General features: G+C 44.4%; 1 protein-coding gene across 1 annotated transcript; it reads right to left on the bottom strand.

Annotated features, from left to right (window-relative positions):
- Positions 1-100,604: 100,604 nt before the first annotated feature.
- On the bottom strand, positions 100,605-232,487 carry pcsk1 (proprotein convertase subtilisin/kexin type 1). The gene is made up of 14 exons (XM_078565524.1): positions 232,143-232,487; positions 206,693-206,797; positions 205,825-205,947; positions 197,400-197,546; positions 180,270-180,346; positions 176,235-176,323; positions 158,969-159,141; positions 157,957-158,169; positions 149,815-149,915; positions 134,573-134,806; positions 112,107-112,264; positions 108,708-108,841; positions 106,759-106,920; positions 100,605-101,889 (listed from the first exon to the last, which is right to left on the bottom strand). The coding sequence occupies exons 1-14, from the start codon at positions 232,323-232,325 to the stop codon at positions 101,518-101,520; spliced, it is 2,271 nt and encodes a 756-aa protein (XP_078421650.1). The 5' UTR covers positions 232,326-232,487; the 3' UTR covers positions 100,605-101,517.
- Between the last annotated feature and the right edge of the window lie 55,871 nt (positions 232,488-288,358).

A 288,358-nucleotide genomic window follows, 5' to 3' on the forward strand; every position in this document is an offset into this window, starting at 1 on the left:
TTAAAAGATGAGCGTAACAAGTAGGTAAGAACTACCCTACCTGGCCATTATCATTCTATGTTTTCGGCAGTAAATGTACTTCTTTCTAAACAAGGGAAGGTGAAGGTATCATATGACAGGCAAGCAGGATCAGAATTGGATCGATTGTGAGTATGACAGGAGGTCAGAGTTCTCAATCATTCATTGGGATCTTGGCATCTTGCAGGGGGTGTGACTAGCCCAGGTTGTACAAGGTCAGGACACCACATGGTGTAATTCTCAGACAGAACCAAAGTCAACTTGGAGAGGTATACGATGTTACTGCACCTGACACTCCTGTCACCCACGGGTAAGATTTGACGACAAGACATGGGACGGAATTGTCCCAGGTTTGTACCAAGTGCAGTAGCGGGCAGGGAAAAGAACATTTTACCCACCAGCTACAATGGCAATTTTTCATGCCATATTGTCTCAATTGTGCCTTATTAGCCATGTATTCCTGGGAAACACGCCTTTTCGATGGCAGGCGGGCTGTCATTTGCCTGCCACGCCATCACCTCTCCATTTCTTCACGCTGGGTGTCTTATTAAAGTGCAGCCATGTGCACATCTCTCAGCCCGGGACTGCTGAACAGGAGACAGAGCCCTGAAAGGCAAAGAGACTGCAGCCCCCTGATTCCGTGACCCATCCCTGGAACACCTTTTGGACGCCGTGGAGGCCCTCCGTGATGTCCTCTATCCCCGCTCTAGCTGCAGGAGGTCCAGCAATCTCACCAGTCTGGCTTGGTAGGCGATGGCAGTGGTGATCAGTGCCAATGTTACATGGAAGAGGTTGGCCATCCAATTCAGAAAGAGGATGAATGATCTAATCCTTGCCACCAGGGTAAGGCAACGATCTCAGCACTCTAAACTCACACACTCAAGCACATCACACATTCACTGGCATCTCACTCACTGCCTGTTCAAGGGGCATCACCATTCACTCTCTCACATGCACCCTCACATCTCCATCTGGCCTCATCTCCTCTGGAGACTGCCTCCTCAGCTCTCACCACCTTGAAGCCACTCGCACAGATCAACTTGTGACTCCACACACTCCCTGGGATACCCCCCTTACCCAGTACAGTCCTTGTCCTGCAGCCTCTTCCCTTGCCTGAGGCCATTCCTCCCCCTTCCTCAAGCAAGCCCTAACCCTGCAGTTGTTGAACAGCCACCTCCATCTTATGACTGGACTGGTAGGTAGAGACCTGGTGGTGAACCATCCTAAAAGTGATGTGGTGCTGTCTGCAAAGCCTGGCACTGGTGACCACAAGTGTTGCCTGAAGCAAGGTTGGCAAACAAACCTCGAAGTCCCGAGCAAAGTACAGCTCGTCAGGTGCATGTCGCTTATGTACAGTTGTGATGCTCAGATGATCCAGCCTGGGGGATGGTACTGGCGAGCTGGACTTATGATGGTATGCAGAAGTATTACAATGAAGTTCCCAATGTCTGTCAGCGGGAAACGCAGCCCACAATTGACAGGCCGAGTGGACGATTGCAAACTGGCTTCACAATGTTGTGAAACCAATTTTTGGCCTTCTTGCCATATTGTCCACTCACGCCGCCCAACACGCCCGCCGCCAGCAGGCACGGAAAATTCCGTCCATGGACGTACAGGTGAAGATCAGGTTGCCTAAAGTTGTGAAGTGTCAGTGAGTCAGGCGAGTGGTGAAGATAATCATAGTTCTGAGCAGAGGTTTATGATAAAAGACCTGGTCAAAGAAGTAGACCTCCACATTTCGAAATTCTTAGTTTTGTGTAATTGTAAACTACATTTTATCTTATTCCTGTATAATTAGTCTTAGCCACAACCTCTTTGTATATTGTACATATGTTTTCTGATTAATGGAATGTGTTTTATCTTTGGAAAACAAAGGGGGTGTTGTGGGATCGCTTTAAGAGACTGTTAGTGAAGAGCTACTGAAGGAAATGATGTCACATCTCACATGAACCAAAAGTTGTAGATCTAGACTGACAGAGTAAGAAGTGTATAAGCATACTCCTGTACTTGTGGTGAGTATGTATGTTCTAGTTCCAATTACAATAAATAACCTATGTATTCACCATATATTGTTTGTATTCCCGCGACTCCTATAAAAGTCACACAGAAAAGGAACAAATAATATAACAGAATCCACCGTAACATTTTTGGAGGGGATGGTTTGGGTTATACCAAACCAAGCCACTGTTGTAGTGGGAGTGAGGTTGTGCCTAAATTGGGAGTGCTTTCTCTATGGCAATGCCTCAACCAATCAGATCAACTTGCCAACCAATCAGCACCTTTTTCTCCTGTAGTGTAAATTGTTGCTATCATTCGAAATTTGGCATTCTCATGTTCGTCCTGATGGGCAAAAGATGAAAAACTTTGATAACATGACTCTCTTTTCAGCAATATTCAAATTGGAAGTTACTATCTTGGCTTCACAGAGGTCTACTTAAAGGAGAACCTTTCTGATGATTCTCACACAATTATTGAGGAAGGCAGATGTTGACAGGTCAGTACCTTATTGGCTGGGGGCTGTTCAGTTTGAGGTGGGCGGTGGCTGCCAATAAAATGCGCTTATTTTTCCCACCGTCCAAGGCAATCTATGGCACCCTGCTGTAAAGTGCTATGATTGCCTCCAAGCATATTTATTAGGCAACAGTGTGAGACACGTTTCCAAGAATAAGAACAGCATTTGGTATACAGCTTTGATTAATTACATAATACATACAGCTGGTGTAACAGTGAAAGTGCTTTGTTGGCTGGTGTTTTTACTTATGCTAGTAAATTTATGACAATTATCCAACTCTTGGGACCTAATTCTTAGATCAGTAAGAAGAAAAATTATGGAAAACATGGCTCAAAGGTGATATATCTGAGCCTTTATAAATGATGTATGAATTAAGGCCTACCTGAAACTACTTAACTGCGTTTCCAGGGTAACAACTTACCACTTGTTTCACAATAAATATTTTGCTGGCCTTTTAATACATTATATTCTATTCTAGCTAATTGGTTTGGATTTACTCAGATTGCTACAGTTTTTGCAAAAGCCAAAGGAAAAATGATGTTGTATTAAGGGAACCATTGTATTTAAAGCCTGTTTTACAAACATACGAATTAGGAGCAGGAGTAGTCCACTTGGCCCCTCGAGCCTGCTCCACCTTTCAATACGATCATGGCTGATCTGAATGTAACCTCAACCCCACATTCCTGCCTACCCCTGATAACCTTTCACCCCCTTGTTAAACAGGAATCTATCTAGCTCTGCCTTAAGACTCTGCCTTTTAAGGAAGAGCGTTCCAAAGGTTCACAATCCTCTGAGAGAAGAAATTTCTCCTTACCTTGGTCTTAAATGAGCGACTCCTTATTTTTAAATAGTGACCCCTAGTTCTAGATTCTTCCACAAGAGGAAACATCCTCTCCACATCCACTCTGTCAAGACCTCTCAGGATTTTAAAGGTTTGAATTAAGTCCTCCGCTACTCTTCTAAATTCCAGTGGAATTTTATAAAAAGAAAAATACCAGCGCTACAGACCTGTATTGTGAATTAATAAGTTATGTTATTTACAAGTAGCCAGGCACTTTATAAAATAAAACATTTGAACAAGTTGAATGCGCAGCTATCAGGTGTGGTGCTTCTTTGTTCCCTGATATTGATCAGTAAAAGATCTTACTGACCTTTTCTCTGTTTCAGAAATTGAGGTATTTGCTTAAATTGCTTGAGCTTTAGCCTAAGGGAGTTTGGGGAGCTTGTGTCGAAATTAAACTGCAGAACCTCAGAGATAATAATCTTTGGATTATTACCTGCACCACATGCAAATTGGCATAAGGATGAGAAAGTTAAAGGGGGTGCTGTAAAACGGTGTGGGATTTGGAAGTTTCAACTCATGGAGCACTAGCATCAGTACTGGGGAAACCTTTGGGTTGAGCTCCATTTAAACTGGACTGGTGGCAGTGTCCTTGTGAATTGAATAACTACAGCAACAGATGGTGATTTAAACTAATGAAGGGAGGCTTGGGAGGAATCAAGAAAGGTTATATTCAAAAGCTGTAAGAGAACTGTCAAGGCCGTAGGGCAGATTAACAATTTGGGTTAAAACACTCCAAGTGAGTTAGGAAGGGATAAAAAGCTTGACAAAGGTAATAGGGCACTAGTGACATTTAAGCAAAAATAGAAAAGAGTTAAAGTTAAAGGCACAATATCTGAATATACGAATCATTTGCATCAAAATAGATGAAATGGTAGCATAGATAGAAATATATGTGTTTGATCTAAAAGCCATTATGGAAACTTAGTTTCAGATTGACCAAGGTTGTGAATTAAATATTCCAGAACACTTGACTTTTAAAAAGGGAGACAAATTGAAAAGGGTAGGTGCGTAGCCATGATAGTAAAGGATGGAATAAAAACAGTGGGGATAAAGGCAGGAGAGCGGACTTGAAGTAGAAGACCAGCCATGATCTTATTTAATGGTGGAACAGGCTCAAAGGGCCGAATGGCTTACTCCTGCTTTTATTTCTTATGTTCTCCTCCCCCTCCCCCCTACAACTGACCAGCCCTCTCCATATCCCAGTGATATCTCCATATCAATGTAGCTTCTCCTTTATCTCTTCCTCCCACCGCTCCCACTCTAATTTAGATTATCAACTCCATAAAACCCATCTTTTGCACTCTTGACCTTTTCTGAACATGCACGTACTGCACAATTACTTCTTAGTGATCCCACGGATGTTTAAATTATCAATAGTTTAGTTTCTACAAGTTCTGTTCTCTTACCCATCAATGATCTCATCCTTAATTCTCTTCTAGTAAAAACCATCCTTAGCTCCTGCAACATTTCAACTAACACTATATGTTTAACCTCCCTTGGTCGGAACATATTAATGTTAAATTAATATTGAAATACTCTGTGATATCAAGTCCAATGTTCAGAAGCATGGTTGCATTTTGTTTGAGTTTTATCATTCAACGTTCTAGAGTATTTTACTTAGAAAGGAGTGATAAAGCAAAATGGAGTTTGTTTGCAAGGTAAATAATTAAAGAAAGGGCAAGGCATTGTCTTGGTGTTAGAGAAAACTCTATTTGTGTCATGAGGGATTTGTTGGTTGGAGAAGGTGATATTTTTAAGATGTCAAATCTCTCTCCAGCCAGATTGCAGCCACGTTGTCTGTTTCTTTTGTTGCTGCTGGCTCTCTGTCCTCGTCTGAGATCTTCACTGGAAGGTTCTTAATCAAGGGAAAGTTTTGCAGGACAGAGAATGTCACAACTAACCTAGAGACTCTGAACAGTTTGTGCTGTAATGCTTCCCCCAATCTCTATGGAGTCATACAAACATGCAAATTAGGAGCAGCCATTTGGCCCCTCAAGCCTGCTCCACCATTTGATAAGATCATGACTGTTATGATTGTGGCCTCTGCTTCCCTGTCTACCCCTTATACTCTTTGACTCCTTTGTCAGTCATGAATCTATCTAAAGTCCTGCCCTTTAAATCTTTGCAAAAAAAGTCTGGAGAGTTACAAAAATCATTGCTTGCTATTTCACTCTATTGACAAATGCCTGAGGGTTTCTATTACTGGATTACTGCTGCATGACTGATTTCAAACCCATCCAATCTCACAGTAGGGTGCCTGCCATTTCACAGTTTGATTGACAGCTACAAGTGGTTTTGAATCTTTGGGAAGAATTTTCTGGTTGGCGACTGGGGGCGGGGCCCACTCGCTGACGTGTAAAATGGCGCGTGGTGACGTTGGGCATGCGTCCTGGCATCACCGTGCGTCATTTAGATTTCCAGTTGGGCGGGGGCGCACCCGAGTCGGCTGCGCGCCCACCGAACTGACAAAGTCCCATTAAGGCCTGTTAAAAACTAATTAAAACAGTTAAAAGAGCCCAGGCGGCCTTCACATTTTTCATGAAACCTCAACCACGAGTGGGATGAGGTTTCATGAGGTGTTTTAAAATTTAATAAAAATTATTTTAAAAATTCATTGACATGTCCCAGCTCATGTGACACTGCCACGTGAGGGGATATGTTTTAAAAGATTTTTTTTCCTTTTATTTAAATTTTCAAATATCAAACTGACCTCCCTGAGGCACCCCTGTGCCTCCAGGAGATTTCTGTGCTCATTCATGCGCATGCGTGAAAGAGCGCAGGTCCTGACTCAGGGAATCCCCTCCGCCCGCACAGGGAGCACTCAACGCCTTAATTGACCCGCCCATGTAAAATGGCGGCGCAGACCCAATTGGGGGCGCCAATCGGGTTCGTGCTAACTCCCGCCCACCCCTGCACAACCCCCCCAGACAAGGGGAAAATTCAGTCCTTTGACTTCCAAATCTTGGTGTTATAAGGGATTGTGCACTTGAATATATGTTTGTTGTTATAAAGCATTACATAGTTGAAGGAATATAAATGTAGGAAATGGGTTTTTATGAATATGAGGGTTTTGTTGTAACATAGTGAACTCTGAAACAGACACTTAGGCTGGGATTTTCCACCCATGTTCACAGCGGGCGTGTTCGGTGGTGAGATCAGAAAACCTCACAAGAAGGCTCCAGTGGTGTTTCCTGAAAACCTAAATCCAGGATGCCATTGTCCACTCCCCCCATCAATGGTGGGTGGCCTTTTCCACCGTCGACCATTGGGAACTTAATTTTAATAAATTTGTATCTCATTATTGTGGCCACACACCGGAATCATCCCCCAACTTTAAATTTAATTCCCATGTCGGAGTGGTTTCACGATGGCGTGATTTACAACTGCCTTTAAAAGGCGTGAACCTGGCGACCTCAACTTTGAGGGGAACTTGGAGGTGAGAGACACAACTTTACGCAACACTCGCAATGATCCCAGTGGCTTCACTGAATCGGTTGGGTTGGGGGGCACAAGCAAGTCTCCACAGCAGATTCTTCATGGCAAGTTTGTGGTGCCAGGGCAAGGGCGATAGTGCCGGGCAGAATTTGGAGAAGGCAACCTCAGGGCAAGGGCGACAGCGCAAAGAGGTAAAGGTGGGGGAGAAGGCAAATTCGGGGGAAGGGGGAGAAGGCAACCTCAGGCAAGGTTAACAGTGCCGGGTGGGGGGGTCATGGCAGCGCCGACTGAAGTTTGAGCACAAACGCATGCGGGGCGTGGGGGGGGAAGAAAATGGAAGGGCTAATGGCAAAACATGTCAAAGATGAGCACTCCACTGCAGCTGAGAGTGTTTAGTTTGAGCTCAATTGACATGCTTGGAGTCAGCCTAGTCAAGCAATTATGCCCACTCAAGCAGCACTAATTCTTCACAGTGACAAGAGCTCCTCTACTGTTAACCCCTTGTGTGCACACTTCAGACTTGAATGAGTGCTATGGTGCTGCAGAACCATTACGTGACTGGCCACGCCTGAGGATCCTGTAGGGAAGGGTGGCCATCAAACACTGATGGAGGGGTGTGCTCCTAGTCCCTTGCATTATGTTTCAGTTGACATTGAAAAGTCACCTTCGTGTTACAAACAAACCCCAAAGCCTTGGAGTCCAGGTTAGGAAAATGTTTGCGCCTGAGGAGGGTTCAGGGTGCAGTTGAGTGTCTGAAGTTGCTGCCACTCAGTCTTGTGGTGTGGGGCTGGTGCTGGGTGTGGCTATGGTAAGCCATAATGTGCACTAAACACTGGCCATCCATGTGGTGGCCTGGACTCTCTGGCATGCATTAAGAGGCCTTGAGGGGTAGCCGCAGGCAATGACTTGACCAAGAGTGGTCCTTAGGAGACAATTGCTGACCTTTCATTTCTCTCTTTGATACTGCTGTGAGGAGACCTTCAGGAACATGCAAGCTGGTGATCTCTGTCTTCCTGATTGCTTATAGGCAGGAGAGAAGGAGAAGAATGCAACAGAGGCACCTGGCTTGCCAAAGGGAGGAGCAGAATCCTGAAGACCAAGGGGCAGCACGGCCTCCTCCACACGCAGAGGATGAACCCCACAGAACCGTCATTCATTAATGCATCACTAGAATCAACGTCTACAGTTGGCACATAAGCTACCTGGAGATGAGCGACAACCAGTGTCGCCAATGCCTGCCCATGTTAAGGGAAACGGTCATGCACATATGCCACCTTCTGCAGGATTTGGCACCACAGGGACTCGGAGGGCATCCACTGCCATTGGCAGTTAAAGTTACCGCCGTGCTCAATTTCTACAACAGTGGCTCGTTCAAGGGCTCCGCTGGGGACCTTTGCAGAATCTCACAAGCCCCCACCCACAAATGTATCTGGGAGGTCACGGACACCCTTTTTACCAGGACACACACCTTTCTCAATTTCGACAGGGATTAGGCAAGCCAGGAAGCATGATCGCTGGGATTTGCTCAGATTCCCAGATTCCCACAAATGTGGGGTGCCATTGACTGCACCCACATGATTCTTAAAATCTCCCTGGCAACAAGCAGTCCAGTGTGTGAACCACAAAGTCTTCCACTCTCTCAATGTTCAGCTGGTCCGTGACCATAACAAACGGATCATGCAGGTGTGTGCATGATACCCCAGAAGCGTCCATGACTCCTACATCCTCAGCAGGTATCAGATCCCTAACATCAGGGACCACACAGAATGCAGGATTGGCTCCTCAAGGACAAGGAATGTGGCTGATGGCATCCCTGCGGCGGTCTCAGGCTCCTGCTGACAGAAGGTACACTGATCCCGCAACCTGGAGTTTGGTTGAGTACACCATTGGCATCCTGAAAATGATGTTCCAGTGCCTGGACAGGTCTGGTGGAGCGCTGCAGTACACTCCCAAGGGGGTGTCCTGCATCATCGTGGCTTGCTGCGCACTACACTACCTGGCGATGCAATGGGGGAGGGCCTGGATGATGAGGAGATGCAAGAACTGCATGTCTTCTCCAATGAGGAAGAAGTTGAATGGGATTAGGGTGATAAGGTCCTGGAAGGCGAGGGTGCAAGCGATGAGGCCTTTGCATTGGCCAGACGAGGCAGGCGTAGTCATGAGACCCTCATTGCCACAAGATTCCAGGAGGATGATGACGAGATGCAGTGACGACACTCCTGAGATCTTCACATTGCATCTGGGAACGTCTGACACCTGTCTGGCTGAGGGCAGCGTATATACGCTCTGTGTAGAGGCTCATATCATCGAGACGCTGCTGAGAAACAGCGGCCACATGGACTTCAAGACAACTTGCTCCTTTGGCAGGCTTCAGCACGTGTTCCCTTCAGCACCACACCTTTACCTGTCAGGAATGGTGACGAGCTGAGGAAGCAGCCCCAGTTCAAAGGTGCTGAAAGCACAGAGGGAACATCACGGAACCCAGTGACGCTTGGGTACGAGATTTTTGTGGCAAACGCAGGCCACATGGAGGTGCAGGCATCACTAACCTGGACAGTGACTTTGAAGCTGGACAATCACTGTGCTCAAAAGGTTACACTCTGCACAGGGAGAGGCCCTGGACTGCGTTAATAGCCTACATTTTGTGCTGAAGGCAGGTTTCACACCTGATTGACACGAAAACAAGGACAAGAAGACATTCTTGGGAGTGTATTTATAACAGTCGCCATTAAGGACAAGTGATGAACACGCATGCCCACGTTGTGCAACTAAATCTTCATGACCTTCCTAACCCTGCCGCTACATCTCAATGCTCCCCCGACATCTACAGCAGAGCTGGAGGTGGTCTCCTGACTGTTACATTCTGTTGTCTGTAATGAACTTGGCCGATGTCTTCTGGAGGGCTGGGACCTGGAGGTCCCCGGCCTGCTTTCGGGGTCCTACTCTGTGGCAGTGGCACCCTAGCCCTTGCCTGTGGAGCTGGAACTGCTGGGGTCACAGGAAGAGGGGATTCAGATAGGCTGGACACTCCTGGGGTCACCTGGGTGGATGGCCCCGGAGTGTGCACCTGCTGACCCTCCTCCCTGTGGGTTCCTGAGGGTCCCTGGCTGACTCCTTGAGGAGAAAGTGCAGCTGGAGTCAGCTTGAGATGCCCCACCCCCCTCTTGCGTTGGCACTGATGGGTGCCTGCAAGGGCCTCAGTGATGGGGTGCAGCTCCTGCAGCAGTGCAGGACCAACGTCCTGGACCAAGGTCTCCAAGGTTTTAGTGCATTGGCACTGAACTTTTGTTTAAAAACCTGTCTCTCTGTGAGTAAATGCCATCTGCAGTGGTCCAATTGCAAGTATCCATGGATAATCTAGCTAGGATTAATTTTATGACAGCATATCTCATTCAGTCCAAAATGCTTGAAATTTGTACAATATTGAGTATTTTAAAAACTAGGCGAGAGCTGCAATCCTCAGCAATGACATGACTGACAGGAGGAACACAAGTGCATTGTGGGAATGGGGGGCCGGGTCAAAGGAAGCATGTCCTGCAGAAGCTGCACAGATTCATGGGAATATGAGTTCTCTTATGCCTGCAAACCCAGCTGTTGCTACTATTACTGTGCCTGTTGAATTAATTGAATTGAAAGGTGGAAGTGGATCAAGCTGTACTGGAAAAAGAATAAGGGGCACTTTGCCAGAGGGGTGCTGCTGACACTAATGACAGGAGATGGAGTATTCGGGGAACGACCCAGATCCCTAGGGGCCCTGGGGATTTATCGACAGGGGTTTTCTGTGCCCGCTGGCATCAGATGTGTTCAGTGGTGTGAGCGGACAATATGGTGTGATTGGTTACATGACAGCATGAAACCAATTTGTGATTGTCCGCTCAGCCCGCCAATGGCAGGCTGCATTCCCCACCATCGGACGTCAGGAATCTCACTGTGATACAGCAGTATTTCATTATTATACCTGCCCGCCGGACTCATCCCCAACGCCCCCCCCCCCACCACCACCGCTGGATCGTCCGTCTGTGTCGGTAGGAAAACACGTTAATGTGTTTCACAACAGCACATAAACAATGTGCCCTTGGCGGGCTGCACTTCACTTGGGACTCCAAGGTTTGCTTGCTTACTTTGCTTTGGGCAGTGCTCGCAGTCATTAGCACCAGGCTTCACAGACAGCACCACGTCATTTTTAAGGTGGCTCACGGTCAGGTCTCTGCCTACCAGATCAGCCATATGTGGGTGTCTTTTCAATGGTTGCAGGGCTAGGGCTTACTTGGGGAAGGGGGAGAAGTGGCCTCAGGCAAGGGAAGAGGCTGCAGGGTGAGGGCTGTACTGGGGAAGGAGGCTAACCCAGGATGTGTATGGGGGCACATATTGATCTGTGTAAGCGTCCTCAAGATGGTGAGGGCAGAGCAGGCAATCTCCAGAGGAGATGAGACCAGTTGGACATGCCAGGGTATGTGTGTGAGAATGGGTGGTGATGTCCCTTGAGCTGACAGTGAGTGAGATGCCAATGAATATGTGATGGGCTTGAGTATGTGAGTTTAGAGTGATGAGATGGTTGCCTTACTCTGGCTGCACGGATGAGATCATTCATCCTCTATCTGCATTAGATGGCCAAACTCTTCTGTGCAGCATTGGCAGTGATCACCACTGCCATCACCTACCAAGCCATAGTGGTAATGTTGCTCCTCCTTCTGCGACCAGAGCAGGGGCAGAGGACATCACAGTGGGCTTCCATGTGCCCAAAGGGTGCTCAAGGGCTGCAGCCTCCTTGCCTTTCGGGGTCATATCTTCTTTGCTGCAATCCTGGGCTGGAAGCCCTGAGCGCAGTTTTAGTTTAAATGTGGTGCTTGGTGTGATGAAGCGGCGAGGTGGCTGCATGGCAGGCAAATCGGAGCCTGCCCACCGTGGAAACAGCGTGTTTCCCAGGAATGCATAAATAATGTGGCTGGTTTGGGACGATACGGTGTGAAAACCCGCCATCGCGGCCGGCAGGAGAAACGTCGTGTTACCCTCCTGCTACCACACTTAGTGTAAATCTGGGATGATTTCGTCCATTGGCTTTCAGTCCCATTAATTTCTCCAGCACTATTTTTTTTACTAACACTAATTTCCTTCAATTCCTCCAGCTCACCTTGGTTCCTAGCATTTCTGAGAAGTTATTTGTTTTTTCCTCTGTGATGACCAAACTAAAGTAGTTGTTTTATTGATCTGCCATTTTCTTGTTGTCTATTATAAATTCTCCAGTTTTGGACTGTGTGGGACCTATGTTTGTCTTCACTAATCTTTTTCTTTTTACATACTTCTCAAAGCTTTTACAGTTATCTTTTATGTTCCTTGCAAGTTTACTCCCATACTCTATTTTTCCTCTCTTAATCAATCTCTTGGTCCTCCTTTGCTGAATTCTAAACTGCTCCAAATCCTCAGGCTTGCTACCTTTTTTTTAGCAGCTTTATATGATTCCTCTTTGAATCTAATACTATCCTTAATTTCTTTTGTTAGCCATGGTTGGACTGCTTTTCCTGTTGTGTTTTTGCACAAGAAAGGAACATATAACTTGCATTACAGGCATACATTCCTTAAATAATAGTCATTGCCTATCTACTGTCATGCCTTTTAATGAAGCTCCACAATCTATCCTAGCCAACTCACCCCTCATACCTCCTTGCTTCCCTTTGTTAGATTTAGGACCCTAGTTTTGGATTGGACTACTTCACTTCCTAATGAAGAATTCTATCACGTATGGCTACTGTTCTCTAAAGGACCTCGCACAACAAGATTATCAATTAACCCCTCCTCATTGCACAATACCATATCTAGGATAGCCTGTTCCCTAGTTGGTCCCTCAATGTACTGGTCTAAAAAACCTTCCCGTACACACTCCAGGAATTCATCCGCCACAGTATTATTGCTAATTTGGTTTGCTCAGCATTTATGCAGATTAAAGTCACCCATGATTACTGTAGTACCCTTGTTACATGCATCTCTAATTTCCTGTTTAATGCCATCCCCTCCTTGCCACTACTGTTTGGAGGCCTATAGAAAACTCTCCCTAATGTTTTTCGCCCCTTGTTGCTTCTTAGTTCCACACAAACTGATTCTACATCTAGATTTTCTGAGTCAGTATCCTTTCTCACTCTTGCACTAATTTCATCCTAAACTAACTAACAATGTCACCCCACCTCCTTTTCCTTTTTGCTTGCCCTTCCTAAATATCGCAATCGAGTTGTACCCATTTATATCTATTTGCACTGTTAATTTGTCTACCTTATTGCGAATGCTCCATGCATTCAGGTACAATTCCTTTAGACTTGTCTTTTTAACATTTTTACACATCATTTTTTGAACTATGGCCCTATTTGCTGCTAGCCTTTGTGTCCTCTGCCTTCCACTTTTGCTTTCTAAAGTGTCTTTTCTGCCTTTTATTTCTATCTTTGTTTCCGACTCTTGTGTCTCCCCGCTCAGGTTCCCATCCCCCACCACTCTAGTTTAAACCCTCCCCAACAGTGCCAGCAAATACTCCTGCAAGGATATTGGTCCCGGTCCAGCTGGGATACAAACCTTCCAGCTTGTACAGGTCCCATCTTCCCCAGAATCAGTCCCAATGCATCAGGTATCTAAATCGCTCCCTCCTGCACCATCTCTCCAGCCATGCATTCATTTGATCTATTCTCCTAGTCTTGATCTCGCTCGCACTTGGCACTGGAAGTAACCCTGAAATTACTACCTTTGAGGTATTTTAATTGCATTTTAATTTATTTCCTAGCTCTCTATATTCTGTTTTCAGGACCTCATCCCTCTTTTCACCTATGTCGTTGGTACCAATATGGACCATGACCTCTGGCTGTTCACCTCGCCTTTCAGAATATCTTGCAACTTCTCAGTGACATCCTTGGCCATAGCATCCGGGAGGCAACATGCCATGCTGGTGTCACGCCTGCAGCTGCAGAAACGTCGATCTGTTCCCCTTACAATACAACCACCTATCATTATTGCTCTCCCACTCTTTTGGCCTCTCCTGTGCAGCTGAGCCACTTGTGGTGCCATAGACTTAGCTCTTGCTGTATTCCCCTGAGAAATCATCTCCCCCAGCAGTATCCAAAACAGAAAATCTGTTCAAGAAGGAGATGGACCCAGGGGACTCCTGCACTATCTGCCTAGTGCTTTTACTTTGTCTGGCGGTCACCCATTCCTTTTCTGCCTGTGCAGTCTTCACCTGTGGTGTGACCACCTCACTATATGTGCAATACATGAAGATCTCAGCCTTGAGGATGCTCCACAGTGACTCCAGCCATAGCTCCAGCTCAGAAATGTGGATTTCGAGTAGCTGCAGCTAAAGACACTTCCTGCACACGTGGTCACCCTGGACACTGGAAGTGTCCCTGACTTCCCACATTGCACAGGAGGAGCACTCCACATGGCTATGCTGCCCTGACATGACTTACCCTTGAATTTAAGTTTAAGCTGCCCCAAAGCCTCGCTGTTTAGACTGTTTGAATTCCCAAAGACCTTCTCCCTGTTCCCCTCCCCGTATCCCACCCCTTGGGTCAATTTCTCTGAAATGGCGCTCTGGCTCAGGCCACTTGACCTGCAGTTTTGCGCCATTTCACTCCTTTGCTTCTTTTCTTCTGTGCATGTGCACAGGGCCAGTTCCCTGAAGACATGAAAATAAATGAACGGTGCATGTGCTGCCACTTCCTGGCTGGCACATGTATAGGAGACCTGAGAACCCAAATTAAAATGGTAAAAGACAACAACTTCGCATGTGCAGCCACTTCCCAGCTGACGCACGTGCAGAAGGCCCGAGGCCCAGTGGAAACTGGAGTTTCCACCTTCCGACTGCTGATCTAAAGCTGAGGTAAATCTTTGGGCTTCCTATCAAGTAGTCTACTGCCTTGGAGACATGATTGGTCAAGGCATCTTGGTGAGTTTGGAGGGGACTGTTTGGCATGAATGAGATAAGACAAAACTTTCATCATTGGAAAAGAAAGGAGTTCCTTAAAGTCACAGGTGAAGGGGAAAAGGGGAATATGTTTGCACATCCACTAATGATTTGTGCCCTGTAAAATAATCTACACAATGCGTGCATAATTGCATCAGCTGGGACCTCAATATTGATGGTGTGATGTCACCTGTTGTTTGAAACTTAGTCAAATTTTGTTGTGCTCACTAGAACTTAAGACTTTTCCTCATGAACAAGCTCTGATCATTTTTGATGTCAATTGAATGCTTCTGTGCATTTAGAAGGTAATTAAATGATGCTGTATGCTTACAAATGATGTTGCTTGAGCACTGTTGATGTCAATTCATGACTGCTTAATCTCTACTTGGGACATCGAATGATGGCTAAATGATCGTTTTTGAGCACAGATGATGTCACCTGGTGGCTGGCAGTTTGCTTTTGAGTTCAGATGATTGCAAATGATGGATAAATGATCACTTTTAAATGCAGATGATCATAAATGATCTCAAATGATACCTGTTGAATGCTGTTGAAATCAAACGGTGTCAACATTTTCTGATAGTAACCTTTGATGTGGCACCCTTGTAAAATGCCCTTTGGAAATCCAAATATATCACGTCTACAGATTACCCTTTATCCATGTTGCTTGTTACTTCCTCTGTTATCGTCCTTGGCCAGACCCCATGTCGTTGGTGAGATCCACTTAGGGACCAAAAATGTTTTGTTTAAAGTAGACAAAGTTTGAGATTCAAGACATTTACTAAGTGAAGAAAGCCACAAGATTCCTTGAGTTTTGAACAAAAATAAACTTTACTATACAAGGTCAAAAAGATAAAACAATTTACAATATTTATCTCATATTCTAACATTCAGGGTAAGTATGAGGCACATATGAATTAACGAGCCAACTGTGGTCAAACATACTACATTACACAATAAATGACAGATGCAACCAAAATGGATTCCATGGATTTCTCAACAGCCTAACCAGATGTTAGTTACACTGTAAGTCAACCAATCTCACTGAATCTCTATCTTTCTCATGACAGTTTTCAATCTACACCTTTGAAGATGTTGCCTTGGAATTCTTTCCAAAAGTCGCTCCAACTCGGACGGCTTCAACAATGGCCAACCTTGAAGGGTTTCAATCTCGCCTTCCGAGATTCCATTTCCCTGGATTCCTGAGTACACTTAAGTATCAACTTATAAGCACAATTTCAGATCTACAGCCACATCAAGCAGAACACCACTGCTCCCAAGGGATACCTTTGCCCCAACTGCCCTGTTTACTTAAAGTCTGCTCCACACAGCCCTTTTTCTAACTTGAAGCCTGTTTCTCTGCTCCTTTCTGTTTTCTTAACTGGAACCTGTTCCTGTCCCCTGTCTTTTCCCTTTACCTGAGATTCATTTTGGAAATCTCCCTATCCCACTCCCTTGTTTCGCTCTCAAAGATATTCCTCTTCTGATTAAAACTGACTCACTGACTGACTCAAACTGACTGTTCACTGACCCTTGAACTGATCTGGTGACCTATCAAAACAGTCAAAGAGGGTCCCACCCTTGAAACTAGGGAGGAACAAATGTAACAAACAGTGGAACATCCTGTACCTTAAATGTTATAATCTTCATAGTCTGCTAACTTAGCACATGGAGAAAAAAAATTGGATTGCATAACCTCAAAGAACTCTAGTCGAACATGAGATGCTGGACGTGTGCTGTCAAAATATCGATAATATACTTAGCAATGACATGATTGCTGTGATGGGCCTCATTTTGGCATTTCTCCTTATCAGTGAGGGGCATTTAGCCAGGGAAACAGAAGATTTTTTTCCAAAAAGATAGACAGACCATTCACTCTTTTCTTGGAGTAGAGCAGAGGTGCAGGATGAAAGCATTGATGTGCGCTCAATCAAGAAGAATGAAAATAAAGATATTTAGCTACTGGAAACCATAGAAAGGCTGTTTATAGTATATTTTCTAGGTACAAAACTCTCCAGTTAAAGTTGAGGTATGAGACCAAATTTGTGAGCCTTTGAGATCAGCCACTTCCTGGTTTGAGTTGCACAGCTGATTTGTGCTTCTTTTCAACAGTCTTAAGTCAGGGGCAATAATGGCTGAAATGATATAATTTCTGAGGATTCATGTTACACCCTTCTTTGTTGGAATTTTTTAGGTCTTCTTTGTTGTCGTAACTTCAGCAGGTACCTCAACTCATGTAAATGAATTGTTGTTGAATTCCACCCAATTTCCACCGAAGTTATCACAGCAGAATGGGAAAAGCAATGTGGAAACTTACATGTCCATCCACACCTCCATGCCATTGCGGTTTTGGAGATGGGCTCTTCTTTTGCACGATCCTACTTCTGTCGGAGTCTATGGAATGTTTTAGAAGGTGCAGAACTCTGGTATTTCTGAACCCTGCTGCACAACATTGAAATTCTGACACATTTGTAAGAGAAATATTGCAGAATATTCATGCAAAATTCATTGTCATCATACTTCTCATAAAGGCATTGCATTGGGATCAATTTTAGATTCACAAATTTCTTTGCGACACCCAAAACAATGAGGGTGAATTTCCTTGGTGCTTCACCCACTCCACCACCAGAATTTGGTAAACTAATTCGCACTTAGCCACCCTTTGGCTAAAATTCCTAGCTTCTTTGGCGGAGGCATGTAAATTGTAGGACCTCCTCTGATTCTGTTAATTTTGGTGAGTTCAAGAGTGGAGGTCAGAAACTGACACAACGAGCTTTGCAAAGCTGTTTTCAAAGATGTTATCAAAGCTCTTCATAATTTTGTCTGTTAATTTTCCCTGTATAAGTAAAGTCAACCTCAGTTTCTCTTGCCTCTTTCCATGGCTAAAGCCTCTTTTTTCCCTGGCCTCATCTTAGTGAATCTCTTACATATTCTCTCTATGGCCTTGACATCTTTCCTAAAAAAGTGTGGTCAAAACTGGACAGTATATTCCATTTACAACCCAATCTATAATTTCTGTTATCAGTAATTTATGTGAGATTTCCCAACAATCTTCTGCTCCAACTTTGGCAGAAGGCTGATAGAAAAATGATCTAAACAGCTGCTAATATCGTATCGTTGGGGTTTCTGCTGATCTTCCACAGAGTTATGATGGGAGATCAGGGAATACCCATAGAAATTTACCCTCTTAAGGTTTACATCAGTTCTTTGATTTTTTTTTAATATGGTATGCCTCAATTTATAAAATTTAGGATCCAGTAACTTATTTTTCCATACTGGCATGACGACGGGAAATTGTAACTGAGTGAGATTTACCTATAACTTCACAAGCTAACCAAAAGGCATGTTGAACTGTTTAAAGAAGACCTTTTATAAAAAAAACAAGAAAAGATATTGACCAAAGATGGCTGTCACCAGTCACCTGATGTCTGATATTGTAAGTTGATCACTTTTCTGGAAAGCTCCTATATAGATTGCACTGCAGACCAGCCCTGACCTGTTGCATGGAAATTCACACCTTGAGGCTGTTAAGGTCTACTTCAAAAATAGACTCTTGAACTTTAGGCATTAAAAATGTAAAGCGCTGGGCTTTAATCAACTATAATTCTGTCAAGACAATGGGAACTGCTAACCAGCCAGATATCCAACAGACATTCAGAGACACTCTGAAGAAGAGTCATATGGACTCAAAATGTTAACTCTGTTTTCTTTCCCCTCCCACAGATGCTGTTAGGCCTGCTGAGTTTTTCCAGCATTTTCTGTTTTTGTTTGACATACAAGGCCCACTGTGGAAGATGAAATAATCCCATCTCTTGTTGGTTTCTTGAAAGGTTTCAAAAGTTTCTGTGATTAAAGATCAAAAATGTGATTACCTGTTTGACAACAATGACTGCAAGATGTGTTAATTAAATTTCTTCTTGGAATATACAGACAGGAGGTTTAAGAGTTGGTTTTGCCAAGCCTGAAAGAGAGAGAAAAATCAAAGTAACCTGGAAACACTGCCAAAGGAAGCAGCAAGGAATGTCTGTCTTTCTCCCTCTCTCTCTGAAACCAAGGTCTCCAGCAAAGTCAGTTACCTGAACTTCAATTCAACTCGAGGATTTTAAAGGAAACCAGCTAACTTCAACCTGCCACAACATTCAGCAATCTACACCTGAAGGACAAAAAAATGACTTACTTGAATACTCTTTTAACTTGTGTGTGTGTGTGTGTTATCGAGCCTTTTATTATTTTTGTATTTGGTGTAGTAACTAATAAACTTACTCTTTCTATGACTCAAGAAAACCATGTTTGATTGTCTCCTTATTGAAAAGTACGTACACTTGGATTGGAAAAGGCATTTACAGGGAAAAGAAATTAAAAATAAACCTTTGATGTGACAACGGCTGAATAAATGGGGAGTCAGTTCACTCCTCCTTACTGTTACAGAAGTATAATTATTTTCATAATATTTCTCTGGCTTATTGTGAAGTAGGTTTATGGGTGTAAGTATAGTTGATTCTGTCTGCATGATTTAATTACATTTGGAGTCAAGTAGACTGCAAGCTTGAAATTAACAAAAGCAGCTGGGTGTAGAAATGTGCTTGAAATGCTAATGAGTAAACATGGATGCTGGCTCAGCATATAAGGTATGAAGGGAATTTGCATTTTTTTTGGATAAATGAACGGATTGTTTGGATTTCAAAGGGATGTTAGTCTGTTTACAACTAACCAGATAAGCTAGGCTAAGGAGTATGTTTACTTTTCCCATATTATGAGGAAGATATAGTTTCAAAGACAATAGAATTTACATATTAAAGAGAGAGAAACATATATAAAGGAGAGTGAAAGATTATGTGAGGAGAGGGCCAAGTAAGATCTAACAGGAGTGTGTGAGTAGCCTTCAAGAAGCCTCCAGCCATTTGTGCATAAGTCTGCCATGTAAAGTAACTGAAGTTGGGGAAGCCATTTGGAATTCCACTGCCAAGTGGGTGTTGTGTTCACTTGCTGGTTTTGTTTTAAATCTAAAATCTATTTTGGACTGTTGCCTTAAAGGGGGTATATAACTGGAAGTTAGATTAATTAGGAATTTTAGGAGTTCTTTAGTAGCAAGTAATTTGCAATCTTATGTATGTGTTTGAAACCTTTTATTTTGTTAATAAATATTCTAATTTAATTTTTAAAATCTCTAAAGGTCTTGGTGGACTCATTACTTCTGAATTCTGAATTCATCCTCTTGTAATAAATATAAATTGCCAACCCATTGGGATAGCACGACCATGTTTCCCTTGTGGATTTGGTCTGCCTGGCACACATCATATGCCATGTCATAACATTACCCAGTTGTAACAATACCTTTATCAATTCCTCCTCATACTTTTGAGGATTTGTGTATCTTAACCTTTTAGTGTTTCCTCTTCTCTTCCTCCTAAAAAGCATCACCTCATATTTCTCTGTATTAAATCTTGTGACTTTTTTTTGCCCAACATCTTTACCTGTTCAAGTTGTTTATAGTCCCTTTCAGAGTTGGACCAGTGTTCCTATATTAACCTGGCTGAAACAAGAATAAATTATATCCTTAATCTCTGTCAAACCCTCCTTCAATGATAACTATAGCCCCTCTCTGATTTCTGCAACCTTAGTCTCAGAACTTGTTTCAATTAGAGCTGTATGTAATACTGTCACACATCATTAAATCAACAAGTTGCTGAAAATTCCACTATTACTTTCATGTGGGATGCTAATCTTAAGTTTGTTGTCAAATGCAATAATCCAGCTGTCCAAATAAAAGAGCATTTCAGAGTTGGAACTTTAACATTGTAAAACTCAACATTTTGCATTATACACATCCTGCAATTATCCAATTTAACGATACCCACAAAGACTTGTGAGCTGAACTTTTACAATTGTGACCACCTAACACAGATCTCACCAATGTGTTTCTTGCATTGGCAGTATGACATCTTATATTCCAGGTGAATTGTCAGGTGGCAGTATGTAACGTAGAGGATTCTGGCGTGAGTGTCACAGTCTCTATATTACTGTTGTAGTGTATGTGTTTTATACAGATGATCTAGTTTGTCCCTGGACTCCAGATGGACCAAATCATCTGTGGAGAGAAGGAAATATACATTAGCTGCATCAGAGAAGATTTTCTATCTACACCAACATAAACCAGTGGGCCGTAACTTCCAAGCTCCCAGCAGCACATTGGAGGGTACCCTAAAGATGCGCTGGGGAATCCCCTGTGGAAGTTTCCAGGTAAGGTTTGTACGGTAATTGCCCAGAAGTGCAAACTTCCCCAGGCAATTGTCCTACACTGGGAACCATCCAAAAATGCCATTTAAATTACAAATTTCAGATGGTTCTGACTGGGTTACACCAATAGATACCCAGAGAAAGTTTGAAGGATTAAAACATAAGAACATAAGAAATAGGAGCAGGGATAGGCCATTCAGCCCCACAAGCCTGCCCTGCCATTCAGTAAGATCATGGTTGATCTGCCCCACACCTCAACTCCTCTTTTGTGCCAGCTCCTCATAGCCCTCAACTCCCCAATATTTCAAAAATCTATCTACCTCCTCTTTAAATACTTGCAGTGATCTAGCCTCCACAAATCTCTGGATTAGAGAATTACAGACATTCACTACCCTCTGAGAGGAGAAATTCCTTCGCATCTCAGTTTTAAATGAATGTCCCCTTATTCTGTAACTATGTCCCCTAGTTCAAGATTCTCCCGCTAGTGGAAACATCTTCTCAACATCTACCCTGTCAAGCCCCCTCAGGGTCTTATACGTTTCAATAAGATCACCCCTTATTCTTCTAAACTCTAATGAATAAAAGCAGAACCTGTTTAGCCGTTCTTGATAAGTCAAACCCTTCATCCCAGAAATCAGCCTAGTGAATCTCTTTTGAACTGCCTCCAAAGCCAGTATATCCTTTCTTAAATACAGGGACCAAAACTGTACACAGTACTCCAGGTGCGGCCTCACCAACACCCTGTACAGTTGTAACAAAACTTCCCTATTTTTAAACTCCAGTCCCCTAGCAATACAGGCCAAAATTCCATTTGCCTCCTTAATTACTTGCTGCACCTGCATGCTAAATTTTTGTGTTTCATGCACAAGAACATCCAGATCCCTCTGTGCTGCACTTTTTTGGAGTCTCTCTCCATTTAAATAATAGTCTGCCTTTTGATACTCCCTACCAAACTGCATGACCTCACGCATTCCTACATTAAACTCCATCTGCCAAGTTTTTGCCCACTAACTTGACCTACCTATATCCTCTTGCAGATTCCTTATGACCTTCTCACAGCATACCCTCCCATCTATTTGTATTGTCAGCAAATTTGGTTACTTTATACTTTGCCCACTCCTCCAAGTCATTAATATAGATCGTAAATAATTGAGGCCCTAGGACTGATCCTTATGGCACTCCACTAGTTACATCTTTCCAACCTGAAAAAGACCCATTAACCCTGACTCCCTGTCTCCTGTGTGTTAACCAATCCTCAATCCATGCTAATACATTACCCCCAGTACAGTGAGATCCTATCTTGTGCAATAACCTTTTATATGGCACCTTATTGAATGCCCTCTGGAAATCCAAATACACTACATCTACCAGTTCCCCTTATCAACTCTTGTTATATCCTCAAATAACTCTAGCAAATTTATCAAACATGATTTCCCTTTCACAAAACCATGTTGACTTTGTTTGATTGCATTAAGCTTTCCTAAATGTCCTGCTATTTCTCCCATAACAATGGACTCTAGCATTTTCCTAATGACAGATGTTAGGCTGGCCTATAGTTTCCTGCTTTTTGCCTCCTTCCCTTCTTCAACAGGGGCATCACATCAATGGTTTTCCAATCTGCTGGGACCCTCCCAGAATCCAGTGAGTTCTGGAATATTTCAACCAATGCCTCCACTATCTCTGCAGCCACTTACTTTAAAACCCTTGGATGCAGGCCATCAAGCTATAGTGACTTGTCTGTCTTTAGTCCTATTAGTTTGTCAAATACTTTGTCCCTCGTGATAGAGACTGTTGCAAGATCTTTCCTCCCATTAGCTCCTTGATTATCTGATATCTTTGGGATGTTTATAGTGTCCTCTACTGTGAAAACCGATGCAAAATATTGGTTTAAATTATATGCCATTTCCCTGTTCCCCATTATCAATTCTCCAGTCGCATCCTCCAAGTGTCCCACGCTCATTTTAGCCATTCTCTTTCTCTTTATATACCCGTAGAAACTCTTGCTGTTTATTTTTAAATTTCTTGCCAATTTACTTTCATAATCAATTTTCTCCCTCTTTATTAGCTTTTTAGCCACCGCTGCTAGTTCCTAAAAAATTTCCAATCCTCTGGCCTACCACTAGTTTTTCCACTTTGTATGCCTTAGTTTTTGATTGGATACTCTCCTTGACCACCTTTGTTAACCACAGGTGGTTCATCCTTCTCATCGAGTCCTTCTTTTTGACTGGGATAAATTTTTGCTGAGCATTATGAAATATCTGCTTAAATGTCTGCCACTACCCATCCACTGACCTTCCTCCTTAATCTATTTTCCCACCCGCTTTAGACAACTCTTTCTTCATAACTCTGTAATTGCCCTTATTTAGGTTGAGCACACTGGTTTGAGACCCGAGTTGCTCACCCTCAAACTAAATTTGAAATTCTATCATGTTGTGACCGCTACCCCTAAAGGATCCTTCACTACGATATCTCTTATTAATCCAACCTCATTACACATTACTAGATCTAAAGTCGCCTGTTCCTGTGTAGGTTCTGCAATGTATTGCTCTAAGAAACAATCCCTGATGCACTCTACAAATTTGTCTTCCATGTTACCCCTGCCAATCTGATTCGTCCAGTCAATATGCAGATTAAAATCACCCATGACAATTGTAGTGCCCTTCTTACACACCTCCATTATTTCCCGATTTATACTTTGTCCTATTGTGAGGCAACTCTTCGGGGGCCTACAGAAGACTCCCACCTGTGACTTCTTCCCCTTGCTACTCCTTATTTCCACCCAAACTGATTCCACATCACGATCTATTGCACCTATATCACTACTTACCACTGCACTGATACCTTCCTTTATTAACAAAGCTACCCCACCTCCTTTCCCTTTTTGCCTATTTTTATACTGAGTTCCCAGCCTTGGTCACCCTGCAACCACGTTTCTGTAATAGCTATCGTCATATTCACTTATTTCTATTTGTGCCATCAACTCATCTATCTTGTTACAAATGCTCATGCATTCAGGTAAAGAGCCTTAAGCTTTGACTTTTTACCATTATTACTCATTCTGGTTCTAATTTCTGCTGCACTCTTCTGCTTATATCTTCTGCCCCTTCCTGTCACACTTAGACTAATAATCGCCTCTTCACTACCCTGTGCCATCACTCTCTTGTTTCTTTTTGATTTTTTTTTACTTCCCTTCAATTGAACCCTCCCCCCCTCACTAATTATTTTAAAGCCCTATCTACAACCCTAGTTGTACGATTCGCCAGGACACTGGTCCCAGCATGGTTCAAAAGAAACCCATCCCAATGGAACAGCTCTCTCCCTCCCCAGTACTGGTGCCAGTGCCCCATGAATCGAAACCTATTTCTCCCACACCAATCTTTGAGCCACGCATTTGCTAGTTATTTCTAATCTTATTTACCCTATGCCAATTTGCACGTGGCTCAGGTAGTAATTCGGAGATTATTACCTTTGTGGTTCTGCTTTTTAATTCAGCCCCAAGCTGCTCGTAGTCCCTCAGTAGAACTTCTTTCCTAGTCCTAACTATGTTGTTGGTACCTATGTGGGTCAGGGCAACTGGATCCTTCTCCTCCCACTCCAGGTTCCTCTACAGCTCAGAAGAGATGTCCTTAACCTTGGCACCAGGTAGGCAACACAGCCTTTGGGACTCTCTATCATTGCTGCAGAGAACTGTATCTATTCCCCTAACTATGCAATACCCTTTTACTACTACATTTCCCTTTTTTCCCCCCACTTGAATGGCGCTCTGTACCATGGTGCTGTGGTCAGTTTGCTGATCCTCCCTGCATTCTGTGCCCTTGTCCACACTGTGAGCAAGAACCTCTTCCTATTGGACAAGGGCACTGGCTGAGGCTCCTCCAAAGCTAAATTCTGGATCCCCATACCTGCCTCACTCACAGTCACAGTCTCCTGTCCCTGACCATGGTCAAATTTGATGTAATTAATCTAAGGGGTGTGACTGTCCCCCTGAAACACAGTGTCCAGGTAACTCTTTCCCTCCCTGATGAGTCACAGTGTCCGCAGCTTGTTACAAATGCATTCATTCAGATAAAGAGCCTTAAGCTTTGACTTTTTACCATTGTTACTCATTCTGGTTCTAATTTCTGCTGCACTCTTCTGCTTATATTTTCTGTCCTTTCCTGTCACACTTGGATTAACATTCACCTCTTCACTACCCTGTACCTCTGCTCTCTTGTTTCTTTTTGATTTCTTTTACTTCCCTTCAATTGAACCTCCCCTCCAACCCCAACTAATTAGGTTAAATTCCAATCTATAACCCTAATTATACGATTCACCAGGAATCAACTCTGAGCCAAAATTCGTTGAGCAGCCAACACTTGCTACAGCTGTGCTCACCATGGATCACACCGACGTCCGCCAGCACCCACATACTACAGCTGCAACACATTGCCTGCAAAGCCGTCTCTATTCTATTAATTAATTTGGATGTTAAATATTTTAAAAGTGAATTTCTTGACTGTACTCTTCAGCTGTAACCTCTTCTAACTTCTGGGTAACCATCATAGAGACCTAGACAGCACCACCCCCCCATTGGACACCCCTCCCCCATGGGACACCCCCCCGCACCCCCGACCCCCCCAGAGGTCTCCCCACTACCCCAGGACTATCCCCCTACCTGTACGGGACTCCTCCAATCCCAGCCAGGCCCGATGCATATATATGTATCTTTTTATAAATGTACTAGCTGACTTTGTGACATTGCCTGATGTACCATTATGAAATTTAGCATTGTTCTGTTTCCAGCTGTTGGGCAGATCACAGTGGGATATGGAGGAAATAAGGAATAAAATTTTATAATTAAAATCATGTGACCTTTAAGGAAAGGTTTGTTTTGGTTTCTTTCAGGTGGTTATTAACTTGTAAAGCAAACTTGGATAACTTCCCAGAGCAATGAAGATACTTCATAATTTATTTGATGCAGTTATAAACCTGTTTTCATATCATCTTCACTCCAGTTACTTTCTCTAGAATGTCCAACCATCCCCTCCCAGAGAGAACTGTGTTAAATTGCCAGTTCTTGCAAATCCAGGTTACTACAAGCTTTGCCTGTTTAATAGCACCAACAATGCAGTGAAATGTGATGACAGCTGTTCTGAGAAAATGCTTTATCCTTGATCTAATTTCCATGAGCTGGGCTTATTTCATCTACAAGATACTCCAAGAATCAATTCAATAGGTGATGAATAAACCATCAGACCTAAACCCAATGGGCCCAGGAGAAGAAGAAGAGGCAGGATTGTGAGCAGGAGTAAAATTATGTAATCTTTGAGCAAGTACAAGTGCAAATAGAAGGTCTGATTTGTGTATTCATGAAGAAGAATGAAAGGCACAGCAAAGGTCACAGTCCCAGCACTTCATTTCCTCTCATTACCAGATGCTGCACTAGGAAGAGCTTAACTATTTTAAGCATGTGGTGGAATGCCAGCCACACGAGTTCCCTATAACTTGTGGTCTGTTTCTTGGGAGAAAGAATTCTGTGCATGCTCTCTTTATAATATTCTGTCAGGTCATTGGAATTGGTCAAATAGACAAATAGTCTTTTCTAGTCCAAGTCTGTCCTATGTAACCAATACATAGGGATTTGAAACATAAAGAGCAAACTGATCAGATGAAGAATATGAGGTGTAAACTGGCTGAGCGGAGATGGTGATTGTTGTACCAAGAACCTGGGATGATGAAAAGATCAACAATATCTGTTATGATGCTTGCGCAAGAGAGGAAGAACGCTACTGGATCCAAATTCATGGGTGAGTGCATGACTTCTTACCTGAATTTTAGAATTTTTTTTTGGTTGTTACCATATCCCAAAGTCCAATTGTCATATTAGAGGAGTGTATATATATAGACGATAAAAATGCCATGAGGGTCTTAATGACTTCCCAGGACCCTGACCGCCTTAATGAGTCTGAATCGGATTGGATGCCTTGGCCATCCTAAATAAATGGCCCAATTAATATGGTGGTGGACAGGAATCAAGCGGGAAAGGGTGGTAAGTCTTTGCACAGCCATTTCAAGTGCATTCTCATTCTGTTCCCACTGGACAGGCTGGATTAAAATTCCCCTAATGTCTGCAGGAAAGCAAAGGAAGGAAGAAATATCAACAAAATAAGAGTGAGGGAACGTTTTGGTAAATGAGATATTGCAGCTAAATTGGGACTTAACTTCTTATTTTCCTATATTTGTTGGGTTAAGGCAAGGAACTGTTGCACCCTTCAATGAGAAAAAATGCTCTTAAATGAGTCAGTCACTAAACTGAAGAAATAAAGAAAGCACGGATATTTATCAAAATATATATTCCTTTAATATGATAATTGGACTTTGGGATGAATGAGTTTGAGATTTGTTTGCCATGCTAGAGATATTTCTTTATTTGGTTACTCCTTCCACAGATTTATAAAAATGTTCTGTTTTGATGGGTTCAAACATCCAAATTAAAACTTCAAAGAAATAAAAACTTACATGTATAGTTAGGTCAAAGCTTTAGGTCAAATAGATATCTGGCACTCACTGAAAACCATCACCAAGTGAAGCGATAGGAAAACCTCTATCCATCTGTAGTCGTCCCGTTTGTTCAACGTGGAGTGTACACTCTCTCCCCACAGTGACATATTCTACTTACCCAAGACCAGAAAGTAAAGACATCGGTTGGTAAAGCCAAGGCTTAGGGACCATCACATGTGTAATATGTATTGTTGGAATTTAACCATTTAAAACTACAGTTAAGTGAACCAGCACATAGCACAGGTAAGCTTCCCACTGCTATTCCAGCTAGGACTGCCCTACCCTGTGGTGTTTGGCCTGCAGGATTATTTGGAGTTGAGTGGGAAAGATCCCATCCTCAAGGCAATGGGATGTACGATATCTGCCACCAAAACTGGCGACACCCCTGCTGACCCAATCTCCGGGAGCCCCGAAGGAATTAAGTCCCTATTTGGCAGAGGGAATGCTGCTGCTGGGGTTCCCGGCTCCACTGGGGACATTTAATTGCTGCACTTCCCCCAGTAGGGTGGAAAACCCTCCCCAAGAGCTGCTGGCCAATCAAAAGCTGGCAGCTCTGCATTAAAGGCGGCACTACTACAAACAGTGCCTACTACCAGTAATACGCTTGGATCTTCATCAGAGATCATCGTTAGATCCCTTGAGAAAGGTAAGTGAGAGCAGGATGGGGTTGCAGGGAGAAGGTTACCAGTGAGGCAGGGTGGAGGATGGTCAGAGGAAAGGGTAGGGTGGAGGCTCTATGCAGGCCTGCCCCTTTCCAGTGCTAGGTCCCTTGATCAGGCAGAGAGTGCCTGAGAACATGGGGCGTGCCCCATAAGGCTGCAGGTAACCCCGACAAGGTTAGCTTGTTGGTCACACATGGAAAGTCCCCTGCCCATCCTTGGTATTGGCTGAGGCACTTAAGGCTATTAATTCCAATTTAAGGACTTCAGTTAGAATCCAGGTGGGAAAGCCACACACAAGCTTTCCCACCCTGGACCTAATCGGGAGAGGCAGCGGGATCACTACCACTCATCCTCCTGCCCAATCATATGCCCCCTCTACCCTGCCTCAGAACTCGCCTTCAGGGGAGGCCTTAAATTCTGCCCTGTGTTACTGGGCTGTAACTTCCCACTAGCATTGGAAAGTGCTGGCCCACAGGAATTAGAAGAAATAAACACCTACTTGCCTGGTCTTCAAAATTATGTTAACAGTTCCATTCGCTGGAGCTGCTTGGGGCCTGCATCGAAAGCCTCCTCATAAGCCCCAGTGAAGCCTAGCTCCAGCAGATTCGAGGAGGCCACACCTTAGTAGCTGCCATAAAGCAGGTAAGTTGAAAGGGCCAGGGAAATTGACAGGCAAGGGAGAAGGTAAGTGCCTGAGGTAAGTAGATAGGATTTTGGGAGTGGGGGTGTCTGAGGGTGGTCCGGGGAAGGTGGGTGGGAGGTCTGGGGGATGTGGGTCGGAGGTCCAGTGGGGTCAGTTGGAGGTCCCAGGGGTGGATGAGGGTGCCAGTCAGAGGTCCGGTGGTGGTGGGGGTGGGGGGGGCGGGGGGTGGTGTTGTAGGTGCAACAGGGTGGGGGCAGTGGGGAGGGATTTGGAAGTCCGTTGTTGGGGGGTCTGAGGTGATCGTGTGGCCCGAGGTACAGTGGGAGGGGCAGGGTACAGGGCAGGTGGTTCGATGTACGGTGGTGTGTCCAAGGTATGGTGGGGGGAGGTGTCTGAGGTACTGTAGGGTGTCCAGGGCACGGGTGGGGTGGGGGGGTGTCTGAGGTACGGGGAGGTGGAGGGGGAAGGGTTGAGGAGGGAGTAAGTGGGGGAGGGGGTTGTCCAGGTGAAAGTACAAGGGAGGGGTCTGTGCAGTCAATTATTGCCTCCTGGGGAGCCAACTGAGGGTGGGCATGGTAGGAGGGAATGGTGAGTGTGAGAGGGGGCAGAGTGAGCTGGGAGGATGAGAGGGTGAATATGCAATGGTAGGGGTAGAAGGAACGACGAGGATGGTTGGTGGGGACTGGGAGGCAGACACAGACACTGGGGGTGGGAAGGTGGAAGTCGAGGATGTCAATGTGGATGGGGGTGGGATTCTCAGGAAGGTAGGGAACGTGCACGTTTAGCTGGACATCCTGGAAAGAAAAGGGTTCGGGTTGGTAGGTGACAGTGGGGAGGTGGAAGGTGATGCCAGGGGGGGTCAACAGTGATAGGGCAAAGGACATGAGTGACAAAGGGAGGGGAAAGAATGCTGGAGCTGAAAACAGACCTTACAACAACCACGCTTCAGAAATCGAAAGTAAGAGCCTCGTGTTGGACAGGCACAGGTGCTGCATGGGGGAGTGTGATCAGTGGGTGGGTGGAGATGCAGGTCGGCTCAGATAGACAACTGAAAGAGAATCCCAGCAGGCAGCATTGAAAATGCTCGAGACATTGAGATGAGTGTGATGAAGGAAGGCTCCGTGTGTGTGGGAGATGCTTGCACGAGGCTCCGTAGGGCCTTGCCACACACACACTTCTCCCTCCAGAATCACTCATGGTCTGGCTGCGAGCAGCTGAACTGCTAGTGGGGGGAAGGGGGAAGCAGAGCCTGTAAGTGAAGCTGAAAGACACCATTACATATTATTCAGTGAAAGTGAATATCTTTTCAGATTGTAAAGTGACAAAAGGTGTTCACCCGTTGTTATGACACAGCAGTTGGTAAAGGCTGAGTTATTTAAAATCCCAGAGGGAAACTTTGTACAGCTGTCATAACCTCTATTTTCAATTAGTATGTTTGAGATGCAGCTTTGAATTCAGAAATGAAACGACCAAGCCTCCAGAGGCAAAGCAGACTCAGAGGGAGAGGCCAACCTCTGAGATCCCTGAGTGGAAGGCCCAAGCGTGTCCAGCTGCCGCACCTCCTCCCTTCAGGTGCCCGAGGGGCCCGGCTGAACTCCTGAGGGGAAGGAGCACCTGGAGGGATGTTGAGGAGCCCCATTTCCCTCTTGCTTTGCCACTGCAGGAACTCACCCATGGCTACTTCAATGGAGTGCAGGTCTGTACACATCTCCGCGTTCTGCTGGACCAGGGTCTTCATGGTGTCCTCCATCCTTCCCATGGAGGTCTCCATATGTGCGCATGTAGGCACCACTTTATCAGAGGGCATACAGACGCACTCTGCTGACTCACATGCCACTCTGTTGAGGGCTTCCAACAGCTCAGTGTGATTTTCCCTGCCTTCTGCTGACTCTCCAGGATGAGTTGGAAGGCCGAATCCAGAGGACCGTCATCTGACTTGGACCTCACAGGTGCCTCTTCCTCAGCAGTCCTCTGAATGCCGGGGAGCTCGACTGAACCTGCCTCCTCCTGTTGCAGACATGTGTCTGTGTGGTGACCACCAGATTGTGAAGCCGAGCCCACTCTAGATCTAAGTCCCACCGAAGTGTGTGTCCCTGCGCTGGTGGAGGGTGTGGGTAAGCGCTGTGATGGGACTTCCAGGCTGCTTATTTCCAGCTCTTCAATGGAGGAGGTGTCCCCTTGGCTGGAGGTGAGGACGTTGATGGAGCTGAGGGACTGGCTGGCTGTGTGTGTCGGTTGCTTGTCAGAACTCCCTGTGAACCGAAGTTGAGATTATTAGTGCATGGCAGCAGAGTCAAAAGGAGGAGAGAGAGAGCACTCACAGTTGCATTGAGTGTGGGATGATGTGGTGCAGATCCTCACATTGGTGTTTGCCGCCGATCTCACCATCGCAGCAGGCACGGTCCACATCCTCACCAGTCAGCACGATGGCACACTTGCCAAAGTGAGTGAGGAGTTGAGTGCAGGCCACTCCACCACTGCTCTGGGACCTTCCCCTGCTGATGTGAGCAGGCTTCTCCTGCATGGAAACAGATGGAGAGAGTGTGAGCAGGACACATGGCACTGCCTGGAATGTTTGTGTGGTGAGCGGAGCCATGGACGGGATGAGGACACAAGCTCCAGAGGATGTGAGCCTGATGGAGATGTGAGGGTGTGTGTGAGTTTGTGGTGTTGGCCCTTGAGGTGTGGGATCCCTGTGGATGTGTGATGGGTTTGTGATGGGTTTGTGAGTGTGTGAGTGGAGAGTGATGAGAAGAGTGACTTATCCTATGGAATGGATGAGAGCATTCATCCTGTTCCTGCACTGGATGGCTGTCGTCTTTTGCAGGGCATTGCCGCTGACCACCGCTGTCACCACCTCCCATGTTGGATTGGTGACCTTGCTTGCTGGTCTTCGCCCAGAGCAGGGGTAGAGGATTTGGCAGTGGGCCTCCACTCTGTCCAGTAGGCACTCAAGGGAGGTGTCACTAAATTTGGGAGCAGTTTGTTTCCTCCCATTGGTAGCCAACAGTTCCCAGCAGCTTCCTATCCCTTGAAGAGTACTAGCTCTGTGCAGGGGCGGCCTTTAAATATTGCGCCTGGATTACTGAAGGCCTGAATCAGAGGCCGCCCCGCCAGCAACCCAGTGTGTTTCCTGGGAATGCATTATTAATGAAGTGGGACAGGTCTGGAATGGGACGATATGTGTGAATAGCCGCCATTGCGGCCGGCGGATAAAACGTTCTTTTTCCCGCCTGCTACCGCACTTGGTGCAAACCTGAGCCAATTTTGCCCAATGTCTTTTGATATCTCCTTTTGAGCAGTGCAAGGACAAAATACAGGATTTGGGATGACCCACCACCTAATCCACTGGTAAACCCATTGTTCGGGATGGTGTCCAGAATACATTAGATACCAGGTGAGTCTGCTAAAATGGGTGCATTCATTTTTTTTGTTGAAATATCTGGAACAGATACCCAGATCTATCGCTTACATTGCTATACAATACACAGCGATTGCATTGTTTTAGTGCCTTATGACAGTTCTCAGAAACAATAATTCACATATGATGAACTTCTTTAAGGCTGCATTTGCTGCCAACATGTTGCAAAACCAGTTTACACCGTGACGTCATTGCGAGTGACGGGGATCAGAACTCTGCTCATTCCCCCAACGTCAGTGCAATAATTATCCATTTAGGTTCTCATTTTTTTAAACAAAATTCAATCTCGCAACAATCCTAATGAGAACTGAAACCGAAGTGCAAAATTAAATGAACAATCCTAGAGAGTGGTTTTAGAACCAGAAAGGGTTATTTTATTCAGAACAAAATACAATACCCATTTTCACCAAGGTAATCTCCTTTAACTTTATCTTTTTCTAAGGCATATTTTCAGTTCTATTATATACAAACTTTGGCAGCTCACTCATCAATACCTGAAACATTTTGCTATTCTCTGCACTGTCTCTGTATTTTTTGATATAAAGTCAAATACAGTGCACTGTTTTCTCTTACACAATCTGTAACATATATAGCTTTGTTAACAATAACCATGGAAATGTGTGGTTTTTACTTTCCAAAGTTTTTAACTGGGACGCATTTGCTGCTGACCTGTCCAACCTTTGATGTCATTGTTTTTCTGTGCATGGGCGGACACGTGCACATGTGCAGATGGGTATTGACGGCCATCTTGCGTTGGCAGGAGACACAGTGTTTCTTTAAAGTATTCCTCTGTAGGCAAATTCAGTAACCATTTTACACACAGCAATGCTCACCCAAACAGCAATGAGATGAATGAGCAATTATCTAATTTTTGGTCGTGTTCATTAGAGGAGGAGTTATAACAATTAAAACTTCCTTGAAGATGAAGTTGAGGGAATGGACTCCTTTATCCTTTGACATAATCCAGTGACATTTCAAACTTAAGTTTATTAGAACCAGATTAAGAACAGATCATTGCCAGCAGGATCTGCTTTCATTATTGTGTCTTATATAATGATACTTCACAATTTCAATACCTATCTGCTTCCACCATTGACAGATGACAAGACAAGAATTTTCCTGTCGGCAAGCGAGGGCGGGGCCCGCTCGCTGACATGTAAATTGATGCGGAATGACGTTGGGCGGAACACCCGACGTCATCCCACGTCATTTGCATTTTCAGTACAGGCGGTGGAGCAGCTGAGTCAGCTGTGCGCCTGCCGACCTGTCAACGGCCTATTGAAGCCATTCAAAAAACAATTAAAGCAATTAGAGGACCTGCCCGTCCAACCTTAAGGCTGGCGGGCAGGTCGGGGGTGCTGGCGGCCACCTGAAAAAGCATGAAACCTCATCCATGGGCGGAACGAGAATTCATGACTGAATTAAAAAATTAAGATGAACTTTTACTTAAAGTTATGTCTATGTCCCAACTCATGTTGCATTGTCACATGATGGGGCATGGATGGGTAATGAAATTTCCGAAACAGTAACTTTTTCGCTTTGGGAACTGATCTCCCTGAAGCGGCACTTAGTCTCAGGGAGATCGGAGCACTCCTTGGCGCGCATGCGCGGCGGAGCGCACTTCTGCATTTGCCATTCCCCCCCCCCACCCGCACAGGGAGCGCACAGCGCTTCCATGCGGACATCACACAAATGGCATCGCACCCCCAACTGGAGGCGCCGATCAGAGGGCCGCCTGCCCACCCCCGCTCCAGCACTTCCCCACCGATGGGGGATAATTTTGCCCTTGGATTATATCGTTGTGTTTGCTGTAAATTTAAAATTATTGTTGTACTAAATACCTATTGCATTACATTAAAACATGAAAACACTACTCTAGAACATGAAAAATCTCCTTTGCTCAACCACATGGTCTAAAACTACCCTTTCCTTCCCCACAGGTTCCAAAAAAATATAAGCCTATTATCTGATTTCTCAAAACACCCAGAATTGTCCTTCATAACATTTGCCATAAGACCCCAAAAAATGAAGTAGGAATAAATGTCTTCTGAACCAAGAAGCAGGAAAATAGAACGTTTGTTTGGGTAAGTGTTTTCTGCCACCTTGTGGTGATGAATTACTGTAGTTTATTCCAATACTGAGTGATTTTATTTATATATCTTTAAAAGAGTTCCACCTTCTAGCAAACCTATTTATCACTGACATGCATTCCTGTTTTAAGCAGGCCTCTGGAATGCCTGGCAGAGTTTGTGCTAAAAGGACAATGGGTTTCCTGTTAAGCCACAAATCAGGTGGAAAACATTCCTATTGTATTCACATGAGGGCGAGGTGTTAAAACACCTGGCTCTGAGTCAGAAATATGTGGGTTCAACTCCATGAGACTTCAACACATAATCCAGGTTGGCATTCCAGTGCATTACTGAGGGAGTGCTACACTGTCAGAGATGCTGTCTTTTGGATGCTCTGTTAAACTGAGCCTTGATCTGCCCTCTCGGATGGACATGGGTTATCCCATGACACTATTTTGAAAAAGAGTGGGGAGTTGTCCCTGGTGTCCTGGCCAACATTTAACCCTCAACCAACATCACAAAAACACATTACCAGTTATTATCTCATTGCTGCTCATGCGGCCTTGGGCCAGGCTTTTACTGCCAACCCCCCCGGGGCGGGCTGTCAGGCGAGGATGGTGCCATAAATTTGGGCGCCACACCAGCAGCAGTGTTCCTGGCACCTACCTGTCCCCGCCTCCCCACCCTCCACTCTTGCTGCAAATTTAATGGCCGCTTAAGGACCTTCTCCTGTCAGCAGCGGCGGGTGAGGCTGGTACCAAGTGTGCAGCCTGTCTGGTAGCCGGGCAAGGTGGGGGGGGTGGAGCAATACCTCCTTTTCGGACCCCCTGTGCCCATCAGAGGCACCCACCAGGTATTCCCCCCACTCCCGCAATTCCAACCCCCCACCCCACGCTGTCCAGCCCAGCAAGCCCTAGCAAGACCCTGGACCTACTTTCATTCGGGCTGCATCGCACGACTTGAGGATTGCGTGTAATCCAAGCAGTGGCCACTGCTCCTGGTAGCGCTATTGGGACAAGACAGCTGCTTGTACTTTGATTGGCCAGCAGCCCTCGGAGATGGGGCTTCCTCCATGATAGGACCGCAACCCCAGCGTAAAATTCAACCATGGTGTATGTTTATTGGCCGCTGCATTTCCTACGCTACAATAATTAATACAGTTCAAAAGTAAGTCATTGACTGTGGCTTTTGGGACAGCCTGAGGTTATGAAAGGCACTATATAAATGCAAATCTTACTTTTGGATATTTGGTTTTGTATCGGGCTTCAGATTCACCGCCATTACACACCATGAGTGTTCTGAGATGGTGCGTCACAACAAAAAAAACTTGAAGTAAACAGGAGTTTGTGTGTCCATTGTGTGTTTATTTGAAAATTGATATATTTATCCACAAGGGGGCAGAAAGCTTGCACAAAGAAGCCTGAGATAGTGGTCCTGAAAATCCATGGGTCATTCCTCCAGGATCTCATGTCCTGACGATGTTCAACATTGCCTGCCAAGTATGTAGAGTCAGGATAATGTTGGGGGATATCCATTGCCACCAAGGGCGCACCATGGGTACTCAGTTTTTAAATCATGGTGGAAGTTGTTGGCTTGGCTGCTGAAGTCCCCCTCACATTTTGAAAGAAATTACATATGGGCTTATTGTCCCCTTGAATAGAAGGGCTGAAAAATCTGCTAACATATGGAGGAACTTCAGGGTTCAAGGCCACAATCTAGGGCTGGAACCACTTAGTGGGCACCAATTCTGCCAGATGGAAAGTAAGAGCATCTGCTTTCACTAATTGAATACGCCTGTTGCTTTAGGCCAGGAACTAGGGAACTACTGGCTTTGAAGTGCTCTCCCCCACCATATATGTTCTTAGGTTACTGCCTTTGCCTGTGGTGGGGAGAGCTTCAGGTCGAGACAGAGTCCTCTGAAAGCTGGCAAGGAAGGCTGGGATGTGGCATCTGTGGGTCCTGACCCAATTTTCATCTCTTCTGTTGCATTCCCACTGGAGTAATTGTGAGAGTTTGCCAGGAGAGCTGCAGAATTTAAATCTCAGTATCCATAAATTATCAAAATTAACTAGATAGTCGTGTGAGATGACTGAAATTCCCTGCATGACACATTCCTAGCATTAGCAATGAATTAGCTAATTTACACCTAAGAAACATTGATCATGTCCTCAAGGGGAGGACAAGCCAAAGAACTTGGCTGCTCCTGCAAAGCTCATAGCAACTGATCTTCAGAGTGAAATTGGCCAATAACTGGAAGCTTAGTAACATTCTCAGCTAGAGATTTGAAAAGGGAGAAAAATATACACAAAATAAATAGATTGAAAAATAAACTCATAAAAAAACTGACTGGGGGGGATTATACTTCCTTTTTATGCAATAAATAGTTTAGCTTCTGGTAAACAATTTATAGAAAGGTTGCTAATAGTCAATAGTGATACCTTTAAATGGGAAGGGAAAACAAATTTTAGTGTGAGTCATCATTCCTGCATACTGTGTGTCAACCCTTGCAGAGCAGCAGTGTGAGAGCTTAGAGCGGGTTTTCTCTTATCCTCTTGGGCGGGATTGAAGAAGTAACTGAGAATACATGGCAAAAATAACAGTTTTTTTATTAATTCAGAAAACAGCTGGTTGGTAACCATGTTAACTGTTCCTTCAGTGGCTTATACAAGATGCAAGCCACTCAGGTTATTTTTTATAACAGTATAAGCTAGACAGCGCCCTGCGATTGTGCACAATTTTACAAAGTGCTGCCTCGGAGGAGATGGAAGCAGGTTGCTCACTTCTTGGTCTAAACAGCAATGGGGAGCATAGTGGTCGGCCTCGTCATGCAGTTACTCACTCGGGACCTCCTTCAGACTGTGGTCTTTGTATCTCTGAATAGGCAGCCGTGGTCACTGACACTGGAGCAGACAAGGCCTCTGGTGGAGGGGTTGGAGAGGCGGAAGAAGATGAGAGTGCTGAGAAGCTCCTAGTACCTTCAACCGCCTCAGTTAGTTCCACAGCCCTGGGTTGGCCTTCAGATAGGGTTGATGGGGCTGGCTGCTGGTGCACAGCGGTCGTCCAGAAACCACTGTGCCAACAGTGCAATCCTCCTGTTAAGGGTATGTAGCTCCTTATGTATTCCATGGATGACTGCGCTCATACTCTGAGTGGACAGATCCAGGCTACTGAGGGAGGCTTGCACCCTTTCCTGACTGAGACGCTGCTCTTGCAGCCACTCCGAGTACTGCTGCTTGTGTCTCTCCATGAGATTGGCCACTCGCTTATGGTTGGCATTCACTGCAGCCGCTATTTGAATCCAGGCCTTCTTGGTTGCTGCAGGGGCATTACGGTGGCCAGCAGTATATAGGATCTGTCTCCTCTTTTGGACCTCTTCCACCAAAAGATGAAGGTCCTGGTCAGAAAATTGGGGACAACTGAACCCGTTCCTTCCCCCATATCTCCTCTGTGTGACATTCTATCAATAAAAATGTGAGGGGAAAAGGGTTGTGAGCCATTCAGATTACAATGCTCTCATTCACTTTTGGTTCTCACCATATCATCAATGATTACTGGTAAGGTGTGGTGGAGAAAATGGCTCTGCACAAATGCTTGGTGCCATTTATGCTGCAGCAGTCATTACAAGGTAGCATGCTATGCTCTGCAACCACTCACAGCCCTACAATGTGGGCGCTGATCGATGAGTGACAAGAGGGTAAGTGGATGAGCATGGCACAGTTCATCATTCATCCACTCAGACTTGGCGGCTAACTACATGACTACAGTATATCTGTACCAGGCAGCGGTGCAAGATGATGTCATCTCCATGGTTATGTCTTGTGAATCCATGCCATGCTTTCAGTGTTTCAGTACGCACACTGTGAATAGGCAGCAACAATGACAATTGTTTTGCGAAGGTAAGGCATTGATGGGCCATCCATTTCAAGATCGGCTAACAGTTGGACAGCATTTACAGAGTTCCCACTCATCTGACAAGTCAATGATGTCTCCTTTGAGGCACAGGGACTTCACCATAGACAACCAAACCTTTCAAATGGAACTTTCTGATGGCCTGCTTTATATATGTGCCCTAGTCACCCAACCTGCACCATGCCCACCTTTGACCTCTCACAAATTCTGGGGTCACCTGCCCCGACTCCTAATATAGCTTGCCCTTCCTCGCACTGCAGCCCCCCTCCTCCTCCCCAACACACCCCACCCCTGCCTGGACCGAAAACCTGACGTTTAGTCAGAAATTTATAGCAGTCCAATAAGTGGAGCTGGGAATTCTCTTGACTCTGTGCATGCCTATATGGCTTATTCCTGTTCCTAGGTTCCTGAGCAGTGGCAGGTACAATTGACTCATTGATCAAACCAAGCGATGAATCAGATGGGAGGCAGAGTGATTTTTAGCTCTTAGAAGCAGCCTAAAGTTTCTCTGCAAGAAAGAGGTGGGAGGCAATGGTGTAGTGGTATTGTCGCGGGACTAGTAATCCAGAGACCCAAGGTAATGCTCCAGGTTTGAATCCTGCCACGGCAGATGGTAGAATTCAATTAAAATATGGAATTAGTAGTCTAATGATGAAACCATTGTCGACAGTTGTAAAAACCCATCTGGTTCACAAATGTGAAGTAATTCTGCTGTCCTTATCTGATCTGTCCTACAGGTGAATCCAGTTCCACAACAATATGGTTGACTCATAACTGCCCTCTGAAATGGCCTAGCAAGATCTCAAGGGCACAAAGTCTCCAACTCAGCCCTGTCGACCCTGCAAAGTCCCACTTACTAACGTCTGGTGACCTGGAGGGTTGTCAAGCAATAGCCTGATATAGTCATCCTCATGGAATCATATCTTACAGATAATGTCCCAGACGCCACTATCACCATCCCTGTGTATGTCCTGTCCCACTGTCAGGACAGACCCAGCAGAGGTGGTGGCACAGTGGTATACATTCGGGAGGGAGCTGTCCTGGGAGTCCTCAACATTGACGCCAAACCCCATGAAGTCTCATGGAATCAGATCAAACATGGGCAAGGAAACCTCCTGCTGATTACCACACACTGCTGTCTCTCAGCTGATGAACCAGTGCCCCTCCATGTTGAACACCACTTGGAGGAAGCACTGAGGGTGGCAAGGGTGCAGAATGTACTCTGGGTGGGGGAGTTCAATGTCCATCACCAAGAGTGGCTTGTCAGCACCACTAATGGCCAAGTCCTAAATGACATAGCTGCTAAACTGGGTTTGCGGCAGGTAGTGAGGGAAAAACATACTTGACCTCATCCTCACCAACCTGCCTGCCACAGATGTATCTGTCCATGACAGTATGGGTAGGAGTGACCACCGCACAGTCGTTGTGGAGACAAAGTCCTGCCTTCACATTGAGGATACCCTCTAACGTGTTGTGAGGCACTACTACCGTGCTAAATGATATAGATTTCGAACAGACCTAGCAACTCAAGATTGGTCATCCATAAAGCGCTGTGGGCCATCAGCAGCAGCAGAATTGTACTCGAACGCTATTTGTAACCTCCGGGTCTAGCATTTCCCCAACTATACCATTACCATCAAGCCAGGGGATCAACCCTGGTTCAATGAAGAGAGCAGGAGGGCATACCAGGAGCAGCACTGGGCATACCTAAAAATGAGGTGTCAACAGAACTACTCCCGTGCCAAACAGCATAAACAGCAAGTGATAGACAGAGCTAAGCAATCTCACAACCAAGGATCAGATCTAAGCTCTGCAGTCCTGCCACATCCAGTCGCGAATGCTACTTGCCACTTGGCAACCGAATGGTGGTGGACAATTTAGCAACTCACTGGAGGAGGAGGCTCCACAAATATCCCCATCCTCAATGATGGGAGACCCTAGCACATCAGTGGTTGGAGTCATACCTAGCATAAAGGAAGATGGTTGTGGTTGTTGGAGGTTAGTCACCTCAGCCCCAGGAATCACTGCAGGAGCTCCTCAGAGTAGTGTCCTTGGCCCAAACATCTTCAGCTGCTTCACCATGACCTTCCTTCCAAAACAAGGTCAAAGTAGGGATGTTCACTGATGATTGCACAATGTTCAGCACCATTCGTGACGCCTCAGACACTGAAACAGTCCATATCCAAATGCACCAAGACCTGGACAATATCCAGGCTTGGGCTAACAAGTGGCAAGTAACATTCACGCCACACAATTGCTAGACAATGACTATCTCCAACAAGAGGGAATCTAACCATTGACCCTTGATGTTCAACGGCATTATCATCACTGAATCTCCCACTATCAACATCCTGGGGGTTACCATTGACCAGAAACTGAGCTGGACTAGGCATATAAGTACTGGGGCTACAAGAGCAGGTCAGAGGCTAGGAACCCTGTGATGAGTAACTCACCTCCTGACTCTCCAAAGCCTGTCCACCATCTACAAGGCACAAGTCAGGAGTGTGATGGATACTCCCCACTTGCCCGGGTGAGTGCAGCTCCCAGAACACTCAAGAAGCTTGACACCGTCCAGGACAAAGCAGCCCGCTTGATTGGCACCACATCCACAGACATTCAATCCCTCCACCACCGATGCATAGTAGCAGCACTGTGTACCATCTACAAGATGCATTGCAGGAATTCACCAAGGCTCCTTTGACAGCACCTTCCAAACCCACGACCACTACCATCTAGAAGGACAAGGGCAGTAGATAGATGGGAACACCACCAGCTGGAAGTTCCCCTCCAAGTCACTCAACATCCTGACTTCAAAATACATCGCCACTCCATCCCTCCCTAACAGCACTGTGGTTTACCTACATCACATGGACTGCAGCAGTTCAAGAAGGCAGCTCACCACCACCTTCTCAAGAGCAACTAGGGATGGGAAATAAATGATGACCCAGCCAGTGAAGCCCACATCCCGTGAATGAATAAAACAAAACTATCCTGCGGGTTAAATCAAGATAAATTTGCATCTTTACTTCCAGATTTTTCATTTTGTTTGAAGTATTAATTGCTTTTCTGTGCATGTATACTTGGTAGTAAATTGGTCTTGAAAGTGACGTCTTTGTTCAGCAGGGAAGAACCTTCCACACTATTGAAAAACAGTTTATTGTGATTTAAGGAGCCTTAATTAGACATTTACTCTCCCACCAGTGTATTGCTGCTTTATCAGTATGTGCTGTGCTCTAACAAGGAGATGTAGCACTTGCATCTCCACTTTGTGGCAAAGGGCCATTAGATCTGATTTGAAGTTCTGCTGAAGTTGACACCTAAATGGAACATTAAATGTATGAATTCCAAAATGCTAGCTGAGGCGTGCTTCCATCCTCCATTAATGAATTCCATGCACAACAAGATTTTAGTTATCCAGCATGCCCTGGAAATGGATGGTGCCGGTTAAATAAAAATGCCAGTTAACAGAGAGTTACATTTACCAACGGAATACAGTGCATGTTATGACACAGCAGTTAGTATAGGCTGTTATTTAAAATCCCAGAGGACAATTTTAAACAGCTGTCATAACCTATATTTTAAATTGGTATGTTTTGAGTTGCAGCTCTAAATTCAGGAATAAGACCACCAGTTCTCGAAAGGGGTTTATATCAAACTAAATGAAACATTTATTAATTTACAACAATTTAAACACATACACATGGCTACTATCATAAATTAACAAATTCCCAAATTAATCATTAAGGCAACAATAACCAATAGACTTAAACAGACACCAGGCAAAGCATTTTTCACCTTACAAATTCAAAATGAGGTTCCTTTCAATTTGTTCCTTTGCAGACACAGTTGTAGGCTTACAGGTTTATATCTTACATGCCTCTGACCTGCACAGAGAAACTCCTTTCTGTTATACCCAGCCTTTCCCTTTGAATGCAAATTCTCATTGTATCACCAGGCCCTTTGAATTCCATCTCTTCTAACAATAAAACCCTTTTCATAATACCAATTTTATTCATAATATAAACATATTGCTTGGTCTTTCCTAGCTAGGTGCAAGATTTCACTCCCTGTCTTTGAATGGTTTATTCAACAAAATGCAAATGCACCCTTTACCTTACTGTTTGCATCTCAAAACTACTATACATCAAAGTACCCAGACTAGCTGGCTTTAATCCAATTAACACATACACACTCACAGACACAGACACAGGCTAAACCTCTTATTAAAAAACATAATTTCCAATATTACATAATAATATCTCTTCATGATGCTCCCCTCCCTATTGAAAAATGAACTGTCATAATTCTAAAAGACAGCTTCATTTATTTTAACACATCTCACACTATCTCCTATACTTATTACCCTATTACATTACCAGATGCATGCATTAACATAACATATATACACACAAGTCCTTGGTATCAACAGAAATCACTCCAGTTTAGTGTTCAGGTTTTTTTTAAAAATGTCCAATTTTCCTTTAAGCTTCAAACTCTTGATAACACATCTTCAAACAGATTCTTTACCAGCAACAGGTATAATCCGTAGATCAAATGGTTGTAATTCTAGACTCCATCTGAAAAGTCTTGCACGTTTGTCTTGAAATTTGTCCAGAAACGTTAAAGGATTGTGGTCTGTATAAACAACTGTTTCTGATGAATTGTTGGCAACGTAAATTTCAAATGCTGCAATGCTAACGCCAAACCCAAGATCTCTTTTTCGATCGTTGAATATCTTCTCTGTTGTACATTCAGTTTGCGTGAAAAATACCCTATCGGTTTTTCAATTCCAGTGTCATCTTCTTGTAACAGTACAGTTACTGTTGCTTATAACAATGCCTATATAGCTTGCATCAATGACCAACTTAAATTGCTTGGCATAATTGGGTACTGCCAACTGGTGTCATATTTGATACAGTTTTCAAACTATCAAATGACTTCTGACACTCCAGAGTCCATTGAAACTTCTTGTTCATTTTTAATAGTTCAGTCAGTGGAGCAACCACAGGGCTAAAATTTTGTTCAAATTTCCGGTAAAACCCACTCATGCCCAGAAATCTCAACTTCTCGTTTTATTGTAGGCACTGGGAAATCCACTATAGCCTTGACTTTTGCATCTCTCGGAGCCACCTTACCATGTCCAATGGTATTGCCTAGATACGTAACCTACGCTTTTGCAAATTCACTTTTAGCCAAGTTCATCACCAAATTAGCTTCTTGTAGTCGAGAAAATAATCCTTCCAGATGCTCTTCCCTCATCTGACTGAAAACTATTAGATCATCAATATAAACAGCACAATTGCTTAACCTGCAATTACTTTGTTTGTTAGTCTTTGAGATGTCGTAGGTGCATTATTCATACCAAATGGCATGACTTTAAACTGATATAGTCCACTTGGCATTACAAAAGTTGGTTGATATCTCCTTTTCTCTCTCCGACAATGATGCCTGCCAATATCCTTTTAGCAAGTCAATCTTTGTAATAAATTTTGATTGTCCCGCTTTCTCAATGCAATCTTCCAACCATGGTATCGGATATGAATCCGCTTTTGTCACCGCATTCACCTTTCGATAGTCCATACACAATCTTTGTGTTCCATCTGGTTTCGGTACCAGTACAATAGGCGAACTCCAGTTACTGCAACTAGGCTCAATGATATCATTTTGAAGCTTGAAATCAATTTCTTTTTGTACTTGTGATAACTTTGCCAAATTTAATCTGTAAGGATGTTGCCTTATTGAAGATAAAACTTGTACAGAGACATCATGTGTAGCTAAATGTGTCTTTCCCAATTTATTTCCACAAATAGATTTGTGTGACTGCAACAGCTTTTCCAAATCACTTTGACACTAGTTTGGAAGGTAAGTCAATATTTCATTTAAATTTTCAAGCGCCCCCTCATTATCCAATTTGATTAGAGGAAAATCAATTTCAAAGTCCTGCACTTCTACCTCTTTCTCATCATCCACCATCACTAATACCTCTTTTTGCTCTTCTTCCCTGTCAAAGTACTTTTTAAGCATATTTACGTGACCTCTGCTTCTTTCTTCTATGTGGAGTGTTTATTAAACAATTTACTTCACTCAATTTCTTTTCAATCTTGTAAGGACCCCTAAATCTTATGTTCAATAACAATGTTATTGAACACAGTCATATAAAAGCAAAATACTGCGGATGCTGGAAATCTGAAACAAAAACACAAAATGCTGGAAAAACTCGGCAGGCCTAACAGCATCTGTGGAGAGAAAGACAGAGTTAATGTTTCGAGTCCATATGACTTTTCTTCAGAGCTAAAGAGAAGTAAAAATGTGATGAAAGTTATACTGTTTAAGGGGAGTGGAGCAGGTGAAGCTGGATAGAAGGCCAGTGATAGGTGGAGGCAAAGGAGAGATTGACAGAGATGTCATGAACAAAAGAGCAAAGGGGTGTTAATGGTCATGGTACTGGCTAAAGGAGGTGCTGTTGGTGGCATTAAGAAAGCAGAATGTGGTAATAGCAGGACAGGGGTAAGCACTCTGGAAAGAACAACATCAACAAGTGACAGGTGGCACAAGTGGGGGTAGGGTGGGATGGGGGGGACAGTGGTGGGAAAAAAGACAATGCTAGCTAATTGGATTTTGACACCTTCTTCTTGCTTTGAACTGCCTGCACTTCTTGTTTTTCTTGTTCTTCCCCATGAGCCTTTGATCTCATTATCACATAATCAGGAAACAATCCAGGATGTTCCTTCTGCAATACCTCTGTTGAAAACACTTCTACAGGCTGCTCAACTACCATAGACACCACCCACATTTGCGATCCAGCTCTATCATTACACGGAATAAAATGAACCCCTGCAATGGGCAATTTTTCCACCACTCCAACAATAACTTCACCTGGCTTTCATTTGCTCTTTAAATTTACCTTCAACAATGGAATAGATTTAGCATCTCCATGAACCCCACTTATTATCTGCTCCTGCAATACTCCCTTTGAACAGCAAATATCACTATCCCACAACATGAAGGATTGACTAGCCCCTGTGCCTCTTAAAATTTTAACACCTTTACCTATTCCACCCTGTACACATGGAAAGACTTTCCCTTCACACACAAAATCTTTAAACATTTCTGCAACGTGCTCCTCAGAATTGTCTTGAGTAAACTGCGAACACATTCCCACTTCTTCAACTATCACTGATTCTCCCTGTTTCACCTGTACACAAATCACTGGTTTCTCCTGTGCCTGAACCTTAGAACCCACAGTACTTTTACTTCCAGAGCTTTTCTGTACCCCAATAATTCCAACAGATTTTCCCTGCAATTTCCAACACACTGACTTCGTGTTCCCCACTTTATTACAATGAAAATACCCCAATTTTTGAATGTTGCTTCTACCTTCAGCGTCTTCCTTTTTATTCTGAGAAAAAAACTTCCTTGGAGCTTCCTGCTACTCCTCTTCCATGACTACCTACCTTTCTTTCACCTTCCCACTTTTTATCCTTTTCCAATTTGAAAGGGTGAGGAAGAAAGGTTTAGCTTTATGAACTAACTCATAATCGTCAGCTATTTCTGCCTCTTGTCTTACAGGATCAACCCTCTGTTCCTCCACGTGAGTTCTCACTACCGAAGGGATTGATTCTTTAAATTCTTCCAAAAGAATTACTTCCCTAAAAGCTGTATATATTGTCTCTATTTTTAATCCCCGTATCCACCGGTCAAAATTATTTTATTTTACTCTTTCAAACTCGATATAAGTTTGCCCAGGCTGTTTTCTCATATTCCTAAATTTCTGCCTGTATGTTTTAGGAACCAACTCATATGCACTCAAAATAGCCTTTTTCACCACATCATAATTCACCAGCATTTCTTCTGATTGTGAAACATATACCTCATGTGCTCTATCCACCAACTTAGACTAATAATAATGTTCAGTTTTCCAGTGGCCATTTCATCTGTTTAGCTAGTTTCTCAAATGAAATAAAGAATGCTTCAATATCTTTTTCCTCAAACTTTGGAAGGGCTTGTACAAATTTAAACATCTCCCCACTGGGTTCTACTCTGGAGATAAGTCTTCTCTCACCTACTGGCGTATCTTTTTTAACTGCCAACATTTTCAGTTGGAATTCTCTCTCTCTTTTTTTCTCTTTCCCCCTTCTCTATCTTCACAATTTCTAATTCCCTTTCCTGTTTTCTTTCTCTCTCCTGCCTTTCCACCAGTTCCCTTTGGAATGCCCGTTCTCTTTCCTTTGCTTCTAATTCAAGTTTTTTCAGTTCCTTTGCTTGTTCAAATTCAAGTGTCTTCATTTGTAACTGAAGCCTCACTATCTCCAGTTGTGACTCACTACTGTCAGGTATCACTTCCAACTGTAGATGATGTGCTATACTTTTAATTATATCTGATTTCCTGGCCCCTACAGGTAACCCCCAATTTTAACTTATCTGCCAACTCTGTTAACTTACTCTTGGTTATATTCCAACCCAATCAGAGTTATATCTTCTACACCCAGACAAGTCTTAACAATTGCCAAAGCCATCTTGCAGTCTCACCGCTTATAAAAAATCCTCACCAACTCCTGAATTCAAAGTGCTTCCCATACTCATAACCTTAAGATTCACTAATTCCAAACCAATCAAGGAATTATAAATATTATCCCACCAAAAGCCCCCCAATTGTTATGACACAGCAGTTGGTAAAAGCTGAGTTATTTAAAATCCCAGAGGAAAATTTTGAACAGCTATCATAACCTATATTTTCAATTGGTATGTTTTGAGTTGCAGCTCTAAATTCAGGAATAAGACCACCAGTTCTCGAGAGGTTTTTTATATCAAACTAAATGAAACATTTATTAATTTACAACAAATTAAACACATATACCTGGCTCCAAATTACTACTATCAAACATTTTTAACAAATTAATCTCCACTAAGGCAACAATAATGAATAGACTTAAACAGACGCCAGGCAAAGCATTTTTCACTTTACAAATACAAAACTAGGTTCCTTTCAATTTGTTCCTTTGCAGACACCGTTGTAGACTTACAGGCTTAGATCTTACATGCTTCTGACCTGCACACACAGACTCCTTTCTGTTATACCCAGCCTTTCCCTTTGAATGCAAATTCTCATTGTATCACCAGGCCCTTTGAACTCCATCTCTTCTAACAATAAAACCCCTTTCATAGTACCAATTTTATTGGTAATATAAACATTTTACTCGGACTTTCCAAGCTAGGTGCAAGATTTCGCCCCCTGTCTTTGAATGGTTTATTCAACAAAATGCAAATGCACCCTTTACCTTACTGTTTGCATCTCAAAACTAATATACATCAAAGCACCCGGACTAGCTGGCTTTAATCCAATTATCACACACTCACAGACACAGACTAAACCTTGATTTAAAAAAATAATTTCCAATAGTATCATATACATTACTATTTCTTCATGACAGTGCAATAAGCCATGTTCATCTGCATTATAAAGTTGCTCAGCAATTAATTTGTTAAAACATTCATAGGCCAGGATTTTCCTGTTGGCGATTTGGGGGCGGAGCCCATTCGCTGATGGGAAAATGACGTGGGATGACGTTGGGAGGAACCCCCGACATCATCCCGGTCCCTTTAAATTTTGAGGAAGGCGGGAGGACAGCGAAATCAGCTGCCTGTCCGCCGACCTGTTAATGGCCAATTGAGGCCGTTGACAGGGTAATTAAAAGTAATTAAAGGCCCTGCCCATCCAACCTTAAGGCTGGCGGGCAAGCCAGGAGACCCAGTGGGCTTCTGATAATACATGAAACCTCATCCACTGGCGGGATGAGGTTTCATGTTCCTTTTTAAAAACTTTAATAAATGTAATGTTATATTTATAAACATGTTCCATCTCCTGTGACATTGTCACATGAGGGGGATATGTTAATAATATTTTTATTTTTGTATTTTTAAAGTTTTTCAGACTGTCACTAATCTCCCTGAAACAGCACTTTGTCTCAGGGAGCAGTGCGCACTTTGACAGCTGGAGATTCCCTCCCCCACCCCGCACAGGAAGCGCATAGCGCTTCCTGTCGGGCAGGCCGCTGGGCAGGCCTTAATTGGCCCACCGACTCAAAATGGCGGCGGTCCCCGTTACAGTGGCGGGGGTTGGCTGTACGCCCACCGCTGAGCCGGTGGGGCCCGCACGCCCACCAAGGGAAAAATTCTGCCCATAGTATTTTTCTGTAGCTTCATGGTGAGCCGAATTTTGTTCATCATATCTATCTAACCTTCTAATGCTGCGACAAAATTTAAAGCACAAAAGCTGCATAGTTCAGTCAATTTTATTTCCTCATAAAAATGTTTGCTTTTTCAAAGAGCATTGGGTCAGAGAAAGGGGCACCTTCCAAACGATTCAGTGAAAACTATTCAGATAAAACACTATCTAGCTGCTCTAATTTAGGTACATCCTTCAATAGCTTTATTTGATTTGGAACTGGCGAAAAACTTCAGCGATTGTTCTTTTTGAACCTTGACATTATATATCGTGAATGAGCCAACATTGTATTCTTTCATATGAACATAAGAAATAGGAGCAGGAGTAGACCATTCAGCCCCTCAAGCCTGCCCCACCATTTGATAAGATCATGGCTGATCTGCCCCAGGCCTCAACTCCTCTTTCATGCCAGCTCCTCATAGTCCTCAACTCCCCGATATTTCAAAAATCTATCTACCTCCTCTTTAAATACTTTCAGTGATCTAGCCTCCACAACTCTCTGGGGTAGAGAATTCCAGACATTCACTGGCCTCTCAGAGAAGAAATTCCTTCGCATCTCAGTTTTAAATGAGTGTCCCCGTATTCTGTAACTATGTCCCGTAGTTCAAGATTCTCCCACTAGTGGAAACATCTTCTCAACATCTACCCTGTCAAGCCCCCTCAGAGTGTTATACGTTTCAATAAGGTCACCCCTCATTCTTCTGAACTCTAATGAATAAAGGCCTAACCTGTTTAACCGTTCTTGATAAGTCAACACCTTCATCCCAGGAATCAGCCTAGTGAATCTCTTTTGAACTGCTACCAATGCCAGTATATCCTTTCTTAAATACAGGGACTAAAACTGTACACAGTACCCCAGGTGCATCCTCACCAACACCCTGTACATCCTTTCATCTAAACCTTTTGACTCTCATCCTTTTCAATACATCTACAAAGGTCCATTTTCTGTTATAATGTCCACAAAAGTCTTTTGTGCTTCTCACCTCGGCTTTTCTCTGGTTTAAAGGATGCCACGTTGTCAGGATGGGTTAATAATTCATGATAACGCACAACGCACAAAGTAAAAGGTGGGTTACCAACAAGAAGGACTACCATCGCCTCTACCGGAAGCTTGGCTAGCCGTATCAAGGTGGCCTGACAGCATTCAGAAATCTTCAGGTTTCAGATAACTTCAGAATGGCTTCTGGCTGGTAAAGTGACGATTTGCATTGGGGGATATCAGAAATTCCGGTTAATAGAGCATTCCGGTTGGTACATTGATGGATAACACAAAGTTTAGTGAACCTGCTAAAAAAACTGCCACCTCCTTTGGCTGTTATAGGTTGAGATCACTGGGTACAGTGTAATGGGTGAACTCATTGCTGGAGTTACAGGGCTGGTTTTCCAAAGCCCAAGGGGAGTGAGATGAGAGGCGAGTGGGGAGAAAAATCGCTGTGGGCGAACAGCTTACCAGTTTGCCGACATCTTCCTACTTTCAGGCCATTGTCAAACCTAAAAAACTGATAGCCAATTACAGCAATCCTTCTCCTGCACTGACTGGAATTTTGTAGTCAACAGGCAGATCTCTCCCCGCAATCCTCGCAAGGATTGCAAGTGAAAGAAGAGGCCTCCTGGTGGTAGACCCAGGGCCCAGCACTCCAAATGATGTTTTTAACACCAGGCACAACACCTTGCCTCACCCTCACCCTCAGCCTCACCCCCACCCTACCCCTACCCCACCACCCAACCATCCCAGCACACTCAACTTACCAATGGCCACCATTATGGCCACAGATCACCCTTTGGAGGGGTTCCCCCTCCACAATGGTGGCCCAGCAGCTGTGGCCTTTTTTATTTTCAACAATTCTTAGAATGCTGAGAGGGCACCTCCATCTTGAAGTGTCCTCTCTCTCCTTATATGGCTGGCTGCAGTGCTCTTCGTGCTGGAGGCCCTCTGATTGGCCCTCCACCATTGGGAACCAGCCCACATCCCTAACTGGATGCTCTCTGGTCATTAATTAACCGATTTTACAAAAATAATGTTGGGTGAGAAAATCCAGCCAATAATGTCTGCTTTTCTGAAGGCAAAATTTCATGGAAATCCATAATGAGTTTAAATAAATGTCTCCACATTCTTAACCACAAATAAAACTGATATCAGCCATTTGACGTTCAGTTTAGATTCTAGAACTTCCTGGATATCTTATTTAGAAATTGGAATATTTGGTTCAAAATTAGGTTTTAATCCAATTCACTCCAAATCAGCTTGCATTCTCGTGCGTTGGTTTTCCCATTCCCTTTGCCTGACATATATGAAAGAAATATAGATATAAAAGAACCGCCAGTTTAAACATTTCTGAAAAGAGCAGCGTATTTGAAAGCGCTGTGAGCCTATAGTAAATAGAAACATCTGAGAAGACAGTGGCCAGTTTTGTTTTACAATTTCCAACATCCAAAAGAGTTTTCTAGAAAAGAACAAAGAAAAAGTACTGGTACTACAGGAACATTATTAATTAGCCTTAGTGATTGATAAGCACCTTACACCCGTTACTCCGAGAAGTGTGCTGGGTGCTGGAATAAGCAGTCAGTGATTGTCTGTCACAAGCCTTCCCCTTAAGTTGCGAACACAGGGAGGTGAAAGTAAATTGAGTTAGGTTTTGAAAGAGAAAGTTGCAAGGGTAAACTTTTGTAACTGAGGATTAGAATGCAGGAGGATAGTTAGATATTATTTTGCTTAAGTTGAGGAAGACCATCCCAGATGCAGAGTGTCTTTATTCATTATTTTATATTATTACATGAATGCAAGTTGTTATTCTAAAATTATATCTGTTTTATCATAACATTTGCTCTGAAAGTTGACTTGCTATGATATAGTTCAGCTTGAACAATTCATATCCAGCCTCACTTTATCAAGTGTCTCTTTGTTCCAACAAGGAGAGGCATGTGGGGGTGCATGCAAAGGACACGAATATCCGGTTTAAATTATACAGAGGTACAGTCCTGGATTATGCTCTTGCATTGTTAAATACAGATACTCAGACAGTTTACGGAAATAACCAGCACTGCAGTACCTAACAGTATACTTGAAACATGACTCTAATCCTGTTAGAGCTTAATAGCATCAAATTTTGTCTGCCATTTTTCTGCCTTTCACGCTCGTGCTGGCTCTGCAGCAATGTTGCTTCATTTTAAAGAGCTGATAATGCATCACACCTCCTACATGTGAGTCTTAGAATATGGTGAGCTCTTAACTGAACTATGTACTACTGTGACAATAATGAACTTAACTAATTTACTGTATGTCTTCAACACAGCAGCATCCATAAGCTGTCAGCTACAAATTGCAATTTGTTAGCATGTGATAAATAAATGGAGAACTGGCTACTGAATTGCTCTGCCAACATTACTGTTCTGTACCTCACAAATGGTGCAGGCATTCTTTAGAAAGCCAACAATAATTTTCAGACATAAATGTTTAATGTTAGTCTAAATGGGCAATCTACCAATCTGTCAGGAGCAGAGACATTGGATGTGATTACAAACTGTGATACATCTGATGCCTATTGGCACAGTAATAAGGGCCTTGCATCCTGGTTATACTCAACATCCAAAAACAGATTGGTTCTCATATCTGTTGCAGTTTAACCATTTACATTTTTTGAGTGTCAAACTAGAGCAAGTGTAAACTAGATCTACTGCAGGGGCAGAATTTTCCCGTTGGCGTGAGGGGGTGGGACCCACACGCCAATGCGTAAAATGACGCGTGGTGACATTGGGCAAGCTTCCTGACATCACCGGGCACCATCGCGGTATTTCAGTGGGCAGGCGCACGATGATCTCCGATGCGCGCCCTCCATTAATTAACAGGCCAATTAAGGCCCTTGAGGCACCAATTGACAGCGAATTTTTGGCGCCCATGCAATCTTCGGTTCGTCACACAGGCGTAACGGGCAGGCGGGTAGGAGATATTTCTATAAACCTCATCGACGGGCGGGATAAGAGGGCTCAGTCAGGTCGCGAGTGTGCTCTGTCAAATATTTAATTTGGAAAGTAGCTGATACTTGCCTGTGTGAGCTGCAATACTTCAAAATGCATACCAGCTGCTTGGACTGGACTCACAACTTTCAGGTCAGCACTCTGTAGTGAGGAGTCATTTTGGGGCCTGCAGGTTTCCCTTAGCCTGGGAATGGGAGTTGAACTCTCCACTGGAGGCACCTCCTCTGAGGAGGAAGAGAGGGCTAGAAGGGGGAGGAGGCCAGGAGTGCACATTTAGCCTCCAGGGGAGCCACCTTTGGGAGGAGAGGCGCAGGCACAAGGGGTGCAGGGTCAAGAGGTAGTCCAAGGTGGAAGGGGCCACAGAAGATGCCACTATCCTGCTGCCAGGGTATACAGGCAGCGGAGCAGATACCTCAATATGTCTGAGGTGCAGTGCCGAAGGAGATGCTATCTCTCAAGGGAGACAGTCAACTATATCTGTCAGATCAAAAACAGAATTACCTGGAAAAATTCAGCAGGTCTGGCAGCATCGGCGGAGAAGAAAAGAGTTGACGTTTCGAGTCCTCATGACCCTTTTGTTTTGGATTTCCAGCATCCGCACTTTTTTGTTTTTATATCTGTCAGATGATTGGGCCTGAGATCTCCCCTAACTGTGTGGGTGGACACCCCATGCCAGTGGCTCTAAAGGTCACAGCTGCCCTCAACTTCTATGCCTTTGGCTCCTTCCAGGGGTCGGTGGGTGATCTTTGCAGTGTCTCCCAATCAGCTGTCCACACTTGTGTCAAGCAGGTTACAGACTCTTTGTTCAGCTGTGCATTGACCTTCATCTGCTACCGTTGGGACCAGGCAAGCCAGACACATTGAGCCAGAGGCTTCGTGGCCATTGCTGGCTTCCCCTGCGTCCAGGGTGCAATAGACTGCACACATGTGACCATCAAGGCGCCAGCGGGTGAGCCCAGTGCCTTCGTCAACAGGAAGGGCTTCCACTCCATGAATGTGCAGATAGTGTGTGATCACAGGATGCTGATTCTACAAATCTGTGCAAGGTACTCAGGCAGCTCCCACGACGCCTACATCCTCAGACACTCCCAGGTGCCGGGGCTCTTCAGTGCTCCAGCCCTGCTTGATGGATGGCTGCTGGGTGACAAGGGCTATCCCCTCAGAAGGTGGCTCATGACGCCTCTCCGCCATTCAAGAACAGAAGCTGAGCAGCGGTATGATAGGAGCTGCGGCACCACAAGAGCTGTGGTGGAGAGAACCATCGGTCTTCTCAAAATGTGCTTCCGATGCCTGGACAGTTCAGGGGGCGCACTCCAGTACCCCCCAGATTGTGTGTCACTGATAGTGGTTGCATGCTGCACTCTCCATAATCGTGCGCTGGAAAGGGGCGATGCTGTGGATGAAGAAGATGTAGACGCAGTGGCTGCAGCTGCACACGATGAGTCCAGCAGTGAGTCCGAGGATGAGCATGCACAGGGAAATGCTGAGGGGGTAGATGCTGACCCTAGCATATTCCAGGGAGGCAGGGACACCCGGGAGACTTTAATCCAATGAACCTTCAGCTAGCACACCACATATGGACCTCCAGGACAAGCCTGAGCTGCAGGCTCCATACTCGATTCCTGAGTGCAAAATCTGCCTGGATAGGAACATTAGCTAAGGGCCTTGTCAATAAAGCTGAATGTCACACAAAACACTCATAACATTATTGGTAACCATCCACCTGCAGAAGAAAAGAGGCACCCTCAGCCACGGTGACATGTCTGAATTTAATATTATAACAAAAGGAATTTAAGAAAACAAACTGACAAAGGTGTTGAACCACACCAACTCATAAAGATCTCATTGCGGGCCAACACAAAAGCACCAGTGATAAACCTGTGGTGTGCCTAAGGTGCCTTATGTTTATGTTTCCGGGTGCTACGTCTTGGTGCTGACCCCTCGCTGGGAGTGGAATCTGAGACAGCCTGCTCACTCTGCTGTCCTATTGGCCTCAATGACCTTGGTGGTCGTCCTCTGGCCCATGGAGCCTGTGCTGGCCCTGCCTGGGAGGGAGCTGCCAGTTCCACAGCTGGCATCTCCCCAGTCGTCGCAGTCTCATCAGATGCAACAGTCACTGGCAGAGGTGGGGAGGAGCTGCTGCCCTCATCCGGATCACCCTGAGAGGAGCCTGCAGGAACGACAGGCAGCTGCTGCACTGACAGGATGTCGGTTCAGACCTCCTTGCTCACCATGGATGGATGGATACTGAGCTGGGAAACTTGGTGCCCAAACCATCTCCCACACTGGCACTAACCAGCTGAAGTCAATGCCAATGTGAGGGCTTGCTGGTCAGAGCGCATCCCCAGGAGGCCCTGATTGGTCTCTGAGAGGAGCCTCTCCACGAGAGTCGCCACTCTCTTCATGGAGGACGCATGGTGCTCAGTCATGAGGCTCATTGCATTGGCGAGGGTCCACGTAGACTCCTCCACCATGGACACCTAGCCAAGCATAGCCTCATGTATCTCCCCCAGATGCTCCCGCACACCTGGCCAAATTTCCTGCATTTACTGCGTCGCGGACAACTCCAGAGGCACATCATCAGGCACCGACTGAGCATGTGCCTGGTCCCCTGCAGTCCTGCCACTGCTGGCGCTATGGGCACACTCTGTCTCTGCCAGCTCCTCCAGCAACTGTGAAGTGCCCTCACCGCTATGCCCCGGGACACTAGCTGATGATCTAATTCCCACTGAGGTGCTAGTATCTGCACTGGTGCTTGCCTGGCAGAGATGGTGTGACGCTGGTGAGTCCGAAACTTCAGGGCCCTCAGGTGTGAGATGGGGCCTCTGCTGCTCCTCCTCCCGGCCCTGCTCCGCTGATGCTGAAAGGAAGAACAAGGACATTGGATCAGTTAAAGTGGAGACAATGTCAATGTGTATCCCTGTCCCCCAGATCATTATGTGCTCATCCTTCCATAAGCAATGGTCAAGCTATGTTGCAAACTTCAATCATTGAACATTCAGCACTGCCATGGCTGTTGGGAGAACAATGGTGACCTCAATGCTGGGCAAACATACCTGCCCGTGGCACCCCAGCCTCACCGACACCAGTGGACCTGGGCGCATGGCGCCTCTCCAAATCCAGAGCCTCCTGCTCGAACCAGGTAAGCATCACCACCTGGGCCAGCCCTCCGCCAGTTCTCACCCGCTCGGTGGCATTATGTACATTCTTCTCCTGAAATGGAGAGAACAGCATTGATTAGTGCTACTTGTATCTGGACTCTCTTCGCGGCCGGCCCACCCCAACCAGAGTGGGACATTGCAGGGCTCCAGTGTCATCTTACCCCGTTGCTGCTGAACACTCACACAAAGATGCCAGGCCTATCCCCACCCCCACCCCTCCCTTCCCCCCCTTGGCCAAATGCTGCCTACATCACATGTGGCACCATGCGGTCTAACCTTCCATAGCAAGGAGGCACAAGCACGTGGAGTGCAGAGAACAGCAGGTCGATCGGTGCCACGCCACATTGAGGCTCCCCCCCGCCCCCCGAGCATGTCATCACCCTGACTTTGAAATGTCCTGGAGTTCCAGCACTGCGCCTAGGTGCAGACCCTCCAGGTTGCTCCCAAAACAGTCTTGTGGGTCTCAGTGTAACACATGCTGCGGGTGCAGAACCCATCTCAGACTTGGGGCGGGGGGGGGGTGTGTATGGGGTGGGGGGGGCTGATGGGGTGGTACCGATGTGGGGTGCCGGCCAGGGGGGAAAGCCTACCTGCTGGGTTAAGTGACCAATGCCAACATGGTACTCACCCTTCCTGAGCGCAAGAGGTCGTTAAAGTGCTTGCGGCACTGGATCCAGGTGCACTGCACCATGTCGCAGGAGCTCATGATCTCCACCACCTCCTCCCCTTTTGGTCATGTGGAGGGGCCTGTTCCTCCCCTCCTGGGATCCCAGGACCTTCTCTTGTGCTGCCATCTCCTTGAGGAGGGCAGCAAGGCAATCGTCAGAAAAATGAGGGGCACAATGTTCCCTGCCATACCCTCCTGCCTGGCCTGCTCACCAGCAGCACTCTGGGAAGCCCTTCCAGTAGCCATGATTGACAGCCTGGGAAAGGCTGCAGCAGTTTTTTAAAACAGGCCGCCAGGTCGCCAGGTCGCCATTGTACCCGGCAGTCTTTGCAGACCCGCCGCTGCCCGCACACTCCCACTGTCCTCGGGAGCTGCGATTCACGCTGGCCCGCTCGCGTAAAATGGCGGCACAGACCGGACTGTGGGCGGCGATCGGGTCTGTGCTCGCTCTCGCTCCGCCCGCCGGACAGGTAGAAAATTCTGCCCCAGGAGTTGGTTTCACTTCAGCACGAATTCAAATACAGATTGACTGCATCCAGTATAACAGGGACAGCTCCACCTGCACAACTCCACATATTGAACTGAATTGTAATGTTACATTTTTGTGTAACAAGTGTTGGTGCAACCACATCACAGACAGGTAAATGAGCTTGTGGCGCAGATTGAAATTGGCAGGTATGATGTGGTGGGCATCGCGGAGACATGGCTGCAGCGGGATCAGGACTGGGAGCTAAATATCCAAGGATATACATCCTATCGAAAAGATAGGCAGGTTGGCGGAGGGGGTGGGGTTGCTTTGTTAGTAAGAAATGAAATTAAATCGATGGCAAGAAACGACGTAGGGTCAGATGATGTAGAATCTGTGTGGGTAGAGTTGAGGAATCGCAAAAACCGTAAAAAAAACATAATGGGAGTTATGTACAGGCCTCCGAACAGTAGTCAGGTTGTGGGGCACAAGATACACCAGGAGATAGAAAAGGCGTGTAAGAAAGGCAAGGTTACAGTGATCATGGGGGATTTCAATATGCAGGTAGACTGGGAAAATCAGGTTGATAGTGGATCCCAAGAAAAGGAATTTGTGGAATGTCTACGAGATGGCTTTTTGGAGCAGCTTGTGATGGAGCCCACTAGGGAACAGGCAATTCTAGATTTAGTGATGTGTAATGAGGCAGATTTGATAAGGGAGCTTAAGGTGAAGGAACCCTTAGGAGGAAGTGACCATAATATGATAGAATTTACCCTGCAATTTGAAAGGAAAAAGCTGGAATCAGGTGTAACGGTATTTCAGTTGAATAAAGGCAACTACAGAGGTATGAGGGAGGAGCTGGCCAGAATTGACTGGGAGATGAGCCTAGCAGGAAAGACAGTGCAACAGCAATGGCAGGAGTTTCTGGGAGTAATTTGGGAGACACAGCAAAAATTCATCCCAAGGAAGAAGAAGCATACTAAAGGGAGGACGAGGCAACCATGGCTGACAAGGGAAGTCAGGGACAGCATAAAAGCTAAAGAGAAAGCATACAATGCGGCGAAGAGCAGTGGGAAACCAGGGGATTGGGAAGCCTACAAAGACCAACAGAGGACAACTAAAAAAGAAATAAGGAGGGAGATGATTAAATATGAGGGTAAACTAGCCAGTAATATAAAAGAAGATTGCAAGAGTTTTTTTTAGATATATAAAGGGTAAGAGAGAGGCAAAAGTGGACATTGGGCCGTTGGAAAATGACGCTGGAGAAGTATTAGTGGGGAACAAAGAAATGGTGGAGGAACTGAATAGGTACTTTGCATCAGTCTTTACGGTGGAAGACACGAGTAACATCCCCAAAGTTCAAGAAAGTCGGAGGGCAGAGGTGAGTATGGTGGCCATTACCAAGGAGAAGGTGCTAGGAAAACTGAAAAGTCTGAAGGTGGATAAATCACCTGGACGAGATGGATTACACCCCAGAGTTCTGAAGGAGATAGCTGAAGAGTTAGTGGAGGCGTTAGTGGTGATCTTTCATGAATCACTCAAGTCAGGGAGGGTCCCAGAGGACTGGAAAATCACTAATGTAACCCCCCTGGTTAAGAAGGGAGTGAGGCAAAAGACGGGAAATTACAGGCCGATTAGCCTGACCTCGGTCATTGGTAAGATTTTAGAGTCCATTATTAAGGATGAGATTTCAGAATACTTGGAAGTGCATGGTAAAATAAGGCAAAGTCAGCATGGTTTCATCAAGGGGAGGTCATGCATGACAAATCTGTTAGAATTCTTTGAGGAGGTAACAAGTAGGTTAGACAAAGGAGAGCCAATGGAGAGTCTACTTGGACTTCCAGAAGGCCTTTGACAAGGTGCCGCACAGGGGGCTGCTCAGTAAGATAAGAGACCATGGTGTTAAAGGCAAGGTACTAGCTTGGATGGAAGATTGGCTGTCTGGCAGGAGGCAGAGAGTGGGGATAAGGGGGTCCTTCTCAGGATGGCGGCCGGTGACTAGTGGAGTTCCGCAGGGGTCAATGTTGGGACCACAACTTTTCACTTTATACATTAATGCTTTAGATGGAGGAACTGAGGGCATCCTGGCTAAGTTTGCAGATGATACAAAGATAGGTGGGGGGACAGGTAGTATTGAGGAGGCAGGGAGATTGCAGAAGGATTTGGACAGGCTAGGAGAATGGGCAAAGAAGTGGCAGATGGAATACAACGTGGGGAAGTGTGAGGTCATGCACTTTGGTAGGAAGAATAGAGGCATAGAATATTTTCTAAATGGGTAGAGAATTCAGAAATTTAGGAAGGCAAATGCAATGTTGGCATTTATTTTGAGAGGACTAGAATATAAAAGCAGGGATGTGCTGCTGAGGCTTTATAAGGCTCTGGTCAGACCACATTTAGAATATTGTGAGCAATTTTGGGCCCCGTATCTCAGGAAGGATGTGCTGGCCCTGGAGAGAGTCCAGAGGAGGTTCACGAGAATGATCCCAGGAACGAAAGGCTTAACATATGAGGAATGTTTGAAGACTCTGGGTCTATACTCGATGGAGTTTAGAAGGATGAGGGGGGATCTGATTGAAACTTACAGAAACTGAAAGGCCTGGATAGAGTGGATGTGGGGAAGATGTTTCCATTAGTAGGAGAGACTAGGACCCGAGGGCACAGCCTCAGAGTAAAGGGAAGACCTTTTAGAACAGAGATGAGGAGAAACTTCTTTAGCCAGCGAGTGGTGAATCTATGGAATTGATTGTCACAGAAGGCTGTGGAGGCCAGGTCATTGAGTGTACTTAAGATGGAGATAGATAGGTTCTTGATTGGTAAGGTGATCAAAGGTTACGGGGAGAAGGCGGGAGAATGGGGTTGAGAAACTTATCAGCCATGATTGAATGGCAGAGCAGACTCGATGGGCCGAATGGCCTAATTTCTGCTCCTATGTCTTATGGTTTAACTTTATTTAACCCCGAATTTGCATGTATTATCCATATAAATTCCTTTAGTCACAGAGAATTTATCCTATTCAAAGGCCTAACTCCCTCCTTCCATTCCTTCTCCACAACATAAGTAAAATTGGATAAAAATTCTGCATCTTTTTTTACAAGTCAAAGACCATAGGAAATGACTGATTCATACAATTTTGCTAGGGTACGATCGAATAGTGGCTATGTTACTGGACTAGTAAGAGGTTAGGACAAATAATCTATACATGTGAGCTCAAATCCCAGCATGACCCCAGCTGAGAATTTAAATTCAGTTTAAAAAAGGATCTGGGGAAGAATTTTCTCCCTGTCGGGCGGGGTGGCCGGGAGCGGGAGCGAGTGCGGCGCCGATCGGCTGCATGCCGCCATTTTACTTGGGTGGGCCAATTAAGACCAGTAATTAATTTACTCAATTAAGGCCCCGCCCAGTGTGACACGCGCCCGGTAGTGCTCACCACTACCTGTGTGGGCGGGGGGAGGAGGGAGATTCGAGGCCAGCGCTCTTTCGCACATGCGCGAGAAAGAGCATAACAATCTCCCCAAGGTACGGAGCTGCCTCAGGGAGATTAAGTTCAGCTATAAAGATGGAAAAAATTAAAAAATAACATTCTTCAGGCGTGTCCCCTCATGTGGCAATGAGCTGGGACATGTTGATGAATTTTCATTAAAAATTTTGTTTCATTAATAAACTCTCCATGAAACCTCATCCTGCCCGTGGATGAGGTTCCATGAAAAATACAAAGGCCGCCTTAAAGTTGGACGGGCAGCCCTGGCAATTAGTTTAATTAGTTTATTAATGGCCTTAACAGGGCTTTGACAGTTTGGCGAGCACGGAGCCGACTCCAGTGTGTGCCCGCCGAACGGAAGGTCAGAATGACGCGTGGTGACATCGGGACGCACGCCCGACAGAAGATTCTGCCCCTGGAATGAAAAGGCTGGCATCAATTAACGTGATTTAAACGAGTCTATCCGAAGGTCATGAGTCCCCAGTTAGTTAATGTCCAATGTGGTTGCCTCAACTACTCTCTGAAATGGCCCAGCAAGCCACTCAGATGTATTAAACCACTGCCTGCTCATGATATTCCAATGAGGACCAGGAGTTAAAATGGCTCAGACCTCACACTCAACTCTTTATAGGTGTTTTCTACTTTCCCAGCCTGAGTTAAAATTCGGAATTGTATTTAATTACTCATTTGAAACCTTTAACCAACATATAGTAAAAATCTGCTTCCAAATAAAAAGAAAAAATGAACATTAAGAGGCAGACTAGTGAATATAAAATTTACCTCTATACAGTTATCCTCCTTATAATATAGTCGAGCTGAAAGGCTGAGAGATGTATCATGGTGAAAATGATACTGTGTTTGTCCCATTATTGCACAGTAGAAAGACCAATATAATTATCTGCCTGAAGCTGTCTAAATGCTTGGCTGCTGCTGCAATGGCAAACATAATAATCATGAAAGCAAATATTCACACTATCATTTGGGGTTTAGCAGCATCCACAAAGTCTCCACAAAACACAACAGATGCCAACAGCAGTGTGCAAGTGACTGAATCAGTAAATTATTAGTTGTACTAATGAGGTTATGATTGTAATTAGAAAGACATTCATTTTTAGAATGAACGATATAGGAAATGAGTCATTTCTCTATTCCTATACTGCAGGGAAAATGATGGCCTTTCTGAAAGCATCATGACTTCCAGCGAAGGAGTATGAGTCAGAACTTCCCAGCTATCTGGAAAGGATTGAATAGTTCACTATTTCAAGATTTTCTAAAAAAATTCCCACCCTCTTTCATGGTTCTTCACGGGTATGAGTTCCAAGTTCACTTCCATAATAAAAGCAGTTCCCAAGCTGAGAGAAAGACAACCTGGATATCTGCTCCAAAGCTTTCTCTGTAAATGATGTTTTGTAGCCACCCAGAAAAGACTGGTGAAGGGTTCCCTCTGATTTCTCCTCCCTCCCATCTGCATCTGCTTATCATTTCTATCAATAGTGAAACTGAGATTAGAAACAGCCTACATGAAAGTTGTAGGCATGGACCCTGTTCTACTATCCTTTGGGTAAGTGCATTGTAATACCATTGTATTGTATTTCGCTGCACTTTCTCTAAGTCTCCACATCATTGCACCAGCCAAGTACCAACATAAATACCAACGTTCCTAAGACCAAAAATTAGAAAACACGCTCATCTAGCAGAAGCTTTTACTCTGAGATAAAATGGTGCTGAAATAGGTCAAAAGGTACACATTTGTGCTTCATACTAATTTAACAATATCATAAAATATTACCAGGGGAAAATACCATTCGAATATCCCCTAAAAAGACAGGCATGGCTAGGACCCATACACATACCTATAGCAACACCTTTTATTTCAAAGAAGTGAGAGGTATTAAAGAGAAATTGTTCAACGAGAGAACAAGTTCAGGCAGGCAGAAGAGGGTGCTGGTCAATGGAAACTGGTGGGCCTCTGTTCAAGGAAGAAGTGAAGAGCCCTCAAACGACCCTGGTGGTTGATGGAGGTGTAGAGAGATTGGACATCCATGGTGAAGAGGAGGCAGTTAGGGCCAGGAAATTGGAAACTTTTAAAGCATCAGAAGAATCATGGCTGTAGTTGACGAGAGACTGGACAGGGAGGGATCAAATGAAGTCAAGAGAGGAAGGAATCAGTTCAGCAGGGAAGGAACAGGCTGAAACGATAGGTCCACATGGGTACTTCTGTTTATGGATCTTGGGATGGAGGTAGAAGCAAGTTGAACAGGGTTGGGGAACTATGAGGTGGGAATCCCTGGAGGGAAGAACTTGAAGAGATGAAGTCAGTGACTGTTCTGGAAATAAAATGGCTTGATGTTCTGTGTTGGGGTCATGATCCAGGAGGAAGTAGGGGGAAGTTTTGGAAAATTGGGCCAGAATATTGCCGTCGGCGTGTGGGGGTGGGCCCGACACACTGACGCGCAAAATGACGCGAAATGACATTGGGCATGCGTCCCGACGTCATCACGCGTCATTTAGATCTTTTGTTCAGCAGGTGCGCACCCGCCGAACTGTCAAAGGCCTATTAAGGCCATTAGGAAGCTAATTAACAGTGCTACCTGTCCAACCTTAAGGTTGGCGGGCAGGCGAAGAGCCTAAGCAGGGCTCTTCTAGGGCGGGATGAGGTTTCCTGAAAGTTTTATTAAATAAATAAAAACATTTCAAAGAACAAAGAAAAGTGCAGCACAGGAACAGGCCCTTCAGCCCTCCAAGCCTGCGCCAATCATATTGCCCATCAACTAAAACATTTTGCACTTCCAGGGTCCGTATCCCTCTATTCCCATCCCATTCATGTGTTTGTCAAGCTGCCTCTTAAACACCACTATCGTACCTGCTTCCACCACCTCCTCTGGCAGCGAATTCCAGACACTCACTACCCTCTGTGTAAAAAACTTGCCCTGCACATCTCCTCTATAGTTTTCTCCTCTCACCTTAAATCTATGTCCCCTAGTAATTGACTCTTCCACCCTGGGAAAAAGCTTCTGACTATCTACCCTGTCCACGTCACTCAATCTTGTAAACTTCGATCAAGTCGCCCCTCAATCTCCGTCGCTCTAGTGAGAACAATCCGAGTTTCTCCAACCTCTCCTCATAGCTAATAACCTCCAGACCAGGCAGCATCCTGGTAAACCTCCTCTGCACCCTCTCCAATGCCTCCATATCCTTCTGGTAATGTGGCGACCAGAATTGCATGCAATATTCCAAGTGTGGCCTAACCAAGGTTCTATACAGCTGCAACATGACTTCCCAGCTTTTATACTCAATACCCCTGCCAATGAAGGCAAGCATGCCATGTGCCTTCCTGACTACCTTATCCACCTGCGTTGCCACTTTCAGTGACCTGTGGACCTGTACACCCAGATCCCTCTGCCCGTCAATGCATTTAAGGGTTCTGCCATTTACTGTATAATTCCTGCCTGTATTAGACCTTCCAAAATGTATTACCTCGCATTTGTCCGGATTAAACTCCATCTGCCATTTCTCCGCACAAGTCTCCAACCGATCTATATCCCTTTGTATCCTTTGATAATCCTCTTCACTATCTGCAACTCCTCCAACCTTAGTGTCGTCTGCAAACTTACTAATTAGCCTAGTTACATTTTCCTCCAAATCATTTATGTATACTACAAACAGCAAAGGTCCCAGCACTGATCCCTGCGGAACACCACTACTCACAGCTCTCCATTCAGAAAAGCACTGCTACCCTCTGTCTTCTATGACCAAGCCAATTCTGTATCCATCTTGCCAGCTCACCTCTGATCCCGTGCGACTTTACCTTCAGTACCAGTCTGCCATGAGGGACCTTGTCAAAGGCCTTACTGAAATCCATGTATATAACATCCACTGCCCTTCCATCGTCAATCATCTTTGTCACTTCCTCGAAAAACTCGATCAAGTTAGTGAGACACGACCTCCCCTTCATAAAACCATGCTGCCTCTCACTAATACACCCATTTGCTTCCAAATGGTAGTAAATCCTGTCACGAAGAATCTTCTCCAATAATTTCCCTACCACTGACATAAGGCTCACCGGCCTGTAATTTCCTGGATTATCCCTGCTACCCTTCTTAAACAATGGAACAACATTGGCCATTCTCCAGTCCTCTGGGACCTCACCTGTAGCCAGTGAGGATGCAAAGATTTCTGTCAGATATTTCCTGAAATATAAAAAGATGTCCCAATTCATGCGATACTGTCACATGAGGGGACATGTTTAGTTAACTTTTTAAATGCTTTATTTAATTATTTTAATATCAACTTAATCTCCCTGAAGCAGCTGCGCACATACGCGAGACAGCACAGGCCCCAACCCTTCCTCCTCCACCCGCCCACACAGGTAGTGCTGAGCGCTACCGGCCATACGTCATGCTGGGCAGGCCAATTAAGGCCCACCCACATAAAATGGCGGCACGCAGCCGATCGCAGGTGGCGATCGGCTCTGCACCCGCCCCGCCCACTCCCGCCCAGCCGGCCCGACATAGGTAAGTATCTGGCCTTGTCGTTCAAACTCTGCAAGGTAAAGGTCAGGTCGCCAGACAACAACAGCACCTCCTCTTGTTGGCAGGTTTGATAATAATGTCAGGGGTAGACCTGAGAGAATGAATGCAGCAAATACAGAGTGAGATAGATTAGAGTGAGTGAAGGGAGCAGAGAAATTGAAACAGCTCTGTAAGACTAACTCTAATGCTTTTCAGTCTCTCTTGTCCTCTACCCATTCACAGACGTTCCTTTTGTCCTGGTCTCATCCACCCTTTGCTCAAAATCTATTACACCTCTAACTTTTCCCAATTCTAATTTAAAAAAAATTCATTCAGGGGATGTGGGCTTCGCTGGCTAGGCCAGCATTTATTGCCCATCCCTAGTTGCCCTTGAGAAGGCAGTGGTGAGCTGCCTTCTTGAACCGCTCCAGTCCATTTGGTGTAGGTATACCCACAGTGCTGTTAGGGAGGGAGTTCCAGGGTTTTGACCCAGAGACAGTGAAGGAACGGCGATATATTTCCGAGTCAGGATGGTGAGTGGCTTGGAGGGGAACTTCCAGGTGGTGTTGTTCCCAACATGCTGCTGCCCTTTTCCTTCTAGGTGGCAGTGGTCGTGGGTTTGGAAGGTGCTGTCTAAGGAGCCTTGGTGAATTCCTGCAGTTCCTTCCTTGTAGATGGTACGCACTGCTTCTACTGTGCGTCGGCATTGGAGGGCCTGAATGTTTGTGGATGTGGTGCCAATCAAGTGGGCTGCTTTGCCTTGGACTGTGTCAAGCTTCTTGAGTATTATGGCAGCTGTACTCACCCAGGCAAGCGGCGGAGTGGGGGGGTATTCCATCACACTACTCACTACTGTCCAGGTCTTGGTGCATTTGGACATGTGCTGCTTCAGTATCTGAGGAGTCATGAATGGTGCTGAACATTGTGCAACCATCAGCGAACATCCCAACGTTTGACCTTATGTTGGAAGGAAGGTCATTGATGAAGTAGCTGATGATGGTTGGGCTGAGGACACTACCCTGAGGAACTCCTGCAGTGATATTCTGAAGCTGAGATGATTGACCTCCAACAACCACAATCATCTTCCTTTATGCTAGGTATGACTGCAACCAGTGGAGAGTTTTCCCCCTCATTCCCATTGACTCCAGTTTTGCTATGGCTCCTTGATGCCACACTCGATCAAATGTGGCCTTGATGTCAAGGGCAGTCACTCTCAGATCACCTCTGGAGTTCAGCTCTTTTGTCCACTTTTGCAACAAGGCTGTAATGAATTCAGGAGCTGAGTGGCCCTGGCGGAACTCAAACTGGGCAAGAGTGAGTAGGTTATTGCTAAGCAAGCGATGCTTGATAGCACTGTTGGTGACACCTTCCATTACTTTACTGATGATCGAGAGTAGACTGATGGGGTGATAATTGGTTGGGTTCGGATTTGTCCTACTTTTTGTGTACAGGAAATACCTGGGCAATTTTCCACATAGCCGGGTAGATGCCAGTGTTGTAGCTGTACTGGAACAGCTTGGCTAGGGGTGCGGCAAGTTCTGGAGCACAAGTTTTCAGTACTTTGGTCTGTTTTCACTGGGAAAGATATAGGAAATGTCTAAGATTTAAAGATCCAAGGGATTAGGGAGAATGAGGAGTTGAAGGAAATTAATACAAGTAAGAAGGTTGTATTGGAGAAATTAATGGGACTGAAAGTTGATAAGTCCCCGGGACCTGATGCTCTGTATCCCAGAGTGTTAAAAGAGGTTGCTATAGAGATAATGGATGCACTGGTAATCATTTTCCAAAATTCTATAGATTCTGGAATGGTTCCTGGAAGGTAGCAAAGGTCACCCCACTACTTAAGAAAGGAACGAGAGAGAAAACAGGGAATTACAGACCTGTTAGCCTTACATCAGTAGTAGGAAAAATGCTAGAATCTATTATAAAGGACGTGATAAATGGATGGTTGGATAATCATGATCTGATTGAGCATAATCAGCACGGATTTGTGAATGGGAAATCATGTTTGACGAACTTGTTGGAGTTTTCTGAGGATGTTACTAACAAAATTGAAAAAGGAGAGTCGATGGATATAGTATACTTGGATTTTCAGAAGGCTTTTGATAAAGACCCCCACAGGAGGTTGATTAGCAAAATAAAACCACATGGGATAGGAAGCAATATACTGGCAAGGATTAAGGATAAGCTAACAGGCAGAAAACAGAGTAGGAATAAACGGGTCATTCTTGCACTGGAAAGCTGTGACTAGTGGGGTACCGCAAGGATCAGTACTTGGGCCCCACCTGTTCACAATATATATCAATGATTTGGATTTGGGGACCAAATGTAATATTTCCAAGTCCGTGGATGATACAAAGCTAGGCGGGAATGTGTGTTGTGAGGAAGATGTAAAGTGCTACAGGAGGATTTGGACAGACTTAGTATATAAGCAAGAACATGGCAGATGGAATATAATGTGGAAAAATGTGAGGTAGAAGGTAGAGGTTTGGTAGAAGAAACAGCTGTGCAAGGTATTTCCTAAATGGTAAGAGATTAGAAAGTGTAGATGTACAAGGGGACCTGGTAGTCCTTGTCCATAAGGCACTGAAAGCTAACATGCATGTTCAGCAGGCAATTAGAAAGGCTAATGGAATGTTAGCCTTTATCACAAGAGGATTTGAGTACAGGAGTAGTGAAGTCTTGCTTCAATTGTATAGATGCTTGGTTAGACTGCATCTGGAGTACAGCATGCAGTTTTGGTCCCCTTGCCTCAGAAAGGATATTATATCAGAAAGGACGGAGTGTAACAAAGGTTCACCAGACTTGTTCCGGGGATTGTGGGACTGTCTTATGAATAGAGACTGGGGAAACTGGGCCTGTGTTCTTTAGTTTCGAAGAAGGTGATCTCATTGAAACCTACAAAATACTTAAAAGAATAGACAGGGTTGATGCAGATAAGATGTTTCACCTGCGTGGGGAGCCTAGAATCAGGGGACACAATTTCATAATAGAGGGAAGCCAATTAGGGCTGAGATGAGGAGAAATCTCTTTACTCAGAGGGTTGTGAATCTTTGGAATTCTCTAGCCCAGAGGGTCGTGGAAGCTCAGTCGTTGAGTATGTTTAAGGTAGAGGTTGATAGAAAACTGATTAACAATAACATAAAGGGTTATGGGCATAGTGTGGGTAACAGGCATTGAAGTATAAAATCAGCCATGATCATATTGAATGGCAGAGCAGGCTTGATGGCTGAATGGCCTTCTCCTGTTCCTACCTTCCTATGTTCCTATGTACTATTGCCGGAATATCGTCAAGGCCCATAGCCTATGCATTATCTAGTGCCTTCAGCCATTTCTTGATATCACGTGGAGTGAATTGAATTGGCTGAAGACTGGCATCTGTGATGCTGGGGACCTCCAGAGGAGGCAGAGATGGATCATCCACTCGGCACTTCTGGCTGAAGGTTGTAGCAAATGCTTCAGCCTTACCTTTTGCACTGATGTGCTGGGCTCCCCCATCATTGAGGATGGGGGTATTTGTGGAGCCTCCTCCTCCAGTGAGTTGTTTAATTGTCCACCACCATTCAAGACTGGATGTGGCAGGACTGCAGAGCTTAGACCTAATCCGTTGATTGTGGGATCACTTAGCCCTGCCAATCACTTGCTGTTCATGATGTTTGACATGCAATAATCCTGTGTTATAGCTTCACCAGGTTGACACCTCATTTTTAGGTATGCCTGATGCTGCTCCTGGCAAGCCCTCCTGTATTCTTCATTGAACTAGGGTTGATCCCTTGACTTGATAATGGTAGAGTGGTAGATATGCCAGGCCAAGAGGTTACAGATAGTGTTTGAGTACAATTCTGCTGCTGCTAGCCCACAGCACCTCATGGATGCCCACTCTTGAGTTGCTAGATCAGTTCGAAATCTATCCCATTTAGCACAGTGGTAGTGCCACACAACACTATGGAGGGTACCCTCAATGTGAAGGCAGGACTTCGGCTCCACAATGACTGTGTGCTGGTCACTCCTACTGATACTGTCATAGATGCATCTGCCGCAGGCAGGTTGGTGAGGGTGAGGTCAGGTATGTTTTTCCCTCTTGTTGGTTCCCTCACCACTGCTGCAGACCCAGTCTAGCAGCTATGTACTTTGGGACTCGGCCAACTCAGTCATTAGTGGTGCTACCTAGCCAGTCTTGGTGATAGACATTGAAGTCCCCCACCCAGAGTACATTCTACGCCCTTGCCAACCTCAGTGCTTCCTCCAAGTGGTGTTCAACATGGAGGCGCACTAATTCATCAACTGAGGGAGGGCGGTAGGTGGTAATCAGCAGGAAGTTTCCTTGCCCATGTTTGATCTGATGCCATGAGACTTCATTGGATCTGGGGTCAATGTTGAGGACTCCCAGAGCAACTCCCTCCCGACTGAATACCACTGTGCCGCCACGTCTGCCGGGTCTGTCGTGCTGGTTGGACCTGAAACTTTAACTCTGTTTCTCTCTCTACAGATACTGCCTGACCTGCTGAGAATTTCCAGCACTTTCTTTTTTTTATTTCAAAAATGTAATTACTGTTTCACTATTGCAAATCTATGTTGGCTCAGCACTAGTTCTAAACTAAGTGAAACTTTCTGCTCATGTAAAACTGTTAGCAATGATTCAAGTAATACAGCTCCTCACACCCCGCTTCCTGTAAGGACTCCATCCCATTCTCTCAGTTCCTTCGCCTCCGTCGCATCTGTCCTGATGACGCTACCTTCAAAAACAGCTCCTCTGACATGTCCTCCTTCTTCCTTAACCGAGGTTTTCCACCCACGGTCGTTGACAGGGCCCTCAACCGTGTCCGGCCCATATCCCGCGCATCCTCCCTCACGCCTTCTCCTCCTTCCCAGAAACATGATAGGGTCCCCCTTGTCCTCACTTATCACCCCACCAGCCTCCGCATTCAAAGGATCATCCTCCGCCATTTCCGCCAACTCCAGCATGATGCCACCACCAAACACACCTTCCCTTCACCCCCCCTGACGGCATTCCTTAGGGATCGTTCCCTCCGGGACACCCTGGTCCACTCCTCCATCACCCCCTACTCCTCAACCCCCACCTATGGCACCTCCCCATGCCCACGCAGAAGATGCAACACCTGCCCCTTCTCTCCTCACCGTCCAAGGGCCCAAACACTCCTTTCAAGTGAAGCAGCATTTCACTTGCATTTCCCCTAACTTAGTCTACTGCATTCGTTGCTCCCAATGCGGTCTCCTCTACATTGGAGAGACCAAATGCAAACTGGGCGACCGCTTTGCAGAACACCTGCGGTCTGTCCGCAAGAATGACCCAAACCTCCCTGTCGCTTGCCATTTTAACACTCCACCCTGTTCTCTTGCCCACATGTCTGTCCTTGGCTTGCTGCATTGTTCCAGTGAAGCCCAACGCAAACTGGAGGAACAGCACCTCATCTTCCGACTAGGCACTTTACAGCCCTCCGGGCTGAATATTGAATTCAACAACCTTAGATCTTAAACTCCCTCCCCCATCCCTACCCCCTTTCCGTTTCTTCCCCCTCCCTTTTGTTTTTTCCAATAATTTATATAGATTTTTCTTTTCCCACCTATTTCCATTATTTTTAAATCTATACCTGTAATGCCCTGTCAGTCTTTCCACCCCACCCCCACTAGAGCTGTACCTTGAGTGTCCTGTCTTCCATTCTTAATTAGCACCTTTCTTAGACAATATCACCACCTTCAACACCTCTTTGATCCTTTTGTCTGTAACATCTTTTGATTATCTGCTCCTATCACTGCTTGCTTATCTCCACAATCACCACACCCTCAACTTCTCTCTCTCCCCCCGCCCCCCCACCTTAAACCAGCTTATATTTCATCTTTCTCCTAACTATGCTTCAGTTCTGCCGAAGGGTCATGAAGACTCGAAACGTTGACTGATTTCTTCTCCACCGATGCTGCCAGACCTGCTGAGTTTTTCCAGGTAATTCTGTTTTTGTTTTGGATTTCCAGCATCCGCAGTAGCTTTTAGCTTTTTGTTTTTATCTTTTTGTTCTTGTAATGCTGTGTGTACTATGTAGGCTATTATTAGGTTTTAGATTGCCTTATTACATATTATAGCCATCAGAGATTTCTGCCCTGTATGAGCTAATAATATCAGCTCATTTATTTAAAGCTATAGAGTATTGACTAGGTTAAAAGAGAAACACATTTTGTGTTACTAACAGGCATGTTAGACTTGTGTTACTTTTTACAGAAAGAGCATCCATTTTTTACAGCAAAGGTTTTATGCTCAGTGCTGGCACCGAGGTACTCATTATTAGCTTGGCAGTGGACACTAATGAATCCCTTAGAACTTGTAAATGACAAATTGCCTGAACAAAATTGGTACCATTATTATAACAGCAGATAAACTTTGCAAGGGCCCACATTTTGGGTGCAACCTTAAAGGCAGCTATCACATAATAGGGACACTGCTGTTATTTTCTAAGATGTGCTGGCCGTGTGCAAGGTAATGCTCACAACACACAGTCTTGTAAACTTTACCTTGTAGAATTTCTACAAGCTAAGAGTATTCTGATGAGGAATTGTGATTATTGGCCCAGATCTCCTGGCCTCCGGATCATTGGAGACCAGACTTAAGAACCGAGGTGCATTTTGGGATCCTGTGAAAGTTCCAATGCACTGACCTCCATGGGAATTGCTCAGGAAGGTTGAACTTCCAACCGGCAATTCCTCGGGACCCTCCATGAATGCCTGAGTTAGAGTAGGAGGCTTCAGACAGTTCCATGGACTTACCTGAGTAGTTACCCAAGAAATGTTAGACAGAAAAGCCCTGTTCTAACTCATGGGTAACTACAGAACTGACCCCCCACCCAAGCACTCAGACAGACTGCCCTACCTTACTCCACACCCCCACCAAAACTGGCCCTCGGCCAAGCCTCAATACGACCTGACTACCCCTTCCGACCACACTAACCACAGCCATCCGTCTACGCCTCCTGACTCTCTGATTACCACCCCGGCCCTCTGCATAACAACCCAACCCGACTACCTCCTCCTGACCACGTTAAACTCCAACCACCTGACTAACTCCTGACCTTTTCTAACTCCTGGGTAACTACAGAAATGACCCCCCCAATCACTCAGACAGAGTGCCCTACCTTAATCCACACCCCCACCAAAACTGGCCCTTGACTAGAGCTGATTACCCCCCACCAACTACCCCTCCTGACCTGACCCACCTAACCCTTTGATCCACCTACCCATTCACCCACCTACCTACTCACCCACTTACCCACCTCACCCACCTGCCACATCACCCACCTGCCACATCACCCACCTGCCACATCACCCACCTGCCACATCACCCACCTGCCACCCTAAGCCTTATGTGCGGTACCTTATCGAATGCCTTTTGGAAATTCAAATTTATTACATCTACTGGCTCCCCTTTATCTATCCTGCTTGTTACCTCCGCAAAGAATTCTATTAAATTTATTCGGCATGATTTCCCCTTCATGACACCATACTGACTCTGCTTGATTAGATTATGTATTTCCAAATGCTCTGCTATTACATCCTTTATAAGAGACACCAACATTTTCCCAATGACAGATGTTAAGCTAACTGGCCTATAGTTACCTGTTCTTGTCTCTTTCCCTTTATGAATAAGGGTGTTACATAGGCTGTTCTCCAATCCTCTGGGACTTGTCCAGAATCTAAGGATTCTTGGAAGATTACTACCAGTGCATCCACTATCTCTGTAGCTACTTCCTTTCATATCCTAGGATTCAACCCATCAGGCGCAGGGGACATATAGGCCTTTAGACCCATTAGTTTCCCTAGTACTTTTTCTCTAGTGATTGTTATTGTATTTATTTCCTCCCGCCCTTTTGCCCCTTGGTTATTTAGTATTTTTGGAAAGCTATTAGTATCTTCTATAGTGAAGACGGAAGCAAAGCATTTATGAAGCTCCTCTGCCATTTCCTGGTTCCCAATATTATTTTTTCCCCAGCTTCATTCTCTAAGGGGCCTATGTTCACTTTGGCCTCTCTCTCTCTTTTTATATATATTTAAAGAAGCTCTTGCTGCCCGTTTTTATATTACTTGCTAGTTCACCCTCAAAGTTTATTTTCTCCCTCTTTACTCCCTCCACGTCACAAAAAGCTAGCATACAGGTTCAGCAGGTAATAGAGAAGGCAAATAGAATGTTGGCCTACATTTCAAAGGGAATGATGTATAAAAATAGGGAAGTCTTGCTGAAGCTATACAAGGCACTAGTTAGACCACACCTAGAATACTGTGAACAATTTTGGTCCCCTTATCTAAGCAAAGGTATACTGGCATTGGAGGCAGACCAGAGAAGGTTCACTAGGTTGATCCCAGGTATGGGGGGATTTTCTTATGAGGAGAGGTTGAGTAGGCTGGGCCTGTACTCACTGGAGTTTAGAAGAATGAGAGGCAACCTTATTGAAACATATAAGATTCTTAGGGGGCTTGACAGTGTAGATATGGAGAGTTGTTTCCCCTTGTGGGAGAATCTAGGACCAGAGGGCATAATCTCGGAGTAAGGAGTCACACATTTAAAACAGAGATTAGGAGGAATTTTTTCTCCCTGAGGGCAGTGAATCTGTGGAATTGTTTACCACAGAGGGCTGTAGATTCCAATACAAAGATGGGGTTAATGACAGGAGGTCTGAAAATGGTCATAACCCTAGCCAATTTGAGAGTTGGGACAGAAAGCATGTCTGGGACATTGACCGTAGGCGTTTAAACCCAAAAAATGCATGGGGAATGGTTAATCTGTGTTTTTGGTGATTCCCAGTATCATTATGCGATGAACCGTGTGTTTGAGATGGATTCATCTAAAAATGCTGACGATGACTGCCATGATGGAATTGTATTGATCACTGAGAGTTTGAATCCAGTGATGAGTATCTTGATGGTAGATTCCTTCAACTGTGTAGTTCTGGCCAATTGTTGCACTTCTATGGTGTGTGGCATGGACTGGCTTGACTGCTATCTGGAGTCTCTTGATGAAGCAGATCGGCGGAAGGTCGAGGAGTATGAAAGCTCTACCTGCTTCAGGTTCGGAGATGACAATACATTAACATCCTCCAAATGGGTGGCCATCCCTTGTAAGATAGCAGGGATCAACCTGTTTATCAGTACTAATGTAGTTTCTAGTGAGATACTGCTATTGTTAAGTCAGTCTGCGATGAAGAAGGCTCAGATGATGCTAGGTATGAAGAGTAATAGAGCAGTTGTGTTTGGAAAAAATATGGACCTACATTTTACTCAGTCAGGCCATTACATCTTGCCACTAAGGAAGCCAGAGATTTCTTATCAAAAAGTTCATGAAGTTTTGTTAACTGCTGAGAATAAGAATTTGGTGGATAAAAAGAAGATAATTTGGAAATTACAGAGACCGTTTGTACATCCAGCACCACAAAAACTGAAGACTCTACTTTGAGATGCGGGACTGGTCGATAAAGGATATGATTATCTTATTGAACAAATCACTGCTCAGTGTGAAATTTGCCTTAAATATCGCAAGACACCACCGCGACCTGTTTGTGAGCTTGCCACTTGCCAGGGAGTTTAACGATGCAGTGGCAATGGACTTGAAAGTTTGGGACAAGGATAGGGGTATTATTTTACTACACTTCATAGATATGACAGCCAGATTTAATCTATCTACTGTGATACATAGTAAAGACAAAAGGACCATTGTTGATAAGGTCATAGAGAAATGGGTAGGAACAGGATTAGGAACATCAACAAAGTTCCTCACAGATAATGGTGAGAAATTTTGAGATATGTGCAAAAATTTAAACATCATAGTTATGCTCACTGCAGCTAAGAGCCTGTTTAGTAATGGTCTTTGCGAAAGAAACCATGCGGTAATAGATAACATGTTACATAAAATATTGGCTGATCAACCAGATTGTAAATTGCAAACAGTGCTAGCATGGGCAGAGCACTCAAATAACTCTTTACAAATGGCTGGGGGTACAGTCCATCCCAGTTGGTGTACAGAGAAATCTGAAGTTGCCTTCAGTGTTATCAGATGCTCCCCCTGCTGTAGATGGGACCAGCATTAGCTCCACTCTTTTTCTGCGCATTTTAATGTTTTGCATGTGGTTAATTGGTGCTGACTATACCTTTACAGGTTCTGAACAGGACATAGAACATGAGGAGGCACCATGCACTATACACACACACACAGTAGTTATGAGCTGCAGATGACGGCAGATACAGGGTTGACTGACTATGAACAAAATTACAGAGTTACAGGATAATGCTATTCGTCCAAAAGGACAACTACCCAAAGTAGGAACAAAGGTGACATACATGCCAGAAGGGACCAGTGTGTGGAGGGATGCCACCATCATAGGAAGAGCAGGAAAGGTCACTGATAAATACAGACATTGGCTAAATGTGCGGGATGAAGGAAAGGAGACAAGACCTATCGATTGGCAAACCGAGGTAAAGATGTGGAAAGCCAGAAAGTGCAGTATGAATTCTGACAGTGGACCAGAAAGCGGTCGTGTCCCCAGAAAAATATCATGGACTTGCAAACAGGGTTCTGCTCACACGGGAGAAAGACCACATAATAGTAGTCCAGAAAGGGAGAGCAATGTGAGTAGAAGCCATTAACAAGAACGAGGACTAGAGAGCAAGCTATGAATCTCAATAGAAGGAGAAGTCCTTATGACCGAGAGATTTTAGTAGCTGCTAATAAATTGGAAAATTGATAAAGGAAGCCAAATGGAAAGAGTTAGAAAGTTGGAAGGAATTTGGGGTATATTCTGAAATACCTGACAGAGGACAGCCAGCTTTATCTCATTGATGGATCTGTACAGAAAATGTACTCCCAGATGGCACATATAAGGCCAAAGCGAGATTAGTAGCCCGAGGCTTTGAAGAGACTAAGGGATCAGGATGTCAGAATGGGCTCGCCTACTGTGGGGAAAGTGAGTTTGAAGATTTTTTAGCTAGTTTGGCATCCTATTCCCGGGAGTGCAAATCGATTGATACAAAGGCTGGGTTTTTACAGGGGGAGAAGTTTCAAAGGGAAGTTTTTTGAAACCGCCCAAAGAAGCCGGGGATGTCGAAGAAAAGTTATGGAAATTGAATAAGTGTGATTATGGATTGAATGCTGCGTCAAGAGTATGGTATTTTTCCATCCTATTGAAAACAGGTTGCATTCGGTTAAAGGCAGACCCCGCGATGTTCTATTGGTACCATAAGGAGAAACTAGCTCGAATCTTTATCGTGCAGGTTGATGATTTCCTGTGGGGAGGATCTGTAGAATTTGAACAATGGGTAATCGAGAAGATAAAGAAGGAATTCCAGGTCGGAATTCAGGCTTCAGGCTTCAGGGGCCTTTACGTATATAGGCTCAGATATTAAGCAGAGCAAGTTAGGAGTGACGCTGAATCAACAACCTTGTCTAGAAAATGTTAATCATATCCCAATAACTCTGGTTAGATCCTCACAAAGAGGATCCTGCTACCAATGAAGAAACAAAACAGTTGAGAAGTTTGATTGGGCAGTTGAATTGGTCGTGCACTCAGACTAGGCCTGATGCTAGTAATGATGTGTTGGAGCTGAGTACCATGATGAAACATGCTACAGTTGAGCAAGTTCTGAGAGCAAATAAAACACTAAAAAAAATAAATTCTAAAAGATGTGTGCTCAAGTTTCCAGCCTTGGGTGAACCAGAAGATATGAGATTGGTCATTTTTAGCGATGCTTCACTTGCCAATCTTCCAGATGGGTACTCTAGCACAGTATGGTTCATCATATTATTGGTGGGAAAGAATGATAAATATTACCCGCTGGCTTGGGAGGCCAAGAAAATTAAAAAGGGTAGTGAAAAGCACCTTAGCTGCTGAAACTCTGGCATTAGCAGAAATTATAGATGTGGGGGTTTACTTATCCAATATACTGACAGAAATATTATATAAGGGGCAACGTGAGAAAAATTTGCCCATAGAATATTATGTTGATAACATCTCTTTGGGATAATGTTCATTTGATGAAAAGTGGCACTGGAAAAAGGCTAAGAATAGACCGCATAAAAGAAATGTTAGAGAGAAGAGGGATCTCTGAGATAAATGGGTTGACACAAGTCACCAACGATCAGACTGTTTTACGAAAAGAAGTGCCTGCTCTAAGAAATTATTAAATGTGTTGGAAGATGGGTGTCTTATGTTATAATGCTGAAATGGAAAAAAAAAACTTTTTTGTTTTATAATTGTTGATATATATCTGGAAAAGGAAACACTGGATCTATAGATGTGGAAATATGAGACATTATTTCCTTCTGTTTGTCTCAAAAAGAATGTTCTTTAATTTTTTTTCAAAGCTTTAAAAAAGAAAAGATGGGAATCTGTCAATGTATAAATAATCACACTGCATTGCAATCACCTTGTTAAAGACAATCGCTAGTTAAACAGGCGATGGGCATTGATTATCCCAACTAAACAGAATAGAAAAACACAGCTGGAACACGTTGTGTGGAAGTGACTTGGAAGTCAGTAGCACTGAGGAGCTGTCTTGAAAAATAAACCAGCTTGCACCAACTTTCTTCACCCAGAGAGTGGTGAGCCTGTGGAATTCGCTACCACAGAAAGTAGTTGAGGCCAAAACATTGTATGTTTTCAAGAAGGAGTTAGATATAGCTCTTGGGGCAAAAGGGATCAAAGGATATGGGGAGAAAGCGGGAGCAGGCTATTGAGTTGAATGATTAGCCATGATCATAATGAATGGCGAAGCAAGCTTGAAGGGCCGAATGGCCTACTTCTGCTCCTAGTTTCTATATTTCTATGTTTATGTACAAGACCAGCCTGGATTAATTCTTCTACTACAACTACTTATTGTGAATAACAAGAGAGGGGTCAGCAGCAAGGGCAGGGGCTTGGTTCTCAGCAGCACTGCCCCCCCCACCCCCACTGTCTACCAGATGCCGTGTCCCTCGATGAGACACAGAGTGCCTTTGAATGAGGGAACACCTTGCACCCCACCCCCCCGCCCCCCCTCGCCCCCCCTCCTGGTGCCCGCAAGCAACCCACATGCATTACAAGAACACTATCCGCCAGTAGTCTAATACCAGCAGTGGAAGGATGAGGCCCTTGACTGGCCATTAATTGCCCACTTAAGGATCTCAACTGGCAGCAGTGTGGGTGGGCTGTCCACTGGCCTTCCCACCACAGCCTTAATTGGGGTGGAGGTAAGAAGATGGCCGGGTCCCAATGTAGCATCCACCCATCTGATTAAATGCCCCCCTGCCACCAAACACACAACAGAAGAGGGTACATAATTCCACCCCACATTGTCACGCTCAGGTATTGTGCAATCATTGTGAAAGGTACCCCAGTAAAGGCAATAATATGAGGTGGGCAGAGGTGAAAGAAAAACATTTATCGTGAATGCAGAATAAATTGAACTGTCGTGCAGTTTTCCAAAACTGCGGGTTATTTTAATAACGCAAGCAAAATAAGGACAAAAAAATAGAATTGGGATATATTTGACCTTCAATACAAAAGCACACCACTTGCGTTCAGAATTATGAGTCACTGCTTGTCTCCTGTTTGTTTATTGACTGACATTTAAAAACTTCTTGTGGGAGGTTGGATATTTGTAGTAGCTCTTCAGCAGTTGTAAAGGGTGTTTTTTTGTGCCTTTTTACTTCATCAATGGCCTTCATCTCTTGGTAGGGTCAAGTGCAGTATTTTACACGCAAATGTATAACATCACCTTTGTGTTTATTTCTCTTGACGAATACAATTATATCTAAAATTAATTACGTTCTTGGCCAGTTCATTGTTCAGATTAATGAAAGAGATTTACCTCCTTACCTTGTTTTCAAAGGTTTCAGTTTTAAATCATCAATATCATCGTTTGTGTTACTCGCGTGAGTCTTCCCAGGATATTCAATTCTTTCTGTGAAATCGATTTAAACCATGAGAAAATAAAATCAACAAGAACTTGCATTTCAAAAGAAAATCACCACCTGAAAGTTCCAAACTGAATCTCAAACCATCCTGACTGGATTGGCATTGGTATCCCCTCATCATTGTTGGGTCAACATCCTGGAATTCCCTATCTTACACCATTCTGAAAGTGCCATCATCACAGCACACAGACTGCAGTGTGTACCATCAACAAGATGCACTGCAGCAATAAACAGAAGGCTCGTTCAACAACAACTTCCAAATCCACAACCTCTACCACTTAGAAGAACAAGGGCAGCAGACAATTGGGAGCACCACCACCTGCAAGTTACCCTCCAAGCCATACACCATCCTGACTTGGAAATATATCACTGTTCCTTAGCTATGGCTGAGTCAATAACCTAGAACTCCATTCCAAACAGCACTGTGGGCGTACCTACAACACATGGACTGCAGTTCAAGAAGGTGGCTCATCACCACCTTCTCAAGAACAATTCAGTTTGGGCAACATATATGCTGGATTTGCCAGTGATGCTCACATCCCCGGGATGAGCAATAAAGGTGATCTTGGTGATATCACCTACATTCTGAGGATTAATATTTTAAAAAAATATCAGTGCTATTTGCCAGCTTGGCATACTATTGAAATTACTGAACATTTTGTGGCTTGCTGCAAGGTCCTTGTAATGGTGCTAATAGCATTCATTTGAACGGTTAACACTGCCAAACATTTTCATCATCTCTCTGTAGGACACAGCAACCATCCCTAGGGATGGTAATGGGCGGAATAGTCCCAGATTTGCACTAAGTGCAGTAGTGGGTGAGTAAAACAATGTTTTACCTGCCAGCCGCGATGGTGGGTTTTCCCGCTGTTTTGTCCCAAAACCGTTACATTATTTATGCACTCCCGGGAAACCCACCATTTCCATGGCGGGCGGGCTCCAATTTGCCTGCCATGCCGTCACCTCACCGCTTCATCACGCCAGGCACCACATTTAAAGTACAACCATGCTTAGTGCTTCCAGCCCAAGACTGCAGCAAAGAAAACATGGCCCCGAGAGGGAAGAAGACTGCAGCCCTCGAGTGCCTTTTGGATGCTGTGGAGGCCCACTGTGATGTCCTCTACCCCCACTCTAGCCACAGGAGGGGCAGCAACATAACCAGTATGGCTTGGTAGGCGATGACACTGATCACAACTATCAATGTTGCACAGAAGAGGTTAGCCATCCTGCCCCTAATGAACTGATGGGTGAGGTACTTGATGTGTGTGATCTCTTGCCTGCAACTTGCCCACAATATGTGGGCACCAGACAGCCCAAGCTACTTAGGGTGCATCTTGCCAAAGCCAGCTGGAAGTTTAAGGTCGGGTTACTAAGTTTGGAGGGCCCAGGTTCTTTCCGTTCCCCTCAGAAGCTATGCTAAAAAAATTCCAAATGTTCCACCTTTCAGTTCCAGAACTGATCAGTGACCTGGATTTCTAGGTGGATACCACATTGAGAATTGACTAGCCTGGTCTCTCTTAAAGTACCAGCTGGCCACTATTCCACCACATCAAGGCAACAGAAATTCTTGGCCTGAGGCATTCTTCCTCCAATCAAGCCCTTTATGTATCACTGATTTTATTGAAATTGGGTGGACTCCAATTCCAAGTGGGCTCCAAGTGCAGCTTTTGGAAGCTGCTGTGAACAACCAGAGCTCACATCACTGAATCACAGAATTGCTACAGCACAGAAGGAGGCCATTTGGCCAGCCATGTCTGTGTTGGCTTTCTATAGTAGCAATTTATTTAATGCCACACCCCTGCCTTCTCCCCATCCCAACCTAAATAGTGGCTCTTCCACTGTACTTCTCATCATTATGATGGGAATTCTCGGAGAGCTGTAGCGTCCTTTGCCTTGTTGTAACAGTGTCATCTCTTATAGCGAAGTTGCTTCCTCTGGTAAACATTTCCATATCCTGATGGCTTAGATGTTCATTTAAACACTGTTCTAGCAACAACATGTCTAATTGACAATATTATTTCTTTATTGAGATCACTGGCCATGCCTTTGATCTTATTATGAGTTTCAAAATATAAAAGTGTGATTAAGTTTTAGCAGCATTGATCCCATTCCCAGAGGTTAAAATAACAAAGAATTGCAGATTTCTCTTAATGAACAAACTGCCAATTTACTCAAACAATAAATGTTAATATTCCTTACTGTTTGATAAAAGCCTATCATGTTTTGGTTACATAGCTGTACAAATGAACATTAAAGTTGTAGAAGCAATAAGTCATTTTAACTGTTATTAGTATAAAGATGACAAAATATTGAGAATATTCCTCATATTTACTATGAATTTTCCACTTGAGTTCTTGCATTTCTTAAAGTTTTATGTGAAAAGATTAAATAGTTATTTCCTCTGTTGTTGCATTATTCAGCTTCTTACTAACCTTGTTCATTCTAATTCACCAACACATTGCTGGAAACAAATGTGTTGACTGCTCACTCTCTGCATGTAAAGAAGGCTAAAGACAGCAGGTAAGTAAACTATTTTTATATTCGTTCTCAGGATGTAGGCTTCACAGGCAAGGGCAGCATTTATTACCAATCCCTAGTTGGCCTGATTATAGCAATTAGATACAACTGAGTGGTTTGCTAGGTCACTTAACAGGGCTGTTGAGAGTTAACCACATTGGTGTGGGACTGGAGTCATACATAGTCAGGCCATGCAGGGAAGGATGACAGATTTCCTTCCATAATGGACACTAGTGAACCATTTAGGTTTTTTCAACAACTGGTTTAACTTTTACTAATACCTGCTTTTATTTATTTCCAGGTTTTTTGACTAAATTCAAATTGGGATTATTAGTTCAGACCTATGGGTTATGAACCTAGAAACATAACTACTAAATATTATACCCAATTGGTTTCCCCTGCTTTCACTTAAACTGCATGTAGAGCCAAGAGGAGTGGAGGTTTTCATCCCAGCTCCACAACAACATTGCAGGTCACTGAGGGCCTACACTTACCCATCTCCGGTTGCCCCTTCCCCAACCACCCTCTCAGGAGATACCTGAGGGCCATGGCTGGTGTCTGAGCTGACCGATCTTGTCCTGGGCCTGACCAGTGAATTGCACCTACAACGCACCGGTTTCGTGTTATTGTGGCTCAAGGACCAATTTTAGGAGATCCTTGGATCAGGAGAAACAAATAGCTTCTGCTGTTGCCTCAACCATTTCACAGCTGTAATCTGACACAAACAAATTGTATCCCCATCTTCCCCAACCCTCTACTCAACATTATCGTGTGTTCCACCCTACATAAACTCCAACATAATTAGAACACTGCCGCTCACAAATTGCCCTGAACTAAGTGCCACTTATCAGTTGTGTCCATTCTTATCAACATCCACTGGTTCTCTTATGAACATATGAAATAGGAGCAGAAGTAGGTCATTTGGCCCCTCAAGCCTATTCCACCATTCAATAAGATCATGGCTGACCTGTTTGTTATTTGAGTTCTACATTCCCATTTACCCTGAATAACTTTTGACTCCCTTGCTTAACAAGAATCTATCTACCTCTGCCTTAAAACTATTCAGTTACCCCACTTCCACCACATTGTGAGGCAAAGAGTTCCAAAGTCGCACAACCCTCTGAGAAAAAAATTCTCCTCCTCTGCCCTATAAGGGTGACCCCTAATTTTAAAACAGTGCCCTCTACTTCTGGACTCACTCACAAGAGGAGACATCCTTTCCATGTCCATCTTGTCAAGACCATTCAAATCTTATGTGCTTCAATCAAGGCCCCACCCCCACTCTTCCAAACTCCATTGGAAACAAGCCCAGTCTGTCCAACCTTTCCTCCTAAGACAACCCACTCAATCCAGGTATCAATCTAGTAAACTTCCTCTGAACCGCCTCTAACACATTTACATCCTTCCTTAAATAAGGAGGCCAAAACTGCACTCAGTATTCGAGATGTGGTCTTACCAATACCCTGTTAAACTAAAGCAGAACATCCTAACTTTTATGTTCAATTCCTCTCGTTATGAAGGATAGCATTCCATTAGCCTTCTTATTACCTGTTGTACCTGCATATTAACATTTTGTAACTCATGCACTAGAATACCCAAATCCTCTGCACCTGTTCTCGGTTTATATAATACTCTGCTTCTTTATTCTTTCTGCCAAAGTGAACAACTTCATATTTTCCTGCATTATACTCCATCTGCCAGATTTTTACCCACTCACTCAACCTATCTATATTTATCTGCAACCTCCTTATGTCCTCTTCACAACATACTTTCCTAACTAAATTAAAAGTAAAATACTGCAGATGCTGGAAATCTGAAACAAACAGAAAATTCTGGAAAAACTGGGCAGGTCTAGCAACATCCATGGAGAGAAAAATAGAGTTAACGTTTCTAGTCCATATGACCCTTCTTCAGAGCTGAAGAGAAGTGGAAATGTGATTAAATTTATACTGTTTAAGCGGGGTGGAGCAGGTGAAGTTGGATAGGAGGCCAGTGATAGGAGAGATTGACAAGGATATCATGAACGAAAGGAGAAAGGGACTGTTAATGGTGGTGGTAAGGGCTAAAAAAAGGTGCTGATAGTGGCAAAGATATGAAAGCAGGGTGTGTGAAGAGCAGAACAAGGGCCAGCACTCTGAAAAAAATATGAACAAATGACAGATGGCCCTTTTGGGGGTGAGGTGGGGGGAGGGGCGGTGGTGGGGAAAAAAGGATAAAAAATGGGATAGAAGGGGGGATAAAACCATGGATAAATAAATAAAAATAAGTGGACAAAAAATAAAAATGGACGTAGAAAAAGGGGATTAAAAAAGGGTGAGGATAGAGAAAAGACTCCATGTGAAGTCCGGAAGGCTGTAAAGTGCCTAGTCGGAAGATGAGGTGCTGTTCCCTCAGTTTGCGTTGGGCTTCACTGGAACATTGCAGCAGGCCAAGGACAGACATGTGGGCATGACAGCAGGACGGTGTGTTGAAATGGCAAGCAACAAGGAGGTCTGGGTCACGCTTGTGGACAGACTGGAGGTGTTCCGCAAAGCGGTCACCCAGTCTGCGTTTGGTCCCTCCAATGTAGAGGAGACCGCATTAGGAGCAGCGAATGCAGTAGACTAAATTGAGTGAAGAGCAAGTGAAGTGCTGCTTTACCTGAAAGGAGTGTTTGGAGCCTTGGATGGTGAGGAGGGAAGAGGTAAAGGGGCAAGTGTTGCACCTTATGTGATTTTCATAGGAAGGGGAACAGAACGGTCCCTGCTTCCTGTAAGGGCTCTACCCTATTCTCTCAGTTCCTTCGCCTCTGTCGCATCTGTTCCGATGATGTCACTTTCTAAAATGGTGCTTCTGACATGTCTTCCTTCTTCCTTAACTGAGGTTTCCCCCCCACAACCCCACTGTGGTTGACAGGGCCCACAATCGTGTCTGACCTATCTCCTGTGCCTCTGCCCTCGCACCTTCCTCTCCCTCCCAGAACCATGATAGAGTCCCCCTTGTCCTCACCTTTCACCCCACCAGCCTCCGCATTCAAAGGATCATCGTCCGCCATTTCTGCCAACTCCAGCGATGAATGCCACCACCAAACACATCTTTCCCTCGACCCCCCCCCCCACCCCCCCCCCACCCCCCACCCCATGTCAGCATTCCACAGGGGCCGTTCCCTTCAGGACACCCTGGTCCACTCCTCCATCACCCCCAACTCCTCATCCCCTTCTCACAGCACCTTCCCATGCAATCGCAGAAGATGCAACATCTGCCCCTTTACCTCTTCCCTCCTCACTGTCCAAGGCCCCAAACACTCCTAAGTGAAGCAGCGCTTCATTTGCACCTCCTTCAATTTGGTCTACTCATTCGCTGCTCCCAATACGGTCTCCTCTGCATTGGAGAGACCAAACGCAGACTGGGTGACTGCTTTGCGGAACAGCTTCGGTCTGTCCGCAAGCATGACCCAGACCTCCCTGTCACTTGCCATTTCAACACACCATCCTGCTCTCATGCCCACATGTCCATCCTTGGCCTGTTGCAATGTTCCAGTGAAGCTCAATGCAAACTGGAAGAACTGCACCTCATCTTCTGATTAGGCACTTTACAGCCTTCTGGGCTTAACCTTAAGTTCAACAACTTCAGACCATGAACTCTCTCCTCTATCCTCACCCCTTTTTTAATCCCCTTTTTTCTACATTCATTTTTATTTTTTGTCTACTTATTTTTATTTTTATTTATTTACCCATGGTGTTATCCCTTTTTATACCCCCTTTTATCCCATTTTCTATCCTTTCTTTCCTCACCACCACTTCCTCCCCCAACCCCATCCCCAAAAGGGCCATCTGTTATTTGTCCATGTTTTTTTCAGAGTGCTGGCCCTTGTTCTGCTATTCACACATTCTGCTTTCTTACCTTTGCCACTATCAGCACTTTTTTTTAGCCCTTACCGCTAACATTAACACTCTCTTTGTCCTTTAGTTCATGACATCTTTGTCAATCTCTCCTTTGTCCCCACCTATCGCAGGCCTTATATCCAGCTCCACCTGCCCCACCCCTCTTAAACAGTATAAATTTCATCACATTTCCACTTCTCTTCAGCTCTGAAGAAGGGTCATATGGACTAGAAACGTTAACTCTGTTATTCTCTCCACAGATGCTGCTAGACCTGCTGAGTTTTTCCAGCATTTTCTGTTTTTGTTACTTTCCTACCTATCTTTGTGTCACCTGCAAATTTAGCTATCATGTTTTCAGTCCCCTCATCTAAGTCCATTGATATAAATTGTAAAAAGTTGAGGCCCCAGCACAGATCCCCGCCGGACTCCACTCGTCACATGCTGCCAATCAGAAAAAGTGCCACTAATGCATAATACTTGTTTTCTGCCAGCCATCCCATCTTCCATCCAGATTAATATGTTATCCCCTACACCATGAGCTTTTATTTTCCACAATAACCTTTGATGTGGCACCGTATCAAATGCCTTCTGGAAATCTAAGTACAGCACATCTACAGGCTCCCCTTTATCCACAGCGCATATTACTCCTTCAAAGAACTCCAATAAATTGATTAAACATGGTTTCCCTGTCACAAAACCATACTGATTCTTCCTGATTACTGTAAATGCAAGCACCTGACAGCAGACTACATAGCAGACCGTCCCTCAAACGTCATTTTAAATTTTATTTAACCCCGGACATTTCATCCTACCCTGGATGTAGTGAAAATGTGAAGGCCGCCTGGCCGTTTGGCCCGTCTGCCAACTGTAAAAGTGGACGAGCCGCATAAAATCCCTGACAAGTGGCTCCTTAATGGGCTTAATTGCCTAGTTAATTGTCAGTGGGTGTGCTTCAGACTCCCGCGCGTGACCACCGACTGTAATGTTGTACGCGAACGCAATGATGTTGGGATGCGCGCCTGACATCTTCTCACACGATTCCGGGTCAGGCGTGTGCCTGCATGGACAGCATAAAATTCTGGCCATAGAATTATACAGCATAGAAGAATACCATTCAGTCAATCATGCTTGTGCTGGCTGTCCCTTTAGAAGAGCTATACAATTTACCCCACCCCCTGCACTTTCCCCATAGCCCTGTAAATTTTCTCTTTCAGGTATTTTTAACAACCTTCAAAAGGAAATTGTATTGAACCTTGTTAGCAAAACTTCATTGCTTTTGTACACTATACCTTTGTTAATAAGTTAAGGATTCTGCAAGGTTTTTTTTGACCCTCTTGTGTTTGTCCTGCCACCTTCAAACACCTGTGCAAATACATCCACAGCTCTCTCTTCCTTTAAAATTGTACCTCCTCACCCTTCCTACAAAATGTATCATTTCACATTTCTCTGCATTAAATTTCATCTGCCATGTGTCTGCCCATTTCACCAATCTGTCTATGCCCTCCTGAAGTCTATTACTATTCTTCTCATTGTTTACTAATTTCCAAGTTTTGTGAACTCTGCAGGTTATGAAATTATGCCCGCTATATCCAAGTCCAGCTCATTAATATATATCAAAAATAACAGTAGTCCTATAATCGACACCTGTTTCACAACTATATAAAAGGCGGGGGTTGGAGTCAGTGGGTCATGCACTTCCAGGGCAGCCTCCCACAAACCACCCAAAACAACTACACTCTGCTTTCTGACCCTTAGCCAATTTTCTATCCATGCTTCCACAATTCCTTTAATACCATGGGCTTCATTTCTTCTGATACACCTATGATGTGGTACTTTGTCAGACACCTTTTGAAAGTCCATATACTCAACTCCCCTCATTAACCCTCTTCATTAATTCATCAAATAACTCAGTTAAGTTAGTCAAACACTATTTGACTTTAACAAATCCACACTGGCCTTCAACTATTAGCCTATACTTTTCCAAGTGCTAATTAACATTGTCCCGGATTATTGACTCCAAAAGTTTCCCCATCACCAATGTTGGGTTGACTGGCCAGCCTGGTTTTATCCCTCTTCACTTTTTTTCCAAAGCCCCAAAGTGGGATACTTTATTAGCTAAGAAATTGAAATCCAGAGCAATTAGAGGATTGTTAAAATTAATAGTTCCCTTCAGCCACTCTTGCAATATTTTCCTCACCCGGATTTTTAAAATATAAAAAAAATCAACAAACTCAACTAACCATCTGTTTTATACCACCAGCATCACATTAACAGAATATTAATGATTCTGATGCATAACGATTGCAGTTATTTCCTCAGTCATTGTATATTGTGAAATAGTTGCATAGCAGACCTCAGGACCTGATAGCATGAGTCATCTGAGTCCAATGTGCGTCAGTGTTAATAGCACTAAGCACTGTATCATCAGCCCCTATACATGAGCAAATTCTGTCCTGCCTTCAAGGCTGTTATATTTCTAAAGTAGGTAAGACCCTACATCAGGTGCAAGTAGAACAGATTTGTTTTTTAAAAATAAGATCAGACCAAAACAGTAGACAGTGTGTGAGTGATAGCCTCTAGACAATAAACAGCAAACAGACAATAACATTTCCTAATAATTGAAATTAGTAGCCAGGCATGTGTTTAGCATTGTGGATCAGTGGGCTATTATAAACTTCAATCCCTGTTTATAATTGATGTGTGTGGATTTTACACCAAGGGGTGAATTTTATGTTTTTGGGTGGTTTGTGGGAGGCTGCACTGGAAGTGTGTGGCCCACTGACTCCAACCCCCGCTCTTTATACACTCTGAATAAAGCATGTTGTGGCCAGTTAGTGGCTGCCTGGTGGGCAGCTGGCTAACTAGGTGAGTGAAGGGTGCGTAGTGCACCCATTAGGGCGTCTAGAGAGGGATATCCGGCAGGAGAGGGGTCAGACCATGAACCAAAAGTCAGTCATGGCTACCAATTTAAAGGCACCCTGGCATGGCCCAGCAGGTGCAGGAGAAGTCCCATTGTGGAAGAAGAACTTCATGGACAGAATATTGTTCGGAAGCCTGAATACAATGAAACTTAGAGAAGTGAGAGGTAAGAACATGTTTTTCCATTTTGGTGACTATTGTGCCAGCAGTGTTTCATTCAGGGCCCTTGCCAGGGAGGAAAGAACATCTTAGCACACGTGCCCCATTTCTCTTCTGAATACCTAATCTGATTATCTCTCCACAGAGGAGGAAGCCCAGCTAGCACCTTCCCCAGCTTTACATCTACAACAAATAATGGAGGAAGGGCAGATGACAGGACCCAGACCAAGGGCTATGATTTGATGATGACTCTGCGAGCCCTTCTCCAGGCTGTGTGTGTTTGGCAGGGGGTCCACCTGCCAGTTGATGTGAAGGAGAGACCTCCCAGCCAGACCATAAAAGCCTGGATAGAGGATGTAGAGGAGGTCATCAGACATGGGGTCATCCGAAGGTCCTGGTTGCAGTGCCTTATGATCGGCAAGGGCGTGTGCAACTATTTCTCAGATGGACCTATATGGAAGTGTGTAAGGATGTGATGGTGTCAAGTGTGGGATTGCCTAGTGTCTTGGCCAAGTGCACCAAGCAGCATGAAGCAGACATGACACTGGGGCACTCTGGAGTGGGGGCGGGGGTCTTCTGAAATGTAAGACCTGTTAGTTAGCAAGGTCATTGAGAAGTGTTGGGTGCCAACAAGGGACATGTTGAGCACATAAATGAAAGCATGAGGTGGGATTTTCCACACCCACCCGCCGCCTGGATCTTCTGGTTCAACTGCAAGTCAATGGACTTCTGGCTGGGGCACCCCCTCGCCCGTGGCTGGTCCCACCCGCGCCAGAGCTGGAAAATCCCAGCCATGATGTTTCCACAGAAGATTCATTACAGTGCCCCATTTTCTCTGCAGGAGAAGGCACATGATGCCTGTGAGAGGTCAAGGACTGGAGAAGTGCCTAATCTTGAAATTTTAACCTTGCAAAAGAGGAGGTGCTGGAGTTGGCATCAAACCAATGCACATGGTGAGATTGCAGGATAGTTCTAGGTGTGGTGGGATTCAAAGGGCACAAATATTTCTCCTGTAAACATAGTACTGAAGTGGGGGGAGGGCGGCGGGATGGGGGATGGGGAAACTGGGGAATGTGACAGGTAGGAGCATTGATGGTTATGACTTTGGAGGCTTGCTGCATTTGGGGAGGAATGTGTGTCTCAATTTTGTGTGTGCCCGTGTGTGTGTCCACAGGTTATACAGCTCCAACCACTAGCCCTGAGGGCAGACCAGTGTTAACCTAGGAGGAGGGAATCTCCGAGAATGCATCATCACATCCTTGCTCAGCACCTAGCACCAGTGCAGATACCAGCACCTTGTGGGAATGTGCAACTCAGCTGTAAGGGATCCACACACTGGTGTGAGCATATCACAATTGCAAGACCAGCTGTCAGACACTGAGATAGTGCAGGCCTCTAACCCTTGGAGGTGTGCTGGAAATGACCTAGATGTTGAGCCCCAGTGGGATGATGAACCTCTGGGGTCGTCCATCAGGTGGCAGATGCTGGGTGCGAGGTTTGTGAAGGTGTGGCAGAAATACCAGAAGGACTGCGCATGCACTGACACTGATAGTGGAGGAGTCTACCCTGTCCTTGAGCACTGCAATCACTTTCTCTTCAGAACACGCGGCATCCCCCATTAACAGGCTGGTGATTGTCATGGAGGGCCAGAGCCAGCAGCTCACTGATAGGATACTGGGTATGCGTTTTGACCTGCATTCAAACACTTTGTATCTGATCTCTGGTGCGCAGATCCAATGTGAGAGGGGGACAATGAGTTGGAGTCCCATCCAGGTCCTGATCCCTCTCAGGAAAGCAGAGATGGCCAAATGAGCAGTGGTGGATGAGCAGCTGCTGTTAGTATTGGGGGACACCTCTCAGGGCACTTCTGATGGGGACAGCCTTGCCTCCACCCCTCTTCCATTGCTCCAGAGTGCCACAGTGACAGATGAGACTCCTGCCACTGCACAGGAGGGCCCATTACACCAGGGCCCTGATGGCCTCAGGTGACCTGAGGATGCCTGCCAAAGTCATCCCAGGCAAAGGAGCATCAGCAGCCTGTCTCCAGCACAGCTGGCAGTGATGGAGGAACACCATGCTGTAGCATCCAGAGAAGATTTAAGAAAACACCACATTAGTCACACATGGGTTCACAAAGGTGAATGTGTAGTTCTGTTTGTTATGAAAAATGTTGTGTTAATTTTGTATTAAATTGTTGTTTTTGTATTTGTTTCTCCGGCTTTAGTAGTGTTGCATGTGTGGTAGTCTGGATTTGGATTGACTAAATTCTCTCAGTGGAGTTTGTGCTAATGTGGGCCCCTCTGATCAGCCTCATTTGGTTTCTCACCATTGGACCATGCACAGGCAGGCCTGGTATTGATGCTTGAGTGACACGAGGAAGAGGTGAGTATGGCAAAGATGATCTTGTAGGGCAAATAGCACATTACTAGGTAATCCTTCGCACTATTAGAGTTTCACGTGTCTCTCTGGCATCCAAAGACTCCTATGCACCGACTTCTACTGCTGGCTGGCATGGTTGTAAGAATAAAAATGCAGAATATTTTTAATATCTCAGGGCCCAGCCGGCTTCTGTATTATTGGAGACCGGCATGATGATAATAAAAACAGAAAATGCTGGAAAAACTCAGCAGGTCTGACAGCATCCATGGAGAGAGAAACAGAGCCAATGCTCCGAGCCAACATGGCACTTCAGAGTTGTGCTAGCTCGGAGCATTGGCTCTGTTTCTCTCTCCATGGATGCTGTCAGACCTGCTGAGTTTTTCCAACATTTTCTGTTTTTAATTTCATATTTCCGGCATCCACAGCATTTTGCTTTTAACTGGCATGATGATGTCCTGTTCGTGTGCAGGTACAGCAAGTGATTGGGAAGGCAAATGCAATGTTGGCATTTAATGCAATGGAATATAAATGTAAGGATGTTTTGCTACAGTTGTACAGTGTGTTGGTAAGACCATACCTGGAGTACTATGTACAGTTTTGATCTTCTTATTTAAGAAAGGATATAAATACATTAGAAGCATTTCAGAGAAGGTTCACTAGGCTGATACCTGGGATGGGGGAGTTATCTTATGAGGGAAGGTTGGACAGGCTGGGCCTGGATCCATTGGAGTTTAGAAGATTGAGAGGTGATCTTATTGAAACATATAAGATCCTGAGGGGACCTGAAAGGGTATTCACCCTTTGAAAGAATTTTTTCATTTTGTGAGAGAGACTAGAACTAAGGGACACAGTTTAAAAATAAGCAGTCTCCCATTTAAGATAGATGAGGAGTTTTTTTTTTCTCTAAGAAGGTTGTGAGTCTGCGGAACTCTGTTCCCCAGAAAATGGTGGAGACAGGGTCATTGAATATTTTTAAGGCAGAGGTAGGTAGATTCTTGACAAACAATGGGGTCAAAGGATATCTGGGGTAGGTGGGAAAGTGGAGTTGAGGCCACAGTCAGATTAGCCATGATCTTATTGAATGGCGGAGCAGGCTTGAGGAGCAGAATGGCCTACTTCTGCTCCTAACTTATATGTTCGTATGACCCAACATCAACACACGTGATTTTACATAAAAGCAGGGGAGCAGCACACCCAATTTCCAAATGTAAAATTCACCCCCATGTCTTGCTAATGCTACAAATTGACTTAAAACGGAAAGTGCTGGAGAAGAGAAATATTCCACCCTTGGGTTAACCATGTTCCTCTCTCCATTGAATCTGCCAGACCTGCTGAGTATTTCCAGCACTTTCTGTTTCTATTTCAGATTTTCAGCATCTGCAGCATTTTGCTTTTATTTTAGCTATGAATTGACTTTTCTGTTTTCGTTTCTGGGGTTAGGCTATCAACCAATATTCATTGTAAGCCCACTGACTCTCACAGCTACGTTAACCACACTTCCTCACATGATACTTCCTTTAAGGACTGTATTCCGTTCTCTCAGTTCCTCCTTTTCCATTGCAACTGATCAGAAAATTGTTGCGCTCTCAACCATTTTTTTAAAAAAAGAAATCCGAGATCCTGTTAATTCCTGAAAGAATGAAGCCATAAGTTTCTACTGTTTAAAATAAAATAATTTTCACTATACAAGAGTCAAACAAAGCAAACACCAAATATTATCTTGCATAACCACCTAAATTCTCAAACTCAGATTCAACATAAGTTGAAACATGAATTAACAAGCAAATTACACTCAATTATAAACTATAAATAACACATTAAGGCAGATTCAACTAAGACAGATCTTACAAATTGGTTCGACAGTCCACTCAGCATATATATCATCAATCTCAGTGTTGGATCTGGGGGAGCACTGGAGTCTCTCATGTATTGTGGTGGTATGTTGTGCTTTGTACAACCTGGCGCACCAGAGGAGTGTTGCATTGGAAATGGATGATCACATCAAGCGTTGTTCTTCCTCCTCTGAGCAGAATGAAATGGAGGCGCTTTGAGACCACGTGGCCAATGGAAATGGCTGAGTGGTCTGAAGTGCTGTATTCAGGACACAATGTGCTCCAGAGGAGTGGTTTGAATTCCACTTCTGAATTTGAGTCCTTTATATATGTGATTGAACACCTGTCTATGCGCCTAGTCACCTTGGGCCATTTTGTCTATCCATTGCTTAATACAGCTCATGGATGAGGCCATAGAATGGAGGTAAACATCTACCTCCTGCACCCACTATGCGGAATGCCACATGTGGCTCACTATGACGGTCGCTATTCTCTTAATGGAGGAAGCCATGCACTCAAGGCAGAGACATGGTGCCACTCATGTCATGGATTCCTCCATCGTATGAACATGGGTGTGAAGAGCCTCTGGGAACTTAGGCAAGTGTCCACATGTTTCACGCTGCTAATCCAGCTTCTGTGTGAATTTGAGCATCACTGGGCCTTTCCTCAGTCCTTCGATGGGCAGTGGCCTTAGCTGTCACTGCCTCTGTTACCTGCCTGTATACGTCTATGTAATTGTCACCATCTGGTGCCACCATTTCTAAACAGGCTTCAATACCCACCAGTGTGGGAGAATCTGCACTGGTGGAGGGTGGACTAGATTGATGTTTCCCCAGATAGCATAAACATCCTTGATGTCTCTTATGGTCATGGAGCCATCATTGGTCCCTCATCCACAACTGGACCAGCAGGAGAGACGTGAATGATACCAACAACAAAAACAATTTATATTTATATAGCACCCTTACTGTAATAAAACATCCCAAGGTGCTTCATATATGTTACCGAACTATGTAAGGGGATATTTGTCATATGACCTAAAGCTTGGTCAAAGAAGTAGGTTTTAAGGAGTGTCCTAAAGAAGGAAAGTGAGGTAGAGAGGAGGTGAGGTATAGGAAGAGAATTCCAGAACTTGGACCTGGTCACCTGAAAGCACAGTCACCAAAAATGGAGTGGTGAGAATGCACAAGAGGCCAAAATAAGTGAAGCATAGATATCTCAAAGGGTTGTGGGCTGGAGAAGATTACAGAGATAGGGAAGGGAAAGGCCATGGAGGGATTGAAAATAGGGATAAGAATTTTAAAATAAAGACGTTGATTGACCGGGAGCCAAATGTGGTTTAGCGAGCACAGGGTTGATAAGGTAACAGGACTTTGTGTGAATTAAGACTCGGCAGCTGAGTTTTGGATGCCCTCAGGTTTAAGGAGGGTAGAATGTGGGAGATTAGCCAGGAGTCTGTTGGAATACTTGAGTCTAGAGGTATTTAAGGCATGAATGAGGGTTCTAGCAGCAGATGAGCTGAGGCAGGGCTGAAGTCCGGCAAGTTTACAGAGGTGGAAATAGATGCACGTAATGGTGCCAAGAGTGTATGGTCAGAAGCTCAACTTGGGACACCAAGGTTGCAAACAGACTGGCTTATTCTCAGACTGTTGCCAGGGAGAGGGATGGAGTCAATAGCTAGGGAAATGAGTTTGGAGGGGGAGCAAAAACAATGACTTCAGTCTTCCCAATATTTAATTGGAGGAAATTTCTGCTCATGCAGTATTGGATGTTGGTTAAGCAGTCTTATGACTTAGGCCAGGATTTTTCAGTCAGCATGTGGGGGCGGGCCCGACACACCAGCGCGTAAAATGACGCGCCATGACATCGGGCATGTGTCCCAACTTCATTGCGCTGTCTCCCGATGCTTTGTTCAGCGGGCGCACGACGGAGTTGGCTGTGCGCTCGCTGGTAACTGATAGGCCAATTAAGGCTATTAACAAATTAATTAATTTAATTGTTAATGCTGCCCGTCCAACCTTAAGGTTGGCGGGCAGGCGAAAAGGCCAAGCGGCCTTCACGTTTTTTTGGAACCCTCGTCCACGAATGGGGTGAGGTTTCCTAAAGCTTTTACTACTTAAATAAGAATGTTATAAGAAAAATAAAAACATGTCCCATCTCATCTGACACAGACACATGAGGGGTCATATCTCATTAAATTTTTAATTTCTATAAAAATGTTTTTACAAACTGCTTCAATCTCTCTGAGGCACGGAGCTGCCTCAGGGTGATTGAAGCGCTCTTTCATGCGCATGAGATGGGCTTGGAGGTAAAGTTTACATTTGTCACAGTCACATAGGATGTCATTTGTGACTTTGATAAAAGCTGTTTCAGTACTGTGGCAGGGGCGAAAACCCAATTGGCGGGATGCAAAAATGGATTTCTGGGAAAGATCAAAATGGATTTGGGAGCCAACAACATGTTCAAGGAATGATGGTAACAAGTTTCGCTTTCAACCAATCCTTGCTTCCTGTCTTTGATCTGGAGCTTCCTGTATTCATCAAGGCTTGTCAGAAGGTTTCATGCCCGCATCCATTGCTTTACTCAATATCCATGGACTCCATACCCTCCTCACATTCAGTGACAGGCTTCCCTGCAGCAACCCACCCTATCACCATCACGTCCTCCTCCATCAGTGTCACAACAGCAATGAAGGGCACACCACCTCTCGTTGACCTCTGCTCTCTAAGCATTGAGTGTGCTTCTCCTGTAATGACAGACAGGCACAGTGTCACTCTAATCTCACATCCAAACTGGGTTTGTTAATCTGCGTCACATTCCATGTCCAACATCACACCACTCAGATGGTTGCTGCAAGTGGCCATTCAGCCTTGTCAATGCCGAAATCATCTCTGACCTTGGGACTCCGGTGTGAGGCAACTCTGCCTCTCACTGTGGATGCTGGTCTCTGATCATGTCGGCTGCACAGGTTAATACATGCAGGACTGCAATCTTGCAATCATGAATGCCATTCACTTTGTCAGATCTCACAAAGTTATTGAATTTAGTCTAATACTGTACCCATGCTCGTGCAACCAAATGGCTGATCACTCCCTCAGCCACTTCCAGCTATGTCTTCATTGTGAGACTTGCTGGCCTCCTCCTCCCGTCCATTGGGGATAGCATCTTTCACTGTTCTCTCACCTTTTGCAGGAGCACTTCCAGAGAGGTATCACTGAATTATAGAGCCACCCTTTCTCAGACTCCAGCCATTCCTCCACCGTCTCCCTTGTTTTGCACCCCTTCCATAGCCCAAGTAGTGTGCAGCTTATATAAAGGCTGCAGACTGGTTTTTAAAAATAGTACCTTCCATCAATCTGCCAGCATACTCCTGTCAGCCATCTATTATTGGCCTGACCCCTGCCTGCTGGAGGTTAATTGGCTACAGATAGGCCGGTCACTGAGCAAGTCCCGCTACCTGCCCATGCAGTTGCACAACACACATATGGCCCCAGTGATGGGACTTCCACTCATTTGGTAAAACCCAGGCCATTAACTCTGTTTCTCTCTCCACTGGTGCTCCCAGAACAGCTGAGTATTCCCAGCAATAAGGTAGTATCATATTCATCTTAGTAACGTATGATTCACGTAACTACTGTATCATACACACTAATATTAATGATGTCCAGCCAAGATTTCAAGAAACATCATATTTTAAAATACTTGCTTCTAGTTTATTAACTATTAATGAAATATATCTTATATGGGTATATTGGTGGGCAATATTTACACTGAATTAGTATGTACATGGGTTTGTGAATAATTCTCCAGAAACATTTTCCAAAATTTATATCTACCCAGAATAAAAGAAAACACAACCATAGTAACCAATGAAAAAGCAGGCAGCAAAAGGTCAAGTACAGTAATACAGTGGAGCTGCTTATTACCATCTCTTTGCCACTTTTCTCCAATTTTACCTATTCGCTTTAACTTTTGATCTGCTACATGCAATTTTATTTTAAATTTTCAGCTGATATCACTTTTTACACACAAGTTTAATGCACAGACAATTTTTTATTAATTTTTGGCACTTCAGGTCTTCCATTAGCAATGTGAAAATGGTTTGAACTGAGTTATTTAAAGATAATCACATTCAGCCATCGCTTGAAGACCCCACAAAACTCATGTAAAAACCAAACAACTACAGGAAAGGAAAAATCATTGCATGTAGACCAAACAATTGAAACAGCAAGACTACCTCAAAAGTACAGTTCAGTTCATAGTGTTTAGGCATCCTAATCCAAGCCTGTTACACTATTCAATTCTCCCACATGTCAACATCAGATGTGAGCACTGTCTACATTCTTTAAATGGGTAACACAAACAAAACCGCAAAACTCTAGAATGCCATTTTATTTTAGTGCTTATATTATATAGTGGTTTAGTTGATTCTATTTTGAAAAAATATGTCAAATTCATGTAAAACCTTGTCATGTCGAATATACTGATGAATATATTTTTTAATGTATTCTGGCTAAAGCAAAAGTGGCAGTAAAAGATCTCCACTGTACCACTGAGGACAGCAGTCCTTCAGAGTGCAATGTGACAAAGCGCACAAATTTAAATTGAGGTGTTTTTTTTTCATTTCACTGCTATCTGCAGAAGTTTTTTAAAAAATTGTTCTTGGAATCTGAGCAACACTGGCAAGGCCAGCACTTATTGCCTATCCCTAATTGTAGGTCACAACCACCTTCTCAAGGCCAATTAGGGAAGGTGTAATAAATGCCGACCTTGCCAAAAATGCTCATATCCCAAAAATGAATTTTAAAAATCCCTATCACATCTAAGTTAAAGAAAACTACCCTCTGGAAAACACTGCAAATCCCAGCTAGTAAAAATACATTTGTATTATCGACATATGGTCTGTACAATTGTAAAGGTTCCAGTTCTCCAATGCATTTGTAAATCTAATGCCAGAAATGGGCCAACAAACAAAAAGGGGAACTGTTTTACTTGAACAAAGCAGTAACCATTGATTGCACCTGAATGATAACTGTGCCGCTTTGAATATAGCTTGAATATTCTATAAAGAACGTCAGAAGGCAGTAACAAGATGCACCATGTTAGGTTGATTGACCTTGTTTACATAAGACAGCTGTTCAGAAGTACTGATTCTTTGTTATAGTCTCCCTATTTTTTAAATTGCTATAAGCAATTCAATTGGATAAACAGAGAGCAAATAGGGAACAATGGGATGCACAGTTTATTCAACTAGTAAGGAAGATATAGCCTACAAGAAACCTTCACATAGCACTCCTTCACTGCCTCCATCACACTCTCTTGGGGCTGATGCCAGGAGGTACTTCTTCACATGAAAAGTCATGGAAATCTGGAACTCTCCCCAAAGATCTGTTGAGGCTAGGTCAATTGAAAATTTCAAAACTGAGATTGAGTTATTTTTGTTAGATAGGGGCATTAGGGGTTATGGAGTCAAAGCAGGTAAATTGAGTTAAGATAATTATCAAATTGGAAGGCAGAAGAGGCTTGATGGGTTGTTCTTGCGTTCTGTTCCTACCCTGCATACAAGTTTAGACTGAATTAGTTTTAAAATTAAATTGAAAAAGCTAATTCCAAATTTGCTGAAACTGTCATACATTGATCTATCCTTATCTATGGTATGTTGAGTAAGATATCAGAGTAATTATGAAGACATTGTTTCCTAACAAATGATCATTTATTCAAATTCAAATTCAACTACATATCTTTATGTGGTATTGACTATAAACTCCCAAAAGATGGAAACCGCCTATGTTTCCATGTGGAAGTCAACAAAAATTTTTTATTGCTGAAAATATAAATATTTTTTGTCAAAACCTTTTGTTTTGCACTCATCAGGACAATTTGCAAGAAAATACCAATGGTAGAGGAAACAACATATTTATACAAGTTTAATTGACATTGGTTAGCAAGTGGTTAAACAAAATAAGTGACAGCCATTCATTGGGTCAATCAGAGTCAAGCTGCCTGGTTGAAATTTCAAACAATATTTGGTAGTTAACTGTCAATAACCATCAACTGTTGCATTCTCCATGGCATGCCTCTGCCAATCAGACTCCACTTGCCAACCAATCAACACTTTCTTCTCATAAAGTATAAATATGTTGTTTCCTCTGACAGTGGTATTTTCTTGTGAATTGTCCTGATGAATGCAAGACCAAAAGCTTTGACAAAAAATGTCTTTATTTTTCAGCAATACTCATGTTCTGTATCACCAAATTATTTTTCATTTAATTTCTCAAGGTTCTTCAAGGTTTCTGTATAGCTTCATTAAGCGCAGCTAAACAGAATCATATTTTGTGATATTTGTATTGTAAATAATTTATGTTTTATAACACCATTATTCTTATTTTTTTAAAAAAAAGGACTTCCAGTGTTCTATCTGTGTATCACACGTTGATCTTGATTTTAACTCCCAAGCATCAACATAATGAAACCAACCGCCTGCCTGTCTGGTCAATAGCACTCAGGTTCTGCTGATGTTCATGACTGGGCTTCATAAAAATGCTGCTCAATGACTTTCCGGCTCTAACAGATGGGAAATCAGCTAGAAGCACTGCCCGGCCTTTAAGTTCAGCCAGCAGGAGGCCAGCTCTGTGGGCCCATGTGAATTGTCCCAGGGACAAATAAGGTAGTGTTCCAGAAGGGAAATCCCAGTCAGGGGAAGAGGAAATTCAAAGTTTCATGTGTGACCCCAGAGGAGCACTTCTTTTAATTAGCAGGCAAGGGGAATTACACTCAATTCATTGCTCTCTGTAACTCCCTAACTTTCAATCTTGTTCTTTCTCCCTCTTTTGACAACAAATAGGTAGACTTCCCTTTTTACATGAATCTATCTGATCTTGTGATCCATTTATAGTTGTATGCTTGTGAACATTGTTACAAGAAATTTATTTTGGCAAATATTTTCACATATCCACAAATATTGCTTTCACTGACCATAACCAGTCATGCTGTAGAATATACTAGCAACCAAGCCAGAATGGGAGCTCCTATTTCTATTTTTAAATTACATTTGCCTTCTGTAGGAAGGAAGTGCCCTGGGACATGGACTAAATAACCTTACTTGTCCATGTTGCTAAGTAAAATAGCCCAACAGCATCTGTTCTGCTCACCTGCTGCCCTTTTAATTAAATTAACTGTTGCACTTGGAATTTTCATTCAACATTTTATGTCATAACTATTTCAAATAACTGTAAGCACCAGCCAGAACATTCCGCCACTTTCTTTCTCAGCTTGCTAAAGTATTAAGCATGTTGCATGTCTTATGCAATATGCTGCTTTAATTTCATAATGGAAAAAGGGACTTTGATCACTGAGAGGAAAACTCCTGAATCTAATAATAAACTCCTAGAAATCCAGCAAAGATTAAAAACAGGGAGATTCCTGGACTGATAAAGACTGATAGGTGCAATAATATTCGAGTGGTTTGGTTGGGTTTTCTTTTCTTTATTTCTTATTGAAGTTAACCTTGTTAAAAATCTTCTTCTAGAAAACGAATGAAATCACTCCTCAATCAGTGGTTTGATTATTTCATCTCCTATCTCATAAACTGGCCAAATGTGGCATTCAAGATACTTAATAAAACAATATAAACAGAATTATGTGCTCATTAACGTAATGGTCCTTGGTGCTGAAATTTGAAACACTTTTCCACTTTTGGTGTCCAGGGTCAGTATCAAACATTCGCAGACCAAGTAGTGTAGCAGTGGAAATAGAGTCTAGCTCTTTGTGCTTTGGTCCAGAATGACTGAACCTCAACTCCAAACATCCCTCGCCACCTACTGCTGTAGTAAAGCATTTCAATTGCCATTGCATCTTTTGACTGCTTTAGGTTAGATTGCTTGGATAATTTCAGTTACCGTGACATGATATGGAAATTGATGCTAGTTGCTCAAACTCAATAAGTGGGGTTGACCAATTCATTTTGTGTAGGACCTTTGAAGGGAAAAGAGGAGAAAGAAAACTCTTATCCCATCGATTTGGGTTGAATTTGACCCCAAGTTCAAAAAGTGTAAGGATAATGTGCCAATTTATTAAGCTACCCATTCCCTAATAAATTTTAGCTTTAATAATCAGAACACTTGTTATATAAATAGAAATCCACACATTGACAGGTAAAAATGATTTTTATCTAATGTGCAAATGACTTGAAACTCAAATAATAACTCCATTACTTCTGAGTTACAGAATTATTTATGAATATTAAAAAAGTCACTTCTTAATTATCGACGCGCTGTAATATTGCACACACACCATTTTTATTTTTAAAAGTGAATAAGACTGCTGGCTCCATTTTGTTTCTTTGGTGAATTATTCCTTAGTTTCCACACACTCCCAAATGTAGTTTGTGGCCTAAATCAGATGGAATGATAAGGGTCAGTCGAGCTGTGAATTTTTCTTCAATTTAGCCTCTGGGTTCAGTGAATGGGAGGATTTTGCCTACATTGAGATTGATTACTTCATGATCATCACTTTTTGTTGAGTGAATAGCTGAATATAAATGCAATCCAATAGCAATAGTAGATGAGAACAACAAATTACTCTGGGACTTTGACTTGCCAACCAAATAGCCATAGATCCATGTTGTAAACAACAAAAATCATGGCTGTGGCAAATTAAACTTGCTTTTGTGATAAAATATTTTGTGTAAGATTGTGTTCGATTGTCAAGCTTTCCACATCATCAAACAACTAATCATTGCAATTTTGTGAAACTAGTGCTAAATTATCTGTCCATTCATTAGCAAAATAAATCCTTCATTAACAAAAAATCTATGATACTGTAAAATATTAATGATTTGTTTATAAACAATTAACTGATGATATCTCAATGATAGGTTGGATTCTGCTAGATTATATTTTACTGGTATCATACTTCAAATCTCTGTATGCGGTCTTTGTATTTGTGTTCAGGTCCACAGCCTGCAGGTTAGAATTATGAAGCAAAGTCTACTATACATAATCACATGGTACTTGATGGATATTGTGAAAATTATAGACCAACTATAAATAAATAATGAAAATATAGTTAAAATGCTTTGTCAAGGTTGTTTCTTGTCAAATTCATTTACTTCTTTACACAGAATCACAGAGATACCAAGACAAAACAACTAAATACTCCAGTTAACACAAAACTTGCCCACATCCTAACAATTATTGGCTCTCTGCCAACATCTCTAATAAAGCTTGAAGCAATCGATCATCTCTATGCTTATAAGGTTTGGTGTCATAAAGCTGGTCACTGTATTCCCTGTATTCGCTGTCCTCCAAGTCTTCCAACTTGGACTGTTTGTTTAATTTTCCTGTGGCTTGATAGAAATTCTGAATAGGTACTTTCATATCCTCATGGGGTCTACTGTTATGGAATAAGTGCAGAGCACTATTATCTTGAGGTTTTTGGTCAAATATTTTTTGAGCAGGATGCAAAGCTACTTTTTCTTCCATGTCTTCCATGTTCACATCTTCTTTGCTAGTGTTTGCCTTTGTGTATGGATTTGTAGGCTCAACATTCCTGAAAATGTCATCCTGCAACAGCAAAATGGTCAATGTAAAATAATTCATCAAGTTTCCTTTAATTAATTTGTGTAACAGTAGACAGAAACATTTGTTTAATACACCAAAATAAACTTGCATGAATATATTCTTCAAATAGTTTTATGGGATCTTTAACATCTCCTGAACTGGTGAGTAGACCCTCCATTTAGCACCCCTTCATATTGCACAAGAGTGCCAACCTAAGTAATATCTTGTAGTCCTGGTCTGGAACTTAAGCACATTCAATTCAGAGGTAGAACTTCTAATTGAGCTAAACTAGCTACTATTCATGCAAGAAATAATTTTATATATCATGGGCTTTACATATGAAATTTATTGATATGAACTCCAGGTGGAGTTGTATCACAAACTAAAGAAAATTCATAAAATAATCCTGAAGGATTATAATAAAAATCTATTGTAAATCTATTGTATTCAATCACAATATTGTAGTTATAAATTACTATATGATTATGCATTGTACAAGATCCTGACTGGATGGGCAACAATCGTTAATTCTTAGTGAAGGCATCAGGGTCAAATGATTAATCATAAGGTGCACTTACACCACGTGCATTGCCATAGCTTTGAGACTTTGGGTGGAATCTTGTTGATGCATCGGGGATCTTGCCTGCTGGCTGGAGAGCTGGCAAGAGACCTCTACTGCTTCTTTTCAGGAAGGCCCGCCAAACCACAAGCCAATCAGCAAGTGGCAAGGCCAGTGACAAGCCTTCGCCTGAAATCAAGACCCCGGGGCAGAATTCTCATCTATCAAGATCTGCCAGCCAATCAGAGGCTGGCAGCTCCTGTCCTCAACAGCAATACTGAGGAGGCTGTGGCTGCGGCTGGAAGGTCAGACACCAGAATCATGGAGCGACCCAGGTCACAGGTAAGTGATGGGGTGGAGGGTGATGGGTGGGGAGCCCCCTGGCACTGAGTGCCTTTGATCAAAAGACTTCACCCCCACCCGGAGGTGACAAGCTGGCCTCACCATTTTAGTTGCTGTGCATGCCGCCTGTCGATAGGCCCACCCACCACTGGGTTAATACCAGCAGTGGTGGGATGAGGCCCTTAAGTGGTCATGAATTGGCCACTTAAGGGCCTCACTGGATGGCTCATTGGGAATGTTGACCATGGGCCTTCCCGACCATAATTTAATTCTGGCAGAGGCAGGCAGTGAGGTTCCGGTACGCCACCATTGCTCCTAATTACATGCTCTTCCTGCTTCCAAGCTCACCAGCAGTGAGAGCAGAAGATTCCATCCTATGGCTCTAGAGAATACACAAATGTTCAGGCACATGGCATGCGGAAAGTTTTAATACTGGTGCCTATTTGTCTGTGCTTTATTAGTTTACAATTTCAGTAATTTGTGTGGCATAGGTTCTTCTGGCCAGCATGTTTTAAATTCTTAGATAGCTAGGACTTCATTGTATCATTATGATCTTAACACTGATTGTTAAAAATGGTTAGATTTAATGTAATATTAGAATCTCAATGGTAACTCCCATTCCACTCTGCACACTCCTGCTGAACCTGGGCCTGGTTACTGGTTCAACTGGTTTTTTAGCTTCAGCTTATTCCAGGCCACAGGTGACATATGCATATGATCATTCATAGACCATATTAATGGCTTGCAGTAGAACCTGGCCTCCATTCATCTGAGGACCACCTTGTCTTTGAACTAAGTCTCTGCTCGCTGAGAGCGTGTTGGTAGCGCATGTGGATTTTTCAGGACTGTCCCATAATTATGCTTCTATCCCATACCAGGCCATAACTGGATGCGTGTTGACCCAGTTATCTTCCCTCTCTCCAGGCTTTGTACCTGTGCAGTCCGATGATTCCTACTCCAACTCGCCCCATTCTTCTCCCTTCCCTCCTTGCTCCCCAACCTCCACACTCACACTGTCCCCACATCCCTGCTCCCACGATCTCACCTACTCCACATCCCTGCTTCCACAGTCTTGCCTGCCTCACACCCCCCCTCTCACGTTCTCACCTACCCCACATCCCTGCTCCCACAATCTCAGCTACCCCACTTCCCCGCTCCCACAATCTCACCTACCCCGCATCCCTGCTCCCACAATCTCAACTACCCCACATCCCCGCTCCCACAATCTCACCTACCCCGCATCCCCGCTCCCACGATCTCACCTACCCCGCATCCCCGTTCCAACAATCTCACCTACCCCACATCCCCGCTCCCATGGTCTTGCCTGCCCCACACCTCCTCTCTCACGGTCTCACCTGCCCCACCACCCTCTCCCATGGTCTCACCAGCAGCCCCCCCCACAACGGCACTCCCAAGGCGAAATGTCCCTTTTATTTTCATCCAGAGTTAGTTACCATTTCGGAGACCAAAATGGAGAAGGCTCATTTAGGAAGGCACCAAACGCATTAAGAGACTTAATTGGGAACATGCACGCTACTACATTAAAAAGTATCACAAACAGACCACTTCCACTCGGCAAAATGAAGTTTAGGACCGGGAATGTCAGGACCGTCATGGCCAACTCCAACAGTGACAGACTTGAACGCTGTACTGCCATCATAGTTCAGGAGCTCAGTTGCCTCAACAGTGCCTTTTTTTAATTCATTTACCGGATGTGGGCATCACTGGCTAGGCCAGCATTTGTTGCCCAACTCTAATTGCCCTTGAGAAGGCGGTGGTGAGCTGCCTTCTTGAACTGCTGCAGTCCATGTGGTGTAGCTACACCCACAGTGCTGTTAGGAAGGGGGGTTCCAGGATCTTGACCCAGCAACAGTGAAGGAACGGTGATATATTTCCAAGTCAGGGTGGTGAGAACTACCAGGTGGTGGGGTTCCCATTTATCCGCTGCCCTTGTCCTCCTGGATGGTAGTATTTGAGAGTTTGGAAGGTGCTGTCGAAGGAGCCTTGGTGAATTTCTGCAGTGTATCTTGTAGATGGTACACACTGCTGCTATTGTGTGTCGGTGCTGGAGGGGGTGAATGTTTGTGGATGTGGTGCCAATCAAGTGGGCTGCTTTGTCCTGGATATTGTCAAGCTTCTTGAGTGTTGTGGGAGCTGCACTCATCCAGGCAAGTAGGGAATATTCCATCACACTCCTGACTTGGGCCTTGTAGATGGTGGACAGGCTTTGGGGAGTCAGGAGGTGAGTTACTTGTTGCAAAATTCCTAGCCTCTGACCTGCTTTTGTAGCCATAGTATTTATTTATATGGCTAGTCCAGTTCAGTTTCTGATCAATGGTAACCCCCAGAATGTTGACAGTGGGAGATTCTGAGATGGTAATGCCATTGAATGTCAAGGAGCGATGGTTGGATTCTCTCTTGTTGGAGGTGGTCATTGCTGGGCACTTGTGTGGCATGAATGTTATTTGTCACCTGTCAGCCCAAGCCTGGACATTGTCCAGGTCTTGCTGCATATGGACATAGACTGCTTCAGTACCTGAGGAGTCGTGAATGGTGCTGAACATTGTGCAATCCTCAGCTAACATCCCCGCTTCTCACCTTATAATGGAGGGAAGGACATTGATGAAGCAGCTGAAGATAGTTGGGCTGAGGACACTACCCTGAGGAACTCCTGCTGTGATGTCCTAGAATGATTGACCTCCAACAACCACAACCACCTTCCTTTGTGCTAGGTATGACTCCAACCAGCGGAGAGTTTTCCCCCTGATTCCCATTGACTCCAGTTTTGCTAGGGCTCCTTGATGCCATACTCTGTCAAATGCGGCCTTGATATCAAGGCCAGTCACTCTCACCTCATCTTGGGAGTTCAGCTCTTTTGTCCATGTTTGAACCCAGGCTGTAATGAGGTCAGGAGCTAAGTGGCCCTGGCAGAACCTAAAATGAGTGTCAGTGAGCAGGTTATTGCTAAGAAAGTGCCACTTGATAGCACTGTTGATGAACTCTTTCATCACTTTACTGATGATTGAGAGTAGACTGGTGGGGCAGTAATTGGGTGGGTTGGATTTGTCCTGCTTTTTGTGTACAGGACATAACTGGGGAATTTTCCACATAATAGCCAGTTAGATGCCAGTATTTCAGCTATACTGGAACAGCTTGGGTAGCGGCGTGGCACCTTGCCACCCTTAGTGAGCATTTGTATGCTGACATCAGACTCCTGGAGAAATTTCTCTACTCAGAACTCAGTTGCAGCAGGACACTCCCAGGTGGAAATGCTTTATAGATTTCCTCAAAGCATCCCTGAAGTGGTTAAACTGACCCACTGACTCATCGGAGACCAAAATGGAGAAGGCTCATTTAGGAAGGCACCAAACGCATTAAGAGACTTAATTGGGAACATGCAGCAGCAACATTGAGGGGCTGGAGGGAGCGCACAAACCTCCAAACAACTGTCTACCCAACCCTTCAAGCACCACATGCCTCACATGTGGCAGAGCCTGCAGATTGCACATTGGTCTTATCAGCCATTTCAGAACCCATCAAATTGGAGTGGAAGCAAGTCACCCTTGATCCCAAGGGACCACCTAAGAGAAGAGAGGGATATTGCTATGTATAGTTAGAAAAGCAAACAAACTGCCCCTCAGAAATGCTGGTAGTTTGAGTGCTCAGTGATCTACAGCGATACTAAAATATTTCATAGAAACATGGAATTTTACAGCACAGAGGGAGGCCATTCAGTACATCATGCTTGTCCTGGCTGTTTGAAAGAGCTATCTCAGTTGTCTCAGCTCCCACCCACACATTCTTTATTCATAACATTTCAGCATAGTTGCAGCTGTCATGATTTTGATATATCACATTTACGTGTCAGAAGTTATCTTACACAAAACGTGCCCTGCAATTGTGTTTATTTCAATATGGTTAAAAAGCACGTCATTAAAATGCTGCTCTCATTCTCAGTAAAAGCTATTTACCTCAATAAATTCTTCCATTGTTTCCACACCTCTTCTGTCATTCTGAACAGCATTGTAAGGAGTGTACACCCTAGGCTTCTGCATGTGCTCGGGTTTGATGGAGGTACCGTGTAAAATCAGTTTCCAGTCGATGATTTCTCCTTTGTTTTCTATTCTTCCAGACTTGGGAGATAAATATGGAGATTTTGTTTAAAGAAAAATTTCATTTTAAATGTGCTAATAAAAAAACTCTCACATCCATCAATTCATGAAATGTAAAATTCTATATCTCAATATCAGGATATCATTGATAGCCCTGTAGTTTGAAGGATAAAGGTCCTGTTCAATCAAACAAGTTTGTTTCCTGTCGTAGTTCAGATCAGTATCATATTTAAATAAGCGATGTGAAATTTCGCTTGAAATTGATTGCTGTTTCCTAGTCATACCCCCACCCTCCTCCCTCCCCACCCTTGCAGAAATTTACAAGACATACTTAACCATAAAACATACACACAATGCAACAAAGCTCATTTTTTATCCTTGGGATTAGTGTCCTTCTGATTACCCTTCTGTAAACCATGACACATTTTACTATGTTAAAGACACAATATAAGTACAAGCTGTTACTGTTCCTTCTCAGCAAGATGTTTGAAAACCTTGGAACACTTGTCCTAGTCACAAGAACATCTTCAACCATTGCAAAGTAGCACTCAGCAAATTGACGGTAGAGTTTACGACAATGGGCCTGACTGAACTGTTTCACTCAGTCTCAGCCAGGCATTTGTTGGAAATATCCTGCACAGGACTGGCACCTCCCCACAGAGAGGAGGGAAAATTATCTGAGCTATTACCAGGTTGCTCCCATGTCTTCTGTTTAAACTAATTGAAATCAACTGAAGGGCAGGGCAACAGAGCCACAGACAAAGGGTCGAAGGCATGTTGCTGACAATTTGTTTATGGAACATTGCACTCGTAAAATGTTAAATAAACAAGAATGACAAAGAAAATGGGGTTTCGATAATATGTTATTTTATGAATAACTGATTCAGCTCCCATTTGACATTGTAAATAAAGTATAGTGCACTCATTTTATTGGGGATGATTTCCATGGGTGTTCTTTCACTCATTTGCTGTAACTTCAAACAAAGAGCTGCGAGAACCCCAAGAGAATTGATCAAGGTCTATTAGGGGTGGACAATAAATGTTGGCCTCGCCAGTGTTGCTCACAAAAACTATTCAATAAATAAATAAATAGGGCAAGTTTGGTGCAAGGGAACATATTTGAGATAATGTCACAACTTTTGTTAATGAAACAAGACAATTTTATAGACATTACATTATCACTTATGGTAGGGTTACACGTTTGCCCTTTAAAGTGTAATTTTCTGATTTTGCTGCCCTAGTTGGGAACCTCACATGCTGGAAGTACATGCTGAAAATTCAGGTGCCACTGATTCTCTGACCATTCAAAAAATCATGTGTAGGGTGTTCCAAATTGTTTCCAATATGCACTCCCGGAGCAAGGTTCCTTTTTCAGATTGTGAAATGGTGAAATTTTGGATTGCCCCATTGATATCGGTTATTTAGTGTGATATATTTAATTTTAGGTTTTCATGCCATTCCATAGAGTATTTACAGGAGGATACTATACCCCTCTGGAACACCATTCCTATAGGGTTATCAAAAATAATTTGCTGTTGATTACTGGGAAATTTCCAATGCATTTATCATTTAAAGTATCAATACATAAAAGATCTAAAATGATCTTATATTGCCTATCCCTTATTGATTACACAAGCAAAACAATAGTGACCTAATGATGTATCTTCAATGATGGGTCAAGTGCTTGTGCTTTTTTGAATACTTCCTCACCTCTATTCCCTCTGACTTCACAAGGCTATTATCAAAATATATGGAGCTGTTCAGTGTTCTAAAAGAAACTAATCACAGCAGCAAATGACCCTACTTACCACATCAGTAATGCTCAGAAGCCACGTGCCCACTGGATCCTCTCCCCAGGTATGCACTGACATAAAGGCCCAGTTCTTAAAACCATTGGGTGAGGAATCTCTTTCACGCTCTGCCAAGAGCACAGTGTTGGTTCCTGTATTCAATAAAACAAACAAAGTGGTTTTACAGACTCACTAGGCTCAGTTTTCAGGCCTTGCCGAGTGGGAACGGAGGTGGGCAGGTTGCGAAAATTACTAGAGTGGCCAGTGTGCTGGTTTCCCGACCCAATCCCCCAGCAAAGCCATTTTGATCAATGTGGATTCAGGGCTCAGCAAGGCCACCTGCCCACAAGGTCCGTCCCTCCACCACTCCCAGGTGGGCAGGCTATTAGGCTCATTAGGAACCTTGTTATTTGTATCTTTTTTTTATATGTAAAAGGGAATGTTTGGGTTTTGGAAATGCAATGCTGTACTGACTAACTGGCTTGTCATAGTCATGTGACTCTGCCATGAGACATTCTGCCTTTGGGGGCAGAAATCTTAGGTCAGTTGAATAAAGGCTCTCACTGAGTACACACTGAAGAAGCACAGCTGTCCTCATATATGAAATATGGTGTGCAGAAGTGAAGAAAAAAATAGATTTTTGAACACTGAAAAAGGTGCAGAGAAGACACTGGGAACCCAAGAACACAGAAAGGTTCGAATCTGCAAAAAAAACTGCTGGAAAGAACAAAGGAAAATAGACACAGGCTGCAAGTGAGACAGCTCAGAAAGGTACACAGAAAAGTACAAATCTGCAGAAAAGCTAATGAAAAGGACAAAAGAAAAGTACACACAGGCTGCAAGTAACATTCAGCCAAAAAGACAATGGTGCAAGAGGACTGGACGACAGTGAATGTAATTCCTATCTTCAAGAAAGAAGATTAAAATACTCAAGAGATTATAGACCAGTTAGATTCATGCCAGTGGTAGAAAGTATACTAGAATCTTTGCAGAAAGATTAGATGACAGCCAATCTAAAGGTGAAGAATGTAATAAAAAAGTCATCTTGGCTTTCTAAAAGCAAGGTCATTTTTAACCAATCCGATTGAATTTTTTAAGAAGTAGCAGAAAGAGTAGAGAAGGGCAATGCAATAAATGTGGTCTACATGGACTTTCTGAAGGCCTTTGATTCTGTCTCACAGAAGAGACCGATGACAAAAGCCAAGGTGTGTGAGTCATGGGGCCAGGTGTTATCCTGGATACAAAAAGAGCCACAAAACAGTAACAGATGAGGAAACCTTTGTTAATCAGTGAGTTGTAATGACCTGGAATGCACTGCCTGAAAGGCTGGTGAATGTCCATTCTACAATAACTGTCAACAGGGAATTGGAAACAGAACAATTAACAGCCAGCCAGCGTGAAGCTCGTGCTGAAATGCTCAGCATTGCTGGGGTGGGGGCGGCAGGAGGGCGGGTGCTGACGTAAGCGCAGGTGTGGGCGAGCCCTGAATGAAAGCTCCCTGAAAGCAGAGAGCTGCCTCAGGGAGCTGAAGACTTTAAAATCGATAAACAAAGTTTTTGAAATCAGGAAAAAAATGTCCAAACATCACAGTCAGTCACCTAAACATATACATGATAAAAAAGTTGTCCACAGATTTTAATTTTAAAAATTTCATAACAGAAACCTCATCCCGCCCTGGGATGAAGTTTCATGAAAAATGCAAAGTCTGCCTGGCTGATTCACCCGTCCGCCATGATGGGCCATGAAAAATCGGAGACAATTACAACTTTAATGACCTTAATGGGCCTCTTAATTGTCGGCGGGCGCATTTCTGACTTTTGCACGCGCCTGCTGGCTGAAATATCGTGCGAGCGCAGGATGATGTCGGGACGCTCACCCGACGTCATCCCACGCAATTTCACGTCCTATCGGGTCGGGCACATGCCTGCATGCTGACCTAAAAATTCTGCCCGATGTTTCAGTTTCTACCTTGCTTTTATGTATATGCCCCAATCTTGATTTCACTTTCTGTAAAATGATTAAAAAGTGAATTATAATCCATTATTTTTACTTCCTGGTCTGCTGACTATGAGAATTCTTCAATTTGACTGGTTCATCAGCCTACTTGAAGATGTACTGCTGCTGGACACCACCAATCTACTATCCATGGTGCCATATTCATAGTCACATTGCAATAGGGAAAATCAATGCTCAAGGGCCCAATAAACCTTTATGGGCAACTTTTCTTGAGGTCAGCAGTGAGTGCCATCCTTTCGCTGCTGAATGCAAAATCAGGTCGTTATCTTCATTTCCTGCAAAACCATGTGAGGTAATGGTGTGTATTTAATGAATTGCTTCATTTATAACCAATTGGGCTTAGGGAAAATAGGATTTTCAGACAAAAGAACTGTGTCAGTTGGTTATTTTGGCTTGCCAAATTGGAAACTTTTCCAGGAATATTAGAAGAAGGGAGAAGGTGAATTCAGAAAGTGAGTGATGTAGTGGACTTAATTATGTATGCACTAATGAATTCTTGTAATAAACACAATTTAAGCAGAAAGTACTTAAACATGAGCATTGTTAACATATGACATTGCCTGCCACCCAGTGCAATGAACTTGCACTTAGTTGAAGCATTCAAAGTAGAATTGGATCCGACAGCAATTACCAAGACAAGAGGGAAATGAAAATGGTCTGTCAGAACCCCAAAAAGGGACTTAAATGACAAGGTGAACCAGGTTGGCTAAATAACTTCAACTTGTTCCTCCTTTCCCTTGTTATTTTAGTTTTTAAATGCCGTTCACCCATAACATTTTCCAGTTGTGAAGAAGGGTCTAATTTTCAAAATGACCGGCTGACTATCTTCAATGTTTTCAACTAAAATTATATCTTGGTTCGCAACAAGGGACGGATTTTCACTTTTGGAATGGGCAGTAAGCGATCAGCGGCTTGTTTTGCTTCCTGCCTGGTTACCAAATTCACTGAAGTCAGTGGAAAGGAAAGCGGGCTTATCAACTGAACCAATTTACTAGTGAAAATTAGCCCCTATCAACCTGGCAAAAATCAAGCTGTGTGTGAGCAATAAACAATATTACTGTACAATGTAAAGTATGTTCATAATGCTAACACTCAAATTCCAGCAAATGAAAACACACTGGAATTGAACACTGCATCAACATGTTAATAAAATGTGGAATAACAAATGGTGAGAGATACAATACTCAACTGTCGGTGAGCACTGATTCTCCAGAAGAGATCCCACACTTACATCAAATCCATTCCCACTAATCAACATTTTGAAATAAATGTAAATGAGAGATGTCAGTTGAGAACACTCAGTTCACAACCAGATACAGAGAAAAATATTGAACCGCTACACTAGTTCTTAATATAAGTTTCAGTAGTGCATATCCTGTGCAGAGTGCAGAGCTGACTTACCTGCAGGAGATGTGAGAGTGATGTGAAGGTCTCCTCTCCGAGTATATTCAATGGTTGCCTCCAGTTGAACATGCTCCAGAGCTTTAATATTATTGTCCTGCCCTTCACAAGCTTTGGTAGGGATTTCAATTGTAATCTCTCCACCAGCTTTCAAAGCCCTGCAAAAATGTATTAAATGATTTACATAAGACAATTATCAACAGATGTGATCCATGATTCACATTGTATGCCCATTGTTTATTTGTTCTGAAGCATTTTCTAAAACTGAACTCAGAAGAGAGTTGCCGAGACAACTTAATACCTGATGTAAGTTAAGGAATAAATAAACATGGGGCAGGATTTTACATCCCGCGGGTGGGCGCACGCTTGATCCGATTGGGCGGACCGTTTAGCGGCCGCTCCCGGGCCCACCCGCCACGGTCACACGACGACTGGAAAATCCTGCCCATGGTTTCATCATCATGCCATTTCCCCTTGCTCAGGCCATATTTCATCCTTTCAGCAGCTGAATCAAGACAACTATTATTTAACCTTTTGAAGTCCTGGCAAGAAGTTAAAGGATAATGAGATCTATTTGTTAGATATTTGTGGCACAAAGAGTCGCACATTTTTATTTCCAAAAGATTTCAAGCAATTTGTATAATTAAAACAGTGAATTTACTGCACAGAAATCTATTTCATAGTTCTAAGCAGTGAAAATACTCAAGACTCCTGCATTTTAATAGGCTTATTGGGCCACTATTATTAGTTCACATGCTAACCTGGAGTTCCATTTAGTTGCACTGTTTTTGTCCTGAAATTGGCCAAAGGAGCACAAAAGATTGAAAGGTTTTAAGTGCAAATTATGTCCAGTCCAAATCAAAATTCTGAAACCTTTGATGCTAATTTAAAAACCATTAGGAGAGAAACTGGCCATGCTAACAAAACAAAACAGGTCAAAACAGGTATTGAATGACTCAGCATTGCGAGTTTCTGTTAATTATGTTCATTTGTGAGCTTTCGAGGAGTCTCTTAAAAGCAAGCTTCTTTTTTAGGTGCAAGAACAGCATTAAGCGCATTTTAAAAGCTTTTAACAATTTTTTAAAAGAAGATACTAAGAAATTGCCCACTGTACACCAATTATCTAGTAAATGGTTCTGTATTGTTCTTTAAAGTCATTTTCAGTTGGTTAATATCAGATTGCTCACAAGACGGTGTACAAGACAATCTGATTAAAACACCTGTTGAGCAGAAACTTGATTAAAAGTAGCATAATTCTTTTGCAATTTTCACTGAATCACTGATTGTGCTTAAAGCAGAACCATTTGGTCGCTGTCTAAATTATTACTTCCTAAAACCTAAAAGAGACCCAGGTTTTTATGGCAGATTTATTAAACCAAATAGAGGAGCATTTTTTTTTCTCCTTGTGAAGATTGGGAAAAATTTCCTGTAATTGATCATGAAACATTTTGGATCACCTGGACAAGACGATTTGAGAAAAGTATGTGGTGAGGTTTGCATGCCCATAAAGGAGAATTTTCTGCCCAATGATTTAAGTGTACAACAATGCCAACATCTTATATTTATGTAGGGCCTTTAATGTAATGAAATGTCCTAAAGGCCTTCACAGGAGCATTATAAAACAAAGTATGACACCATGTCACATAAAGAGATATCAATTTAGAAGACCAAAAGCTCAGTCAAAGAGCGAGGTTTTAAGAGTGTCTTAAAGGGGGTGGAGAGCTGTAGGGAGGGAATTACAGAATTTGGGCCTGGGCAACTGAAGGCACGGTCACAAATGGTGGAGTGATTATAATTGGGAATGTATAAGAGGCCAGAATTAGAGGAGTGCAGATATCTTGCAGGGTTATGAAACATAGGGGCTAATGGAAATCACAGAGGCAGGGGATGGCAAGGCCATGGAGTGCTTTGAAAACAAGAAGGAGAGTTTTAAAGTCGAGATGTTGCCGTACCAGATGTTAATGTAGGTCAGCAAGGACAGGGGTGATTGGGAAAAGGACTTGTTACGAGTTAAGACACTGACAGCAGAGTTTTGGAATACCTCAAGATTATGGAGGGTAGAATTTGGGAGATCAACTAGGAGTGCATTGGAATAGTCAACTCTAGAGGTAACTGAAGCACGAATGAGGGTTTCAGCAGCAGATGAGCTGAGACGAAGGTTTGGAGTGTTTGGAAAATTAGCTAGCTTCTATTATTGACACTCAGTTCCATCCATGCACTACCTTCAAGAAATCCAGTACACCCAGGTGTAATAACAGGATGCTCCCTATTTCCCTTAACTTATAACAGATTATATTTAGTGACTTTTTTCCTGTCCTAGGAGCGGTCAATGCAACCAGTTATATTGGTACAAAAACAAAAAGTGCTGGAAAAACTCAGCAGGTCTGACAGCATCTGTGGAGAGAAAGATAGAGTTAACGTTTGCAATCCACATGACTCTTCTTCAGAACTAAAGAGAAGGGAAAATGTGATGAAATTTATACTGTTTAAGGATGGAGCAGGTGAAGCTGGATAGAAGGCCAGCGATAGGTGGAGGCAAAGGAGGGATTGATAAAGATGTCATGAACAAAAGAACAAAGGGGTGTTAATGGTAGTGGTACTGGCTAAAGGAGGTGCTGATGGTGGCATTAAGGTCAGAAAGCAGAATGTGGTAATAGCAGGACAGGGGTAAGCACTCTGCAAAGATCAACATGAATAAGATAAACAATCTCTCCTTTGCCTCCACCTATCACTGGCCTTCTAGCCAGCTTCATCTGTCCCACCCACCTTAAACAGCATATATTTCACCGTATTTTTACTTCTCTCTAGTACTGAAGAAGAGTCATACGGACTCGAACCGTTAACTCTGTCTTTCTCTCCACAGATGCTGTCAGATGCTGAGTTTTTCCCGCACTTTTTGTTTTTATTTCAGATGTCCAGCATCCGCAGTATTTTGCAGTTATTTTGGTAAGTGATCTGTGGTCAATTCCATCAATTTCTAGTCATGGTTATAAAAATAACCATTGGGTTATGCATTCACTAAAATGTCAGGCAGAGGAACTTATACCAAGACATTGACACGTTTGTTATTGATAATGCACAGCCTTGGCTTTTGACAGCTTGAATTTCTATGTTTCATCTGAAGCCAAGTATAAAGTCAAAAGCCAAAAATTCTAAATGCTCAACTTGCATAAAATACATTCCAGAAATAAAGTGACATATGGATGTGGAATCTATGCTCCCAGTAATGGTGAAATGAAAATCGTTCCCTTAAATGAAGTGAATTCTTTTAAATTATAGCAGCCAGCCAGTTATATTCTTCCGACTAGGCACTTTACAGCCTTCCGGGCTAAATATTGAATTCAACAACTTTAGATCTTAAACTCCCTCCCCCATCCCCACTCCCTTTCCGTTTCTTCCCCCTCCCTTTTGTTTTTTCCAATAATTTATATAGATTTTTCTTTTCCCACCTATTTCCATTATTTTTAAATCTATAACTGTAATACCCTGTCAGACTTTCCACCTCACCCCCACTAGAGCTGTACCTTGAGTGTCCTGCCATCCATTCTTAATTAGCACATTTTCTTAGATAATATCACCACCTTCAACACCTCTTTGTTCCTTTTGTCTGTGACATCTTTTGATTATCTGCTCCTATCACTGCTTGCTTGTCCCTACAACCACCCCCCCCAACTTCCCTCCCCCCACCACCCCCCACCCCCACCACCTTAAACCAGCTTATATTTCACCCCTCTCCTAACTTTACTCAGTTCTGCTGAAGGGTCATGAGGACTCGAAACGTCAACTCTTTTCTTCTCCGCCGATGCTGCCAGACCTGCTGAGTTTTTCCAGGTAATTCTGTTTTTGTTTTATATTATTTCCCCGTTCCCTAACTATTTATCTTATTCAATCAGAACATAACTAATTACTGAGAAAAAGGGCTGAATTCTTTTTCAGGGCTTGAGAATTGGATATGAAGGCTAGTATCAGGTCCCAACCCCACACAGCATTCTTTAGATACGTCCACTGGGATTTTAAAAGCCTCAGCCAATTAAAGACAAGGGAGCAGGGCTTGCTGTCCAATAAGGAGGGCCTCCCATTAGCCCTCCAGCGCTCAGAGATCAGCAGCCCCGTCAGCCAAAGTGAAAGTTGCCGCTCTAAGGATGCAGACAATGAGAGACAAGGGCTGGTAAGTTAATTTTACTTTTTAAATAGACACAGCTGCCATGCAATAGAAACATAGAAACATAGAAATATAGGAATTTAGAAGCAAGAGTAGGTCGTTCGGCCCTTCGAGCCTGCTCTGCCATTCAATAAGATCATGGCTGATGCTCTATCTCAACATCGCTCCCCACACCCCTTGATGCCTTTAAGAGTCTAGACATCTATCTTTTCCTTCTTAAATATGTTCAGAGACTTGCCTCCACAGCCTTCTGTGGTAGAGAATTCCACAGGTTCACCACTCTCTGAGTGAAGAGGTTTCTCCTCATCTCAGTCCTAAATGGTCTGCCCCATATCCTGAGGTTGTGACCCCTTATTTTAGACCCCCCAGCCAGAGGAAATATCATTCCTGCATCCAGTCTGTCCAACCCTGTCAGAAATGTATACATTTCAATGAGTTCCCTCTCATTCTTCTAAACTCCAGTGAATACAGGCCTAGTCAGCCCGATGTCTCCTCAGACGTCAATCCTGCCATCCCAGGAATCAGTGGGTGAATCTTCGCTGCACTCCCTCTATGGCAAGTACATCTTTTCTTAGGTAAGGAGACTAAAACTGCACACAATACTCCAGGTGTGGTTTCACCAAGGCCCTGTACAACTGCAGTAAGACATCCTTGCTCAAGTACTCAAGTCCTCTTGCAATGAAGGCCAACATACCATTTGCCTTCTTAACTGCTTGCTGCACTTGTATGCTTGCTTTAAGTGATTGGTGTACTAGGACACCCAGGTCCCTTTGTACATTAACATTTCCCAATCTATCACTATTTGAATAATACTCTGCTGTTCTGTTTTTCCTACTGTAGTGTATATATATATACACATTATATGGCATCAGCCATGTATTTGTCCACTCACTCAACTTGTCTAAATCGCCTTGAAGCCTCTTAACATCCTCCTCACCACTCACATTCACACCTAGTTTTGTGTTGTCAGCAAGCTTGGAAATATTACATTTGGTTCCCTCATCCAAATCATTGATATGCATTGTGAATAGCCCAAGTACTGATTCCAGCAGTACCCCATTAGTCATTGCCTGCCATTCCGAAAAATACCCATTTATTCCTACTCTGTTTGCTGTCTGCTAACCAGTTCTCAATCAATGCAAATAAATGATGCCCAATCCCACGTCCTTTAATTTTGCACACTAACCTCTTTCGTGGGACTTAATCAAAATCTTTCTGAAAATCCAAATACACTACATTCACTGGTTCTCCCTTATCTATTCTGCTAGTTACATCCTCACAAAACTCCATTAGGTTTGTCAAACATGATTTCCCTTTCATAAATCCATGTTGACCTTGTCTAATCCCATTTATATTTTCTAAGTGTCCTGTTATCACATCCTTTATAATAGACTCTAGCATTTGCCCTACCACTGATCTTAGGCTAACTGGTCTGTAATTCTCTGTTTCTTCCCTCCCTCCTTTTTTAAATAGTGGGGTTACATTTGCCACCCTCCAATCTGCTGGGGCTGTTCCAGAATCTATAAAATTTTGGAAGATGACAACCAATGCATCCACTATTTCCATGGTCACTTCCTTTGGTACCCTGGGATGTAGATTATCAGGCTCTGGGGATTTATCGGCTTTCGGTCCCATTAATTTCTCCAGCACTGTTTATTTTAGTAATATTAATTTCCTTCAATTTGTCCTTCTCACTAGACCCTCAATTCTCTAGCATTTCTAGGAAGTTATTTATGTCTTCCTCCATGAAGACAGAACTAAAGTAGTTGTTTAATTGCCATTTCCTTGTTCTCTATTATAAACTCTCCTGTTTCGGAATGTAAGGAACCTACATTTGTCTTCACCAATCTTTTTCTTCCTACATACTTACAGAAACTTTTACAATCCTCTTTTATGTTCCTTGCAAGTTTACTTTCATACTTTATTTTTCCCCTCTTAATCAATCTCTCGTTCCTCCTTTGCTGAATTCTAAACTGCTCCTAATCCTCAGGCTTGCTACTTTTTCTAGCAACTTTATATGACTCCTCTTTGGATCTAATACTATCCTTAATTTCTTTTGTTAGCCATGGTTGCACCACTTTTCCTGCTGTGTTTTTGCACCAGAAAGGAATATATAACTGTTGCAATGCATACATTGGTTCTTTAAATATTAGCCATTGCATGTTCACCATCATGCCCTTTAATGTTGTTACCCAATCTAACCTGGAAGGGCAAATCCTCCAGACAATGGCCATCAGCTGTAGCTGTGACCAGACTGTCATTATAGGTACGGGCATAGTCCTTCATGGGTATAAGTGTGATCCTGCCTTTCCACTCTGAGCCCAACATGCTGACCTAGACCAACTGTCCACTTTAGTAATGGTTGGCTGAGCTCCAAAAATGGATGATAGACTCAATTCAACAGGAAATGTTGACATAACTTAAAGGGGAGGACTTGCTTGATTCGCTGATTTATGAGATTATAATAAGTTATTATTTCTTTGAAATTATTTTTTAATGCTTGTGTGTTTATTTAGAAATTTTTTTAAAGTGTTAAGCGGATTAAATTTATGTCTTTGATACTATAAATGGCTGTGTTTCAATGCCATCCTTATGAGGTTGTAAGATGAGCAGTTTTCAAAGCATGTTTGCTGATTTTGTCAGTTTCAAGAGCATTTCAAAGACTTGCCAGACTTGCCAATGGCTTATTGGTTCTGTACAAGTGGATACTGGAAGATAACATCTGGAAGATACATGGGGACATGGAAGGGGCATGCGGGGTGCATGGAAGGGGCACAGGAGTAGGAGGGGGCATGAGGAATTAGAAGGGACATTGGCAAGACCTTTTAAACTTACCTGCCAAAAGCTTCTCAAATTCTCAACAGGCTTCTCCCAAAGTTGACAAACTGACTCACCTGGCGGGGTTCCCACAGCATTCCAAATCCCTCCCATTACAAAAACATAGCATGGTGGTTGAAGTTCAAATTTTCCTTAGGCCTTCATAGTTCCAACCCCAACATCACAGGATGTGCATGAGGGGTCACAACCCGACTGACTAAAGAGGTAGTAGATGCATTGGTGTTAATTTTCTAAAATTCCCTAAATTCTGGAAAGGTTCCATCGGATTGGAAAGTAGCAAATATAACCCCTCTATTCAAGAAGGGAGGGAGACAGAAAACAGGAAAATATATGCTATACAGAATCGATCACTAAGGAGGTTATGACTGGGCACTTAGAGAAACTCAAGGTAATCGGGAAGCATCAGCATGGTCTTGTGAAAGGGAACTCATGTTTAACCAATTTACTGGAGCTCTTTGAAGGGGTAACATGTACTGTGGATAAAGGGGAGCCTGTAGATGTGCTATACTTGGATTTTCAGAAGGCACTTGATAAGGTGCCACATCAAAGGTTATTGCAGAACATAAAAGCTCATGGTGTAAGAGTAATGTATTAGCATGGATAAAAAATTGGCTGGCTGGCAGAAAACAGAGACTATGCATAAATGAGTCTTTTTCTGATCTGCAGGATATGATGAGAGGAGTTCTGCAGGGGTCTGTACTGGGGCTTCAACTTTTTACAATTTATATCAATGACTTAGATGAGGGGAGTGAAGGTATGATAGCTAAATTTGCAGATGACACAAAAATAGGTAGGAAAGTATGCTGTGAAGAGGACATAAGGAGGTTGCAGGTGGATATAGATAGTTTGAGTTAGTGGGCAAAAATATAGCAGATGGAGTATAATGTGGGGAAATGTGAAGCTCTGGCAGGAAGAATAAAAAAGCAGAGTATTGCTTAAACAGAGAACAGCTGCAGAATTCCAAGGTGCAGAGCGATGTAGGTCTTCCAGTGCATGAGCCACAAAAAGTTAGCATGCAGGTACAGCAAGTAATTAAGAAGGCAAATGGAATGCTATCCTTTCTTACAAGAGGAATTGAACATAAGAGTAAGGATGTTATGCTTCAGTTATACAGGGCATTGGTGAGACCACATCTTGAATATTGTGTGCAGTTTTGGTCTCCTTATTTATGGAAGGATGTTAATGCATTGGAGGCAGTTCAGAGCAGGTTCACTAGATTGATACCTGGAAAGTTTAGACAGACTGGGCTTGTTTCTACCGGAGTTTAGAAGAGTGAAGGGTGACTTAAGCGAAGTGTATAAGATCCTGAACAGCATTGACAAGGTGGACGTGGAAAGGATGGTTCTAATTGTAGGTGAGTTCAGAACTAGAGGGCATTGTTTTAAAATTAGTGATTGCCCTTTTAGGACAGAGATGAGGAAATTTTTTTCTCTCAGAGAGTTGTGTGACCTTGGAACTCTCTGCCTCAGAAAGTGGTGAAGATGAAGTAATTGAATATTTTTAAGCTGGAGGGAGATAGATTCTTGGTTTTCGGGAGTAGATAGGGATGTGGAACTTGAAACACAAACAGATCAGCCACGATCTTATTGAATGGTGGAGAAGGCTTGAGGGGCTGAATGGCCTACTTCTGCTCCTATTTCGTATGTCTATGTGTTGGAGATAATGGTGTGGATCAGGAATGGAGAGGTAAATTTGCAATTGCAGCCCCGCAGTCCTCATTTTACCCATCCCCGACTCAATTCCTGGCTGGAGCAGGAGGGGAAAATCCGATCTATGTTGTCAAATGTTATTTGATAGTGCTCCTGTGAAACACCTAGGGCTGATTTACTAAAGTAAGGATGCTATATAAATGAAATTCTTGTTATTGATAGAAGTTTCCTGTTCATCCTCATTTTGCAGGTAAGGGGCATGGCAGTGTTACAAATTGGGCCTTCCTGCCAATAGATTCACAGGAAATTAGAAAACACTATCAGGTCTTCCAATCGGAAGATGTGCTGTGAGGTAGTTTATTTGCGTTTATTGTTGGGGCTTTGAAGGAGTTTTTGTTTCTCATTATCTCTGGTGAGTTTTATGACTGTGCCAGTTGAAAGTTAGTCTGCTGCATTCAAGTCCCTTCAATGTCAAGAATCTGGATTCAATTCTACAAAAGACTGAAAGAGGGGGGTGTGGTGGGTGGGGTAGGGACAGTTCTCCTACATCCATTGCCTGGGAGGAACTTCAAATAAAAAGAGGAGAGAAAGGCTTGGCAAGGGGTGACCAAGGTCTTCAACATGGGATTAAGGGTGTCTTGCTGCAATTGTATAGAACCTTGTTGAGACCGCACCTGGAGTATTGTGTACAGTTCTGGTCTTGTTATCTAAGAAAGGATATATTTGCCATAGAGGGAGTGCAACAGTGGTTCACCAGACTAATCCCTGGGATGAGGGATTGTTTTATGAGGAGAGATTGAGGAAACTGGGCCTGTATTCTCTAGAGTTTCAAAGAATGAGAGGTGATCTCATTGAAACTTACAAAATTCTTACAGGACGTGGCAGGGTAGATGTTGATAGGATGTTTCCCCTGTTGAGCCTAGAACCAAGGGGCATTGGGAGGAATCGTCCGCTCCCATTGTCAGTGGGCATCATGGCGGGTGGGGGTACAATATAGTGGGAAGGCCGAAAATCAGTTTCACATCATTGTGAAACCAGTTCACCATTGTCCGCTCTGCCCATCAATGGCAGGCCACCCTTCCTGCTGTCTGTCAGGAATGTAATTTCGATGCATTTGCATATCATCTTGCCTGCCCACTGGAATCACCCCCCCATGTTGAATTTACCTCCCACATCAGCGTGACTTCAGAACAACGTGATTCACAACAGCATTTAAAAGGCATGCACCTGTCGAGCTAAATTTCAAGGGGAACTCGGAAGTTGTGCAGCGCTCATGAGGGTCACTCTTTCAACTTCAAGGAAAAGGCACCGTGCATTCAGGCGAGGGCACAGGCAAGTCGCTTTTTCCCGCTGGCTGTGACAGTGCGGTGCCAGCGCAAGGGCTGCCCTGTGGTTGGGGTGAAGGGGGGCTTGCAAGGCAGCAGGGTCTGATGGTGGTGCACAAGCACATGCCGGGGTGGTGGGGGGGAGGGAAGCGGCCACGCAACCTTATATAAAGTGACCATTCCTCTGCAGCTGAGACAGATCAGACATGGCCACATTGACATGTGTGGAGTCATGTCTCTAGCTTATCTGTCCACTCAAGCAACATGGAGGCACCAATTGCTCCTGAACCTTTCATCCCTCGGGTGCAGGCTGCACATAAATGAGCATTTTAGGGGGCTGCAGAACAACTTGACGACTGGGCAAGTTTTACAATCTACTTGTGAAAGCTGCCCATGGAGCCCTGGTGGAGGCACTCACAGCCCCTTGTAATGTCTTCATTAAGTTTTGGACCAGTCTGCCCTATGGTTCAAGCTAACAGCGCAGTGCGGGTGAGGAGAATACCTGCACCTGAGCTGAGAGCACACATGTCATCCGGTGGGAGAAGCTGTTGCCAATTGATCAGGTGGAGTGGGGCAGAGGTGGTTGGGGTTTTGAGCAGCCATGCAGCACACTAAACTCTGGCCATCCAAGTGGTTGCCAGCTCTCCGGGGTGTGTGATGGGGCCTTGAGACGGAGCCAGAGCCGCACATGTAACCATGAGAGGTCCCTAGGAGACCAATGCAAACCCACGCATTGCTCTCTTTCATCCTGCAGGAGGATTACATCAGGAGCTTGGAGCCTGGTGATCTAGCTGTATGCCTCATGGCTTACAGGGAGCGAAGGAGAAGAGAGTGATGGAGGCATCTGGCTGGGCAGAGGGAGGAGCAGCATCCTCCAGAAGAATGGGCGGCTGGGGCTCCTGCGCATGCTGCTGAAGAGCCACTGCGAGCTGTTGTGGGTCAGCATCTAGCTAGATCCAGGGTCTACAGATGGCGTCTTTCATTCCTGCAGATGACCGAGAACCAGTGTAGCCGAAGGTGGCCGGTGGCTAGTGAACTGGTTGGTCACATCTGCCACTTGCTGCAGGATTTAAGGCCCTGGACTGATACACCTGCCTTTATCCTGTGCAGGAACCAAGCTTTCACTTCAGACTGACACCAACACTGCTCAACATAACCAAGTAATCATAGACAGGGTGACATTATTAATATTATTAACATTTATTAACAATAGTCAACATTATGTACATGTGATTAATGTCCATGCCCACGCGGTGAAACTACAGCGGGATTTTCCGTGCCTGCCGGAGTCGGCCATGTTTGATGGCGTGGCTGGATAATATGGCGCGATCGGTTTCACGATGGCATGAAACCAGTTTGCAATCGTCCGCTCAGCCTGCCAATGACGGGCCGTGTTTCCCACCACCGGACATCGGGTACCTCACTGTAATACATCAGCACACCAATATAAAGCTAACCAGCTGCACTCATCCCCCCACCCCCACCCTCCCACCCTGCTGGATCGTCCGCCCACATCAGCAGCAAAACACACCGATGTGTTTCACAACAGCACATACACCTGGCAGGCTGCACTTCACTCGGGACTTCAAGGTTTGTTTACCTACCTTGCTTCAGTCAGCACTCACAGTCATCAGCGCCAGGTTTCACAGACAGCACCACATCACTTTTAGGACGGCTCATGGCAGGTCTCTACCTACCAGATCAGCCACATGTGGGTGGCTTTTCAATGGCTGCAGGGCAAGGGCTTACTTGGGGAAGGAGGGTATCCCAGGGTGTGTGAGTGGGCACATGTTGATCTGTGCAAGTGGCCTTAAGATGGTGAGGGCTGAGGAGGCAGTCTCCAGAGGAGATGAGGCCAGATGGAGATGTGAAGGTGTGTGAGGGAGTGAGTGGTGATGGCCCTTGAGCTGGCAGTGAGTGAGTGAATGTGCGATGGGCTTGGTGTGTGAGTTTAGAGTGATGAGATGGTTGCCTTACCCTGGCTGCACAGATGAGATTCTTCATCCTCTATCTACATTGGATGGCCAACCTCTTCTGTGCAGCATTGTCACTGACCACCATTGCCACTGCCTGCCATGCTGGATTGGTGATGCCGCTGCCCGTCCTGTGGCCAGAACGGGGGTAGAGGACATCATGGCGGGCCTCCATGGCGTCTAAATGGCATTCCAGTGACACATCATTAAACCTGGGGGCTGCAGTCTTTTTGCCTTTCATGGACATCTTCCCTGCAGTAGTCATGGGCTGGAAACACTGAGATGTGTGAACACAGCTGGACGTTAAATTAAGGTGCCCGGCGTGATGAAACAGTGAGGTGATGACATGACAGGCGAATGAGAGCCCGCCCACCATGGGAACGATGCGTTTCCCAGGAATGTAAAAGTAATGCTGTGGGTTTGAGACAATACAGCGTGATAATCCGCCATCGCGGCCAGTGGGTACAATGTTGTTTTACCGGCCCGCTACTGCACTTAGTGCAAACCTGGGATGATTCCGCCCTACATTTTCTTAACCTTCCTAACACTGCCGCTACATTTCAGTGCTTCCCTCGACATCCACAGCCAAGGTGGAAGCAGCCTGCTGACTGCTACGCCCTGGCTGTGATGACCTTGGCAGGCAACCTCTGGAGGGCTGATGTGTGGGGGGCCCTGCTTGCTTTGGGTCTCCTGCTGTGCGGCAGGTGCATCCTCCTAGGCTTGTGGAGCTGGAGCTGACGGGGTCGCAGAAAGAGGGGAGTTGGATGGGCAGGACATTCCCGGAGTCACCTCGGTGGATAGCCCCAGGGCATCAAGTTGCTGGTCCTCCTCCTCATGAGCTGCCAAAGGTCCCTGGCTGAGTCATTGAGGAGAAATAGAAGCTGGAGTGAGATCCAACTGCCCCACATGTCTCTCATACTGAAACCTTTGGAGGTCAACTATGGCATCAGCGATGGAGTTGATCCCACGAACAGCGCAGGATAGATGTCCATGGCATCTGCCACTCTGCCAATGTTGACCTCAGTGTGTTGACATGACAACACAATTGCCTCAGAGTGAAGGCGGACAGACTTCTCCATCATGCCTTGCAATCTGAGGAGTGCAGCAGACATCCTTCCTGATGTTCCTCTGATTGTCTTTGCAGCTCCAACAACTGTTTGAGGACCGAGTCCAGAGGCTCATCATCCAGCTCGGACTCAGCAGATCCCTTGCCTCCATCAGTCCTCTGAGTGCCTGCAACCTTGGGTGTCCCTGCTTCCTCCTGCTGCGGAACAGATTGTGTGCTGTGCTCACCAGGAAGTAAACCCAAGCATGCTGTATATGTAGGTCCCACCAAGGTGTGTGTCGCTGCACTGGTGGAGGGTGTGGGTGAGCGCTGTGATGGGTCTTCGAGGGTGCTGTCCTCAGGGTCCTCATCTAAGGTGCTGTCGGCGCTGGAGTCAGGGCCAAAGTTGACAGAGGGCAATGTGGCAGATATGCTTTGGAGAGGAAGTGGAGATTATTAATGCACAGAACAGTGGACTCACAGTTGAGTTGCCAGAGGGATGATCTGGTGCATGATCCTCACTTGGCTGCTTGGCGCTGACTTCGCCATCACCGCAGTAACGGTCCAAGCCCTCTCCAGCCAGCTCTAACATGTGGTTTTCGAAGGGAATGAGGACCTTGATGTCCGGCAGTACACCCCTGGGTCTGAGACCTCTCCCTTTTATTGTGCACAATCTTGTCCTGCATAAAGACCAATGGAGAGAGTGTGAGCAAGGCACATGCCAGGCCAAATGAGAAGCAATATGTGTATGTGTATGTGTACGTGTGTGCTCAGTGGAGGCATGGATGGGATGAGGAGGTGATCTGCAGAGGAGATGAGGCCAGCTGGAGATGTGAGAGTGTGTGTGTGAGAGAGTGAGTGGTGATGTCCCTTGAGCTGGCAGTGAGTGAGATGCCAGTGAATGTATGATGGGCTTGTGAGTGGGTGAGTTGGGATTGATGAGATGGTTGACTTACCCTGGCAGCACGGATGAGATCGTTCATTCTCTTTCTGCACTGGATGGCCAACCCCTTGTGGGCAGCATTGGCACTGACCACCTCTGCCACCACCTCCCAAGCTGGAGTGGTGATGTTGCTGCCCCTCCTACAGCCAGAGCCGGGGTAGAGGACATCACAGCGGGCCTCCACGGCATCCAAAAGGCGTTCCAGGGGAGTGTCACTGAATCGGGGGGCTGCAGTCTTCTTGTCTTTTGGGGCCATATCTTCTGTGAAGCAGTCCTGGGCTGGAAGCACTGAGAACTGTGCACGGCTGCGGCTTAAATATGGTACCCAGCGTGAGGAAGTGGTGATGCGACGGTGTGGTGGGCAAATTGGAGACCATCCACCAGTGAAGCAGCTCCCCATGAGTGAATAATTAATGAGGTGAGAAGGGGATGATACGGTGCGAAACCCCACCATTGTGGCCGGCCAGTAAATCAGCCTTTTTCCAACCAGCTACTGCACTTTGTGCAAATCTGGGACGATTCCGCCCCTAGTCTCAAAATAAGGGGTAGGCCATTTAAGACTGAGGTGAGGGGGAATTTCTTCACTCAGAGGGTGGTGAATCGTTGGAATTCTCTACCCCAGAGGGCTATGGAAGTTCAATTATTGAGCATGTTCAAGACTGAAATCGATAGATTCCTGGAAACTAATGACATCAAGGCATAAGGGAAAGTGACATTGAGGTAGATGATCAGCCATAATCTAACTGAATGGCAGAGCAGGCTTGATGGGCTGAATGGCCTACTCCTGTTCCTACATTCATAAAAAGGTCAAATATATGACCAGAAGGGGCAGGTAGGAGTGGATTTCTGATCTGCTTCATTAGATATTACTGGTAAAGCAAGGCCTTGCCTATCAATGAACCAAGCAACATTACGGACACACTATGAAAGCCTCCATAATCACAATCCCTCCTTCCCCTTTACAAGCTTCACTAACAGAAGCCTGCAGCCATGTCACAGATTGTCCACAAGTTATGAATGATAATATTTGAAAGCACGATCATACTCATAAGCCGCTTTGGAACCTCTTAATAAAGTTTTACAGTTATATTAATTTAGTTGATTCCATAACTGCTGGTTGCTCTAGAATTTATACCCGTAAAATACCTGACAGATGGGGGACAGATTAATGATAAACAAACTGTACAGTAATTGCAAAGTAAATCTATAGGTTTCATAGGAATAAGACCTGATAAAAGTAAGGATGCAAGAACAATAAACAAATTGTATGTATTACAGTAACATATACTAGCTGCTGCCTTTCATAGTTTTAGAATGGGAAGATAAATATTGCTGCATTTTACACTACACAGCTGCAATAGTCCTGTTGCCATCCATTGCCCAGAGCAATTAAAGATGTGATGTTTCCACATGTATGCTGACGAAACCCAGTCATACCTCAGTACCACCTCTCTCACTGCCTGCCACCCTCTGCCCCCACACCCCAACTGTCTCTAATTTCTCAAATTGTTTGACATCCAGTGCCAGTTGATCAGACATTTCTGCCAAATAAACACTGGAAAGAGAAAAGCTAAAATGTCTTTGCTCCCTGGCACTGACGCCATCACTCTCCCTGGTAATTGGCTTTGACTTCACCCCTGCCTAAGCCTTCTGTTTCTGTAACTCTCATCCATGGTTATGCTATTTCTAGACTGGACTATTCCAAAGCTCTCCTGGAGGGGCCCCCATTTCCCACCCTGCATAAAAGTAAGATAATCCAAAACTCTATTGCCTTTGTCCTAACTCACACCAAGTGCATTTTGCCGATCACCCCTGTGCTCACTGACCTATATTGGCCTCTGGTTAAGCAATGCCTTGATTTTAAAATTTTCATCCTAATTTACACCACCACCTTCTCAAGGGCAATTAGGGATGGGCAATAAATACTGGCCTAGCTAGTGACACCCACATTCCGTGAATAAGTAAGAAAAACAAATCTATCCATGGCCTCATCCCGCCCTATCTCAGTAACATCCCTACAAATCTCCAAGATATCTGTGCTTTTCCAATTCTGGCCTCTTGTGCATCGCAATTTTTAATTGTTCCACCATTGGTGACAGTGCCTTCACTGCCCAACCCCTAAGTTCTGGAATTCCCTCCATAAACCTCTACAATGCTCTATTTCCCCTCTCTCCATTATGATGCTTCTTAAGCCTACCTCTTTGACCAAGCTTTTGACCATCTGCCCTAATATTGCCTTAAATAAAAACAGGAAATGCTTGCAATACTCAACAGGTCAGGCAGCATCTGTGAAGAGAAACATAGTTAACCTTTCAGGTTGACGATCTTCTGTTAGAAATGGAAAACGTTGGAGATGCAACACGTTTTAAGCATGTGCAGAGGCAAGGAAAGTGGGGGATGAGGAGAGGAGAGGACAAAATGAAAGATTGCTGATAGAGTGAAAGGCAGAAGCGATTAAATGTCAAAAGAAATGATGCTGTAAGGCAAAAGGAGATGGTATTGGGACAAGTAATGAAACAAAAGATGGGCCTAGGGGAGTTGGGAATAAAAAAACCATCACCAACTGCTGCTGTCCAAAAAAATGGTTATGATCTGCAATTGTTGAACTCAATGTTGAGTTTGGAAGGCTGTAAAATTCATAATTGAAAGCTAAGGAGCTGCTCCTCAAGTTTATGTTGAACATCATTGGAACAGTGTTGAAGATTGAGGACAGAAAGGACAGAAAGGAAGAGGGGAAGAGAATCAAAATGGCAGACAACCAGAAGCTCAGGGTCATGCTTGCAAACTACATGGAGGTGTTCCATAAAGCGGTCACACAATTTGTGTTTCCCCAGTGTAGAGGCCACTTTATTACGAGCGAATACACTATACCGAAATGTAAGAAATACAAATAAATCGTGGTTTCACCTGGAAGGAGTGTTTAAGGTTCTTAATGGTGGGAAGGGAGGAATTAAAAGGGCAGACATTACATCTCCTGCGTTCACATGAGAAGATGCTGTGGGAAGGGGAGGGGGTGATGGGGTTGATTAAAGCATGGACAGCAGGTGCTGAAAAGAGAGGGGAAAATATCTTTAGTAGTGGCATCACGCTGGACCTGGCAGAAATGGCAAAGGTCAAAAACGTGTAGGTTCAAAAGACATTCAGTACTCAAATTGGAAGCAAAAGCCAGAGGGAGGAGTCAAAGTAGAATGAGAATTTTGAAACTGGAGAACGGATCCACTATGCTTTGACTTCACCCACTTCATCCAAATAAAAGGTGTTGTGATGGGAACCCCTATATGTCCTAGCTATCCTGCCTTTTTGTGGGATGTGAGAAGCTTCCTTTGTCCTAAGCCAACTGAGGTTACTGTTACCTCCTTTTCCAGTATATCGATGATTGTATTGGTGTTGTTTCCAGCTCTCACCCCCAAACTGGAAAATTTGATCAACTTTGCTCCCTAGGCTTTATGTAGTCCATCTCTGACTCTTCCCTTCCCTTGCTTAACTTTTCTATCTCCATTTCTGGAAATACACTGAAAACCAATATTCACCATAAGCCCACTGTCAAACACAGTTAACTTGACTACTATTCTGTCCACCCTGCTTCCTCTAAAGACCCTATTCCATTCTCCCAGTTTCTCCACCTCCTGTGGACCATGGAATGGCTGTCTCCTTAGCTTTTATTTAGTTAAAAAAGGCACAATGTGTGGGCATGTCCACTGCCTTGACCAATCAGAGTAGACCTACCTGGCTTTTAAAATTTAAATAAAAGCTTGGCAGTTAACTGTTCCCTGGAGCATTCTCCGTGGCAACGCCTCTAATAATCAGAATCCATTTGCCAACTAATCAGCTCTCTCTTCATGCAGTATATATTGTTCCCTTTGAGATTTGGTATTCTTGCACATCTGCCCTGATGAGTGCAAGACAAAAAGCTTCAGCAGTATGTCTCTTTTTTCTACAACACTCAATTTCTATACTACCTAGCGACTATTTATATAAAATTCTGAGAGGGCTTGACAGGGCAGATGCTGAGAGGCTGTTTCCCCTGGCTACAGAGTCTAGAACTAAGAGTCACAAGGTGGAATTTTCCCTGAATTGCACTAAGTGTGGTGGTGGGTGTGACAAACGATTCTTTTCCTGTCGGCCGCAAGGGCAGAATTTTGCACTGTATCGTCTGCTACCTGGTGCACCCCACCTCATTAGTAATGCATGCACAGGAAACATGTTGCTGGCAGGTGGCCTCGGATTTGCCCACCACGCCATCACCTCAGCACTTCCGTACTCCAGATGCCACATTTAAAGCGCACCAGAGCACAGCCTACTTCATGTCTACAGACCAGGACTGCTCCGAGCGACAGATGGCCACGAAAGCCAGGAAAACAAAAGCCTCCAAATGTACTGACGCCTCTCTGGAGCACCTTTTGGATGCTGTTGAGGCCCACTGCAATGTCTTTTACCCCTGCTCTGGCTGCAGGAGTTTCACTAGAGTCACCAATCCGGCCTTGGAGGCAGTGGCAGTGGTAGTCAGCACCAACGGAGCACAGAGGTCGTCACCCATCTAGTGCAGGAAAAGGATGAATAATCTTATCGGTTCCGCCAGGGTAAGCCAACCACCTCATCACTCTCAACTCAAACACTCCCAAACCCATCACACATCCACAGGCATCTCACATCTCAAGGGACAACACCACTAATTATCACACACATGCTCACATCTCCATCAGACTCATATCCTCTGCAGCTCAAATCCTCATCTCGTCCATGGTTCCACTCACCACAGAAACTTCCATGCATCCTTATCCTTTGCTGTGACATGTGTCCTGCTCACACTCTGTCCATATGTTTGCATGCAGGGGAAGCTGGCTCACAACAGGAGGGAGAGGTCCCAGACTGAGGGCCAATATTAGGCCCTACACTCACTTTGAGGATCGTGCCATTGCGTTGGCTGGTGAGGACAGGGACTGTTACTGCAGTGACGGTGAGGTTGGAGGCGAACACCCATGTGAGGATCCTGCATCAGATCATCCCTCTCTCAACACAACTGTGATTGCTCTCTTTCCTGTTTTTGACTCTGCTGCCATGCACTAATTATCTCCACTGCGGCTCACAGGGAACTCTGGCAAGCAACTGATGCTCTCAGCCAACCAGTCCCTCAGCTCCATTCAGGTCTTCACCTCCGGCCAAGAGGACCTCAGCTCCATCCAGGCCCTCGCCGCCAGGCAGGAGGACACCTCCTCCATTGAAGAGCTGGAAATAAGCAGCCTGGAAGACCCATCACAGAGCTTACCCATGCCCTCCACCAGCACAGAGACACACACCTCGGTGTGAACTAGATCTAGAGCAGGCTTGGGTGCACAATCTGGTGGTCACTGCACAGACAAGTGTCCACAGCAGGAAGAGGCAGGTTCAGCCAAGCTCCCCAGCGCTTGGAGGACTGCTGAGGAAGATGCATCTGTGAGGTGGGAGTCAGATGATGAGCCTCTGGATTCAGCTTTCCAACTCATCTTGGAGAGTCAGCAGAAGGTGGGGGAAGCATCTGAGTGGTGCTTACATGTGCGAGCATGGAGGTCTCCATGGGGAGGTTCAGCAGAAAGTGGAGATTTATTCTGATCTGCACTCCATCGCAGTAGCCATGGAGGCTACTGTGGCAACACGAGAAGGAAACAGGGCACCTTGATGTCCCTCCAGGTGCTCCTTCCCCTCAAGGAGTCAGGTTGGGGCCCTTGGGTACCCGAAGGGAGGAGAGGCAGCAGCTGGACACCCCTGGATCATCCACTCAGGAATCTCAGAGGCTGCCCGCTCCCTCCGAGTCGCCTTTGCCTGTGACCCCCTCAATCTCGCTGTCTGTCACTACAGAGGGAGCAGTTGGCCCATAGGAGGACAGCTAAGGCAAGCCGGGGCTCCCAAGGCCTCAGCTCTCCAGAGGATGCACGCCGAGGCCATCAGAGGCAGCAGGGCCATCCATTGCACAGGCTGTCTCCACCCCTGCTGCGGATGTCAGGGCCGCACCTAGAAGAAGTGGTAGGCCTAGAAAAATCAAGAAATTTTGATCACAAGTGGTTATACTTTAGAATCTGAAAGTATATTCACTTACACGAATAATGTGTAATGTCGTCTTTCAGCTTCATTTACAGGCTTTGCAAGTCCTCCCCCTGCACACCCCACCACTAGCAGTTCAGCTCCTCACAGCCGGACCAAAAATGAATGTGGACGGAGAATTGTGTGTGTGGCAGGGCCTTTTGGAGCCTTGTGCAAGTGCTCTCCCATGTACGCGGAGCGTTCATCCATCACATTCATCTCAATGTCCCAAGCATTTTCAATGCTGCCTGCTGGGATTCTCTTTCAGTTGTCATTCTGAGCTGACCTGCATTTCCACCCACCCACTGATCGCAGCACCTGTGCCTGTCCAACACGAGGCTCCACACGCTGTCGATTTGTGCAAAATGCTCATAGCAAAGTTTCTGATAATCTCCCCCATCCTTCCCCACCACCCCCTGTCACCCATGTCCTTTCCGCCATCACAGTGGATCCCCGGCATTACCTTCCGCCTCCCCACTGTTAGCCTCAGTCCAAACCCTTCTCCCCCAGGAATGTCCAGGTGAAGGTGCACATTCCCTATCTTCGAGAAAATCCCACCTCCATCCATTTTGACTTCCCCAACCTCCTGCTTCCCACTCCCAGGATCCATGTTTGCCTCCATGTCCACACCAACCACCCTCGCCCCCTCTTTTACCGGTGCTGACGCACCCTCACCCTTCCACCCTACCGGCTCCCTCTGCCCCCTCTCACACTTACCATTCCATCCGGCCACATGCACCCTGAGTTCACTCCCCAGGGGGCTCACATTTGCTCCACAGACCCCTCCCTTGCACATTCATCTGGACATTGCACCCCACCCAAATATCTTCCCCCCTCCGTACAACTTGCCCCCTTACACTCCCGCCCCCGCCCCCTTTACACCTTTGGCCCCCCACCCAACTTCACGCCCACCTCCCTAACACCATCTCCCCTCCCCGCTGCCCTTCCAACTTCACCCCCACCCCGGTACACCTTCCCTTCCCACTCACACCTAGACCTTCCTCTCCCCCATCCCCCTCGCTGCTCATCCATACCTGCCCATGACGAAGTCCCTGGAAGATGCTGCAATCCCATAGTGAAGTCCCTCGATGTTCTCAATCCTCCTTGGATGTCCACAATGTTAGCAAGGCCCGAATGGTAAGTTCGGACGTTTGCATGTCACACTTGTCCAGACATGTTCTTGTCTGGAGTGTTTCCCTGTCAGTGTAATGGCAAATTGGGCGTGGGGGGAACGATTTCATTAGTAGGATGCAAATCAGTTTCACACCGGCTTCCAGTGGGATTTGTGATCCACCATGGTGGGAACCATTGGATGATCTCACTGTGATTTCACACCGACGTGAAACTGATTTCTGTCCTTCCTGCCGAATTCTGTCCACCCCCCACCACCAACCCCCCGCACCCCCCACCAACCCGCCATGATGCCTGCCGTAAACTGAAGCAGAGCAGAAAATCCCAGCCATAGTCTCAGCATAAGAGGTCAGCTCTTGGTAAAGTTTCTTTATGCAGTAGATTGTGAATCTTTGGAATTCTCTATCCCGGAGATCTGTGAATGTTCAATCATTGAGTATATTCAGGATTGAGAATGATTGATTTTTGGCCACTGAGAGATATGAGAGGGGTAGAGTGGGAAAGTGGAGTTGTTGCAGAAGTGTAGACACGATCTTATTGATGTGTACAGGAGGCTTGAGAGGTCGTATGGCTTACAGCTGCTGTTAGTTCTCATGTTCTTAGATCCTCCATTACTAAGTACAAGCATCACAGCAAAGCAATTCAGTTAAATCACTTACTGTTTATCCAAAAAAATGTCATCTAAAAAATTATTCTCACTGTTTATTTTTCCATTCCCATGCCAGCTAATCTTACAGCCTTTCTGACTGAGGTTAATAATTTTGGCATCAGTTATGGTTAAATTATGAGCAGATTTTGTGCTGTGGATTTGCATTGACTGAGTACTGGTTTCAGACAATTCAGCTTATTTTATTTTAGGATCCAAACAACTAGCAAGGAGGGATCTTTAACATAATTACTCTTGGTTGGAATGAAATGGAGGTTTGAGAGATGAAAGAACAATGTTCCACCCAATCCACTGCATCACATTTTCTATTACTGGTCATATTTAAAGTTGGATAATTGATTATATACCTGAATGTGCTCTTTTGGTGGCTATTAACAAGTATCAATAAAAACACTTCTTCTAGGTTATAATCACTCCTGGAACAACAAATATGAAGAATATTGATTTTTTAGCTGTCACTAAAATTATCTTAAATGGGTAGTCTGGAACAGTGAGCCCAACTCTTTTCACTTTCTTTAACATTTGATTTATATACTCTGATGCATAATCTGAACTCTCCAGAATCAGGATAATTGAACGCTGAGGTTAAAAATTATGTATGATAACTTTTGTATAGATATGAATATTTCATGACACTAAAATGAAAGGAAGGCAAAAGACCAATGTGATTACTAACCTGGATTCGAAAGTATTATCTTTAACAATGCATTGTTTCTTCTCTGGCACTCCCTTCCAGGTTTTAGGATCTGCCATATCAACCAGTGCTTTGGCATTCAGCAAGCCAAACCCAAATCTACTGTTCACCATTAGACCAGCTCCATTCTTTTTCCAGCCCAGGTTGTTGGCCAGTGGATCATATTCAGAGGTCCAGACAATTAAATGTTGCAATTCCCTCCATGTAAGATTTGGGCTGTTGAAAAGGCAGTAACATAAATTGCTAAGTTAGACATTCATTAATTTGTAGTAGTGAGATAGTTGAAATAACCATTATTATAACTCATTAACTCATTAACCTCTGGTCTGTTAATTCATTTTGAGAAGTGTTGCTGCTGATTCAGATATCTCCATTCCAGTCTCCAAAACCCCTCTCAGTCTTCCTTCTCTGTTCCTTATGACCTTGTGATTGTGACACTACCATGTCTAATCTCACAAACCAGGGAATAGCCTCCTTCTGCGCCATAAAATTTCTGTGATTCTGTGACTCTGCCTCAACCGTGTTTCATGACTTTCTTTCTCTTTTTTTGTAGCAAGCAGAGGAAGAAAACTTCATGCTTTTTACAGTGGTTTTCAAAAGAAACAGACAAGAAAGATGATATGTATAGACTGCCAGTGGATTCCTGACTGGTTTCATAACAGCTGTCCTCCAATACTACTTGTTGTATGAGGGTTATAGCTGAGCCTCTGCTCAGCACCTCCCTACAGCAATGTGGATTAAATTTGCAATTAATAGAGGCTCTAGTCTATAATGTACAACATAGTCTGGAAGTTTACAGCCCCTCACGCCTGTGGGATCTTCCGGTCCCACCGATGTGAATGGAGATTTCAATGGCTTGCCAGCCTCGCCCATGTGAGAACCCACCATGATCGGGTGGTGGTGGTGGTGGGGGGGCGGCGGCGGCGGCGGTGAAGGAGGCTGGAAAAATCCAGCCGTAGCTTCCATATAGACCCACTGATGTATGCAAAAATCCATGTCATTCTTTGATGCATGTTTTGTTTCAATTTATCAAGTGTTGAAAGTTTAGAATCTTGGTAATTAGGGCCTTGCATTGTAGCAATGCACAGAAAACAATACATTATCTTTTTCTGGTATCTGTATCTAGTCTCAACTTCATCAAGAGCTGTGTGACTATAATTCAATCCTTATCAATGATTTAAAATTTTAAAATACACTTTAATTATGCTTGAATGCACAATTAAGTTGCAGTACTATTCAATCTACTGTTTGAAAACAAAAGTACAGAATTTTTACCTTGGTGTCATGTTTATTAGAAAAATATGTTACTATGAATATCACACAAATTTGTAAAATCCTCATCTTAACATGTTAAAGTGGTTTTGCAGACACAGTTATCCACATGAAAACCAAAGCAGATTAAAGGTTAAGGACTTCCTGCTTTCATTCAGTCTTTCGTAAAATCTAATGTAATGTATCACCTCTTATCTATTGCCAAGTACATTTCATTTCAATACAATTAGAAAGCAAGGATTATTATACACTAAAACTGTAAATCCAGATAAAATAGGCAAACATTAATTATAATGAAATGTAGCAAATTATTAGTTTCATGAATTATGAAATTCTAGCTAAGTGTTGATTTTATATGTTTTATTCTGCCATCAGTACACTGTGAACCACAATGATTCTGGATTTGTGTTCAAATATATTTCTTTTCAATCCTTCATTCCATCATGTAAATTGCACAATGATGTGGATTTAAGTGCAATGCTATTTTGACTATGGTTTCCCTGAGAAATTGTGCAATGAATTAAAGGAATATTTCCTTGAGTTTTCTTTTTCAATCAGAAGATTTAATTTAAAAAATAAAATGATTGCTAAGAATCACAGAATCATAAATTTATAGCACTGAATGAGGCTATTTGGCCCATCATGCCTGTGTCAGCTGACAAGTTACCATCCAGTTTAATCCCACTTTCTAGCTCTTGGTCCATAGCTTTGTAGGTTACGACACTACAAGAATATATCTTGTAGAGATACAAGAATAAATATTTTTAAATGTTACGAAGGTTTCTGCCTTTACCATCCTTTCAGGCAGTGAGTTTCAGATCCCTGGAACAGCCTCAGTGAAAATATTTCCCATCCAATTTCCCCTCTAAACATTTTACCTCTCACCCTAAATCTATATCCCTGGTTATGGACTCCTCAATCAGAGGAATAGAGCTTTCCAATTACATGAATTTTATACTTAAATTAGATCTACTTCCAAAGATAACAGCCCATCAAATCTTTCCTTGAAACTAAAATTCTCCAGTCCTGGCAATATCCTTGTAAATCTAGTGGAATCACAATGACATGGTGAACAGAACAGCTCTTACATTCTATGCCTCAGCTAATAAAGGCAAATATCCTATATGCTTTTTTGACACGTGGGCATGCACCCCAAGGTAAAATCTCACCCCAATTGCCTTTGTCTGGAGCCACATGTAGGCCAGCCTAAAGGTTTTTATAACAATCAAACTTTAATTCCAGAATTTTATTGAATTCAAATTCCACCAGCTGCTATGGTGGGATTTGAACCTGGGTCCCCAGAGTCTCTGGAATGCTGGTCCAGTGACAATACCACTATGGCATCACTTCCACTTCCTGGTGGTAGAGTTTGTAGCTTTAGAAGGTGTTGAAGTAGGCATGGTGAGTTGCTGCAGTGCATATTGGAGATGGTACACAATGCTGCCACTGTGCATCAATTGAGGGAATGAATGTTCAAGGTGGTGAATGGGGTGCTGATTAAGCAGGCGTTTTTGTCCTGGATGGTGTCGAGCTTCATGAGTGTTGTTTGAACTGCATCAAGTCATCCTGGCAATTTATTTCATCACACACCTGACTTGTGCCATGTAGAGGGTGCACAGGCTTTTGGAAATCTAGAGCTGAGTTACTCACTGTGGAATTTCTAGCATCTGATCTGCTCTTGCAGCCAGTGTTTATATTGCTGGTCCAGTTCAGTTTCTGATCAATGGTAACTATAATATTCTTGGTCTTGTTGTACTCACCCAGAATATTTAAATTCTGCTGAGGTGAGGAAAACAACAACAGCAGAATCGTCCCAGGTTTGCACAGAGTGTGGTAGCAGGCGGGAAAAAGGATGTTTTGTCTGCCGGCCACAATGACAGGTTTTCGCCATATCATCCCAGCGTGTCCCGCCTCATTAATAATGCATTTCTGGGAAACATGCCTGATCAGTGATGGGGTGGCCTCTGAATCGCCCGCTCTCACCTCAGACCTTCAGTAATCCGGGCGCCATATTTAAAGTGCGCCCCTGCACACAGCTAGCTCTCTCTAAAGGATCGGAAGCTGCTGCAAAGTCATGGCTGCCAAAGAGAGGAAACATGCTGCCCCCAAATTTAGTGATGCCTCCCTCGGGCACCTACTAGATGCAGTGGAGGCCCACTGTGAAGTCCTCTACCCCACTCTGGGCGAAGGCCAGCAAGCAAGGTTACCAATCCAGCATGGGAGACATTGGCAGCGGTGGTCAGTGCCAATGCCCTGCAAAAAGAGGGCAGCCAACCAGTGCCAAAAGAGGATGAATGATCTCCTCCATTCCACCAGGGTAAGTCACTCTCAACTTACACACTCACAAACCCACCACACATGCACAGGGATCTCACTCAATTCCAGTTCAAGGGACATCACCATTCACTCTCTCACACGCATCTTCATCTGCCCTGTGGATTGGTCCTCATCTCATCCATGGCACCATTCACCACCCACATATGCCAGGCATCTTTCTCATCTGGCCTGGCAGGCATCCTGCTTACACTCTCTCCATCTGTCTTCATGCAGGACAAGCTGGCACACAATGAAAGGGAGAGATTTCAGACTGGTGAAATAATATCTGACATCAAGGTCCTCACAGACTTTGAAAATAGAGTAACCTAGCTGGTCGGCGATGATCTGGAACGTTCCTGTGATGACGGTGAGGTCAGCGGTGCACAAGTGAGGATCCAGCAGTGCAACATCCATCAGACAAGCATGCTGTGAGTGAGTTCCCCTGTTCCACAGTCCCCTGCCATGCACTAATTATCTCTCCTTGCTTTCGCAGGCACATCTGAGAAGCAGCTGATGGGGTCCACGAGCCAGTTCCTCGACTCAAGCCCTGAAGACACCTTGTAACGCCCTAATTGAAGACACATCACAGCGCTCACCCACACCCTCCACTAGCGCAGAGACACACACCTCGGTGGGACCTCAGTGACCACATCGCACTGTCTGATCCACAGCATACAGCGACAGGGACTTTTCAGGTTACTGGCACTCGCATGACTGCTGGAAGCCAAGAATCTCCTGAGTTCGAGTCAGATGAGGGGCCTCTGGACTCGGTCATACCTCAGTTGCTGGAGCTGCAGGAAGGGTTGTCCACTGCACTCTTCAGATTGCAAGGCATGATGAAAGAGCCTGTTCACCTTCAGTCCAAGGTGATAACGTCCGCATGCCAACGCACCGAGGTCAACACTGGCAGGATGGCAGCCGCCATGGAGACCTTGGTCCAGGACATCGGTCCTGCACTGCTGCACGGGCTGAACTTCATTGCTGATGCCATAGTTGGTCTCCAACAGTGTCAATGCTAGAGGGGTGTGAGGCAGCTCGATCTCCCTCCAGCTTCCCTTTCTCCTCAAGGTGTCAGCCAAGGGCCATTGGGCACCCATAGGGAGGAGGAGGGAGGAGAATCAGCAGGTTCCCCTCCCTACTCCCCCACCCTCATGACCATCCACCCAGGTGACTCCAGGAGTGTCCGACCCATCCGAATCCCCTCTTCCTGTGACTCCAGCAGCTCCAGCTCCACAGGCCAAGGAGGGTGCCACTGTCACACAGCAGGATCCCGAAAGCAGGCCGGGGCCCTCCCGGTCTCACCCCTCCGGAGGACACCGGGCAAGGTCACCATAGACAGGATGTTGCAGTCAGCAGGCTGCCTCCACCTCCACTGTGGATGTCGGAGGAGCACCAAGGCGTAGTGGCAAGGTTAAGAAGGTTAAGAAGATGTAGCTGCACACCCTGGGCACAGATGTTAATCACTTGTACATACTGTTCACTATTGTAAACAAACTCCCAAGAATGTCTCCTTGCCTGTGTCTCCTTGTTCTGATGAGCAGTGTTCGTGTCACTCAGATGTGAAACCTTGGATCCTGCACAAGATAAAGGCAGGTGTCTCAGTCCAGAATGTCTTCCCTGTGCTCTGTGCAGCCTTCAGACAAAAGTGATGGTCCAGCCTCACACTCTTTGGACACATCACTATGCTGCACCTCGTTGGTGCTGGTCATTGCTGCCAGAATGTTTTGGGCAGGCACCACAGAGTTCCATCATTCTCTCTGTGTGCTCTCAGCACCTTTGAGGTGGGGCTGGCCCCCCATATCTTCAGCATCTGTGACTCGTGTCATCAGGTGCTTTTAAAGGTTCATGGCTGTGTCTGTTGATATGACTCTGATCACAGGGTGAAAGCGAGCTGCCCTCGGCCAAACAGGAACCAGACATTCATAGAGGCAATGTGAAGATCTATGGAGCGTCCTCACTGCATGTCGTCAGCATCCTCCTGGAATCAAACAACTATTAGGGCCTCCTCTGTGTCTCCATGACATGAGCCTGAATGCTGGGGGTATGTGCGTTGCCATCAGCCACACAGGAGTCAAACGTTCACAGATGCAAGGTGAGGATGTCAGGAATGTCCTCACCGCATCTTGTCAGCATCCTCCATGAACCTTGCGGCTATGAGGGCCTCCCGAGTCCACCTGCCTCGTCTGGCAGTGCGATGGCCTCATCGGCACATCCTCGCCTTCGAGGACCTCATCATTGTCACCCCTTCAACATCCTCCTCATCGGAGAATATGTGCAATTCCTCCATCTCCTCCTCAACCAGGTCCTCTCCCCACTGCAGCACCAGGTTGTGGGTCATGCAGCAAATGACGATGATGTGTGATACCCTCTGGGGACTAAGATAAAAGCAAAAAACTGCAGATGCTGGAAATCGAAAACGAAAACAAAAATACTTGGAAAAACTCAGCAGGTCTGGCAGCATCTGTGGAGAGGAGCACAGTTAACGTTTCGAGTCCGCATGACTCTTCAACAGAACTAAGGAAAAATAGAAAAGGGGTGAAATATAAGCTGGTTTAAGTGGGGGGTTGGGACAAGAGAGCTGGATAGAGGGCCAGTGATAGGTGGAGACAACCAAAAGATGTCACAGACAAAAGGACAAAGAGGTGTTGAAGGTGGTGATATTATCTAAAGGAATGTGCTAATTAAGGGTAGAAAGCAGGACAAGCAGGACAGCCCTAGTGGGGGTGGGGTGGGGTGAAGGAATCGAAAAAGGCTAAAAGGTAGAGATAAAACAATGGATGGAAATACATTTAAAAATAATGGAAATAGGTGGGAAAAGAAAAATCTATATAAATTATTGGAAAAAACAAAAAGGAGGGGGAAAAATCAGAAAGGGGGTGGGGATGGAGGAGAGAGTTCATGATCTAAAATTGTTGAACTCAATATTCAGTCCGAAATGCTGTAAAGTGCCTAGTCGGAAAATGAGGTGCTGTTCCTCCAGTTTGCGTTGAGCTTCACTGGAACAATGCAGCAAGCCAAGGACGGACATGTGGGCAAGAGAGCAGGGTGGAGTGTTGAAATGGCAAGCGACAGGGAGGTCTGGGTAATGCTTGCGGACAGAACGAAGGTGTTCTGCAAAGCGGTCACCCAGTCTGCGTTTGGTCTCTCCAATGTAGAGGAAACCGCATTGGGAGCAACCAATGCAGTAGACTAAGTTGAGGGAAGTACAGGTGAAATGCTGCTTCACTTGAAATGAATGTTTGGGCCCTTGGACAGTGAGGAGAGGGGAAGTATAGGGGCAGGTGTTGCATCTTCTGCGGTTGCATGGGAAGGTGCCGTGGGAGGGGGTTGAGGTGTAGGGGGTGATGGAGGAGTGGACCAGGGTGTCACGGAGGGAACGATCCCTATGGAATGCCACCAGGGGGGGTGAAGGGAAGATGTGTTTGGTGGTGTCATCATGCTGGAGTTGGCGGAAATGGCGGAGGATGATCCTTTGAATGCAGAGGCTGGTGGGGTGATAAGTGAGGACAACATGATAGGGTCCCCCTTGTCCTCACTTATCACCCTTGCAGAACACCTTTGTTCTGTCCACAAGCATTACCCAGACCTCCCTGTTGCTTGCCATTTCAACACTCCACCCTGCTCTCATGCCCACATGTCAGTCCTTGGCTTGCTGCATTGTTCCAGTGAAGCTCAACGCAAACTGGAGGAACAGCACCTCATCTTCCGACTAGGCACTTTACAGCCTTCTGGACTGAATATTGAGTTCAACAATTTTAGATCATGAATTCTCTCTTCCATCCCCACCCCCTTTCTAATTTTCCCCCTCCTTTTTGTTTTTTCTAATAATTTATATAGATTTTTCTTTTCCCACCTATTTCCATTATTTTTAAATGTATTTCCATCCATTGTTTTATCTTTACCTTTTAGCCTTTTTCGATTCCTTCACCCCACCCGACCCCCACTAGGGCTATCTGTATCTTGCTTGTCCTGCTTTCTACCCTTAATTAGCACATTCCTTTAGATAATATCACCACCTTCAACACCTCTTTGTCCTTTTGTCTGTGACATCTTTTGGTTGTCTCCACCTATCACTGGCCCTCTCTCCAGCTCTCTTGTCCCACCCCCCCACTTAAACCAGCTTATATTTCTATTCATGACCCCACCACTGAACATCAAGCCATTGTTTCCAGGACTGTTACTGACCTCATCTCCTCTGGAGATCTTCCTCCCACAGCTTCCAACCTGATAGTCGCCCAACCTCAGACGGCCCACTTCTACCTCCTACCCAAAATCCACAAACAGAACTGTCCCGGCAGACCGATCGTGTCAGCCTGTTCCTGCCTCACGGAACTCACTTCTCGTTATCTTGACTCCCTTCTCTCTCCCCTTGTCCAGTCCCTTCCCACCTACATCCGTGATTCCTCTGACACCTTACGTCACATCAACAATTTCCAGTTCCCTGGCCCCAACCGCTTCCTCTTCACCATGGACGTCCAATCCCTCTACACCTCCATCCCCCACCAGGATGGTCTGAGGGCCCTTAGCTTCTTCCTTGAACAGAGGCCTGAACAATCCCCATCCACCACTACTCTCCTCCGTCTGGCTGAACTTGTTCTTGCACTGAACAATTTCTCCTTTAACTCCTCTCACTTCCTCCAAATAAAAGGTGTGGCTATGGGTACCCGCATGGGCCCCAGCTATGCCTGATTACTTCGGTGCTGCTTCATGCTCTCGTCGGGACCTGGAAAAATTTATTAATTTTGCTTCCAATCTCCACCCCTCCAGCATTTTCACATGGTCCATCTCTGACACTTCTCTTCCCTTCCTTGACCTCTCTGTCTCAATTTCTGATGATAGACTGTCCACCAATATCCATTACAAGCCTACCGACTCCCACAGCTACCTCGACTACAGCTCCTCACACCCCGCTTCCTGTAAGGACTCCATCCCATTCTCTCAGTTCCTTCGCCTCCGTCGCATCTGTTCTGATGACGCTACCTTCAAAGACAGTCCCTCTGACATGTCCTCCTTCTTCCTGAACCGAGGTTTTCCACCCACGGTTGTTGACAGGGCCCTCAACCATGTCCGGCCCATCTCCCGCGCATCCGTCCTCACGCCTTCCCCTCCCTCCCAGAAACATGATAGGGTCCCCCTTGTCCTCACTTATCACCCCACCAGCCTCCGCATTCAAAGGATCATCCTCCGCCATTTCCGCCAACTCCAGCATGATGCCACCACCAAACACATCTTCCCTTCACCCACCCTGGCGGCATTCCGTAGGGATCGTTCCCTCCGGGACACCCTGGTCCACTCCTCCATCACCCCCTACTCCTCAACCCCCACCTATGGCACCTCCCCATGCCCACGCAGAAGATGCAACACCTGCCCCTTCACTTCCTCTCTCCTCACCGTCCAAGGGCCCAAACACTCCTTTCAAGTGAAGCAGCATTTCACTTGCATTTCCCCTAACTTAGTCTACTGCATTCGTTGCTCCCAATGCGGTCTCCTCTACATTGGAGAGACCAAACGCAAACTGGGCGACCGCTTTGCAGAACACCTGCGGTCTGTCCGCAAGAAAGACCCAAACCTCCCTGCCGCTTGCCATTTTAACACTCCACCCTGCTCTCTTGCCCACATGTCTGTCCTTGGCTTGCTGCATTGTTCCAGTGAAGCCCAACGCAAACTGGAGGAACAGCACCTCATCTTCCGACTAGGCACTTTACAGCCTTCCGGGCTGAATATTGAATTCAACAACTTTAGATCTTAAACTCCCTCCCCCCATCCCCACCCCATTTCTTCCCCCTCCCTTTTGTTTTTTTCAATAATTTATATAGATTTTTCTTTTCCCACCTATTTCCATTATTTTTAAATCTACAACTAATACCTTGTCAGTCTTTCCACCCCACCCCCACTAGAGCTGTACCTTGAGTGTCCTGCCATCCATTCTTAATTAGCACATTTTCTTAGATAATATCACCACCTTCAACACCTCTTTGATCCTTTTGTCTGTGACATCTTTTGATTATCTGCTCCTATCACTGCTTGCTTCTCCCTACAACCAACCCACCCTCAATTTCTCTCCCCCCGCCCCCCACCTTAAACCAGCTTATATTTCACCCCTCTCCTAACTATACTCAGTTCTGTTGAAGGGTCATGTGGACTCGAAACGTCGACTCTTTTCTTCTCCACTGATGCTGCCAGACCTGCTGAGTTTTTCCAGGTAATTCTGTTTTTGTTTTATATTTCACCCCTTTTCTATTTTTCCTTAGTTCTGCTGAAGAGTCATGCGGACTCAAAACGTTAACTGTGTTCCTCTCCGCAGATGCTGCCAGACCTGCTGAGTTTTTCCAGGTATTTTTGTTTTTGTTACCCTCTGGGGACTGTATTGCAGTGCTCCGCCAGACCTGTCGGGGCACCGGAACCTCATTTCCAAAATGCATATCGTTTGCTCCACCAAAGTCCGAGTTGCGGTATGAGTCCCGGTGTACCGTTGCTCTGCTGCAGTCTGAGGCCACCGCATGGGTGTCATCAGCCCCATCCTCTGTGGGTAATCCTTGTCCTCAAAGAGTGAACGTTGCAGCCTCTCTGGACCCTGTAAGATGTCAGGGACTTGAGACCTGTTGATTACGTAGGAGTTATAGACGCTCCCTGGGAATCGTGCGGAGGCCTGTAGGATGTGTTTGTGATGGTCGCAGACCAGCTGAACATTCAGTAAGTGGAAGCCCTTGCAGTTGACATAGTTGACTGCTTGTTGCTATGGAGACCTAAGCGCCACGTGAGTGCAGTCGATGGCACCCTGCACGCATGGAAAACCTGAGATCTGCGCAAATCCCAGCATATTTGCCTGATCGCGGGCGAAATGCACAGGTTCTGTGCCTTTGCGAGGATGGCATCCATGACCACCTAGATACACTTGTACATGGAGGCTTGCGAGATCCCACACAGGTCACCTGTGGAGCCCTGGATGTAGCAACTGTTTAAAAATTGAGCTCTGCGGTCAGTTTCATGGCCATTGGCAGTGGATGCCCTCCATGTCCCTGTGGCTCCAAATCCTACAGCAAGTGACATATGTGACGGACTAGTTCCCAGGACCTGTGGAGTCTTCGGCAACACTGGTTCTCGGTCACCTGCAGGAATGACAGGTGCTGTCTATAGATGCCAGGTCTAGTGAGACCGCTTTGAGTGACGGCTCTCTGTGGATCTTCAGCTGCATGCACAGCAGGCCCTGCTGCCCCTTCATCCTGAGAGAGGTGCTCCTCCCTTTGCCGAGCCAGGCGACTCTGTCGCTCTCTTCTCCTTCTCTGCTCCCTGTAAGCTATGAGGCATACCGCTAAATCACCAGGCTCCATGATCCTGATGTTATCCTCCTGCAGGATCAAAGAGAGAGACACGTGGGTTAGCATGGGTGCACTAAGAGTCTGTCTTGGTTAAGTCTGAAGGCCCTTTCACGCATGCAGGAGAGTGCGGCCAGCAGGTGGGTGGCCGTGTGTAGTGTGCTCATTGGCTGTCCGAAACCCTACCTACCTCCGCCCTACTCCACTTGACTGATTGGCATCCGCTTTGCCCATTGGACTGCATGCTGTGCTCTCAGCTCAGGCACAGACATTCTCCTAACCCACACTGCAAAGCTTCACTGTTAGCTTGAACCATAATCAATATTAGTCCAAACCGTAATAAAGACATTGTAAGGGGCTGTGAGTGCCTTCACCAGTGACTGCAAATTGGTCACAATTCGCAAGGGGATTGTACAACTTGCCCAGTTGGCCAGTTGCTCTGCTGCCCCCTAAAACGCACATTAATTTGCAGCCTGCACCCAAGGGGTGAAAAGTTCTGGAGCATTTGGTGGCACTTTCATGCTTTGTGTTGCTTGAGTGGGGAGAAAAGCTTCAGAGGCCCAACTCCAAGCATGTCAATGGAGCTGCAGCTGAACAGTTGCATCTGCGGAAGAATGCACACTTTTGATAAGCCTTTCCTAGCGCGTGGCTGCTTCCCTCACTCCCCACCTGCCCCCCGCCCCCCGCCATGTGCTTGAGTATTTCCTTCAGTCTGTGCTGCCTCGCCCTCCACCCACCCCACACCCCCGGTCTGACCCTCACTGGAGCCCTTGCCCCAGCACCGCACTGAAACTCAGCCAGGGAAAAACGACTTGCCTGTGACCCCGTGAATGCACAGTGCCACTTTCTTGATGTCCTACAGGTGATCTTTGCAAGTGTTGCACAAGGTTATGTGCGCTCACCTCCAAGTTCCCCTTGAAGTTCAGGTTGCCAGGTGCACGCCTTTTAAAGGTAGTCGTGAAGCACGCTGTTCTGAATTCATGCCATTGTGGGTGGTAACTTTGACATGGGCGGATGATTCCGGTGAGCAGGGTTTATAATTAGGTGCAAATGTACTGAAATGATGTTCCCAACATGCGGTAGTGGGAAACACGGCCTGTCATTGAAGGGTGGAGCGGGCGATCGCAAACTGATTTCATGACAGTGTAAATCCTCTTTTTGGCCTTCTTGCCATATTGTGTTCCCTCACCCTATCCGCCATGATGCCCGACGCCAACGGGACCGGAAAATTCTGGCCTAACTTTATCGAGAGATGTCTTACCGTGGCTTCATCTTGCCATGAGGTCTACAAGAGAGAGTAAGATCACTTCCTGTGATATGTATACTGTGTTTCTTTAGCATATCACACAGTTAGAAGTAATCCCTTACACTACAGTAACCATCAGGATGTTGATGGTTGTCGGATTCAGCACTGGTACTGCCGTTGAAAGTCAAAGGGAGCCGGTTACATTTACACTTGTTGGAAATGTTGAATGCCTGATACTTCTGTGGCGCAAATTTTACTTGCCTCTTATCAGCCTAAGCCTGAATATTATCCAACTCTTGCTGCATGCTTCAAAATTTGAGGAGTCATGTTTGCAACTGAATTGTGGAATCATCAACAAACATCCTCACTTCTGACCTGATGATGGGAGGAAGGTCATTGTTGAAGCAGTTGAGGATGGTTTGGCTGAGGACACTACCCTGAGGGACTCCTGCAGTGATGTCCTGGGGCTGAGATAATTGGCCTCCAGCAACTGCAAACATCTTCCTTTGTGCTAGGTGTAACTCCAAACAATGGAGAGTTTTCCACCTGAGAGCCATTGACTTCGTTTTTGCAAGTGCTCTTTGATGTCAAACTTGGTCAAACACTGCCATGATGTCCTTGGCAGTCGCTCTCACTCCCCTCAGGAGTGCCGCTCTTTTGCCCATGTTTAACCTGATGCTATGAGGCTTTATTGGATCTGGGGTTAATGTTGAGGACTCCCAGGGCCACTCCCTCCCGAATATATACCACTGTGCTGCCACCTTGGTGGGTCTCTCCTGTTGGTGGTACAGGACATACCCAGGTATGCTGATGGAGGAGTATGGGATATTGGCTGTAAGGTTTGTTTTGGTGAGTGTGACTATGACAGACTATTGTTTGGCAAGGCTGTGGGACTGCTCGCATAATTTTGGCCCAAGTGCTTAGATGTCAGTGAGGAAGAATCTGCACAGTCAACTGCATAGCGTGTGCCTTTGTCGTTTCCAGTGCCTAGGACAATACTGGGTGGGGTGTCCTACTTTATTCTTTTTCAAACTTGTCTGTAGTGGTTTGATATAACTGAGTGGCTTGCTAAGGCATTCCAGAGAGCAGTTAAGAGTCAACCCCATTGCTGTAGGCCTGGAGTCACATGTAGGCCAGACCAGGTAAGGATGGTGGATTTCCTTCCCTAAAGGACATCAGAGAACCAGATGAGTTTTTATGACAATCTGAAAGTTTTATGATTAGCATTATTGAGACTAGGTTTCTATTCCAGATTTTATTAACTAAATTTAAATTCATCCACCTGCCATGGTGAGATTTGAACTTATGTCTCCAGAGCATTAGACTGGATCTCTGGCTTACTATTAACAGTACCACTACCCTACCATTCCTGCGATGCTATAGACATTGTTACAGTCAGGGTTGCTGGTTGTGGTACCAGTTCAACTTTGGCTAAAAACTGAGAATTTCTATCAATTTTTGAAGTAAGAAAATGACAAACTGCCACAGTATAGTGGAAGTTGCCTTTAACTTGCTTGGATCTTGCTCACAGGCAGTCATCATTGAGATTTGGAGATAGGCTACATCCTTGTAGCCCAATTCCCTGACCTACACTCCTGTGATTCCTCACAGAATCATTCCTTGCGTGCAGGACAAACCATCATGGATATTCTTCATTTTCCTCAGATTATAGATCTTGGTAAGCTTTATGCTCTCTGGCTTTATTCTCATCAATAAATAATCACTGAATAGCATCTGGGCTAATGATTGCTTTAAGTATTGGTGTTGGCAGTTGGTGCTGTAGTGAATGTTCCTCTGTGGCTGAATCTTCAGGAACACAGGATTCTCCATGTCTGTGAAGGGAACAGATGGAATATTATTAGTAACTAAGCTCACTCATCTATATAGCGATTAGATTTTCATTCCTTTAGCCATGAAGTGTGCGACATCTGTGTGTGTGTGTGTGTGTGTGTGTGCGTGCGTGTATGTTTGTGTGTGTGCAGACAGTATACAAGTTGGAAACATTATATGATTAATATAATGTGTACCTGGTGGTCTGTGAACCCCTTTAACCTCCTGAGCACCATTGCCTTCCAGAGCATCCTTCCTACTACATATGCAACGTACTGCTCATCTGCTGTCAGAAAAGTCACCAGGAATGGTACACCATCAATTTCATTCCTTGTCCTTCCATGCGATGAAGCAATAATCAAGGTTTTGAGTAAAAGCCATTTACAGCAAAGAAGGAGGCCATCCATCCTAGTAAGTCCATGCCAGCTCTCCCATTCTCCCGCTTGATCCTCAAAGGTTTTTTTTCCTTCAAAAGCCCATTAATTTTCTTTTTGAAATAATTGATTGTTTCTGCTTCCACCACCCTTGTTAAGAGAGGCTAATGCGTGACGCATGACTATTTCCTTAATTCCTTTGCCTTATCTTGATGCAGTTTCTCCTTTTCAAATCACGAAAGATTTTCTGGAGACTTCTTCCAAGACCCTCACAGCTGTCAACCTCAAGATGAACTATACAGTGACAACTATTTGGGTTACATCTCCAGCAGAAAATATTTACTCTTTTTTTCAAAGTAAAAGTTTCTAATCAGGATTCCACTGTCTCAGCTCGTATTACAAGCTTCCTCATTTTTTTTGTGCCACTTTGAAAGTTTATCATACTCCACTACTGGATGAATATTTGTCATTTATATTGGTTAAGTGGCAACTTATCTGCTTGAAAAATTGGAAGGCACCATTATTATAAGTTGGTTTCCTTTTGTTCCTATCTACAGTTTTGTATAGCATAACATTGCAGAAAATGGCACATATCTGCCACTCTGTTTGTTAAAATCACTGTAAGGGTAGCGAGTGAAACCTTTATTCACAAAAAATAAAGAAATTATGTCCCAAGTATACACCTTCAAAGCATTGAAAACATTTTCATGTACCCGTCCAATGGATCAACTATGTGCCATATCACAAGCTTTGTTGGAACCACCCTTCATAGGGACAATAAGGCAGTGTAAAAGTTATAAATGTGGCTTTTAAAATATCTCAAGCTAATCAAGTTTTCCATTTCAAAGGAACTATTCTACTCTGACATACTTTTCTTCGAGAGCAAGGGCAATAATTCCTGCGGCCAATGGGGCTGATGCTGAGGTCCCAGTGTGAGTCTCGGTGCAGTCATTGTGAAGATCAGCACTTGTCTGAAAAATGAAAAGAAACAAGATTGTCAGCATTGCCTTGTAAGCTGTGTAGTGACATGTTACTAAATCATGTTGCATTCTAAATAAACTTATGATATGCATATGCTGGAATATATTGACAAATTTATAAAATTTGAATGGACTGTAAATTCTCACACACATAAATACTGTTGTTTTCAAAAATGTATTATTATTTATTTCTTGATAGATTACATTGTTTATCAGGGACTGAGTCTTGAGCTCCAACACTGTCAGGAGCAGGGAACATAAGAACATAGGAACAGGAGAAGGCCATTCAGTCCATCAAGTCTGCTCCATCATCCAATACGATCATGACTGATCGAACACTTCAATGCCTTTTACCCATACTATCCGCATAACCCTTTACATTATTGTTAATGAGAAATCTAGACCTTAAACATACTCAATGACTGAGCTTCCACAAGCCTCTGGGGTTGAGAATCCAAAGATTCACAACCTTCTCAGTAAAGAAATTTCCTCTCATCTCAGTCCAAACTGGCTTCCCCCTTATTTTGAAATTGTGTCCCCTGATTCTAGACTCCCCAACCAGGGGAAACATTTTACCTGCATCTACCCTGTCTATTCCTTTAAGTATTTTGTAGGTGTCAATGAGATTACCTCTCATTCTTCGAAACTCTAGAGAATACAGGCCCAGTTTCCCCAACCTCTCTTCAAAAGACAGTCCCGCCGACCCTGGAACAAGCCTGGTGAACCTTCGTTGCACTCCCTCTATGGCTATAATATCTTTCTGAGGTAAGGGGACCAAAACTGTACACAGTACTCCAGGTGCAGTCTATCCAAGCTTCTATACAATTGAAGCAAGACTTCACTACTCCTATACTCAAATCCTCTTGCCTCCTCATTTGCTAAGTGGTGATCTGTAACCATGAACTGCCATTGCCTCTTCAATAACATTTATTGGAGTTGATGAAAAAATAGACAGAGACCAATGAACTGTGGTGTAAACTTGTTAGTATTATTGTGCATCTTCTAAAATCTTAATTTTCTATATTAAAAAAACACTTATGTACAATTACTTTTGCTGGAATAAAACATTTCAATGTTAGGATCTGTTTGTAATGGGCAATGAGCAGTCCAGAGTGTGCCTCCTGTACTCCAGCAGCATTGTAGCCTCATGGGCCTCACTTAAAATCATTTTGAACTCTTTGTGAGCCCAGTATTCTTAGACTGTCTCATGAGGTGTTTGGGTAAGGAGTAGGCCTTGGACTTCTGGCTTGATAGTATGGGTCAATAGCCAATGTTCATCAGTGCTAGAAGCACAACAATCATTTATCAACTCCCTTGAACGTATTTACATGACATCATTACATTGCAATTTACTCTTAAGTAGCTTCACCTTAACTTCTGAGAGTATCTATATAATCTGATTTTTTTTAAAGAAAAGCTTATTAAAACCTTAGATGCCAATGTGAGAAAATGAAACATTTCTGACATCAAGCCTCCACTCATAACATCAAACATTCCCACTTCAGATTCAGCATGGTCAAATGGATAACTTACTTTGGAAAGGCATTTTTTACGCAAGCCAACTTTTGTGTCCCTTCTGGGTATGAGTATTAAGTATAGTAGTATAAGTGTAGCTAAATAAAGAACAGTTTTGTGCTGCAGATACATTTCTATGAGAGACTATCCAAAGCTATTTCACCAGCTGTAAACAGGAATATTTTGACCCATTTCCCTGGATTGGATTGGAACTGAGGTCCCAAGGTAAAAGAACTTAGGGGTGCAACTTCCACTTTAGGTGCAATTGGCAATCAGGTCACAAATTGAATGCAGAATTGCACTAGTTTTCTGTATTGAATTTTTATTCTAGTTTCTGCTCACATTAACTTGCATATCAACAAAAGCAAAATCTTGCAAAATCAGCACAATGTAACCGTGTTTTAGAATGTCATTTTTAAATAGTTTTCTTACATTAAAAAATATTCATTGACATATTTAAGAGCAGTTTTATTAATACTGCTGAAACTAGCTTTATCACGAACAATAAGCATTTTTAATCAGGATATCTAGTCCACCACCTTTTAATTTATCCTTTCATGGGATGTGGACATCACTGGCAAGGCCAGCATTTGTTGCCCATCCCTAATTACCCTTGAACTGAGTGACATCTGGCCATTTCAGAGGGTAGTTAAGAGTCAACCACATTACTGTGGTTCTGGAGTCACATGTAGACCAGGACAGGTAAGGATGACAGATTTCCTTCCCTAAAGGACAATAGTGAACCAGTTGGGTTTTACATCAATCAATGATAGTTTCATGGTCGATTGCTGAAACTAGCTTTCAATTCCAGATTTTTGTTAATTGAATGTAAATTCCATCAACTGCTATGGTGGGCCTAGGCCTCTGGATTACTAGTTCCTGTGACATTACCACTATGCCACCATCTCCCACAAATAACTCCCGCAAATAACTTAATTTTAAATAACTGAAAATGATTTTAACAAACTAAAAGAAACATTTACGGTTTCATTGGTGTATATAGTCGGTTTCTCGGTAAATTAAATATTTGTAATATTTAGAAGTTTTTATAAAGTTCCTATTACTGCCCTTATGCCAAACACAACCAACTTAATTTTAAGAGCCTCCTCGAAGGCCAGCAAATGAGCACAATGAGCAGAAACTTGCCATGGTTATTAATTTAAACTGGGGATGGAATTTAATGAGGGCAGTGGAGGGGCCCAGCGTCCTCTACCAAAACTGGCAGCACCCAGCCAATCCAATCTCTGGAAGCCTTGAGGGAATGAAGTCCCTAATTGGCAGTGAGAACCCTGACACCAGGGCCCTCAGCTGCAGTGGGGATATTTAATTGCTGCACTTCCCCCAGCAATACCAACCCCAAGAGATTTTTTTTTATTCATTCATAGAATGTGGGCTTCGCTGGCTGAGCCAGCATTTATTGTCCATCCCTAGTTGCCCTTGAGAAGGTGGTGGTGAGCTGTCTTTTTGAACCGCTGCAGTCCATGTGGTGTAGGTACACCCACAGTGCTGTTAGGGAGGGAGTTCCAGGATTTTGACCCAGCAACAGTGAAGGAACAATGATATATTGTCTCACCCGGGTCTCTATTTCGCGAATTAAACCTGAACCTCTGCATCATGGCTGAGGGCTTGAGATTGTTTAGTGTGTGCTGTGAAAGAGGACACTATTCAGAAAAGATTATTGTCTGAAGGGAATCTGGATTTCAAGAAGGCGCTAGAGATAGCACTGGCCATGGAAAGCGCTGTAAGAGATTCACAAGCAATACAGGGTGCGCAAAATGGTCCTGTCCTCCACATCGGACAGGAAACCTCAACTGAAAAGGATGCAAAAAAGCATGTCTCTGCCGAGAAGCGGGAAACTGCCCTCGCTAGACGAAGAACAAAAAAATAACTTAGAGTTTGAAGAATGATTTTAATAGAGATGGAAACAATCAGTCTTTTAATGATTGGCAGTTTAAAAAAATCGAATGCTACTATTATCACAGAAATGGACACATAATGAGGCAATTCAAGGAAAGATTCAAGCAGGCTTATAAATAAAAGAAGAAGCCCAATGAAATCTACAATGTAGAAAAGAGTGAAACAACAAATTCTGACATTTACTCCCTGTTTAATCTGAAAGTTGGAAAGACAGAACCAATATTTGTCACAGTGAAAGTAAATGGCAAATCTGTTAGAATGGAAGTGGACACGGGAGCTTCCACTACCGTAATTGGGGAACATACTTACAGATATTTTAATCATGGTGATCATCAATTAAGTTTGGAATGAACAGCTGCAAGATAAAAACTTATACAGATGAAGACATTCAAGTAAAAGGCATAAGCAGAGTAACTGTCCATTATGGAAGCCAATCAGCAAAGCTACCAGTGTTAATATTGAGGGGCTGAGGACCAAGCCTTCTCGAGCGAAATTAGCTAAGGGAAATTAACCTTGATTGGCCACTGAGATTCCAAAGGGAAGCTGGAAGCATTCCTGTTTTGAAAAAGGAGTGTGTAAGGATTCAACAACCTCAAGAAATACCAAAGCCTGGAAGAACGGCAGAAAGAGTTCAAAGAGACCCTGTTTGATGACAGAGTTCGAGACGTGGTGAGCAACCTTAGAAGGGAAAAAGAAAACCTGCTGAAAGACCTTCACACGCTACAAGATTCCTGCAGGTCAAAGTTTGTAATTCTGGAAAAGTACAAAGATAAACAGAAAGAATTCAGCACTTCTCTGAACAAGCTGAAAAATGAGTTGGCAGAGAAGACACAACAATGCTCAATTTTCCAGGGGGCAGCTAACAAATACAAAAAAGAGATGGAAGAGGTGAAGAATCAGCTAAATGAAGCCAAAGATGCTTTGGAACCAAAAGTCGCAGAATTTTCCAAGAAGCAGACAGATCATGAAATTTTGGGAGACTCAGCCGCTGAGCTCAGACAAGCTGAGCTTGCATGTGAGAGAAGTCTGGCCAATAGTGAAGTCAAAAAGCAGGCCAAGATTGAAGTCTGCATTAGAAAGAAGGCGGCACATAGAAAGATGATAGATAGAAAGGAGGTGAAGTCACCAATGTCGGGCGCTACAATTGAGAAACTATGTCAGAGTTTTGCTATTCATGGACTACCAGAAGTAGTCATTTCTGATAATGGTACGGCATTTACAAAAGCTGAGTTTCAACGGTTTATCACCCACAACAGTATCATTTATGTAAAAATTGCACCATACCATCCTTCCTCAAACGGACTGGCTGAAAGGGCAGTTCAAATTTTCAAGGCAGGGATGAAAAAGCTAACTGGTGATTCCTTGGCAACCAAGCTAGCACGCTTTCTTTTTCATTACAGAACCCTCACAGAACAACAGATGTCACACCTGCGGAGTTATTGTTGAAATGCTGTCTCAGGACAAGATTGAGCTTAATAATGCTAAATTTAGAGGGGAAGGTGGAAAGGAGTCAGGGAAGCCAGAAAACTGTGCACAGCTGGCATAGTTGCAAGAGGGAATTTACCATGGGAGAGTCGGTGTTAGGGGAAAATTAAAAATGCTAAAAGAGAACACTGTAAGAATTTACTGAAGAGCATATAAAATCTCCAGGCAGACATGGCTGCTAAGCTTATTAAGAGTTGACGATTACCAGATGAACATTGCACAGCCTTGAGAGTCAGGTTGAAGACACAAGGAGGACATAACATAGATTATGTGTACTCCCCTCTCACATAGGGAAGGGCTAGATGGTTTTAGCTTAGATGTGGGAAGACATACAATGGACAAAGAGGGGGCTTTGATGAAACACAAGCTGTCTTGAGCTGTGAGAACCAAGGACTTTGTGTATGTGTTTTAATTTTGATTGGATAATATAATTATGTTTAAACCCTTTAGAATAATTGGTTAGCAAAATCGCATGTTTATGTACTCAATAGGATAGTTTTAACATGGTACCTGTGTGTCGGATACCGATTGGATGTATTCAAATGTACTCAAGTGTGTTATGATAAGAAAAAGTACAAAAGTAATGAAATGTAATCAATCTGGGAGCTGGGTCTTCATTCTTAGGAATGATTGTGACTCCCTTGCATATGCTTGAATAAAACCAGTTAAAGGAAGCCTGAGTCTCTGTGGTCGCTATGTGATCGGGGATTGTAATTTCTCCTCTTCAACTGGCCTATGTGGTAGTTGCTGGATAGGAGGGAATACCGTCTTCACCGGTACACATGAAAAACTTCGGGGAAGGACCGAAGTGGTTACCAGGCGAAATAAGTGTGGTGACTGGACGTCTATCTTACCACATGGAGGTGGAATGCCGGATCATCCGTAAACGTGTGGACCATTTAAGGAAGAGACAGGCAAATCATCAAGATATGGTTCCATCAGTGACCATGACTAGGTCTCCGTGTCCTGTTAAAGATATTCAACCCAGGACTGCCGTGTCTGATGTTCCTGTAAGAGTTGAGGATACAGAACTGCAAGTGCCCACTGAAGCACCTGATGTTCAGGCAGCTCTGGAAAAGGAGGTTCCTGACAAAGAATCTGAAGTTTTGGAGCTGCGATGTTCCACACATATCAGGAAGCCACCTGAAAGACTGAACTTGTAAATTCCCTACCCTGTGTAAATATTATGTTGTCTTGAAAAATATGTACTTGTAAATATAATATGTATAGCTAAGTTAAAGGGGGAGGAATGTAGTAATTATGGTTTTATTTATTTTGTAATGTACTTTTAAGAATAATACTTGTTAGGAAAGATGACATGAACTGTAACCAATAGGAGAGTAGCGCGGGCTATGTCAGGATAGAGTTGGAGTTGAAAGCACACGTGTAGCTGCTGCTGAGTATATTGTAAATAAACTTAATGTTTCCAATCAAGAAGCATATGCAGATTAACTCTATTACTAATAGTACAACTTGGCCACCCTACAACATTAAACCTGTGTAAAATATTGCGGAACTCAATTGCGCTGAATAAAATTTGCACTTGAAATTCCTCAATCCTTTGCGTTGGCTTGGCCAATTTTGGGTATAATACGCTGGAAAAGTCAGCAGCCTAGCAGAAACTGTACCCCATAAATCTATTGCACTACAGGGAGAGGATTCTGACTACACAGAGACACATAGATCTTACAAAACAGAAACAGGTCATTCCTGTTGGTGTTTACTCTCCACTTGAGCAAATAGTCCTAATGAGATATGCTCACCCTGTTCTGATAACCTTTCAACCCCCTTTTGTGTCATCCACCTATTCAGTCTAGCCTTGAATGTTGATATATTTTCTACTTCAATCACTATCTATGGAAATAAATTCCACAGCCTCAGAACTGTCCAAAAGGAAGTTTCTCCTGATCTCTGTTCCAAATCTCTTAAACTTAATTTTGCATCTATGGCCCTTCATTACAAAGCTCTCCAATTTTGGAAACAATTTGCTTCTATTTACCCTGTCCCATCCTTTCATCGTTTTAAACTCCTCTGTCACATTACCTCCTAATTCGCATTATTGCAATGAGAAGAAGTTCTAATTTTTCAAGTCTATCTTCATGGAGTGAAATTTTATTCCAGGGATGGGAACTTGCGTGGGGATCAGAACTGGGTCCTGACCCCGCTGGCATTTCCCAGACACATCCACTGTTATTTTTAATGGAATGGCCAATTAAAGTCCTGGGAACGGGCTTGCCAATGGGAGACACTCCAGCACTAACCATCAGCAGCCCCATCAGCTGAGGTGGAAGCTATTGATCTAAAGATGCAGACAGAGAGAGAGAAGGCCACGTAAATGTTTTTATATTTTTAAAACCATCGTAGCCACCTGGTCGTGATCTCCACAGGATGGTCAACAGTCACAGCTATGGCCCAGTAGCCATTATGAGTGTGGGGATGTCCCTTCCAGGTTCAAGGGCACCCCCTCGACTTTCCAACCTCAGCCCACCATGTTAACCCGGGCATGTTTCCGGCCAATGTGGGCTGTCTGCGTGCTGACTGAAAATCCCAGTTGAAACGGGAACAGGGCCTTTAATAAACTTTCTGACATTAATTAAGTCTGAAGTGGCTACCTGGCATTTTCCAGCAGGCTGCTGTTCGTGACCTGACCCAGTGTCTCTGAGAAAGGCTTGGGGTTGGTATTATGGCACCACACTAACATGATGGCTGGCAGCATCAAGCTGTAGGCCCACCTATCCCCAAACCTGACCCTCTTTGAAAAATATCAGGAAGAATTCCAATGAATCTGCCCATTACTCTCTCTAAAATCTTAATATCCTTCTTACAGTGCTCCAACTGAAGTCTTAATAAGGTTTAATTGAACTCATTATTACTTCTTGTCTTTTATATTCCATATCTCTTTTGATAAAATCTAGAGTTCCATCACTGGACTTCAACATCTGAGAGTTTCCATGTGACTTAATAATGTTGCCTGATAACTGTCATAATGTAAACCACAGACTTCATACCAGTACCAGAGTGAATCAAACAAGTGATTCTAGATTTATGTATTTGTAGATTTTGTTCAACCACAACACAATAAATGAGGAGCAAGCCTCCAGTGACAGATACTTACAATTCTTTGATCTGTGTAGTCCCCACTGCTGTAAGCTGTAGCCAGGGTTGAAGAACATTTTTCTGCATACCACGGAGACAGCCCTTGCTGTGATGCACTGCTTATAGATACTGTATAGATGCTATCTGTATACCCATCACAGTCACAGTTATCACCTTGACGACCACCGTTCCCAGATGCCCAGACAAAAACAGACCCTTTTCCTCCTCTACCCTGAAAATATATAATTTTAGAGTGAATATCATTAGAAAGAAGCACATTATATCATTGAACCAGAATAATTTATGGTGTTGAAGGAGGCCATTTGGCCCATCATCTCTGTGTTGTTGCTTTACTAGAGCAATCCATATTAATCCAAATGCCATGCTGTCTCCCAATAGCCTTATATTTTCCTGTACTGCAAATGTATATCCAATTTCCCTTGAAAAGTGAAAGGCAACTGATAGAAGAATCTCCACCGCAACCATTCCCTCTGACAAAGCAGTTCATGCTCAACAATCCTCTCTGTGAAGAATTTTCACTCTGTGGCAATTTTAAATTGATGACCCCTCATCACTAACATCTCGATCAGAGGAACTAGTCTTTTCATATTTAAACTATCTAACCTCTTCAAAATTGAAAAACCACCATTAAACCTTCTCTTAGCCTTCTCTGCTCCAGTGAACATCGTCCAAGAATTTCAAGTCACTCCTCAAAATTATTTAATACCTCCACAATACCTTCATCATCCACAGGTTCTCTCCTTCATTCCTCGCTCTTGAAATATTGTCTTTACTTTTTATTTGTTTATAAAAGCCCTTAAAAGCCCTAGTAGAGCGATGTGGCTATACTAATAAAGGTAATATAAATCTATCCTCTCTTCTGTGGACAATCACAACTGCATAAAAGGCTTATTAGATAATATTTAACTATTATATCTATTCTTGTTCAGTTTTGAGGAGGTGCACCAAGGCTGAAAATTGGAAAACCTTCAGCATTCCTATACCAGTATAAGATGGTCTATGATACTCACCTTCTGAATGCCATGTTCAAATGCTTTTTGTGCAAGTCTACCAGGACCTTCCACAGTCTTTCCATCATCATTTGGACCCCAGCTTGCACTATAAATATCCACATGCTGTGGGTTGAACCCAATTGAAGTGGCTTCAATTGCGTCAGTTACTATTCCATCCAGCATTCTGATGCCTGCAGGAAAGTGCAGATGTCAAAATTAGTGAACTAGTGATATTAGCCTGAAATTTATCTTTAATTAAAATACATCAGTTTATGTGGAAAATTCACCAGCCATAAACTGCTAATAAGACATGAGCTGGAGAGCAGAATATTCAAGCAATATTCAACCTGTAAGAGTTTGAAATTATAACAATATCATCAGATAAACCTTTGTCCAACCCAGCACATTTTAAAAGTTTATGCTTTTAGCAGTTAAGTGTCACTACAGAGCTTTGAAACTTCAACATCCTGTGTTATAGAGTGATAATTGTAAGTTTACGTCCAGAATGCCAATCGTGACAAGTTCCTGTTCTCAGCCATATGATGGTAGGTGTTTGCCCTCATGAAAGGAGGAAAATTGGAGAGAGAGAGAGTTACGCTGGACACTGCCAAGTGATTCACTGCAATCAACTTAATGGCAGCAGCCTGGGAGTGGATCACCTGTCTAAGGGGGTGGTGGAGTAGATAGAGTATAAAATAACTTACAAATAGATAGTTCGTTCTCTTCTAGTAAAGTACTTATAAATCTGGAAATTACTCAGCAATGTTAGTGTACAAATGTATATTATGTTTATCACCTTAAGCACTATGAGATGTTTTACTATTTATGGCACTATATAAATGCAAGCTGTGGAAGGAGGCTTTGTGGCTCAGTAGGTATTGCCCCTACCTCAGGAGCACTAGGTTCAAGCCCCACTCCAGGACTTGTTAGCCATGGAAAGAGTGTTCAAACAGACTGATAATCAGCTTACTACTTCTTCCAGTAGTTTCCCCACTACCCCCCAAAACAGAAAAAATGTGTGAAGATGACAAATGTAAGCTGTTGTTGCTTCCATCACATTCATGGGATCAGAGGGTTGGCTATGAAGCCTAAATTAGGCCCATACTCTGTGTAGTATAGAAGAATGAGAAGTGGTCTCCTTGGAAGATCAGTCATGATTGTATAGAATGGAGCAGGCCTGATGGGCCATATGGTCATCTCCTGCTCCTGTTTATTATGTTCTTATTCTTTTCTCAGCTATTTTAAGTGAGATGTTAAACCATTACAATACTGGTAAGTCTACTAATGTTTATTATTTTCCATGGGTGACTACAGTGTTTAAAAGATATTGTGCATGCAAATGTTGTACGGGGGTAAATTAGCATAATGGTTTATGTTACTGGACTACAAATCCAAAGTTCAAATCCCAGCATAGAAGCTGAGGAATTTAAATTCAGTTAATTAAATAGAAATCTAGGGCAACACTTTCCCCCCTTTGCGGGGGGAAGTGCGGGCGCGAGCGGGCGGGCTTTCAATCAGCGCCCTCGGTCGGGGGCGCGCTGCCATTTTACGTGGGTGGGCCAATTAAGGCCCACCCAGCGTGACGTGCATCAGGAAGCGCTATGTGCTCCCTGTGCGGGCGGGATTCCCTCAGCAGGGAGTACGCTCTTTTGTGCGCATGCGTGCGAAAGAGCGCACAGATCTCCCTGAGGCAAAGTGCTGCCTCAGGGAGATCAGCTCCGATTTAAAACTTTGAATAAAGATTAGAAAAAAAATTCCCTGCCATGTCCCCTCATGTGACACTGTCACATGAATTGGGACAAACCCATAACTTTTATTGTAAAATATTCTGTATTTTTAAAATCACTCATGAAACCTCATCCCGCCCGTGGATGAGGTTTCATGTTTTTTCACAGGCCCGCCTGGGCTCCCAGCCTGCCCGCCAACCTTAAGGATGGACAGGCAGGTCTATTAATGAGTTCAATTGGTTTTTTAATGGCCTTAATAGGCTGTTGACAGGTCGGTGGGCGCACAGCCGAGTCGGATGCTCGCCTGCCAAACTGACAATCTAAATGATGCGGGGTGACATCGGGATGCACACCTGACGCACGCCCGACGTATCCCCGCGTCATTTTATGCATCGGCGAGTGGGCCCCGCCCCTGCTCGCCGACGGAAGATGCTGGCCCTAGTTTCAGTAAGGGTGACCATGTAACTGCCGGACTGTTGTTAAAAATCCATCTGCTTCAATAATGTCCTTTAGGGAAGTAAATCTCTCATCTTTATCTGATCTGGTCTATATGTGGTTACCGTTCTACAGCAATGTGGTTGGCTTTTCACAATACCCTGAAATGGCCTAACAAGTTATTCAGTTATCAAGAAGGTGGCCATTAGGGATGGGCAATAAATGCTGACTTACCAGAAATGTCCACATCACATAAATGAGTAAAAACAAAGTTACAGGTAGAAAATTTACAGGCACCAATTTGAATTATTGCACTGTTAGTTAGTCAGATGTAGTACAATAATCTTTAAATTGTTGCTAAACACGTTTATCAGAAACAATTGTTACTGTACAAGGTGACAAAATACATGTATTGCTTAGTTCTTCCGACTGTTACAATCCCTGCTGGGAAACTGGAAACCAAAATAACCTAGTTTACTGAACAACCCCCCAAATGACGAAATTACCAACAAGATCCCACTTTCTATAGCTTTTACTTTAACACAAATTAGAACCAATGCAAATTACACATGAATTAACAGGTAAATGATACTTCAAATAAACAGGTAAGTTGCACTTTAAATAGATGATACAACAAAGATACATCTTCCAAACAACCATAAGCATTTGCATTACTCTCTGCACAAATGTGGCACTACGTAACTACACAGTTCTATAATATGATGTTCTTTATTCATGAAGAGTAGATTAGGTGTCCTATAAAACAACAGCTTTCACCTTTGAGTTTCACAGGTATGATTATCATCAGCAAGGCACACTTCATAAATCCTCTCTCCCTCAAGCCAAGAAATTGGTTTTGCATTGGCTTCCTGTGTGGAGTAGGCAACACACATGAAATGCACTTCCAAAGACATTGATGTCGAAGCTTGCTCCAAATTTCGGCCTAGTGCTCCATTTTCATCTAACCGGCAACTTGCATTTGCCATGCCGACATCACTGGTGAGGGCCTTTGCACTGTCAGCTGCAGGGAGATCTTATCTCTTTTTAGGGCTCTATGGACAGAATTTTCCCTTAATGAGACTAAGTGCGGTGGTGGGCGCTTTCGGCAGCGCCCACCCCACTCTCTGGAATGGCAGGAACTGGCGCCTGATTATGCACTTGGACGGTCATTAATTATGCAAAGGTGGCAGGTTCGAAGGTCTGGGCGCCATATTTATAGGCCAATCCAACACAATCTCTCTCCCTCCAGCCCACCAGAGATGTCTGGCAGTCAGAAGAGGAAGGCCAAGAGCCTGAAGAACAAGGCAGCACCTCGCTTCATACACCAGGCTCTTCAGGCCTTGATCAGAAGGGTACAGACGCAAAGGCACGCGCTCTATCCCAGGGATGGCTGCAGGAAGCACAACAGCCTCACCTCTCTGTCCTGGGAGACTGTTGCAGTGCAAGTCAGTGAGGCTGGCAACCGTGCCCAAAATACCACCCAGTGCAGGAAGAGGATGAATGATCTCATCTGCTCTGCCAGGGTAAGTTGTCCTTCAACTCCCTCCAATATCAAACTCTCATCATGGCATCGTGCACTCAAACAGCTACTCTCTCAGGGACCTCACACAACCATTCATGAGGGACACATACCAACATTCTCTCACCGAGACTTTCACATCACCACCATCCCATCTATCATGTTGCTCACACTCCATTCTCTGGCCTTTCTGGGGAGGGCTCACCACACACAGGGGGCATGTATCTCACACAATCTCTGCTCCATCCCTTCTCATCACAAGTCTTTTCTTTCTTCTTCAAACAGGCCAAGCTGGCACACAACAGGCACAAGAAATTGGAGACCGCGGGAGGGACGGCCGACATCATTGCCCTCACTGAGTTTGAGGAGGCTGCAGCTCAGCTGGCTGAGGAAGATGGGGATCGCTCCTGTGGGGAAGGGGAGATCGGCCTCTCCCAGCAACCTAGTACAGATCACAGCTCCAACACCTCATCAAATCCTGACATTCACAGTGAGTCACGTGCAGTCTTATCTAGCTCATGCTCATTAACTGAAACTCTATATTCTAGGCACCAGCAGATCAACGCCCCCAAGCCAGTCCAGCACCAGTGCGAGCCCCATGACTTCCGAGGTGGGAGTTCCAGAAGAACTGCCGCAGCACTCACACTCACACGCGCCCTTCAGCAGCTCAGAGACACCCACATTGGTGGGGCATAACTCGGGCTCACTTTCTGGGGAACACCTCACTGATATGTCCCCACAGCAGTCGGAAGCAAGGACAGCCCAGGTCTCCGGCACTCAGAGGGCTGCTGGAGACCAGCCTCCCGCTCAGTCCAAGTCAGATAATGAGCCTCTGGAAGCGGCCGCCAAATCAATGCTGGAGATGCAACGACAGGCGGCAGAACATCAGGCAGAGATTCGACAGTCACTCAGCAGAATAGAACGAACGGTGGAGGAGTCCATCCATGTTCAGCCTGATGTCACGGGAGTGCCTCGAGGTCACCATGGAAAGGTTGGTGACCACCATGGAGACCTTGGTCCAGCAGGTCTTGCCGGATTTGCACTCGGCCCTATACTCTATGGCCACATACCCTGGTGGGGACCATCAAGATGTAGGTGACATGGGGACGAGGCACCTTGACCTCCCTCCAGGAAAACCGTCCCCTGTAGGAGTCAGGGTGGGGCCCTCGAGCACCCACAGGGAGGATGAGCATCAAGGGCCTCCTTTCAGGACATTCCAAGGGTGTGCAGACACTCACAGCCCCCTCTGCCTATGACCCCATCCATTCCAGCTTCTCAGGCTGCTGAGGGTGCTTCTGCCCCTGAGCTGGAGACCCTACACAGGCCGGGGTCCTCCAGGCCTCAGGCCACCAGAGGATGTCCGCCAAGGTCATCGCAGACATCAGGACATAGCAGTCAGCAGGCTGCCTCCACCTCTGCTGCAGATGTCAGGGCTGGAACCAGGTGTAGCAGTAGAGTTAGGAAAGTTAAGATAAATTGATGTCGCTTTTGGGTCATTGGTGTGCTATACACGTAACTAAATTGCACTTTTGTTAACACATTTGATGGTTATGTGAATGTTCTTGTCAACTGAAAGCATTGTGATTTTGTACTTTGGAATCTTATTTTGAGGTTTAGCCTTCCTCCCACTCAGTGATAGTGTCCCACTGTGAGATTCAGATTCCTGTGATGTCAACCTCAGTTGTGTGATGTCAGGAAGATGTGTTTAAATCTTTACTGGAAATGTGTGATGTAAGCATTTCTAACCCTTCTTCCTCAAGGATCACCATTGAGTGAGGGCAACTCATTAGCATTGATATTCTAGCAGCATTTGTGCCTCCTCAGTGGTAGTGGCAGAAGAAAAGACATGCACGGTAGGGGGGGAAATCACTAGGCATGTCCACATCTCAGTTGCAGCAGTGTTTGCATCTTGCATTAGATGGCGGCGAAGGCTTCAAGTCCTCTCTCACATCGCTCTTGTTCCTCAGTGGACTCTCAGTTCCCAGAGCGAGCTCACTCACAGGGCTCCACGGACCAAGGCAAATATCATGGCCTGTGTGAATGTGGGACTCGCTCTCGCTGCAAGTGATGGACATCCCTTGAGTTGAAAGAAAATGGCATTGAGGGCTAGGAGAGATGTGGCCATATTCCCTCACTTAGCTTTACTCTTTACCTGTCAGCAATTAATGTATCATGGGCATATCTCCCAAGTCTTCCTTCCTCCATGGGCGCGATCGTGCTCATACTGACCCTCAGCAGCCTCATTAGACTCCTGGGTCTCCGGATCTTCATCCTCCAATGAGCTCTCATCCTCCTCCAGTTCATCCTTTGGTAGGGATTCACCTCTTTGCATTGCCAGATTGTGAAGGGTGCATCACACTGCGGTGATGGGGGAAACCCTGTTGGGAGTGTATTGTAGTGAGCCACCCACTCTTAGGGTGACGCACCGGTGTCATCAGTCAGTGTTTCAGTGGGTACCCCTTATCCTCAAGCAGCCAACCTTGCAGACGTGATGACCCGTCGAAAATCTCAGGTACCTGCGAGTGACTCAGGATGTGGGAATCATGGCAACTCCCAGGGTATCATGCAGAAATGTGCAATATATGCTCCTGGTGATCACACACTAGTTGTACATTGATGGAATGATAGCCCTTGCTGTTTATAAACATTGGGGCCTGCTGCCATGGAGCCTGTATAGCCACATGGATACAGTCTACTGCACCCTGCACTCTTGGAGAGCCTGAGATGGCGGCGAAGCTGGTGAATCTCGCAGCCTGGCTATCTTCATTCAGAGCAAACCTGACATAATGATGGGCCTTCCTGTAAAAGGCATCTGTGACCTCCTCTATTCATCAATGTTTTGTGGATTGTGAGTTGCCACACAAGTCGCCTGTTGATCCTTGGAAAGAACCAGAGGCCAAGAAATTGAGTGCTGTGGTCACCTTCAAAGCCACTGGCAGGGGATACCCTTCATCTCCATGTGGCATCAGGTCTTCACGAAGAATGTGGCATATGTGATGTACCAGAGGTCGGAACAAGCCCGGACATGCACGGCATTGCCTCTCACTCATTTGTAAACTAGAGACTCTTCTACAATAAACCCTAGGTCTGACAAGTCACCCCAGTTACTGGGTCTCTCCTCCTGACCCTCCTGTTCATGCTGTGGCTCTGCTTGACCATGTCCCTCCTGCTGGAGCTGTGCGTGGAGTCACCTCTCCCTCCTTCGCCTCCTACATTGCATTAGGCCCCTGACAAAGGCAGCATTGAGCCCTGGATCCATATCTGCTTTTGCCTTCTCTCTAAAAGGAAATATTGAAGACATTAATGATTCAAGGGGCAAGAAAGTGAAGCTCAGAAGATAACACATTTGGAAACTGTAAGGGTCTATAGTTTTTCCTGACCTACTTGCATGGTGGCTGATGCTGCCTTGCCCTGAGACACTAGCACACACAGAGGTGACCAAGATAGCATTGCAATTATGTAACATCTTGAGCCCTGCATGGGATGCTAAAGTTTAATTGAGATGAGTGACCCAACTTAGCTCTGTACACCAATCTCTGATGTGCCATATTAATGACAATCAGTTGCTCATGGTCAATGAGTGGATGCCCTTTGGCCCATTAGGAGTGTCAATTCTGGTGAACAGGCCTTCATTAATGGAATGCCTTATATGATACAGTTGTGCCTCCTTCACTATTGTTGCATTCCCAAATTCTACATTCCTATGTGTTACTCTTGAGATGCAGCGACTGTGATGTGAAGCCACTGAGTTCTGAGTAGCCCTTTAACAGTGCTAATGAAGCCATTGGCTTTCAGTCGCTTCCACCGCAAGGAGGTCTTCCTCCTTTCTTTCTAAGCAGATTCCTGCCCACTCCTGTGGCAACAGGAAGTTAGAGGGCGACCCCAGAAAGGCTCCCCTCGTGTTTGCCCTTCCCCTGACTGCCATTCAACAGCCTTCCCTCCCTGTTGCCCCTCTCGTGTTCACCAACCCCACCCTTGCCTCACAGCTCACCCCTGGTTGAAGTGCTAGTTTCAGAAAGTGGAGGCCTGCATGAGGACCACAGCACAATGGTGTTCCTCCAGGCAACGTAGGCAAAGGGCAGGAGCAAACCAACCCTACAGCCCCAGCAGTGACGTTCATTGCAACAAGACCAGGGCAGCGCTTTAGCAGGTAGGTTATGTACGTTCCACTCACTTCGACGTTACCAGTGAACTGAGGTGCGACTTGTGCATGCCACCCCTTTTCAAATGGGTAAGAGGCTGGCATCGTTTCCCACTGGTGTGATGCAAGATTGGAAAGCCTGACAAGATTCCGGTGAGCAGCTGATTTAATGACCATTCATGAGATGTTAATGAACGCAAATGACATTCATGCCACTAGTCGTTGGGATACCCAGCGCACCATAAACACACCATCGGGAGAATTGCAAACTGCTTTTACAATGGTGGATTTGAGGCTTTTTGCCTGCAGCTGGATTTTCCGCTTTCACCCGCCATGAAACTTGCCGCGGGCGGGATGGGAGAATTCCACCCTATCAGACATATGCAATTTCAAACTGAGAGGAAGGCAAGTAATCTGTCCTATCTATTCTGCTTTTGAACAGGACCTGGCTATTAGGTGGTGAAGAAATCACTTTGGGGTGAACAGCAATATACTGTTCTATTACGTGCCCTCGGTTTAGTGCTTTGAAAGCTGTCTCTGTGAACAACAGAACTAGATGCTGGCTCTCAGGCTGATATTTGAAAATGAGTAAAGCAAATCCACTTCATGCATAGGCAGCACCACTGACATATCAACTGCTTTCTCCACTGCCACTGCCATCTAGATTTGTAAAAAGGATGTTATAGCTCCCTATATTAAATGATTCATGAAGGATCAAGCTGATCTCCTTCAAGCTGAGTTAATCCTTGCGGCTTTTTGATGATTAGATAAGATCAACTTGCTGTTTGTTTCTCATTGATTCCAATAATATCTGATCACTGTTATGGGATAGGAGCGGAGTGCTGGGGGAGGTGGGGGGGAGGGGGTGGAATTTAAACAGCACTAATTTCTCCTCTCACCGCTCGTCTGTAAACAGAAAGGAGTGTAGATTTGTGTCCTTCTTTATAAGCGGTGGCGTATTTCCCAACCCCTTGGTTTTGGTGTGATCCAATTGTCTATTAATAATCCCGCAGCAAACTCGAGATAAGATGAACTAAAAAAGGGTTAGTTTATTGCACACATTCAAACCGTGAAAGGAGGGTCGCAATGTCACATACACACTTAGACAGTAAAGAGAGGGAAAGAAAAAGAAAGGTTTACAATACAGGGACCACAGAGAAACTAAATATTGGTTCACGTGGGTTCCAGAGTCCAGAATCAAAGTCCAATGAAATATTCCGTCACAGAGGTCGGCAGGTTGAAAATCAATGTTGTAGAATTTACTTTTCCAGTGGTGTTGACTTCACACAATGAGATAGGTACGCAGGGATGAATCAATCTTATAGGCAATGACACAGAACTTCCAACAGAAGCAGTGTAGATGGGGGCTAGGTATTCCACCTGGGTAGGGCTTCTTGTCTGTGAGGTTAATAGTTAGAAAGTAAACAACAGACTAAGCTATGCAGTTCAGCAAGGCAATATAACTTGTTCAAAGGCCCATCTTACTGACTCCCGCCTCTCCATCATCTTTGACAAAGGATGTGTATCCATCTTCCGAAGACCATTAAGTTTCTCAGCTGTTAGAATTGAAAGGAAGGTTGTGGGGCCTTTGTCTTCGCAGACAATCCATCTCCTTCTAGCCAGCCTGGGTTAGTAAATGCAGATGGCTTTTGTATAGCTCTCTTTGAAGTTGGGCTGTACAGTCCACAGGTGGTCCTGTGGGTCCTCAGAGATAACGAGGTACGAGTTTTCCCAAAACTGCCAAGTAGCTTCTTTTCTTCAGGGGTCACAGACATAGGTTCAGCTATTTTAAAGGCCTTTGTTCAGTTTTTAAATTTTAGAAATAGCAATGAGCATTTCTATATTTATTATATAAAAATATAGTGTGAGGCCTTAGGCCCTCACATCACCAACTCATTCTGGTCTAGAAAGAAGTCCGCACTTGAATATCAGGGCAAGATTTCCAAAAAAATCTAGAAATGGCAGCAGAACATTTTAATTATTATTATCCCGTATCTGAAAGATTTCTACAGTGGTCCAGTATTAATTTTGTTTATCTCTTTTCTTCTACTTCCAATATTCTTTCCTTGTGTTTCAGTTCCACACAAGGATATGCACTCGTGCTTGCATACAGTTGCACAGGTGCTGGTGACCTCTGGGTGTTTTGGTCCAAGTTGTCATTCTTCATGTTGAAGCTTACAGCGAATATTGCCAGTTGCTGCGTTATGACAACACAACTGAATCCAAACTCTCCTCTTCCAGTGCCCTTCACCAAAAGGTCTTACAGAATGCCAACCAGGAGTTGGAATCTTAGTTGATTTATGAAGTGGGTACTGACAGGTTCAATAGAATGGTGCCAGAAACAAATTGTGACAAGAGCAGAGAGGGTTACGTGATAATCCAATAGAGATGTTCAAAATTTTGAAGGGATTTTGATAAGGTTAATAGGAAAAAACATTTCTACTGGTTAGGAAACTGTTTAGTCTAGGATATATGTTTAAGCTCACCATCAAACTAATGAATGGAGAGGTTAGGAGAATTTTTTAATGCAGAATATCCTAAGGATTATGGCCTAATGGAAATAGAATCCATAATTAGCTTTAGAAAAGAACGAGGATAAGTACTTGGAAAATAATAATTTTAAAAGTTTTTGGGCGAGGCAAAGAAAATGAGATGAAGTAGAGAGCATCTTCAGAATGCCAGTATAGATATGATGGACTGATTTACACACTGCATTTAAAATTCTGGGATACAATGCTAACTGCCAGATCTAAATTCATAGCGGGAGTAAGTTTGTTCGGTTTTTCTTGCTCACTTTAATCTTACCCCCTCTTTAGCCATTTCATTCCCTAGAAATAGGCTCAGAAACTTTTCTTTATTCAAAGGATTGAATAGTCAGTTCTGCCACAACCACTCTGTTGACAATGTCATTCTATTCCTTCTCTGCCCTGTTCTAGATTGTGTTTTCACTGTAAGTGTTTGCCAATTCTGGATTCAATGCCCACTCCAGCTACCCAGAGAAGATTAGCGGTAGGCCTTCTCCTTGAACCACAATAGTGTTTGTGGTGATAGCACTCACACAATAGTGCTGGGTAGGAAATTTTATAACTGTGGAACAATAACATGCAGAGTCAGTGATATATGTCCAAGTCAGGGTGGTGTTTGACATAGAGAGGAAATTGGAGATGACTATGTTCTCATGTTATTGTTTCCCTTGCTCTTCTCAATGGAAAACGTTCCAAGTCTGGGAGGTGCATTTGAGGTAGCTTTGATGAATTGATGCAGTGCATCCTGTAGATAGTGCAGGCTGTAGCCACAGTATGCTGCCTGTGACAGAGGGTGGATACTTAGTGCAATGATAGAGGCACCAATCAAGAAGATTATTTCGTCTGCGTGAAGTGCTCCATCTAGCAGCCCAGACAATAACAAACTAATTCCATCTCTAATGACACTAGCTTTCAAATTCAGGCATGACTTCTGGCTGTACCAGTAGGTCAGAATCTCAGCTTTTGCAAAAAAGAAAGATTTAATGTCTATTTTATTCTGTGCAAAAGAGGAAATATATAGCAATATTGTTATATAAACACTTAACTCAAATGGTTAATGCCTCTTATTAAAATACCAAAAGCAAGAATTTAATAGCAGTTTATTAAGTGTTTATACTGTTATGAATGCAAGACTTTTATAAGACGGTTATATTTAAACTGTCTCCTTTAATTCAAAGTAAAGTGGAGTAGTGAGGGAAGTGACTTCCTATGGGATCTGCCCAGAGACAAGCCCATGTGGCCTCATACTAAGTTTGCCTGCAGACAAGACCATGTAACCTGGTTGCCATGGGACAGGGGCGGAGTTCGAAGTAAGGTGAAATCTTTAATACTTTAACATAAAGGAGAAGGCAGCTGTTCTTGCTGCTTGCAGACTCACAAGTTCCCAGAGGCAGTCAGACGAAGAGTTCTGGGGAGGAAGACCTACAACAGGGGATCTTCTACGGTGCTGCTATGCCAGGCAGAAGAAAAGGACTGGTTTTGAGTTAACCGCCAAGTGGATGGCTGGTGAGGGTGGAACTTATGTTTGAGGAAAAAAGGATTATGAAGACCACAGGATTACCACAAGGCATCTTGCAAGAGGAAGGCCATTCTATTATGTTCAAAGAACTGAGTGAAGGGGTTTTCTTTAAAAGGACACTGGATGTTTCACCTTGGTGAAGCAGGGAGAAGAGACCTTGTTGGAGCCAGGAGAAGCTTTGGACGTTAATTACAAGATGATGGAGTGGATCTTATGGGGTGTCATGGTCTCTGTGCCTCCCAGCTAAAAAGTCATGGAGGGGCCTACCCATGATACTGATGGCTGCCCCGGGGACATTTAACTCTTGGAGCAGTGTTAATTGGCTTAAGGCGAGACTTCCATCCCCAAAAGGAAGGCCCCACCTTGCCCTACACCAGCCCATGCAGCTAAAGATGCCAGGCTACCAGCTTGGGGCGGGTCTCCTCTGTGGGTAAAAATGGGACTAAGGCAGGAAGAGGCCCTTAAGTGGCTATTAATTAGCCACTCAAGAGCCTCAATAAGCCCAAGGGCTGGTGGATCACTCAACACCTCCACTGTCCCTTGCCAAATTTGAGACATGTTAATGGTGGGTGGGCGGGAAGTGGACAGGCCGCACTGCATTTTAAGAGCCCCTCCACCTTCAAACCTGCCAGCGTAATGTATAAACATGGCATGGGGTTTTTTGATTGTGTTAAGCAGCTAATTGGGGAATACCTTTTCTGTAATTTAGTGTATAAAGTTGCTTACTAAGTAATGTTTAGTCTATGTGGATTTTATTGTGTTTGTTACAGTAAACGTCTTAAATTGTGTTGAGTGATCCTTTGAGTGGGCCACTGGGAAATTCATATCTCTTTTTTTAAAAGTTACCTATCTGTACAGGGATTGTGACAACAAAACAATGTCACTCAAGAATCTCTGAGGAAGAGCCATAAGGACTCTTTTTTTTTTCATTCATAGGATGTGGGCTTCGCTGGCTGGGCCAGCATTTATTGCCCATCCCTAGTTGCCCTTGAGAAGGTGGTGGTGAGCTGCCTTCTTGAACCGCTGCAGTCCATGTGGTCTAGGTACACCCACAGTGCTGTTAGGAAGGGAGTTCCAGGATTTTGACTCAGCAACAGTGAAGGAACGGCAATATATTTCCAAGTCAGGATGGTGACTGACTTGGAGGGGAACCTCCAGGTGGTGGTGTTCCCATCCATCTGCTGCCCTTGTCCTTCTAGGTGGTAGTGGTCGTGGGTTTGGAAGGTGCTGTCTAAGGAGCCTTGGTGAATTCCTGCAGTGCATCTTGTAGATGGTACACACTGCTGCTACTGTGCATTAGTGGTGGAGGGAGTGAATGTTTGTGGATGTGGTGCCAATCAAGTGGGCTGCTTTGTCCTGGATGGTGCTCAGCTTCTTCAGTGTTGTAGGAGCTGCACTCATCCAGGCAAGTGGGGAGTATTCCATCACACTCCTGGCTTGTACCTTGTGGTCAGGCTTTGGGGAGTCAGGAAGTGAGTTACTTGTCACACGATTCCTAGCCTCTGGCCTGCTTTTGTAGCCACAGTATTTATATGCCTAGTCCAGTTCAGTTTCTGGTCAATGGTAACCCCCAAGATGTTGATAGTGGGGGATTCAGTGATGGTAATGCCATTGAACATCAAGGGGCGATGGTTGGATTCTCTCTTGTTGGAGATGGTCATTGCCTGACACTTGTGTGGCGCGAATGTTATTTGCCACTTGTCAGCCCAAGCCTGGATATTTTCCAGGCCTTGCTGCATTTGTACATAGACTGCTTCAGTATCTGAGTCATTGCGAATGGTGAACGCTGTGCAATCATCAGCGAACATCCCCACTTCTGATCTTATGATGGAAGGAAAGTCATTGAGAAAGCAGCTGAAGATGGTTGGGCCTAGGACACTACCCTGAGGAACTCATGCAGTGATGTCCTGGAGCTGAGTTGACTGACCTCCAACAACCACAACCATTTTCTTTTGTGATACGTATGACTCCAACCAGTGGAGAGTGTTCCCCTTGATTCCCATTGACTCCAGTTTTGCTAGGGGTCCTTGATGCCACACTCAGTCAACTGTGGCCTTTATGTCAAGAGCAGTCAGTCTCACCTCACTTGGGAGTTCAGCTCTTTTGTCCATGTTTGAACCAAGGCTGTAACAAGGTTAGGAGCTGAGTTGCCCTCGCAGAACCCAAACTGGGCATCAGTGAGCAGGTTATTGCTAAGCAAGTGTTGCTTGATAGCACTGTTGATGATCCAATCCATTACTGATGACCAAGAGTAAACTGATGGGCGGTAATTGGCCAGATTGGATTTGTCCTCCTTTTTGGGTATAGGACATACATGGACAATTTTCTACACAGCTGGGTAGATGCCAGTGTTGTAGCTGTATTGGATCAGTTTGGATAGCGGCGCGCAAGAGTGGAGTGGAGCACAAGTCTTCAGTACTATTGCTGGAATGTTGTCAGGGTCCATAGCCTTTGCAGTATCCAGTGCCTTCAGCCGTTTCTTGATATCACGTGGAGTGAATCGAATTGGCTGAAGACTGGCATCTGTGATGCTGGGGACCTCCGGAGGAGGCAGAGATGGATCATCCACTCGGCAATTCTGGCTGGAGATTGCAGCAAATGCTTCAGCCTTATCTTTTGCACTGATGTGCTGGGCTCCTCCATCCTTGAGGGTGGGGATATTTGTGGAGCCTTCTCCTCCAGTGAGTTGTTTAATTGTCCACCACCATTCACAACAGGATGTGGCAGGACCACAGAGCTTAGATCTGATCTGTTGGTTGTTGGATTGCTTAGCTCTGTCTATCACTTGCTGCTTATGCTGTTTAGCATGCAAGTAGTCCTGTGTTATAGCTTCAACAGATTGACACCTCATTTTTAGGTATGCCTGGTGCTGCTCTTGGCATGCCCCCCTGCACTCTTCACTGTACCAGGGTTGATCCCCTGGCTTGATGGTAATGGTAGAATGGGGGATATGCCGGGACATGAGGTTACAGATTGTGGTTGTTTACAATTCTGCTGCTGCTGCTGATGGCCCACAGTGCCTCATGGATGCCCAGTCTAGAGTTGCTAGATCTGTTTGAAATCTATCCCATTTAGCACGGCGGCAGTGCCAAACAACACAATGGAGGGTATCCTCAATGTGAAGGTGGGACTTCATCTCCACAATGACTGTGTGGTGGTCACTCCTACCAATGCTGTCATGGACAGATGCACCTGCAGCAGGCAGGTTGGTGAGGATGAGGCCAAGTATGTTCTTCCCTCACCACCTGCCACAGACCCAGTCTAGCAGCTATGTCACTTAGGAGTCGGCCAGCTCAGTCAGTGATGTTGCTACCAAGCCACTCTTGATGATGGACATTGAAGTCCCCCACCCAGAGTACATTCTGCGCCCTTGCCACCCTCAGTGCTATCTCCAAGTGGTGTTCAACATGGAAGAGCACTGATTCATCAGCTGAGGGAGGGTGGTAGGTGGTAATCAGCAGGTGTTTTCATTGCCCATGTTTGACCTGATGCCACGAGATTTCAACGGGGTCCGGAGTTGATGTTGAGGACTCCCAGGGCAACTCCTTCCCGACTGTATACCACTGTACCGCCACCTCTGCTGGGTCTGTCCTGTCAGTGGGATAGAGCCTACTCAGGGATGGTGATGGTGGTGTCTGGGACATTATCTGTTAGGTATGATTCTGTGAGGATGACTATGTCAGGCTATTGCTTCACTAGTCTGTGAGACAGCTCTCCCAATTTTGGCATTAGCCCCCAGGACTTTGCAGGGTCGGCAGGGCTACGATTGCTGTTGTTGTTTCCGGTGCCTGGGTCAATGCTGGGTGGTCTGTCCAGTTTCATTCCTTTTCTGTGTCTTTGTAGTGGTTTGTTATAACTGAGTGGCTTGCTAGGCCATTTCAGGGGGCATTTAAGAGCCAACCACATTGCTGTGGGTCTGGAGTTATGTGTAGGCCGGACCAGGTAAGGACGACAGATTTCCTTCCCTAAAGGACATTAGTGAACCAGATGAGTATTTACAACAATCGACAATTGTTTCATGGTCATCATTAGACTTTTAATTCCAGATTTTTATTTAAATTCCACCATCTGCCTTGGCGGGATTCGAACCTGGGCCCCCAGAGCATTACCCTGGACAATACCACTATGCCATCACCTGCCCCAGAGGAGTCTGTAGCTATTCAGTCGCAAGAGGCACGAGGATGAATTTTCAGTTGAGCAAAACAGCAGACTGGATTTTAACCTAGAGGCGAGTTCTGCGCAGAGTTGGAGAGATGTTCTGAGGCTAGGAAACCACATGGTCTGCGCAATTTAACTGTGGACTTTCTTTAAGTGGGGTTCCAGTCCACAGGCAATCTGATTTGCAGGCTGGAGGGCTTTCAAACTAGAAGCCTGGTTCAGGCCAAAACCTGTATGCATTGGGGGAGTTAGAGAGGTTGTGCTGGGTGGTCCCAATTGAAGGGCAGGCCTGGATCCCGGTGGCAGGGGGGTTGGTTTGGATCACGGGTGGTGCGGGGAGGGGTGGTGGAGTGGGGGGGGGGGGGGGGGGAGGTGCAGGGGTGTCGGTTGGATTGCTAGGAGTGATCCGATGATGGTCTGGGGGTTCCAGGCGGGAGGCGTCTAATGATGGTCAGAGGTCCTGATTATGAGGTGGGGCGGTGGGAATCCGATGGTGGTTTGGATGGATGGGATGGTGATCGAAGAGGGTCAGATGGAGGCCAGGGGTTCAGATAGCAGTTGAGTATACAGATCACGCAATGAGTTGTGTGAAGGTTTATTGGGTAGTTTATTGGCTCTTCAGGAAACTCTCCTGCTCCTCCTGGCCCACAAGCAGTGCTGTAAACACACTTTTTTGTAATTCAGACCCTTTCGCCTCCTTAAAGCTGATGAATTTCCAGAGGCCTGGGAAACCCAGATAACATGAGTTAAAAATAGAATAACTGTTAAAATGAAGGCATGAAGCCTCATTATAGTGTTTAAATGACCAACCCGCTTCCTCTGAGCAGATTAGTTGCCTCAGTGAAGTGTCATCACTGTCTTAATGTTGGGAAGCAGAGCAGCCAATCTGCCTTATGGCAAGGTGTCACAAACAGCAATAAGAAAAATAACCAGTTAATCAGTTTAGATGCTGTGGTTAATTAATTTGCTATTTAAGGGCTGTAGAATCCATTCAGTCAAACTAAAGCAAAGCAATTAAACTTTACCCAATTTGATCACAAAGGAACTCCTATTAATAGCAAATCCATTCTAAAATCAAACAACTTTTGAATAAGCTTGCATAGTCAGTAAAGGGATAACAAATGTTAAGAGTTAATTTTGCATGAGAGGACAAGAAAAACCAAATCTATATCTTCTGCCATTTTAGTATGCTATACAGTACACATCTCTCCCACATTCACACTATTGAATTGGAAATGCCCAAGTTCAGCTATACAGTACCTCCAACTTTTGAATTGTAAGCCACTCCGACTCCACATTTCTTGTTATTGGCTTGCATTGCAATTTCCCCAGCACACCTGGTACCGTGCCTAAAAATATAATGAAGCAGATTAGAACTTGTCAAATCCAAACGAGAAATTGTGGCCTAATTCTTTTGCAAGCTGTGCATATACGATTTATAGTTCAAAATAAATTCTGGTATAATAATATATGAATGCATATTTACGTTAAGGTCAACATTGAAAAATAAAGTGACACTTTTGATTGTGATCCAGCATAATCAAATCTTATAATGTTAGTGTTATTCTGGTAAATGTATAGTATACTTTGTAGCTGGCATACAGTTGGTAAGTACTCCCAGGACATTTGCTGATTGGCAAGAACCTGAAGTTTAAACATATCAGAAAAGCCTCCAAAAATAAAACATTGTTTAGTTTTCAGCTGTCCAACTGAAAACTGGGTCAAACTATCACACTAATACCCTTCACCGCTTGTTTAAACTACTGTAGATTAACTCTTGGAAGAGGTAATGTAAATATAACTGCCATGAGAGACTTTTCAAAGTCCCTATCTTTGAACATATTTCAATTTTGAGAGCAGACAACAGTATGTGCTGCTGCTCACAGTTACTAGTTGCTGATAGTTTAATGTCTATACTGTAAACCCAAGTGTCTACACTCCAAGTAAACATATACCTGCAGCTGAAACCGTCACATTGTGGCAATGTTTGGACACAGGATATGAGAAAGCATAGAACAAAGAAAGCCTGCTCTTTCCATGGAGCGTACAGGAAAAGGAATGAGAAGTCTCTGTTTGTATTATTTGGCTCTGGTGTACCGGAGAAGCTTTTCAGCACCTATTGATAAATGGTAGTTTAGTTTCCCTGTGATCAACACAATCCTTTCAGTATTGTGTGTGAGATTAGAATTTCATCTCTTACATGTCTCTGAATCTGCAATCATTCTCTGAATGTGGACTCATCCTCATAGAAGTAAATGCAATGAGATGACCCATGAGAATTGCACTAGTGAATTCCTAGAATGGTGTGGAGTGCTTGGTTCTCATGGCAAATGGAATGCTGTCATTTATTGCAAGGGGAATGGCATATTGAAGCAGGGATGTTTTGCTACAGTTGTACAGGGCATTGGTGAGACACATCTAGAGGAAGGTCCACTCGACTTATTCCTGGGATGAGGGGGTTATCTTATAAGGAAAAGTTGGGCTTTTATCTATTGGAGTTTAGAAGAATGAGAGGTGATCTTATTGAAACATATAAAGTCCTGAGGGGGCTTGACAGAATGAATGCTGAAAGGATGTTTCCCCTTGTGGGACAGACCAGAACTTGAGGACACAGTTTAGGGATAAGGAGCCTCCCATTTAAGATGGAGATAAGGAGGAATTTTTCTCTTAGAAGGTCGTGTGAAACTCTGTTCCCCAGAGACTGGCAGTGGCTGGGTCATTGAATATTTTTAAGGCGGAGGTTAATAGATTCTTGACTAACAAGATAGTCGGGGTGGGGGGGTGGCAACATGGCATTCAGGCCGCAATCAGATCAGCCATGAACATATTGAATGGCAGAGCAGGCTCGGGGGACCAAATAGACTACTTCTGTTCCTAATTTGTTTGTCATCATTGCAGCAAGCCCTCCTATGAGTACGTGAAATATAACGCCACACAAATATGACATCTGGCAATATATCCTGTGAGCTAGCAATGCCAGGTGCAAGGAACATCTTAGCTTTCCTGGTTAAGGACCTTGGGGTTGGGGATCAAAAGGGTACTTTCCCAACAGTACAAGCCTGCAGTGCGGAAACTGCAACAGTCTAAAGCAGGCCAATTTTAACCATTTTTCCAAACCTTCACATGATGTATCTGGCCAACTTCTGCTGCGGCAAGTCTTTACAATGAAATTCCACAGTCTGACCCAAGGTGATATTCCAGTTACACTGCAAATGGTGCCAACATCCAACCAAAATATAGGAATGACCTTGACACCAGAAAATGAGTTGACCAATGTGTGAAAAACTCAAAGGGCAGCATTTTCCCCCCATTGGGGGGGTTGTGCAGGAGTGGGTGTGGGTGGGCAGGTCCCTGATCAGCGCCCCCGGTTGGCGGCACGCCGCCATTTTACGTGGGTGGGTCAATTAAGGCCCACCCACCGTGAAATCCGCCCGGAAGCGCTGTGCGCTCCCTGTGTGCAGTGTGGTGGGTGGGGGGTCAGTGGGGATTTCCTGAGCCTGGAGCCTTTCGCGCATGCATGCAAAAGTGCACACTCACCTCCCTGAGGTTAAGTGCTGCCTCAGGAAGATCGGCTCAAGTGTGAAAACATTATCAAAGGTAGAAAAAAACATTCCTGACACATCCCCTCATTTGACACTGAGCTGGGACATGTCCATCTCTTTCATTTAAAAAATTTTCAAACATTTTAAATCCCTCATCAAACCACATCCCTCCCGTGGATGAGGTTTCATGCTTTTTCGGAAGGCCTGGGCTCTCCGTCTGCTCGTCAACCTTAAGGTTGGACGGGCAGGCCCGTTAATTAGGTAAATTACTTTTTTTAAAGGCCTTAAGTGGCTGTTAACAGTTTGGCAGGCACACAACCAAGTCGAACTGAGAATCTAAATGACGCAGGATGACATCGGGATGCACGCCCAACGTCACCCCGCGTCATTTTACATGTCGGCGAGTGGGCCCCACCCCTGCTCGCCGACCAGAAATTGCTGCCCAAAATTCCACCCTGTTGAGCATCCACTACTGTTGCAGCAGATAGGAAATGTATGGCCTTGTTATCTAATGGTAGGAGACATAGACAGTTCCGTTTGTTATCATGTTGTAAACAGCAGGCTGAAAGATTCAATGAAGATTGTGTGAAGCTCTAAAATGAATTTAATTGCCAAAGGGTGTGCACAAGAAACAGTTCAAACAAAATTTGAATTATTTGGTATAACTCTCATCACACAATTGTGAATTTGAATATAGTCACTTGCACTGCAGCAAAATGAGATATGTGAAGTGCAAGTATTTTTGGCTCTGGACAAACATAACACGATTTAGGTCTGCGCTTCTAGAGCAAATTCCCCATTCAAAAACTAATGGGTGTAAATTTTCACCTGTCAGTCATTTTAATGAAAGTCAGTGTCAGTGCTAAATGGATAATCCCATTTTTTGCTGATAGCATCTTGTCCACTCAAGCTATTGAGAGGAAAAACAATTACTCTGTTAATGATTTAACAATTCCAAAATACTTTAGTAGTTTAAAGGAAAGTTCCTAATAGATTTTTGAGTACAGGGTATTTGGTAATTATCAAGGTAAAATGCTGAGTGCTGGGGAATAGTTCATGTCATTGCATTTTCCCTCAGTGTTTGCATTGTGTATTCCTAAATGATGGTCAAAACCATGACAAACACTTTCTACACTACCCCAATCAAAGGCGAGAATCTCAGCAGTGTTCTCCTCATCTTCCGTTGTGCAGAAATATTGAAGGAACAGCTGCTTTTATCTGTTTTGCCTAATTTCTACAAGTGCACTGCTGAAGTTTCAGAACCCCAGTAGAAATTCAAGGTGGATGTCTTTTATTGCCCACCTTCCTCAGAATCCTCCTGTGTACAAGAGTGGACTTCTTGTTTCCTACATCAATTATCCTTGTGCCAGTTAATACCAAGCTATGGGCAGCTTGGTATGTGAACCCACACCAGCTTGGGTCTGAGATCAAATGACCCAAACTCAGTTTACATTAGCTAACATCAATTGTCAAGAACTGTACATAGTCTTTTATTTTACCAATGCTAGCTAATTTTAACTAATGTCCCATAGGTCAAAAACCAAAAGAAATTCCCCAAGAAGTTCCTCAGAGTTTTCACTATAACTTCACCAGAAGTGTGGCAGGGGATTTGCACTGTACCTCCAGCAAAGTTATGGCAATAGAGGAAATTAATGGCCTTTTTTTTAAGTTAGTATTTTCCTAACATGGGTCTAGACCCTGGCGTGTGAAAGGTTTCAGTAAATTCTATATTTTATTATAGGTGTAAACTTACTTATTTTCATTAGTTGGGTCGTATCTTGGAAATGGATCAGGGTCATTATCATTAAAATCATAGCTTGCTTCTGGATCCTATAGAAATACAAATGGAAAATGAAAGCATTAATACTCAAGTATCCCAATAAATGTTTTTAAAACTCTGGTATTCCATTTGTTTGACTTAGGTAGAATATTGCTCAGGAATATTTGCAATCCAGGTCTACAGAGACTTTTTAAAAATCAAAATGGTGTGATTAGCTTTCACACCAATGCAATCAGTTATATTGTTGAAATGTAATGAAAAAAGATCACAATCAATAGCAAGGGCTGACACTTACTCTATTGGCTCTATTGCATTTAATTAAAATCTACAGACATGCTCAAGGAGATCAGGGGCAGAATTTTGACCTCGGCGGGCGGGCTTGGTGGGGGCGGGCGGTGGTGGTCGGAAAGCCGGAAGGCGATTTCACATGAGTAGGGATATGTTATAAGTGAAACGTAAAAAAATTTCATTCTTATTTGATGTTGGAAATTTCAACCTGCCCGTGAATGTTAATTGATACTTTAATGGCCTTGATAGGCCTTTTAATTGTCGGCAGGCGCACTACCGATTCCCGCACGCGCCCGCCAACCAAACTGCTCGCCTGACGTCAACGCGCGTCATTTCATGCTCAAGCGTGTCGGACCCGCACCCCCCTGCCGAGGTGAAAATTCTGCCCCATGTGATAATTTGTCTCCTGTGTGAGGATTACCCAGTTGGTTATGGATCATGAAAATAATTCTATCTCTTTGTGATTAATAAATTATTTCAAACCAAGGTACAGGTATCAGTCAAGATAACACCTGTCAGTGACCAAGACTGGGTCTAGTCTCTATCATTCAGTGCTACACTATGTGATGTATTTGCTCACAAAGTCACTTTGATAGTCCAATGTCAGAGAATTGTTGAAATGAAGTTTGGGGAGTAGTTTATACCTATGTTATTACAGTTCATTGCAAAATGGGATTGCTGAGGTATCCCATGGGGCTGGATTGTATGGCCCTGGGGCTCATAAACTAAAACAGGTGACCTGCCTGCTGCCTTCCTGCCCAAACCTGACCTGTCTCCTATATTACAGTAGGTGGGGATGGTGTCAGGTAACCTGCCCACCCTTGGGCCTAATGAAGCCCAATTGGTGACTTAAGGGCCTCCTTCCACCTCCACCTCTATATTACATGCAGCAGGGGAAGGCAGCCCAGTAGCTTTCACTGTGTGGGCTGCTGTCAGGCAAGAAGGGGGAGTACCTCTTATGGGGGTCCCCTGTGCCCATTGGAGGCACCCCCATAACCAACATTGCACCCCCTTTTAAGCCTCCCACCCAGCTTCTAAAACTTGCCCCCCCAACGCCTCTCCCCCATCTCACTGGAGTCTGTCAGACAGGCCCGTCCAAAATTCCTGGACATACCTGAAGTCTGTGATCCATGACATTTCTTCTTTGAGGACTGCTGGTCATTCCAGCAGTGGCCATTGCTTGATTCTGGCGCTGCTGGGATGACAGAGCTGCCAGAAAATCAGAGTGGTGCGGACTTCCCACTCTAAATAAATTAAGGCTGCCCCCAGTCTAATATCACAGCGGGGCAGCTGGGTTTCAGGTGGGTGGGCTGATTATAGGCTGTTCAGTCATAGGGACAGAGAATACATACACCGCTCCCTCCCCCCTCCCCCCCCCCCACCCATCCATCCATAAAATCCAGTCCCATGCCTTCAGTGTGGTTACATCTTCAATTTCTCTTTGTGGTACTTTATTTTTAACATTGTACTTTTCACTTTCAGATTCCCAATATTGACCAATTGCCAATGCATCAGTAATCGAGATATCATCAATTGATATTAGTTTTGAACAGATTGGCCTGAATCTTCTGGTCGGCGTACAGGGGTGGGCTCCACTTGCCAAGACGTAAAATGACACGTGGTGATGTCGGGCGTGTGCCCCGACGTCACCGCGCATCATTCAGACCTTCAATTCGACGGGCACACAGCGGAGCTGGCTGCGCATCCACCGAACTGTCCCAGGCCTATTAAGGCCATTTAAGTAGCAATTAAAAGGATTAACAGAGCTGCCCATCCAACCTTAAGGTGGGCAGGTGAAGAGCCCAGGCAGCCTTCGCATTTATCATGAAACCTCCTCCACAGGCAGGATGACGTTTCATGAAGGATTTATAAATCAAATAAATTTTTTAATTAAAATTCATTGACATGTCCCAGCTCATTTGACACTGTCACATGAGGGAGGGGACATGTCTGAAATTTTTATTTCTTTATTTAAATTTTTCGTAATGAAATTAAATTCGCTGAGGCAGCTTTGTGCCTCAGGGAGATTTCTGTGCTCTTTCACACGTATACGCGAAAAAGCGCAGGTCCTGACTCAGCCTACTCCCCCCACCCGCACAAGGAGCACTCAGCGCTTCCGGGTGAACATTACGCTGGGCGGGCCTTAATTGGCCTGCCTGCATAAAAGTCAACGCGCAGCCGATCACAGGCGGTGATCGGCTGCACGCCCGCCCGAGCCCGCTGCCGCTCAGCGCCCCCGACAGGGAGAAAATTCTCCCCCTTGTGGCAGACATGTGGGTTTCATTTAAAGTTTCAAAGGAAAATAGTGACCAATAGAGACAAAAAAAATAACATAATTCTGCAACGTTCACTGCCTCAATCATATCAGTATAATTTTTTTGTGATAAATATTGAGAATCTATAGCTCTAAGTCATCTAACGTTATAGCTATCGATATATTATTGATTCACATTAAACTCCTTGTTCATTATGATTTAACAGTTTTTTCATTCTGTAATCATTGAAATGTATTAAAAGAGAGTTTTCCATGATCTTGATAGAAATAAACCATTACATTCAAACAAGCCTAGCGAGCTACATGAAAGTCTCTGTTACCATGCAGTTACTGGTTGCCCTTCCAAATCCCCATCTGAGCAGACTGAGACTGTCATGTAACCTAGACTAGATTGGTGTTGCTGCAAAGGGCAGCACAAAGCAGCAAAAGTTCACAGGGGAAGGAGAGGCAAATATATCAAATTTGAACCCCTAAAAAGGGGTTCAGATTAAAAATGGTATCATAATTTATGCAGAGGGAAAATGTGCCAATGCATATCCCTGTGCACTTAAATGATTATGTTTTCACCTGCTGAAAGAAAGATAGAGAGAAATATATAACAATGCATTTTATCTCCTGGTTATGCATGGGGTTTAGTTAAAGCAATTATATAAAGATTATATATTTCTTTTCTGTGTTGGTCTGTTGTCTTCATGTATATTTTTTGTGGTGTCGACTGGCTGAGTGTTCAGTTTTTGTGATTGTCTATTGGCTATATGTTCAATTGTGATGGTTGTTATGATCCCCATAGAGGTCATCAATGTTTAATGAGAAAGCGATTAACTGAAAGAGCCACACCACAAGATTTCATGTTTTTAAAGAAAAACAGACTTTGTGTATATAAAATACATATTAAGCTAAGCAAGCACTACTGATTTAACACAATATTTTGTCTAGTTTTAGAGCATAAATCCAGTTCCCCTTTTACTTCCTATTTTTCACCCAGGAGTTCCCTTATACAGTACGAGATCTTGAGAGTTCATTCACTTCTTCTTCTGGATCCAAATCAAGTATATCACAGCTCTCCAGAATTCACTTTGATTTCTCCTCAGTGTTCCAGCAATTCTCTGAGTTAGGAGATTTCATGGGTAACCTTCCATTAGCTATTGTCTAAGTGACCCTCCCATTTTCCTTCAAAACCTCGTGACTGTGGACTTCTGAGCTCAAGCTTGGGCTTCATTGCATTCATGCTTAGTGACTTAAAAATATGGAACATCCTCGTTCTTAATGGCCCCAACGTTCCTTTTCCTGGCTTTAGACAGACACAGACTGCTTTCCTTCAGTCTGCTCCAACAGCTGCTTTTTAGTTCCTGGTCCCACAGCTGCTTTACAACTCCTGACAAAATCTATCTCTGCCTTCTCCAAGCTGACTGCCTGTTTCTGTAAGCAAACACACAGATAAACCCAAAATACAAAAGAGTATCTCCCAGTATAGTCTATCTCTAAATCAAAAATAAAAATAAAAATACCTGGCAAAAACTCAGCAGGTCTGGCAGCATCTGCGGAGAGGAGCACAGTTAACGTATCGAGTCCGTATGACTTTTCAACAGAAGTTAAAGATTCTGTTCTGGTTCTGTTCTGGTTCTGTTGAAGAGTCATATGGACTCGAAACGTTAACTGTGTTCCTCTCTGCAGATGCTGCCAGGCCTGCTGAGTTTTTCCAGGTATTTTTATTTTTATTTTTGTTTTGGATTTCCAGCATCCGCAGTTTTTTGCTTTTATCATAGCATATCTGGGATGTTCCAAGCAGAAATTTAAACTAATTAACTTTTACCTTCCAAACAACCCTTAAATTCTAGGATCCACATGAATAATTTATATCTCTATTGAAGTTAATGGCCCTCTTTCCAGACTTGCTGGTTCTACCAAGAAACACAATGTTTACAAATTGCTTTTAGCTCCTTTGATCTGGGAACTACATGAATAATTTAAATCAATTATTGAAATAACTGTAGACCCCCTGTCCCTACTGAAAGCTTAGAGGTGGCTCAGAGAAGTTTAAGTTTTCTCACTTCTAAATATAGCTTTAAGCTGTATTACACCAGTAGATCGGTTTGAATCGCACCTACTTCAGGATTGTTTACCAGTTTCTCAATAAGATGTCTCATTTATATCACAATAACACTTTAATTCCTAAAACTTAAAATTATACTTCTAAAACACATGAATTATGAAATTAGATATTCGCAACATGGTGTTCATACGGACTCGAAATGTTAACTGTGTTCATCTTCGCAAATGCTGCCAGACCTGCTGAGCTTTTCCAGGTACTTTTATTTTGGTGTTCTACTGGTTGTGTTCAGTTTTTGTGGTGACTTATTTGCTTTACGGTCAGTTTTTATGCTTTTTTATCGATTCTATACTTTTGTCTTTCCTCATCTCCTTCATTTCTTTCCCTTCCCAACATTTTCCCTTTGCATAAATTACGATATCATGTTTAATCTGAGCAACCTTTTAGGGGGTCAAATTTCATATATTTGCTACTTCTTCCCCTGTGAGCTTTCTCTCTTTTGCACTATGCACTGACCTTTCCAGATCCTTACTTAAGGAAGGATGTAAACACGTGGAAGGCAGTTCAGAGAAGGTTTACTAGACTAATACCAGGAATATACGGGTTGCCTTATAAGAAAAGGTTGGACAGGCTAGGCTGGTATTTGCTGGAGTTTATAAAAGTGAGAGGTGACTTGATTGAAACAGATAAGATCCTGAGAGGTCTTGACAGGGTGGATGTGGAGAGGATGTTTCCTCTTGTAGGACAACTAGGCTAAGAGTCACTATTTAAAAATGAAGGGTCGCCATTTAAGACAGAGATGAAGAGAAATTTTTCTCTCAGAGGGTTGAAAGTCACAGAATCACACTGTGCAGAAGAGGCCCTTCGGCCCATCGAGTCTGCACTGACACGTGAGAAACACCTGACCTACCTACCTAATCCCATTTACCTTGGCCCATAGCCTTGAATGTTATGATGTGCCAAGTGCTCATCCAGGTACTTTTTAAAGGATGTGAGGCAACCTGCCTCCACCACCCTCCCAGGCAGTGCATTCCAGACCGTCACCACCCTTTGGGTAAAAAAGTTTTTCCTCACATCCCCTCTAAACCTCCTGCCCCTCACCTTGAACTTGTGTCCTCTCGTGACTGACCCTTCAACTAAGGGGAACAGCTGCTCCCTATCCACCCTGTCCATGCCCCTCACAATCTTGTACACCTCTATCAGGTCGCCCCTCAGTCTTCTCTGCTCCAACGAAAACAACCCAAGTCTATCCAACCTCTCTTCATAACTTAAATGTTTCATCCCAGGCAACATCCTGGTGAATCTCCCCTGCACCCCCTCCAGTGCAATCACCTCCTTCCTATAATGTGGCGACCAGAACTGCTCACAATACTCCAGCTGTGGCCTCACCAAGGTTCTATACAACTCCAACATGACCTCCCTACTTTTGTAATCTATGCCTCGATTGATAAAGGCAAGTGTCCCATATGCCTTTTTCACCTTTGGAACTCTTTGGAACTCTCTTCCTCGAAAGGTGGTGGAAGCGGAGTCTTTGAATAGTTTTAAGCAGAGTTAGATAGGTTCTTGATAAGCAAGAGGGTGAAAGGTTATTGGGGGTAGGCGGGAATGTGGAATTCCTTTGGCCTTGGGACCTTTTGGTTCTTTTGGGAAATCTGCTTTCTCTGTAGTTCCCTTTCCCAGTATCCAGTCTCTCCATGCAGCTGTCTTCAAACCAACTGAACTCAAACTGCTTTCAACTGCTCTGCCTGTGTGAGTGTGTGTGGGTGGGGCCTGCCTCTCTGGATCTCCATTGCTAGACAACAGCACAGATTTTTTTTCTACTTTTGTTTTGCTTAATTTCTAATAGAGTCTTAGAACTCACTAGAAATGCAGGCACATTTTTAAATGAAACTAAAACTCAACTTGACCTTTTTTAACACACAAATACAGAAATACAAATCAAATTTAAACTTTAAAGCTAAAACTCATTCCCAACACCCACAAATACAAATTTAACTTACTTAAACTATCTCTATTTCCTAACAGAAATATCAGCGAAGGAGAAGGAGAAAGTAATTCTTCTAAGTGTCTGCGGGAGCAGGACATATAACCTCATCCGTAGTCTGATGTCCCCGAACATGTCCAATTCCAGATCTTTTAATGAGCTAGTAAACTTTGTGAAGACACATTTTCAGCCTAAGCCATCAGTGATTATGCAAAGATTCAAGTTCAATTCCAGAGTAAGGGCCCCAGGTGAGCAAATCGCAATGTTTATCGCGAAGTTAAAACAGTTGACTGAGCACTGCCACTTCGAAGATACAGTCAATGACATATTGCGAGGTTGTTCGGTTTGCAGCGTACGCAACGATGCCATTCAGCGCTGTTTACTTGTAGAAGTTAATATTGATCTGAAGCGTGCCATGGAAATAGCGCTAGTAATGGAGTGTGCTGAGAGGAACTTTTGATGATCCCTCTTCCATAAGACCATAAGATGTACGATCAGAAGTAGGCCATTCGGCCCATCGTGTCTGCTCCGCCATTCAATCAGATCATGGCTGATCTGATAATTCTCAATTCCACTTTCCTGCCTTTTCCCCATAACCTTTGATTCCCTCACTGATTAAAGATCTGTCTATTTCAGTCTTGAATATACTTAATGACGCAGCTTCTACGGCCCTCTGCGGTAAAGAATTCCACAGATTCACTACCCTCTGAGAGAAGAAATTCCTCCTCATCTCTGTCTTAAATGGGCGATCCCTTACCCTGAGATTATGCCCTCTGGTCCCAGACTCTCCCACAAGGGTAAATAACCTCCCACCATCTACCCTGTTAAGTCCCCTAAGAAGCTTATTTGTTTCAATAAGGTCCCCTCTCATTCTTCTAAACTCCAATGAGTACAGGCCCAACCTAATCAACCTCTCCTCATAAGAAAATCCCTCCATATCTGGGAATCAAGCTAGTGAACCTTCTCTGGACTGCCTCCAATACTAATATATCTTTCCTTAGTTAAGGCGGCCAAAACTGTTCACAGTATTCGAGGTGTAGTCTAACTAGTGCCTTGTATTGTTGTAGCAAGACTTCCCTATTTTTATACTCCATTCCTTTTGAAATAAAGCCCAACATTCCATTTGCCTTACCTATTACCTGCTGAACTTGTATGCTAGCTTTTTGGGATTCATGAACAAGGGCCCACAAATCCCTCTGTGCAGCAGCTTTCTGCAGTCTTTTTCCATTTAAATGATATTCAGCTCCTCTATTCTTCCTGTCAAAATGCTTAATCTCACATTTTCCCACATTATATTCCATCTGCCATGTTTTTGCCCACTCACTTAACCTGTCTGTGTTCCTCTGTAGATTTTTTGTGTCATCCTCACCGCTTGCCTGCCCACCTATTTTTGTGTCATCTGCAAACTTGGTGATAGTACATTCACTTCTCTCATCTAAGTCATTAATATATATTGTAAATAATTGTGACCCCAGCACTAATCCCTGTGGCACTCCCCTAGTTACAGGTTGCCATCCTGAAAATGCCCCCCTTATCCCAACTCTCTGCCTTCTATTAGTTAGCCAATTTTCTATCCATGCTAATATACTACCCCCTACACCATGGGCTCTTATCTTATTAAGTAGCCTTATGTGCGGTACCTTATCGAATGCCTTTTGGAAATTCAAATTTATTACATCTACTGGTTCCCCTTTATCTACCCTGCTTGTTACCTCCTCAAAGAATTCTAATAAATTTGTCAGGCATGATTTTCCCCTTCATGAAGCCATGCTGGCTCTTTTTGGTTATATTATACATTTCGAAATGCTCTGCTATTACATCCTTTATAATAGACTCTAACATTTTCCCAATGACTGGTGTTAAGCTAAGTGGCCTATAGTTACCTGTTTTTTGTCTCTCTCCTTTTTTGAAAAAAATGGCAGACCTTGATGATGAAGTGCAGAATATGAATGAACCAGAAGTTGCTGATACTGATATTTATTCCCTATACAATCTCAAGGCAATCAGGTAAATGGAAAGCTTCTAATTATGGAGGTTGACACAGGAGCACCGGCTACATCAGTGGGAGAAAACATCTTCAAGTACTTAAGCGGAGATACCCAGCCACTGAATCTGGAGCAAACCATGGCTTAGCTGAAGACGTATTCTAGACAGGCAATACAGGTAAAAGGCACCGCCACTGTATCTGTATCTTACAGGCAACAGACAGCCCAGCTGTCAGTGATTGTTGTAACAGGTGAAGGACCTAGTCTTCTGGGCTGCAATTGGTTGCAAAAAGTTAAGCTCAGCTGGGCAGAAATTTTTCAAGTTAGAACAGGAGGAATTCCTGAACTGTTAAAAAAGTATGAAAGCGTATTGCATGATGAATTGGGAACGATAAAAGGCCTACAAGCAAAAATATATGTAGATTCAGAGGCAACACCCAGGTTCTTTAAGGCCAGACCTATGCCTTATGCCTTAAAGGGGAAGGTGGATGCAGAATTGTGCTGCTTAGAAAAGTTAGGAATAATCCAGCCAGTCCAATTATAGGAATGGCCAGCACCCATAGTCGCTGTGATGAAACCACACCAAACTAGTCATATTTGCAGAGACTACAAATTAACCGTGAATGAGGCTACTAAATTAGATAAATATCTTATCCTGAGGATTGAAGATTTGTACACCAAGCTTGCAGGAGGAAAATCCTACACCAAGATGGACATGAGCCATGCATACCAATAGCTACAGCTGGACAGCACATCTAGAGAGTATGTAACCATCAACACACACAAGGGCCTGCACCAAAATACACATTTACCATTTTGTGTATCATCTGCCTGTGCGATTTTCCAAAGAACCGTGGAAACCCTACTATAAGGACTTCCCCGAGTTGTAGTGTTTCTGGGTGATGTCCTGATCACAGGATCAACGGAAGTGGAACATTTGGCCAACCTAGAAGAGGTTTTAAGGAGATTTTGGAGGCTGGTGTATGATTAAAAAAAGAGAAGTGCACTTTCCAAGTGACTGAAGTCACTTAGTTGGGTCATCAAGTGGATGCCCAGGTGTTGGTCCAATAGAGGAGAAAGTCAGGCCAATCAAGGGGGTGCCTTCTCCTACCGGTGTCACTGAACTCAAATCCTTTATGGGCATGTTGAATTATTATGGTCGCTTCTTGCCAAATTTGTCTACAGTGTTAGTCCATTTACACTGGTTATTGAAGAAGAACCATAGATGGTCATGGAAGGCGGAACAAGAAGAAGCCTTCATAAAAGTCAAGAAGCTCTTACATTCATCACGTCTGCTAGTACATTATAACCCATTAAAAGAATTAATATTAACCTGTGATGCATCTCCCTACAGTGTGGGAGCGGTGTTGTCACACAAGATGGAAGATGGTTCCGAAAGGCCAATAGGATATGTCTCCAGAACCCTCTCTGCAGCTGAGAAGGATTATTCACAAATTGAAAAAGAAGGCTTATCTGTAATATTTGGAGCAAATAAATTCCATCAATATTTGCACGGTCAACATTTCACCATAGTGCTAGATCACAAGCCACTTATGGGTTTATTTAGTGAAGATAAAGTAACTTCGCCAATAGCCTCTACAAGAATTCAAAGATGGGCTTTGATTTTGCTGGCGTATGAGTACATCTTTATGCATCGTGCGGGTGTGCATATCGCAATAGCAGACACCCTCAGTCGTCTTCCTTTGCCAGATGCTCCAGTGCCACAAGAAGTTGTACTTGTGTTGAATTTCCAGGGCTCCTTGCCGGTCTGTATGAAGCAGATAAAGAATTGATCAAATTGGGATCCAATTTTATCAAGAGTCTGAGAACAGGCATTGCAAGGATGGCCGGTTGCCCTGAAGAGATAAAACCACTCTATGCTCGTAAAACTGAATTAAGTTTTCAAGGTGGAACTTTGTTGTGGGGAGCAAGGGTCATCGTCCCTTTGCAAGGAAGAGAACCACTCTTGACAGAGCTTCACAGTGTGCATCCAGGCATTTCGAAAATGAAGATGCCACGCGAAGCTATCTCTGGTTGCCAGGTATAGAAAGTGATATAGAAAAAAATGGTTAAACTCTGTCTCCAGTGTCAGCAACAACAGAAGTTGCCCATTTCAGCTCCACTGCATCAGTGGGAGTGGCCTGGTCGACCCTGGGTTAGACTATGTTTTTAAGTACCATGGGCTGAATTTTCTGGCTGGCAGGGGCCGGGGGGTGGGTGCGGAGTGGAAGCAGACCCGGTCGCCGCCCGCGATTGGGTCTGCACCACCATTTTACACGGGCCAATTAAGGCCCGCCCAACATGAATCACGGCTCCCGAGGACAGGGGGAGTGGGTGGGCGGTGGCGGGTCTGCAATGACTGCCTGGTCCAGTGGCGACCTGGCGGCCTGTTTAAAAAAGCTGCTTTTCCAGGCTGTCAAACATGGCTACTGGAAGGGCTCCCCAGAGTGCTGCTGGGGAGCAGGCCAGGCAGGAGCATAGGGCAGGGGTGCACTGTGCCCCTCTTTTTTCTGATGATTGCCTTGCTGCTGTCCTCAAGGAGGTGGCAGCACGGAGGGAGGCCCTGGTACCCCAGGACAGGAGGAGGAGGCCCCCCCACATGACCAAACGTGCCTGGGAGGAGGTGGCGGAGGTGGTGAGCTCCCACGACGTGGACTCAGAGCCGCAAGCGCTTCAATGACCTGGAACTCAGGAAGGGTGAGTACCATGTTGGCATTGGTCACTTAACCCAGCAGGTAGGCTTTCCCCCCTGGTGCCACTGCCCCCCACCACAGCTCCCCATCCAACTCTGAGTGTAGTGACTGCATTGAATCATTGACGGCATGTGTCCTTCGCTGGGTGGGCCAGCAGATATTGCCCATGCTGAGGTCAGCCTGAGAGGGTGGTGAAGAGATGGGTTCTGCCCCCGCAGCATGTGGTACACTGCGACCCACATTACTGTTTTGGGGGCAACCTGGAGGAGCTGCACCTAGGCACAGTGCTGGAGCTCCAGGACATGTCAAAGTCAGGGTGATGACATGCTGGGAGGGGAGCTTCAAGGTGGTGTGGCATCGATCAATCTGTTGCTCTCTGTGCTCCACATGCTTGTACCTCCTTGTTATGGAAGGTTAGACTGTGTGGCGCCTGATGTGATGTAGGCATGGGGCGGTGGGGATAGGCCTAGCATCTTTGTGAGAGTGTTCGGCAGCAGCGGGGTGAGGAGGCACTGGAGCCCTGCAATGTCCCACTCTGGTTGGAGTGGGCGAAGAGAATCCAAATACAAGTAGCACTAATCAATGCTCTTCTCTCCTTTTCAGGAGAAGAATGCACATAGTGCTGCTGAGCGGGTGAGGACTGGCAGTGGGCTGGCACAGTTAGCAATTCTAAGCCGTGTTGAGCAGGAGGCCCTAGATTTGGAGAGGCGCCATGCGCCCAGGTCCACCGGTGTTGGTGAAGCTGGGGTGCCACGGGAAGGTATGTTTGCCCAGCACTGAGGTCACCATTGTTCTCGCAGCAGGCATGGCAGTGCTGAATGCTCAGTAATTGAAGTTTGCAACATGGCTTGACCATTGCTTATGAAAGGATGAGCGCATAATGATCTGGGGAACAGGGATACACATTGACATTGTCTCCACGTTATCTAATCAAATGTCCTTGTTCTTCCTTTCAGCATCAGCGGAGCAGAGCTGGGAGGAGGAGCAGCAGAGGCCCCCTCTCACACCTGAGGGCCCTGAAGTCTCACCAGCTTCACACCATCTCTGCCAGGCAGGCACCAGCGCAGATACTAGCACTTTGGTGGGAGTTAGAACATCGGCTCGTGTCTCGGGGCACAGCGGTGAGGGCACATCACAGCCGCTGGAGGAGCTGGCAGAGACAGAGAGTGCCCATGGCGCCAGCAGTCAGAGGACTGCAGGGGACCAGGCACATGCTCAGTCGGTGCCTGATGATGTGCCTCTGGAGTCGTCTGCGACGCAGCAGGTGCAGGAAAAGTGGCCGGGTGTGCGGGAGCATCTGGTGGAGATACATGAGGCTACTTTTGGCTTGGTCTCCGTAGTGGAGGAGTCTGGCGGACTATCGCCAAAGCAATGAGTCTCATGTCCAAGCACCATGCGTCCTCCATGGAGGGAGTGGCGACTCTCATGGAGAGACTCCTCCAGGAGACCAATCAGGGCTTCCTGGGGATGCACTCTGACCAACAAGCCCTCACATCGCCATTTACCTCAGCTGGTCAGTGCCAGTGTGGGAGATGGTGTGGGCACCAAGTTTCCCAGCTGGGTGCCCAGCCATCCACGGTGAGCAGGGAGGCCTGAAGCAACCTCACGTCAGCGCAGCAGCTGCCTGTTGTCTCTGCGGGCTCCTCTCAGGGCACTCCGGATGAGGGCAGCAGCTCCTCCCCCCCTCTGCCAGTGATCGTACCATCCGGTGAGGCTGTGACGACTGGGGAGATGCCAGCTGTGGAACTGGCAGCTCCCTCCCAGGCGGGCCAGCACAGGCTCCATGGGCCAGAGGATGCCCACCAAGGTCGTCAAGGCCAATAGGACAGCAGAGTGAGCAGGCTGTCTCAGATGCCACTCCCAGCGATAGGGCAGCACCAAGATGTAGCACCCGGAAAAATAAACATAAGGCACCTTAGGCACACCATGGGTTTATCACTGGTGCTTTTGTGTTGGCCCACAATGAGACCTTTATGAGTTGGTGTGATTTTTAACACCTTTTTCATTTTGTTTCATTAAATTTTTTTGGTTGCAATAATAAATTCAGACATGTTACCATGGCCGAGGGTGCCTCTTTTGTTCGGCAGGTGGATGGTTTCCAAAAATGTCATGAGTACTTTGTGGGACATTCAGCTTTATTAACAAGGCCCTTAGCTAATGTTCCTAACCAGGCAGATTTTGCATGTAGGTCTCGAATATGCAGCATACAGCCCAGGCTTGTCCTGGAGGTCCATATGTGTTATGTTAGCTGAAGGTTCATTGGATTAAAGCCTCCCGTGTGTCCCTGCCTCCCTGGAATATGCCCAGGTCAGGGTCTACCCCCTCAGCATTTCCTTGTGCGTGCTCATCCTCGGACTCACTGCTGGACTCATCGTGTGCAGCCGCAGCCACTGCATCTATGTCTTCATCATCCACAGTGTCCCCCCTTTCCAGCGCAAGATTGTGGAGAGTGCAGCATGCAACCACTATCAGTGACACACGACCTGGGGGGTACTGGAGTGCGCCCCCTGAATGGTCCAGGCATTGGAAGCGCATCTTGAGAAGACCGATGGTTCTCTCCACCACAGCCCTTGTGGAGGCGTGGCTCCTATTGTACCGCTGCTCAGCTTCTGTTCTTGGATGGTGGAGAGATGTCATGAGCCACCTTCTGAGGGGATAGCCCTTGTCACCCAGCAGCCACCCATCCAGCCGAGCCGGAGCACTGAAGAGCCCCGGCACCTGGGAGTGTCTGAGGCTGTAGGCGTCGTGGGAGCTGCCTGGGTACCTTGCATAGACTTGTAGAATCAGCATCCTGTGATCACACACTATCTGCACATTCATGGAGTGGAAGCCCTCCGTGTTGACGAAGGCACCGGGCTCACCTGCTGGCGCCTTGATGGCCACATGTGTGCAACGGCCGCGAAGCCTCTGGCTCAATGTGTCTGGCTTGCCTGGTCCCAACTGCAGGACTACTGCTGGTCCCTAGTAGAGGATGAATGTCAATGCACGCCTAAATAGAGCATCTGTAACCTGCTTGACACAAGTGTGGACAGCTGATTGGGAGACACCACAAAGATCACCCACCAAGCCCTGGAAGGAGCCAGTGGCATAGAGGTTGAGGGCAGCTGTGACCTTTAGAGCCACTGGCATGGGGTGTCCACCCACAGAGTTAGTGGAGATCTCAAGCCCAATCATCTGACAGATATAGTTGGCTGTCTCCCTTGAGAGACAGAGCTTCCTTCGGCACTGCACCTCAGACACATTGAGGTAACTGCTTCGCCTCCTGTATACCCTGGCAGCAGGATAGTGGTGTCTTCTGTGGCCCCTTCCGCCTTGGACTACCTCTTGGCCCTGCACCCCTTCTGCCTGCGCCTGACCTCCCAAAGGTGGCTCCCCTGGAGGCTGAATGTGCACTCCTCCCCCTTCTAGCCCTTCCTTCCTCCTCAGAGGAGGCACCTCCAGTGGAGAGTTCAGCTCCTATTCCCAGGCTAAAGGAAGGCTTCCTGAAACATGAAGGCCCAAAAAAGATTCCTCACTGCAAAGTGCTGACCTGAAGGTTGTGAGTCCAGACCAAGCAGCTGGTATGCATTTTGAAGTATTGCAGATCACACAGGCAAGTGTCAATAACTTTGAAACATCAATATTTGACAGAGCACACTCATGACCTCACTAAGCCCTCTTATCCTGTCCGTGGATGAGGTTTGTAGAAATGTGTCCTACCTGCCTGCCCGTTGCACCTGTGCACTGACCCAAAGATTGCACAGGCGCCGAAAAATCGCGGTTGATTGGCGCCTCAAGGGCCTTAAGTGGCCTGTTAATTAATGGCAGACCAACGGAAAAATTCTGCCCCATGTTTTTAGTGATCATCGACACGCATTCTAAGTGGACGGATGTGTCTGAAGTGAGATCACCGACATCGTGCGCAACAATGGAAAAGCTGTGTCAATGTTTTAGTGTACATGGCCTAGCAGAAGTCATTGTTTCGGATAAGGGTACTGCTTTCACTGGTTCAGAATTCCAGAGATTCATGAGTTTAAATGGGATTAAACACATTGAAACAGCACCAAATAATCCCTCAACCAATGGGTTAGCAGAAAGAGCAGCACAAACTTTTAAAACAGGAATGAAGAAATTATCCGAAGGAATATTAGAAATAGGAATTTCACGATTTCTTCTCAAGTATTGCACAACTCCTCATGCAACTATGGGTTCAACACCATCTGAATTATTAATGAAACACTGCCTTCGTACAAGGTTGAGTTTGATGTTCCCTATCTTACAGAGGAAGGTAGAGAAGAACCATTGTAGTCAGAAAATGAATCACGATATTCGCAGTAAAGATTGAAAGTTTACTATGGGAGAGACAGTCTACGTGTGAAATTTTGGAACTGGATCTAGATGGGTTCCTGGTATAATTGTCTCTGAAACAGGGCCTTTGTCACATGAAGTGGAAGTGGAAAACTGGATTGTTCAGAAACATGTGGATCAACTAAGAAGTAGAGAGACACTCCAACAACCAGTAGTTACTCCACCTGAAATTGAAGTCAAACCTTTGATCCATGAGGTGCCATATCAACATAGAATATGCATACCTAATGTCTCTGTTGAAGTAAATAATTCTGAACTACCATTGTCTAAGGATGTCCCTGATGCTGCAGTTCCTGATCAAGCTGATCCAGTGGAAGAATCTCAATTTGTAGAGCTGAGAGCTCTACCCAAATCAGAAAACCACCTCAGAGACTTAATCTATAATTACATCAACTGCGTATGTTTGTATGTGTTATGGATTAAGATAGTCTTGTGAATGAAAGATGTAAAACAAAATTAAAGGGGGAGGAATATAGTGATTGAGAATAAAATCTCACCTACTGTTTTGGGGATCATGTGACTGTACAGACGAATCAGCCCTAAGTGTGGGTAATCTTAGGGGCGGAGATTTCTAGTCATGGACCTGGTTCAAGCATATAGCTTCTTCAAGAGCTCTGTAAATAAAGTTTACTATTTCTAACAAGAAACCTGTCCAGTACACCAAGTTTATTACATTTATCAACTCAGCACAACTGAGGTTCCTGATTACTCATCCTCATCTACAATCGTATTTATTAAACAATCTGTAAAATAAATTTTGCAATAATACACCAAATACATGAATCAATCTCAAAGGTCTAAGGTCATTGGTTGGAGGGGTTGGGACTGTTCTCCTTGGAGAGAAGAAGGCTAAGAGGAGATTTGATAGAGATGTTCAAAATCATGAGGGGGCTGGACAGAGTAGATAGGGAGAAGCTGTTCCCACTCGTAAAAGGATCAAGAACAAGAGGGCACAGATTTAAAGTGATTTTCAAAAGAAGCAAATATGACGTCAGAAAAAACTTTTTCACACAACGAGCGGTTTGGGTTTGGAACGCACTGCCTGGAAGTGTGGTGGATGCAGGCTTAATCGAGGCATTCAAGAGGACATTAGATGATTATTTGAATAGAACAATGTGCAAGAGTGCGGGGAAAAGGCAGGGCAATGGCATTAGGCCATAAAGCTCATCTGGAGAGCTGGTGCAGACACGATGGGCTGAATGGCCTCCTTCTGTACCATTAAGGTTCTGTGATTCTGTGGCTTAACTTCCATAACGAATGAAATGAAATCTATTTTCAGTATAGCGCCATAGAAAATGTGAAAGTGAAATTTTGCAGGCTACAGTTTAGAAAGCAACTCTTGAGCCTTGTGCATCTGTTATCACCCATAAATAGTTGTAGTTATATAAAATCATATTAAATCCATATTTTAGTTTCAGGAGAGTTATGATTCAACATGGAGGCATGTAAACCCGAAAAGTATTCCTTTCAGTGTTACTTACATAATTTGCTTGAATATCTGTGTGATTCCATTCCAGTCCATCATCAAGCACAGTAAGCACAATTCCTTTCCCTGTTATTCCCTTTTTCCACACTGGGATAACATGAAGGTCCAGTTTCGGGAGGGATGATGAAGTCCTTGTATCTTGCTTCAGAAGGAAGAATATACAAAATCTAATAAGAGTTTGAATGCAATTTTTTAATAACAAGTTCCATCTCTAAAGGGTGAGGTTTCCTTTGAAGCTAAGTGCTTTGAGCAGCAAGCAATTAATTAGTAGATAAATAATTGAAAGTTGTGGGTGGTTGTTGAGAGCTCTGTGAATCATAGCTAATATAAATATACCCCTGTCTCCAGCAGACATGACTCATCCTCTGCTCTGGAGTCAGAAGGATCTATAGCAACAATTCATTGAAATATGTGATCCTTTTCTTTCCTACTGGAGTATATTAAAGACCCTCTTTACACTCAATAAGAAATCAGTTCTCTTTTTGTCTCCATTCTTTCAGGTAATTGCACGTTATTCGTGTTACATGATGCATTTGACTGAAACCCGAATTTTGTGAAACATTAATCATTGTTGAATAAAACATACTGAGGTATGGAAACAAATCCAAAAGCTCATTTGCACCTTCGTCCTCAATTTTAAAAAATCTTTCTTTATATTCAATGGTTCACTAACACCAAATAATGAGTTTGTAGTTTCAACACAGTTTCTAGAAGAGACCCATAGCACAATTGAACAGCCTTCATATGGGCACAAAAGTAACAATTACAATCAGAAAAAATATTTGCTGCAGAAAATTGAAGAACCACACTGGTCCACTAGAGCTGTTCTATGGCGTGAGGTTTAAAGTATATTGGTGAAACAGCATGCAGCAGTAAATTCTCCAAGTACATAACAACAGCAAGGGACCTCACCAGCCATAAGCACATGTTGGAAAATCACAAGCCCTTTGCTCAGTTGCTTGAATGTTCACTACGGTGTTCTGTTTCTGAGAAAACGTGATGAGTATAATGTCTAATATGGAAGATATCACTGTTTAATGATACACTGGTACCACTAAATTAGAGATTGTCATTTGATAGTACAGAACTTGAGTATCACTGAAAAAAGACTCATGTTGACAAAGTTTTTTGTCTTGCACTCATCCAGACAATGCACCCGTTAACTAGAAGCTACATATATTAATACACAGGGCCCTGTTCTTTGCAGACAGAAAGAGTGTGTACACACATTGTACATGTTTCAACTGATCAAAATAGATGACAGCCATTCCCTGGTTTATTCTACAGGGCAATGCCTTGATCAATCAGAGTCAACCTGCCTGGTTTGAATTTAAACAAAGCTTGGCAGTTAACTGTCAGTCATCAGTTAACCTTTGCATTCTCCATGGCAACGCCTCTACCAATCAGAGTCCACTTGCCATCTAATCAGCATTCTCATCTCATTAAGTATAAATTGTTGCTCCTTTACATTTGGTATTCTTGCTAATTGTCCAGGTGAGTGGAAGATTGAAAAGACCAAAGTTGAGTTATTTAAAAAATGATCCCAGAGGGAAACTTTAAACAACTGACATAACCTATAATTTTAAGTGTTATGTTTGGGGTGCAACTCTAAATTCAGCAATCATATCACCAGTTCTCAAGAGGTTTTATACTAAGCTAAATTAAACATTTTATTAATTTACACAAGTTAAATATATACATATGGCTACAAATTACTACAATCATAACTTGTAACAAATTCCCAAACTAATCTCCATTAAGACAACAGCAACCCATAGACTTAACCAGATACCAGGCAAAGCATTTTCACCATATGAATTCAAAATGAAGTTCTTTTCATTTTGGTTCCTGTGGTGACAGTTGGAGGCTTACAGCTGCTTTTGATCTCACATTGCCTCTGCCTGCACACACAAAACTGCCATTCTTATACCTAGTACATCTAATTGAATATAAATTCTCATTGTATCACCAGCCTCTTTGAGCTCTACCTCTTCTAACAATAAAACCATTTTCATAGTACCAATTTTATTAGTAATATAAACATATTGCTTGGTTTCTGCTGGCTAGGCACTAGATTTCACCCCAATTCTTGAATGCTCTATTCAAAAATGCAAATGCACTCCACCTCTTTTACATCTCAAAACTAGTATACACCAAAGAATCCAGACTTGCTGGTTTTAATCTAATTAAGATACACCCACAGACTGAACCTCTATTTTAAAATAAAAATATTTTCCAATAATATTAGATACATTAATAGCTTCATGACAAAGGTGAAAAACTTTGACAACGTGTGTCTTTTTTCAGAAATAGAGATTGTAGATAGTTATTCTCCTGGATAATGTCAGGAGGCCAAAGTAAGGAAGAAGTCAAGCAGAGGACAGCAATTGGCTAACAAATGAACTTAAGGATTGTATGAGATCCAAAGATGAGTCATATAAAGTTGTTCGAAAAAGTAGCAAGCCTGAGGATTGGGAGCAGTTTAGAATTCAGCAAAGGAGGACCAAAGGATTGATTAAGAGGGGAAACATAGAGTATGAGAGTAAACTTGCAAGGAACGTAAAAGCGGACGTAAAAGTTTATATAAGTATATAAAAGGATAAAGATTGGTGAAGACAAATGTAGGTCCTTTACAGCCTGAGAAAGGAGAATTTATAGTAGGGAACAAGGAAATGGCAGAGCAATTAAACAACTGCTTTAGTTCTGTCTTCACTGAGGAAGAGACAAATAACTTCCCAGAAATACTAAGGAACCAAGGGTCTAGTGAGAAGGAGGAATTGAAGGAAATTAGTATTACTAAAAAAATAGTGCTGGAGAAATTAATGGGACAGAAAGCCAATAAATCCCCAGACCCTGATAGTCTCCATCCCAGAGTACTAAAGGAGGTGGCCATGGAAATAGTGAATGCATTGGTTGTCATCTTCCAAAATCTGTGGATTCTGGGACAGTCCCAGCAGATTGGGGGGTGGTGAATGTGACCCCTCTATTTAAAAAAGGAGGGAGGGAGAAAACACGGAATTACAGACCGGTTAGCCTAACATAAGTAGTAGGGAAATTGCTAGACTCCATTATAAAGGATGTGATACTAGGACACTTAGAAGATATCAATGAGATTAGACAAAGTCAAAATGGACTTATGAAAGGGAAATCAGGTTTGCCAAACTTACTGGAGTTTTTTTGAGGACATCCTTTAGGGAAGTAAATCTCCTGTCCTTACCTGGTCTGGCCTACATGTGACTCCAGACTCATAGCAATGTGGTTGACTCTTAATTGCCCTTATTCAGAGGTTATTTAGGGATGGGCAATAAATGCTGGCCTAGACAGTGATGCCTACAAGACTGGGAATCCATGAGGCATTGTGGGCCATCAGCAGCAGTAGAATTGAACTCAAACATAATCTGTAACCTCATGGCCCGCCATATCCCACACTCTACCATTGCCATCAAGCCAAGGGGTCAATCCTGGTTCAATGAAGAGTGCAGGAGGGCATGCCTGGAGCAGCACGAGGCATACCTAAATATGATGTGTCAACCTGATGAAGCTATAACACAGGACTGCTTGGTGCCAAACACTATCAGCAGCAAGTGATAGACAGAGCTGAGCAATCCCATAACAAACAGATCAGGTCTAAGCTCTGCAGTCCTGCCAGATCCAGTCATGAATGGTGGTGGACAATCAAACAACTCTCTGAGGAGAAGGCTCCACAAATATCCCCATCCTCAATGATAGAGGAGCCCAGCGCATCAGTGCAAAAGATAAGGCAGAAGCATTCGTAACAATCTTCAGCCAGAAGTGGCAAGTGGATGATACATCTCAGCTTCCTCCGGAGGTTCCCAGCATCGCAGATGCCTGTCTTCATCCAATTCAATTCACTCCATATGATATCAAGAGACACCTGAAGGCACTGGTAACTGCAAGGCTATGGGCCGTGACAATATTCCAGCAATAGTATTGAAGACTTGTGTCCCAGAACTTGCCATGCCCCTAGCCAAGCTGTTCCAGTACAGCCACAACACTGGCATCTACCTGGCAATGTGGAAAATTGCCCAGGTATGTCCTGTACACAAAAAGCAGGACAATTCCAACCCGGCTAGTTACTGCCCCTTCAGTCTACTCTCGATCATCGGTAAAGTAATGGAAGGGATCATCTACAGTGCCATCAAGCAGCACTTGCTTAGCAATAACCTGCTCACTGATGCCCAGTTTGGGTTCCGCCAGCTCCTGACCTCATTACAGCCTTGGTTCAAACATGGACAAAAGAGCTGAACTCCCGAGGTGAGGTGAGAGTGACAGTTCTTGACATCAAGGCTGCATTTGACCAAGTGTAGCATCAAGGAGCCCTAGCAAAACTGCAGGTCCCACAACACTCAAGCTTGACACCATCCAGGACAAAGCAGATTGGCACCACATCCACAAACATTCACTCCCTCCACCACTGACGCACAGTAGCAGCAGTGTGTACCATCTACAAGATGCACTGCAGGAATTCACCAAGGCTCTTTAGACAGCACCATCCAAACCCATGGCCACTACTACCTAGAAGGACAAGGGCAGCAGACACATGGGAACACCACCACCTGGAAATTCCCCTCCAAGTCACTCACCATCCTGACTTGGAAATATATCACTGTTCCTTCACTATCACTGGGTCAAAATCCTGGAACTCCCTTCCTAACAGCACTGTGGGTGTACCTACACCACATGGACTACAGTGGTTCAAGAAGGCAGCTTATCACCACCTTCTCAAGGGCAATTAGGGGTGGGCAATAAATGTTGGCTCAGCCAGCCAAGCTCACATTCCATGAATGAATAAAAAAAAACCTCAGAGGGTGAGCCTGTGGAATTCTCTACCACAGAAGGCTGTGGAGGCTAAGTCACTGAATATATTTAAGAAGAAAATAGATAGATTTCTGGTCTTGAAAGACATCAAGGGGTATGAAGTGAGAGCAGGAGTATGACATTGTGATAGAGGATCAGCCATGATCATATCGAAGGGCTGAAAGGTCTACTCCTGCTCCTATTTTCTCTGTTTCTATGGGGAGAATTTTCTCCCTGTTGGGCAGGCTGGGCAGGAGAGGTGTGGGCGGGCACAGAGCCAATCGCCTCCCGTGACCAGCTCCGAGCCCGGCTCCGCGCCGCCATTTTACGTGGGCGAGCCTTACCGTGATGCACAGCCGGTAGCGCGCGTGCACACGAAAGAGCGCAGTAATCTCCCTGAGGCTGGAGCTGCTTCAGGGAGATTAAGTTCAGATTGAAATTTTTCAATAAAGAGACATAAAAATGATTTGCACATGTTCCCTCATGTGACAGTGTCACATGAGCTGGGGTACGTTTATGAAATGCGAAAAAAATATTTATTCATTTAATTAAACCTTCAGGATACCTCATGCCCCTCCCTGGATGAGGTGTCCTGAAAAACTCGAAGGCTGTTTGGGCTCTTCGCCTGCCCACCAACCTTAAGGTTGGACAGGAAGCGTTGAGAATGAATTTAATTGGTTTATTAATGGCTTTAACAGCCTTTGACAGTTTGGCGGGCGCACAGTTGCCTCCGGCGTACGCCCGTCGAGCAAAAGATCTTAAAGACCTGTGGTAACGTCTGGACACACGCCTTACATCGCCCCATATCACTTTACGTGTCGGCGTGTCGAGTCCACCCCCGCACGCCAACATGAAAATTCTCCCCTATGTTCCTATATAAGAAATATGTTCAACAACATGAAATTTGATGATAAACATGAAATGCATATCCTATATTGGCCAACAACATTATTGCAGATATGAAAACTGGACCTTGAATGCGAAAGTAAGAAGACTAGAGGCATTTAACTGATGGTACTGCTGAAATATGTTTAAAATGAATTAAATAAGAAGAAAGTTTAGTAACAGAGTACTTGGAACAAACAAAAGTAAAAAGAGAAATGATGTGCTGATTATGATCAGAGAGATGACATAATTAGTTACATTAAGTAAAGGAAAGTTATTGGGGTTGTTACATTTTGGAAATATTTGGGCTAATTTTGACATTGGCGGATAGTGTAACATGGGTGCTATTGAATCAACTGCCATTGAAGTCAACAGAAATTAAAATTTGGAGCTGTTCATTAAGGACGTTTATTCACCACATTAACATGATCACCTGAAGTCACAAACACCCTCGTTGATGCTAACAAGTGAAGACTCAGAAGACTCAGGATGTGGCTAAATTACCTGATGTAATGGGCAGGTGTAACTTCATGGGCTGATACAATTTACCTCTGGAGAGACCAGGAGGACAATTTTTATATGGAGTGTTGCCGAGTGGGCATTGGACAGGGCAACTCCTCCGTCTACCTGATAGGTATGGCAGAAGGCCCAAGAAACCTAACTGGGCAAGGCACATAATTACTGAGGTTACAGGAGCAGGAAGAATGGCCTGACCCAATTTCAGATTGGATGTCTTTCAAGCATCCTTGGGATGCAGGATGTTGGTCCCAGTTTTGCAACGAGACCTGATTTCTACCTCATACAGTGCAGAAATCATTCTCCATCGCCAAAGAAGTCTTAAATACAGGTAAAGAGGCAAGGGAGGTTGCAGCATTAATGCGACATGAATGCGACACTTAAGTAGTGCTATTGACATTCTGCTGAGTATTACATTGTACAACCTCCCCTTAAGTGAATTACAAATGACATGGTGTCACAACAATGTTTTAAGACAGAGATTGATGGATTCCTAGTTATTAAAGATATCAAGGGGTATGGGGATGGTGCAGGGAAATGGGGTTGAGGCAGAAGATCAGCCATGATCTGGTTGAATGGCAGAACAGGCTTGAGAGGCCAAATGGCCTACTCCTGCTCCTATTTCCTATGTTCCCATGTTCCCACCTCTTCTGGGTGAAGTCTTCCCAGTAACCTCCATGCCCCTGTTATAATTATTTTCTGAAATGATGAGGAAATTGGCTCTTTTTTTCTTACTATGGAGTATGAAGCTACATCCCTGGCACCCTGATGAAAAGTCTCATAAGTTACTCAATTAAGATTAAAATAAAATTTGCAAATGCTGAAAATCTGAAATAAAAATGGAAAATAATGGAGGTACAAGTCTTTTAGAAATCTGCAAAGAGAAAAGACAAATTAGCAACAGGAGTGAGGTTTTAACACTCCAACATGCAAAATGTGGGAGAAGTTTGGAACTCTTTTCCTCAGACAGCAGTTGATGCATGGTCAATTGTTAATCTTAAATCTGAGGTTGATAGATTACTCTTAACCAAAGGTATTCAGGGATATGACACAAAGGTGTTAGTTTGGTGGAGTTAGGTCACATGTCAGAATTGCTCTCATTGAACAGCGGCACAAAATCGAGGAGCTAAATGGCCAACTCCTGTTCTTATGGGCAGGAACTTTTGGAGGTAATGAAGGTCTCAGCCATCAGCTGAAGAACCAGCAAAATCCCTGCCTTGCCTCTTTTTGAGAAGGCCCACAGAATCTTGTGCCACTCAGGCACTTGACAGGCCAGCTGGTGGACCTTCCCCGGGATCAAGGACCTGGGGATGGAGGTCCTGTCTTCTGAGAGCTGCTGGCCAGTCAGAGCCTGACAGCTCTTCTGTACTCAGCAGTGCCACTTGCCAAGTGGTGGTTGCTGCCAGTATGTCACCTAACTGAGGCCTCAGATCAAGGAGGGATTCAGGCACAAGTGAGTGATGACAGGAGGGGGTAATGGGATGAGGGTTGGGGGGACCAGGTGTGAGAGGGGGTCAGCAGCAAGGGCAGGGGTGTGACTTTCAGTGGGACTCCATTCCCAATGCTGGGTCCTTTGATCAAGTACTGAGTGCCTTTGAACGAGGGCTCCCACACCATCCCCCTGGAGTCCCAATTAAACATGCCAAGGTTCACATGTGCTGCCCATATGGTGAGCACCTCACCCACTGCTGGGTTAATACCAATGGTGGGTGGGATGAACCCCTTAAGTGGGCTTTCCCACCACTGATTCAATTTGGGTGGAAGCGGAGAGGAGGTAGGGTTCCCACCCACTACCCTCCTGCCCAATTAAATGCCCCCAGCACCAAACTCACCACAGTCGAGAGCACAAGACTCCACCCTGTATTCCTAAAAAATACATCAAAAATCTGCAGCTTCCACTGTATGCATGGAGCCACCAAAAAATAATTCGGATACATCTGGTCTCCATTCATTCAGTTGTAGAAATGCCACTCCTGATGCCTGCCAGGACCACATATGAGAAATTTTACATTCCCAGCCCATGAATTTGCATCCATTGAAGTCAATAGATAGAAAATCATTGGTTGGGATTGTGCAATTTCCTAATGTCTGCTCCAGGCATACGCCAGGAGTGACACAAATGGAATGTTAATCCATTAGCTGCCATTGGCAGTAATTCTGTTAATGCACACTGTTTTACTGTTACTAATCAAAATTCTTACCAGATACCATTGTTGATTCCACATGGGATCGCTAAACATTTTCTCTGCCATGCAGTCTATGCAATCCCTTGCTGGAGAACGTTTACTTCTTTGCTTTTCATACTGTTGTTCTGCCCAAGACACCTTATGGTTATGCAACACACAACAAATAACATTGGAGTGATTAGGCTGCAGCTTGTTGTTTGTTATATCATTCACATGCACTGTTACAAACATTATACAATCATGTAATGAAATATTGTTTAGTCTTTTGTCTAAAAAAATGGGATGAAAATCCTCGTTCATTGTTATTCATGCACTACTAATTCCAGAAACTCATCGACCAAATATTTTCCCAGCAATGCAACCCCCTTCCCCATCATAACTTTGTAAAACTTTACATTTCCCTTGTTAATGAGCTGAGCAAAATATGGCCACTTGTTGGAATGCAATCCCTTGGATTAACAGAGTGCTTGATTCCATTGATTTAAGTGGAATGCAAACCAGGCAAGATCTGTAAGAGTGAATAAACTTCCTCATCAGATTCCCACCCATGAAGTGAAGACTAAAATCTATGTGGAGCCTTTGGAAAAGTGCAGACAAAGAGCAAAATTTCATGGCAGTGGGGTTTTACGTTCCCACTGAAGTCAATGGAGTTTAGAGTGGCTCGCCGCATTTTACAGCCCTGTCCCCACCACAGCGGGGCCAAAATATTCCGGCCAAAGACTAGCTTGATACATATATAATGTGAATAATTGCAAAATAGGAAATATTAAATCACACACAGGCTTTATCCTGTAAACTCAGAATTAATCATTTTAATTCCATTTAAATGCTAAAAATTACCATCTATCATGTCTGACTTAATATATTTAGAAATTAATCATACCCGTTCATCTTCAAATAATCTTTTTGTAAAGTGGTCAGCACTCCTTCGAGACCTTCTTGGATGAATTTTGTGTCGAAGTAGATAATGATTTTGAAGTGCTCCAATCTAAGCAGGTAAAGATTGAAAAGAATGTTCAATATGAATGAAAGCGTTATATTGGACACAAGCATCAAAATGACATTTTATTCATAAAGGGTTTTTATGCTGCAACATCTTCTGATTACTCTTGATTGTGCCTTTGGATTCAAATGCCACTGTATTATTTAAGGAAGGGAGAAACCTGGTAGCTACAGATTGGTTGATCTAACGTCAGTTGTGTGGATGTTACCGGAATCTAACATCAGAAACAATGGGAAAAATCTTCTCCTTGTAGCGTCTGTTGGATTGATGGGACCATTTTCAGATTGGGAAATTGAACACAATGCTGTTGCACTTCCCCAGATCAAACTTATTATTATCCCACCTCCATGTTCCCTGACCTATCAGGGATATAGGTGGGACGGCACGGCTAAAGTAGCATTGAAGGATCTTGATTTGAAGGGACTCAAACTCAGCTAGTAGTGAGTAGTGATTGAAGCATACAATACAGTATGAATGAGCAAAGAGCTACAGCATGGAGGGAAAACATGGAAATGCTGTTTCCTGGTGAACAGACTTGATCATGTGAGGCACAGAGTGAAGTCCTCTTCCCCGAGGATGGCAGGAGGTGGCCAGCCAGCCTCACAATGAAGGCGTGGCTACAAGTCGCAGAGGCTGTTGGCAGCTGAAGTGCAATGCTGAGGGCCGGGATCCAGACCAGGAAAAGACCTCATTAAGTCTGGTAAGTTGAGTGTCCTGTCGCCTACAGCTGGAGCCATTGCTCTCTCAGCTCCCAAAAATTCTCCCACACAGCGCTCCTCTGACCAACGCACCTCATTGTCACACACGTTCCTTTCTCTCCAGTCTCCTCCTCAAATCTTTATCTCAACAAATAACAATCATACTATACTCACTTGCAACCTTTTGCCCTCTTTCTCCCACTCCTCACAGTCACCCTCTTCAAATGATTACCATCCATCCTCAGCAATCAGTTCATTCCTCACAGTCATAACTCTCTGCCTTTTCTCCTTGGAGGAGAAGAGATCCCACAGCTTCAGCAAGAGGCAGAGAAACAGGGGTGCAACTGCGACATGGACATCCTGACTGCGCTGGTTTAGGATGCCCTGGAGATTAGCAGAATGGATAATACTAGCTATTAGCAAAGGAGAGGTGGGGTGGTGTTGAGACCAAATAACATTAGGCAGCGCACTGCCACTTTGCACTTAACAGTCTCTCATATTCAATGTCACTAATAAATTAAATGCAAAGATCTGCCCCATGCTAACGGAAAACCTTATTTAACTTATGTTCAGTACCAACTATCAGCATCCTTGGTGGGGAAGGGTACCATTGACAAGAAAATGAACTGGACTAGCCATAAAAATACTGTGACTACAAGAGCAGGTCAGAGACTGGGAATCTGCAGCAAGTAACTCACCTCCAGATTCCCTAAAGCCTATCATCCATCTACAAGGCACAAGTCAAGAGTGTGATGGGAATACTCTCCACTTCCCAGCAGAGGTGGCTGGTGGTATACAGTCAGGTGGGAGTTGCCCTGGGAGTCCTCAACATCGAGTCTGGACCCCATGAAGTCTCATGGCATTAGGTCAAACATGGGCAAGGAAACCACCCACTGATTACCACATACCGCCCTCCCTCAGCTGATGAATCAGTACTTCTCCATGTTGAACACCACTTGGAGGAAGCACTGAGTATGGCAAGGGTGCAGAATGTACTCTGGGTGGGGGACTTCAATTTCATCACCAATAGTGGCTTAGTAGCACCAGTACTGACTGAGCTGGCCAAGTCCGAAATGACATAGCTGCTAGACTGGGTTTGTGGCAGGTGGTGAGGGAACAAACAAGAGGGAATAACATACTTGACGTAATCCTCACCAACCTGCCTGCCGCAGATGCACCTTTCCATGACAGTATCGGTAAGAGTGACCACCGCACAGTCCTTGTGGAGACAAAGTCCCGTCTCCACATTGAGGATACCCTCCATCATGTTGTGTGGTGCTAAGTGGGATAGTTTTTGAACAGATCTAGCAACTCAAGACTGGGGGGCCATGAGGTGCTGTGGGCCAACAGCAGCAGCAGAATTGGACTCAGCCACAATCTGTAACCTCAAGGCCCGGCATATCCCCCACTCTATCATTACCACCAAGCAAGGAGATTAATCCTGGTTCAGTGAAGAGTGCAGGAGTGCATGCCAGGAGCACCAAGCATACCTAAAAATGAGGTGTAAACCTAGTGAAGATACAGCACAGGACTACTTGCATGCCAAACAGCAAAAGAAGCAAATGATAGACAGAGCTAAGCGATTCCACAACTAACGGATCAGATCTAAGCTGTACAGTCCTGCCACATCCTGTTGTGAATGGTGATGGATAATTAACCAACTCACTGGAGGAGGAGGCTCCACAAATATCCCCATTCTCAATGATGGAGGAGCCCAGTACATGAGTGCAAAAGATAAGGCAGGAGCATTTGCAACAATCTTCAGCCAGAAGTGCTGAGCGGATGATCCATCTTGGCCTCCTCCGAAGGTCCCCAGCATCATAGATACCAGTCTTCAGCCAATTCAATTCACCCCACATGGTATCAAGAAATGGCTGAAGGCACTGGATACTGCAAAGGCTATGGACCCTGACAATATTCCAGCAATAGTACTGAAGACTTGTGCTCCAGAACTTGCCATGCCCCTAGCCAAGCTGTTCCAGTACAGCCACAACACTGGCATCTACCCGGCAATGTGGAAAATTGCCCAGGTATGTCCTGTACACAAAAAGCAGGACAAATCCAACCTGGCCAATTACCGCCCCATCAGTCTACTTTCGTCATCAGTAAAGTGATGGGAGGGGTCATCAGCAGGGCTATCAAATGGCACTTGCTTAGCCATAACCTGCTCACTGACGCTCACTTTGGGTTTCGCCAGGGCCACTCAGCTCCTGACCTCATTACAACTTTGGTTCAAACAATGACAAAAAAGCTGAACTCCCGAGGTGAGGTGAGAGTGACTGCCCTTGACATCAAGGCAGCATTTGACTGAGTATGGCATCAAGGAGCCCTAGCAAAACTGGAGTCAATAGGAATCATGGAAAAAACTCTCCGCTGGTTGGAGTCATACCTAGCACAAAGGAAGGTGGTTGTGGTTGTTGGAGGTCAATCATCTCAGCTCCAGGACATCACTGCAGGAGTTCCTCAAGGTACAGTCCTAGGCCCAACCATCTTCAGCTGCTTCATCAATGACCTTCCTTCCATCATAAGGTCAGAAGTGGGGATATTCACTGATGATTGCACAATGTTCAGCACCGTTCACAATTCATCAGAGACTGAAGCAGTCCATGTCCAAATGCGGCAAGGTGTGGACAATAACCAGGCTTGGGCTGCCAAGTGGCAAGTAACATTCGCATCACACAAGTGCCAGGCAATGACCATCTCCAACAAGAGAGAATCTAAACACCGCCCCTTGACAGTCAATGGCATTACCATCACTGAATCCCCCACTATCAACATCCTGGGGGTTACCGTTGACCAGAAACTGAACTGGACTAGCCATATAAATACTGTGGCTACAAGAGCAGGTCAGAGGCTAGGAATGCTGTGGTGAGCAGCTCACCTCCTGACTCTCCAAAGTCTGTCCACCATCTACAAGGCACAAGTCAGGAATGTGATGGAATACTCCCTCTTTGCCTGGATGAGTGCAGCTCCCACAACACTTAAGAAGCTTGACACCATCCAGGACAAAGCAGCCCACTTGATTGGCACCACATCCACAAACTTTCACTCCCTCCATCAACGATGCACAGTGGCAGCAGTGTGTACCATCTACAAGATGCACTGCAGGAAATTACCAAGGCTCCTTAGACAGTACCTTCCAAACCCATGACCACTACCATTTAGAAAGATAAGGGCAGCAGATAGATGGGAACACCACCACCTGAAAGTTCTCCTTCAAACCACTCACCATCCTGACTTTGAAAAATATCGCTGTTTCTTCACTGTCGCTTGATCAAAGTCCTGGAACTCAGTCTCTAACAGCACTGTGGGTGTACCTACACCACATGGACTGCAGCAGTTCAAGAAGGCAGCTCACCGCCACCTTCTCAAGGGTAATTATGGATGGGCAATAAATGCTAGCCTGGCCAGTGATGTCCACATCCCAAGAATGAATGAAAAAAATCTGCCGACCTTATTGGCAGTAGATGCTTCGTCTACAGGTCTGGGTACAGTTTATTCAAGTTACAAAGAGATGGTAAATGTAGACCAGTTTATTATAGACACAGAAAAAAAGATATGCTACAATTGAGAAGGGAGCATTGGCAGCAACCTGGGCATGTGAAAAGCTCTCAGACTGCATGATAGGATTGCAGTTTAAAATTGAAACCAGCCATAAGTTATTAATCAATCTTCTGAACATTGCAAAAATGCCACCTAGAACTCAATGGGCAGACTTTTCACCTCATCAGGCGGGCAGGCCCAGGAGTGGCCACAGAACAGACAATCGCCCAAATAATGGCCAGCCAGCATGAAATGCGCTCTGATACCCTCAGCACTGCTGGGTGCGAGGAAAGGAGGCCGAGCATGGAAGTCAGTGCCTACATGCGGGCACGCTGAGTGAAAGCTCCCTGAAGGCACAGAGCTGCCTCAGGGAGCTGAGGATTTTTCACATTAAAAATAAAATTTTCAAAAGAAAGGAAAACATGTGCCCTCTTGTGACTCTGACACATGAGCAGGGATATGTTGAAAATGAGTTCTAAAAATTTTTATTTTATTTTTAATTATCATTGGAAACCTCATCCTGCCCGTGGATGAAGTTTCCTCAAAAACCCAAAGGTCACTTGGCCTATTTGCCCACCTACCAACCGTAAGGTTTAATGGGCATGGATAAATTATATTTACTTGATTAATTAATGGGCTTAACAGCCCTCTTAATTGTCGGTGGGAGAGCTGCCAACTCCCACACATGCCCGCCAACCGAAATAACGCGAAAGTGCATAATGATGTTGGGACACTCACCCAACATCATCGGGCACTATTTTTCGCCTGTTCAGGTCGGGTGTGCACATGCCCGCCCGATGAAGTAAAAGCTCTGCCCAATGTTTCAGACTGAGGTGTGATTCAATAACTGAGTATGTTCAAGGGAAGTACCAAGCAGCAGGAGATACCCAATCAAGAATACCAGTTGAAGGAACCAAAATGGAGGATTTGAGTTTCATCAGGGAGGTAGAAGCGCATACATCACGCATTACCAAACACCTACTGGCTACTGCAAAGAAGCTGCAGGAGATAAAACAAGCACAACAGCAAGATGACAAATGTACCCAGATAAAGGAACACTGTCTGGAAGGATGACCAGATTATACTATTAACAACCCAGTGCTCAGCAGTACTTTGAACAGAGAAAGCACCTCACATCATTGATGATCTCCTAGTTTTTAATGACAGAATAGTCATTTCGAGAATACTTCGGCATGATATCCTCCAAAATATTCATCAAGATCACTTAGGGATAACATAATGTTGAGCAACAGTCCAGCAATAATTCTGGTGGCCAGGCATTACTCATTCTCATAGTGTTGAAGAACTAACTTTGAATTGCCTTACATGTGCAGTGAACAGCCAAATGCAAATAGAACTACCGTCACTCTCCACTTTTCCATCAAGACCATGGGAGTACCTGAAATTTTTTTGAAATTCATTCACAGGACGTGTGCTTCGCTGGCTGGGCCAGCATTTATTGCCCATCCCTAATTGCCCTTGAGAAAGTGCTGGTGAGCTGCCTTCTTGAACCGCTGCAGTCCATGTGGTGTAGGTACACCCACAGTGCTGTTAGGAAGGGAGTTCCAGGGTTTTGACCCAGCGACAGTGAAGGAATGGTGATATATTTCCAAGTCACGATGGTGAGTGACTTGGAGGGGAATTTCCAGGTGGTGGTGTTCCCATCTATCTGCTGCCCTCGTCTTTCTAGATGGTAGTGGTCGAGGGTTTAGAAAGTGCTGTAGAAGGAGCCTTGGTGAATTCCTGCAGTGCATCTTGTAGATGGTACACACTGCTGCTACTGTGTGTTGGTGGTGGAGGGAGTGAATGTTTGTGGATGTGGTGCGAATCAAGTGGGCTGCTTTGCCCTGGACGGTGTCAAGCTTCTTGAGTGTTGTGGGAGCTGCACTCATCCAGGCAAGAGGGGAGTGTTCCATCACACTCCTGACTTGTGCCTTGTAGATGATGGACAGGCTTTGGGGAGTCAGGAGGTGAGTTACTCATTGCACAATTCCTAGCCTCTTGTAGCCACAGTATTTATATGGCTAGTCCAGTTCAGTTTCTGGTCAACGGTAACCCCCAGGATGTTAATAGTGGGGCATTCAGTGATGGTAATGCTATTGAACATCAAGGGGTGATGGTTGGATTCTCTTTTGGTGGAGATGGTCATTGTCTGGCACTTGTGTGGAGCGAATGCTACTTGCCACTTGTCAGCCCAAGCCTGGATATTGTCCAGGTCTTGGTACATTTGGACATGGACTACTTCAGTATCTGATGAGTCATGAATAGCGCTGAACATTGTGCAATCATCAGTGAACATCCCCATTTTTGACCTTATGATGGAAGGAAGGACTTATTTGATGGATTTATTTGATCTTAAAGGCAAGATATTTCTATTGTCACTGAGTACTACTCCAGGTGAGTTGAAGTGAACAGATTGCATAGTGTCATTGCGGAAGCAGTCATTCACTGACTGAAGAGAATCTATGCAATACAGGCATCCCAGACTTTGTAGTGTCAGATAATGGTCCACAATTTGCTAACAAATTATTTGTAAAGGAATATGGATTCATTCACATGACTACCTCACCTTGGTTTCACCAAGTGAATAGAAAAGCTGAGAGGTAGTAGAACCATCAAAAACTTGATGAAGATGAATGAAGATCTCAACTTTTTAGTTATCAAACTTCACTGTTACAAAATGGGTCCTCATCATCAGTCGCTAATGGGAAGATGACTAAGAACACAGCTTCCAGCTCTGCAACAGGAATTAGAACCAAGTACCACCTAGGCTGACCATGAGAGAGTTAAAAAGCATGGGGAGCAACAGAGACACAAACAGGCTTGTAACTTCAACTTCAGACACAGAGCACAAGACTTATCTGGGCCACATCCTGGGTGAGAGTATGGATACGAAACCAACAGAAAGAGGCATAATAATAAAAAGAGCTCCACAGCTGAGATCAATCCTGAGGATTGAGGTGGACCAGGAGAAACCACAGCAACTTAAAATCCTTGGAAAGAAAGCCAATTGAAATGTGGGCTTACAATTCAGACCTAGACGGAGAAAAGGAACAAGAAACAAATCAAAGTTCTGCAGCCATCCAGAAGAAGAACACTCCTATTGAATTGAGAGAGAGTGTCGAATGTCCTCGATCTCAGAAGGAGATCAGAACAAGGTTGGTCAAGGCTCCTCAGACTAACCCTGTGAAGTCCGAGATTTTGGGGGGAGATTTAGGAGGATGTATATAGTTGTGATAAAGACTTGGGCAGAGATATAGAGTAAAGAGTTAATATCAGAAGCACCTGATACTAATGTAACTATGATGTAATGACACATGACTAAGTAAGAGATCTGGGGGGAGGAGAAGTCCAACCTCATGCAGTGTTCCTAGATGTACATAGAGCTGTAAATAAATAATAATGATTTTTAACAAGCTACGGTCTTGAGTAGCTTACTTAGGGAAAATAGATGAATGCCGAAGAACCCCATCTGGACCTCAAAAATACAACACAACACAATGGAGTTTTGGCAGAAGGCCTCACAACTCCATTTTACTTGCTAGACCACCTCTACACCACACAAAAACATTTTTTATAGTAAGGAAGACTTGAAAGAAAGATTTTCATTTATATAGTGCCTTTCATGACCATAATATGCCCCAAAGCAATTTATAGCCAACCAAGTACTTTTGAAGTGTAGTTACTGTCAATAACTCAGGAAATGCAGCAGCCAATTGCTGCACCACAAACTCCCACTAACAGTAATGCGATAATGACCAGATGATTTGTTCTTGTGATGTTGATTTAGGGATAAATACCTGTTTAAAGGTAAACTGTCTCTTAAAAGGAAGATAAACTTAAAGAGTACTGCAATGGAAATTCTTAGAAACAGAACATCAGGGACAGAGGGATCCATGGTGACGAATGTGGTGCCACAGCTATTCAAAGTGCTGGTGGACATAAGAAGAAATGCCATAGTCCCATGGAGTGGGGGTGGTGGGTGCTGAGTCCCTCAAGGACCACCCTCAGAAGTGAATGGGACAAGGTATTCAGGAAATTTAACTCCTGGAGTCTGGAAACCTAGGGACTAACAGCAATGCCAGAAGAGATCCAGTGATCTCAGTTGGGTGGTAATGTCAGTGAATGCATCTTCACATGGCATTTCTTACCCAGCACACCACCGAACTTTCACGCTGCTAAATGCATCACATCCCCATCACTCACTTAGCAACACTCCCTAGCACTCAGGACTCAAGCCTAAAATCCAGATACTCCACTACAATCTCACACATCTGCAGACCTAGAGGCACTGACACTGCTGCCCCATACCTGTTACAGATTTTGGATGCACAGGTCACCAACTCCTCTGCTATCCCTGTGAGGATGCATCAACACCCACTGGCAAATGCAGGAACTCACCAAAACACCTCCAGAAACACTCCAGAGTACTTTCGGGCACTTGACAATAGAAAAAGCTCCAACAATTTAACTTAGCTGTAATCAGTGAGTATGGGAAATGTTTGTAGTCCCTTGATCCCCTGCCAAGCTGCACACCCACGTCAAAGGGGTATGGGTATAGTGGAGTCTGGTGTCCTATAACTCTTCAACTCCTACTTATGACTCCAAGTAGCTGGTTGTGCATACCAGCGGTCATACCCCAGGATCTCGACTCAGCCGTCATGCAAGACTAAGTGAGGGGCTCGTCAACTTCAGCTGGTGTGGTATGGGGTGTCACCCCTTCTAATGTGCATGAAGTCAGAGGAGGGCAGAAGATCCTGACAAGTTAGTTGAACAATGGCTCAGAAGACAGAGACCAGCAAGGTGCATGACACACCCAAGGGCACAGTCATGACACTTAGTAAAGCAATGCAGCCAGTTACATAAGAATCCAGGACCTCACACAGTATATGCCCCATAGTTAGCCATGGAAAATCATAGTTGAAGAATAGGAGATACAGAAGAGTTTGGGTCCACTGCAGCTGACTATGTTGTGGATAGAGAAGGAGGAGCCCTTCCCCAACAAAGAAACCAACAAATTTATGACAAAGTTAACCTAAACTCACAGGGGAGGTCAGCTTCTGAGACCGTTACACTCAATGGAAAAGGTAGTTTCTTGAGTGCACGAACATGGGATATAACAACTTTATATCAGGCAGAAAAGCTTGATAACTGCATACAGGTAATGCATAGACATTGTAGTGACTTACTAGGACTTGCAGAAGGAAGATAGTTAGAATCTGGTCAGATGGAAAAGAAGAATCATGTGTTTTACTTCTCAGGAAGTGAGAAATATAGGAATGGAATAGGAATCCTAGTAAACATAAGGTACAAGAGATCATTTCAATGTTACTGGCCAATCTCAGAAAGAGTGACCATGATTAAGATTGAAGGAAAGCCTTGTGATGCGGTTATCATACAAGTTTCCAACACAAAATTACAGTGTTCAGGAAATAGAGGCATTTTATGGTGACATCCTGAAGTGTTATGATCAAGTTTAATCAACTGATATGGTAATTGTAACAGTTGACTTAAACACTAAAATCAGTGAAGGAACATCAGGAAAGCATTTCAGTCAATATGGTCTTGGATTGAGAAATGAAAGAGAAGAGAGATTGAGATAAAAGCAAAATACTGCAGTTGCTAGAAATCTGAAATAAAACAGAAAATGCTGGAAAAACTCAGAAGGTCTGGCAGCATCTGTGGAGAGAGAAACAGAGGTAACATATGGCTCTTTTTCAGAGCTCTGAAGAAGGGTCATAAGTTTCTCTCTTCACAGATGCTACCAGACCTGCTGAATTTTTCCAGCATTTTCTGTTATTATAGGAGAAAGACGGATACAATTTTGTCAAGAAAATGATCTGAGGTTGGCAAACACCTTCTTTAAGCAACCAAAAAAGAAGACAGTACATGTGGAGAAGTCCAGCCAGTGTGCAGAGAAATCATGTGATGGTGAAACAACATTTTAGAAACAGTATAAAGAATATTCATACATATCCTGGTGCAGATATAAATTCAGATCATTCTCTCCATGTGGCAAAAATTAAGTTGAAACTGAAAACACCAAAAAAAAAAATGTGTGACTATTTCAACCTTGACATGTTGAAGGATGGGAACATCAGGGAGGCATTAAAACAAGTACGAATGTCTCAGGATTGTGAAATCAGAACAAACAGAGGTCTCAGAAGAAGAATTAGAAAGCAAATGGAAAAGCATGAGAGTATACAACGTGCTGCAAAGAAAATATTACCAAAATGGAAAAGAAAAAGGAACAAGGAGTGGGTAACAGGTGAGATATTAGCAATGATGATAGAAAGAGAAAAGAAAAGAAACATATTGGAGGAGAATAAAGTTGAAAAGAAAATGAAAAATGCTTGTAGGCAGATTAAAGAGAAATGGTATAATGAGATGTGTGATGAAGTATTGGAGCTGGAAAGAAATCACAAAATGAGAGCTATGCACCAGAAGGTGAAATTTTTGACTGATAGAAAGAAAGGGATAACAGCAGAAAGTGGGTACATAAAAGACTAAGATGGTAAAATATTGTTTGAGAGGGATGCAATAGCCTAAAGATGGACAAAATATATAAGTAAATTGTACAATGATCAAAATTGAGGGAGTCCTCAAGATAGAGGCAAATGAAGGCTCAAACATTATGATATCAGAGGTGAAAAATACTTTGAAATGGATGAGTACAGGAAAAGCCCATCAGTTTAACCTCAATGGTGGGGAGACTATTAGAAGAAACTCTGAGGGACAGAATTAATCTACACTCAGAGAGCCAGGGATTAATCAAAGACAGTCAGCATGGTTTTGTTAAGGGGAGGTCATGTCTGACCAATTTGATTGAATTTTTGGCTGAGTGGCAGGAGGCAGAGGGTGATGGTCAAGGGGTGTTTTTGTGACTGGATGCCTGTGTCCAGTGGGGTTCCACAGGGATCGGTGTTGGGTCCCTTGCTGTTTGTGGTATATATAAACGATTTAGACTTGAATGTAGGAGGTTGATCAGTAAGTTCGTGGATGACATGAAAATTGGTGGGGTGATAAATAGTGAGGAGGGTAACCTTAGAAGGAAGATAATATCAGGCTGGTCAGGTGGACTGATCAGTGGCAAATGGAATTTAATCCAGATAAGCGTGAGGTGTTGCACTTGGGCAGGACAAACAAGGCACAGGAATACGCGATGAATGGTAGGACCCTGGGAAGCACCAAGGATCAGAGGGACCTTGGTGTACATGTCCATCGGTCCCTTAAGGTAGCGGGACAGGCAGATAAGGGGTTAAGAAGGCATATGGGATACTTGCCTTTATTAGCTGAGGCATAGAATATAAGAGCAGGGAGCTTATGCTGGAACTGTATAAAACGCTGGTTAGGCCACAGCTAGAGTATTGCGTGCAGTTCTGGAATCCACATTATAGGAAGGATGTGATTGCACTAGAGAGTGCAGAGGAGATTTACCAAGATATTGCCTGGGCTGGAGAGTTTTAGTTATGAGGAGAGATTGGATAGACTGGGGTTATTTTCCCTGGAGCAGAGGAGATTGAGGGGGGACATGATTGAGGTGTATAAAATTATGAGAGGCGTAGATAGGGTAGACAGGAAGGAACTTTTCCCCTTGGTGGAGGGATCAATAACCAGGGGGTATAGATTTAAGGTAAGGGGCAGGAGGTTTAGAGGGGATGTGAGGAAGAATTTTTTCACCCAGAGGGTGGTGGAAATCTGGAACTCACTGCCTGAAAGGGTGGTAGAGGCAGAAACCCACATAACACCTGAGAAGTATTTGGATGTGCACTTGTGATGCCATGGTATACAAAGTTATGGGCATCGTGCTGGAAAATGGGATTATAATAGGTACTTGTTTGACTGGCGCAGACTCGATGGGTCGAAGGACCTTTTTCTGTGCTGTAGACTTCTATGACTCTATGACTATGACATAGAGAAAGCAATTTTAGAACATCTAAAAGCCCTTGGAAAAACAGAATTAGAAGTGATAACAGAAATTTGTAATCAAATATATACCAAAGAATACATTCCAAATGATTTGAGACATTATTTGTTGTTATCTAAGAAACCTAAAGCAATGGGATGCAATTATTTCAGAACAATAAGCTCAATGAAACATCCCATTAAAGTGAACTTGAAAATCATAATAGAAAGAAATTATAACACATTTGAAATAGAAGTTGGTGACCTGGAGTAGGAACAAGAGAAGGAATATTTAACTTAAGAACAATCTTCGATAAATCTCTTGAAATAAACACAATCGAATGCTTCTTCATGGCCTATCAAAAAACGTTAACAGATGTGATGCTGAAATGTGACAATGACAGTAAAGATGCAAGATTTATCCACAGCCTATTTTGGGACCAAATAGAGACCATCAGGCTAGAAGAGGGTCACTCAGATATGTTTCAGGTGAAGAGAGGAGTACAACAAGGCTGTGTACTGTCACCAAAATTATTCAATCTGTACACAGAACAAATATTCAGAGAATTAGATGTACTTCTGGGGTAAAAATTAGAGGCAAGAGCATAAACTTGACAAGAACTTGACATAGCGCTACTTCCAGAACCAGAAGAGGCCCTACAAAATATCATAGATCACGTAAAACTGGCCGTTTCAAATATGGATTGATATGAACACCAAAAAGACACAAACAATGATAGTTAGGAGGAATACATTAGAAGAAACTAGAATAAAGATTGAAGTGAATGGCATCACACAGGAACAAGCAGATAAGTTTGTATATTTAGGATAAATAATAACAGAAGGTGACAGATGTAATGCAGAAATTAGAAGAAGGATAGAGGTATTCGTTCAGAGGATGTGGGAATTGCTGGCTAGGCCAGCATTTGCTGACCATCCCTAATTGGCCTTGTGAAGTTACTGGTGAGCCACCTTCTTGAACCGCTGCAGTCGATGTGGTGTAGGTACACCCACCGTGCTATTAGGAAGGGAGTCCTGGGATTTTGACCTAGAGACAGTGAAGGAACAGCAATATATTTCCAAGTCAGGATGATGTGTTACTTGGAGGGGAACTTGCAGGTGGTGGTGTTCCCATGAGTCCGCTACCTTTGTCCATCTTGGTAGTAGAGGTCATGGATTTGGAAGGTGCTGTCAAAGGACCCCTTGGTGAGTTGCTGCAGTGCATCTTATACATGGCACACACCACTGACTGTGCACCAGTGGTGGAGGGTGTGAATGTTTAAGGTGGTGGATGGGGTGCCAATCAAATGGGCCGCTTTGTCCTGGATGGTGTCAAGCTTCTTGAGTGTTGTGGGAGCTGCACTCATTCAGGCAAGTGGAGGGTATTCCATCACACTCTTTCCTTGTACCTTGTAGATGGTGGAGAGGCTCTGGGGAGTCAGGAGGTGAGTTACGAGCTGCAGAATTTATATAGCTAGTCCAGGTCAGTTTCTGGTCAATGGTAACCTCCGGGATGTAGGTAGTGGGGGATTCAGTGATGTTAATGTCATTGAATGTCAAGGGGAGATGGTCAGGTTCTCTCTTATTGAAGATGGTCATTGCGTGGCATTTGTGTGGCGTAAATGTTACTTGTCATTTACGAGCCCAAGCCTGAATGTTGTCCAGGTCTTGCTGCATTTGGACATGGGCTGCCTCAGAATCTGAGGAGTCATAAATAATGCTGAACATTGTGCAATCATCAGTGAATATCCCCACTTCTGACCTTATGATGGGGAAAAGGTCATTGATGAAGCAACTGAAGGTGGCTGGACCCAGGACACTACCCTGAGGAACTCCTGCAGTGATGTCCCGGGACTGAGATGATTGACCTCCAACAACCACAACCATCTTCCTTTATGCTAGGTATGCCTCCAGACAGTGGAAAGTTTTCCCCGACTCCCATTGACTTCAGTTTTACTAGGACTCCTTGATGCCACACTTGATCAAATTCTGCCTTGATGTCAAGGGCAGTCATTCTCATCTCACCTCTTGAGTTCAGATCTTTTGTCCATGATTGGATCAAGGTTGTAGTGAGGTGAGGGGCTGAGTGGCCCTGGCAGAACCCAAATGAGCATCACTAAGTACCTGGGCCAGAAACTTTCCTATGACGCATGGGCCGGGCGGGAGCGGGCGGGGGCAGTGGTGGAGCTGATTGCCACCCGCGATCGTCTGAGTGCCACTATTTTACATGGGCGGGCCAATTGAGGCCCGCCCAGTGTGATGCACGGCCGGTAGCACTCAGCGCTACCTGTGCGGGCAGGGGGTGGAGGGAGAGTCAGGGCCTGCGCTCTTGTGAGCATGCATGCGAAAGAGCGCAGCAATCTCCCTGAGGCACGGACTGCCTCAGGGAGATTAAGTTAGTAATGGAAATCTTGAATAAAGGTTCTGAAAAATTATTTAAACATGTCCAAGCATGTGACAGTGTCACATGAGCTGGGACATGTTTGTACAGTTAGCAAAATTTATTTGATTATTTTATTAAGCCTTCAGGAATCCTCATTCCGACTGTGGATGAGGTTTCATGAAAAAGACGAAGGCCGCTTGGGCTCTTCACCTGCCCACCAACCTTGAGTTGGTAACAACTTTAATTGGTTTTTTATTGGCCTTAATAGGCCATTGACAGTTCGGCGGGCACGCAGCCAACTTCGGCGTGCACCCGCTGAACGAAATATCTAACTGATGCATGCCCGACGTCATCGCGTGTCATTTTGTGCGTCGGCGAGTCGGGCCCGCCCCCACATGCCGATGGCAATATTCTGGCCCTGGTTGCTGAGTAAGTATGCTTGATAGCACTGTCAATGACACCTTCCATCGCTTTGCTGATGAAACGTAACCAGTAGCTTTGTGAAGATGAAGGATGTGTCAACAACAAAAAAATCTCAAGTTTGTAACAAGGAAAAAACTCATACGATGCCTCATTCTATCTACTCCCCTGTATGCCTCAGAAACCTGGACAATAAGTAAAGCTCTGTGGAAGAATCTAGAGGCCTTTGAAACGTGGATGCTAAGACATATGCTAAAAATTGCATATACAGACCATAAGAAAAATGAAGAGCTACTTGAAATAGCAAAAGCAAAAAGAACTCTAAAAAGTGACATCCAGAAAAGAAAAGGTCAGTTTTTCAGATAGCTGATCAGAGCTGAAAAGCTCCAGAGATCTCTCCCAGAGGGCAAAGTGGAGGGCAGCAGACAATAGGGGTCGACCTATGCATATTTGGATGATGGACATCACAGAGTGTTTACATACGAGATACAGTGGATGTATGAGGATGGCACAATACAGATGAGCATGGCATAACATGATGGCAGATCTCCTGGCAGGAATAGCTACAAGCAGCAACAGTAGCAATCAGGGTGCCTGGCTCGTTAAATAACGCTATCGCATGGACTATTTTGCTTCAGGCTTCTTGTTCCAAGAGTGGGCAATGCAGGTGTTGCCATGACACTCGTCCAAATTTGAAACCCTGGTGACACATTAGCCAGTTGGACTATGTATGTCAGATAGTGCCAACTCAAATTATTTGAGAGCATGCAGTGGACGCAGCTGTTATGACCAGTGTTATGACCAGGTGAGAAGCGGTGAACTGGCTCCCCACTGTTCAACCTCCTCAGTTGGTCACAACAAAGGTTTAATTTTATTTTTCACAAGGATGTGCCTTTTCCGAATCCAAATGCATTTAACTATCTAAGCGGTGAATAATAAGGAGCCAATCAAACAAGGTTTTCTTAAGTTAAAGAAAGAGCAAATTTATTAACCACTAAAGCTGAGAAAAAAAATAAAACGCAATGTCGCACACACACAGGTATAAGAAATAAAGGAAGTTAGAGTCCAATAAAAAAAAGGTTAAAAGAATATATGGTTAAGTGTCCTGTATATAGTTGTCCTGGAGGCATAGATGTTTAAACATTGTGGCCGATTTGGATTTGCTGGTTTCATGAATGTAAAAGATGGTCAAATGTAGAAGATGTTGCAGTCATTACGAGATCACAGTTTGCTAGTCGATTTCTAGTAAAGTTGACTTTCGAACCGGAAAATACATTTGTTCTAAGAGAGAGAGAGTGAGAGATACCACCTTTCAGCCTGCTTCCTCTGCGGAATACCTTCTTGCAATGTCTCTGCAGTGGTTTCAGCGTGGCCTGAAATACTTCACCTATTGTATATTTCCAAGAGGTTTTGGGTGGGTCTGTCTGTGGCAGCCAATGTTTCAATATCCAGGACTTTGCATTTTAATATCTCTTCCTTAGACACTGATGAATTTTGATGGGTCTCTGAATTATAGACAATGTCGCTCTCTCTTCATACTCCCCTGAGACTGATTTGTTTGTTTATCATCTTCCTCTTGGAAGGTGGCCTTGCATTTTTAAGCAGCATATTCTCTCTCATTTCAAATTGCAAAATTTCCAGCCAATTGAAAGTTGAAAAGTCATATTTTCAAAGACAATATGACATCATATCCTTGGATATGCCCAATGTTTCAGATCAATGACCTTTCACCAAAACTGGAAGGTGTTTGAAATGAACAGTGAAAGAACAAACAAGAAAGGTGTGTGATAGGGTGGAGGGAAGAAGTGATTAAATGACAAAAGTGATGATGGTGCAAAGCAAAATGCAGTGATAATGGAAGAAGTATGTAAACTAAAGAAGGTTCAGAGGAAGTGTAAATGCTTAATAACAGAGGAGCTAGGAGACATGAAAAACCTGACAAAGAAGAAAGACTTTTATCTCACAGGAATATGGCAGAGAAAAAAACAGATGCATTCAGCATGTGATAGAGGTCAATCCAATTATCACCTTATCAGTGCAAAGATGACATTAGCTCAACAGTACAAAGAACATTTTCTAGCAGGCAGAATTCCCAAGAGTTAAGAGTGTTATAGGTGACACCCATATATTGTGTAAGATGAGTTTGGCCACCATCTCCTGACAGACATAATGCGCTGCTATTTCCTGTGTGAAGTATCTTGGAGTGTCGAACAGGACACTCACCTCACACTAAAGGTTGATCAGGAGAAAATGTGAGCCTGTCACTTGCCCATGATCTCCACATTGGGGTTTCATGCACTTCAATGTTGCCTGGCACATTCTCTCTCTCTGACAAGCATTTAGAACGATTTGTAAGGGTTGAAACAATATTGCCCCAAATGCAGCCACTTAAATTTAAGTGGGCATATTCCTTTAACAGTGAACAGCTTCCCGAATTCCCATTCAGCCTCTTAAGCTAGCTGCTGGCACAGGTCAATGCTATGCTTGAAGCTATCTAATTATTCAAATGATCCAGCCCTAGAAATTGGCGACAGTCAGCTTGGTGCTGCTTTAAGCTGCTTTGCACAAACAGCTAGCCATTCGGAGCTTCACTTCAAAAAGATTACAAAATCTCTTCTCTAGGGTCCATGAAGTAGATTTTGATTGCGATAGTGTAATGCAAGTGATACTAGATCTGCAGCCTGTTTTACATCTCTCCTGATTTTTATTTCCAAGCAGACCACTTAATAGAACAGACAGAATTCAGCAGAGAATGTCATCTGAATGAAAAGCAGCAGCCAAATGAAGATCATAGTGTAGCTCAGACACCATGGGAAGAAATCAAATTTCAGACAAGGGAAAAAGACACTATGAAGCAAAGAACCTGGCACAGAAGCTGAGTGAAACTAAGAAGCCAGCAGAACTGTATCAACCAGAACCTCAGTGGACAATGTCAGTAAATAACGCATGGGTTCTGTGTCTGGAGAAGCTTAAGCTTGATAGTAGAGCAGAACCAATGCAGGCAAGGCGCATAGTGCCAACTTAATAGTTCTTGAAGGAAGTAGTAATAAGTGCAGACACCTTACTTTTTTTTTCATTCTTTCACAGGATGTGGGTGTCGCTGGCACAGCCAGCATTTATTACTCATCGCTAACTGCCCTTGAACTGACCTTGCTTGGTCAATTCAGAGGGCAGTTAAGAATCAACCACATTGTGATATATGCGATCCTAAAATGATGAGGTATGAAATATTAAGTTTGTTTCCTATTTATTTTATGTTTAAAAACATAAGAACACAGCAATGATGGACTATTGAAAATAAATAATTTTCTGCAATGAGCATGCATTTTTTTCTCCCACCCCTCTATTACACTGTGTCTTCCTGAAAGTTTGTACAGTTGGCCTGTTCTCAGGCTTTTGTTAATATCATCTTGACCATTTTCCTGGAAAAATTCAATGGCATTGCTGCTGAATCGTTTTTCTCTCTATCCTTGTTCTTTAGGATGTGACTTACCTTGTTCAGTATCTCCACAACAAGTTAGTTTAAAAGCTCTGTAAGGAATTATGGGCAAAAAACATGCATTTATTTGTTGGCGTAGAGTTCATGGGTTTAATAATAAGCTGCACTTTTTATCTACTTACATGTATGTATTCATTTCTTTTGTTACTGGCCTGTGTTTTCCGACTTTCTCCTACACTTTCATGGCATGTGTTATTTATTTTAGAATGCTGGATCTGGATCAGTGTTCATTAAAATATTCAAACTGTAATAACTAATCTGGAAATCTTGCTTCTGGCTATCGAAGCCATTACATCATCATCTATAATGAATAATAATGAGGTAGTCAAAGAAATCTCAACATTAACAACAAAAATGTTTTACAATGCGATCGTTTGAAACACAGCTATAAAATAACAATAGACGACCATCACTGAATATTTTTAGGAGGCTTTCAGAATCTCACTCCAGAAGTTAGATTCTGAGTCACATCTATGACTGCTTACTATTATTGAATGCTGTGCTTATAATCATAGATTCCAATCAGAAATAAGAATGGTTGTTTCTCTCATGACACAGTTTTGCAGTCAGGTCACTCATGGTTTGTGGTATGAACTTAACTGTGTTCAGTCCACCATCTATGGCTGTTATTTAGTGATCAAAATGTGTCTGAGCCAGAGCAGGAATCACCAAATTTAGGGTTCATGCTATTGAAGGTCAATAACTGTATTCTTTACATCACTCATACCAGCCAAGGTTTTCAATGTGTTCTAATCAAACAATATTACACTTCATTTTACGCTAGAGTTCCTATTAAACATGTACCTGGATGAGGACAGTTACTATAACACTCAAGAAGCTCAACATCATTCACGCCAAAGCAATCTGCTTGATCAGCATTTCATCTACTGGTCTAAACATCCATCACTAGCGAATCCTGGCTGCAATGCATACTTGTCGACACAATGCATTTCAAAACATGTAAGACCAAGATCAACTGATGTTTGGAGGATTATGGAGCAATGGTGTATTAATCAAATTGTGGTGTAGATCATCCATGATGTCACTGAATGGCTCGAGAGTGAATTGCCCACTCTTGTTTCTTTGTTCCTATGTTCAGCCTATAGCCACATGTTTCATATAGGATCTCACTGAGATAGTCCAAAAACATCCATTAAGTAAAATTTGCTTTCTAAGTTTTTTTCTAATATATCTGGATTGAAATTCATCTTCCATAGTTTCAGCCATTTTAACATTTTACCTATGCTCTACTGCAGTTATTGGATGCCTCATCAGACTCAAATTCCCTCCTCCTCTCCTCATGTAGTTTAGTTTATTTGTAAATTAGCTGTCTTTCTAAATTCAGGTCAGTTATGTAGCTTTGAAACAGTAAGATGTTGAGCACCAATCCTCAGAACATTCCATTCAGATTAACACCTCCAACATCACTTTCCAGTTTTCCAATTACACTTCCCTCACTTTCGGCCAATTCCTTATTCAGTTCTAGGTTTTACCGTGAATACCTGTTGTCTCAAACTTTCATGCTGAATTTCATCAAAGGTTTTTTGGAAATCCTTTTCTGGAAATCTAAGTACACTACACTGGAGGGATTTCCAAAGTTCATTTGGAACATGACTTCCTTAAAAAAACAGTCAATGAGATTGGGAAGTAGGATTTCCCCCTTCTGAAGGCATATTGGCTTCCACCACCACATTGCCATATTGGCAGCCTTTTACTTGTTCCTATTGATTAATTCCACTATGTTGTCATTTATTGATGTAAAGCTAATTTAAAAATAATTATTTCATGAGATGTAGGCATTATTGGCCAGGCCAGCATTTATTGCCCATCCCTGATTGTCTTTGAGAAGGTGGTGGATGTGAGCTTCTTTCTTGAACCACTGCAGTCAATGTGAAGTAGCTACAGCCACAGTGCTGTTAGGAAGGGAGTTCCAGGAGTTTGACCCAACGATAATGAAGGAATGGTGATATAGTTCCAAGCAAGGATGGTGCATGGCTTGGAGTGGAACTTGCAGGTGGTGGTGTTCCCATGCACCTGCTGCCCTTGTCCTTCTTGGTGGAAGAGGTCACAGGTTTGGAAGGTGCTGTCGAAGAAGCCTTGGTGAACTGCTGCATTATACCTTGATGATGGCGGTAGTGGAGAGAACGAATGTCAATGGTGGAAGGAATGAATGATGGTGGTGGTGGAGGGAATGAATATTGAAGATGGTGGATGTGGTGCCAATCAAGTGCGCTTTTTGTCCTGGATGGTGTCGAGCTTCTTGAGTGTTGTTGGAGCTGCACTCTTCCAGGCAAGTGGAGAGTATTCCATCACAATCCTGACTTGTGCCTTGCAGATGGTGGACAGGATTTGGGGAGTCAGGAGGTGAGTTATTTGCCGCAGAATTCCCAGTTTCTGACCTGTTCTTGTAGCCACAGTATTTACATGACTGGTTCAGTCAGTTTGTTGTCAATGGTAACTCCCAGAACGTTGATAGATGCACAGTTACTCAGGTTTGTCTTGTCTCCTTCTTTGAAATTAAATACCTTTGTGGTTTGTTTCAAATCCATTAGAAACTTCATTTTATTCCTGAATCCCTTCTGATCACCATTAGCATTTCATAATTTTTCTCACTAATTTTAGGTACAATATCAGTCAACTTTATTTCTGGTGTCTCCCAAGCATCTATCATTGTCCCCTCCTATTTCTCATCCACATGCTGCAGCTTTGTGACATCATCTGAAAGCACAGCATTCATTTTCACATGTACACACCCAGCTCTATTTCACCACTACCTCATTTAACTCTTCCACTGTTGCTAAATTATCAGAATGCTTATCCCAACATCCAGTAATGGAGGAGCTTCCTCCAATTAAAGCCATTGTCTTCAGTCCCCGCTACAAACTCCATTCCCTGCAACTGACTCCATCCTTCTCCCTGGCAACTGTCTTGAGGCTAACCTAGGCTGTTCACAACTTTGAAGTCACATTTGACCCTGAGAAACCCTTCCAACCACACATTGGCACCATCACTAAGGCTGCCTATTTCACCTCCATAGCATTACCTGACTTCACCCCTGCCTTAGCTCATCTGCTGCTGACACCCTCATTCTTGCCTCTGTTACCTCTGGATTTGATTATTCCAATACAGTCCTGGCTGGCGTCCCACATTCTGCCATCCATAAACTTGAGGTCGTCCAAATATCTGCTGCCCGTGTTCCAACTCGCAGCAAGTCCTGATCACCTATCATCCCTGTGCTCACTGACCTCCACTGGTTTCCAATCAAGCAATACCTTCATTTTAAAATTCTTATAACTGTTTTAAAATTCCTCCATGGCCTCACTCCTCTCTATCTCTGTAATCTCCTCCAACTGTACAACCTTCTTGAGATATTTGTGTTCATCTAATTCTGACCTCTCGAACATCACCGATTTTAATCATACCACAGTGCTTGAGTTTTCAGTTGCTTAACCCTAAGCTCTTGAATTCCATCCCTTCATCTTTCTGCCTCTCTCCCTCACTTTCTTCCTTAAAACCTAACTGTTTGACCAAGTTTTTGGCCACCTGACCTAATATCTCCTTATGTGGTTCAGTTGTTTGGCATGGTCATGTGAAGCTCCTTGGGACTTTTTGCTATGTCAGAGGTACTATATAAAAGATCTCATAGCAGCTCACATTTAGATGTAGAACCTCCTATGATGGGGGCCAGGCTACTGCTATCTTCTTTCGTGAAGACTTTCTGGAATAAATCTGGTATTTTGTGGATTAACAGTAAACAAATGATCATAAAAGCTACTGGATCATTGTCATCTTCACCTGAGTGTGTTTTAGCAATATAACTAACTCTTTACTTGTTAACTTAAGGAACCTGGCTGGCTTATTTCTTACACTGAGCTACGTTTATATATTGAATTGACAATATCACTTCCTTTTTAAAGTCAAACTCTGTTATAGCCAACCAGGAATGGGGCAAAGAGAGAAATCAGTTCACCCCTCCTAACCTGGTCATAACAGATTGTAGAGCACTTTGAGATATATGGTGGTTCTTAAAAGCACTATATAAAAGCAAATTTTCTTTCTTCCTGCTGCTTTAGTCTAATTTGTTTGTTATACTAATTTCACAAGCGTTATTCACTTTTAATCCAGTTAAATTTATGTTTGTTTAAATCCTCCAGATTTGACTGTCCTGCATATTGAGGATATTCTACAAGGTATTTCATTGGTCCACAGCTGAGCTTTTCTTTAGTTATACCTTCATTCCACCCTCCCCATTCCCATCAAATTGTTTAAGTTCAGTCCCTTGAAGGCACCTTGTTGAAGTTATATACCTGGGTATTGATTTGCAGTATCGGTTTATCTCATATCATGGCAGTGTTAATTATTTTATGGTTTTGTTAAGCAAACCATTAATTTACAATATTGACCCACATTTTAAAATCACATACCAGCTTGTCAAATTTCCTGACTAATATATGCAAAGTATGGCAAATCGATGAACTATAATGTATATTGTAAATGAATGGGGTGAATGACAAAAAAAAGACTTGGAAAGGGATCTGAGATTGGTGATACATAGCAAGCAGTTTTAAAACAGCAAACGAAATACCAGGATTTGTGGTCAGAACTGCAGGAGGTTATATTTGTACTGCACAGTAAACTGGTCAGAGCACGCTAGATGACTGAGCTTAGCTCTGGTCAGTACACCTTTTAAATATTATCTTTAATACATTTTAATAACCTTGCTCAGCTGGCTCACAATTCATACTTTTGATCAACAGATGTAGACCTCCATACAAAGCTGGTGTTTGAAAATCCCTACATTGTAACAAACTATTGCAAATTCTGCTCCCAGTAATCGAAGAACGATTCATGCAAATGAATCCCAAACTTTTAAAATGTACTTTGGAGAAAAATTAATGGCGTAATGAGCTATTACAATAAAACTCAATAAATAAATGTTCATTGGATGGAAGAACCGAATGATTCCTTTACACAGCAGAAAATCTTTTGGTGTCGCTTCAAAATAAGCTCGCCTTCTGTTTTGCTCCTTTATTGAGATGAGAGGGATAGAGATAGCCAGGTTTCTATCTGTACAATAAGGTAATAGTAGGAAGGTGAGATATTTAATAATCAGATTGGGTCACAAAAAAATACGGCGGATGCTGGAAATCTGAAATAAATACAGGTTTCTCCGGTCAGTAGGGTCCAGCGATCTGATTGGATAGCTAGGGAATCCAAAATGACAAAGTATCATGTTGTGGAGTTCTCTCAAAAAAAAAACAGGTTGCCGTTCAATTTGAAGCGTTGCCTGTCATTTGTTGATTTTTTTCATGCTTAAAGAGATGATACGGCTCCACATCCAGTTTAGGACATGGAATCTTTTTGATCCCGACCAACATTACATCGATTTAGTAACATTTCTTACATGTGTCAGTCACTCCATCGGCAAATTAAAGGGCATGTATTTAGATCGAGCACCCCTATTGTATTTGGTTTCATACTGTATAATGATTTCACTATCTGAGGGTGAATAGCCCAAACTTCATCACCCGTCATCTCTCTTTCAAATGATGACTAACCGGCTGTGTATTCCCAATACGTTTTGACGTTATTCCCCTTCCTAATTACTCGGCGTCGGGTATTCTACAGTTCGTTTCATATGACAGATCAGTAGGTAGCATTTCTTCCACATACAAGCTTAAGATTTATCGCTTTCAAATTGCCATGAACTAAATCTATAAAATTAAATCCAACTCGCATTTACTAAAGCGAATTGATCCCTGTGGAGAATGATCACATTTTGGGAAATGATATATTATGAACCATCAAGTCTACGTATTTCCTAGTATATATCTTCAGTTAGAGTCTCCTCGGTATCATCTGCACCTTCCTTCATCCCTTCTCTGTGTATCCTGTATATGAATAGAGCTGGGCTCTGATCCTTAATGTTCCGCTCCACTGTTCTGTATAATTGAGATTAATAACTGAGAACAAGAGACGAAAACTCCTAAAATCTCTGGAACATGCATCTGAAAGCACCTTTTGTGAGATTATTATGATATCGATATTAAGCTGTCCTTATTCGCTCTCCCTTTCTTGCCCTTTTTTTCTGTTTACTGTCATAGATTGCGTTTTATCTGCAGTTCATCGACATTGCTTTATTCATTTACTCAACTTCACATCTATCCCTTAAACACATATTTGAACCACCGTGGGCTAGGTTCCTGAAATCATCACGTTAAGCACTAGAAACTGTTTCCAAAGCTTGGTTAAGAACACACGCTCACGAATGGATTGAATAACACACCACATGGCAGAGAGAATCCAGTGTTAGATAAGTTAAAATCAGAAAAGATGGAACATGCGTAAGATATGAATGCATATATATATATATGTGTGTGTGTATGCATACATTATGATATATAATTTAAGTTCAACATCGCACTATACTTGGCTATAAAACCATTCAATCTTACTGTTGACCAAGTACACAAAACGACCATCCTTGTTGCTCAGAATTGTTGCCTTTTGAAGTGCTGAAACTAATGTGTGTGTGGTCATCTCCTGTATAATAATATCACTCCCTAAACTAGAAATACACCGGACGCTTGGTCTAAGTGATCTGCCGCATCTCTGAAGGAAATTGAATATAAGCTGTCTGTTCCTGTGATAAAATGTGAGAGTAAATATCTGAGAAAGCAATTGAGACTATCATCTTTCACTGTCTTCTGCTCCATATATATTGTAGGTGCATACGATGTTATAACATCAGTTATCTCCAATGGTGAATTTCTAACACAAGCACTATCGGTTAACAGATTTACTTCGCATGTGACTCTTTATTTAAGAAACTGGGTTTCCCGGTACACATATTGGTATAGGTTCAAATTAATGAATACTTACCTGACCCACGAAATCATATTCCAGTTCTTCGGCAATAGCTTTCGCCACCTCGGGTCCTCCAACCACTTCGACTGCCCACTCATTAACGTATTGTTTTTCTCCATTGGCAATGTCCGGCGTAGAGCAAATTGCAAACATCGCTAGAGCTGCAAATCGCAGGGAAAGACAATACTTTTGTTTCATTATTAAATTGATATACAAAAAGAAGGAGGTTTAGAGAAGTAAAAGCCGCAGAATGATCACAAACGTTGCATGCACTTGGATTGCTGCTGTAGTAAGTGAGAAGGAAGCAAACTGCCTTTCTAATGAGGTGGATGCTGTCAGACGAAATGAAAGTGGTAAACCTCCGAGCTTGAATGGGAAAGTGTTTACGCACCAAATGCTACGTAAAGCATCGCCCTGACGTCAAATCCAGTGTACCCTCTGCAATATCGACCAAATGTTCCCGGGGGGGAATTGTTAAAAGGCTATCTGAGAATTCATTGTGCAAGAGCTGTGACACATCTTTTACGGGAGCTGTCCATTGCTGAAATCCACATAACTCGACAGCCATTTAGAGCCATCACATCCGTCCATTTCGCTCCACGGACATCGATAGAATGACATATAACGCCGGTTTGTAGAATTATTTTTGGAGATATATAGTTTCCATCGATGTTTGGGGAAGATGTGGTATTCGGGGCAAGTGCATTTGGCAAATATAATACCGTAAGAACCGACTTTTCAGCAATAACCAAAAACGAGAGATCATTTTCCAGAAAGCACCATCTGCATTAGTTATTGCAGTTTTCCTTGACAGCGAGCAACATATTGCCGCTCTTCATCCAGATTAGATAGATAGATGGAGGGCTAGGTAGAAATCGAATTGCAAAAGCTCCGGCTTTGGGACAAATCGGATTCCACTGTCCACAAAATGAGACAGTAATGGATACAATCCCGCCAATGCTGCAATTATATTCATGTTACATTAAACGGCAGAAAAAATGATTTAAAAATTAGCAGTTGACTCAGTTACAGGGCCAATTAAACCTGTAACTGGGTTAGAATGGTTTCACATATTAAGAGGAAATGCAACAGGAAGCAATTTGGCACAGTAAATCCAATCTGTAACGACTGCCTTGGGGCTGTGTTTGGGTAATCCATTCCCACTTTCAATATCATCAGACTGATTAAAAATGCCAGGAATTTAAAACCATCTGCAGTTGTGCGCATGTTTTGTGAATTAGATTCGCCTAACGAGAAAAACATTGAGATTTTGAGAGAGAAATCTGTAGCAAAATGACACTGAACAGGTCAAATTAAAGTACTTTTCCTACGTTCTTCAAAACCTTATCTTGGAGGTTGTGACCTCGACTTCAGACATATGTGATACTTGTCACTGTTACATCATTCTTCTGGAGCTGTACAATCTTGGTGGAGAGGGTGGGGGGGAGGGGAGGAAATAAAAACTTTATCAGGGAACACTAGGTTTTAAAGAGATTTGTTTTATTATAAACAGAGATTTTGCTGCCAACCATCAAAACAACACGTAGAAAGCAATTGTTGAAAACATTTGATACTAAAGCGCTTCTAAGTTGACATCTTGAATATAAAACGTGATTTAATATTCCACGATATAGGTATTTACTAGACTGGGATTTGGAGTTCCCACCTCCCATCCAAATGGAAAATATTTTGTTTTGATGATGAGGTGTGTGTGGATGCATTATCCTTTCATTTGAAAATTATCTGTGCAAACAGTAAAGTTATTATCTCAGTTAAAAACACTAATGGCTGGATGTTGTAGGAAAAATTGTCAGGTGACTAAAAACAAATTGTGATTATATTGGGGAAATGTTTTCCATATTTTTCAACATTAGTCAACAACAAGAGCCATCATCACCCCAATGCTGCCCTAGGAAGATAGGAATTGTTAGATAATAAAAGACCAGTCTCCATCTTGTTCGCTTTCTAGTATTATGGTTTTTGCTTGACACAATGATAATGGAGTTGTTGACTGATCACCATAATCAATCTCTATAAATTAATCTAGAACTTCACCTATTTTTATTGAATATACATGAGGACTAAGACACTGTACTCTTTCCAGCCTATGACACTGAAGCTATTTGTTGCAATCCAAATAGCACCCTGACTGAGCTCAGCAACTCAGTACCAATAAGGAACTGAAATTAGATCCTTCCTAACTTGTCACTTCAGCTGATTATTCATTGAAATATTGAGGGATAGCATATTTCATCTTTTAACTTTCATCATTTGAACATAATGGGAATGCCATATCATTGTCAATCCAATTTTTTTAGCAGCATTGAAATGTTTTCAAAAGCATGTTGACTAACTATTAAAAAAAGAGAATCACAGGATTTAGTGAATAAGTAATTTTACAGATTCTAAAGTGGGATTCGGCAGGAGGGTAAATCTTTTCTGCTCATTCAAACTATAGTAAGTAAATTTCCTTTGATGGGGCAGAATCAAACTACGGTTCAGGAGTTATTGTTAATATAGGCTGCTCCTTCCAGTGATTGTTACAATATTGGCAGTGCATCAACAACTGTAACATACTCATTCACATTTTGCAGTGGCTATAATAGTAGGATATTAACTGCCAGTGGACACTTCCAAATGTGCAATATATACCAATAATAATTCATGCTGACAATCTGCTTCTGTATTTATTGAAATCCAAATAAGATGGTGTAATGGTGGATAATACATTACTATGCATAACTATTTACAACAAATTCCCTCATAAATAAGTCATGTGTTTGGACCAAGTTTAACTCGTTTTTCATTCAGAAGTAAAAATATGCTCCTAGCAACACATATATGTAATGACTAAAGTGCAAACTATTCCACCGGACAGCAGGAGTAGAGAACATGATACACTCAGGTAGTAAGCATCCACTGAATATCACAAAAGGGTAGTTAAGCTCATTTAAGCTCTGACCGGCATGTGACAGGAAATGCATAGCAAGTTGCAATTTATTCTTAATAATTTGAAGTGCTTTGTCAATTACCTTCATACTACTTTGACCTTCCAATCAATGTATTATGAATCAGTTAGTCAACATGCTAAGCCAACAATGTCTGCACTGGCTCAGTCATGTTTATCAGATGGATGATGGCAGTATACCTAAACGCTTTCTGTACGATGAATTGGCCCATGGATCATAACCTCCTGGGCATTCGGACTGCTGTTAGAAGTACATCTGCAAGTGAGATATGAAGATGGTGGACATTGACATTGACAACTGGGAGACTGTTGCTGATGGCCGTGGCCTCTGGAGGCTGACTGGAAGGGTACTGGAAGAGGCAAGCAGAAATGAAAAGCTCATCTGGTCAAAAAGAGGACCCAGAGAAAACAGAGGCCAATGAATTGTGCACGTTCTCAGCCCGCTGTCCTTTCTCTGCAGCAGAGATTGCCATTCCACAGTGGGACTGATGAATCACACCATGCAATGCTTAACATAGAGATGACCGCCACAGTGCAACCCATCATCTTACGAGACCACTAATAGTCAACATGTCAAACTTTATAAAGCAATTCACACATGTCCTGGTCAGTTGGGCACAAGTTTACATAACATTCCATAGAATTGAGCAGCTGTAAACATTGTAACACTTCTATGCCAAAATGTGATTGATTATAAACATGGTGATATATATTTGCATTGCACTTGCTATTATATAATTAAATAGAAAAGAGTTTTATTTGATGAGTGAGTAATGAGTTAATAAATATCATCACAAAAATTTTTAAGTTTTCCAGAATCAAACTTGACACCAGTAAATGCAATCTCAATTTCCCATTCACCATCAGTGTTCACTTTTCCACAATGCAAAAATAAAAGCCAACACAAAATAAACGTTTCAAACCAAATTCATGAATCGAAGCACACCACATAAAGGGGAAGCAGTGGTGTAGTGGTATTGCCACTAGATTGGTAATCCAGAGACCCAGGTCAATGCACTGGGGACCCAGGTTCAAATCCCACCACAGTAGGTGGTAGAATTTGAATTCAGTAAAAATTTGGAATTAAAAGTCTAATGATAACCATGAAATGAATGTTGTAAAAGCCCATTTAGCTCAGTAATACCTTTTACTTAAACTCCTGCCACCAACCTGAGGTGGTACATCTGAAGCTGGGCCTTCTATGTCCAGGTTGCTTGAGGGTGTCCTGCAAGACCGCTTACAGAAGCTGGCCAGAGAGTGTTGTTGGCTGTTCAGAATGATCGCATTTATCCTCACATCCCTGTCAGGACACCAGTGCCCTTGCTGGGGGAGGAAATCTGCTGTCCTTACCTGGTCTAGCCTGGCCAGTGACGCCCACATCCCAAGAACAAATAAAAAAAACCTTTATGCATTCAATCATTGCCTGCCTTCATGTACCTTTGACTGCCCTAGTGCTCCTACACAGTGCTACCCCCAGCAGCAGCAGCATGGCTGGTGGAATAATGCCAAATTTCGGTGGCGGAGATTGCAGATGGCCTTAGAAAATGACCACAAATGCCGAGTTTCAGACTGCATGATCTTGGCAACAGAATTGGCTGGTTGTTAGGCAACAGCAAGGGCACTATTGTCCTGACAGGGATGTGAGGATAAATGCGATCATTCTGAACAGCCAACAACACTCTCTGGCCAGCTTCTGTAAGCGGTCTTGCAGGACACCCTCAAGCAACCTGGACATAGAAGGCCCAGCTTCAGATGTACCACCTCAGGTTGGTGGCAGGAGTTTAAGTTGGCTGGTTAACAGGCACTGCTGGTGCTAGGAGCACAAATGCTGCTAACCTTAGAGAGGACAGCAAGTTTATGTTCCAGGGAGGTAGTGCACGCTACCACTGCTGCCCCACCAACCCCCCCCACCCCCTCCCAACCCCACACAGAAGAGGGAACTATAGAAAGCAGATTTCCCATAAGAATAAGAGAAGGTCCCTGAAACAAGGGAGTGGGACAAAAAGAAAGTCCCAAGAAGACCTTATAGTCAAAGGAAAAGATCAGGAATCTGGAAAAGGTCCTCTTAAGTGTACTTAAGAGAGAGGAGTGGAGGAAGGTTCCATGGTTAAAGACAGAAAGCTGCAGGATGCAGACCTAAAGCAAACTATGCTTGTGAGAAGCCAGAGGACGCAAGGAGACAACCAAAGTTTGGTCAATCCTTACTATGGGCATGTGAAGCAGTGGTATTTTGTTGCCATGGCTGAATATCTGAGAGAAAGTGTGCAGAAGGCAAAGATTGAATGCACCTGGCGATCCAGGGGAGAGGAACATCAAAAGGAGAGTTTGAAACCCTGGGGTTGGACCCTCATGGAAGGCATTGGAGAGAAAGCATCATTTGGGAGTAGATTCCAAAGTGCATGAAGGATGGAGTTCAGTGAGACCGGTTGGCTCACAGTGTGACAAGCATCTGGGGGGAGTTGATATGAGATCCATAGCATGTGTTTGTGGTGGCATCTGTTACTTGATTTCAGAGTGTGGTGTGCCTGGCCACAGGTCACCTGTTGGTTTACATGGGCTGTGTAGTTACTGTGAACATGAGAATATAAGACAGCTTTTGTAACTTGTGTTATCCTTACAAACCTGTATATATCTGTAAAGGTATAGTTGTGGGTGAAGGATTATTGTAATATCATTCATTTTTTTTGTTTAATACATGTTTTATTCTTTTGATAAAAAAGTTCATCAGCTGACTCCTGTGACTCTGTTCAGTACCCGCTCTCCACGTATCTAAATAAAATATAAAAGTTAGAATCTATCAAACTGGGTTCCACCCTGGGATCTGGCTTGCCCAGTAGTAACATCAGCTGGGATCATAACACTGTCAACCTGCTGCACTAGTGATTCCAGTGCAGCATCCAAAAATCTGGGGGCATAGTGTCTGGCCTGTTGTGCTTTTACTGTTCCTTTCTCTAGTCTTCAACTTTTCTCCACAATGCACTTTGCCTCTAAGAGGTAACTTTACATCGGGCAGGCGAGCGTTAAGTGGTGCTAGCTTGGCACAAACATGGATTTCGTTCTAAGGGGTGGAAATGTATGCCACAATCATTCAAATAAACAGGCAGCACAAAGTTTGCAAGCTGCCTGAAGCCCTTTTGAACAGACATGAGTTAATCATGCATTGTGATTCCTGCACAAAATGTGTGGACTATCCATTTTTCCCCTAACATACAAAGCATACAAAGAATTTCATCAGTCTATTGATCCAGCTGCCAACAGAAGAATGAGTGAGAAATTACTCTGAAAACATTGCACCAAACTTCAAAATCCAGGCTACAGAACATTTTTTCCTGGTACCCATTCAGTGAAAAAATCTATAATTTTTAAGCATTCATTTATATAAATGTGAAGATTTACAAATATATTGAAAAGTACTTCTCAATACTTGGATCTCTTGAATTAAATCAGAATTATTGAGTACAATGGAACAACACTATCAAATATATCAAACCTTACAAACACTCTGAAAACTTCTAAAGTGCAAAATAAACACAGATCAGAACCGCGAATGTGTCCAAGGTCTGCCTCAGTCTTGGAGTATTTTAACTAAATAGATGTGTGAGGCTGCTTCTGCCCTTCATACAATTAAATTATCAAAAGTTTCATTGGAAATCTAACATTGGAAATGGGTTGGGCCATCAGTTGACTAGTGAGCTAACCTGCTTAGCCAACAGCTTCAAGCTGCCGTGGTCACTAATGTCCAATTATAACAAGTTGGTATTCAGCTGAAATGGGGAGAATATTGATAGCTCATTGAACATTTGCTATCCTAGTTCAAATATCAGCTCACTATTTCTGGATCTTGCAGCTGCAGTAAATATTTAGAAAATGTAGGTTGGAACTTTAAATTCAATCTGTGATCTACACCAAATATTTATAGCATATTGCTCACTCCAGAAAGTAAATAAAATTAGAATTCCCTCTAGTTTTAGTTCAGAATTATTTTAACTACGTTACATTTCTATCTATAACCCACTTGCTTTATTAAGTTATTTGTAATAGCCATTTCCAATTTATTTCTACAGTACTAATGTCACTAATCATTTTTGCATTTTCTGCACAGACAATATGCCATTCATGAGATATGGAGCCAGGATTCCTGGACCTCTGAAGTATTTAAATTTTAAAATTTTGTCCACTGAAAGCTTAATTCCAGACTCACAACACCATAATTTATTTATGATGTTTTTTTTTCCCCCACTGAGAGTGTCCAATTGTCTATGACAGCAATGTAACCTAAAATCATTTATACAATTTAGTGTTAATTCTCAGTTCTGATCCCCTGTTGCTTTTTACAGAAACCTCACTGTGGTTATGTTAATTGGCTAAATTCCCCATTTAAACCAGCTAACTAACCAGCTTGGCATCTTGAACTATACAAGCTAAGAAGAACTGGCATTAATTTAGAACCTTTCACAATGTTAGAATGTCCAAAAATACAAAAGTCAATTAAATACTTTTGAAGTGTAGTCACTGTTGTAATGTGGGAAACACAGATGTTAATTTGCACAGAGCAAGATTCCACAAACAGCAGACAAATGACCAATTAATCTGTTTTCATATTGATGGAGGGATAACAATTAGCCAGAAAACTAGGAGAATGCCCCTGCCCTCCTTAAAATAGCGTTACAGGATCTTTGCATCCACCTATTCAGTCATTGGAATGAAATGTATCCAACGATGCTGATGGATGGACAGGATTTTGTGTTTTGGGTCGAATTCCTGACATCGGGGTCCCAACTGCATTCTATGTCGGGAGCAGTCAACCAGCAGTGATTTTCCCTTGATGGCCAATTAGTGGTTAGAGGACATGCTCATCATCAAATTAAGGATGGCGAGCTGGTTCTCAAAACTGGAAGACCAGTAGGAGGCCCTCCAGCAGTAAGAAAGCTGCAGCCTGCCATTGCAGATAAGGCAGAAAGAGGGTGCCTCCATTGTGTGGCACTTCCAGACATCTTTAACAACTTTGAAATAAAGGACGGCCGCAGCTGCTGGGCCAGCATTATGGAGGGAAAACCCATTCACAGGACGGCTGTGGCCAGGTAGGTGGAGAGGGCCTCAAAGGCACCTTGGATTGTTGACCCTCTGATCTGCTACTGTCGCCTCCAGGCTACTGGTCTGTTTCCCGACACTACTGCAGGCCCGGAGGCTGACTGGAAAATTCCAGTCGGCCTCTGGTAATTGGCCTTAAGTGGCCTTTAACTTCCCCAACTACCCCCCAGGAAAATGATGCAGAGTAGGATGGTCCCGAGATGTTAATGAGGAAAATCTTTGCCTTACTTCCTTATTATTGTACTTTATCGCAATTTTTTACAATTGAGGTTGTTAAGCTACTACACCAGGACAAATCAGGTAGAGGTGGTAGCATCTGATGGGTTTTACTTAGTAAATTTATACAGTCATGGAGTTATACAGCATAGAAACAGGCCATTCGGCCCATCATGTCGGTGCCGGCCATCAAGCACCTAACTATTCTAATCCCATTTTCCAGCACTTGGCCCATAGCCCTGCATGTGATGTGTTTCAAGTGCTCATCTAAATACTTCTTAAATGTTGTGAGGGTTCCTGCCTCTCCCACCCTCTCAGGCAGTATGTTCCAAATTCCCACCACCCTCTGGGTGAGAAAATTTTTCCTCAAATTCCCTTTAAACCTCCTGCCCTTACCTTAAATCTATGTCCACTGGTTATTGACACCTCCGCTAAGGGGAAAAGTTTCTTCCTATCTACCCTATCTATGCCTCTCATAATACCTCCAACATAACCTCCCTGCTCTTATATTCTATGCCTCGGCTAATAAAAGCAAGTATCCTATATGCCTTCTTAACCACCTTATCTACCTGTGCTGTTGCCTTCAGGGATCTATGGACTATCCTCTGTACCTCCTCGGGTCCTACCATTCATTGTGTATTCCTTTGCTGTGTTAGTCTTCCCAAAATGCATCACCTCACACTTCTCATGATTAAATTCCATTTGCCACTGCCCTGTCCATTTTACCAGCCCATCTATATCATCCTGTAATCTAAGACTTTCCTCCTCACTATTTACAGCACCACCAATTTTCGTGTTATCTGCGAACTTACTGATCATACCTCCTATATTCATTAATCATTAAAAATCTAAATCATTAATGTACACTACAAACAGCAAGGGTCCCAGCACTGATCCCTGCAGTACACCACTCGTCACAGGATTCCAATTGCAAAAACAACCTTCGACCATCACCCTCTGCCTCCTGCCACTTAGCCAATTTTGGATCCAATTTGCCAAATTGCCTTGGATCCCATGGGCTCATACCTCCTTGATCTTTCTCCCATGTGGGACATTGCCTAAAGCCTTACTGAAGTCCATGTAGACTACATCACCTGCACTATCTTCATCTACACAACTAGTCACCTCCTTGAAAAACTCAATCAAATTTTTTAGACATGATCTCCCCCTAACAAAGCCATGCTGACTATCTCTGATTAATTCCTGCCTCTCCAAGTGGAGATTAATCCTGTCCCTCGAATTTTTTCCAATAGTTTCCCTACCACCGATGTTAGACTCAATGACCTATAATTACCTGGTTTATCCCTACTGCCCTTCTTGTATAATGGTACCACATTTGCTGTCCTCCAGTCCTCTGGCACCTCTCCTGTGGCCAGAGAGGATTTGAAAATTAGTGTCAGAGCCCCTGCAATCCCCTTCCTTGCCTCACATAGCAGCCTGGGATACATCTCATCTTGGCCTGGGGATTTATCCATTTTTAAGCCGGCTAAAACCACTAATACCTTGTAATTTTTCTGGTGCTAGCTCACAAAGTGTCAACTTCAGAGAACAGTATGAGGTCAAAATTCTCAAGCTGTTAGTGAATTTAGATCATGTTTGCAATACAAAATTATTTTGCATCATATTTCTGCGCTTCTCACCCCACAGTGACTGAATCCATATTTCATCTTCGCTATAAAATGGAAATAAAATTGTTGAGATACACTTTTAGGTGGCTTTAGCATGGACAGTAAGTACACCAAAATATTATAGTCATTAACCCTCTAACTACCTGTTGTGGTACGGTGTTGCGGATGCATTGGGGTTACCTTACCGGATCAGTAAACCAGAGACCTGGACTAATAATATGCAGATGGAAATTCAAATCCTAACATTGCTAATTGTGAACTTGAATTTGGTTCATTAACTAAACCTGGAATAAAAAAACTAGTATCAGTAATGGTCACCATGAAGCTATCAGGTTGTCATAAAGGTAATGTACTTTTGGGGAGAAAAAACTACTGTTCACACCTAGTCTGACCTATATGTTTTTTTTTATTCATTTAGGGGATGTGGGTCGCTGACTAGGCTAGCATTTATTGCCATCAGTGATGGTGACCATGAAACTATTATTGATTGTTGTTAAAAACCCACCTGGTTCACTAATGTCCTACAGGGAAGGAAATCTGCCATCCTTACCCAATCTGGCCTGCATGTGACTACAGACCCACAGCAATGTGGTTGACTCTTAACTGCCCTCTGAAATGGCCAAGCAAGTCACTCAGTTCAAGGGAAATTCGGGATAGGCAACAAATACTGGCCTTGCTGGCGACACCCACACCCCATGAAAGAATAAAGAAAAAAAAAGAGCCTTTTCAGGTGAGGTGCTGACAGGAACCAGCAATGGGAGAAGATTATCAGGGTGGGCTGAGGGGTGGCAGAATGGAATGGAAGAGGAAAAGACAGAATCTTCTGCTCTCTTTGATGGTGAGCTTGGGAGTGGGAAGAACATTTAATGAGGTGGGAGGGTAGTGTACCTGAACCCCGTTGTCTTCCCACCTCCACCAGAATTAAGTTCTGGGAAGGCAGGCCCATGGTTGACCTTCCTCCCCCACCACCATATGAGACCCTTAAGTAACCAGTTAATGACTACTTAAGGGCCTCATCCTAGCACCGCTGGTGCATGGCAGCTAAATCCGTGCAGCCAACCTGTCACCCCCTGGTGGCGGTATCCCTCGATCAAGGAACTGGATATCAGCAAGTGGGGGGATGGCTCACTATGAGCTAACCCCTACCCTTGTTGATGACCCCCCCCGTACCACTCTCCCTGCAACCCACTCCCTGTGAACTCTTCCCCTGCCACCCATTACTTACCTGTGGTCTGGGTCGTTCCGCGATCCTGGGACTCCAGTGCCAATCCTTCTGGCAGCAACCACAGTCTACACACTGGCATTATAGGGCTACTGGCCTCTGATTGGGGTCTTGATTCCATGGTAAGACCTGCTGCTGGCCTCACCATTGCCTGATTAGCTTGTGGTTCAGTGGGCCTTCCTTAAAAGCCAGCCAGCCAGCAGGTGAGACCCCCAGTGCCTCAACAAGATTCCACCCAGTATGTATGTTTTTGGAAGATATAATCCCAGAAGAAAAAAGAGCTTTAAAGGCTTGTTATTTTGGCTGAATTACATGACATGTGATAAAGATTAGAAAGGTAATGTCAGAATGCTTAATATTGTCTAGCCAGTGACATGGGGCAAAATTTTTACCTCAGCAGGCAGGCACGCGCCAGACCTGCTTGGGCATGAAATGACACACATTGACTATGGGCGAGCGTCCCGACGTCAATGCGCAGTCGAGCAATATTTTGGCTGGCGGGCATGCGCCAGGGTCAGCAATGTGCCCACCGACAATTAAAAGGCCTATTAAGGCCATTAAAAAGGTCATTAAAAGAAATTTTACACTGTCCACCCAACTTTACTGTTGGCGGGCAGGTGAAAAGGCCCAGCGGCCTTTGCACTTTTTAGGAAACCTCATCCACGGGCAGGATGAAGTTTCCAACAGAAAATAAATATAACATAAAAAGTTTTACATTTAATTTATAACATGCCCTGCTCATGTGACAGAGTCACATGAGGGGACATGTTTTATTATATTTCTGAAATCTTTATTTTATATTTGGAAAGTGTTCATCTCCTAGACTCCTCACTGCCAGGAGGAGATTATGACTCTGTGCTTCCCAACCACTCACGCCCGCCCCCACCGAGCCTGCCCGACAAGGTCTAAATTCTGCCCATGGCATAGCTAGCGATGCCTACATTCTGTGAAAGAATAAAAAAAATCTCATTCTGCACCATACCTCCAAAATTGAAATAATAAATGTGATACTGCTGTTGCAGCTGATGTAAGCATAGCACTGTTTTTAGCACAGTAGTCATAGAGACCATATTACTAACCCATAGTGAGCTCACAGGATGGAAAGAGGGAATGGCAATATTCATATTTGAATACTGAGTGTGCCAGACAAGCTTTAACATCAGATTAGTTTCTATATGCACAAGAGTTTGATAAAGAGAATGGGAATTTGATTTTCTTTGAAAGAATGCATATCAAGGAGCTTTAGTTTTAAATTGAAAAAAATTGTTGAGATATGGGATTGTTAAAGAAAAGTTTATTTTCTGAAAATTCTACAAGAAAAAAAGTTAGAGATATGTGTTATTTTAGATATGCGTTACTTTAGATTTTTTATTTGCATTCCCATTTCTAATTAATTCTCACCTCCTCTAGGTTTCTTTTACACCATGGACCATTTGACGGTCGGCTATATGCTTCCAAATCAAAGTTAGAAAGAGAGGAGCAAGCGTAAACAGCACTGACTTGCCTTTGAGCTTCCTCTAACCCCTGTTCTCACTGCCAGGAGGAGATTATGTAGCCTAGACTAAATGTCATACAGAGGCTGAGGCATATCTTCACTTGAACAATTATAACTGTGAAACTAGCACAAGAAAATTACTTTTGATATGCACAACAAATACGCACATTTTAACAAGCTGCAAAAAGCATTCAGTACTCAAAGGATTAACCCAACAAAGCTGTTTTTTGATAGCCACAAGCATTAAGATCTTGTGAGATTTAACTAATTTGCTGCTGGCTGAACACAATATTGCATCAGCCCCGTGAGTATAGTACATCTTTAATTTCATTTATTTGGAATGCTAAATATTGTTTTGCCATTCAAATGTTTATCCCTAGTTTCTGCTGTCAGAAGTAATTTTTACCTTTTAAGGCAAGGATCATGGCCAGGTAACAAAATGGTCTCCAAAACTGGAGCGCTATTAAATATATGCTGTGCTATGCCGCTGTCTCATCTCATTCTCAATATCCTAAGATTTTTATCTGTTTTATATATGAAGGGTAAAAGGGGACAGAAAGCGAAGCATTCTCATCGTTCACTATATCATGTAGATAGCACAATTCTGCCACAGTTTGCCAGTGGTTAAGTGGTGATTGTTTAGGATATTAGGTGAAGTGTTCATTATGTGAACTGCTTTGTCATGGATGGTTTCAAGCTTTTGGAAAGCTGTTGCAGCTGCGCCCATTCAGGTAGGTGGACAGTATTCAATTACACTCCTAACTTCTGCTTTATAGGTGGTGAAGAGGCTTAAGGAAGTTAAGAGGTAAAGCATTTACTACAGGGTACTCTACCTCTGAACTGATCTACTGGCCATGGCATTTATGTAGCTGGTCAGTGGTGATCCTTAGAATGCTGATGGTGGGGAATGCAGATGTTAAGGAAGGTGATGTGGTATGTGTTCTTGTTATCTTTTGGTTCCCAAATGTTGGTAATAATCACACTTCAAGCTTAGAAAGATGAGAGCTCTTTATCTTTAACTTGCCATGCTGTCTTGTATAAAAGAAGGACAAGTTTGAACTGGTTCTGTTACACATCACATCAGTCTCTAGAGCAGCCATGAAAAGTAGCTCCCTGGAACACTTACAATTTGCTCCTAGCTAATTAGTTCCTCGCTCTTTACAGATAATACAATATGTAACATCCTTCTTTCTTTAAAACGTATGCCCTTATCATTGTAGCTATTCCAGTCATTAACTTTTATAAACAAAGGAAGATTATCAATCAACTTTTGGAAACGAACTGAACCCCTTCTTAGAGTCTTGTATGGCATGTATTCTTTTCTAAAAAAAAAATATTATTCATGGTATCACTTAGGTGGTGAGATATTGTGCCTCCTTGTAGATTTAACATTTGTTGCACTTAGTGGTGGGTTGGCACACTGCACAGGCAATGTTGTGCGTATTGTCCCTGGTGTTGTAGGAGCTGTGCTTTCTTTTTTCACTAATGTGTCATTTTCTGGTGATGTTGTTAATGCTGCCTCCCTGAATATCAATATTTCTGGTGTTGTTGTCGGTCTTTTCTGTTTTTCCAGCCCTGGTCTAGGTCGAATGTGGCCTCTGTTTCTTCTCAGTTTCTTATCGGTTTCATCTCAATTATATATGCCTTGGTATCTCGGCTTCAGCAAGAGCTTTTGCTAGGCTCCAGATTTTCATGATTGGATCCTGTACATGTACATTTTGCCCTTTCAACAGCTCAGGTAGGGATTTAGCATGTTTTTTCCTCCTCTTTCCTGTCTTAAGTGAGTTTTAATATCAGGTCCCCTTGGTCACTTGGGAAAATATTTTGCTTGGCAGAGTAGTCTTATATTTTATTCCATTCAGCAACTCTGCAGATGATTTCATGTCAGCCTTGAGATGTGTGGATTGGAGTGATAATAAGCAAGGTTTGGGTCTTTCTTTGCTCTTGGCATTTCACAAGGGTTCTTTTGACCCTCTAACCCATGTCCTCGAGGGTAATGTGGTGATGAAGTAATGACGTTGAACCCATATTGTTCAGCAAATTCCTTAACTTTTCTGAATGTGAACTGGGTGCCATTGTCATATATTTTCCTGCTGGCTTTCCTGAGCCATAGACAATCCAGCCAGCCTCTGTTAAAGTTAAACTCAAATCAGGCCCTCAGTTTTTTTTAAAATTCATTCACGGGATGTGGGCTTCGCTGGCTGGGCCGGCATTTAATTGCCTGTCCCTAGCTGCCCTTGAGAAGGTGGTGGTGAGCTGCCTTCTTGAATCACTGCAGCCCATGTGGTGTTAGGAAGGGAGTTCCAGGATTTTGACCCAGCGACAGTGAAGGAACGGCAATATATTTCCAAGTCGGGATGGTGAGTGACTTGGAGAGGAACTTCCAGGTGGTGGTCTTTCCCTCTATCTGCTGTCCCTGTCCTTCTAGATGGTAGTGGTCGTGGGTTTGGAAGGTGCTGTCTAAAGAGCCTTGGTGAATTCCTGCAGTGCATCTTGTAGATGGGTACACACTGCTGCTACTGTGCGTCGGTGGGTGGAGGGAATGAATGTTTGTGGATGTGGTGCCAATCAAGTGTGCTGCTTTGTCCTGGATGGTGTCAAGATTCTTGAGTGTTGTGGGAGCTGCACTCATCCAGGCAAGTGGGGAATATTCCATCACACCCCTGACTTGTGCCTTGTAAATGGTGGGGAAGTCAGGAGGTGAGTTTCTCATCGCATGATTCCTAGCCTCTGACCTGCTCTTGTAGCCACAGTATTTATATGGCTAGTCCAGTTCAGTTTCTGGTCAATGGTAACCCCCAGGATGTTGATAGTGGTGGATTCAGTGATGGTAATGGCATTGAACATCAAGGGGCAATGGTCGGATTCTCTCTTGCTGGAGATGGTCATTGCCTGACACTTGTGTGGTGTGCATGTTACTTGCCACTTGTCAGCCCAAGCCTGGATATTGTCCAGGTCTTGCTGTATTTGGACATGGACTGCTTCTGTATCTGAGGAGTCGTGAATGGTGCTGAACATTGTGCAATCATCAGTGAACATCCCCACTTCAGACCTTATGATGGAAGGAAGGTCATTGATGAAGCAGCTGAAGATGGTTGGGCCTAGGACATTACCCTGAGCAACTGTGTCACATGAGATGGGACATGTCTTTATATTTATGAAAATGTTTTAACTTATTGAATAAAAGCTTTAGGAAACCTCATCCCGCTCGTGGATGAGGTTTCCTAAAAAACGCAAAGACCGCTTGGCCTTTTCGCCTGCCTGCCAACCTTAAGGTTGGATGGGCAGCATTAACAATTACTTCAATTACTTTATTAATGGCCTTAATAGGCCATTTACATATCAGCGGGTGCGCAGCCGACTCCAGCGCACGCCCGCTGAACAAAACATTGCAACTCAGTGCGATAACATCGGGACGCACACCCAATGTCATCGCGTGTCATTTTACCCATTGACATGTCGGGCCCACCCCTGCACACTGACTAAAAAAATCCTGCCCAGGTTAATAAGCAAATTCCTAGTATTTGAGGTTTTATTGTAAAAGGTATAGAGTATAAAAGCCAAAAGGTAATGATGAGTCTTTCTAAAACCCTAATAAAACCTCTGTTAGAATACCATATGCTATATTGGGCTCTAGACTACTGAAAGGATATTACAGTTTTTAGAACTGGCACAGAGCAAATTTTTTCGAATGCTGCCTGGTACGGAGAAATACAGATCTGAAGAAAGATTTGAAAAAATTTGGGCTTAAAGACTTGTTTGTCCTATTTTTTGGGGTGTGAGATCACAATTCGCAACCAGCATGTGTCAGTTCCAATAGAGGTGACAGCAAGTAAACCTGGTGCTACCACCTCATTTTCCTGATAACAGTTTTAGGCCAAGCAGCTCCCACACTGCTGTCTGCATCTAAGCCTGTGGGTAAATATGATTAGAACTATTTGCTTGTGTGGAAAGTAACTATGGACCAAATGGTTTGTTTTTGTGTTGTAACTTCTACGTATTTCTATAAACTCGGAATAAGATGATCGCCATACACACCAAATGATATTTGTTACACCACTGCTTTATGATATCAATCATCAGGTTTCTTTGCTTACTGACGGTTGTATTATATTCCACCCAGTTACTCAACAGTTGTGTTTTTTGACATTTACAGACCAATCATTTCCTCCTCTCAAGATTAGATAGCAGCATTTTATCTTCCTTCTCCGGCAAGGTTTTTGCCAGTAATCTGCATACACTTTGCTTCAAATGGTAACAGGAGCTCCTACTCTCTTCCAATAACATATTAATATCTGGATCTGTATTCACACTTTCATACATTGGCCCAGTTTTTGCAAAATCATTAGATCTCAACAGAATATACTAATGATGTAAGATGACATTTTCAGCACCACCATTTAATATATGCAGATTATTATTGAGAAAATGCAATGGAAAATATGTCTCTAAATCTTTAATTTCTAAGCCAGAAATGAGGAAAATGGCAATAAAAACACGTAACAAAATGACACCATAAAAGGTAAATGGAGGTATTGTAGATTAGTTTTATTAGGCAGTGCTAATGTAGAGCAAACATTACTCATTACACACAATTCTCTCACTACCCAATACTCTTCAGTTGTTTCCGGGCATTACCTTTGCCATTTAACATCTTTGTGATGCATTTTCAATTTACCCTCCTTTCATATAGAAAACACAGCCTATTAGTATCTAGGTGAAATGTATGCAAACATGCACTTACAACAAAACATGCAATTGAGTATAAAGTGCATTGTGTGGATTAGATTCATTTTTCGTACACTATCTGCAAACAGGAAGCAGTTGGAAGAGAAGCTTTAATCTTTTATCCTAGCAACCAGTCTGCAATTGTTTACTGAGATCTTTGGCTCATTCAGCCAGGACAGTGGAAAGTGCATCAAAAGGGTATTAAAAAGACACTGGCAAACATCAGGAATTAGATGATCAGAAAAGGAAAGCGCTTCATGGTACACTGATAGCAAGTGGTTGAAGATCAATCTCAATGTAAACTGACTGATTTAAAGGCATTGCTCTCCTAGACATTGATATAATGAGGGGAAAAAAAACACAAAATTCACACACATGGCCACTGAGGCCACAGAGCTCCCAACTTCAGCTATTGTCAGCCACATGTCATTGTTCATAAATAGGAGGATTGGTGCTTTTCATGGGAGCATAGAAATTGATTCATGAAAAAAAAGAGCAAGGATCATCTAGTTCACCTTCTAACATCCTGATAGTTATATCATACAACATAGCAATTAATTTCCGTCAATTAGATTACAACAGACCCACACATGCTTGAGGAAAGCCTCAGTGGTGGAGATCTTTGGGAACCATAGGACAAAAGTTACCTGTTCCGTGCTACACTTACCCCATATTATGTTATATATTGCTCAAATACTGTGTCCCAAAATGTTATTTGCTGAAAGAAATTTATCTGATTTCTGTTTGAATATTTATTATTAACTACTTCTACCATCTCCCAAGATAGCCAATTCTATAGATTGACCACTCACTCAGTGAAATAGTGAGCTGGATCTTGTGCTCAGTGGTGAAGCAGTGACATTCACCACTGATCTCAAAGAAAGCTGCCCACAAAAATCTAGCAATCTTTGTAGTGTGAATCTCCCCTTTCCTGACAGCATTTTAACCCTGGCACAAAGTCAAGGGGATCTGTAGGTGTACAGCAGAATGTCAACAGTTAGAAACAGAAATTGCTGGAAATACTGAGCATGTCAGGCAACATCTGTGGAGAGAAAAAAAGAGTTGACATTTCATGTCAATTACCAACTGAAGCAAGTTGGTAATGTAATTGGTATTGAGCAAGTGAAAGAAGGAGGGGAGAAAGATGAACATAAGGGAAGGTCAGTGATAGAGTGGGTGGCGGGGGGGTGGTGGTGGTGCAGGAGAGATTAAATGACAAAAGATTTCATGGTAAAAAAAGCCAAAGGGAGTGAAAATGTGTAAAGTAAAAAACAAAAAATGTGTCTAGATGATGTATGAATACCTGGATAACAGTCCTCCAAATGCAAACTAAAGGAATAAAGAAAGAAATGAGAAAAAAAAAACAAACCAGCAAAAAGAACACACAAAACAAAATGGAGGCAGAGGTTATGATTTAAAATTGTTCAACTCAATGTTGAGCCCAGAAGGATGTAGAATGCCGAGTTGAAAGATGAGGTGCTGTTCAATGAGCTTGAGTTGAGCTTCATTGGACCACTGTAGCAGGCCAAGCACAGAAAGGCCAGAGTGGACACAAGGTGGAGAATCAAAAGGACAAGCAACAGGAAGCTCAGGGTCATGTCTGTGGACTGAATGGGGGTGTTCATCAAAACTGTCACCCGAACTATGTTTTATCTCCCCAATGTAGAGTAGACCATATCGTAAGCAGTGAATGCAGTATACTAAATTGAAAGAACTACAGGTAAATCTCTGTTTCATGTGGAAGGAGGTTTTGGGGCTTTTGGATGATGAGAAGGGAGGAGGTAAAAGGGTGGGTGCTACATCTCCTGCACTTGCATGGAAAAGGAGGGAATGTTTGGGTGACTGAGGAGTAGACCAGGGTGTCATGGAGGGAATGCTGAAAGGGCTGCACAGGAGATGTGTTTGGTGGTGGCATCACACACGAGGTGGCAGAAATGACGGAGGATGATCCGTTGAATATGAAGGCTGGTGGGTTGGAAGTTGATGACAAGTGTTCTGGGAGTGGAGAGGGGAAAGGGCTGAGGTAGGAGCATGTGAAGTAGGTGGGGCACAGTGGAGGGCCCTGTCAACCATAGTGGGAGGGAATCCTCGGTTGAGGAAAATGGAAGACATATTGGAAGCGTAAGTATGGAAGGTTGCATTGTCCAAGCACATGTGCCAGAGCTCTAGAAACTGGGAGAATGGAATAGAGTTCTTTTAGGAAGTAGCGTTTGAGAAAGCATAGTTAAGGTAGCTGTAGTGAATATTAGTTGATAACCTATCCCCAGAAACGGAGCCTGAGAAGTCAAAGAAGGGGAGGGGAAGAGTCAGAGATGGACTATGTGAAGGTAAGAAAATAGTGGAAATTAGATACAATGTCAATAAAATTTTCCAGTTCAGAGAGAGAGCAGGATACAACACCAATACAGACATCAATGTTCTGGAAAAGAGATGAGAGAGGGGTCTGAGTAGGATTAGAACAATAAAAATGTTCCACGTATCTCACAAAAAGGCAGGCATAGCTATACTCTTGCGGGTACCCATAGCAACACTTTTTATTTGGAGGAAGTGAGTGCAGTTGAAGGAGAAGTGAGAACAAGTTCAAACAGGTGGAGGAAGGTGGTGGTGGATGTCCAAATGCAGCAAGATCTGGACAATATCCAGGCTTGGGCTGACAAGTGGCATGTAACATATGCACCACACAAGTGCCAGGCAATAACCATGTCCAACAAGAGAGAATCCAACCATTGCCCCTTGACATTCAATGGCACTACTATCACTGAATCCCTCACTATCAACATCCTGGGGGCTACCATTGACCAGAAATTGTACTGGACTAATCATATAAATATTGAAGAGACACTAACTCTGTTTTTCTCTCCACAAATGCTGTTAGACCTGCTGAGTTTTTCCAGCATTTTCTGTTTTATTTTCACATTTCCAGCATCCGCAGTATTTTGCTTTTTATCTGATTTACTTTACTCACTACTACCAAGCATTGTTGCAATTGCTTTAATTTATTGTCAATTGAGATCTCTCCAGATTTTTGTCTTTTTCCAGGTATATTAATTTATTTCCATTTAAGTAATCATCCCTTAATTATTTTGTGAAACCTGGTGAACAACACAGGACTACTTGCATGCCAAACAGTGGAATCAGCAAGCAATAAACAGAACTAAGTCATCCCACAACCAACGGATCAGATCTAAGCTCTGCAGTCCTGCCACATCCAATGGTGGTGGACAGTTAAACAACCCACTGAAGGAGGAGGCTCCACTAATATCCCCATTCTCAATGATGGGGCAGCCCAGCACATCAGTTCAAAAGACAAGGCTGAAGCATTTGCAACCATCTTCAGCCAGAACTGTCGAGTAGATGATCCATCTCGGCCTCCACTCAAGGTCCCCAGCATCATCGATGTCAGTCTTTAGCCAATTCAATTCACTCCACATGATATCAAGAAATGGCTGAAGGCACTAGATACTGCAAAAGCTATGGGTCCTGACAAATCAAGAGATGAGGTGAGATTGACTGCCCTTGAGATCAAGGCATCATTTGACCAAGTGTGGCATCAAGGAATCCTAGCAAAACTGGAGTCAATGAGAATCAGAGAAGAAACTCTCTACTGGTTGGAGTCATACCTAGAACAAAGGAAGATGGTTGTGGTTATTGGATGTCAATCATCTCAGCCCTGAGACCTTGCTGCATGAGTTCCTCAGGTCCAATCATCTTCTGCTGTTTTGTCAATGACCTCCCATCCCTCATAATGTGGGGATGTTCGCTGATGATTTCACAATGTTCAGCACCATTCGCATCTCCTCAAATACTGAAGCAGTCCGTGTCCATATGCAGCTAGACCTGGACAACATTCAGGCTTGGGCTGCTAAGTTGCAAGTAATATTCATGCCACACAAGTGCCAGGTAATGACCATCTCCAACAAGAGAGAATCTAACCATCTCCCCTTGAGGTTCAATCGCATTACCATCGCTGGATCGCCCACGATCAACATTCTGGGGAGGTTACCATTGACAAGAAACTTAACTGAACTAGCCATATAAATATTGTAGCTACAAGAGCAAGTCAGAAGCTGGGAACTCTGTAGCAAGTTACTCACCTCCTGATTCCTCAAAGCCTGTCCACCATCTACAAGGCGCAAGTTGGGAGTGTGGTGGAAAAATCTCCACTTGCCTGGATGGGTGCAGCTCCAACAACACTCAGGAAGTTCTACACCATCTGGGACAAAGCAGCCCACTTGATTGACACCACCATCCACCATTTTAAATGCTTATTCCTTCCACCACCAATGCAAAGTGGCAGCAGCCTGTACCATGTACAAGATGCACTGCAGGAACTCAGCAAGGCTCCTTCAGCAGCACCTTCCAAAGGCATGACCTCTACCGTCTAGAAGGGCAAGGGCAGCAGATGCATGGGACCACCACCACCTGGAAGCTCCCCTCCAAGTCACTCACCATCCTGACTTGGAAATATATCGCCATTCCTTCACTGTCGCTGGGTCAAAATCCTGAAACTCCTTTTCTAACAGTACTGTGGGTATACCTACAGAGGTTCAAAAAGGCAGCTCATCACCACCTTCTCAAGGGCTGTTAGGGATGGGCAATGAATGCTGGCACAGCCAGCGATGCCTACACCCTGTGAAAGAATAAACAAAAAAAACACCTTGGGCAGAATTTTTCCGTCGGCGATAAGGGGGCGGCGCCCACTCGCCGACACGAAAATGACGTGGGATGACATCGGGGGTTTCCCCCGATGTCATCCCGTCCCATTTAAATCTTCAGGAAGGCGAGACAGCGCGATCAGCTGTCAGCCCGCCGACCTGTCAATGGCTAATTGAGGCCATTGACAGAATAATTAAAGCAATTAAAGGCCCTGCCTGTCCAACCTTAAGGCTGGTGGGCAGGCCAGGAGTCCCAGTGGGTTTCTGAAAAAACATGAAACCTCATCCACCAGCGGGATTAATTGGCCCACCCACTTAAAATGGCGGCGGGGCCCGTTTCGGTGGCAGTGATCGGATGCCCGCCTGCCGCTGAGCTGGTGGGGCCCGTTCGCCCATCAAGGGCAAAATTCTGCCCCTTGCATTTCATTGTCTTGAATTTCATCTGCCGCCTGTCTGTCAAATTCTCAAGTATATTCAAGTACTCCGATAGCTTATCATGTTCAACTTTGTCATAGTTATGTTTGGGACTGTGAAGTCCAGAGCTAACATAAGCCTTATCAAATGCTAGGATGATTAATCATTAACAAAGAGGATGGTTCAGATAAATATCGCTTCTCAACTATAATGCTGCCATGAAAATGATAATGATATGAAAATAAAATCAACTGCATCTTCAATTTATATAGTGTTTGTCTTAGTTGGACAGAATGTACAGCCCAATTTTCTTCTAATCAGGCTTGTTTTAAGTCATACATTTGTTTTTTGTTAAGAGCAACTCCAGTTGGAATATAAATGATACAGTTAAAAGAACTGAAATCTCACTTCCAAATTTTAACTTGCCTAGTCATGAGCCCTTACTATTTTTGGTCTAAAGGCCAAGTATTATGATGAAGCATTGTTAAATTAGATTAGATTAAATACAGCCCAAAATTACAATGTAGTATTTGAATGGAGGTAATTAAAGACAAAATGGGGGAGGTGAAAATGCGACCTCTATTATCTCACTAGGGAAATTATACTAAATCTGTATCGAATTTTGGTTAGGCCACACTGAGAGCACTGCATGCAGTTCTGGAGCCCGTATTATAAAAAAGGATATAGAGGCACTGGAAAAGGTGCAGAGAAGATCTACAAGGATGATACTAGAAATGTGTGGGTATACATTATTACAAACATTGGACTTTACAAGCTGGTTTTGTTTTAAAATGTCCCCTTTAACTTGAGGTAAAATTGGGAATTCAGGCAGCACCCCCAGCTCAGACACATGCCTAGTTGGTTGCTTTAAGGCAGGGTGGGGGTGTGTGGGTGGTGGCATGTGTGAACCTCAAATAGAAACCTATTGAAACCAAGTGACAGTTTTCATACCTGTACACTGTAACTCACTGAAAGGGAACAACTATTTTGTGAGACGCAGATGGAGAGAGAAAAAATAATTACTAATGTATGGAGAAACAATTCATCTACTGCCATGAAGGACAGGGAAAGGCTATTTTGTGTTAACAAACAAGCAGAATGCTTGTGAGAGTTGGTTTTATGTCTGAGAGGAAGGGGACAGAACCACAAGACTTTAGGAGATTTAAGGAACAAAGAGTTACCAAGGAAGGGCCTTGCTGGTGGAGGTAACATCTGGAAGACTCAAGCTGATTGGAATGACTTGCAAAAGACACTGGCAGTTTTGCCCTAGAGCAGGGGGGAGATGTGAGCCTGCTGGAGAGCCAAGAGTAACTTTGGACTTCTTAATGTAATGCTATACATCTGCCAGAAGTGCAGTGCACAGTGAAAGGGGTTGTAAGATTGCATTAGTTCATGTGAAAGTGCCTTTTCTTTAGGTCGATGTATTAGTTGCCTATTAAGTAATGTTCAAGTTATGTTGATTTTAGTTTGTTTGTCACAGTAGAATTCTCAAAACATGAAATCTTGCCCTTTAGTTATTTCCGTTGGTTGTTTAAAAAATTCAGTTCCTTTTAAAAGTGATTGGTTTCTACAGGGATCATAACAAAATAACAAGAAAGGATTAACAGGCTGGGTCTTTTATCTCTTGAAAAAAGTAGGCTAAGGGCGGGGGGTGGCCTAATAGAGGCCTTTCAAATTATGATAGATTTTGATAGAGTGGCTACAGAGAGAATGTTTCCACTTGTAGGGAAGAACATAACTAGAGACCATCAATATATAAGATAGTCATTAAGAAACCCAATTGAGAATTCAGAAGAAACTTCTTTCCCCAAAGAATGGTGGAAATGTGGATCTCCCAGTAGAGTGAAGGGTTAACATCAGAAGTATACCTGATGCTGATGAAGTAATGATATCAGATCACATGACTGAAAAGTAAGAGAGATCTGGAAGGTTGAGAAGGTCCAACCTGGTGTAGGGGTCCAAATGTGTAAATACTTGCTGTAAATAAAGTGTAATTGTTTTGAGCAACTACAGACTCGAGCAGCATACCTTGGGGGAATAGACAATCCCCAAAACCACTGCCTAGACCCCGACCACATAATGAAACATTCCCTACCTCAGGGAGTGATTGAAGCAAATAGTATAGATGCAACTTAAAGGGAAACCAGACAACCATATGAGGAAGAAGGAATGGAGGGTTACACAATGATAGATTTAGATGAGAAAAGATATGAGGAAGCTCAAATGGACTGGCATGAACTGGTTAGGCCTAATGACCCGCTTCTATGCTGTATAACCTACGTTAAAGGGCCATTGAATAATTTCTAATTATATTGTCAATGAACTGTCAGATTGAGCTACTCAACACCAACAACTTCCATTTATATGTAACTTTTGGGACAGTGAAAATATCCAAGACACTTCAGAAAGTTAGTATCAAATATAAGCAGGTTTAAGGAACAAAATTTTGGGGAGGTGATGAAAGGTAAGGTAAAAGAAGGCAGCTTTTGATAGTGGGGAGACATGCAGAATGGTGAAGGGGTTTGGGCAGAGAATTGCAGACCGAGCATGAAATGGCTGAAGATTTGGCCAACATTGACAGAGCAGAGAGAAGGTAGTCATACAGTCTTCCCAATTTGGGAGAAATGAAGGTGTGAGTGGAGACTTAAAGCTGGAGAAGGCTGTAGAGGTAAGTTGGAATGATGCCATGAAGTGATTTGTGAATTAGGATGAAGAGATTGGAATCAATAGACTGGCTAGAAGGAATCAAGGAGGAGGTGACTATTAAAAGAATAAGATACGTGGGAGCCTGTGAGGGATGATACATATTTAGGTGATATATGCAAAAAGGATGGGACCATGCTCTGATCTCTGTGGTTATACAGTTGCCTCTGTCTATTTACACTGGGTCACCAGCCCCTGCAGGGGAGTCCAGCTAGAGTCCAGGAAGGTCTCAAAGGCCTGTTACAGCATGGAGATGCCAGCAATCTCTGAGCTGCTGGCAAAATGAACGTTTTTTTTTAAAAGTGTCTACCTCCTCAGGCTTGTGCAATCATTTTCTCTAAACAGGCATTACCACTGATAAGAATTGAAAGGGCCTTGTGCGCTGCCATAGTAACACTGGAGACCAGTGTTACCATGGCAGTGAACAAGGATCTTTCACTTGGTGTCCCTTGCATTTAGCATTGCAGAAGTGGAAATTACAGGAAATATGTTCAAGAATGTATTTCTTTTCTTTACATGTGCTTTCAAAATGCCCACCCTTAAATGATGATATGTTGAAAGATCAATTGCAGTCTGGAACCCACTGAGTGCAAAACCAGGTCAGTTTCTTTATCTTTTTATATATCTTTAGCTAGACCACAGTCGGGCATACATTGCAGCAAGGTATCATGACAGGTTTCCTTTCTGCCATCTGACGTGGGCCTTGGTACCTGCTCAATAAATGCTCCAATGCAGAAAGGTTTGTTGCTATTGAGGGATGCAAAACTGCAACTTCTGGAGAGCTCACTTACACTGAATTCTGGAATGGGGATGGTTCCACTATTCCTAAAGCCGCAGGGAGGATTTGTTTGAAATCTTTGCCCATTTGTCCTCAAGTTGCGTGGATTTTTTGGTGCAAAATGTTGGGACTGATAATCACAGGTGTAGATTCGAGGAGCCAGCCCTCCAAATGCTGAAGTCTCCAACCACAAAATAAACAGATGGTTGCTAATTGCAATTATAATGCCTTTCATGATACCACGGGCATGCTCGGCTCCTCCAGTGCACCACCCCTACACAGCACCCGCTGCTCAGCCCCCAGGATGCCCGACTCCTCTCCCACCATAACATGCCTGGCTCACTTTCCCCCAGCCAGCCTGGACTCACCGCCACCACACCCCTGATTCCTCTCCCCCACCCCCACAGCAGCCATGGCTCCTCTCCCCCTGTGGCACTGGCACACCCCCACCCACCACTGGCACCCCTGGCATCCTGGTGCCAGCACACTTGGTTCCCCTCCCCACCCAGCAATGCTGGGGTGGGAAGCCAGGCATGCTGGTTGGGGGAGGGTGGATGGTGAGGTGTGGTGTGGGGAAGAGCAGCTGGAGGTGCCAAGGGTGTGGGGGGAGGGTGGGTGGTGGCAAGAGCCATAGGTGCAGTGGGAGAGGGGGGAGGGTGGGCAGAGAGGAGCTGGAGATGCCGGGGTATGGGGATGGGGGTGGAGGTTGCAGAGCCAGAGGTGCAGTGAGATGGTGTGCCGAGGAAGATTGTGAGGAGATGGAGGTGCTGGGGCTATGGGGGAGGGTAGAGTCAGAGGTGCAGTGGAATTCAGGGGGCAGGGATGGTAGAGTAGCTGGAAGGCATCAATGTCCAAGGAACAGACCCTGGCAAATTTTCAAAAACTGTTATAAATTTTTTAAAAGTATTTAATAGTTAATAAGAGTTTTAAGAAGTGTCAGAACTGTTTTAAGATATTTAAAATCATTAAAAAGAACTTAACTGTCATGGAGCTGAAGACGGATCTCAAGGGGCTTGTCTTCAGCTCGTGACATCAGTGTGGGCTGTGGCTTCATCAGTAATATGCCAGACCGGAAGCCCTCACTGCCAGTTAGACGCTGAGCATGCTGTAGGAAGAAGAGAACATTTTCACTGCAGCGTATGGACAAGGTAAGAATGGATTTTTCTGGACAGTCAGTGACAAAAATCACAGCTTCATCACTCACAGGAAAGTCTGGGCCAATAAATTGGTGTGCAGAAGTCCCATCCGCTCATACGTATGGCAGTAAAGTCAGCACCTTCATTAATGCCATTTTTAACCACTCATAGCGATTGGAAAAAAAAACATTGACCTAGATCTTCCGGTCTCCGCTATGGGACCCCTCAGAAGTCCCAATGAGCTGTCTCCATGAGAATTGGCTGGGAAATTTGAACTTCTGCTGGGCAATTCCCCTGCTCCCCAGGATCCTCTGAAATGGTCTCCTACTCTGAGTTAGAGTCAGAGACTTCAGGCATTACCTGGATAGTTACCAAGGAAATGTTAGACATGAGAAAGCTTAGTCTAACATATGGGTAGCTATACAATTTACCCCCCAATCACTCATACTGACCACCACCCCCGCCACTACCTCCTTGTTTACCCACAGCCTGACCTGACTAGCGACCAGCCCAACCTGACTAGCCCCGCCACCTGACTCCCCTTTTACCCAACCCAACTCCCCACAACCTACCTACCCATCTTAGCAGCCTCCCCACTGTACCCACCTCAGTATAGGTCACCATTGCGAGTTTCTGCTAATTGCACTCAATTGCAGACCTTTGAAGCTCCAAAAATTAAGCTGGATCTTGGGAGGCAAGGCCACAAAAATGAACGTTTTGAAATGTTTTGAGTGATTTTGGTAAAAAAAACATCGACTAAGAAACTGTTTATTGCACCCCAGCATAACTAGAAAATAGTTTTGTACGTATTATGAAATTAATTTTCAGTCATTTAAATCAGGTTACTTACAGGTAGTGGATTATCACAAGTGATTTAAAATGTTTATTGTTTGTGATAAACTGATTTCGAGTTGTGTTAAATAAACTGCTTCAAGTTACTACTCTTAAATATATCGAGGAATATTTTTAAAGCAAATTTATTTTTTAAAACATTACATTTTAAATTGCTGCCCACTTGTGCTGGATCATAACAGAATTTGTGTGCGGCGACATGCAAATAAGTTTAACTGGAAACCAAGGGAAAGATAACTTTTCAAGTCTCGTGCACTTTTAGGCACAGTATGCACCGGAATCGCCAATTGCGCCCAAAGTGGAAAGTCATAGGGCAGAATTGTCCCAGATTTGCATTAAGTGCGGTAGCAGGCGTGAAAAACAACGTTTTACTCACCGGCCACAAAGGCAGATTTTTGTGCTGTATTGTCCCCTTCCCAGCCTGTTCCACCTCATTAATTAATGTCTTCACAGGAAACACTCAGGATCGCTGGTGAGCGGGTTTGGATTTTCCCACCAAACCGTGACCTCAGCACTTCCTTGCTCCAGTGCCATATTTAAAGTGCACCAGAGCACAACCTGCTCTATGTCTACAGGCTAGGACTACTCCAGGCAACAGATGGCCCCAAAAGCAAAGGTGACGGCAGCTGCCAAATTTAGTGATGGACACAGCAGAAGGCTGCCACGATGTCCTCTACCCCAACTCTGACCGCAGGAGGTCCACCAGAGTCACCAATCCAGCCTGGGAAGTGGTGGCAGCAGTGGTCAGTGCCACCGGAGCACAGAGGAGGTCAGCCATCCAGTGCAGGAAGAGGATGAAAGCTGTCATCCATTCCACCACATTTATTTAACACAACTCGAAATCAGTTTATCACAAACAATAAACATTTTAAATCACTTGTGATAATCCACTACCTGTAAGTAACCTGATTTAAATTACTGAAAATTACTTTCATAATATATACAAAACTATTTTCTAGTTATGCTAGGGTGCAATAAACAGTTTCTTAGTCGATGTTTTTTTTTACCAAAATCACTCAAAACGTTCATTTTTGTGGCCTTGCCTCCCAAGATCCAGCTTAATTTTTGGAGCTTCAAAGGTCTGCAAATGAGTGCAATTAGCAGAAACTCGCAATGGTGAACTATGCTGAGGTGGATACAGTGGGGAGGCTGCTAAGATGGGTAGGGTAAGTCAACCACCTCATCACTCTCAATTCACAAACTCATCACACATCCACAGGGATCTCACACCTCAAGGGACAACACCACTAACTCGCACACACACCCTCACATCTCCAACAGGCTCATATCCTCTGGAGCTCACATCCTCATCCTGTCCATGGCTCCACTCACCACACAAACATTCCACGCAGTGCCATATGTCCTGCTCACACTCTCTCCATCTGTTTTCAAGCAGGAGAAGCCTGCTCACAACAGCAGGGAGAGGTCCCAGACCAGGGGTAGAGTGGCCTACATTAGGCCCCTCAGTCACTTTCAGAAGCATGCCATTGCACTGACTGATGAGGACATGGAATGTGCCTGTGGCGACAGTGAGGTCAGTGGCGAATACCCACCTGAGGATCCTGCACCACATCATCCCTTTCTCATCGCAAATGTGAGTGCTCTCTCTCCTGCTTTTGACTCTGCTGCCATGCGCTAACTATCCCTACTTTGGTTCACAGGGAGCTCTGCCAAGCGACCGACACCCTCAGCCAGTCCCTCAGCTCCATCCAGGTCCTCACCTCCAGCCCAGTGGACACCTCCTCTATTGAAGAGCTGGAAATAAGCAGCCTGGAAGACCCGTGACAGTGTTTACCCACATCCTCCACCAGCACAGAGACGCACACCTCTGTGGGACCTAGATCTAGAGCAGGCTCGGGTTCACAATCTGCTCGTCACCACACGGACACGTGTCTGCAGCAGGAGGAGGCAGGTTCAGCCAAGCTCCCCAGCACTAGGAGGACTGCTGTGAGGTCTGAGACAGATGATCAGCCTCTGGATTCGGCCTTCCAACTCCTTGTGGAGAGTCAACAGAAGGCGTGGGAACATCATGCAGAGCTGTTGGAAGCCCTCAACAGAGTGGCATGCGGGTCATAGGAGTGTGTCCACTTGCTCTCTGATGAAGTGGTTCCCATGGAAGTCTCCTTGGGAAGGATGGAGGACGCCATGAAGACCCTGGTCCAGCAGAACACGGAGGTGCATACAGACCTGCACTCCATGGAGATAGCCACAGGTGACTTTCTGCTGTGGCAACGCGAGAGGGAAACCGGGCACCTCGACATCCCTCCAGGTGCTCCTTCCCCTCAAGGGGTCAGGTTGAGGCCCTCGGGCACCTGAAGAGAGGAGAAGTGGCAGCTGGACACCCCTGGGTCATCCACTCAGGAATCTGAGAGGCTGTCCGGTCCCCCCAAGTCTCCTTTGCCTATGAGCCCCTCAACCTCATCCTCTGCACTGCAGAGGGAGCAGCTGGCCCACAGGAGGACAGCCAAAGCAAACCAAGGCCTTCAAGGCCTCAGTTCTCCAGAGGATGCACACCAAAGTCATCAGAGGCAACAGGGCCAACCATTGCACAGGCTGTCTCCGCCCCTGCAGAAGATGTCGGGGTAGCACCTAGAAGAAATGGTAGATCTAGAAAAGTCAAGAAATTTTGGTCACAAGTGATTGTATGGGTGAACACATTTTGTCACTTTATAATCTAAAAATATATTCACTTTCACTGCCCACTAGCAGTTCAGCTGCATGCAATCAGACCACCAGTGATTCTGGAGGGAGAAGAGTGTGTGTGGCAGGGCCTATCAGAGCCCCCTACAAGCACTTGCCCACCCACGTGGAGTCTTCTCCATCACACCCATCTCACTGTTCCAAGCATTTTCAATGCTACCTGCTGGGGTTCTCTTTCAGTTGTCCATCTTAACTGACCTGCATCTCCGTTGTGGTAAAGTGGAGTGCTGTGTACCTTTAAGAGAATGTAGTTAGTTGACCATGTGACTGTATTGACCAATCGCTACACAACAGGGGCTTCTTGGGCAACTGGAAGTCTTGAGCTGGAGGTGATTGACGAAGTGCACATGGTATTAGTGCTCTGTTCTTAGTTCCAATAAACCACCAGTGTTTGTACAGTTAATCGGTCTCTCTGCCTGTATCGTTTCAAGAACCAACAAATGTGTTAATATCAAGGGCACAGGTGGTGTTCACCAGATAAAGCAAATACTTAAAATCCGCCCACCCACTGGTTGCTTTCCCATGCAGCACCTGTGCCCATCCAACACGAGGCTCTGCTTGTTTTCAATTTTCACAACCATGGTCGTGGTCAAGTATCTTATCAGCTCCACCGTCCTTTCCCCCCTCCCAGTTACCCATGTCCTTTCCCCCATCGTTGTCAGATCCCCCGGCATCACCTTCCACCTCCCCACTGTCACCTACTGACCTGAACTCTTGTCATTCCAGGATGTCCAGGTGAAAGTGCACGTTCCCTATCTTCCTGAGAATCCCACCCCCATCCACATTGACCTCCCTGACCACCTCCCTCCCACCCTCAGGGCCTGTGTCTGCCTCCGAGTCCCCACTAACCACCCTCACGGTCCCTTCTAATACTACCAACTCACCCTCACCCTCCCACCCTACTGGATCCCTCTGCCTCCTCTCACGCTCACCATTCCCTCCTACCATGCCCACTCTCAGTTCACTCCCCAGAAGGCAGTCATTGACACCACAGACCCCTCCCCGGACACCGCCTCCTGTTGGTGGCATGTATCATGCTGGGTGGGGGGGGACACTTCGGCCTTGACGCCACCTCCCCTTACTCCCCCCCACTCTTACTCCCTCCTCTACCCTTACTCCCTTCTCCCCCCTGACACTTTCCCTCCTCCAAATTCCCTTCTGCCCCCAGCCACCTCCCCCGCCAAACTCCCCCAACTACCTGAACACCTTCCCTTCCTCCGTACTCCATCCCTTACACCTTCCTCCCCCCTTACACCCACCTCCCCACTTGCAGCATTCTCCCCTGTTACACCCTCCTACCCCTGTACTCCATCATCCCCCCTCCCAAACTTACCCCCCGACGCCTTCGTCCAACCCCAACCTCACCCCCCCTGACACCTTTGTTCACCCCTCCCCACCCCCCATCAACCTCACCGCCCTGACACCTTCGTCCCCCCAACTGTGATGTTCCAAAGCAGGTCCAAGACATCAATGGAGACCTCCCACCTTCCATGAGCGGTTTAATGGTGGATCTATGTCCACAAGGATCCACCCAGCATGCGATGCACGTTTTACTCCAGGGTCTGGTAGCTGTAGGGCTCCAGCGTCATCTTGTCCTCGGAGGTCTGCAATCAGAGGAAGACCCTAAAGGTAAGTCCCAATTTCTGCATGCTTCGCTTGTCCAGATGTGTTCTGGGCCGGCGTGTTTTCCCACCATCGTAACGGTAAATCTGGCGTGAGGGGAGATTTACGATTGGGCCTTACTTTGCATCCCATTACTGGGATGCAAATCAGGTTCACACCAGCCTCCAGTGGGATTCACGTTCCGCCATGGCCAACACCATCGGATGCAAAACAAAAACAGAATTACCTGGAAAAACTCAGCAGGTCTGGCAGCATCGGTGGAGAAGAAAAGAGTCGACGTTTCGGGTCCACACGACCCTTCAACAGAACTGAAGCATAGTTAGGAGAGGGGTGAAATATAAGCTGGTTTAAGGTGGGGGGCGGGGGGAGAGAAGTTGAGGATGGGGTGGTTGTAGGGACAAGCAAGCAGTGATAGGAGCAGATAATCAAAAGATGTCACAGATGAAAGGATCAAAGAGGTGTTGGAAGGTGGTGATATTACCTAAGAAAAGAGCTAATTAAGAATGGATGGCAGGATACTCAAGGTACAGCTCTAGTGGGGGTGGGGTGGAAAGATTGACAAGGTATTAGTTGTAGATTTAAAAATAATGGAAATAGGTGGGAAAAGAAAAATCTATATAAATTATTGAAAACACAAAAAAAAAGGGAAGGGGAGGAAACGGGGTGGGGATGGGGGGAGGGGGAGTTTAAGATCTAAAGTTGTTGAATTCAATATTCAGTCCGGAAGGCTGTAAAGTGCCTAGTCGGAAGATGAGGTGCTGTTCCTCCAGTTTGCGTTGGGCTTCACTGGAACCATCGGATGACCCCACTGTGATTTCACATCGGCTTGAAAGTGATTTCTGCCCCTCATGCCGAATTGTCCCCCCACCCGCCATGTCGCCCACCACCGATGGGATCAAACAATTCCGCCCGCAGTTAACTTTTACCAAAAGCTAGGAAGCCCCACCGCCAGGACCGAAAATGGCCCCCACCCTGCATGGGTGCACAGCGGGATCCCAGGTGGGATTTTACTAGTGGCAATTATGTAGCCACCGCCAGGTCCACTGTCCAATCAGGAACATTGGGCCAGCAGCTCTGAGAGGTGGCCCAAATCAGAGGGCTGGCTGGCAACACCAATAGGGGTAGCACCACTGGGGCTGCAAAGAGAAGCTGCCCTCAAAGGTCAGGTAAACATTTAGCTTTACTATGCTTGGAGAGGGCTGCCATTGCCACTGGACGGGTGGCGGGGGTGGGGGTGGGTTGGTGGGGCCGCTCTCCTTGGGCCATGGAGAGTTCATGAAAGAAGGGCCCCCCCACTGCCCCTGCAAGGAATATGCTGGGAAGCTGCCCTGATATACTTCCCATGGTTGGCGGCCCATCCTCACACCTGTAAAATGTCAGCGGGGGCTGGAAGTGGCCGCTAATTGGCCAATTAATTCACCACCCGCCTCCAGTCACTGGGCAGCCATGCCACTGCCATTTCCACCATTGACAATATCCCATGGGGCCCGGAAGATGTCGAGCTGCCCCCCAGATGCCTTCAGCCACCACTTTTATGAGGCCTCCTGCCTCCCAGCCAATCTCCAGAGGGCTGCTAAAATTCCCACCTCTTCTCCTAAATGCTTCAGTTGTTTTCCCCTTTTAGAAATCTTTAACATTATTTCCCACCAGAAACATTTACATTGGTTTTTCCATTGTGGCATGTCAAAATTTAACTTCTCATCCTAAAGTCAGTGTCAGTTTTGGTTCAGCAGTGGAACTCTTGTCTCTAAATCAGAAGGTTATGGGTTCAAGCCCCACTTCAAAGACTAGATCATATAATCTAAGCTGACACTTCAGTGCAATACCAAAGGAGTGTCACACCTCTGTGGATGCTGACTTTTGATTGAGATGTTAAGTTAAATGATTACCGTGAGGGAACGGCAATATAGTTCCAAGTCAGGATGATGTGTGACTTGGAAGGGAGCTTGCAGTTCCATGGTGCTGTTCCTGTGCATCTGCTGCCCTTGTCCTTCTAGCTGGTAGAGGTCATGGGTCAGAAGGTGCTATTAAAGGAGCCTTGCTGAGTTGCTGCAGTACACCTTTTATCTAGTACACACTGCTGCACTGTGCATTGGTGGTGGATGGAGTGAATGTTCAAGATGGTGGATAGGGTGCCAATCAAGTAGTCTGCTTTGTCCTGAATGGTATCGAGCTTCCTGATTGTTGGAGCTGCACTCATCCAGGCAAGTTGAGAGTATTCCAGCACACTCCTGACTTGTGCCTTGTAGATGGTGAATGCTTTGGGGAGGCAGGAAGTGAGCTACTCATCACAGGATTCCTAGCCTCTGACCTGCTCTTGTAGCCACAGTATTTATATGGCTAGTCCAGTTCAGTTTCTGGTCAATGGTAACCCCCAGGATGTTGATAGTGTGCAATTCAGCAATGGGCATTGTAAAGGGAGATGCTTAACCTCTTGTTGGAAATGACCATTGCCTTGCACTTGTATGGTATGATTGTTCCTTGCCACTTATCAGCCCAACCCTGAAATTTGCCCAAGGCTCGCTGCATATGGACACAGATTGCTTCAGTATCTGGGGAGTTGTGAACTCTACTTAGTATTGTTTAACCATCAGCAAACATTCCCACTTCTGACCTTAAGATGGCAGGAAGGTCATTGATGAGACAGCTGTAGATGGTTGGACCTAGGACACTACCCTGAGGAACTCCTATAGCAATGTCCTAGGACTGAGATGATTGGCCTCTAAGAACTGCGACCATCTTCCTCTGTGCTAGGTATTACTCCAACCAGTGAGAGTTTTCCACCTGATTCCCACTGACTGCAGTTTTTCTCGGGCTCCTTGATGCCACACTCAGTTAAATGCTACCTCAATGTCAAGGGCAGCCTTGAGTTCAGCTTTTTGTTCCTGTTTGGATCAAGGCTGTAATTAGGTCAGGAGCTGAGTGGGCCTAACAGAGCCGAAACTGAGCGTTAGTGAGCATGTTATTCCTGTTTTAGTGCTGCTTGATGGCACTGTTGATGATACTTTCCATCACTTTGTTGGTGATTGAGAGTAGGCTGATGGGGTGGTATTTGGCTGGATTGGATTTGCCCTGCTTTTTTGTGGATTGTACACACCTGGGAAATTTTCCACAAAGCTGGGTCCTTGCTGGTGTTGTACTGTACTGGAACAACTTGGCTAGGAGCGCGGCTAGTTCTGGAGCACAAGTCTTCAGTATTATTGCCAGAATATTATCAGGGTCCATAGCCTTTGCTTTACAGAATCACAGAATCACAGAATCACACAGTGCAGAAGAGGCCCTTCGGCCCATCGAGTCTGCACCGACACATGAGAAACATCTGACCTACCTACCTAATCCCATTTACCAGAATTGGCCCATAGCCTTGAATGTTATGACATGCCAAGTGCTCATCAAGGTACTTTTTAAAGGATGTGAGGCAACCCGCCTCCACCACCCTCCCAGGCAGCCCATTCCAGGCCGTCACCATCCTCTGGGTAAAAGAGATTTTCCTCACATCCCCACTAAACCTCCTGCCCCTCACCTTGAACTTGTGTCCCCTCGTGACTGACCCTTCAGCTGCCCCCTATCCACTCTGACCATTCCCCTCATAACCTTGTACACCTCGATCAGGTCGCCCCTCAGTCTTCTCTGCTCCAACAAAAACAACCCAAGTCTATCCAACCTCTCTTCATAACTTAAATGTTTCATCCCAGGCAACATCCTGGTGAATCTCCTCCGCACCCCCTCCAGTGCAATCACATCCTTCCCATAATGTGGTGACCAGAACTGCTCACAGAATTCCAGCTGTGGCCTCACCAAGGTTCTATACAGCTCCAACATGACCTCCCTACTTTTGTAATCTATGCCTCGATTGATAAAGGCAAGTATCCAATATGCCTTTTTCACCACCCCACTAACATGCCCCTCTGCCTTCAAAGATCTATGGACACACACTCCAAGGTCCCTTTGTTCCTCAGAACTTCCTAGTGTCATGCCGTTCATTGAATACTTCCTTGTCAAATTACTCCTTCCAAAGTTTATCACCAAAGTCTATTTACATTTTGTAAATCTTTGAAATATAAGATGTTTAAACATTTTATATGCATTTGAAGGTTTTTGTTTGATGTTAAATGGGACAAAAGACAATGGGCTGCTGGAATTTTGAATACTTGTAATCATCTGAAATCTATTGCACAACTTGACTGAAACGAAAAATGAACATTGGGCCAAATTTTCCTGTAGCAGAAAATCTGCCATTAGTTAGACTTGACCTTGCATATTTAAATCTTCAAAATGGTTGTCCAGTTGGCCTGACCTTTAGCTCCACCCACCCGAGAAGACCCTCCCCCCACCTTTGGGTTTGTTTATGGATGGATACATTTTTAATTAGGTTAAAGAGATGGGTTAAAAAAGGGTTAGAAGTTTAGTGATTTTGGAAAAAAAAACACAAAGTGGAAAAAACTAGGCTGTTGCCTAGCGACAGTGGTCAAGTAACACAGAGACACAGAGAAAGACAGGGGAGAGGTCAGTGTGTGTCAGAGATTGAAGACAGGGATTTTCAGCTCGCTGAGATAAAAAATACTACAAGGCCACTGGGAGACTGAGATTAGGGAACTCATGTCTTTGCTCTGCAGTTGAAGCAATAGTGAGCTCAGAGTGTGGTTTTGGATGTCTCATGGAGAGACATAAGTTGGGTGAGAAACATCAAGTGAATGCTCAAGAATTCACCAGAAGAAAAGCATTTGCGCATGTGCCAGTCTCAAGCAAGGTGCCTTTGTGTCAAGCTAACAGTAACTCTTCACTGGATTATGTGCCTGCAAAAGTATTGCTGGGTAAAGGAATATTGGGAAATTGAATCATCTTCTTGGGCAGGGTTTTCCCTTCATCGGGCGGGTGCAGCAGGAATGCCCGGGAATGGCCGTGAAACGGACTGCTGCCCACGATCGGGCTTCGACCGTGATTTCACACTGGCAGGGCAATTAAGGCCCACTCAGCGTGAACCGCGCCTCCACACTGGCCGGGAAGGGCCGAACGGGGGTGGAGGCCTGTCAGCCGCCGGGTCCAATGGCGGCCTGGCAGCCAGTTTAAAAGCAGCCCAGGCAGCCCCTGGAAGGCTGCCATGGAGGACGTCCCCTGAACTTTTGTGATGGACCCAAGTACAGCTGGACACGGCAGGCGGGAAGGCAGGTCGGGTGGGCACTTGGCCCCCCGCTTTTCTGATGAGTGCCTTGCAACTGTCCTGGAGGAGGTGGCTGCCAGGAGGGACACCCTTGCCCCCAGGGATGGGAGGAGGAGGCCACCACACCTCACCAAGAGGGCATGGGAGGAGGTGGCAGCAATGGTGAGCAGCCATGATGTGGTGCGGCATTCATGGGTCCAGTGCCATAAGGGCTTCAATGACCTTCTGCGCTCAGGAAGGGTGAGCATCATGTTGACATGGGTCAGTGTGCAGATGCGTAAAGGCCTGGCCATCCCCTCGTGGTCCTCAGGATGCTCGAGTCTGAGTGCCAACTGTCAAGCATGCCAGAGCTGGCCAAGGGGGTGAGCCCTGGCTGTTTGGACTGAGTGCCTTGCAGCTCGAGGGCTACAATTTGGATGTGCCCTGCAAGGTGCTCCTCAGGTGGGGTTGGCCAGGCTGCAACAGCGCTGCAGGTAGAGAGGGGGCTAATCAATGCTCCTCTGTTGGTTCAGGAGAAGACAGCCCACAATGAAATAGAAAGGTTGCGGACTGGCGGAGACCCGGCTAGCTTTCTAACCGTCTTGAGATATGAGCAAGGCAGCCTGGAGCTTGAGAGCCAGCATGCCCTCATGCAACCAAGCATGGAGAGGCGGGGGTGCCAGACAAAGTTAAGAGTGCAGTGCATAGGTAAGATTTTCGGTTTGTGCAACCATTCTAGTGTAGTCTCTTCATTGATGTGAGCCTCAAACCTGGGGTCCCCATTGATCATTGAAAGACGATGGCACCATGGTGCAGATCTCCATCGTCTCTCCAGGGTGCCGGGCATGCACAGTGACAGTGTGATGACTGTTACTAGTGACATGTCCTCTTCTCCCTTTCAGCTTCACCAGTGGGTGTTCGCTCTCCGGGCCCTGAAGGGCCACCCCTGACACTGGAGGACCACCAGACATCATGTGCACCTGCATCACACCTGATCTCTGAAGTAAGCACCAGCACAGATACCAGCACCTCAGTGGGCATTAAAGCGGCGGCTAGTATCTCTGTGCACATTGGTGAGGGCACTTCACAATCACTTGAGGTGCAGGCGAAGGCAGAGAGTGCCCAGGGCACCGGCAGTCGGAGGACTGCTGGGGACTAGGACGATGCTTAGTTGAAGGCAGATGATGAGCCTCTGGAGTCATCAATTAGGTGGCAGTTGCTGGATGTCCAGCGAGATGTGCGGGAGGATCTGACAGATATCCATGAGGGTATGCGTGCCATGGTCTCTGTTGTGGAGGAGTCCATGCAGAGCATGAGAACTGTGTTGACCGTCATGGTCAAGCACACTGCTTCCTCCATTGAGAGAATGGCAACTATCATAGAGAGGCAGCTCCAGGGACAGAATCAGAAGTTCCTGGGGTTGCGCTCGGACCTGCAAGCCCTCACTCAGGCAATGACTTCAGGTGGTCAGTGTCCATGTGGGAGATGGATGAGGCACCTAGTATCCCAGTTAGATGCCCATCCATCAATGGTGTGCAACGAGGTCCTGGCGACCTCACGTTGGCGCACAAGCTGCTTGTCATCTCTGCGGGCTCCTCTCAGGATGCTCTGGATGATGACAGCAGCTCCTCCGCCAGTGACCATGGCATCTGATGAGGCTGCGTCAACTGGGGAGATGCCAGCCGGGGCACTGGCCACTCCCTCCCAGACGGGGCCAGCACAGGCTCCACTGGCCAGAGGACGACCGCCAAGGTCATCAATGCCAACAAGACAGCAGAGTCAGCAGCCTGTCTCCAATGCTGGTGCCAGCGAAGGGGAGCACCAAGACATAGCACTTGTAAATGTAAATTAAAAACATAATGAGCACAAAAAGGAAAGGGCACAGGTGATTTAATGAAACAGAAACAGAAAATGCAGGAAAAACTCAGCAGGTCTAGCAGCATCTGTGGAGAGAAAAACAGAGTTAACGTTTCGAGTCCATATGACCCTTCTTCAGAGCTGAAGAGAAGTGGAAATGTATGAAATTTGCACTGTTTAAAGGGGTGGGGGTGAAGCTGGATAGAAGGCCAGCGATAGGTGGGGACAAAGGAGGATTGACAAAGATGTCATGAACTAAAGGACAAAGGGTGGTGTTAAGTTTCTCCGACAGGTGATTTTATGTTCATTTTTATTTATTTTATGTATACTGGTCTGATGTTGAATAATAGAAATGTTTTCGTTAAGATTTTTGAACTGTCAGAATGACATAAATTGTGTTTTTGTCATCATTTCCTGAGTATGCTTCACCTTTTTATTTCATTGGTCAGGGAATGCCAGTATATAATGCTGGATGTAGGTGGCTGCGAACTTTATTGCACAGGCACTGAGTGTTCTTTGTGATCAAATGACATCTGGGATGGAGGAGGCAGCTCTGGCATGCGTTTGAAGCTGATCTTTGGTAAACTGGCTAAAGGAGCGTTGGATCAAGGCATCCCTGGTGTCCCCGGTGTCCCTGCCTCCCTGGAGGTGACCGAGGTCTGGCTCCACACCTCCAGCATTCTCCTCATGGTGCTCCTCTTCAGACCCCTACTGGGCCATCATCTGTGGCCTGTGCAGCTGCATAAAGATCCTCTTCCTCCAGTGGGACCCCCTTGTCAGTGCCAGATTGTGGAGAGCGCAGCATGCAACCACTATCAGTGAAACCCGCTCTGGGGGCTATTGTAGTGCTCCCTCTGCATAGTCCAGGCATCGGAAGCGCATCTTGAGAAGACCTACGGTGCTCTCTAACACCGTCCTTGTAGAGGCATGACTCATATTGTAACACTGCTCTGCCTCTGTTCTAGGATGGTGGAGAGGCATCATGAGCCACCTCTTCAATGGATAGCCCTTGTCACCCAGCAGCCATCCATCCAGTCGGGCTGGAGCACTGAAGAGCGTTGGCACCTGGGAGTGTCTCAGGATGTAAGCGTCATGGGAGCTGCCAGGCTACCTTGCACAGACTTGCAGAATCTGCATCCTGTGATCACACACTATCTGCACATTCATGGAGTGGAAGCCCTTCCTGTTGACGAAGGCACTCGGCTGACCCACTGGCGCCTTGATGGTCACATGTGTGCAGTCAATTGCATCCTGGAAACGGGGGAACCCAGCAGGGGGGAATCCCAAGGAACCCAGAGGGGAGGTGGTGCCATAGTGGACTAGTATTCCAGAGACCCAGTATAATGCTCTGGAGACCCTGGTTCACATCCCAACATGGTAAATGATGAAATTTGAATTCAATAAAAATCTGGAATTGTAAAAGTCTGATGATGACTGTGAAACCGTTGTTGGTTATTGTAAAAACACATCTGGTTCAATAATGTCCCCTGCTGTCCTTACCTGGTCTAGATCCACAGCAGTCTGGTTGACTCTTAAATGCTGCCTGAACAAGGGCAATTAGGGATGGGCAAAATGCTGGCCTAGCCAGCAATGCCCACACCCAATGAATTTTTAAAAATCGCTGCAAAGCCTCTGGCTCGCTCAGCCTGGCTGGCCTCAGCCATACAGTAAAGAATCAAGGTCAGTACCTACCTGAACAGAGCTTCTGTCACCAGCTCAATGCAACTGTGGACAGCTGATTGGGAGGCTCCACACAGATCCCCCACTGACCCTGGAAAGAGCCGGAGGCATAGAAGTTGAAGGCCGCTGTGACCTTCAGAGCCACTGGCATGGGATGTCCATCCACACAGTGGGAGCTGATCTCAGGCCCAATCGTTTGGCAAATGGAGGTCATGCTCTCCCTTGAGAGGCGGAGTTTCCTTTGGCATTGCACCTCGGACATGTTAAGGTAGCTGCATCACTGCCTGTAAACCCTGGCAGCAGGATAGTGGCATCTTCTGTGGCCCCATCCACCCTGGACTGCCTGCTGGCCGTGCACCCCTTGTGCCTGTACCTACCCTCCCACAGCTCCCTCCCCTGGAAGCTGCACGGGGACACGTGGCCTCCTCTATCGTCTGCCCCTCTCTTCCTCATCAGAGGAGGTGCCTCTAGCGGAGAGCACAATCCCCATTACCAGGGTAAGGGAAGGCTGTCTGATGCCTGGAAGGATCCACTTGGTTTGAATCCTCCAAGGGCCTTGCAGGCAGCAATGAAGCTTGGAAATGCTAAGAATTAAGCCCTGAACAGAGCTGAGGCTGCCAAGTACCAGTAAGCAACCAGCAGGAAACTATCTCCAAAACTACTCACACTGGCAATGCTGCTGACCCTTTTTATTCCACCCTTGGATGAGGTTTGTGAAAATGTTGGCTGGCCGCCTGCCTGTTTGGCCCTTGCAATGAGCTGGAAATCGGACGGGCAAGGAAAAAAATCGCAGTCAGTTGGACGCTTGAAGGCCTTAAGTGGCCGCTTAATTAATGATGGATGGCACTCCGACACCCGCGTGTGCCCGCTGAGCAAAATATCTCGCGATGACTTCAGGATTGTTCGCCCAATGTCACTCATTGTTTCCTGATCAGGTTGTGCCCGCCCCCGTCGGTAGGACGTTAAATTCTGCCTCTTGTGTTTGTATTGAGATCTTTCCAACCTTTTTGCCTGGTGTAATATATTTCATTTTTGTTGGTTAATAAATATTTTATTCTTTGTGTTAAAGGTTCATCAGCAGACTCCTATGAATTTGTTCAGTAACTTTCCTTCAAGGCTTTTTTTAAAAAAAAAGCTAGGGTAGGCAATGGTGTAGTGGTACTGATGCTGGATTAGTAATCCAGTAAACCCAGGGTAATCTCCTCTGGGGGCCTAGGTTCAAATCCTGCCATGGCAGATGGTGGAATTTGAATTTTTTTAAAAACCTGGCATAAAAAGTCTAATGTTGACCATGAAACCATTGTTGATTGCTGTAAAAACCCATCTGGTTCACTAATGCCCTATGACTCCAGACCCACAGCAATTTGGTTGACTCTTAAATGCCTTCCGAAATGGCCCAACAAGACACTCAGTTATATCAAACCACTCAAAAAAGGAATGAAACTGGACAGACAACCTAGGCACCGGAAACGGCAACAGCGATCTCAGCCCTGTTGATCCTGCAAAGTCCTCCTTACTAACATCTAGGGGCTAGTGCAAAAATTGGGATAGCCGTCTCACAGACTAGTCAAGCAACAGCCTGACATAGTCATCCTCATGGAATCATACCTTACAGATAATGTCCCAGACACCACCATCACCATCCCAGCAGAAGTGGTGGCACAGTGGTATACAGTCGGGAGGGGGTTGCCCTTGGAGTCCTCAACATCAACTCCAGACCCCATGAAGTCTCATGGCATCAGGTCAAACATGGGCAAGGAATCTTTCTGCTGGTTACTACATACTGACCTCCCTCAGCTGATGAATCAGTGCTCCTGCATGTTGAACACCACATGGAGGAAGCAAAGAGTGGCAAGGGCACAGAATGTACTCGAGGTGGGGGACTTCAATGTCCATCACTAAGAGTGGCTCGATAGCACCACCACTGACCAAGCTGGCTGAGTAATAAAGGACATAGCTGCTAGACTGGGTCTGCGGCAGGTGGTGAGGGAACCAACAAGAGAGAAAAACACCTTGACTGCATCCTCACCAACCTGCCTGCTGCAGGTGCATCTGTCCATGACAGTATCGGTAGGAGTGACCACTGCACAGTCGTTGTGGAGACGAAGTCCTGCCTTCACATTGAGGATACCCTCCATCGTGTTATGTGGCACTACCACAGTGCTAAATGGGATAGATTTCAAACAGATCTAGCAACTTAAGACTGGGCATCCATGAGGCAATGTGGGGATCAGCAGCAGCAGAATTTACTCAAACACAATCTGTAACCTCATGGCCCGGCACATCCCCTACTCAACCATTACCATCAAGCCTGGGGATGAAGCCCAGTTCACTGAAGAGTGCAGGAGAGCATGCCAGGAGCAGCACCAGGCATACCTAAAAATGAGATGTCAACCTGCTGAAGCTACAACGCAGAACTGCTTGCATGTCAACCAGTATAAGCAGCAAGTGATAGACAGAGATAAGCGATTCCACAACCAACGGATCAGAACTAAGCCCACATCCAGTCATGAATGGTGGACAATTAAACAATTAAACAACTCACTGGAGGAGGAGTCTCCACAAATATCCCCATCCTTAATGCTGGGGGAGCCCAGCACATCAGTGCAAAAGATAAGGCTGAAGCATTTGCTACAATCTTCAGCCAGAAGTTCCAAGCGGATGATCCATCTCAGCCTCCTCCGGAGGTTCCCTGCATCACAGATGCCAGTCTTCAGCCAATTTGATTCACTCCACATGATATCAATAAACAGCGTTGTTAGGGGAAAATTAAAAATGTTAAAAGAGAACACTGTAAGAATTTACTGAAGAACACTTCAAATCTCCAAGCAGCCATAGATGTTAAACATATTGACAGCTGAGGGTAAGCAGATGGACATTGCACACAAAGGAGCTTTGAGTTTGTGTGATTTACACAGTTTCAAGAGATGAGCTAATGTCCAGTCACAGACAGAACCATTCAAATGGTGCAATGATGAGGTGAAGCCTTGAGAGCTGGACTGGAGATAAAACATAACATAAAGTTAGTTTAGGTATACTCCTCTCTCAGATAGGGACAGGGCAGATGGTTTAGCTTAGATATGGGAGGACATACAAAGACAAGAGATGAAACACAAGCAGTCTTGAGTTTTGAGAACCAAGGTCTTTGCGTACGTGTTTTCATTTTGATTGGATAATATAATTATGTATACACCCTTTAGAATAATTGGTTAGCAAAATCACATGTTTATGTACTCAATAGGATAGTTTTCACATGGTAACTATGTGTAGGTTGCCGATTGGATATATTCAAATGTACTCAAGCGTATTGTGATAAGAAAAAGTACAAAAGTAATGAAATGTAATCAATCAGGGAGCGGGGTCTTCATTCTTAGGAATGATTGCGGCTCCCTTGCATATGCTCGAATAAAACCAGTTAAAGGAAGCCTGAGTCTCTCTGGTCACTATGTAGTCGAGGATTGTAATTTCTCCTCTGCAACTGGCCTATGTGGTAGTTGCAGGATGGGAGGGAATACTCTCTTCAGCGTAAAGGCTATGGATCCCAAAAATAGTCCGGCAATAGTCCTGAAGACTTGTGCTCCAGAACTTGCTGCACTCCTAGCCAAGCTGTTCCAATACAGCTACAACACTGGCATCTACCTGGCTACATGGAAAATTGGCCAGGTATGACCTGCACACAAAAACAAGGATAAATTGAACCCAGCTAATTACTGTCCCATCAGTCTACTCTCGATCATCAGTAAAGTAATGGAAGGTGTCATCAGTAGTGATATCAAGCCGCTCTTGCTTAGCAATAACCTGCTCACTGATACCCAGTTTGGGTTCCGCCAGGGCCACTCAGCTCCTGATTTCATTACAGCCTTGGTTCAAGCATCGGCAAAAGAGCTGAACTCCCGAGGTGAGATGAAAGGGACTATCCTTGACATCGAGGCTTCATTTGATCGAGTATGGCATGAAGAAGTCAATGGGAATCAGGGGGAAAACTCTCTGCTGGTTGGAGTCATACCTAGCACAAAGGAAGATGGTTGTGGTTGTTGGAGGTCAGTCATTTCAGCTCCAGGACATCACTGCAGGAGCTCCTCAGGGTAGTATCCTCAGCCCAACCATCTTCAGCTGCTTCATCAATGATCTTCCTTCCAACATAAGGTCAGAAGTCGGGATATTCGCTGATGATTGCACAGTGTTCAGCACCATTTGCGACTCCTCAGATACTGAAGCAGTCCATGTCCAAATGTAGCAAGACCTGGACAATATCCAGGCTTGGCTGACAAGTGGTAAGTAACATGCATACGACACAAGCGCCAGGAAATGACCATCTCCAACAGGAGAGAATCGAACCATCGCCCCTTGATGTTCAATGGCATCACCATCACTGAATCCCCCATATCAACATCCTGGGGGCTTACCATTGACCAGAAACTGAGCTGGACTAGCCATATAAATACTGTGGCTACAAGAGCAGGTCAGAGACTAGGAATCATGCGATGAGTAACTCACATCCTGACTCCCCAAAACCTGTCCATCACAAGGCACAAGTCAGGAGTGTGATGGAATACTCCTCACTTGCCTGGATGAGTGCAGCTCCCACAACACTCAAGAAGCTTGACACCGTCCGGGACAAAGCAACCCACTTGATTGGCACCACATCCACAAACATTCACTCCCTCCACCGGCGTCTCACAGTAGCAGCAGTATGTACTATCTACAAGATGCATTGCAGGAATTCACCAAGGGTCCTTAAACGGCACCTTCCAAACCCACGTCCACTACATTTAGGAGGACAAGGGCAGCAGATAGATGGGAACACCACCATCTGGAAGTTCCCCTCCAAGTCACTCACCATCCTGACTTGGAAATATATCGTTGTTCCTCCACTGTCGCTGGGTCAAAAGCCTGGAACTTCCTCCCCAATAGCACTGTGGTGTACCTACACCACATGGACTGCAGTGGTTCAAGAAGGCAGCTCACCACCAACTTCTCAAGGGCAACTAAGGATGGGCAATAAATGCTGGCCCAGCTAGCGAAGCCCACATCCCCGAATGAATTAAAAAAAAACTCTTGAATCTGACCTGTGTAGTATTAACATCAGCTGGGATTGTTACGCTTGTGAGTTGCCTCTGTCTCAGAATGTTGTTTGTAACATTTGAGACCATTTCCACCACCTTTTACCCTCCTCCTGTCACCCACCAACTTCCTCCTTCCCAAAGTGACAGCCGACTCTCCCAAATTGACCTTCACTCTCGCCTCGGTAACCCTTGAACCTCCTCCATCACCCTGGAACCTATTACTGTCAACCTGGACGTGCCTTCCCTCCCAGCTGAACACACACCAATCACCGTGCTGATGCCCACCCTGATCTTGCCCTCTTCCATAATATGTACCACCATTCTTGTCCTCCTCAATGACACCCCCGGATGAAAACTGTACCTCCCACCCACAAACACTGACACTACCACCATACTACAATCCACTTCCCCTCTCTTACCACAAACACTCTCAGTTCTCACCCAGGACCCCAACATTGACTCAACTGACCCCTCCCTCTGAAACACTCTGCCCCACCCTCCCTTGCCCGCTCACTCCCGCACTTTCCCTTCATGCCTTCCTTCCCCGATTTCTCCTTCATGCCTTCCTTTCCCTGCTTCCCCTTTATCCCTCCCTTTCCCCTCACTCCACCCACCCACCCTTTGTATCCTCCACCCACCCGTTTGTGTCTTCCACTCACCCCCCACTTCATGTGTTCTGCATGCACCATCTCCTGCAGCCCTCTCCAGTGGTGGAGGCAGCATTGACTGCCCAGTAAGTCTTGAAAGTCCCTCGCTGGGTGCATGCCACGCTTGTGAAGTCAGGTAACTGAATGGTGTAAATTCACAGGAGGGGGTGGGGTGGCGGAGGTTTTGACGGGGGCGCACAATTACTGTCTGTTAGTGTTTAAATGAGCATGCACGATATGTAAAATGGGTCCCCATCTAGCTTCAGTGGGAAAGTCGACCCACTATTAACACACCATGAAAGTCAGGAGAGGACGATCCAACCTTATTTCCCAACGTTAGGAAACAGATTTTTTACCATATCTCACCATATTTCCACTCCCACCCACTACGAATCCCACTGCTGGTGGGAGGAGACAATGCTGACCTGTGTATCTTCTAACCAATCAGGTTGAAGAATTGTGACATTAGCAATGCAAGTACTAAGAGAGAAATGTAAATTAGAATGTGTGAATTCAATTCAACTCAGGTATAGAAAGAGAAAGAGAGGGGAAGTAGAGTTGGATTAAGACAGAGAAAAAAGACAAACAGAACTTGAGTATTGCTGAAAAAAGAAACATGTCAAAGCTTTTCGTTTTGCACTCATCAGGACACTTCGCAAGAATATCAATATAAGGGCAAAACAACAATTTATACTATATGTGAAGAGAGTGCTGCATGGTTGGCAAGTAGACTCTGATGGTAGAGGCATTGCCATGGAGAATGCACCAGTGATGGTGACTGATGGTTAACTGCCAAGCATTGTTTGAAATTTAAACCAGGATCAAGCTGCCTGGTTTAAATTTCAAACAATGCATGGCAGTTAACTGTCAGTAACCATCACTGGCGCATTCTCCATGGCAACGCCTCAACTAAACAGAGTCTACTTGCCAACCAATCAGCACTCCCTTCATGTACAGTATAAACTTTTGTTTTACCCTTATATTAGTATTCTTGCAGAGTGTCCTGATGAGTGCAAGATGCAAAGCTTTGACATGTCTCTTTTTCAGAAAAAAGGCAGATAATTTGCATTTAAAAATTTACATTTTTCAAATATTGAACAGCAATTAAAACCTGTTAGAGTGAGACTCCATATCTGCAAAAGTTAATTTCTAATGTCAGAGAGGTTGATTGACAGTAAATATCAGTTGTCAGTTCATTAAAAGGCTAATTAGTCTTAAAATGACGACTTAACTATGGCAAATTTGGATTGTGGCTACAGTGCTAATCTTACAATTTCATGCCATTCTATGCATTTCAGTGATGAGACAGAGGGCAATGCTGTTTTTGTAATGCTGACACTGGAGTCAAACAAGTTTGTGTCATTGCACCAACTCTCTTCTTCATTTTCCTCACTGTAATACTGCACCTCACATCCAGCAAGTTACCTACAGGTATGGAGATAATCTACAGAACAGAAAACTGTTCAACCTTCGCCATCTTCAATCAAATCCAAAACTACTCCAACCTCCGCCATGGAGCATCAGTGTGCAGATGACACAAGCTTACTCAGGAGATGAGCTTCAAATCACTACCGTCTTCTTCTCCAAAGTGTTTGAGAAAATGGGCCTTTCGCTAAACACCTGTAAAACTAAGGCCCTTTTCCAACCAGCGACAGGGCCCTCCCATCACCATCAGGCAACAGAACATTGAAGATGTCGACCACTTCTTCTATCTAGGAATGAACATCTCCTGAGAAGGTGGCGTAGAGATCGACATCCATACAAGAATTGGCAAAGCAGAATTGGTCTTCCAGCGGCTCAAGGTGTGGGCACCTAATACCATCAGCACAGCCATGAAGCTGCAACTCTACATGTCCATAGTAATGCCAGCTACGATCTATGCCAATGAGACTTGGGGGAGAATTTTCTTCCCATCAGGCAGGCTGCTCGGGAGCAGGCACAGGTGGGTGCGGAGCTGATCGCCGCCCGCGATTGGCTCCGCACCACCATTTTACATGGGCGGGCCAATTAATGCCCGCCCAGCGTGAAACGTGGCTCCCAAGGATAGCAGGACTAGGCAGGCGGCAGCAGGTCACCGCATGTCATTTTACGCATCGGCGTGCAGGGCCCGCCCCCGCACGCCAACGTGAAAATTCTGGCCTTGGAAAAGAACAACAAATGTGTCATACAAATTGGACATATTTCACCAGCGTTGCCTTCATAAGATTCTGTGCATCATATGGAGAAACATCATCACCAATGAAGAAGTGCTGCAGAGGACTGGTCAGAGGCACCTGCAGGACATCATGAAGTAGAGACAACTGAGGCTGACAGGACATGTATTGCATCTCCTGGACATATGCCCCGAAAGAGTAGCAGTCAGAATGAACATCGCCAGGTGGTAGAAGATGGGGCCGGCCAAAGAAGACCTAGTGAAGTATATTTAAGGAGGACATTCAATAGCGCGATGCCACGCAGGCTGGAACGAGAAAGATTGCAATGGACCAGGGCAGTGGTGAAGTCTTGCTGCCCATTGTCCCACATGGGACCGGAAAAACTAATTCTAAGTAAATCTTCCAACCAGATCCCAAAGCTCAACACCTCCCCACTTCGCTTAAAGTCAGTGTGATCTTGGAAAATGTGGACCATTTTCTGTATCTTGCAAGCCACCCCTTGATGAAGGAAGACATAGACAACAAAATTTATCATCACCTCCAATATGTCAGCTCAGTCTTCGGCTGATTGAGGAATAGAGTATTTGAGGACCAGGATCTCAAACCTGAAACTAAGGTCATGGTTTACTGGGCAGCAGTGATTCCTGTGCTCCTATATGCTTTGGAAATTTGGAAACCTGCAGCACTCACCACAAAGCACAGAGAAGTTACGCCAGTAGTACCTTCACAAGATCTTCCAAATCCAGTGGCAAGAAAGGTAGTCCAACAGCAGCATCCTCTCCCAAGCCAACTTGCCCAGCTTTGAGGTGCTGATCACTCAAAATCAGCCTCGCTGGGTTGGACATGTAGTCGTATGAGGCTGACATCAGGCTCCTGAAGGAACTGCTCTACTCAGAACTCGGTCACAGCAGGAAACTCCCAGGTGGACAGCGGAAACATTCTCGGGATGTCCTCAAAGCATCCCTAAAGAGGTCAACTATCAATGGGAATGCCTGGATTGCAACCGACAAGAATGCTCATCCAGAATGGAAACAAACACATTGAGAAAATTCAACGGGAACATGCAGAGGCGAAGTTGAGGCACAGAGAGAACGCACAAACCTCCAAACAACCCATCTACCCAATCCTTCAAGCACCACTCGCCCCACATGTGGCAAAGTCTGCAGATCGCACTGGACTTTACAGCCATCTCAGAACTCATTGAACTGGAGCGGAAGCAAGTTATTCTCAATCCTGAGTAACTGCCAAAGAAGAGGAGAAGGTACATCTCCGACAGAAATTTTTGATTTTTGTACTTAACCCTGCATATACCCTCGCTAAAGGTTGCCGTAGCACTTGCACATAAAATTGAGCACCATTAGCCTCACTGTTAATTTGAGAGCAAAATCTGGACCATTGTATAAAATAGGTTTTATAGTCAGTCTTTAAACTTTTTCTTATACTTGTAAGCACATACTTTAAACAAATGAAAATAAATATTGTAAACATATATAGGATTTACTCTTAAAATCCATATTCTCCTAAAAAAATGGGAAAACTTGAACATTTATTACAGCAAATGCGGTGGCTAACAGTTTAAGGATTAACAGGACAGATGTATTAAAAAGGAATTGCAGGCAACTGTGTGGTTAAACCTAATGTGCTGGTAAAATAGATAACAGGCCCTCTTCAGGCTATTTATTTGCAACACTAAAGTTAACTTAGCACATATAGATTGTGTCTTGTCAGCAGATTTAATGCCTCACATCTCAATGAATTATATTCCAGCCAGGGTGTTAAGGAAGTTTAGACTAGTAAGAAAAACATATGGCATCATTCTGTTTTCAATTAAACTGGCTTGCTCACAGGATTTGATCTAGATTGTGGACAGTATCCATAGAAACCACAGATGACTTATAATAAAAGGATTCAGATGAAAAATGAGTTACAGTGCTGAAAAGGGATATATAATTTGAAAGACTACACAACAGCGCATATCATTCATTTTCCAAGTTATTCCATTTATGTTGAATATTCCAATTCCAATCGGTGACTGTTCCATTGCCATTCTAATCATTTATATAAATTATTTCATACCTTGTTGACTACTTGCATATTTGTACTTAGAATGATTTTGACAGTGTTTTTGTCAGCCTTCTCAATTTGTCCTGCCACCTTCAAAGATTTATGTACGTACAACCACTGCACCCACCCTCCCAACATCTTTCTGTTCCTGCACTCCCTTTAAAATGGTACTAGTTATTTCATATTGCCTCTCCTCCTTCTTCCAACCAAAATGCACCACTGTACACATCTCTACGTTAAATTCATCTACCACGTGTCTGCTCAAACTATCCTCCTCACTGTTTAGTACATGATACATTGATAATAGAGTTGCTAACTAATCATCATAATTAATATTTTCCAATTAGTCTACAACGGACCAAATGTTCATATGTGTGCTTCCATCATATTTTATTGAATATATACACATGGACCCTCCATTTTTTTCTCCAAGATGGCAGATAGCTGAAAAGCCATTGCTCCAACAACGGCATTAACGGGCCAAGAGTCAGTGAGTGGGAGAGGCAGCTAGCGTGAGGGCCAGGCAAGGAAGCGGTGAGTGGGAAAGAGGCAGTGAGTGGGAGGGGCACTGAGCAGGAGAGAGTCAGTGAGTGGGAGGGTCAGCAAGCAGGAGAGTCAGCAAGTGGGAGAGGTGGTAAGTCAGAGAATCAGGGAGGGAAGCAGTGAGCGGGAATGAGGCAATAAGCGGGAGAGAGTGGGTGAGGGGAGGGTCAGTGAGTGGGAGAGTCTGCCAGCCAGCGGGTCGGGAGGGATGTACCGAATGAGAGAGAGAGGCGTGAGTTGGAGGGGCGAGGAGGGAATCAATGAGAGGGAAAGGTGGCGAGCAGGAGGGTCGCTGAGCAGGTGGGTCGGTGAGTGGGAGAGAGGTGGAGAGCAGAAAAGGTGGCAAGCGGAATGGAGGCAGCAAGCGGGAGAGGTGGCAAACGGGAGGGAGGTGCTGAGTGGGAAAGGTGGCAAGCGGAAGGGTCAGCAAGTGGGAGGGAGGATCACTTTTAAGTTTGATTTTTCTGGAGGGGAGCTGGGTGTGCTGTGAGACCTGAGCGCAGTGCTGGCTGGGAGCCATGAAGAATGAGGCCTTGGATTGGTCCTGGGATTTGTTCCTTGGAATGAGGGAAAGGGACCCTTCCCTCATGCCAACAACCTGAGGAGCTGCTCTCCCATGCTGTGGATCTAGCCCAGGGCCACTCTAAGGCCTCATGTGGCTGGGGGAAGGTTCACTGATTAACCAGAGGCCACATGTATTCTGGCCTGGTTTTTAGGGCTGAGTGAGGGGCTAATTAAGGTTATCTAGTATCACCATCACAGAATCACAGAAACATTACAGAGCAGAAGGAGGCCATTTGGCCCATCAAATCTGCACTGACTTGCTGAAAGAGCATTGCACCTAGTCGCACTCCCATGCCTTATCCCCAGAGCCTTGCACATTATTTCCTTTCAGGTAGCAATTCTTTTTGAATACCTCAATTAAAACTGCCTCCACCGCCCTTTCAGGAAGTTCATTACAAACTCCAACCACCATCTCTGGGTGAAAAAATTTTTCCTCACATCACATTTACTCCTTTTGCCAATTATTTTGAATCTGTGCCCTCTAGTTCTTGATGTTCTCTGGAATGGAACAGTTTCTCACTATTTACCCTGCCCATACCCCTCAAGATATTCAATACCTCTAGTAAGTCTCCTCTCAGCCTTCTTTTCTCAAAGGAAATGCGTCCCAACCTCTTCAATCTATCCTTATAGCTACAGCTCTTTATCCCTGGAATCATTCTTGTGAATCTCCTCTGTACTCTCTCCAATGCCTTCACATCCTTCCTCATGTATGGCGCCCAGGCCTGGATGCAGTACTCCAGAAGAGGCCTAACTAATGTCTTACACAAGTTCAGCATGACCTCCTTACTCTTGTACTCAATGCCTGTGTATCTAGGGGTCATTACTTTATTTTGGGGGGATTTTGCTGTGGCGAGGAGTTATTTTTGGAAGATTTAGAGCTGTGTTGAGAAGCTTACTGAGATATTTTTGGGGGATTCAGTACTGTAGTGAGGGGATTGGGGATTAAGTGTACTGGTGAGGGGCTGTTGGGGGAGAGTTAGTGCTGTGGTGGGGGCCTTTGGGGATTTTAGTGCTGTGACAGGGGCTTACTGAGGTCGTTTAGTATTGAGTCGTGGGTTTTACCGAGGGGGTTAAATTGCTGCGGTGTTGGTCTTGTGAAGAGGTTTAATTTAACTTGTTAACTTAATTTGCCAAGGTGGGGCTCTATCAAGGTGGGGTTGGGGCCGCCATGAGAGAGGCCAGGGGACGACACATCTGTGGGGTAAGATCGCATTTATGTCAGTGGCAATTTGGGCCCTGCCAGTTGGTACCTTTCAACACTGCGGGGAGGCGATAGTGTAATGGTATTGTTACTGGACTAGTAATCCAGAGATCCAGGGTAATGCTCTGGGGACCTGCATTGGAATCCTGCCACAGCAGATGGTGGAATTTGAATTCAATGGAAAAAAGAAAAATCTGGAATTGAAAGTCTAATGATGATCATGAAATGATTGTCATAAAAACCCATCAATGCTCTTTAGGGGAGGAAATCTACTGTCCTTACCCAGTCTGGCCTACATGTGACTCTAGACCCACAGCAATGTGGTTGACTCTTAAATGGCCTCTGAACAAGGGCAATTAGGGATGGGCAATAAGTGCTGGCCTAGCCAGCGATGCCCACATCCCATGAATGATTTTTTTAAAAATTAACAAAAACAAGAGTTAATGGCTAAGGGAGTAAACCTGATAGAAAATCTGGAGTGGAGTCCCATTAGGCAGTTGGTGTTTCCCCTCAAGGTCACACCTTCCAGCAATTCCTGCAACCAACTCGGCCCCAGGAGTATAGGCTTTTGTCCTTCCTCTGAATACCAGCTAATGAGGTCCTGCACCCTCTAAAACCAGGCTGTGCCACAAACAAAGAAAGGTAACCTTTCGGCTTGGAAGCTGGAATGTGAGGACTATGTGACCTGACATGAACAATGAACCACATTCGACAAGAGTACGCAAGACGGCCCTGATTGACCACGAACTACATAAACTTGGGGTCGACATCACCACTTTACAAGAGACAGGCTTTATTCCTGAGGCTAATTACACCTTCTACTGGCAGAGAGAGAACACTGAAGACCTCTGAGTATAGTGTAGGCTTTGCAGTTAAACCAGCTGAGTCAATTAAGTTGTCAATAGCAATCTCAGAGCACCTCATCCCCCTGCAGCTATCATCTAATAGAGATGCAGTCAACATCATATGCACCCACGCACCAAAAGTGTATGCCAGCATCTCAGACAAAGAGCATTTCTCCCACTCCCTGGGTGACATTCTGAAAAACATTCCACATGGCGAGAGACAATTCATCCTGGGTGCACATATTGGGGCAGAGACTGATTGATGGCCGACAGCACTTCAGTTGTCATGGGGTGGGCAAGGTCAATAATAACGGATAATGCCTTCTTAAGTTTTGTGCCCTGAATGAGCCCTGCATACCAATACCTTCTTTCAGGGCAGACACCGCCACAAGATAAGATAGCAACACCCAAGGTCTGGGCATTGGCACCAGCTAGACCTGGTCAATACAAGAAGGTGCGATCTGCCCAGCGTTCTCCACACCCACACCCACCACAGCGCAAATTGCGATGCCGACCATTCTCCTGTCAGTAGTAGAATGAAGGTGCACTCCCAAATGTTTCACTGTTCCAGACATGATGGCCACCACGCATTAACACTTCTTGCACCAGTAATGATACCGAATAGCAGCACTTCACACAGTCACTAGAACGATTGCTCCCAAAGGTTTACCGGGAAGCGCCAGATGCTGGTGTCGATGAAGCTTTGAAGTCACTAAACTCAATCATCTATAAAGCAGTAAAAGCATCATTTGGTAAAGGCAGAACCTGCAACAAGGGCATGATGATGCACAACTTAAACCCAACAGCTAAAACGCTGCAGGACCTGAAAGACAACTATACAAAAGATAGGGAGATATTGTGCAAATAAACACTGGATCAACTTATTTCAAGAAATGCAAACAACTTGTGATAATGGAAATTTATGAATTATATTTGAAAGGATCAAAAAGACATTTTTTCACCAAAGTTGCCCTTGGCAGGTGGTGAAGTACTCACCAAAAGAAGTAAAGTGATGTCCCACTGGACTGAACTCTACTGTGAGCTGTACTCCTGTGAAATGGGCATCTCTCTGTCCATGCTTAATGCTCTCCCATAACTTCCTGTCATGGATGATTCGATGAAGAACCCTCATCTCTTGAGCTCGAGAAGGCCATAGACTGCTTAGCAAACAGAAAGACACTCAGCAAGGATGTAATTCCAGCCGAACTGCTCAATCATGGAAAATCCCATGTATTGGAACCCCTTTATGGCCTTCTCCTTCTTTGCTGGAAGGAGGCTCCGATCCCCATGAGACACATGATACAAAATCATCACACTATACAAAAACAAAGGCAACAGTGGAGACTGCAACAGCTACACGAGCATTTCACTTCTTAGCATCATGGGGAAGGTCTTTGCTAGGGTTATATTAAAAGACTCCATCTACTTTCAGACCCAGTGTACCAGGAAGCACAGTACGGTTTCCATGCCAGCAAATCTACTGTGGACATGATCTTCCCCAAACGTCATCTACAAGAAAAGTGTAGGGAACAGGGTATACATTACCTTACTTTCATAACTCTCACTAAGGCATTCAAAACTGATAGCAGAGCAGGACTCTATAAGATTTTGGGGAAAATTGGCTGTCCACCAAAGCTCCTCAGTCTCATCCACTCCTTCCATGCCAACATACACTGTACAGTGCAGTTTGATGGCTCCACTTCTGACAGTTTCAGAGTGAAGAATGGAGTGAAACAGGGCTATGTTCTAGTCCTCACTCTGTTTGGCATTTTCTCCTCCATGCTCCTGGCCTTTGCCCTCCCTACAGATATGGGAGGAGTCTACTTGCATGCTGGGTCAGACAGCAAGCTCTACAATCTATCAAGACTGAAAGTCAAGTCAAAGCCACATCACGTCCTCAGAGAATTTCTCTATGCTAATGTTACTGCGTTAGTCGCCCATACGGAAACTCAGATACAAAGACTCATGGACTGTTTCGTCCATACCTATAACTTCTCCCTGACTTTAAGCATCAAGAAACCTGTGGTCATGGGACAAGGTGTTGCATCTCTGCCCTGATCACATTAAATACCACCCCGCTGAAAGCGGTTAGCAAATTCTGCTACCTGGAGTTCACCATAAAAGACAATCTATCCCTTGATGTAGAACTGAATATACGCATAGGGACAGTAGCTACCACGTTTAACCAACTCAGGAAACACATTTTGAATGACATCGAGCTGACCCTCAGGGCCAAGCTGATGGTTTATAAGGCCTGTGTTC

The sequence above is a fragment of the Cetorhinus maximus genome, chromosome 2, assembly GCF_964194155.1.
Source record: "Cetorhinus maximus chromosome 2, sCetMax3.hap1.1, whole genome shotgun sequence".
NCBI lineage: Eukaryota > Metazoa > Chordata > Chondrichthyes > Lamniformes > Cetorhinidae > Cetorhinus > Cetorhinus maximus.

Bases quoted from the DNA above. Each gene is read 5' to 3' on its own strand.
- pcsk1 (XM_078565524.1), bottom strand. From the start codon at position 232,325: ATGAAACAAAAGTATTGTCTTTCCCTGCGATTTGCAGCTCTAGCGATG. The intron at 180,347-197,399 runs GTAAGTAACACT...GTATTTCTATAG, and splicing joins CAGATATTCAAGCAAATTAT to GATCCAGAAGCAAGCTATGA. The intron at 108,842-112,106 runs GTAAGTCAGCTC...TATTGAATACAG, and splicing joins CACTCTCACATCTCCTGCAG to GAACCAACACTGTGCTCTTG.